This window comes from Lycorma delicatula, chromosome 8, assembly GCF_047948215.1.
Source record: "Lycorma delicatula isolate Av1 chromosome 8, ASM4794821v1, whole genome shotgun sequence".
Lineage (NCBI taxonomy): Eukaryota > Metazoa > Arthropoda > Insecta > Hemiptera > Fulgoridae > Lycorma > Lycorma delicatula.
Window position 1 is genome coordinate 109320823 of NC_134462.1, and position 288358 is coordinate 109609180.

A 288358-nucleotide genomic window follows, 5' to 3' on the forward strand; every position below is an offset into this window, starting at 1 on the left:
TTCCAATCCACTTGCTGGTCAGAACCATTAAGGCCTGAATAGACGCCCCTGTGAAAAATTTAAGGTTAGCTTTTCAGAATTTGATATAACTACTTCAGCTGTAAATAACAAGGTGATTATGAGGTTCATCAGGAGATAAGATGATTGGTTTCCAGGGCAACAATAATCTCAATTTTAGGAAATACAAGATCAAAAATGTTTTTATCATGCTTAGAAAGGTGGTAATTAAATTGCTTCACACTAACATCATTCAAGAAATTGAACAGAAATTTAGTTTTATTTCTGGCATAGAAAAGAACATTTGACTTGCCATTATACATGTTATTGAATTTTTAAAAAAAATTAAGGATCATTTCACCACAATGAAGTGAAAAACATAGTGAGGTTATGGATCAAGGATATTGATTCACGACCAATGAATAATGATTCATTTTAATGCAGTTAATATTTATTGAATGAAAAAGTTAATACAATCTACATGAGAATCATTCAAATTGTCAATAATTAATATATAATAAGAATTTATAGCAAGCTGGCTGATTAGGTATCATTTTAAATAGAACTCAAGTAAATTTGGAGGGTATTAGTGCTGAAATAGTAATTATTTACAAACAGATTACCTCAATCAATTATTTTCACTTCAATTCAGACACTCAGTTATATGTTCTCAATTACTAAAAGCACTGAATTGCAGATCAAACAGAAACCAGAGAACCACCATTAATTTTTTTTTCTGGAAATACCAACTTTATGATTAATTATACATTGTTTAGAGTTATTAGAAGACTAATAAAAAAACAAAGAACTGTCATTCAAGAAATAATCCCTTTAACATCGTTGCTTTGAAATCAACGATGGCAAAGAGACCTGTTTCCTACAGAACAAAAAATTCATCAGATTCTGTGTAATGTTATCTTATATTCTGGTGTATTAAGTTTATTAATTTTATTTAAGGAATTTGAAAGTCATTAACAAAATCAAAATTAGAATAGCAACTCCTCAGGTTTCTTGGCATTACTGTAACAAAACACCTGGCTAACTTTTATACAACTATAAAATGGAAGAATCAAAACTCAAGAAGGTCATATCATCAGAAAAGAAACTTTATCAAATTTATACTCATCCTCTTCAACATAAAATGAACAACTACATGGTATTTTTGATAGTTAATTTATTAAATTTATACACTTAAAATCTTTAATAGAAATGGACTCAAAAATAATCCTTTCAATAGCATTTACTACAATATAAGAGTAATAACAAATAAGGAGTTATGAAATCCCTTAATAATGAAAAATTTCAAAGTAATAAAATTGTATAATGTGATCTGCAGCAATGGGATCTAGTCAGAAAACTTCTGAAAACAAATATGAATCAATCCCCAAAAAAGCATAATATAATAAAAGTGTTGAAATTACAACACAATTAGTTTAATTTCTCATTCAACAAGGATTCTTCCACAAATTTTAAATGGAAGATTGTGTAAAAAAATTATTACAGAAGTACAGTATGTATACAAGAAGGGAAAGAGGCACAAGGGTTTTTATTTGGCTAGTAAGAACTATTTTTGAGAAGTATTAAGAAAGAGATAAAATAATAAGTATAAATTTTATAGATAGTGCAAAAGCACTCAACATTAGCTAGTGGGATAAATTGTTAGAAATATTAAAATGCCAAAAAAGTAGACTGGAAAAATAGAAATGAATGAAATTAATTACTTTTGAATCAAACAATAATAGTAAAGTGAAGAATGCACCGACTGAGTGAACTGATCTATGAAGAGGAGTATGGCAAGACTGCTGCCTTTATCCAATTCTGTTAATATTTTTCTTGAAGATATTATCAAAAATGCTATTAAAATGGGATCGGAAATGAAAGAAGGAAAATAGGCTCGTAAGGTTCTCAGGAGATTTGATGTTTTTAGGAGATGAAGCACAGGATATTTAACTGGTGATTTTAATGTTGGGAGACATTTTGATAGAATATTGTACGAAAAATGTATGTTAAGAAAACAAAAGTAATGTGAATAGGAGGTAATAAACCAATAAATGTCTATTCAAAAGAAGGAAAAATTGAACAAATAAAAACAGTACAGGTATTTGGAAAAGAGATTAAAAAATAAGCATGAAAACATTATTATATTTCAGTTTAATTAGATTTGTAATAAAGAATACTTTCAAAAAATAACTCAAATTTTGTTACACAACGTTTTTTCTTCCATTTGATGAACCGCGGGACTCAAATATGTCACTTTTCCTCAAAAAGGTGGGTTTACAAATTGCATCGTTAGGTAGCAGTACTTAATGTCACTTTTGAATTTACGAATGATCTCATACAAAAACTTGATAATGTACTTGAAATAATAAAATTTAAAAGAAAATACACTATAGCTTGTTTTAGTAGTAAATGCTCTTATGTAAATGAAAGTACTGAAGATGAAACAATTTTTTTAATTCCCATCGCTTCATTAAAAAAAAATAAAAGTATTAGTCTACAAGAGAATACAGTTGCTAATAAAACACAAAAAACATGAACAGTAGGGAGGTGTTGCAAATGTGGCAACAAAGATTTGTTACATAAAACAGAAATAAATTAAATTGATAAAAAGTTTTTATTGTACAATTAAAAATACTTGAACTAATTGATGGAGAATAAAAAACATTTCATTAATATTTTTATATTATTAAATGATTTTTTTTTATGGGACACGCTTTTTAGTGTGTCCCATAGATATGATAAAAATCAAGGGTTACACTTACAAAGTAATAAGTGCAATATTACATGATAGATATTTTATTCATGAAGGTTATTATACTAGTTTTATTAAAAAAGGAAAAATATGGTATGAGGTGAATGAATTCAAATATAAAATGATAACAGGAAATGAAACTGTAGAACACAGTTGACACTTCTTAACTACTTTAATGAGTTTATTATGTGTTTTATGTTCATCAACAAAAAAGTTAATTTATAAATATTAAAGATATTTATAGCACCTTTTGCAGCAGTTTCATCAACAGATATCGATAATATTGCAGGACCCTTCACCAAAATTTGCAGTGATTGCCTTGCATATCTTTATTAAAAGTTGATTAACATGGCAAAAGTGTGATTTAAACAGTTAGAAAAATGGCACACTGTTTTCATTTTCAGGAAAGACAGAGTATACTGCTTTCAGAATCACAAATAAAATATACAAAATCACACAATGTAATAGTAAAGCACACATGATGAATATAGCAATCAAGAAATATATAAATTGAATTACAGTGACTACATTAAATACCATGTTAAGCAGACTGAATGGATATTCACATTTAGATACACAAACCAATGCATGTTATCAGCCTTTTTAAGCATTCATCAATAACTTTGTTGAGGAAGAAACATGATATTTATGAAATGAGATACTTGTGAAAAAAGTATTTGAAAATATATCTCCTTATACTTGCAACATGATTAATTTAAATCATTTTTACAAATGTATTAATGACTTAATGAAACATGTTTTTAAAAAAGGATGTCTAATGCATCTTAGCATTTACTAGTTCACTTCACTGATACCAGTATTTTATTTCTATGGTCAGTTCTCCACTGGATATCCTGTTTGTCCATGTAAACATATTACAGTTTATTTTATTTACTCCTTTGCTACCGTATATGTCAGGGTGTGTTTTGATAACTTGTTGTATGATGTAAAGATTTCATACAAGCATAAAATGAGATGAATTTTTATTCTCTATTTATAAAGAAAAGTAGAGACAAATTACTGTTTCCTTTGGTGTATTTAATAAAAAAAATTCAAAAGAGGACATTTTCCTAGATTGCTTAAAGAATTAGTCTTACTTGACTAGTTTTTAAAAAAACGTTTGCCAACTAAAAAAAGATTTTTGATGAATAATTCTATGGCATATGTTCAGAATTATTGGTAAAAGTAATTTTAAATAGAATTACTATGTTTTTCTTTTAGGGTGAATAACATTTTGAATTGTTGTCAGTGTGGTTTTAGATTTAGCAGGATCACCAATTAACTGCAACTTTCATGGTTATTTAGAAAACTGTAGAAATAACTGCTCATAAGGAAAGGGTGGGTAAAGTTTATTTGGCAGTTTATTGGTAAAGTTTAAGCAAGAGGCATTAGAAGAAACAACTTGTGATTTCAAGTTGTACAGCACAGTTCTTGGCCCTTTTTTATTCACAGTTTATGTAAATAATTAAAATGAATGAGTGGATAATTCTTATGGAGTTGACACTAATGTTATTTGTCATGGAAAGGCAACTGAAGGTCTAAAAAACTGATTTGTTTATTTAAACTAACAGATACAATATTTCCACAGTAGAAAATTAGATGTTTTTAAGATTAATTTTATGATATTTAACAGATTTAATAACATAAACCTGTACCTTAATTAAACTAGATTATTTGAAACAAGAAATTTAGTAGATTTAATGATCAATTGTAATTTATCAAGAGATAATTTATCATCACATATAGAGAGTATAGTGTTAAAATAGATATGGATATATTCATATCCATGATTTAGGAAGATGTCTAAATTTGTGACAAATGATTTACTAAAATTATTTATTCTGGGTAAAATTATTCTCATTTGGCCAATGGAATAAATATTTGGAGTGGTTTTATTGTAAAATAACATAAATAAGCTCTGTAGTGCAAAAAAAGATAACATGATTGATATAGATAGACACAGTTTCGACATGTAACATTTTATGAATGAAATGAAAACTTAAATTAAATTCTGTATTTACATTAGCAAAGGCTTACATATTTTTCCAAAAGATGTTTGAATTGAGGACCCTGTGCAGCAATGCAATTTTTCCCTCAAATTATCATATTAAGTCACCTCACACGAAACATTGCAATCAATGCCATTGATTTCTTGTTGAACGTTCACTCTCAGTTCATTGATAAAGTGGGGATTTGATTTGAAATTTATTCTTCAATTATCCCCAAAGGGAAAAAAGATAGACAAACCTGGAGAATGCAGAAGCCACAGCCCTTTATTGATACTTCATTATTTAGTAAAAGTCACATGAACATGTGTAAGTGAATCATTTGATATGAAATCTGTTGCTCTGTCTTGGAAGAATTTTACACCACTTTGTCATGATAACTTTGATATAATTTTTTTTTGGACCAGCAGAAATTCTTCTCTGAGTATCACTAAGAACTCTTGTTATGATAAGATATGAACGTCTGGGAATGGGTAGTGATTACGAAGGAAAAAATAATAAAACATCATTCAGCTGGATATTTAAAGTTATATACACTTTATTAACACCACACAGTTTAATTCTCAAACAAACAATATTAATAAATGATTCAAAATTACAATCTAATTTAGATTTATATAAATCGTTAAAAATACTATTAAAGAAAGTCTGTTACCAATCAATGACAAAAAGAGATAGTCCATAATAAAAATAAACATAAAAAGATTGTAAGATAATAACACCATAAACTTTTGAACATCACTGTAACTGAGAACTATCCGTGATAAACGGTATAAGAGCCACAACTGAAAGTAAAAAATGTTTCTTTTTAAAACACTCCACGTAACCATGCCATTACAATAAATACACAATTACAATTCAGTTCTTTTACATTTTCCTAAAAGAAATGAATCACCTTATAAATCAATGATTTAATAAGCCTTGATTTTTGAACCAAAAACTGAACACCTCTGAAATCATAATGAAGAGTGCCTATTTTGTTTTATGTTTAACCGACACCTTTGCATGCCATTTTTTGACAGAATTACATATCTTTCTCTTTATTTCTTTGAATCACCACTTTTTGCTGGGATACTGGCATTCAGAAATTTTCCACAAATATTTGACACCTTTCTGAAAGGATCCAGAATGTACACAAGCTTTCATTATAGCAAACTTTCCTCAATCAAATAAGACAGTTAAGAAAATGCAATTTCAAAGAAGGAAACTGAAGCATGTACAGTTTACAACTGACAATAAATGAAAGTAATAAACACAACCAACAGTGATGCTAGCAGTACCAGAAAACAGTAGCGCATTATTGTAGTACTCAAATAACTACAGTTCAAGCTGACTCATTTCAGTTTTGAACTGCTCAGTCAGTTTCAAAGAGATAAAAAAACAGTTCTTTATAAAATTGTAAATAATGATTTTCTATTCATTATGTATACTATAAAATAGTTTTTTTTTTTTTTAAGGAAACTAATCAAAAAATAAAGTTAGCAAGCAACATCAATGTAATTTAAGCTTTACCAACTATTGTGGTGGAGGTAGTGTTAGCATCTCTGTTATTTTATCCAGAAGGATTCAGGTTTGAATTCTGATTGAGAATAGTATTTTTTGTACATTAGAAATTAATTTTTCATTCATCATAGAAAAATAGAAAAGAAACTAATTGGCCATTAGCCTGTTATATATGAATAAATAAATAATACAAGGTAAGGGAAATTATAAATTGGTGTTCTTAATCTGACATTAATAAAAAAATTCCCTTTGCTAGAAGGTCCATATTTCTTTATTGCTTACCATTCATTTAAAGAATATTTTTAATAGTAAATTTGTAGCCAAACTTACTTTGTGTTCTTCTTAAAGATGAATTAATTATTGTTAATAGTTATTTCAATAAATTACATTAATCAATATGTATCTCTTTAAAATTATTATTTCATTAAGCATTTATCTATACTTAATGTTATGATAGAGATTATATGTACATATTACCATCCCCATTGCGGCTTCGTCCGTACAATGTGGTTACTCGTGTTTACCAGTGTGGTCAATCTTTTTTTATTTCATGTTTTTTAGTTAAGTAACCGAAGACAGTTGCATCACACATACAGTAACAGTGGCAGTGGCTGTATTGGTTGAACTGCCACACTGTATACTATCACACCTCTTAAAAAATTTTAATTCAAAATGCCTGTAAATGGTTTTTGGATATTTATCTGAAGAGTATTCGCCAGACCAAATCAAGTGAATATTTTGTTTAGTATAGCCAGAAATGAGGAAAATTTGCAACCATTTTTTAAAATTCTTTTTTACCTTTCTTCACCTCTTTCAAGGTCGAATATCAAAAAATCTAGAAATGGGGTTTTAAATATTCACACGAAGATTACGCACACAAAAAATCAGGTTGATATCTTCATTTGTTACTGAGAAATTAAAAAAGTAGCTGGCTCTCAAAAAAATTCAAAAATCCATTTTTAACACTTTAAATTTGGAATTTCAAAAGATCTAAAAACTGGTTTGTAGATAATTTGGAATTTCAAAAAATCTAAAAACTGGTTTGTAGATAATTTGGAATTTCAAAAAATCTAATTTGACGTCAGTCATGACGTTTTACATATATAGATATGTACAGTAAATGTGTGTAATAATTAACAATATATATATTTTTTAAATTTATAATACTTCTGACTTTCACTGAAGATCTTTTCACTGATATTTTTTCAGCACTATCAGAATCTTCATCAGAAGTATTGTAATAACTTTTATTCATATTAATACCTGAAGCTGTGCACTGTTTAAGTAGGAAAAAGAATTTCAAAAAAATGCGTCAGATATTTTATCAATTGATAATTTATCTAAATATCTGCAGTATGATGCATTTCAATAAATTATTTATTAATATATTCATTCAATTCATACATTAATGCATATCTGTATTTATCATTTATATTAATTTTATTATATTTATACATTTACTTATGCATTTAGATATCATTGTAAAAGGATAATTTTTTAGTAATATTTGAAAAGGATATTAAAACTGTATTTAATATTGTGTTTATTTTTGTTACAATAATTATTGATTTGAAAATCAGTTAATAATAATAATATTATTTGAAAATCAATAATTATTGATTGGTTTAGTGTATTATTATTATTTTTTATTTATTTATTTTTTTCTCTCTATCAGCAGGTGAGGAGAAAGGTCTGCCAGCCGCTGTCAGGCCCGCACTGATGGCAGTGCGGGGCTCTCACCCGCTAAAAAACCTCCCCTCCTACCATGCAGGGGCTGGATCTAAGCCATATGGTATGTACAGCCCCTACATGATCACCCAGGCATTCTACTATCTGAATCTGTGTGACCGGAAGGCATCCCCAGGGGGCGATCAAAGAGCAACGACTCCGAGGAGCCCCCGCCGACCACCCCCAGAAGCTGGCCTCCCTTGATCACCCGTCATCGAACTCCAAGTTTCCATAGATTCGCATCTACTCAGCCTGCCGTCGCCTCTCTTCATTGGTCTTCTCTCGTATCATTGATGTGATCGTAGTCGAGACACACTCCCACTTGCTATTGCTGAGCATTACCTTGATTATATTGCTGGCCCCCTCCACACCCTGATCCTTGAGCACTACGCGTAAGTTGCGCCATCTAGGGCAAAAAAACACTACATGCTCTGCTGTATCCAGTCCGCCGCAATCATGACAGCGACTTGTATGCATCTGCCCATCCTGTACAGATAGTCCCGAAAACATCCATGTCCAGACAGGAACTGGGTGAACTCGTAACCTGTGTTACCATGCTTTCGCTCCACCCAGATCCTGACGTCTCTTATGAGCCCATAGCCCCACCTTCCTTTGTCCGAATCTCGCCATCTGTCACACCAAGCCATGTAGAGACTGTCAATTGCCTCCCTCGGCGCTGATTGTACAATACCCTGCGATGACACGTATGTTTAGCCTACGTTGTTGCATAAGCTAACGCCTCACTTTCCTGGCCCTCGAAAACGCTCCCAGCTATACAGGAACTCCATATAACACCACCGAATAGTACACACTGGCCAACAGTTTCCTCTTACCCGTCTGAGGACCGCCCTTATTTCTCATCATGTTGCTGAGCGCCTTCACCACATTTTCGCCTTTTCTCGCCACCTCCTCAACATGTATAGTAAAGGATCGGTTCTTGTCCAGCCATACGACTAAATACTTCGCGGCTGGACTAGGGTGGACTATCATGTGTCCCACTCTAAAACGCAATGGATGCAGTCTGCGTCTTCCAGCCATAACAACCACTTTCACTTTGTCTTATAGCCGTAGACCTTGAGCGATTAGCCACCTCTTAACCATGTTAGCCGCTTCTTCACCGGCCGCCATCAGTTCTTCTTCCGTTTTGCGCACAATCACAAGTGCCAAATCATCGGCAAACGCCACCGAGGTGACGCCCGCCGGATAGCGCTGCCTTAGAGCATTATTGAAAGCAATGCTCCATAAGGCCGGACCCAACACCGAACCCTGAGGGACACTCCTCTCCACCGAAAATTTGCTTTCACCACCTTCCGACCTACCCACCACGAATCTGTCCTTAAAATATTCGTGCATCACCCTTCGCAGGTATGCCGGAATTCGTCTTGCTTCTAGTTCACGAAATATAACTTCCCATGGCAGCTCATTAAACGCATTATGTATATCTAACAGCATGACCGCTCCTATCTCTCTTGTCCTCCGTGTGCCCTGCGTAGCTGATCGAATAATATTCATCACTCGACCGATCGCATCAATCGCCGAGCGTCCGGGCCGAAAAACAAATTGGTCCTCATGAAGTCCCACTGCCATCTCTACGCTGTCGTTTAGTCTTCGAAGAACAAGTCTTTCAAATAACTTCGCGAAGCAATTCAATAAACAAAGTGGTCGAAACGATATCTGTGCCCCCGTAGGACCAGAAGTCTTCCTTAGCATCACTAACCTAGCACTTCTCCACCGTTCAGGTATCCGTTCCATCTCCAATATCATATTCATTGCACACAATACCACACCAGGCACCGTTCAGCCACAATTTTTACGACCTTCGGGAGGATTCCATCCGGCCCAGGACTCTTGCCGCCTTTAATCAACTTAGTCGCCTCACTGAGGTCTTGCAGCGAGAATGGAACCATTGATTCCACCACAATCTGTTCCCTTTGAAAGTCCATTCCTTTCGGAAACAGTTCATCAACGCCTTTCCTCAACTCATCATCGGTGAGGAGTGGCAGCCGTCTTCCAAACTTTTTTGTGACGATACGATATGCGCCACCCCACGGATCAATTTCCACAGCATCACACAATTGCTGCTACTTGCATTTTTTGGACGCAGCAATTGCTTCACGAAAGTTCCATCTAGCAAGCCTTAACCTTCCGAGCTCCTCTTCGATGTTCTCACCCCGCCTCTGCGTTCTCTTGAGGCAGCGCCTACTCATCACACATCTTCTTCTCAATTTGACGAGTTCGGGAGCCCACCAATATACCCCTGTACGCCTTGCACCCGTTTCCACTGCCACCTTGAAAACTGTGTCTGTCAGCTCATTCAAATCCGTGCCTTCGCTACAGCCAAGTTCAAAATTGAACTGCGTGACATAGCCTGAATGAAACCTCACGCTCCTGGTGCCTGCCCGTTCTTCCTGGATAATATCGCCAATTTCAAAAGTGATTAGTCTGAGGTCACTGAGGGCCTCCTCCCCCAACACCTCCCATCCAAACAACCTCTGCAAGCCTCTCATGTTCCCAAATATCAGATCTGGGACAGAGATCCCTGCTCCTCCTCTCTCGAACGTCATTTCGCCTCTTTGGTTGACGCACTGAAGGTCCACTGAAGCCATAGCGTCCTCAAGAAGTCTTCCTCTTCGATCATCGATGGCAGACCCCAACTCCTTACCTTAACATTGAAATCTCCGCCCACCACGACGATTTTCGATTCCATCTGGCAATTTCCTCCACCAAATCATCAACCATTCTCGCATAAACTAAAAAGTCGGTGTTAGGCGACAAATATACAGTAAACATCACCACCCTTGGCAGTTCCACCCATACATATCCGGGTCCTGCACCCTTATTATGTACTGCTGCTGTACCACAGGAGACTAGTATAGCCGCACCGGAATCAGCCCCCGACGATTGTTCTTCGATCCGGCTCACTCAGTAATATAATCTCACAACCCCATCGGACAGATATTTCCCAGCAGGCATCCATAGCCCTGCTACTTCTGTTCGCATTAAATTGAAAAACTCGCATTAACATGCGGATTTCCCACCATTGTAGCCCTCACTTGCCCCTCCGACACGTGGTTTCCCTTTGACCTCTGTATTAACTGGCCGCTGCTGACATCCACTGCTCTTATGGCTCTCTCCATTACATCTAAAACATAGTCTAGACCGGTCTGCCCTCCGCACTTGGCAGCCATATGTCCATTCTCCCCACACCTGAAACACCACAATGTTTCCTCCCTCCGGCACGCTCTGCAATTAATCCACCCTATCTGTATCCTCTGAACTTCGGATAACCTACGCGCCACAAACCTAGGCACCATTATCGTGGCATTCTGCGATCCTCCGTAAGCCGGCCGCAAGGATGCAACTCTCAAATCCGCCTCCATGCAGCCAGAATATGCCGCCACCGACTTGACCACCTCAGCAGCTGTCGCGTCATGCTCTAAATCTTTTAAATAATAGTATGCAGGGCGAGCTCGTCGACCGACCTCACTGACCGCAAACCCATCAACATGTTGCCTGATGGACTGTTCTAACAGACCCGCTTGCTTTGCCTTGACACGTATTTGTACTTCATCGGCGTTCCCTTTCCTAACTGATAGCACTTCAGCCACGCTATTGTCCACTCCTTTTTTTACACATTTGAACAGTTCAACGAAGCTCCGACCCTCAGCTCTGATCGACATTGTACGTAACGGCTCACCCTGTCGAGTAGCCCTCCGCTCTCCAGTAGACTCATCAATGTATAACATCCGCTCCTTACCAGCCCGTCTACTCTAGCACTCTAGCAATCTTTTCAAGACGGCTCCATTATTATTATTATTATTCCCCCACGGCTGGTGAAAAGATATAACGTCAACAAAATCGACGAGAATAAATTCAACAGAAAGATCTCCTCAGGGTTGGTAGCCCCTGAAAACTTCACCAACGGGGGGACGCTGGCGCTGAAGCCGTAGTTGCTACGACCATGCGGCTGATCGCTTCTGCATGCGACGCTTCCATGCCTCACGGGGGGCCGAGGCATCAGAAGCGACCCATGTACTGGTGGACACCGGAGATTGCGGGATTGCGCCGAGAGAGTCTTCGACTAAGACGGGCGGCGCAACGTGCAAGGAATCGCATAGACGCGAACGCCAGGTCAGCCGAGTATAAGACGGCAAAGAAGCGGCTCCGTCGAGCCATCAACGTGAGCAAGACACGCTGCTGGAGAGAACTGACGGAGACCGTGGGTGCAGACCCTTGAGGGCTGGGTTACAAGATAGTAACTCGGGATTGGGGGTCTCGCGGTCACCAGCTTCACTAGACGAGGCTAAACCGGAACACGTCGTTAAGATGTTGTTCCCGGCCCACTCAGTTCGTGCCGAGCGGGACTTCAGCGATGTGGGCAACTTCCCGCTCGTGGAGGGTAGTTCCTCGATGGAGGAACTGGAGGGAGTCCTACGGTCGCTGAAAGGCAAAAAATGCCCCTTGTCCCGACGGTATACCGGCCGAGGTACTCAAACTAGTGGGGCGCTGCAGGCCCCGTCTTCTACGAGACATGTATAATGCATGTCTGAAGGCTGGGTCTTTTAGCGCCAGGTGGAAGACTGCGCGTCTTGTGCTAATTCCCAAGGGAAAAGAAAACCCAGAGTCGCCGTTCTCCTACCGCCCATTGTGTATGCTTGACACAGCTAGGAAGGTATTGCAGAAGCTGTTAAAGAAAAGAGTGGTTGCGTAGATGAATCAGGCAGATGGCCTGTCACCTAACCAGTACGGTTTCCGGCAGGGTCGGTCGACCCTAGACGCAATTCAGGAGGTTGTTGAGGCAGTGCGGCGAGCAGAGGACCACAATCATTTTTCGCGACGTGTGGTCCTTCTCGTTACGTTGGACGAAAAAAACGCTTTCAACTCCGCACGGTGGAACGATATGATTCGGGCCCTGGAGCATTCGTTCCATGTGCCTCAATACCTTCTCAGAATGGTGGACGCTTACCTGAGGAACCGCGGTCTCATTTACGAGACCGTAGCAGGCTGGCGTAGGACTACAATCACGTCAGGGGCGGCGCAGGGGTCGATTCTCGGCCCCGACCTTTAGAACGTCGTCTACGATGGCTTGCTGAGGCTGGAGATGCCTGAATAATCTGCCTTGGTTGGGTACGCTGACGACGTTGCGCTACTTGTCGCAGACCGCGACGTGGAGCGCACCCAACTAAGGCTCAGTTGGGTGCAACCCATGCACAGAGTCGGTGCCTGGCTGGACGACCATGGATTGTTTCTAGCCCTCAGCAAAATGGAGATCGTAATTCTCACGAAGAAGCGTATCGACACCCTTCTCTCCCTGCGGGTCGGGGTAGAGGTTGTCGAGAATAAGCCGGCTGCAAAGTACCTCGGTATGATGATTAACCGAAAACTCAGCTTTGCTGAGCAGCTTTGTACAGCCGCCGAAAAAGCTGCGAGAGTCGTAACTGCTCTCAGCCGGCTTATGGCGAATGTCGGTGGACCGAAGGCCACCAGACGGCGATTGCTGATGTCCACGGTGCATTCCATCCTGTTATACGAGTCGGAAGTGTAGGCCCAGGCATTAAAAGTTGCGAGAAACCGGAAGCGGCTTGCGCAGGTGCAACGCACCACAGCCTTGCGAGTCGCTTCCGCGTATCGGACGGTCTTCGAGCCTGCAGTACTTGTGGTCGCCGGCGTCATACCAATTGCTACTTTAGCAAAGGAGCGCCAGAAGATCTACAGGAGGCGGCGGGCAGGCGAAGACCGGGTGACCATTGCCAATGAGGAACGCACTCGCACGTTCCTCGCATGGCAAGAGACCTGGGACCACGAGACCAGAGGACGATGGACCGCAGGGCTTTTCCCTCTGGTCAGACCGTGGACGGAGCGACGGCATGGAGAGGTGGAGTACTTCATGACCCAATTTTTAACGGGTTACGGGTACTTCCGCGCTTACCTCCATGTCATAGGGAAAGCGCCGTCCCCCGACTGCCTGTATTGCCCCGGTGTACGGGACGACGCTGAGCACACCTTTTTCAAATGTGCTCGGTGGGCGGCAGATCGAGGTACACTAGAGGTGGATCTCGGAGGACTGAGTCCCCACAACGTGGTTGCGATGATGCTCCGTGACCTGAGCAGCTGGGAAAGTGTAGCCCGATTCTTCGGCAACATTCTCAGGGCCAAAAAGGTTGACCTGGATAGTCCTGAAAATTAGGTAGCACCTAATCAGGCTAGCATAGGAGGACTCGCCTGGAAGTAATGTGTTAAATGGTTCCGGGTCGAGTCCTGGTAGAAAGGGGGGTGGTTTTAGTCGGTAGTCTGCTGATAGTGATTGGATAATACCATCAGCGGGATCCTGACACTCTGTGTGTAAATGCATTTCCACCTCCCTCTGCAAAAAAAAAAATTATTATTATTGTAAATTACTTATTTATTCATTTTATGTAATTATAATGTACACAATCTAATTTCATCTTCTTCATTAAATAGAGTATGTGCTTAAGTTTTGTCTGTAGCTGTAATATAAATGAGTGAAACAAAAGCAACTGCACAGTAAGAGTATCCACTTTTACAAATCAGCCATATAAACAGGACATACACAAACATACCATTAACAGAAACATGAACAATTTACTTCTAGAAAATAAAAGACATATCTCATCATGCTTAAACAGTATTAAATTTACCAACACATTAAATTGGACAAAACTTAATAATATTAACTGGATAAGCACAACTCCAAACAAATATATAATATGATCAGGTGCTAAAGTAGTTTCCTAAATTCTTCAAATGCCGGCCTCCGTGGTGCAAGTGGTAACGTCTCAGCCTTTCACCTGGAGGTCCTGATTTGAGTCCCGCATGACATACGCTGAGTCAGGCATAGCATTTTCACACACACTGCAAATCATTCATCTCATCCTCTGAAGCAATACATAACAGTGGTCCTGGAGGTTAAACAAAAAAAATATATTCTTCAATATGAGAAAAGTAAAAACAGGATTACTGCTAACTCCACTGATGAAGGAGCCATAATTGTTTATTTCCAAAAAAGATATTGAAACAGTATTAACATACAATTTAAATAAAAAGGTAGGTAAAAATTCTTAAATAATTTAAAACTTGTTTTGTCATACTGATGAATGAATTTTATGATAATTAAATAATTTTCTCATTCATCTCAGAGTAAGATGGAAACATTACTTGTTTATGAATTAAAATATTTGTTTGTTTTGATGTGAAACCTGATCTGATATTTAATTTTTCCATCCAAAATAGTTATTATTAACTGCTGAATTTGTTAGTCACATCTGTGTCAGAAATCCAATCAGTATGTTAAATACATTTATCTGGTGCTCTTAGTGTTAATTTATTATAATTGGGAAAAAATGAAACTAGTCATGTAATTAAATGCTAATTATTATGGTAAGTTTGTAAAATATATTTCTAAACTATGATTTTATTTTTTGTAAGTTTTTTACTTCTTAAAAATGTATATCTTAAAAATAATACCTAAGTTAAGAAATTAATATTTTCTAGGTCAATGTGAAACACTTTCTGACAAAATTTTAAATTGAACAGCATTACAAAATATGATTATACTTTAAATTATTGAAAGACTTAAAAGTTAATGGAAAGTAAAGTTCCAGTATTCTTTTAAAACAAATCTAATATTTAATACTTTTAAATATTTATTGTGTAATCATATAATTATAAAAAATGATATTTCAAATTTTATATTTATTGAATAATGTATCTGTTGCTTGAAATTTTTGAATATTCAATTAAATTATATTCGATCATACTTTAGAACAGCAACAATAATTTTAAACGTCTTAACATATATAACCGTTTTTCAGAAAGTAGTATTTTAATTTTGCCGGTAAGTCAGGTGAGAGGTGCGACTCTGTATTCCATAGAGGATAAAATAACATTATATGAAATATTTCGGTTGAAGGGTAGCTAAAGTGAATTTACGAAAGTTAAAATCTGTAGGAACTTTTTTAGGAAATTCTGAGCGAGTAATTTATTTGCGAAATTTAATTTTTGAGTAAAATTTGATTTCCTACTTAAAATTAAGTACCTCATAAACCAGTATATATCATTACAATTATTTATATATTTTCATTAAGGTTTGTTAATCTGATACACAAAAGAAAATATTGGGAAGAAAACTGTTCTTTGTACAGGCCATTATGATTAATATAACATGTACTGTACGTCTACGACATTCTCTTATACACAGGGATATTTCCTCTCCTATCAAACGAATGCCACCTACCTCGCAAGCTTCGTCCCAGGTTAATTATTCCTGAAGTCGAAGTGGTTTGATGAGATTGTACTTTTAACCTATATTTTTCTTAAATAGGTGTTTTAGTTTTAGTGTAATTATTATTTTTGGTTTTTTTTTAATAGAGAAAATATATTTTAGTTAGTCATTTGATCAGCGACTTGTTCGTTCCTGTGGTCTGTACAAGGTGGGAATTGAGAAGTCTCATAAATTAAAAGAAGGAAGTAATTACAAAAATGACGGAAGATAAGAAGGTAATGCATGCTTATTTATTTGGAAAGTAAATGTACTGATTAATTTCTTAGTATCTTCTTAAACGTAATATTGCCGTTCCTGGTAGCACACCATATTAACTTTGGTTAGAATCTGTTGCCGGACATGTTATATGTTGCCGCCTTTACGTACCCGGCGGTTTTGTTACTAGACTGCAGTTTTGGCGTGGTTGTGGGTCACCGTTATTGCAGTTTTGTTTATTAAGAAATAACTTAACGCTATTGTTTTTTTTATTCACGTGAGTGTAGTGATTTTTAATTGAAGAGGTAGTTTGCAGTTATTATTCAGAAAGAAAACTAGATTGATACGGTGGTTTTCTTTGTATTGGAAATATGGTGAGTGATGGGATGCGTGTATTATAAAGGTGTAATTTTTACAAATGCGTTTTCTAATGTTATTTTATTGTAAATAATATCTACTCAACACTAATAAGCAAGTATTGAGTGATATGTAATTTAAATCTTATATAACATTAAATTTGTCACAAATCTTAAAATTATTATATGGCATGGATTTAAATTTTAATTTTGTTCTATTATTAATGTGAAGTCAAAAGCATTATTTATATAATTGTAATCACTGGTTATCATTAATCAGGTAATTCAAGAAAGATGTTAGAATGATTCTAAAATAATTTACTATTACAACAAATGTTTTATATTAAAGATTTTCATAGTAATTATTACAAAGTGGTATGCTATATACAATGCTTTTTTGTTTACTGATTTTTATTTTTATCCTAGCTTTAATTGTAAAAAAAATTCTGGATTTAAAAAGATATCTGTTGGAAGGTTATATCACAGAAATTAATGCCAGTTAGTAAATTATAAGTTTCTCAGTATCTGATATATTTTTAAAGCTTACTAAAATGTTACTATAGAACTCAGGAAGTTGTCTCATTCAATTTTACACAAATACTAGTCTATTGTAATTTTTCCATTCCTTAGCAATGTTAAAAATCACTTATTTAGTTCTCGTAAAAATTAATGGACATGTTTATATATTACTTGTATCAGTTGCGGCCTTGGATTAACAATCCTTAACCCTGGAGTAGTCGTGTGGTTAACAGTTACATGAATGGTCGCATGGTTGACCAGTGTCACCCACAGAATGATTTTGTTTTTGGTATGCTATAATTTAATTACTTACTTAATTATTAATCTTTATGCCTTACTTTAATGTTAGAAAGGGTTTATAAATAAAAACAATCATGAAATAACTTAAAAAATATATTGTAAAAGCAAACAAAAGCATTTTTAAGTACAAGTAAAAGTCACAAATTTACCGTAAGTAGATTCTATTATAAAAGCAAACACATTTTTAACTGTTATGAATATCATAAATTTAATACAAATATTTTAAAAACAATTTTGGCAAACACTTTTTAAATGATCATTGCACATCCACTTTTCACATTTATCACACCATTTCCTTGTGGTTTTATCTCTTTGTCGCCCACAGTCATGGCAACGTCCTCTAGCACCTTCTCTTCCTTTTGTTGATGCTGGCTCTTGCATTAAGTACCAAGAAGGATACATGCCCGGCGCCTTAGTTCAATAGGTAGTTGCAATATTGTAGACCTATATTGAATTTGTGGTTTAACCATTTCCCATGCCAAATTTTGTAAAAATATACTTCTGCTCACTTTATTTTTTGAATTCGATTTGTAAATACAAAGTGCATTGATTGCTGAAATATTTAAGAGATTAAAAAACACAACCATTGACCATCGACGAGTATTTCTTGCACATTGTACCTCGTTATTAGTTGGTCAAGTAAATCAACCCCAATTTTAGTGTGGTTATAAAATGTTACGATTTCAGGCTTAGACAACTCACCTGTTTCCTCATCGATATAATTGTCGTGATGTAATGTTGAGATTAGAAGAACTGCCAGATTCCTTTTTGGACAGTAAGAAACTAGTGTGCAGTCTTCTTGAAAACCCTTTCTTCCTCTTCATCAGATAATTCTTTGAGCCACTGCTGCCAAATTTTGGGATCTGATGAGTACTCAACTTTTCTTTTGTTAGTTTGTGACATGATCTATGTAAAAATAAAATAGGGTTTAGGTATTATTTCTATTGGAAGGAAAAAACTAAATAGATGAAAAATAACAAATTGATAAATATCTATCTCATAAAACAAATTATTAAAATTACTTACCGGTAAAATAACTTAAAAGGTCGCGTGGGGGACACTTGTCAACCAAACTAGTTTGAGGTGAAATACCTTTCTTAGTTGAAGGGTAAACTGGACGACGACACTGTAGATTCCAACAATAGGGTCTTCTTGAAAGATACTGGAAGGGACAGAATGGTGGGGGTTATGGAAAGTGAATAACCCTTAAATAATGGCAGGTGGGTGACAACTGTCAACCGCGCGACTACTGCAGGGTTAAAACTCATCAAATTAGTATGTAATTGGGAGATTATATTTGTATTATCTAGTTCCAGTTTTTATCATTTATGCTTGTTTTCATTAAAAAATATACATTAAAATTACCTTTAACCCTTGCAGATTATATTGGTTATATTACCACCACTTCTTCTACCACATGCATTTTTCAAACAACCGACTTCAGGCCTTTTCTGTTTTCCCCACAATGTTTTTTTTACGTTATTTATTAGTAACTGTTTAAATATTTTTCCATATTTAAACCTGAGAAATTATAAATATAATTAACCAAACTTAACATACGCTCGTTTTGCTCACTAGTCAATGTTAGTGAGCAAAGTGAGTAGGTTAAGTTTGGTTAAGATTATATTTATAATTACAAGCAATAATGCTTATACTGAACATCTCTAAGGTACAGTGGAAAACTCATGTTTGAATAAAATCGACATAGACTGATTACAGGCAGCGACACCAATGTCTAGTAAATATTGTGCAATGTTATAATAAGTAACCAGACTTGTTTAAGCAAACAATTACTAATACGTAACATAAAAAAACCATTGTGGGGGAAAACAGAAAAGGCCTCAGACTTCATTTCATGTTTTTCTTATATTGTTTATGTTTTAATAATATTGTAATTAAATTTTGATGCTGTATCCATCTTGTGAAATTTTTGTGGGAAAAAGGTGGCAAGATTCGTTTTTGCAAATAGTAAGACATTAACAGTTTGTATGCCACCAGAATAATTGTTATAATTTGTAACTAAATTGGGTTTGAAGCCTACATTTAAAGCACTACGTTTCTTCAGTTACATAATAACTTGTATATTTATATATTTTTTCTTGTAAATTTAGTTAGCACTAGTAAATTTTATTTATATTTAAAAATACATATGCCAATCCTGAGTATTCATGATTTATCAGCTTCAATAAGTAAAAATTTAAATCATCTCAGAAGTGATTGTTATTTAACAAATAAGATTCTAATTTGGTTACTATTCCATTACTCAAAATTGGCCAAATTATAGTCAAAGCTTTCAAAAGTCAATGTTCATTAGAAAACTGTTGAAAAATAAATTCAGTTTGCATTCCAATACAAAATGATGACTTTTGATAGCTTTGTATGAGACAATTTCAATGTGCAGGTTTTTATTTACATAATAATTATAAATAACTTTATAAATACAGCCTACAACCATATATTATATTTTCTATAAATAATTAAACATACTAATAACAATTAATTGTATGCGTTCAATAATTTTTTTATAAAAAAATATCTATCGAAGTGTAATGCTTGAACTGGCTGTTCAAATGGTACTAAAACCTATGACCAAATCTTTGAAGTTTGTAAAGTAGCCAGTAGCAGTTGCAGTTCATTTTTATGTAAATTGAGGATAAGTTTGTAAGATAAAATTTTGGAAAAAATGTGTTACAACTGAAAGAATTTGCTTTTGTGTAGCCTTCTGGTTGCACCTATAACTGATTGTTGAATCACAAACAATATGAATAAGTAACAGACAAAAAACAAATTTAAAAACTATTTAAAGTGAAAATTAGATTATTTTAAGTTAATTTAGTTTAAAAAAATTATTTTTAGTAAATATGAAATCAACATTAATATATGAATTATTAAAATCCTTAGTATTAAGAAAGCATGTGTAAAGTAAAGATGAATTAAATTAAACTGGACATTATATTCTATTTAACTTGTTCACTGCTGCAGTGTATAAGGATAATCACCAGTTTGATACCGTAATGTATAATGAAAAACATTCCCATCAGGCCATAAGAGATAAAAACTGATTACGGTATCTAATGCATATGTTTAAGAAATGTGTATATATATATAAATAGCTGAAATTGAATATAAACCTCAAATAATAAAAAAAAATGAGTGTACCGGTGCTATTCATGGTCTCCTAATAATAATTACGCATGTGCCATGTGTATAACTGGCAATACTCGCTGAAACTTTGTTTTTTCTTATAAATTGTAATTTTTATCAATGTTAATTTTTAAAATTTATTAAGTGAACAATACCAGTGTTATAATAATGAAAAATGATTAAAACACTTTTAAAGTAAAGTAATTAATAAAAAAAATAATTGAAGTTCTTATAAATTTAAACACAACAACAATAAAAACTATAAACAGTAAAAAAAAATAAAAATGTAATATAAAATTGTTTTTAGTTCCTTTTTATAATGTTTTAGAGAACAATTTCCAAATTTGATTTTGTGTTGAAAATTTTACATTTAATGCTAGTGATTTGCTAAAGCATGGTATGCAAATAAACTTGTTACATTCACTGCATTGTGAAAAATTTTACATTATTTTGGGCCATAGCCCATTCTTGAGCTTTCACAGTATCTGCATAACATTTTGCACAACACTATAATTCTCTGATTTCATTTATTTATTTCTAAAGTGAGTTCCAAAATGTGTTTCTTGACTTTCCGTTCATTTGGATTATCTTTTTCTTCAATTGCCTTTCCGTATTTGTCCATGTTGAGCATCTGTAAAACTAACTGTTCCCTGAATGTTATAATATGAATTTTTTTGCTGTGAAAATTATAAATGTGCCAAGCATTGACAACTGACATGTTCAATAATTCAAAGCAACTTTGTGGTACCACCTGATAGTTCATCACAATGTTGAAAAGTAAGTGGCCATCTGTTTGGAAAGATCTATCCCCAGCTTACCTCTGTAATCATCTATTGCTGCAGGTTTACTTACTAGTTCCCCCAACCTATTTTTTCCCTGTGGTAACCTTTTCAAATATGTGTTTAAAGCTAAGAAAGAATACTTCTCTTTCGTCTTTCCATTTTCTAATGACAATACCTCTTTTATTCTGCATCCCTACTACTTTCCCTTTTGTAATATTTTTTTTTATATTATCTCAAATGGCAAATGTTTTCTGTTTTGTCAGAGTGTGCCCAGTGAATGAGTATTTTTCTGTAGCAATGAAGTCGCAAGTAGAACAGACATATAAAAGTTGTCAGTCAATATTACTCTTCCTGAAGATAAATATTTATCAGCAAGTTAAACAAGAAACATAACTCTTTCAGCCAGTCCAAATGAACTGTGGTCAGAATATTCAGATGCCTTGAGGGTGTAAGTTTGAACATCTTCAGTCCATATTTGTGACTTTTTATTAGGAACATTGCCTGCAAAATAATCCCCCGAAATGGAATAATCGATTTGTCTACAGCAATAAATTTACAGGTTTGTATTCTTCATGGAATCTTTCTTGAATCTTGTTAATCAAATTTCTAACTTTTATAATCTATCATCATTAGCTGTTTCATTGTTGGCAAAATGAACAAATTTCAGAAGTATCTGAAACCGATTATGGCTCATAATTTTAGGCATTAAACAATTATTATGAAGAATTGATATATCTCAGTAATCAGACATTTTTTGATGTTTTACTACCCCCATATATATTATAGCAAAAAATGTCCAAACTTCGTTAGAAAGGTTTTCTTCTATTTTGAAACATGAAATTGGTGGCATTTTTGTTGGTTTCAATAACAATCATATTAAAAATTTCATCATCAAAAAATCTTTTACAAGTCTCAATTATTGTCATAGCTTCCTTATTTTGTGTGTATGAATAATGTTAATAATATTTTTCTTGACCTTTGAATTTGACATAAATTGGGAATTTGGCCTCAATTATCTTCATGCCACTCATCTTCGGTCGTTTCCAAATTTTCTTCAGCTGTTTCTCTTTCTGTCTTAAAGGACTGGTTTGGAACCACCGCATTATTATCATCGAATGGAGTGTCTGAAACACTGTCAAGCTCATATTCAGATTCAGATAAACAAAATATGCTTCCTTCATCGTTGTTGTAAAGTATGACATGAAGTTCATCAGTCAGTACCTTTTGTTTTGAACTATGAGATTTTAATTCGCTACAACTAGGATGACTTATCATAATGAAATTAAAAATAATTACAGTATATATTCGTAAGTATGAAAATAGGAAAGAGCAAAAAACTATTAACTCAGCCTTGAAAAAATAATAAATTAACTCTGTAACCGATCAGTATCCTATAATCAAAAAAACTAACCTAATTTGAAACTGAAAATGATAATAAATTTAAACTACAAATATATAATGAAATTTGTTGATGTAATATTATTGATGTCTTATTTTCTCTTGTAACTTAACATAATTAATGTAGCATACATAACATACGATAAAAAACGTACTTATAAAATAATAATTAAGTATAAAACTTATGAAAATAGAATGGCAATCTAACTACTGAACACAACATAGAACTAACCATGACATAGGGACAGACTGGAGGTAATTAAACGTAAAAATGAAGTGATATAGAATGGCGAATAACATCTGACATTCCTTACATATCACAAACATAAATAAAACAAAGCATTCACAACAGGTCAAGAAATATTGTGTACATTGTAAAATTAATCTGAGAAGCCAGTATGGCTATTCACAGCCTATGAGTAATACAAACCTAATAATGCGGGCACATCTCACGGCCTGTATATAAAGCAATCCTGAGTAACACTGGCACTCAACGTGTTAATTACCCCAATAAACCCAGTTTTGGCATAAGAAAGTTTTTTTTATGTTCCTAATGTAGCATTTTATGCTGAATTCAAAAATACAATCACAATTTTTGTGTGATAACATTTTTAAAGTTTTGCTTTAGCAAAATTTTAAAAACAGTTATATATATATATATATATATAACTGTTAATAGAAAATACATCAAAATGCTGAATTCAGTCTTTAAAAAATGTGTTTTCCATAAGCTGGGAATTCAGATACCTCAGTGTTGTGACCTATTCAATATTTTATGCCTTATCATGTATAAAACATTTAATTTTACTGCATAATGTTTGAAACCAGTTAGAAGAGCAGTTTTTCCACATTAGAATATCTGCTGTTTATTTTTTTAAATTTTAATTCAGGTTAATAATTCTCTTATATTACTTTTTTGTTTTTTTTTTTTTGTTTACACTTGTTCCACTAACAAATATTAGAAACAAACATTAAGAATTTTGTTTCAGAAATATAACATCAAATGAATATAGTGTAAAAGAATTATTAATCCTTAAATAAAGCAGAATTTCTTTTGTGTTTCTGATTAAAAGAAGTTAACTTACAGGATTTTTCAATAAACGTGATTTCTGGGAAGGGTAGCAATTAGGTTTAAATTGAGATTAATTTCTGGAAGCTACTAATTTTATGAGTTTTTTAAAATAACTTTTATATTATATTTTTCAGAAATATTCATATAAATCTCCTTCACCTAAGGTCATTTCAATGATATTCTTATTTTGGGTAACTCCATGGTTGTGTTTAGCACAGTTAATAATTATAATTGATACAGTTAACACATTGTGAACATAGTAAAACTTATTTATAATAACTTAGGTGTTTTTGATTTGTATATTTAATGTATTGGAATTATTAGGCAGTTTCTACATACCACATATAAGTTCTACGTTGTTAGACAGGTTACCTTTATAAGAAAGTTAGATTAATTTACAGTTAATTGTTTTATCATCAGAAAGTACCAAAGCTGTTTGGATGATTACCTGCTATTAAAAGTTTTTTTTGTTTTCTTTTTAACGTTGCTCTGCACTAGTACTAATTGTGCAAATATGTAAAAATAAAAACGACTTGTGCTTGAAGGAAAATCATATATTGAACTCTTGAGTGCAAAGCAGTTAAAACTTTTGCAGAAAAAAATGCCAGCCCTTTCAGGAGTTCTACTAAAAAGTGATGGATTTTTTTTCTTCTAATTTTTAACTCTTAGTGTAATTAATTACAAGGAACTTGATTTTGGCAGTTTTTCTGACCACACACATTACAATTCATTTTTAAATTTATGAAATATTAATAGCCAAATAAAGGTTTAAATTACCAATACAGACTATCTAAAATGAACAGTCAACAACAGATGAAAAATAGAAAGTTAATATTTTGAAGTGTTTTTCTATAAATCTGTGGTTTTGGTATTCTCAACGAAATGTTTGTTTTTAAGATCTCAAACTTAAATACCTATTTTAAAAAAAATAATTATGCACTTTAGGGAAAAACACATTTATATGTTCAGAAGAAATGTAAATCTGTTTCCTGTGTATACATGATAAATCAAAGTCTTGCTATTTTAGTTTCATTATTAAAAAACATGTGTGTATGTATATATATACAGTCTGATCAAAAATAAAGAAAATTTTTTTATTGCACTTGCTGTATCTTGTCAATTATTTAATTTTTTCAGTATATTGGCAAAATTGTCAATGATGTGTGTGAATTTTCAGCCAGCTGCAATGCTTACTTTGTTTTTGGCAAATGAAAACGCAAGATGTTCATTACAGTATTTGGCGATTTTTTATGTAGTGAAATGTTAGATCAGAGAATTTGCCTGAAATTTTGCATTAAAAATGGAAGTACAGCAAAGTGTTTAAAATCATAAAAATGGCCTTTGGCAATAAAGCTGTATCACAACCGTGAGTTAATGAATGGAAAAACGCTTTCAGCAAGGCTGAGAGTCATTGAAGATGACATGGGATCTGGGTGGCCTTGCACATCATTCATTGATGAAAGTGTCAAAAAAGTTAAGGAGATTGTGCTTGCTAATTACAGAATCACAATTAGAGAGGTTGCCAAAGAAATAGGAATTTCATATGACTCATGTGAAGCGATATTTACTAATATTTTGAACATGAAGCAGGAGTTAAATTTGTTCCAAAACTGCCAAATTTTCAACAAAAACGGCATTGCATAACCTTCATGATATAAGTGTTTACTGATGCCACTGACGACCCAGACTTGCTCAAATGCATAACTGGTGACAAAACACAGGTGAATACCTATGATGTCAGGATGAAGCCTCAATTGTCCCAATGGAAATTTTCTGTGGAACCAAGACAAAAAAAAAGCATATTAAGTTTGGGAAAATGTGAAGGTCCCTCTAACAGTTTTTGTTGATTATAATGGAATTGTTCATCACAAATTCCTACTGCAAGTTCATGCATTCAACAAGGAATAATACTGTCTGGAAGTTTTATGCAATTTGTGTGAGGCAATCCAGAGAAAACAACCTGAACTTAAGTGTGAAAACTTGTGGATATTGCATCATAACAATGCAACGGTGCACACTGCTTTACTTATCCAATAGTTCTTGGTGAAACATAACACTGTTGTGGTGCCACAACTGTATTATCCAGACTTGACTCTCTGTTACTTTTTCTTATTCTCCAAACTTAAAAGGACATCCAAGAGACACGTTTTTCAATAATAGAGATAAAGGCAAAATTGCAGGATGAGCTCAAGGCGATACAAGAAGCATTCACCAGTGTTTTTTTAAACTGAAAGCTGTATTGGCATAAGTTTATAATATCACAGGGGATTACTTTGAAGGGAACAGGTTAAACATTGAAGAATCAATAAATACTTTTGGGGAAAATTAAAAATTCTTGTTACTTTTTGATCAAACTTTGTGCTTTATATTTACACATTCAAACACCCACTTTATTAAAAAAAACAAATCCATGAATTTCACTAATGTAGTGCGTAACATAAATATATATATCCTCATTTATCCTACTCATGAAACACTGCACATGAGAACAGACGTATTATTAGTTAGTATAATCATCTAGCCATATCAGGACCCACTAGATCATATTGCTTGTGTTTATTTAGAAAGGCATTGTTATGATTCTTTCTGGATCACTACTTTTATTCAGCTATTTAATTTCTTAACTAGGACACTATTGGTGGTAGTTTACTTAGAATCAGAACAGTCATGTTCTGACTGTTGTGTTAATTAAACTTATTAAAAATTATAAATACTATTATATTCGATTATTCGTTATAGTACACTTTTATTCTTGTAAATGTATATAACAAAAGTATAGTGAATGACAGTAAACTGATTCGCTGCCAATATCCCTAACTCTTAGAAGTGAAGATTATTAAATTACAATTTTGTGAGTGAAGGTAGATAAAAAGTGGCTGCTTTGAATGAAGTTTATTTGTGTTTAAAAGAAATATTTTTGTCATTGTAACATATTAGAGTCCAGCCACATACAAACCTCATTGGCACTGACAAACTTGAAATAATATTACTTATTAGTTCAATGTTACTAGTTCCCAGAGAAAGCTGGTTTAACCACAGTAGCATAACAATTAATCGCAACAGTTAGCACCAACACATTTCATTTGAAATTTCAACAGAAAAGATTTTTCTGTTGCGCATTCATCATTGGAGCATGTTTTTTCAAAGTGTAAAATGTAAATTCTTTTTTTGTAAATTGTTACTTTTGAGGAATTAATATTCAAAAAAGTATTTCAAAGTTAAGTATTATAATGTTTTTTTATTTCTGATAAAAATAAATCATATTAAATGAAAGCAACATTCTGATAGGCTACTTTAATGAATGTAAATTACTATAAGCTCTGAACTAAAAACAGTTGCTTGTTCTTTTTATTTAATATGAATTCTTTAAATTAACAACTTCAACTGCAAGTGCTGGTTACCAGCACTGTCGTCTACCAGTCTATTAATAGGACCTGCGAGCCAGTGCTGGAAACCAGTTTTGTACTTAAAATACCCAAAATTAAAAATAAAATTAGTTTTTAATACTTTATGCTTTGTTTTAATAATATTAAGATTGCTATTGTTAATTAGGAATAATGACTGTAATGTTTTGTTAGGATATTAAGGCTGGAGAGTCTGAGCATATTAACCTGAAAGTGTTAGGACAGGATAATAATATTGTCCAGTTTAAGATCAAGAAACACACTCCTCTGAGGAAGCTGATGAATGCATACTGCGACAGATCTGTAAGTTAACTAATTATGTATTTATAATCATGTTTATTTTGTAGGTTAATTGTATGGTATCTTTAAAAAGAATTCAGATTTTTGATAACAAATTTCATAAAATTTATCATATATTAATTGCTGCAGTTGTGAATATATTAGAAAATCAGAGTATTTTGGGATGTTTCTGAAAAACTTATTTAAATTATAATCAAAACGAGGTGTAAAATATAAAATAGTTTAAAAATTATAAAGTATTAATTATAATATAACAATTTTTACATACGTTTACACACCTGAGATCTACTGTCCAATAGGCCATGACATAACTGAAAATTTCCATAACCATTGCGAATTTGGACGAGTGATGTCGATTTTTGGCTGGTTATTTTGGAAAACATAACTACTAATTTTGCATTGATATTGCTCATTTTGGTCACAATCATTTTTTAATTTAAGTAACATGCTTTGTTTTAAATGACAGTTTTCATAATGAAGGGTGGTGTGATGACACGCATTACATTTAGCACACGTTGTTGTAGATTTGCAGTTCTTAACATGATGAGATTTTAAGCAGTTTATGCGTAAATTGTTAGTTTTATTTGATTACACCACTCTTTGGGTTTTAATGACATATGTCGGGCATTTATATATTACATTTTGATTCTTACAAATAACACACACTTGGTTTGTAAACATATATGATAAAACAAACCAGTTTGCTGTTTGTTACTCCTAGAAATGTTTGACAAAAATGTGTAAATCCTTATTACTACTAATAACTAATCCTTATAACTACTAGCTAATTGTTCTGTTTGGCATTTTCTTTCCAAAAACTTAATTAACTGATCTCGCTTAGGTATTTCCATATCATTTTAAAAAGATTCAAATTGAGTTCTTGTTGATACATCAAACCTGTCGAGAACGATTTGTGTTAACAGTAATTCATCTACTGAACAGTAATATCTAGTGCTTTAATTGTATCTCAGTTACTGACCGATTCATTTATAAGACGTCTCAGATCAGTTGTTGACCCTTTTGATGCTTGAGGAAGAACAAAAGAGATTTTACATACTTAGTTATAATTAATTCTTTACTTTCATAATTATTACAGATTAACAACTGGTAAGCAGTGCTAAAATTAGCATCTGTAATAGGAAGATTTTGAATTAGCTGTTTCGGCTGCTGCTTTTCTAGAGAAGCAATAAGATACTGAAATCGTTCTACATTAGCCAAAGATTTGTTATTTAAAATACAACTTTCATAGGTATCCTTGAAATTATACCACTCTGAGAAGGACCACTAAGTGATGGGATTTTAATAATAGGTGAAAACTCTGCTTAACTCCAGTAGTTGGTTCAGTGAGAACGATCGTGGTTTATAGTTGGAGGCTGTTATATTTCCAACAGCGATTCTAACTTGCACACAAGCTCATCATATAAATCTTCAAATTCTCTTTGGTACTGGGAATTATCTTCGTCATCCTCCAGTTCTAACTGGCTTTGACATAAATCAAATTCTTTCTGTTATATTTTGTGTATAATAACTGTAAATCTGCATGATTTTTCTCATTGCTAGTATATGTTTTTATTCTAGTTAAACTACTCTTAATTATTCCACGCTCTTTAACAACTTTTACCTTTTCTGATTTATCCATTTTCAGTAGTCATAAAGGCTATAACTAAATGATAATGAGCTTGTAAAATGGATACAGTAAAAGAATAATAAATTTTAGACAGATAAATATAGGTCATTAACTCTGCTTGTTTTGGAAATCAAAACAAAATATAAATAATAAAATATAAATAGTTGAATAATAACACAAATGACATAATAAAGGAATGTATGGTTAATAAACAAAGGAGATAAGGACGTGAAATAGCTATAAACTACATAATATGTTACTTGGTAGTTGGCAGATAAGAAATCTGCTAAGCTTGAATTTCTGATAAAAGCTGGCGACAGTCTGCTCGATAAGGTCATATGAAGTAAATTAGCAAAAATTATTACAACGCATAGACAAAGAACAGAGTATTAAAGTCCAATCATTATATACATTTATAAAAATAGATTCACGCAGTAGAATAACAGTGGCACTTACATTGTCACTTGTAATTAATATACCAGGCATAAATATGCAAAAATAGTAAGTTCACATGTGTAAAATTCCATAAACAGTTTTAAGATTACGCGTAATACTAGTAAAAAAGCATATGTTTCAGCTTCCCATTTAGCCAGTTGCTATTAGTTACGCTAGAATTATGGCAGATATGAGGGGCTCAAGACTTGTCCTGATCTAGTTTACACTAAAATAGAGTAGATATAATTTTTTAATGAAGGAATAATATTTCTTCTTTAAGATTTAAAAATTAGTTCACCACACACAAGCAAAACCACGAAGCATTTTAATATAAATTACTAACATTACCCATAAATTATAGTTTCTGTCCCTTCTTGATCCTTCTCTAGGTAATGTTGAGAATAATGGAGAGATAGGGGGCAAATATTTCTTGTCTTGATAAGGAGCATCTCCTAAGACTTCACACATCGATCCATAAAAAGGTAACTTTGTTCGTTTCTTCTGTAACCTGTCATGTAGAAATTGCTGGAAAGCTAATAAAGATTACTATGTGTATTCTAATTCAGAAGCAAGATCCACTTGATACATAACTTTATAACTTTAAACGACACATTCTTTTAGTGGCTTTGGCTTTCCTACATGTAATTTATACTAATTATGTGTGTCGATATTAATAAATAAATTTCAAATTATTGAGAAACATATGTAAGTATTGTATGACATCAATAAGTCATTTATTTATTTTGTCATTTTGAAGAACCTGTTTGTGAATTCCATTTATGTTGCCTATTACAACATTGCCTAAATCTCAGGGCATTGTGCAATAATACAAACCCCTTGTGCACCAACAAGAGGTTTTCTATATTTTTATTTTATTTGTGTTTATGAAATTTATATTATTATGTTAAAAATAAAAAATAATATTTTATACTTGTATATTGCAATTAAAAAAATGCATTAAAAAATTGAACAACCTCTATTTTATGAAAATCTTTACTTGTTTTTTTTTAATAAATTATTGTGTCACATTTGTATTTAATTTTTAAGGTCTGTTACTTTTCGTTGATACTCACTATTGATTAACTCACTGGGAACATTTTCATGAAATAAATTTTTTAGCACTCTCTGGAAAATTAAGATTTATTTTTATACAACTCATAAATTTTACAAACTGTACAAAAAAGAATTGAAACAATTTGTATAATCTATTGGTGTTAAATCATGTGATTTAACTTTTATAAAAAAATTTGTATATTCAGAATTGTAATAATGTTAGACAGTCTAAAGATTATGGGCTACTTTAGTGTGCAGGTAACGGTTATTAAACTTTTTCAGTAACATTAATAACATACAATGTAACAATGTATGAGTAATGTATTTAGCATTGTATATGGAATTTTAACAACATAAATTTTAATGATTGGTATTTCACATGTTCAGTTTCAATATCTCTGTAGATTGATCTGTTAGTTTTCTTTTAATTACATTTTGTACTTATTATAGTAATAATAGAGTAATAAATAAATTTACTTTAATAAACTTATTACACTATATTTTTGATTCTTTATAAAATCTTTTAGTATTGCAAATAAATCACAATAAACATGCATCCATATAACTTAAATGTTTTAATTTCAAATTAACTATTTAAATGCGAAAGTCTAAGTAATTGCAGTTAGTGGATATGGTTGCATTTATAAACCAGTTTCCTGTTTGAACTTTATTTAACTCAAGTGTTCTATATTTACCTATCGAGCTGAAATTTATTTTAAAAAATCAATTGTGTGTGTTACATATGCGCACATGTGTAACTTTTTCCACAGCTTTGAGAATTTTTTAAATTTGATTTTTTAGCTACAAATTGTATTTATATTTAAAAAAATTAAATTCCTAAAATTTAAATTATAACTAGTATTCAATTTCTTAGGAGTCAGGTTTTAATAATATTTTGGAAATTAGTTGCAGGTGTTTAAATTTTTCATTAGAATTCAAAATAATTTTTTTTTTACGGCCTCACTGGATTACTAGTTCAGTTTCTGGGCCAGCCATTTTTTAACCGGTTCTTCTTATTTCCGAATTGTGCGAGTTGTTTTATTCTTGCTTCTTTTCTTTTTCCCCACATCTTTTTGAGGTGTTCTGATCTTTGGCGCTTGTCCTTGTCTGAATACACCCTGTTGGATTTCTTTTTGATTTGAGGTTCAAATGTTTTATCATATTAGTTTTAATTAGTTTGTTGTATTTTCCAGATTTTGTGATTAGATCTTCTTTGGAGATTCTCAACTTTTCCATATCTTTTCAGACTTCGTTTATCTATTTCAGTTTTGTTGTTCTTTCCTAGTATAAGTTAATTATTTGGTTTGCAAGTCTGGTGTTTTCTGCTCTAAGTAGGTGCCCCAAGAATGAAATTCTCTTTTCTGTGAAGAAATTTGTTAGTGGGGTTATTATTTAATACACTTCATTTGGGATTATCCTCCACTGTCCTACTATGTTGTTCTTGTTTATTCCTTTTTTAACTGTCTTTCTTTCTATCTTTTCGATCCTTTCTACTTCTCCAATTTTGTATGGTTCAAAGAGAGTCTCACTGGTGTGTTGTATTTCTGGAAGAATTACTGTTTGGTAATGTCTGATTTTAGTTTTTGTCGATAGGCATTTTTTATTGTGTACACAACTGTTATTGTATAACACAATTTTATTTTCATTTAGCATAATCTATCTCAGTTCAGTTTCTTTTAGCTAAACCCCTGATTTCAGTGTGTTGTAACAGGTCAAAAGAGGACCAGAAAGTATAAACATAAAAAAAAGTTGAAAAAAAATAATTTGAAGCTTTGTATCTTGAAGCAGGAAAACATTTTGCTATGGAAAACTTGGTTTTTGTTATTTATAATCTATTTTATAGTCTGAAAATTCTCATGATGATTGATCCTGAAGTTAGTAAATGTTAATAAAAAAGTTTTTTCCCCTGAAAATTTACTGTAAGTTTACACTGTAGCAATTATCATTAAAGTGAGGGGCTTACATTTATTAGAATATTCTGTAACAGCAGTAGGGACATTCAAAATATTTTATATTTATAGTAAAAGAAAAGTTGTTAATTTACTATTTATAGTTAACACTTTTATTTTGGTCCCACTTGAAGTATGTTTTTAGCAACATCCAGAGCAGCCTTCATCACATTTCACATAATTCTTCTGAGTCCTTTTCTTTTACCTTTCATTGAATCAATTTTAATAATTTTTCTGTTGCTTTCCTGCTAATTTTGAAATTGCAGTTTCTTCTCCATAGTTGTTGTCACTACCCCAGTAGGCCTAGTAGAATTCAAACCAGTTTGCACAACTGCTTGGTAAATACCACTAATGGATAACAGTAAATTGGTAACCAGATATGGTTTTAAGGCTTTTCTTTGTACAGTACAAATGAATTTAAAACTGTTCTCTTGAAAACATTGAAAGTTACCTTCTTTCAATTTTTTTTATAATCTCCAGGATTACTGTTATTTATTGCTTCAGAGATGCGATGAACGGCAATTTTAGTGTGTGAAAATGTTAAGCCTAACCAGGATTCGAACTCGGGACCTCTGGATGAAAGGTTGAGACGCTACCATTTGCACCATGGAGGTCAGCATTGTTCTTTCATCTATGTACCTATAAATCATCGCATCTAATTCATTTGTTCTGTCCATATGTTACAATATGGACAGAACAAAGTGTCCATAATAAGTGTCACAATCAAGGTTTTTCATTTAATTTTTCAAAAAAGTATATACTAGTAGGACCGGAGCAGTCAAGACTTTTTAAATTTTAACTATGATTTTTAAACTTTGACTATGATGCATTAATTTTAACTCCTGATGATGGCTTCCAAGTAAGTTGAAAGATATAGAGAACATATCAACGTGCTGGTAAGGTGGATTATATTAATTAATTTATTTAGTTTTTCATTTATTGTCATCCGTGTTGGACATTGAGAAGTTGTGGGAGAACTTGTAATAAGATTTGGTTGCGGCTGGTCATTAAATGAGACGTGCACAGCATTTGTCAGGAGCAACATCGTCTTCACTTCAACAGCTAGCAGTTGTGTTTTAGCCCTTGTCGGGAGCAAGATCGCCTCTGCCTGCAAGTTATCCATGATTAGTATTTATTGTAAGGCCGCTCTGTCAGCGAGTGTTATCATTATGTGCATTTACTATGTCTTGTAGTTTGTAAATCCTATTATAAATTATATATCATTTATCTTACATATCAAGTATCTTCATTCTCATACTCGTCCAAGTGATTCCTAGCATTATCCTATACAGTCCACTATCTCCAAATCGACACAAATTTTCTACCTAAATGGTATCCTATCATTTATTAAATCCAACATTTATTTTAATTTTCCTAAGTAAACCGCACATTTCTATGGTCCTCTGAATTGATTATTTCTTTGTTCTAACTCCACAATCTATTCAAAATCTTCTGATTTTAATTTCATCCTGAGCTCTTATATTTTGGCTAGTAACTGTTTTGTTTATATCTTGTTTTCTACTGAAAGGTGTATTTTAATTCTTGTAGTGAGACTTTTATATTTCTTGTTGTTGTAGCTAAAAAGGGTTTCTTTTTGTAGAAAAAATGCACCAGTGAAAGTCTAGAAAAAAATTAGAGAACAAATTTTATCTCGTGTTTAGTAAACTACCAAATACAACAACAATTTTTTATCAACATAGAATCAAGATCATTGTTTTCCTTTTGTGTTTGACATTTGAAACATCCCTCTATTATCCAACAGCAATCTGCTAGTATTCTTGCAGTCCAATAACAGTGGAGTTCCCCAAAATAAGATTATTTAAATGATTTTAGTAGAAGAAGATTTATATTAGTATTACTGAAATATATATATAAATGTTTTGTTTTTTTACAAACTTATAAAATTAGTAAGCATCCAGTTATTGATTTCAATTTAAAATTAATTGATATCCTTCCCAGAAATCATGTTTAACTGCAAACCATTGTAGTAGTTAACTTCTTTTTATTATCAGTGACACAAAAAAATTCTGCTTGGATTTGATGGATTAACCATTCTTTTATGCTATATTCCTTTGACATGTTCTACATTTTTGAAACAAGATTCTTAATGTTTGTTTATCATAAAGCCAGACCTAATGAAAAGAATAAAAATAAATATTGAAGTTATTATTGTAATAAAGAACAGATATTTGATTTGGAAAAATGCTCTTCTAACTGGTTTCAAATCTTATGTAGTACAGTTAATCGAGTACAGCATATAGATGTGGTATTTTTTTATTTTATTTTTTTCATTAAGAAAAATAATAAAAACATCTTTTACTTTACTAATTAATTTAATAATAAAAAATTCTTATTATATTACAGCCAACCCTTATATGAAAATTTTTTTGTAAAGTATAGAATTTGCCTGTAGCGGGTTGTAATACTAAGGAACAAATTTAAACTTTGTTTGGGCACAAGGAACAAAATGTTTAATCCTAATAGAACTTTTGATGCTGAATTCAAATTTAATAGATTTTCTCTTTCACCCATTTAAGTAGGTAAACTTAAAAAGAACTTACTTGTAAAGTAAGTTGAATAGTTGTAGTTGTTATTTCCATTTGTGTTTGACATCTGAAGCATTACTCTAGTGTCCAACGTTCTACTCTTGTCGTAGTTTTTTCCCTAGCCCAGACTATCCTATGTTTCACACAGGTCAAACAGCAGATGTGATGGCCCAGCCTATCTTGATTTCCATTTTACAGCCAAAGTATAGTTGCTATATTTTTTTTTTTAACTAGTGGAATCCAACTTCATCCGTGTTTTCTAAAAATCAAATCCTCACACAATCTAACAGAAGTTATCAGGAACATCTACCTACTTCCTTGGCAAATTTATTCACTAACACAATACACTTCACACTGTAACTGTAAAACACAAAAGAATGAAATCACAGTATGCGTATACATAGCGGATGTTTAAATAATACCAGTATGTTAATTGTGTGACTGAGATATTGTATCTTTTTTTTATTTTAATGATACTTTGTATATAACTACCCACCCACCATGCAATGGCCAAAAAATATTTTTTTATATTGTTAAAAAAAAATTTTCTTTAGTAATAGACTTTTCTAACTTGCCAACAGATAAAAGCAGCCATTTTTGTCACTTTTTCCATGAGATGTAGCATTCTTATTTTACATCATACAGAGGTCAAAAAGGGCTTTTTGGAAAGAGTAAAGATGGAACTTCATCTTATTGTACTCAAAATTCATTTAGTTACATAACCAAATCTTGTAATGTTTACTGGTGTTACGTTTACAAATTGTTGTTTTTTTCAAATTTTGAGCCAAAAATAAATAATGAAGGGCTTAAGGTAACAGGCCTGTTTTTTTACCTTTTAACTTTCAAGTACTATTAGTTATAAAAACATTGGACTATTACAGTGTCCTTTTAAAAAAAAAATGGCCACCAAATCGTAAGATTTAGAAATCTCATTTTTGGGGCCCAAAAACCACATGTGAAACAGGTGGTAAAAATCTGAAATGTTTACAGCAGTATAAGTACTTTTTATGTACTTTAAAACCACATTAAATTTATTTTGTTTGTTACTCAAAGGCCTTGATGAGTAATAAAGCGATCAAAACCGCTAAAAACACTGTTCCTTCTAACCGGTGAATAAATGTATCCAAAAAAAATTCACAGCATGTATTTTTTCAGATAATAATGTACGCTACTATACAAAATATTTTGATATGTCTATAATTAGGTAGCTTATATTCTAGATAGTTTGTCATTTAAAGTATAACTACACACAAACTCGTGTTTAAACACGAAAGTGAGTAGACATGCATGGACATGAATGTTAGCCTAATTGTGAATGTAAACACCGTAGAAGGCTCAGTTACTACTGGTTTGATTTGAGTATGATATGTTGTATTGTTACTAGTGTTAATACTGTGATTAGGTAATGTACACTTGTTTATAAAGTAATTTTATTAATTAGAGAAATGTTTATTTTAGCTGTAGAAAAACTGGTATAAGACAAAGTGAGGTGGAGTTGGTAGTTTTATAATTTTTACTAACTGTATTGTTACTGTAAGAACCCTTGCATTTTATAAAAACAGATTATGGAGTGTTCAATTGGCATTTACCCTGAAACAGTATGTCACAAATTTACAATAGATCTTCAGTATTGCACAATATTTTAGAGCTTACTGAACAGCAAATAACATTGATATCTTTAAGAAGTGGATGCACTGAAACAAAAAAAATCTGTACTTTTCATAAAACTGAATATTTAGATATATATTTTCATATTAATGGGAAAAGTTGCTCTGACCCATTTAGCTGTTGCACTAAACCTGTTAAGAAATCTCTTGTAGAGATATCTTTGACACTTTTAACAAGCAATCCAAATTTAAAATTAATTCCAAGCACTGTGTACAAAATGCTTAAACAAAATTCAAAACCCACAAGATATACAAAAAGTGAACCGGAATGTCTAGATATATTTGAGCCTCAATGTGTTATAGTCAAGTCTGTGAATAAAGCTTGTTCAGAACTTGGCATTTCCTCCGTTAAGGTTAAAAAATTAACGAGTAGTGCAAAGAAACCAATTTTAAAAAATAAAGTTACAAAAATAGCCAAGTCTGTAAACAATTCCTTCGATTTAAATATTTCTACAGAAGAAACCAGTTCAGTACCACAAAATTAGGATTTAGGTAGGAAATGAAGAATTAATCATTAAATTAAAGAATAAAATGAAAACAGTTACATCAATTCAGGAAAAAATTAATATTTTAAGTTTATTACCAAGCAGTTGGAGCATTCAAAAAGCGTTTAGTGTCAGTCGTTATGTAGCCAGCATGTCACTCCAAATAATTAGTTAAAACAAGTGGAATTTTGCCACACATTGGCAAAAAGAAACCCGGTCACATAATTGATGAAAATGTTATTAAATGTGTCCAAGATTTTTACCAGAATGATGCCAAGCAAGAAGGATTGTGTCTCTGTTAGTATTGATACTCAAGGACATTAGTGTTCCTAATTTCTTTATAGGTTTACTAAAGCCAAAATGTGAAAATTATGTCTGCTGCATATATGATGGCAAGTGGCGGTTAAGATAAGTCATTAAAATCAAAATACATGAAAATGAGGAATATCGAATACACTTTTATTATCTGCAGGGTCCTGGTACTTCATTCAAGAAACCATTGAAGGATAATCGAGCATGGGTTTAACTGGAAAATATTTTAAAGATTCTCACGCCATCAGAGCTTTTTGTATCAACTACTGGAAGAGAACACAACATTAAACCGAAGATGAATAAGAACTTGTTAGTTCTACTGAATAAAAAAGTAGCAGGAGCAGTACTTTATGTTAGTTAAGTTTCTTATCAAAATGTGCAACATTTATTCATTACTTCCATTAGCAGGAGTAAAATAAGGTAAAAGAGAATTGAACAACTTGTTAATGTATTTGAATTGTTTATCATTTTGAAAATATTATTTATCATTCTGTAATTGGCTTTTATTAATTAACAATTTATTCATTCTAATGATTTTAGTTGTAATCATTATAGTCTGAAAAAATTATATTGCTTATGGTTAGAAAGAACACTATTTTTTTAGTGGTTTTGTTGACTTCTTTACTCGACAACCCCTTTGGGTAACAAAATAAATTTTATATGGTTTTAAAGTACATAAAAAGTACTTACTGCTGTAAACAATTCAGATTTTTGCCACATGTTCCACGTGTGGTTTTTGGGCCCAAAAATGAGACATTTTCAAAATCTTACGATTTGGCAACCATTTTTTTTTTTTAAAGAAGGACACTGGTAACAGTCCAATTAAGTACTAGTTCCTAGCTAGTAAAGTTTTTTTTCTTGGAGGGCAAAAAACTCTTACGCATTATCATTGGCTGAAACCTAAGAGTTAAAAGGTAAAAAACAGGCCTGTTATCCTAAGCACTTCATTATTTCTTTTGGGCTCAAAATTAGAAAAAACAACAATTTGTAGACATAGCTTCAATAAACCTTACAAGATTTGGTTATGTAACTAAATGAATTTTGAGTACATAAAACAAAGTGGAAAACAATATGGAGTTTAACATAGATTCAAAACAGTCTCTTTATTAATTTTATTAAATGGTTATTTATATTTATTTATTTTATAAATATAATTTAACCAAACTTAACCTACGCTCACTTCGCTCGTAACCTTGACTAATTAACAGGACTGTTTTGATTATTTAAATAATAAATAATTGCAATAACTACTGAATTTATTAAATAAATACTCAAGAAATTACAGTATTAATTAGTCAAGGTTAGCGAGCGTAGGTTAAGTTTGGTTAAATTATTTTTATAAAATAAATAAATATAAATAGCCATTTATTAAAATTAATAAAGAGACTGTTCATTTTCCACCGAAATCCGATTGACTACTTTGTTTTTAAATAAAGCTGTAGCTGCGGTGGCATTAATACATAAGTACTTAAGAATGCTACAGCTCATGGAAAAAGTGACAAAAATGTATGATTTTACCTGTTGGCAAGTTAGAAAAGGCTGTTGCTCAAGAAAATGTTTTTTAAAATGTAAAAAAATATTTTTTGGCCACTACAAGGTGGATGGATATATCTAATATCATCAAAATAAAAAATAATGGTGCAATGATCATTTGTTAAATTAAAATGGAATGCCCCTGAAGTTGATCAGCTAGATGGATGATGTTCCATCAGTTGATGGAACAGCTAGATGCTGTTCCATCATAATTTTATATTTGCGCCCCATTCTCTGTTAAAAATCATTAAAAAATTTCTTTTATGTATGTAAGTTATAAAAAAAATTAATTTTGCCAAATAGTTATGATACAAAAACTGTGGGCGATAGAAAAATTGTGTTGGCATTTTTGAAATCAGCATAAAACATTACATTAGAAACTTAATAAAATTTTCATGTGCCAAAAACTTTATTTATTACTCTTAACTTTGGGTCAATCCATTTGAAGTGACCCAAGGGTGGTGCTTGACCAATTAAAAAAAATTGAAACTTACCCACTTGTTTCTTACGTATTTCAGGACCTTAAAACTATTTTTATTTAAGCAGTTTACCTGTGGCGACCATTTTTGTTACAGTGCACACGCCTATTTTTGTGATTGTAAGGGTTTATGGAAAAAATCACTATTAAAAAACTATTGGTCCTGGAAGGATGAAACAAAAAGCAATTTATTCATATTTTCTCAAGGTAAAAGATTGGTCCAGTGGTTTATTGACCCATCTCTCTTCTTTCTATCAGAAAATTACCAATAAATTTAAACATGAAAAACGATGAAATTTCACTTTGGTAATTTTTTGCAAGAGGTAGGAATGGCATACACAGTTTGAATAATTTTTTTTATATATAGATATATGTTAGTAGTTTTACCATAAATAATATTAATGATGATATACTACTTATCCCTAAAGTTTTATGAATTTTTGAAAACTAATTTTTTTTTTAAATTCAAATTTTGGTTTGACTTTGATAGGGCTGGTGATAAAAATCTCAAATTTGCAGAACTTGGTGGTTTGTAGAATGTTTATGGCAAGTGAAAAAGTTTTTTTTTTTGTATTGTACTAATAAAAAAGTAATAAACTCTTAAAAATCATGAAAAAGTGATAACCATTTTGACTCGCTAAATAAGTGCTCCAAGAGGGTTTCTTGTATTCTTGGCACTTTAATGTTTTAATACTTATTATTATTAGTTAAAGTAGTTTTGTTGAACCATTCAACTGTAATGTTCGTGTTATAATAATATTTAAGATTTCAGAGACTCAAAAAACTGTTTTGACTGCTGTTAAGAGTTGATACTAGAAGCTACCACAAGTATGTTCCTGTGTCAGAAGACATTTTAAGATGTTACTTTACTTCAGACTCCAAGGACTCTGCAGAACATCCTGTGTCAGGTATTATACCATTTTCACTTAAAGGAAAATGGCTCTATTGCTTGTGTGATCACTGGTGGATAGAAGCATGGTATATATTAACCTTGAAAATGAAGATGTGCAGGTTCATTTTTTTTCACTCGGCTGGACCACGTCCATCATTTCAAAAGTCTCAACAAGACAGTGTGGGTACCGATCTGCAAACTCTTGAGAAAGTTGACACCACTTGAACTAACTACAGTGACAGAGGGGTCGTTTTCACAATTTCAAGAGAATTTTCAGAAGAGATATCACAGCTGTTGGTGGTTAACCACACTAAATAATTACATTAAATAATAATTAAAATTTTACTACAATTTATTTTTTCTTTGATAGTGTTTATAAAAATAAATGTAAAAATAAAAATGAATTCTTGAAAAAAGATGTAGGCTGCTCATTGAAATCTCAGTTTGGGTAAGTTTTACGAGCATTTTTGAATCAAGATTGTATTAGGTTACTGATATTGGTTAAGTTATCATTAATCTATCATTAATAATTTTAAAAATATTGAAAACATCAACTTCAACAACATAGGGGCTAAATGTAAAAAATGTAAAGTGCAAAGAAGACAAGAAATCCCCTTGGAGCACTTATTAAGTCAAAGTGGTATCGCTTTTAACATGGTTTTCATGATATTTGAGAGGTTGTAACTTTTTTATTAGTACAATACACAAGAAACTTTTTTATTTGTCTTAAACATCTACAAAAACACTGTAAGTTGTGCAAATTTGAGATTTTTATCAGCAGCCCGATCAGAGTTATTTGAAGCCAAAATTTGAATTTTTAAAAAAAATTAGTTTTCAAAAATTCATATAAATTTACGGGTAAGTGTATCACCAATAATATTATTTATGGTAAAACTACTAACATATACCTACATGTAAAAAATAATTTAAACTGTGTATGCTATCCTTGTCTCTTGAAAAAATTACCAAAAGTGAAATTTCACTTTTTCATGTTCAGCTTTATTGGTGATTTTTTCATTCAAAGGATAGGTAAATAAACCACTGGACCATTCTTTTACCTTGGGGAAATATGAGTTAATTGCTTTTTTGTTTCATCCTTCTAGGACCAATAGTTTTTTTTAGTTATGATTCTTTTCATAAATCCTACAATCACAAAAGTAGGTGTGCGCACCATAACAAAATGGTCACCACAGGTCAACTGCTTAAATAAAAAATTTAAAAAAAATAGTTTTAAGGTCCTGAAACATGTAGGAAACAAGTGGATAAGTTTCACTTTTTTTAAACTGGTCAAGCAACCAAATTATGTTTTTTTGGGACATTTCAAGTGGATTGACCCCATTATGGTAATTACTGTGTATTATATATGCATTATTTTACATGAACATTGAAACACATTAATTTTTATACATTTTAGTTATTCTTTTAAATATGATAATTTTAACAAAATAACTTTTGGGATAAGGAATGCTTAGATTATAATTACGACCGACATATTATTGCTAGAAGTAATTTCCAAAAATAATAACTTCGTTGAAGATGTCAGTTGACATAAGTGATCACCAAGGCAAAAAATAAAAATTACAGTTAACAAATCGTGTAATTATCTCGAAATTTTTTTCAAAGATATATGATTTTCAGAAACTCATCAGAATATAATTATTTTGCCAAACTTCAGTATAGGTAATAAATCCTGTTTTAATTGTTGTCAAAAGATTTTGGTGGTAACCTAAGATTTATTTCATCAGTGATACCAATCTGATTCAACAAACTATAAATTACCATTAATCGTTTCAAGAAAGACAACGTATTTAAAATATATGACATCAAAAAGGTTTCTACAAAAAGTTTCTAAAAAAGATTCAAAAAATTCATTCATTATTGGATCGGATAAAAACCAGCAACTCCTGAATAATAGAAAAATGTCAGTGTACTGATTAAAGTAAATAAAAGTACATGATATTTTTTTTTTTTAGAAATAAAAGTCCCCTCCCACTTAAAGAAAATGATTGTGCGTTAAAAAAAATTACTGAGATTTATATCTGAAAGTATACAGAGTGTAGTAAATTATATATACAGTTTCAAAATTATTTCCTCAACTTTAGTTTACCCAAATTTCAGAAATAAAGTATCCCAAACATTGTTCAGTAGATTTAACTTCATCCTTCTGTGGTATTTCAAAAATGATTATTTATTATGAAAAATGTCACTTATATCATAAGAAAATGAATTTTGAATTGTGCAAATGTTATAAAAAAACAACTAGCAGTAATGTAAATAAGTCCAGTGATGATGACATATATGTTAAAAATAGGTTTTAAAATAAAAAAAATAATTTTTAAGTAAATCAAATTCTTCACATTCTGCTTTGGTGGTTCATTGATTTTGATGTGTAGTATTTCAGTTGAGGAAAGATGTATTTAAAAACGTGTGATAAAGATTTGTTGTTTTTGGGGTTTAATTTTTTTTTTTTTTATATATGAATCTATACTACTACACAATAGACAATAGTTGTAATTAAAGATTCACTGGTTAATTAACAAAAAATAGTTTTACTATCTTCCACCTATCTCAAGATGTGGCATTTACACTAAACCTCGAAAGATGAAGCCCAACAAGCTAATAATAAGGGTACAAAGGTATGAAAGATCTATTTAATCTATCCCTTTGTTGTTATTTGAACCAAAATAATATAGAAGATCTTGCAACAGCTGCCTTATGAAAATAGCAACAGTGCTATTCATTTGATGACAGATTCATTTCGGGTCTACTGATGCCACCATCAGAATTTATATTTTATATTTGCTTTCTTTCATAATAAATATTTCTTTTTATTTCAGTAGATGTGTAAATTTAGTGATGTTAAACTGGATGATTTATTTTTTCAAATCCCTTGCATATCCTTGTTAGTTATTTATTTATTTTTTTAATTTTCTCTTTCTTTTTTATTGATAGGGATTGGCAATGGCTGCTGTACGGTTTCGTTTTGATGGACAACCTATTAATGAGGCTGATACTCCTATGACACTTGAAATGGAAGAAGGTGATACGATAGAAGTATATCAACAACAGACAGGCGGTTGTGCTGATAGTTGTTGCAGTGGTAAAGGCGGTGGGAAATTAGTCCTGACGCAGGGAAATAAATCTGTATCAACTGATGCCATTGATACTACTGAATTTCACTATGTTTGATGTGGCTTACATTTATACTTTGTATACTGTGTGTATGTGAATTATATGATGATGTCGATTATAATAAAAGAGAAGAATAAGAAAAATGAAATTAAAAAATAATAGTAACAAAAATATTGTACTATTATTCTACTTGTATATTTTTTTTTAATTATTTGTTTGTATGTTTACTTAACGGTAAAAAAAAATAACTAAGACATTTGATTTATTTTCGTACAAGTCATGTATTATTCACATAATTAACATAAATATAATTAATAACAATTTCATTTTAAAATTGTAACTTAAAAAACCTTTGCTGTATGTGGTTGTAGATCTTTAAAATTATACAGGATTGATTGATTGATTGGTAATGTGAAATTTATAATAACACATTTTTTTAACTTCTTTCTGTTTAGATCACCTTCAGGATTGGTAGTGTCCTCAAGTCATTTATTACATGTTGTTTGTTCTGAATTGGTACAGTGTAAAAAAAATTGTATGTTAAAAGAAAGCAGTTATATAGATTTAAGTTATTATTTTTAGTTTTTGTAGTTATGTTTTCAGTTGATTTGTTCAGTACAACAAAAATATTTGTATCTTAGCCTGAATGGCTATTTTATAATAATTTGCAACTTTAGAATATTTATGAAGATTGATTATTGATTTCTGCCGTATGTAAATTTCTTAATCTTTTTTAAAACTTTTCTTTTATAAGAAATATATAATGGTTATAAAAATAAAGAAATTTTATTAGCAAAATTTTCCTGTAATTGAAATCTTTTCTTTGGTACATACATTCTAAGACTTTTTTGATGTTTTCTGTATGTTAAATAGAAAAGATAAGTAAGAAAAAGATTATATATAAATGAAGATATATATATAAATGAAATGTTTTAACAATTGCCACTTTGGAATAATATTATATTAAAAGAATAAGCAAAGTAGGTGGAAGGTTTTACTATTTTTTTTTTTTTTTTTTTTTTTTAAGTAAAAAATGATTTCTTTTAATAGAAAAAAGAAAAGAATGATGAATAATGTTTCTGAAATGTGAAATGAAATTATCCCTTTTGTTCAACTAACTGAAGATAAGTATTGCTATTGTTTTGTAGTACCCAAATTTTAAAATGAACCGTACAGCATCCCATCTGCTTTTGGTACATTCCAATAGGGCTTTCACATGGTCCACAGTGAATATATATAAGTAGGTGGGGTCCTCACTATAGCCAATGTAAATTTAACAAACTGTTCTGTTTGGATAATTTAGAACATTTTTTTCTTTGTCCATCAGCAGTTTACGGCTACATCTTTGAATGTGATGTAGGTTCCAGCTTAGACTATCGTGTTAAAATTTTTTACATTTGACTGCAATGTTAAGAAAAAATTTGGTGAGTGACGCGTTGATAATTTACTATGGCAACTTTATTTAATATGTACTCATTTTTTAATTCATTTCAGTGGCAAAGAAAAATATTCATTTGTATCTTCACTATTAATTTTTAATAAAGCTTGATTTGATTTTTAAAAGTAGTTAAATTATGTGATAGTTTTTCTTTAATTATCTATAATATTAAACTGATGGATATTTTTTTTATTATGTTTTGAAGCAAGATTTGTTCATATAAAGAAATGTCTAAAATGAAAATACTTCACAAAATTAATATGTATATATCATTGTATGTTTGTTCTTTTTTTTTAAGTTTAGGTTTATTCTTTAAGTTAACACCTATTAATAAATTTATAATTTTTCAATATGCAGTTTTTATATTTTTTTATGTACTTTTTTATTAGAAAATCTTATTTATTACCATAACATGTTGATTGAAAGTAGTTAAACTTCCATGTTGTAAAGGAATGAAAAATGAAATCAGTACATATGTTTTAACAGAAAAAATAAATATAGTTCATGAATTTGATATTATTTCCATCAGTTTTTTATAAATAAAAAATTTTAGTTAATTTAATGTTTTTCTTTACCTGTTTTTCTGCATTAATTAACATTGGTTTTAAAAACTGTCCTCCATATTGCAGTGTCCATAATTTTATTTTGTGTGCTTATGTAACATTTTATTTTTTTATAGGGGATTAATTAATTCACTTACATGGAAACTTCAGCTCTATGCTTGAATATTTTGTGTAAAATAAGATGTTAACATTTTATAGTAAATGAACAATATCTAATCTGAGCAGGTTCAACCCAAAACCTGGATCAAAGGTTGACACTGAAAGCGAAGCTAGTCCTTGATATGTTTGAAAGATTATTTGCACATGAAATAAGTCTTTACAAAAAACATTTACTTATCCTTTAAAAATTATGTAGCTGACAATAAAAAATGGATATTAAAATTAAGCCAGTCCTTTTCAAGGTTTAGTTAGTTCCACTGCTAATTTTTTTTTACTACCTTTTTGTAATAAATTTTTGTTTTGTGACAGTGAATTAAAATTTTTGTGTAATTCATTAGCCATATTGTTAAATTTGCATCATTTTTGAACCGGTTATGAATAATAAAACTGTTTTTATAGGTGTTCATAGTTAATCCATTAGCTTATATGACAAGCTGTTATGAAACTGACAAACTATTTTTCAATGTTTCCCACCACTATTGAGCCTCTTACTGGAAGTGCAATAATCTTTACATACTGCTGTTGTAGAGATTGGCCACCTATGTCATTAGTAGTTTTGTGATTTCACTTTGTAGTGGAATGTTTTCATAAAAATACTAATCACTAAGACATTAAACAAGCTAGGAATAGGTATAAGTTGCAGAACAGAGTCTACTTTCTGCTCAGAAATCGTGTAAACTTAGGTTTAAAGCCTTATAAAAAACAAACTATCCACACAATCTTCAAACAGATCATATAAAAATTTACATTACCATAAGTGGGAAAATCACTTACAGTTTATCACTCAATGATACTCTTTTGGTTGGACCTGTAGTTCAACAAGATCTAATTTCCATTTTGCTCAGATTTAGAATCCACTATTATGTCATTACCTCTGACATAGATAAAATATATCATCAGAAATTAGTTAAATCTAGTGATTTACAACGAATACTCTGGTGTGATTCTCCAGATCAGGAGAATTATGAGATTATGAATTACGTATGGGACCACCGCATGTGCACCATATTTGGCCACACTGTATAATTCATATTGCAAATGAAAATGAATTTCCACTTGCACATAATTCAATTTGAAATAAATGTTGATGACCTCATAACCGGTTCAGATGATTTTAATGAAATTATTCAATTAAAAATTGATGTTTCTAAATTATTGAATCAATATGGATTTCCTGTACATAATTGGTTTTCCAGTAATAACATAATTTCTACATATGAACACAATACTTCCATTCGTTCAGATCAAAAACAGAACTTATGTACTGTGTAGGTGTTTTATAGAATAATTCCTCAGACAAATTACTTTTCCAAACTACTCGTGCCATTGATTTTAAAAAATACACTAAAAGTAATATTCTCTCCATCATAGCAGGTGTATTTAATCCTTTTGGACCCATTGGTCTTATTGTTTTCTCACATAAACATTTTATGTAATCATTGTAGCAATTTAAAATTAATTGGAAGCAAACATTACCCGATATGTTACTAACACAATGGTTCAATTTATACAAGCAGTTGCATTTAATTGATTCCATCAGAATAAATCATTCCATCAAACCCCAATATTGATAGTAGAATTAATTCTCTTCAAATACATGGATTTTCCTATTCAAATGCATGGCTGTTGTATTTACATAAGAACTGTATATACTAATATTACAATTTCATCTAACTTACTCATTTTAAGTCAAAATTGGCACCCTTAAAATAAATTATACTTCCAAGACTTGAACTTTGTGGTACTTTATTACTTAAGTCGTTAATTATTTAAGTTTATCAATGCCTAAACATACAATTTGACAAAATCAAAAATGTGATATATGAACAGATGAAGTTCAGCGCTGGTTCTCAGTAGTCACTCTTGTTCGGTTCCAGCTAGTTGCCTATAAATGGCAATCGCATTCAGTAACAGTTCCAGTTCATAATTCAATTATAATAAATTTAATAATATATAAGGAATTGATAATAACATCAGCTTATGACTAATTATTTAAGAATCACCACCGAACTTCATCTGTTCTCACATCACATTTTTGGTCCGTCCTTCAGCTGCAGATATCTTTGGAAATTTCAAGGTACATTTTTTGGCCATCCATCTGCAGAGAAACATCATTATCAACATTCAAGAATTGTACTTTTTAATCAGAACTGTGATAATTTAAAATACGCCATTCAAGAATTAACAAATTTGGTCTTAGTGCGGATATAACTACAACCGTTTAACAAACTTCATACAACCAGGGATTATAACAACTATATCTGCAGTATTATTTATTGTAACCTCTTTTAATTTATTATCACATTTAATCATTATTGTAATATTTAATATTTCACATTATCAAGTTTTTTCAGTCGTTACATTAATTTAATACTATTATGGAAGAGGAACAATTAATTAAACAAAAAATGTTTAGTAAAAGCTTCAATAACTAGGATTGGAACATTCACTCAGAATTATGATGCTGTACAAGATGATACTGCCACCTTGCGATTGAGTTAAAAAAATCTTCTTGATTTGCAAGACAGATATAACAGCATTCAATCAGAACTTGAACTAAATTACGATATGAGATTTTAACAAGATTTGTGTTTCATAGAATTAAAATTTTTTTTAGATAATAGTTAAAAATCATTTAATCAAGAAGTTAGTCCCATTGTAACAATTACAGCCAATTAATATACCTGTATCTAGAGGCAATGTGTTGTAGTGGCAGCACTATTTTAATATATTTATTGATTTAGTTCATAAAAGAGATGACTTTACTAATATTCAAAAATTACACACATTCTTCTTTGAAGTATGAAACTTTAAATATCATTAAAAATTTACCATTAACATATGAAAATTATATTAGAATTGTTAAAATCATGATTTGAAATAATTTTGAGGGTAAGTAAATTATTATTCGCAATTTAGTTATATTTTTGTTTATGTTGATAATACTGTCATGTTGTGTAGATGATGCACGCGTGGTTTAATTGTTATGTCTGTGCAGCTTTGATGCTGCTAGGTTAGTTCCATTATCACTGCCCTGCCGTTAACCATGGCTGCTCCGCTTTCTGTTTGCACCAAAGAAGAGCAACGTTCAGTGATCTGTTTTTTGTGGTCGGAAGGTGTATCAGAGGCTGAAATTCATCGAAGACTTTTGGTAAAATACGGGGACAGTGTGTTGCCACAACAGAGTGTCTACAAATGGATTGAAAAATTCAAAAATGGTCGCACAACGAAGGAGCCGGACGACCGTTTACCGCCACAAATGAGGAAAACATTGAGCGTGCATGTGACATGGTTTTCTTAAACAGACGAGTAACTATTGATGAAGTGGCACATCTTCTGCAAATTAGTTCACGGTTCTACCTATGAAATCATCTACAACAGACTTGGGTTTCATAGTCGGCGCAAGATGGGTCCAAAACTCGCACAGTTGCATAAACATATGCTTGGACATCTGCCAAAAACATTTGGATCGCTATGGTAACGAACAGGACATCTTCTTAGACAGAATCATCATTGGTGACGAAACATGGATCCATCATTACAAGCCGGATACGGCAGAGTATGGAATGGAAACATACAAATTCGTCCTGCAAAAATAAAATTCAAGACCCAACCATTCGCAGGAAAACTGATGCTTACGGTTTTTTGGGACTCACAAAGCCCAGTACTGGAACATTATGAGGAAAGGGGCATGACAATAAACAGTGCGCGTTACAGTGAGATGCTTACTACCAACCTGAAGGATGCAATTGGAAGCAAACGCCGAGGACTGCTGTCAAAAAGTTTGTGTTGTTGTATGACAATGCCCATCCACATACTGCTGTTATTACATTTATTATACATAGTTCTTGTGTTTTACTGATACATTTAATTAAAAATAAAAAAATGTGTACAGAACTATAAATTTATTATTTGCATACAAACAATACACACTTATTTTTATATATTCAGTTCATTAGCAAATATTTTGACTTAATTCTGCTAATATGTATTTTTTTTTTTTAACTATTGTTTTGAGTTTTGTGTTAAATGACAATTTCATCTAATTCTTTAGTTCAGTTAACATGTAAGAAATTTTTATTATTTATTACATTTAAAAAACGTTTAGAACTATTTAAATAATGTATCTATAATGAAAAAAATGTTTTAATTAAAACGTTATTACAGTATGTATATACTTTTGTGGAGAAACCTCCTCCGTACAAAAAAAAAAAAAACATGGAAATTAAAATTTACTATATGGGACATATTTGCCACTTATACAATATACAATAAAAATTAAATTGGTCCTTTAAAAAGGTATACAAAAAAAATATTTCTTAGAAGCTACTCCTAAATGCTTTTTAACACTTTGAGTGCCACCTATACAGGAAGTAAAACGATTTTAATGGCCAATTTTTTGTTCTCATATAATTTCATTCAGTATCACAAAAAAAATGTATTAGTAATGTTGAGTAAAAAATACGTTTTTAGCGATTGTTTTTTTGTGTGATGACGCATTGGCTTCATGCGGCCAGTAACAGTTTTCCATCACAATGATCCGCGGTTGATTAGCGCTCTGCGAAAATATGTTGGTATCTGATTGCCTCCCTTCATAGTCTACCCTCTTGTGAAAAAAATTAAGAGTATATAAAGAGATTAATTAATTCATATTAATGTGAGCAGGTTGTATAATTTGGACAGCTTGTCATTCATGTTATGCATGCTGCATCTTCCACTGAATTTCTTTGCCTTGCTCCACTTCTCATAAGTCATCACTATCACTGTTGGCACTTGTTTAATTTTCAATCTCTGACACTTCTTCACTGTAGTAAATTGCTATCTTTTTTTGAACTTCACTCTGTTTTATTTGATTTACCATACTTATTCTGTTCCATATAAAACAATGAAAATCAGACTGAATTGTTTGCTGCTGTATTTATAGTGCCATGACTGTTATACGTGTAACTGGCATGTCCAGATTCATGTTGAAACTTATATAATTCACAGTTATGTAAAATCTATTGTTTTCCTGTTTAGCCTCTGGGAATCATTGTCGGGTATTACTTCAGAAGACGATATGTATGAGTGTAAGTGAAGTGTAGTCTTGTACAGTCTCGGGTCGACCATTTCTGAGATGTGTGGTTAATTGAAACCCAACCACCAAAGAACACCGGAAACCACGATCTAAGTTATGTAAACATATTCAGTTACATAATGCTTTTTAATAAATCATTTGAATAGTGTTTCATAATTAGTGATTATGATGTGCAAATTCAGACATATCAAACTTCCAAGCAAACAGGGACATTAACACTCTACATACACAACCGCATATCCCCAACCCATCTCATCTTCATTGGGTAAAACTGTAATATAAAATACTTACTAGATCATATTGACCCACAGTAAATTAGTTCAAAACTAAAAAATAGGGCAATATTAAAAACAGGCTAAAATCTTCAGCAAAAAGAAATTACAGGATAAAATATTTTCTTGACCAAAACAGAACAGCAGGGTTAATTAATCAAGATCACTTTATAAAGTAGATTTCTCTGTTGCAGTTTCATACAGTATGTGCTTTTCTCAAGTATTATAAATTTGATTTAAGAACTACAAATGTATGAATCTCAGAATCAAATTTTATGTAGAGCATAATAAAGATTTCAGCACTTGCGATACAAAATTTAGAAATAAAATTTGATGAAAACTTGATAAAGAACAATTTAGATAGAATATATTACTCAATTAGATGCTTATTATTTGAAAGTTAGGGTTTCATAATTTTTTTTTAACACCGACTGATAATGTGTCATACTGAACTCTAGCGAGACTGATGACACATCAAATGTCTATGATATTTTATAATTTGCTCAAAAAGGTCCTATAGCATAAGGAAGATAATGTCAATATTTTGAAAGTAAATTGTTTATAGTTACAATCAAACATTAGTTTTTCTTGGCTGTCTGAATAATTATCGCATGAAAAACCTTGAAAACAGTGAACTTCTAATTTTAAAGTTTAAAATAGTAGGCTTGTGTGTATTATGTTTCTTTCAGAAAACCAACCAGTAATATTTTTTAGAGCATGCAGCAGTTTTCATATTAGTTGTTAAGAATTAGCAAACCAAAAAACTGAAATAACTTGCATGTAACACTGATTTTACATTCTAATATTATATTCATAAATATTAAAAAAAAGTAACAGATCTAAAATTGACCTGAGGAACTCTTAAGCATAATTTTTTTATTTCCGATGTAAATGAACAAATTTCATTGACTATAAGTAGCAAATAATTTGATGAAGTACATTGCAGATAAAAATGTACAATTCTAGTGCTTTGTTAATATTACAGTAATGAATCAATAACTCAAGTTATCAAAAATTTAAATCATTAGTTTGTCCTTAATACGTACTGCAATCCATGTTATATATTTATTTCTTGCACAAGAATCAGTTGGTTGCCATATGAAATGCATAGAATAAGTGAAATCTATTTCACAAAAAATCCATACTTTTGTATACTGTACTGAATTCATCTTGATTTACTAATTAGACTTAATACATTATTTTAATTATTCTTCAAATCTAATATTTAAATAGCTACACTTAATTATAATTCATACTTATCCATTACTTAAATCTTTAACCATCTGAAACCTGTTATCCATTTATGTTTCAGTTTCTCTTATTTATGGAATTTAGGTATCTTAAAGGGAACTTACAAGATTGATGTTATTTATAATCACTTCCTTGACTAGATACAGTTTCATCTACCCAGTTCATTGTTTAACTTTATTGCAATAATGATATGATGTAATATTACATTTACAGTGTTTTATATTTACAATATTCAAAAAGAGGAACTAGGTTCAATATTGCTTTAGTACAACAATATAATTTATATAAAAGTAACTGATTTTAGCATTATAAAATAGTATTATTTTATAGTACTAATTTGCATTTAATGCAAATAATCATTCTTTTAAGATCCGGAGGAAATAGTTGAACACCTTACATTCTTTCATGTTCATAGGTAACCTACTGTATACTTTTGGAGCAAAATAGGATAAAATATTTTGTACATTTCAATTCTCTGCTTAGGTAATAAATAATTATTTGGAAACTGAAAATTTGTTCCAGTTACCATTAACAATACTTCTGCTATAAATATAAAGTATTTTCAATATATTAAAAAAAAGTTGAATGCAAAATGTTTTTTTAAATACTACACGATTATTTTTTGAAAAACAAAAGTGTAATGTTAAATAAATATACCCCCTCCAGTATACAATACCATATTATGCTTTAATGAATCAAAATCTTAAATGTTGCATTACATTAAATTATTAAGATTTAACCAATTTTATTAAATATAAGAAATAAAATTGTAAATATTACACAAGTTGATAATCATTTCAGAGGTTTGAAATTGGTGATGATACTGTCTAAGGATAAAAGAAAATTATGTTGAAATGCCAGTTCCCATTTATAAATATGGATGAAGCTGTAAAACCCATGAGATAATACAGATTGATGGGAATGATACTGAGCATCCTGAAGCTTCCGTTGTATTAGAGAATTTGCTAGTTAGGAATGAGTATCAATCTGTACACTCATACTTGAAGTAGTTGTATCCTGATGGAACTTGAAAAGTATAAGATCTTGCATCGACAATGTTTTAAAAATGGTGCATCAAACATGTAAAAATTATGGCTTTTAATTATATATTAATGATAGAGGCCTATGAAATGTGGAGAATGGTGAAAGTAAGGTTGGCTGGAAAAATTTGAAATGAAGTCTTAAGATGAGTGAAAGTAAATTGGAATCTTGTGGTAAACTAGGTTGAAAGGCCATATTAAGATGACCAGGTTTAATTAATTTGATTATAGAGGGAGTTGTAGAAACTAAACATTGTAGATGAAGATGATTTGGAACAAATAAAAGAGTTGAGGATATAGGATATGGAGTTTAAAAGATGTGAACAGAAAGAAATGGAGAATAGAATTAAATGTTTCAACTGACTGATGCAAAGGCAAAAAGTGTATATTTTATGGAAACATTTTATTTATTGGTTAAAAATGGCTCAAATACCTTAGAAAGGTAATCATTAAATAGATGTATGTTAGTCTCATTAGAAAGTTCAGACCCCATGACCTTTTTAGCAAGGTGGTATATATATATATATATGTATTTATCACTGCTAGTTTCAGCTTTTATAATCTTCTATAGGAAGTAATCTGTTGATCAGGATGGCCAAACATAAAAAAGATTATGATTTATTTATTTTAACAACTACAGAATTATCATCCAGTCAGTCATTTATGAAATATTAATTTTTTAATGGGTGAAAAATGCCATGTCTCAGGATTTGAATCCAGAATTTATGGATAAAGGGCAGAAGCGCATCTATTGCACTATGTTGGTCGGCAGGGTGATCAATTGTGGATATGACTTCTAAATTACAAAGGAACTTTTCATGAAAAATTTTCACTGAATTATGCAGCTGTTTGTGACAACACAGAAGAGGGTGCTACATATTTAGCTCAAAAAATATTTTCATTAAGTACTTTTCCCTAAAATATTTTTAAAATGTAAACACTGGACTACGTAGTTTTATTCAAGTTATTTGCTGCTTTATCACCATCTTCATGTTGCTTCAATTGTATGTCTATGAGCAAAGGGTGGGTTTATTACTGTCCTATTCATACAGAGTCCTAAGGGATGTTTTAAAAAGAAGTTAAAATTAACTTGCATCTCTTTAATTGATCTGTTATTATAAATTTTATGGAAATTGTTTAATAGAGTTTAACTAAAATCTTCACTTATGAATGTGAAGATTTTAGTTAAACTCTATTAAGTTGCTGTTGCAACTTTAAATTAAAGTACAAAATTTATTTGACAAATACTGAATAATGTTAACATATTTTCAAGAATGGGATTAATGAAATAGTGATATATTGAGCTGTAAACAAGGTAGGTAAGTAGATAGTTTGATTGTAAAAAAAGTGGTAATGTATTTCTGAAAGAAACGTGTAGGATAAGGTAATAAAACATATATATACACTAAATATGACTGGTTTCTGATTCATGATTAAGTAATTAACAAATAAATAGTAATTTTTTTTTTTATTGGTTTGTATCTTATTATTATGGGTATTGTAAAAAAAAACTACAAAATAATTGTAAAAAGCATAGCATTCTAGTCACATTTCGTTCTAAGGGTTTTTTTTTTAAATATAGGATTAAAATTACTACAGAGGCTTGTAATAGGCCTGAATTGTGTTTTATTTTTGTGAATCTATTGCAGCAACTCTACTTTTTCTATTAATTGATGTTTTTTTGTTGAAATACATATTCAATAAAAATTCGAATGTTATTTCTTAATGTTGGCAATCCTGTCCTTAAACATTGTGGTTCACTTTGTGAAGTGATTTATAGAAGGAGGAAGATAATTACGGTTGTTGAAACATTGTTGAACCTCTATTTTAAAATAATGCATGTAGTTATTAATATAAATTATAGGTGCAATATCTTTATCGGAATTTAAATTAAAAATCGGCAAAAATGGCGTGGTATGAAGTCGCATCGGTTATTCGGAACATGTTAAGTTCCGTTTCAAACCCCAGTAAAGTAGTGGAAGTTCGACAGGATAAATATACAGATTGTGTGGTAAATTGTCGTGAAGAAGAAATGATTCTGTATCAAATGCCGACCGATGTGAAATATGAAATAGTTTTGCTTAGACCACACTCTGATCAAGCTTACAGGTCAGTACATAACATAACCCTACTTTTAATTAGAATGGAATTTTTTATTTTCAACTGTTGTGGCAGAGGTCAAGTAGTTTATTAACTGGATATACTGCAGTGTCTTTATTAAAGCATTTTATGTGCAGATTTTCATGTCTGGGATTGATGAAATAATGTAATATGTTGAGCTAGGAATGAGGCAGGCAGCTGATGGTTTTTGAGTATGCAAACATTAGTTTATTTAGCAACTATCAGAATTATGAGTAACGTATTTGTTTGAATTTTTAAATGTCTTCTACTAAATTATCTTAACTTCCAAATTTGAATAACCAGTGAAGTAGGGTTTGATGTGTACACCATCAAGCTGATCCATAGTAATGTTGAGTTATAATAATGCACGTTTTTGTAGTAGATAACATGTGGAATAGTGGTGTGTTCAGAATAAAAAATGTGACAGGAAAAAGCCACATTACATTTATCTTTACAAAATGACATTACCAATTTTTTAAAAAATGAACTGTTTTTATTATGGAAGAAGAAAATCTATGATTTCTTAGACAATATTTTGCAGTCTAGATGATATGGTTTTAAGGATTTTAAAAAATTCTAAATTTTATTTCTTACCTTTACAAAGATAATTTTTTGTTGCCCAAATTTGAAGTATTCATTGTCATATGCACATTATAGAAGAATTTGATACTTTATTCTTTAATAAGATTCAAAACTTATTGTGAAATCAGTATTGAAATGATACTTATTTTGTTACACAGCCATTTATTTTGTTTCAATTTTTTTATTTTAGTAATTTCAAATTATTTCTGCAAAGGAGTAAATGTGATTCAAATGAAATTTAATAGAAATTGCATATTATGTTAATGTTCACATTTAGTGATTTATTTAAAATTTAAGAAAAAAAGGTTTGTTAATATTGCCGTGATTGTATTTATAATATTTTTTGAAAAACTATTATATTAACTATCTATTTTTCCCATGTAATGTCATGGAACTCTATGACATGGCATATATTATTTTGAAATTAATTTTTTAAGTAGAGTACTTTCATCTCAGATATCTGCTTGTCAAGTTTAATGCAATTTCGGTTTATCATCTTAGAAAAAACAGTACTACGCATAATTATTTTTTCTTTCAAATAGACATGTGTCCAGTCTCGCTTACATGATTTAAGCTAAATCATTTAATATATTTTCATGAAAAATTATTTACCCATTTTGGAGTAGTTAGGTGATAATTTGGGGAAAATATGTGGTAATGATTTCAAAATGTATTAGTATCAGATTTGGAGATGGAAAATGACTAATGAGAGAAGAAAGAGCAGTACATTGAGGAAAATATCTGATAGAATGTTTGGACAGAAAAAAGTAGTAGTTATTGTACAGGAGATATCAAGAACTCTTATAATTTGTTTCAAAATTTGATAGAAATTTTATAAATATTAACAATAATAAGGCAATAGGGATAGACAGTATACTATTACAATTATTAACTTGTTCAGAAATAGCCAATTTGAATATGTTAAACAGATTAGTATGTGTTAATTACTAGACTGAAGAAGTGTTCTTAAATTTAAATAATTCTGATGTGGACACCACATGACTTCCTTTTATGCCTATAAAATTCCATATACACATTTTTTTAAAATGAAAAATGCATAAAATTTTATTTTATTAATCATTTCTGATATTTTTTTTATTGTTATTATTGAATTATTATTTATCATTTTTTTTTTTTTTTAGAGGTTAATAATTATTAATAAATCAATATATTTAAATTAAAAAAAAGGAGATTAAATCTGATTTGAATTGATGTGTCTTCCCCTACTAAGTCCAAATATTTCATTAATTAAAATTTTATTTATCTATTATTCTGGAACCAATGAAAATAAGCACCACATCACTAAAAAGCTCTCGATGAGGACTTGTTTGCAGTTAAGAAAAAAAATAAAAATCAAATTTTTTTGAATTTTGGGCTTTTTTGGACACTTTTGGTTCATTAAATTGCAATCAAAATGGGAGTTGCACAACTAGATGTTACAACTGTTCTAAATCCAAACATCCTATGACTGAACGTTTTTGAGTTATTTGAGATATATATATATATATGTATATATATGTACACACAGACGTCATGCCGAAACTAGTCAAAATGGATTCAGGTATGGTCAAATGAATAATGTATAAATTAAATTTCCCTTACCAACAATTTTAAAAGTGTAACTCCTAGTACTTTCAGAGCTGTTACTTCATCTTCAGGGATTTTCTGAAAGATGTTAATTTAAATTCAAATCAATAATTGTTTTTAAATTAAACTATTATATCTATAATAGATAATAATTGCAAACATCCTACAAACATGACATTACTGTCTTATTGACAAATGAATTAATTTCTTTACCGACTATTATGAACATAACAGTTTAATTTAAAAATGATTATTGATTTGAATTTAAAATTAGCACCTTTTAGAAAATCCCTGAAGATGGAATAACAGCTCCGAAAGTACTAGAATTTACACTTTTTAAATTGTTGGTAAGTGGAAATTTAATTTATACAATTGTATTAATACCAATGGTGCCAAATGCTTAGTAAAATAAAATGGATATTTCCGTTGAAATCTGAAAACCGTGATTTTTCACGCTCACAATATTTCTTTTACTTCATACAAGGAAGTAAAATCTAACATAAATAGTTACAAGTAATCACAAAAAACTTTATGCTGGAAGAGGTATTGGAGTCATATTTATGTTAAAAAATCTATTAAATACATTACAATAACTTTAAAACTCAAATTATGTTATTTCAGTTGAGTAGTTACATTTCTGTTAATATTTATTAATGCATGAACACTGTGTAGTGTTTATTATTAATTTACATGTAAATAAATACAGAGGCTCTCAAAAAGAAGTAGAAGAAATTTTAGGATATATTTTTTATTTGTTAAAAAGAAGGGAAAAGCTTCTTCAAAGTAAACAGTTACTCTGAAAATGCATTGTTTTCAAGTAATAGTTAAAAAGGCTTTGCCATTATTTCTAAAACAGTAGTACTATGAGACTCTTGGGACACAAATTATGGAATGAAATTGGTGGCTTTACATATCTTTAGCTCGAAAAATTAAAAGAAATTGAGTTCCAAAATTGTATTTTGAGCAAGGTTTTATACAGCTCAAAAAGGTTTTTTATCTTGTTCACCAAAATGAAAGATAAAAGAGAATTTCAATACTTGAAACCATTGGAGGCTTAGTTTTAAGACCAATTCTTTGCTATTATTTTCACCGGCAAAACATATTTAAAAATTTTTTACATTTATTTATGAGACTTTTTGGGTAAAAATCAGTTTGTTGCTTTCCACATTCATTCTTGCACATTCAATCATTCTTGCACCTGTGGTATATGCTAAGCATCTGATGGTGAATTGGTGTAGGAGGGGGTTGCATTCTTGAAAATAACAGTCTCATTATATAACCAGTTCCTGTGAAGAGTGAAGGCGTTGCTTGTACGGCTGAACATTATCTGCATTTTGGAGACTTGGTATTCTAATATTCAATTGTTTATTCAGCTCGGCAAAAAAGGCAATGGGAAACCACTTCACTCTTCATTTTCTCTTGTAACCCTGGAGTGGGGTGATTGTAATTAGTAGCGGAAATGGCTATACAACTTTCATGAATGAAGTATGTGAGGTTATTTATTTCATTGTATTACTTTGTTGAAAAATTCACACAATATATATAAGGATTTGGTATGAAAAATTATATCGATTACCTATCCTTGATAAATGAAAGGTATTTTATGAATATTTGGTATTTTTGGAATGAATAGCACAATAAATGAAAAATCAAAAGAAAAATTAACATTGTTTTCTAAATTTCAGTCGTGGCTCCATATAGCAATTTCTTACAGTGCATTCAGAAAATGGAATCCTTGAATGCAATTCTTTCTTGGTTTAAGTTATGTTTACATAGAGCTAAAATTTAGATAAATTTAAGTTTAAAGTCATTAAAAATTCAGACATTAGTAAAGGAAATCATTGATGTAAGACTAATGGTTCTAATGCATTAAAAAGTCAGTTCCTAAATAAATCAGACATAAGATGATTTGTTTGTTTTAATTTTGATAAAAGCAAATTATCAATCTATTATAATTATTTTATTTAATTACTTAAAAAATATTAATCATTATCTTAAGAGAATGAAAAAAATTAAATAAATTCCCCATTTAACTAGTTATTAGATTAAATAAAGTATAAGAGGATGTGGAAGAAGGATATTAGATTTACAAAAAGTGGGCATCTAAGTATACATGCATTTTACAGAAACTAAATGTGTATCCCAGTAATACGAGTTTCCTAAAAATGGATGAGTGTCTTTTATTAGTAAATGATGAATTATTTTTTAACTAGGTTAAACATATTTACATGCTGCAAATATGTTGATAATTTAAATTAATTAATAATGACAATGACTCATAACTTCTTGCTTGCATTCTCATTCCTTTTACATCTTCAACTACTTGTATCATGGAGTAAATTTATTTTGAAATATTAAATTGTATAGAAATAAAACATTTTGTTTGTTCTTATTCTAAATAATATAATTCTTATCATCTAATTTTAATGTTTACTCTCTTTCCCTCCCCCCTCTGTATGAAAAGTTTTGATGATATACTAGTTATTTTAATATTAGTTCTTTTAATCTACTTATGTATGTTATTGATAGTTAAGTTTGATAGCTTTGTTATTAAAAAAAAAGTATTCTTATTGACCTGGCCCTTGTATCAGATCATCTGTTAATTATTCTCTTCTGAATCAGTGCATGACTTGAACCCAATTATTGTTCACATCACTGCTTAATAGAAGTTCAAGGTGAACTCATGCTTTGTTTGTCATATTCATCACGTCTTATATCCTTCATTCATTGTTGTCTGAATCATTTTTAAATAATTAATTATTAACAATAAATAAATATAGAATAGGAAAGTTTAAAATTTGTAATTGTTTGTGTGTCCTTAATTAGTGCATTCTTCTAATGCTTAATATTAAAACTCTTCTATTCTGTATTTGTTAAAAAAAAAAAATAGTGAAGTACAGTATATTGGTTAAAATAATTGAAAAAAAAGAAAAGTTTTTAACCAAATTAATGTTTATCTATGAATTATATGTGTATATAATTGAATTATATTCTTATGTTATAATACTCAGCATTGAATAATTTTGAATTAAATGCTTATACGTTTTTGTTTACAATGTTAATGTTTTAGTAATCTTTTGTATGTAATTACTAACAAAATGCTTATACTTTGCTATGGATGTTAAATGTACAATGTTTTGATTATACGTAAATTTTAATAATTATAATACTTGAACAATCTTTATTGGTTATAAATTTTCAATATTATAACTACTGCTATTAAAAAAAAAATATTTCACTTCTCATTCAGTTTTGATGTACATACTTCTAAGAACTGATTTAGTAAATCTTGATAGTATACTTTTATGTTAATCTTTGAACACCATTAAACATTTGATAGAAATGGTTTGTAGTAAATAACCTTTTCCAATGTAGGAGACTTTAATGGTAGCATTTATTTGAGGCACTGATATTGAGTAGCCATCTTCTTTAAGATAGAGTAGAAGAATATTGTACCGGATTCTGAAACTGGATCTCACTGATTCACTGCAGTTACGAGTATTACTTTCTCTATTCAGTAACGTAATGTTCTTTCGTCAAATATTTGACCGACAAGATGACACAACCTTGTTAACAGTGAGGTTTTTGAAACATCGTTTGTGTGATGGTAGTTTTGTCATCTGTAGCTACCACTTCAGACTGTTCAGTTTTGCTGGAATGTTGTCAATTATAATATAAAGTGTTTAACATAGTGTTACAGTCATGTGGTATTCTTTGCACTTGTCTAATAAACATAGGTCTGGAAACACTTTTTTTTTGAGTTATGGCAAGTAAAATATTTCACCGGGATTTCAGCTCTTATAAAAAGAAGCCCTACTGTAATTTTTGGGACCCAGATTAAGGAATAAAGTTTATGGTTTCTTATGTAATATGAGCTGGGAAGTAGGATGTAACAGGTCACAGAACTGTAACTCCTGTAGTTTTTAAGATATCTGACATAAAGCACAAAATTTGGTGTCAAAAACAATTTTTTTTTTTAAGTTTGAAGTACAATAGTTTTGTTAAATGACTAATAAATGCGGAAGATGTGTAACAAAACTGTAGAGAAAATTAATGTAAATAGAGCCAATAAAAAGTAAATAAAACCTTTTGAAAATCAGTTTTTTTATTGAAGTAACTGATGAAAAATACACAGAAAAACATATTCTTTCGGTATTTAATAAAAAAATTTTTTTTAAAAACAATAAACGCTAATTACTGAAAGTAATTTTGAAAGAAATAAGAGAATTATAAAGCAATACTTTAGCTGTGTATATTCAACAATTTACACAGGTAAAACAAAATAATTATATAAACAAATAAATTGAAATGTATTTTACTTTAGAAATATTTAAAAAAAAAATTGTTTTATAGCTTGGCAATACAAACAGCTGGTCAACAGTGAAAATTGTGTACTTTGTTTTAATCTTTTGTTATAAATTATTATTCAGATAAAGGAAGTGCAGTGTTCATCATAATCGTAGTGTAAAAATGCTGTTTCAGTTTTTTAATGAGGAAAATGTCGATATAATTTTTGATTGTGGATTTTTTAATGGAAATTGTGAAGCTGCTCAATGTGGATATCAGGAGATTTCCTGGAAGGCGGATTCCAAATACGAAAACGTTTTCTTTGGTTTATTAGCATTCTTGCAACATTCTATACATATAAAACTAAAAACAAAAATATTGAATAAAAAAATTGGACCTGGTTACATATTGTTTTTTAGTTGCAGTTTCCGTATAATAGTGTACGTTAATAAGGTTACACTTATGAACCTGATATTAAAAATCTGACAATAGCATTTATGAATAACTATTTTAAACAGTTCTGCACTTAATTATACATTATATAAATCTGTGTGTGTTAATACGCGATAGAAATAGGAATTGGTACAGCATTTGTCTGGATCAATTTAGGAAAACTTTGAGAAAGCTAATTAGAGAAATCACAAAATACAGAGTTAATAAATAGAAGAGTGTTTGTGTTTATTTATATTTAATTAGTTACTTAAAAGATTTATTAATTGGTATAAATAATTACTTGAAATGTGAAGATAGTAATATAAGTAAAGTCATTGTAAAATAAAATATTGTGTTAAATGAGGTTACAGAAAATTCACTTTGTTCAGATATTATTGCTTAAAAACTCATGAATAAATTATATTATTTTATCAGTCAATTTTTAATTAAAAAGATAGTTTGGTAATTTGTTAAAAGATATGTGAAACATAATAAAGCCATTGCTTAGATTCCTTGCCCAAAATGAAATTGTGCACTACTGTTTAAAAACATTTAATTTATTATATTCAAATAAAAGTGTCAGAAATAGGAATAATACTTATACAATGAGTTTTTATTTATAAGAAGTGGTCAGTATGGCCACCATTTGCCTCCAGGTATGCCTGCCTGAACATGTTTAACGTGTTCACACACTAACATGCATATACAAATTTATTACATTCATGACATTAATGTCATTCAGTTCATCCAGGGAATTAGGATTACTCTTGCAAACAAATCATTTTTACGTTCCTCATAAATAATAATCTGTAAGTGTAAGGTCTGGGGATCTTGGTGACCAGATGTGTGTTAAAATGAAAGTTCATAAACTGTACCCAGCAAATTTAGTAAAATATGGGAAATGTGCACCATTACTTCATCTTATTGGAAGTACAATCTACCAATTTCTTCCTCGTTTAGTTGGCCAATGAAAAGATAAATACTTCCATTACGTTAATGTCATTACTCTACTGTGTTCTGGAAAATGTGAATGATTATACAGTATACCAAACTCTAACCTTTTCGTCATGTAATGGTTGTTCAAATATCTCATGAGGATTACTCACAGTCCAAACCAGACTGTCCTGGCTGCTGATTGGCTAGATAAATGAAACCATGTTACATCGAGATTTTCTTATTGACTCAAAATAAAATAATAAGGAATTAAATTGCAAAGAGAAATGAGGGTTTTGAAATATCTTAAAATAATGATGTATTTAAAATATCCTGATGTTGGATCCATCTGGATAACTCAGATGTTTAGATAATTAGGATCTGGATAAACAGAATTATATTGCATTTGGTTGTTCCCATTAATGTGACTGAATTGGGATTAGGTGTCACTGGATGTATCATATTGAAAATACAAAGTTTACTAGCAAGATATTGAAATGTTTGTATATACCATATGAATGTACAGATTGAATTAAGAATCTATTCTTTTTGTTAATAAAATATGTGTACTAAAGGTATTCTTTTATGTTATGTTACATAAACATGCATGCAGGAACGCGAGCGCGCGCGCAGACACACACACACACACACACACACAGATGTACAATTTAGTGCATTAATTTAATAAATTATTATAATTCATATATGCGTTTTGCATTAACTAAAATTAATGATTCTATGAATGTGTTATATTATATTTGTATTTTATTGTTTGCATTTTATATTAACTAACTTATTTGGTTCAGATTAGATTAAAAACAGTTGATATTAAATAATAAACATTTAATTACATTGTTGTATTTAATGTTTGAAATTATAGATAAATTATGGATAAAATATATAATAATAATATAAACTGTAGATAAAATATAAATAGTTCTGAAAATGTAAAAAAATTTTGCTTTTGACAACATTTTATTATTTGTTTATTTTTGTTCCAGTTTGTATCGTTCAAAAGATTTAGAGGAAGTCCAGGTGCAGTTTATTTCCTTAAAAGACAAATTACCTACTTTAGTGAGCATTTCTAATTCGGTAAGTCAAGTATAAATTATTTTTTATTTTACACTAGCCACCTGGGCCGACTCCACTAGCCCGGCAGCTAGCTCTTTAGGAGGGAAAGTGTTATACTTTTATTGTTAAAGTCGACTGGGCCCGGCTTTGCCATCCTGGCAGTAGTCTTTTCATGTAGTAAGTGATTTACATACTGAAGAAAAAATTTAAACCCCAATTTCTGTAAAAATTTTTAATTGATATTTTATCCATTAGCCGTGAATATAATGAAATTAATTAAAATTATTTTGACTTATGTACATGTATTTTGACTTGCATACATGTTACCAGTGACACTGTGGATGTTGGATAATGTACCGAACAATAAAAATGAAGTAAAATACAATATAGTAAAATAAAATAAAATATATTACAATACATTAAAGAAGAAGAAAAAATAAAAAGATTATTATTCCACCTACTTAATTAGGTAGTTTGTAAACTGTGTTGTTTGTCTGACGATTTGCAGCTTGAATGAATAAATTTCTTGGTGAACCAACTCTTGAGCACGCCACATATAATTGACCATCACCAAAACAACTATTTTCCAACAATAATCCAGCTGTGTAGGGATTATCCTTGTGATTTGTTGATGGTTATTGCATATGATATTTTTTAAAGGGAATTGCAAAGGTTTAAGTTGAAGTTGAAGATTGGTTAAAATTATTGGAATCCTTGGTATGAAAGCATCTTCTCTTACATTTTTCCAGTAAGAAATGTTGCTTCTATGATATTTCTTGATAAATTTTTGATATATAATTGAGTGCCATTGCAGAGTTTTAGTGGCATCAGATTCCAATGGACCAATGGTGTTGTGTCAGATGGCTGGACATGGTTCCCGCTAGAAGCAGTCTGTCAATTTATTTGCAGATTATTTAATTTAATTTCTAAGCGTAGATTATTTTAATTTATTATGTGTTTGATTTAGCAATGAATATAATCAAATTAATTAAAACTTATATCTTGCAGCCTTGAATATTGACCCTTTAAAATTTGGATTTTAGATGTTAAATAATGTGACCGTTAGCCGATGACAAACATATAGGAGATAATTTAATATATATATATTTTCTTAATTTTCAGAAATTATTTTGAACTTGCTAAAAAATTTATTAATTTTCATTCCATATTAATTTAATACATTAGATTCATTATTAATTTTGTTTGGCTTGCGTGAATCTCTGTAATTTCTTGTAAATTCCTATTTCTAAGAACTGTATCAAATGTCTTCCATGAATAAATAAATGCCTTAAAGTTATATGAAGGCACAAATATAGACGGAAGTGAAATAATATTGTTTCTGTGTGGGTAAAAATTTAATGTATAGTGCTTTAATTGCATTGTTTTAAAGTTAACTTATTGGTTTCATTAAGTGTATTTTTAAAAATTATAAAAAAGTTTTTAATTATATTGTACTATTAAAATACATTAAAAAATTGTGTACATTGGTTTATAAAATTAAGTACAAAGCTATTTAAGGAAGTACTGCATTTTTTTAAATTAAATTATCTGTACAGCAGACTCTTCAGTTTCAAGTGTAACTGAAGTAGAGGTAGTTTTAAGTACAAAATAACTAAGGTTTCAAAAATCTCTATCTAAATAATTACAGTTACACCCTCGGGTTTTATTATTAGTAAGATAGTGAATTTGAAATTATCATGCACTAGCAAACGAAACAATAATGTAAGAACATTTACGAGTAAATAATGAATACTGTAAGGAATTAAAGAGATTGATTATTGGTTGCTTTTTTAATTTATAGAAATTGCATCAAATATGTTCTCATTCAGAACTTAAACTGTAAAGAAATTGATATATAACTGCTTCTTTAAAGTTAATTTAATATAGGGAGTAAAAGAACCATTCAAACTGGCGTAGCTGTTCTGGTGTTTACACAGATTGATGCAAGCTTTCAAACAATTTTTAATATTTTCGTTTGTGTTTTTTATTGTCATATAGAAAATATTTCATAGAAGTATAATCATATAAATAAATAACAAATAAAAATATCAGTATAATTATTAAATATCAACTTATAATGAAAATTACACATATATAATGTGCAATATAATTCTATCTAAAATAAATTATTAATTGGAGATAAATAAAATCATCTCTTTTGAAATTCCTGGTTGTTATAAAATCAGGAATTCAACAACTACTCCTTAATTCTGTTCAGAGTTTGCTCTTCTTTAATGGTAATGGATTTTGTTAAGAACTTTCCTCAAATAAGAACGAATAGGATACAAAAAACCCTTTCTTTTGTTACTGTCTGCTCTTAAAGCTAATCTTCCACAACAGGCTTATTCTTAAACATCAATGGTTTATTTCAAAAGTTTTATTAGTATTTTTGTAATAAGTTTTTCACAAGTGAATGTGTGAAAATGCATTTCTTTGTCTTGTGAGAGGTGAATAAACCTCTTTAGGAATAAATACTGTTTAAAAATATTTAACCTTTCAGAATAATTACTTTTTTTTTAACTGTAAATATATTATTCTTGATTGATAAATATTTTATTAAAATGCACCATATTGCTGAGTTTATAAATCTTATTATTGCATTTTTTATATATTGTTTGTTAAAGTACTTTTCTAGTGTATATTACTTTATCAGAATAAATGGAACTTTGTTATTACTTCATTACTGTAGAGTGTGGTTTGTAAAGTTGAATACAAGATCTGTCTTTGAAGCCATGTAATTTCTTCATTGAGAAGTCACAAAAATTGCATTCATGGTTTATTTTAAAGCTTTTTTTTTGGTCTTCAGTCATTTGACTGGTTTGATGCGGCTCTAAGATTCCCTATCTACTGCCAGTTGTTTCATTTTGGTATATCCCCTAAATCCTGCTTCCCTAACAATTTGGTTTACATATTCCAAATGGTGCCTGACTGCACAATTTTCCCATTTACCTGTCCCTCCAACATCAAAGCAACTATTTTAGGATGCCTTAATATATGGACTGTAAGTCTGTCCCTTTTTTTAACTATATTTTTCCAAATGCTTCTTTCTTCATCAATTTGCCGGAACACCTCTTCATTTGTCACTTTATCCACCCATTTAATTTTTAACATTTTCCTATCATCACATTTCAAAAGCTTCTAATCTTTTCTTCTCAGATACTCAGATCATCCAAGTTTCTTTTCCATATAAAGCTACACTCCAAACATTACTTTCAAAAATGTTTTCCTGACATTTTAATTAATTTTTGATGTAAGCAAATTATATTTTTGACTGAAAGCTCGTTACATTTGTGCTATTCGGGTTTTATATCGCGTTTCTGCTTCGTCCATTTTTAGTAATTCTACTTCCCAAACAACAGAATTCTTCTACCTCTGTAATCTTTTCTCTTCTTATTTTTATATTCAGTGGTTCATCTTCATTATTTCTACTACATTTTATTACTTTCATTTTCTTGTTTATTTTGATGCAGTAGTTCTTGCATAGGACTTCATCCATGTTGTTCATTGTTTCTTCTAAATCCTTTTTACTTTCAGATAGAATTACTTTATCATCAGCAAATTGTAGCATCTTTATCTTTTCACCTTATATTGTTACTCCGGATCTAAATTGTTCTTTAACATAATTAACTGCTAGTTCTATGTAAAGGTTAGAAAGTAATGGGAGTAGGGAACATCCTTGTTGAACTCACTTTTTTATTACAGCTTTTTTCTTATGTTCTTCGATTATTACTGTTGCAGTTTGGGTCCTGTAAATGTTAACACTTGTTCTTCTATTTCTATACTTGAACCCTAAATTTAAAGCTTATTCAAGTCCAATTAATTTATGTGGAATATCCATAATAAAAATGATCACTGTGCTTTCCACTTAATAAAGGAAAAAGCACTTAACATGACTAATACAACACTCATTTAGATAACCGTTAGGAATATGTTTATTTGATATAATTTACAACAAAAATTTTCCTTGGGATAGATATTTTATTTTAGTGTGATAATGAAGTCGATTTGGGAATGTAAGTTTTCATGTGGAGTTAGTGAATGGTTTCAAAGCCAAGTCTCATTTTTCATTTATGCACTTTAATATGGTCATTTTTGTGCTATATGGTTAAAAACACAAAGGACCTGAGATCAATTACATTCAGTTTTAGCTGCTAATGTATTTGATTTATCCATAAATAATTTTTGTTTATTTAATTTTAGTGTATGTGAACTGCAAATTAAGTTAGACTATTTCGTATGTTTGTAGTCATGATGGAATTAAAAATTTTTCTATCTTTGGAAGGAAAAATGATGGAGCAATGAAAAAACATTACAGTAAAGAGAAGCATTTTAAGATTTTATGTGAAGTCATTAAAATTGACCTGCCTGCTTCAATATGGAAATCTGATTCCTGTGTACACCAGAAGAACATTGACGGGTAACCTCTGCGATAGAATGTTTCAAATTGTTTATATCAGTAGCAATATAAATAAATTACTTGACAATTATAAAGCCCATCGTCTCTTAAGTTTCTTCCACCCTTTCTTACTTGTCCTTCTCCATTACTTCTAGAACATTCCGCTTCTGTTGAGATTGAACTGTCCTGACCGTAACTCTTTCCTTCATGCTGAAAGCTCTTTGTCATTTCTGAAGTTTCTGAATATTTAGTACAGTTTTCTTGATTCGTTGCACGTAAGCAAGTAGCCATGTCCTATGTTATTTTGTGACGAGTGTACCTGCGGTTATTTTGTCAGCAGTTTGCCAGGCCTGGATGTATTAAATAAAACCCAACAACAGAATGGTGGGCAGGCGTAACTTCAAAAGACCAGGAACCAAATTTTTGTTCAAGAAATCAAATAATTGGTTTGGTCAGGCCTTACCACCTATTGTCATTCACTTATGCCACTCTGACATCCAGAAAGAGTTATAAAAGTCTGATAAAAAACCAGTTTGAAACCTACCAAACAAATCCAACAAACTGATAAGTTTCAAATACTACTGGCTGGGTATTTCCAATAATGCTTTTTAAAATCAACTTTTTAATCATTGTATCTGTTTTTTTGAATATTATTGAGTTGTTCTGACATTTATTCTGTTTATTTCTAAGAAAATGTCTGATAAATATTCTATATTTGGAAGCCAATCACCGTCATGAAAACGTAAGAGGGAAAGGATGGTCTTAAAAAAATATTGCACTTCAATTCTAAGTTAAAGTTACTGTACAGCAAACACCTGTACTTTACCAGAAGAAGATTGTTGTTAATATTAAAATTGATTATTTTTACAACTTCATCAAAAATGTTTTTTAATCCATCAGGAAGGGCCTTGGTTGCAAGGCTTTGCATTTAGATACAATAGTGGTGACCCCTTGTTACTTGGAAGTCTGTCTATATGATACGTCTACAGCGGTCTGTATAACAATCTGACATATTTGCCTTCATCAGTGATTACCGATTCATTCTATTCTTAGACATTTTGTGAAAGGTTGACAGCAAAATGTTTTCCATAACTTCATCGCCTTTAAAGTTGATTTGTGATGAGCAATACAGAAAGATTAGTGAAATTTGTGCTTTTATCAATTTGAATAGAAAAGAGTTTACTAGTTTTTATTTTATTTTTGTAGCTTCATGAATGTTATCGGATTTTTCTTGAATTCCACAAAAAATGTTAGGTATCCAAAAGAAAAATAGTTTGCATTTTACAAACATTTTCCTTTTGTATTATATACAAAAAGACATGTTTTAAACAATAAGAAATTAGATTTTCTGTAACGGTTATGGTTTTTACTTTATTTTGCTATTCAAAAACTAATACTGTAAAACCTTCAACTGCATTGCTTTTATATTTATCTGATGACAGTTGTGATGTAACATCCTGATGTTTTGTTAAATGCGTAATAAAGATTTCTTTCTTCGTTTTTATAAGTGGTGTGTGTAGTTGTAAACATCATTTGACTGAAGACTGCTTTACGTTACCTTTTGCGAATATTTTCTCTTGCACAAGTGGAGCCGAGATTAGTCATAATCACCTAAAAAATAAAAAAACTTTGTTTTATATATTCATATGAGCATTTTCTCTTTTTTTATGTTGTAAAATGTATGTTTTCTTTTTCCGTTACTGATGTGTAGTTTTGTCTCAAGAAGTAGTTGGTGATGGATCAAATCCTACATTTGGTTTTATAACAGTTTCATTTAACTCCCGATCAGGAGTTTTTGCTGGCAAAGAGTTGCATAAATTGTTAGGAAAGTTTTGTAAGTATGCCAGTAAAGAATTAGATAAAAAAGAAGATTGTACTCTGCGAGTTAAATTTTTATATACGGGACCCATTATGATCATCCCTTTCCTGCCACCTTGACCAGAATTAACTGGAATCAGTGATACATGTTAGAAGTCATTGTACAAAATTTTATAAAATTCAAGTCTGAAGATATCAAACCAAATGAGAGCTGATGAAAAAACTACTATTCTCCCACCCTTCAATGAAATTTCCCTAATACATGACTGAAGTTACATATTATGATATGGAGTCATTTAATGACTGATAGTACAACAGTGTGACATTTTGGAGTCCAGAAATGAAAGAAGAAAAAAGAGTACTTTGTCCCCTCTTACTTGTGGGATTTGAATAACACTGACACAATCGGAAACTTTATTAGTTTACCTAAAGGGCATTAAAAAAGGGATGAAAATATTCTTTTGCCTATCGAGTTAAATTTTGGGAATAAGTTTTGGGATCCATGAGGCCCATATCTCCCTGCCCCCTTGACCAATTGTGACCGGCACCAAGATACAGAGATCATCTTGCCAAATTTGATTGTAATCAGGCTATCCAGTTTGAGGATATCGGGCAAAAACAGGCCGTTGTACATATGTATGTAAATATACATCTTGATTTTGATGAATTTTCAAAATTTTTTTTCCAATGCTAAAGTGGTGTTTTTTTGGTGTGTCAACCCTGATATACAAAATTTGATCGTAATATGTTAACTATCTTTCATAAAAGAGAAAGAAAGCTGATTGCAGTCTTTCCTTTAGAATATTGTATGTTGATACGTTTGCTGTAACTGAGAAAGTAAAGATGACTTATTTAAATATATAAAAAATTTATTCTTATGTATTACTATCGCTAAACATTCTGTTAATATGATATTCTCAAAAAAAATAATTCTTGGAAAATAAATAAAAAATGACAAATACTTTTTTACGATTGTAATTATAAATCAATTTGAGAATCAAATTGATAGTCGATTAAGTCATTAGTTTGATGGTTAAAATGATAAAAGTACTTTAGCTTAAAAATGTATTTAATAAAGAAAGGAACTCTAATTTATAAATTGCATTTTTGTAAAATCTTTAATTCTAAACTCCTTTTCAAAAATTTGATTATTGTCGACTTCATTTTTTGCCATTTAAAAATTTTGTAAAACAATAAATAATAGATAATAATGAGGAATTCTCACCATAATGTGAGACATATTTTCCTAAGTGGTTGGAACTTATTTTTCCGAGCGTGCTAACTGCTTAACTTTTGTTGAGAGGATTTTAGGTGTAAATTTAGCCTCGATAAATTTAGAATTAAATTTGTATTCATTGTGTAAGAAAATTAAATAACGGGCTATTCAAAAAGAAGGAGCATATTTTAAATATTTATTTTTGATGAATGACAATAATATAGATGATACATTACCGAATAGAGGAAAGTTCAAAGTTTTGAATCGGTAGTGCATTTTTTGCCATACGCAAATTATTTGGACCCTGGTTTATCATTTGTGTTTATCTATTGTTGTTCATTAGAAATAAATATTTTAAATCTGCTTCTTCTTTTTGAGTATCCCGATATAAAACTTAAAACATTAAGTCGTAACTCTTTATCAATGTAACAAGTAGTAAAACTCAAAACTACTTTTAAAAGTATGTAATTAAGGAGCATTTTAATTGTACATTACATAATTGTTTTAACTTGTACATAAAGTCTAAACCTTGCTTTTTCGAACTAAGTCCATGAAGAACGTTTAAAAGTCTGTTATTAGAATTGTTAGTTTCTTACGAATTAATTTCAGCTCAGGCATTCAAAATCCTGAACTGAATTGGAATATAGTGACTTCAGCCATTTGTATCTTATTGTGGCTTTATAAATTTTCTTTTCCAGGATTAAAAATTGCTCTGATGTGCATGTATGTTTGTTTTTCAAATCGACGTCTTTTTAACAGATTTGATGCTATTCTCTGCATTTTGCTATAAATGTTGTTCTTTTGATATCAGCTTAAATCTCTTTGTTTTGAATTAAATTAACCCGTTTAGTGTTGAACGACCTGGAATACCACTCTTTATAAACATCTATCCCTCATTCAGTTTGCTTATAGAGTTCAAATATACGTACTGCGCGTACAAGTGTTCTGGCGGCCGATTCACAAATATCTGCTGTAAACCCCGAGCCATACATAAAAAAAACCTACGTGACTTTAATATTCAGTAACCACGCGATATTATATTTTACAAAAATTATACATATATTTTTGATTTAAATAAATTAAGTAATTTGTGAAATGATCAACAAATATTTCTTACCTTGTTCAGTGTATCTGATAACCCATTAGTATTTTTATTCATTAAAATTGTTTATCGTTACGTAGTCTCCTTGAATTTTTAAAGAGTTATGAAACTGTTTTGCCCCCAAATTAACCGGGTTGAGTTCAAAATGGTAGGGAGGTATTCGAAGAACGGTTTTACGACTGGAAACTGTGTATAAAACTCATCTGTTTTATACACAGTTAAATTACTTTTAATATGCGAAACTGTAATAATTGGACCTTAAGTTCATTTTGAAAATCACTCCTGAACTAAACCACATTTTGATATTCTTTTTCCAAGACACGACCTTTTTACATAAATAATGGAGGGGCATTATGTGTAAGACAATAACCGAATTATTTTCCAGAGTATTTAACACATTACTAAACCATTTCTCATCAGGCGTGCCATTCATCTCGTCATGGTAGTCTCCTGCAGATCTAGATTCAAAAATCCAGAGACCGCTGTAGATAAACTAGGTGTCACTGCCGATATGGGTTATTCTTTCTTTTTCCTGTTTAGCCTTCGGTAATTACCTTTCAGATAATAACTCAGAGGATGATATGTATGAGTGTAAATGAAATGTAGTTTTGTACAGTCTCAGTTCGACCGTTCTTGAGATGTATGGTTAATTGAAATCCAATCACCAAAGAACCAGCGTTATTATGAGTCGCTTATCTTTATCCTATGGAGCCATATTACCGAATGATAAGCCACATAGAAAGGCTTCTTTTGATGAATTCATAGCTTTATCTTTCCAAATGGAACTTTTCGTGTGCCCTTCATTAACCCAAGTTTCATCCATGTAATTTATTCCACGGCCATCATCTCTCATTATCTTTATTTCATTGAGGTAATGTGTTTACTATATAATAATAATATCGTCCCTGTCAATTAAAGCACTTTCCCGGCCCCGTTTTTCGTATTTAAAATTCATACATTGAACAAGTTATAAAAAGTTGTTCTTAGGAATCTGGTGTCATCGTTTACTTCGTTATCATTATTTACAACTCCCAACAATTTTTCTATTGTTGGCAGTTCGTTTCGAAAATAAAATTTGTACATTTTTTTGCGAATCGCGTTTTTATCGAAATCGTCAAATTTTTCTTAAATTGACTGCGGCGTTTTGTTTTTTTAGGAGACCGTATGTAATTCATTAGTAGATTTATATTTGCGAATCACATTGTATACTGAAGCAGCAGAACTTCCGCTTACATATCAATTATCGTGCACCATTGTCAGCTGAACCTGTTTCAGACGTGGTGTCTAAAAACTGTGTGACTCAAGTCGTACAGACACAAATCAACACTCGCGTTTCGGGAAAATTAAAAAAATGTATTATATTAACTTTAAATAACATTAGAGTAAATAAATAACAAACGTAAAAATTGAACACGAGAACAAAAGAGTGATCATATGAAAAGATCAAGGGTTATAACGTTACATAAACGCTTGATTGCATGAATGTAATCAATCTGTTAAGAATTTCAAAGTAATCTTTGTACAAATGTAAATGCACATATAACAATAATTCTAAGAAAGAAAACAATTGTATAATTATATAAACTATTAAAATTTTTAAGATATTAGTAAAAAAAGGTTTTATTATATTTGTTTGTTTAAATGACATGCATATATATGCATGTCATTTAAACACACATACATATATATATATATATATATATATATATATATATATAGAGAGAGAGAGAGCCGGTGCTTGTGTTTAAACTAAAAGTACCTCGGTTAAAAAAAATCGCACAAAAAATAAAGTTCTCGTCGGAAACTGCAATTATTATTGCGCTAACTAGATTCGGCCGATTTAAGTTCCGTAATTCGTTTGAAAATTAGGGACGTGAAAAGGGGAAAACTCATGACTTTTTTTTGAGAACGCCAACTTTGAATTAATATAGAATCAAAACAGATCGAGATAAAAATGTTCTACTTTTGGTGGTAGATTAAACTATTGTTTCTCAATAATTATAATAAAGATTTAGTCCAAAACTACTATTATTTAAGCGTGAAGAGCGTTTTTTACGAGATAACCTTAACTTTAGTTTCAATGAATCGTAATCCTTGAAACAATCTGATTAAGAAGACGGTATTTCGGTTTAATATTAAACTTTTAATCGAGGTGGGAATGGTATGTAACGATCATTCAAAGAGAACAGTCGCAACTAATAGTCGCATCCTGTTTGTTGCTATACAGACCAGCTATACACGGGCATAATTTTATATTACTTTTCACACAGTTTTGTCAGATTACTTTATAGTTAGTTAATATTATAGATTGTAATTTTTGTAAATGCTATTATTATTATTACTATTGTCGGTGCTGTTATTTTCATATATTTTTGTTTTTACAATTATGCACACTTCTATCAAAGATTAAACAGTAAGGAATAACAGAATACAAAAAGCCATTATAATCATTTCAGTAAACATTATGCAATTTATTATAACACTAAAATTAAAAAAAAAAGTGTAACTGCTTACACGTCATTTATTTGTAATATTTTATTCCATTTTTAGTGAAAAATTTAATAGAAGTCCGTATAAATAAAGTTAACACCCTCGTTTTAAAATTTACAAAAAATCGTGAAAATTGTTTTAATGATTACTTACAATACCCAATCTGGAAGTTCCGCCAAGGCTTCATCCTTTTGTCTGAAGTATCAAAATCATTTTTGTCAGAGTCTTATTTCTGAAGATTTAGATTTTCATCAAGCACGACTTCATTCCGCAAATATTCGATATTTTTTTCTGTATGCAAAACACATTTTTCCGAGTCCTCTGTCGTAACGTTTTCTCATTCCCCGTTAATTAATTTCTCAACGTCTGTCAATGTGAAAGTTCGATTTCGATCAGAAACCTTCTTCTTCATTTGCGCTCGTATAAACTCTGTCGCATTATATTGACAGTGATATGGCGGTAGGCGAATAACAGAACGTCGGCTATAACATAAAGTTTTCATACGATTTTCGTTCATTCTAATACGGAAGTATATTTTACAACAGATCTTGTTTAGTTCAGTATCATTGCAAGCAACCAACCCGCTTCAAGAAAAGGCGCTTTTTCTTGTAGCGGGTTGAATTTCAGCTTTCTTCCAACTGTTGGTGGGAACTTTAATCATCGCAACGGAGTGAAAACTTGCGTTATACATTATTTTTACGCTCCCTTCTTGTAAGTAATTCAAAAATTAGTTTGTAAACCAATTTTTATAACTGTCGCTGTTCATTTCTGAACGATAGGTCGACCCGGTTTTCGATTTACTGGAAACCCCATTTACTTTCTTTAATGAAACCTGTTTTAGGCGAACTACATGACACTACTAAAGGACCGCCTTTTCCGATGGGTAATTTAATCCCTCCATTTTTCTTCGAATCTTGCCATATATTTTATGAGAATAATTTTCATCAACCCACGTCTCATCTTTGTAAAATACGGGTCGATCATACCTGACGCTTTTAATTCGTGTAATGTCTTTAAAAATTCAGTTCTTTTTAATGCAGTGTCGGGTTTTCCATCAAGAAATGTCGACTGTCTTTAATTTTTTATTTTATTTTATTACAAAAACCAATTTTTTTCAAAATACCAATAACGGTAGTAGGTGATAGATTTATATTCAGTTTTTCCCGTATTTCCTCTTCGTAACGGTAGTGATTTCATTCCGATCATAGTTGTGATATGATTCTGCGCAATACATGACGGATTAAATTGTCGTGTAACAGATTTGCATTTCGTGGCCTATTTTTCTATGGCGTTTCAAACTAAACGCAACTGTCGCACTCCTTACCTGTTCTACAGTCATATCATTTGTACTACCTCCGACTAATGCCGCACGCTTCTGCAATAGTTCTTGAACTTTATAAAAGTTGATTCTGCTACGAAATTCAAAGTCAGATAGCTTTTGAAAAAAATTGTATACGTTTTATATTACATTTCTCGAACCACTCTTAATTGTACGGACATGTTAACCGGAAAACGAAGGTGATTCCATCTCGTTACTCTTATGATAGTCGCAGAAAAATTACGGAAAACAAAAAATCGTTTAGCACTTATAACCCGATAAAAAACGCAAATTAACATACTATTCTAAACCGTCTGACATAACGCGGCACCATAAACTCGCTAAGAAATCGACACGAGCTGAACATATGGAAACAAAAATCCGACTAATTTATTGAATATCACGGCTGGTAGCTTAATGAACCCGTCAGACGGATGACTGGCATAGCAGTAAATTTATACTGATGTACAGTGACATCATAATATTAGTAAGAACGTAAACATGTAACAACAGTAACTTGAATTCCGGAAGTTATGAGTCATCATACAATAACATTATCTGCTATCGCACAACAATCTCTTTTCCTTGAACAGGGGCGTACATTTTGTTCTGTTAGGCTTACATCAGTATTGAAATAATAATTGTTATTAAATAAGAACCGTACAAAGAAAACAACGGTTAAAAACAACCGTGTTTCTTAACAATTTAATTATTTTTATTAATCATTTTATTATTTGTTTTATAAACCTGAAATAAGGCCTCTTTTTTATTTCATGCACGACTTGAAATGTACACATAATTGTAATAAAATATTTATTTTTGTGTAATATAATTAGTTAACTCAGTTACTGATTAATACATGTATTGATGTAAAGGATTCGTGAATAATACACGAATTGAAGGTATTACGTATTAGTTGAGTCTATACCTCTCGCGGAGCCTGCTCTTCAATCCAAAATATGTTTCCGGATTTTTAAATCGATTTTTGTGATCTTGTAGGTGATCCTCACCATAAAAGAGAACATTTATTAATTTACACTCTACAGATATGAATTCTACAAAATTAATGCCTGATATTCACGAAATCCTTTTTTCTACAGTTAATGTTAACCGAAAGATTGTTTTACTTGAAACGCTTAAATAATAGTAGCTTTGGACTACATCTTATTTATAATTATTGAGAAACAATCGTTTAATGTACCCCCAAAAGTAGAAAAATTTTATCTTGATCGGTTTTGATTTTACAGAAGTTGACGTTCTCAAAAAAAGTGAAAAAAAATCGTGAGTTTTCCGCTTTTCACGCCCGTAATTTTAAAAAGAATGACGGTAACTAAAATCTGACGAATCCAATTAGCGCAAAAATAATTGCAGTTTCCGACGATACCTTCATTTTTATTGTGCGATTTTTTTTTTAACCGAGATACAATAGGTTAGCGCCATCTTTCATGACGACCACAAAAATTAAACGGTGACTAATATGCCAGTAATAATGATAGTGTTGTACTTAGCTATGACCGCGTTTTGAATAAGCACTGATACACGGACGTAATTGAGCAGAATCGTGACGAACTCACTCGCACAAATGTAGGGGTTTTTATTCTTCACTCTAAAAGCTAACTAAATACAGTATATTATTTTTTTGTCATGATTTTCTAACGCCTATCTTTCAGTGTCATAAAAATTTACCCTCTATAAATGTATTTTTTAAGAATTCTTTACTAATTCGTACATTAAGTACTATCGCATATGTAAGAGATTCTACTCTGTAGCAAAGTGTAGTGTATTTTTTTATATGAAATATTTTGGCCTTTGAATCCTGGTCCAGTTTTGTATTTTCATACGGTATAAAATTCATTACATTATAATCTGTAATTAATATTGTTTGTAATATATCCAATACTTATAAATAATGAATGAATAAGTTATATTGCAGTGATGTGAAGTATCTGGACGTTGTAAAATGTTGGTATGTTTGTACTCTAAAACACAAGTATGAAAAACGTTTTCCTCGCTTCTTTCTTGAAATAATAATAATGGATTTATTTAAAACATTTATGCCTCTAATTAAACTGTAGAAAAATAGACCGTAACAAAACTACAGTGCTTGTAAAATAAAAAAAAATGGAACGAGCAAAGCAAAATAACTTTTTTGTAAATGTGTAATTTTAGTTAAATAAAAAAAAGAAATCTTAAGAGAAAATATTAAGCGGTAAATAAATTGAAAATTCTATTTTTAGCAGTTACGTTGTTCTATTGAGATGTATTTTGTTAAACTAACAAGGGAAAAAATTGATTCTGGGCTACTGGTTTTATGTTTGAGGTTTAGTTTAATGGATTTTCCAAGTTTAGTTTGAGTTCAGTAATGTTATTTTAAATTTGTGTTTGTTTTTTGAAGGATACATTTTTATTTAGTATTAAACATAGAAGATTAATATTTTGAATTGCTATATTTCATTGACTAAGTAATTGTCTTTGTTTTTAAAATAAAATTTACCAAGTCATTTTTAACCATATATATGACAGACTGCTTTTTGTAGTCTGTTATTGTGATTATTTGTGTCAATAATTTTTTTTTTTGTAATGTATTTTATGATTACATTTTATGGTTTATAGTATATACAATAGTTATTTAATCACTTAGTTGTGTAATTAATATTAATTAACAGTTGTTAACTGTAATCTATGTAAACAGGATTAAATTAATGTTTAAATAAAGTTTTTACAATTTATAAATAAATATTTAATATTAGTCATAACTTGTATATTTATTCTATTTTGTGTGTAATTGGTAATTTTATCTCTCTGTTATGGAAGAAAGTATTCTATTCAAAATTTTGTAATAGTATACTTCATGTGATTTTAACCGGCCTAAATTATTTCAGATAATTTTACAAGCCGGAGTGAATGTTGAGGAAGCTTGTGTGGGTGTATACACGATGTGCCAGTCTTTAAATTCATAGACGTAACCTTAGATTTAAAAAGAAAATTGGAGAGATGGTAGTAGAATAGATGTGCTCTGTTTTGCTCTGTTTGTTGGCCAGCCAAATAATTTTTAAATAAATGGAAAGATTGTGGCTTCATTGTTTATCTGTATTTATCATTATCTGAAGTCCACACATAGATTAATGTACAGAAATAAATTAGAACTAATATATAACATAGAAAAGAACCGAGTATTAAATAAGATCTAATGAAAAACCTATTAAAAAAAAAATTAGTCAATAATTTGTTTTATATGCATTTTTTTTTTTAATCTCGTGTAACTGTTGCTTAATTACATGAAGTTTGCCATTTTCTTATCTTATGGTGATCAGTGATGGTGTAAATTAAATTTTTTTTTAATGACGCTGAACCAAATTATATAATTAAATACTTAAAAAAAGTTATTTCAAAATCTTCAATTGTTTTTGAAACCATCTTCATTGTGATTAATAAAAGTATTTTATTATACGGTTTGGTATTTGGTTTGGTGTGTCATTACAAAAGTTTAAATTTCAAATTAAGCAAATCGTCTGTATTTATCAAAGTTATGAGAAATAAACCAAAATAATACTTCATACTTTTTACTTTTAAATTGATATTTTCATTTCTTTTGAGCAGCGACCGTAACGATGCATAATTTTTCTTTGTATGACCAAAATCAAAACAAACTTCACATCTGTGCAGCCATGATCAAGATCAAATTTGCATAAATGTAAGCAATTATGACAAAAAATAATTGCAGTGACAACTGATTTTCCATTGTTTATCATATTAGATTACGAGAATTTTTTTTAGTAAAATTTAACTCGGAATTGCTTAGTGTAATTTATAAATTCAATTGAAATACAGTAGTCGTTGAAAGAAAATGTATCCATCGTGTTTAATATCAGGAAAATGGATTAGAATAAATATCCATTTGTCTTTTTTCTTATTTTTTTTTTTAATAAGATCAAATCACATAAAGATCCTGTTTAATTTAAATCTTATTTGCTTAACTAATTTTACATAGTAAAAAAACTTTTCTTTCTATGTTTGCATTTATCTCTTCAAAACTTTCATCTTATTTTCTTATTCCAAACTCATAAGGTATAGTTTGTAAAATATGATACATTGGATTTTTATTTTTATTTTATGAATAATAAGTTGAATGTAGTGTATGTGTAGTGTAATTAAATACTATGTTAAAAGAAAAAAGATAGTACAATAGTACAGCAGAATGTAGTAGATAGCAGTGTTAAAAGTTAGGCAAGTAAGCCTACTAGTTTGCCCATTTAAGCTAGCATATAATGCACTATATATGCTTTACCTTCAATTGACTCTACATTTTTTGTGTACTCTAGTTAAAATTCTCATTTTCCTTTTTAAACCTGGTTCAGATCTAGTTCGTATTTGATTAGTATCTTTTTTGTTATAGAATGAATAATCAAGTCTTTATTTTTATTTATCTTTTAGTACTTAAGAATAAATTTCTATATTTGTTTTACTGAAATTAAGGTATGAATGTTTTAGGCCAGCACTCTTAATGGAATTCAAAGAATTTGTGATATGTTGCGTGAAAGACCATCATGGAGTTTGGCACATATTGCAGTCAACTCTAAATGGGCTGATTGCATACAACATCCTACTATTCAGAGGTACTATCGGTCATTAACTTTGATGAGTTATGGAATTAAGTTACGAATTTTAAATGTTTAGTGAATTTGTTTATGCATATTATTGTTTGTAAAAATGATTTCTTATTCATGAAGAAAACATTTATATTTTGTGCAGTTGTATTTGGCTTTAGTGTTTAAGAAATCTTTGAGGTAGCAATTATATTATTGTTTGAAACTTTGACTTCAAAAATTTTTTTGAAATAGTGTGTATTTAAAAAAATAATTTTTATTTAAATTGTTTTTCAGTTACTTAAATTGTTCAGATTCTGTTACGGGAATGTCTCCTTTACATCTGGCTGTACAAAATAAAGATCTCTTCATCGTTAAACAGTTACTATCATCGAATGTTTCTCTTGAACATCTTGATAATGAGTTAAATTCTGTTTTTCATTATGCTGCAAGCACTGATAAGGATATTATTAATGTAAGTGATTGATGTGTTTATTGATATCTTTTTTCTTAATGTTTTAAAATATTTTCATCTGTGATGTTTTTAAATAGTAATGTAAAACTTTTTAATTAATTACTCTGGTAAAAAAAAAAGTAATTATTAATAGGGTTAATAAATTGATGTTACATGGGATGTCATATTAAAACTTCTTAGCAGATACTCTCCTATTGTAGGTAGCCTCAGGTATAACTTGAATTAAAGTTCAGTTGTAATCAGCTAGCATATTAACACGCCCATATTTATCTTTGTAATGGCTTTCCAACACTGAAATATCTTGGTGGAAATGTTCACAGTGTTCTGCCTCGAGGTTTGGGGGGAGAAATCCAGATGTGAATACAGGATTTGAACTTTTAGTGACATATTACATCCTGTAATTTTGTATGAATTTATCTACAATATGCTGATAATTATTGTTCAAGGACTCCCAGAAAACATTTGCAAGTGTTATTTAAACACTGTCCAAGCAGTGAGTTCTACATTGTTCAACACAGAGTTAAACTTTACCTGTATGACTGGTTCCTTATGTGTGTGCCAATAAAGATCCCTTCTTTAATTTTGTTTCACTTACTTTTGGGAACTTCTGCTTTATGTACAAAAAACCTTCCCTCTCCTTCATAGCTTTTACAAATGTTTTATTAATCTCAGTTTGATATGAAGGGGTGGTAAATATATTTTTTCTGATTTAAATAGAGCCTCATAAATAATGTTTTTCTTCATGAAAAAAGTTTTCTCTACTGTTTTACAATATAAAGCTGATCCCTAGCTTGGCTGTCACATTCACAAATAAAACACCAGTACTTTGTATACCCAACTGCATACTTAACAAATCAGCTATTAATTTTCAATCCACACATGTTCTGCCTCTGCTTTTTATAATTTACTTTTTCAATAACAGTTTTCATAACATCATACATTTGTTTCATATTAATTCCATAACAGATTTGTAGAGAGGGAAACATTCTTCTATAATTACTATTGTGAAGCAGAATTGCCTTTAAGCTATTCTTGGAAGAATTGATGAAAAGGTGTCACTTCAAGTTCATGAACTTTCCCTAATTGTAACATAAGTTCATCAATAGTTGTTCAGTAATCGAGTCATTTTCTACTGAAAAAATATATTTTTAATTATTGAAAAAATCTTTTTATTAGCTTCAATAACCTGAAATTTTTTTAAAGTAAATTCCAACTTTGCAGTCTTGATTCTAAAAGTTCAGTTTGATTTTTTGATAAGTTTAATCTTACCATGTGATTTAGCTCACTTTGTGGTATAAGATGTGGCTCACTGGATTGTAATTCAAAGTCTAAATCATGATTGTCTTCTTCCATAATGTCCCTTTTCATCACTGTTTTTAGGAACCTTGGGAATTGGAATATATTCTATGTGAGGTACAGGTCTGAGTGCAGGTGGCAAAGAAGGGTAACATTTAGTGGGTTTAGACTTCTTAAAAATTCCAGATACATTAGTTAAACAGAAATAACTGGTTAAGAGATCTTTTGTTCCACGCCAAACCACAGGGGATTCCCAAACTGTGTCCCTGTGGTGCTTTTAAAACGTCCTTAAAAAAACACCAAACAGTGGCTTTTCTTGTGCTTTTAGTCTTCTTCTTAAGTTGACCGCTTAGTTACTATTATTATGAGGAGCCCATGTCTTTTACTGATCGCCAATTTTTTAGTCAAGTACAGTTTTCAAGGATTGATAAAAAATACTGGGAATTTTTAAATCTTCCAGGCTGTATAAGTTCAATTGTCACAATTTTTTTAAAATCTTTGTTGGTACACTTCTTCCAAATGTATGTTTACATTGGTAGTAACCATATTGAATTCTTAGTTTATTGTTGGCTGTCAAAAAGGTTACACATATCTTGAAAATATGGTTGGCGATTTTTAACTTGTGGGAAAAATGGAACAAACAGTTCGCAATAAATTTTGCTTTGAGAGTGGAATAAAGTGCAACACTGCATTGGAAATGTTAAGTGTTGACCTTGGTGATAGTTCTATAAATAATTGAAGTGTTTACTAGTGGTACAAATGTTTCCAAGAGGACCATGAAGATATTGAAGAAGGTGAGTGACCTGAACGTCACAGCAGTCTGCAAGAAATTTCTTCTTTCAGTTCTTTTAGGCATTGGTTCTAGTAGTAGGCTAAAAAGTATTGTTATAAAAGTTAACTCTGGCAACCCAGTTGAAGAGAAAAGAGGGGGGGGGGATAGAAAAAGCCATCTTAGTTTCACAAAAAAAAAGAATTGAGGAAGTTAATCGGATAACTAAGAAGGACAGAGTCACACTATAATAGGAAAAAATGCTTTGCAGAAGGAAAAAGTGTTCTACGTCTCTCTTTTGTATTGTTGTACATCACAGAATAAAAATAACACAGTTTTAAGAAGCATTTGATATTTTCTACAAAGTATTATTAAAGAAATTATTCTGTATGTTCCAGTGCATGGCCATAACTTCCTGCTGACAGAGTTTTTGGCAGGGCAGTCTTATGAAAAAAAACAAAAAAAAAAACAATCTTAACCATAGAGTAGTTTGAATGCTCTAAACAATTGGACAAGTAAAGTATCTTTGTAAGGGTTATAATCTTTTCAAAATTAAAGGATTAAGTACGTATTAGAAAGTTATTGATTCTTCAGTAAGATGAAAAGAATACAAATAAAAATTAAAGAAGAAGAAGATTTGATCAGAAGAATTGTAAAAGGAAAAACGATTGTTGAAGTAGTAAAGTCAGAAATCAAAAATTTGCTATTGTCAAAGGAATGAGAAACTATAGATTTGAAGAAGAACATTTTGTTTAAGGAAAAAAGGAAACATTAACTTTAATGAAATTCATCTAGAAAATGGTCGTGCTATCGTTAGTGAAAAGAAAAATGATATCAACAAACTTCTTCTAAAAATGTTTGATGGAAACTGGGCTGGTGATCAACTTGCTGTGGTACAAGGAAATAATATTTGGTCATCCAACAACAATTGAAGAAGAGAATGAAGAAGGGTGTAACTGCCTAGAATATGAAAGATGTGATATGCACATTTAAAACAGACTGAACAAATTTTTGGCCTATTATTCAAAAATTTAGAATTTTTTCTTACCCTTCACTTTTATTTATTTTTTCTTAAGCAAATAATTTTATGAAATGGTTTCGTAGGCCTGTTTGAAATAATTTATGTTTTTACAGAGTTTTTGAATAGTATTAAAAATCTACCACCTTATAAACAACTTGTTTATAAGGTGGTTATGGCAACTTGTTTATAAGGACTGAATTTTGTCCTAATGTGTTTCATTCAAAACATGCTTTATTCATTTGCTTCATTCAAAATGTATTTTGTCCAATTTATTTTATTATTTTCTCAGATTTCTTTTGCAGTACTATTTTAATATGGTGGTTAAATAAACTTAAAACTTCTTTAAGCACTGGTCATTATGTCAACAAACTGGTATTCTCCTTAAAAATGTTTTTTTTTTTTGTGAAGGCTGTAGACTATATTCACTGGGACAGAACACTGATTATTACCTTCTCATATTTGTTTTATCAAAGATAAAAAAAAAAAAAAACAACAAAAACTTGACTATCCAAATGTGTCATCCGCTTTTAGACTGGTTCTTCATGGGTAAGGTGCTTACAGATTCCAACTCTGCCATTGAACTGGCATTTCAGAGCTTAGTGAATGTGATGATAAAGAAACTGATAGAAATGTAGATATAGTTTTGAAGAATTTGTAGCCTCATTTGTCCTGTGAACCTCATCTTATTAATAAAAACAAAATAAATTATTGGTGCATGAGTTGGGCCTATCAGAACAGCTGAACTTCTCAGTTTTATATTGCAAGAATGGAATCTTTTAGCAATGGAACTAGGATTACATCTTTCAGAATAATTACATTTTTGTGTATGTTTTTACATCAATGGATTAATAACTGAAGAAGGAAAAAGCCATACATTTATAGAACGCCATTTTTTTTATTGATTCATCTAATTACATAACTTAAAAGCAGTTTTACTCCACAATGGAAAAAGAAGCAAAATGGAAACATGACAGCAGGGCTGCCATTCTGAATCTGATTAAGTTCAAATAGTTTAATTGGCAAGTTTGTGAGGATTTGAAGGTCACAGTTGTATTGAATGGACCTTCAAGCTGGGTTCACAGAATGTTGTTTTTTTGTATTTATGGGGGAATCATAAGAGCAATACAGCAGCATTTAGTAAAAATAAAAACTTCAAATATTTAAGAGATCATTTCCCTAATTAAGTCATACTTAAAGGGGGATATATTTACTGGGCGTAATATTAGAAAAGTGATTTTTGATCCAACTTATGTAGTAAAACTCTGCCAAAAGGAAGTATTGTTATGGTAATCATTTGTGATGTGTTAAAAGTACTTTTGGGCATTAAAAAAGAATAAAACTACAATACCCTAGTACAAGAGCTTTTTTAATCCTACCAAGTCATATAATGTTGCATGTCACTAAAAATACAGTTTTCTACATTATATATTAGTTATTTGTGGGAAATCTTGTTGCGGTTAGTGTTGAAGAAGGAAAGAGAGATTACACCAAGGAATTTTCAGCTTATATAATTCTTTAATAAAAATTTTCTATTATTCATAAGTAATATGATTTGTATTTATTTGCAGATTTAAAAAAAATGCTTATTTTGTAATAAAAGTAAATTTAATCACGTACTTACACTTTATAGGCACTAATTGATGCTACAAGAAATGAAGAGGCTGTAAAGAAATGCTTAAATATGAGAAATGTAGATGGATACACTCCATTACATTTAGGCTGTCTGGCAGATAAGCCGGATTGTGTTAAAACATTATTGTCAGCTGGTGCTGATTGTAATATTGCTGCAACTAAATCAAATTTTGCATCACAACAAGCTGCTGGACCAGGTTGTGTTGCTGATTTTATGAAAGACAATCCGAATAAATTATCAGTACAGGTAATTTGAATCGTCTTTATATATTTTTACTCTTACATGTTTTAAATGAATTCATAATATCTTGTATTATAATAGATTTTAAACTGTTGTATTAAGATTTACTTTTTTTAAACATTGCTTGGTTATTCATAAATCTCTTTAGCATTGCATAGCCGTCTTAGATTTTTTATATTTTTTTATGATTGTTTTAAAACTGGCGTTAAATGATTGTTGTCTCTCTTTTAAATTAGTTGGAACATAATTTTCTTCATCTTTTGACTGGAGTAAGTTTATTTTTGCAAATTTTTATTTATTCAATGAATAAAATACGTATTAAAGGTTCTTAAAAAAAATTTTTAACTTATAGAGAAATTATTAGTATTGTAGTTTTCTATCATATTTTTCCCACGGAAATTTATAACTAGTATAGATGTTTAATTTTTCTGCTAGATTAGGATACATTTATAAACTTTCTTTCACTATAAATGCAATTTTACATTAAAATCTAGGCTTAATCTTTTCTTTTTTATAACTAAAAAGTAAGTGTTTTCAGACCTATGTTTATGAGAATCTCTTTTTTTTTAATTTTATCAGTAGAAACTTCCCAAAGTATTTTCTCAACTACCACATGGAGCATCTGTGATGTTCATCCAAAAGTTTCTGGATTCTGGTAAAGCTTGACAATATTTGTTTGATGCATAATTCATCTAGCATCATAAAACTGCAGCTGGATGTCAAATTTGTTGTTTTTTATAGTAAATAAATGAATAAATTTCTATTTCTTGATGCATTTCATTCTGAGATTTATGGAAGATTGTAGATCTTAATAGTAACTAATACCACAAAAGTTATCCTTTGTGTCAAGGGAGAACTATTTCATTTTTTTACTTTGGCATTCTGTTAATGTTATACTAACGTACTTCTGCTATTCTCTTTGTTCAACGTTTCCTTCTTTTGTGTCAATCTTTGGCTTTTTGTCTCCTATCTTCATTAATTTTGTTTTGTTTCTATTCATTTTCACTCCGTATTCGATCACTGTCTTCTAATTTTGAAATCATCTGTTGAATATCCTGTACTTCCATTCGGTAAAAAAAAAATATGTCTGTGCAAACCATGATTAATTTATTCTTCTTTCATTGATTCCTGTTTCTTCTAGACCAGGCCTGGTCATTCCAAATTGCAGCATGGGCTGTAAACTTTCCAAGCAGATAAATAAAAAAATTTCTATTTTATTTACAATACTGTTTTCAAAATCTGGCTTACAATGGATTTTGTACTTATTAATTTTTTTGAAATTTATTAACTTGAATGCAAAGGTACACAGTATTCAGTCAGTATAAATATGAAAAAAGAATGCTACAACCAGATAAAAAAAGGAAAACCACTAATTACATTGAACAAACAACAAAGTGTGTTTTTGGTTATAAATATAAATTAAAAATAGTTTTACCGATCAAAATTATTAACAAATGGATCAAGTAATATTTTTAATTTTATTTTAAATAAAAAACAAACTTGAATGGCTACTTCTTTCGTTTGATATTTGTATACTTATTACTCTTTATTTTTTTTTGTTTGCTTAATTTTTATAAATCCGTTTCAGTAGTGAAGTTGAACTCTTAACTGATTTTACTGATTTATGTCTGTTATTGATGCTCAGATTTTGATTTTGTTACATTTCTTTTTAGAAAAAATGCTTCACAAACAAATGATGATCCAAAGGCAGTAACAATTTTTTGGGAAAAAAATTTGTTAGGAAATATTTTGCTGTTATGTACTTGCTATAAAATTCTATTTTTGGAGTCGTGGGTTTTTTTGTAGTTTAATGCTACATTGTAGATTGATTATTTCATCTGTAAAGTTTCTGAAACAATGAAAACACAAAATGATGAGCTGAACATCTCAAATACTTTCTCGTAATTTACCAGTTGTAAAATGGCAGTTAAAGGTTATTAGTAAGTTTTCTTATTTTTTCAGCGAATTTGAAAAATTATTTTGCTACTCTTTCAACAAAGGAAAATGATTGCATTATTATTTTTAAGTTTGCTCTCAAACAGTAATAATTTCATTTGGAAAACTTTTTAATCAAATTGCAAGCATCAATAATTAAATTATTCTGACCCTGCAACTCCATATATTTAACCAATTCAATTTTTTTTTGTAATTTCTACTAAGAAACATTTTTTTTTTTTGTCTTCAGTCATTTGACTGGTTTGATGCAGCTCTCCAAGATTCCCTATCTAGTGCTAGTCGTTTCATTTCAGTATACCCTCTACATCCTACATCCTAACAATTTGTTTTACATATTCCAAACGTGGCCTGCCTACACGATTTTTCCCTTCTACCTGTCCTTCCAATATTAAAGCGACTATTCCAGGATGCCTTAGTAACTAACTAAGGCATTACTAAGAAACATAAGACTTGCAATCACGCTTGATTTCTAAATTCAGGAAAAGGCACATTCTATTTGGTCATAAAAAATTCAGTTTCTTCCCATAACTTAAAAAATCTTCTTAACATTTTCTACAATAGCCATCTAACATTGGCAAAATAAATGTGGCCATACTCAGAATCTAATTCAGTAATGTGTGCTTTAAATTGGCGATGCTGAAGAATGGATGTGATTCACTATTTTTATAACAACATGTGTTACTGGACCATAGATAATAATAGATTTTATCAATTTTGTTGATATATTAAAAAATGTAACATATATATATATATATATATATATATTAAAATCAATTCTTTTACGAATCGTACTCTCTTTTACTATATATAATATATTTATCTTATTTTATTTTATTAGATCAACCCAAGTACAGAATAAAGTAGGATGACCTACCTTATTCCACTATATATGCAGGAGTGCTTTTGCTCCTACATATTACAAATATCATAGCTAACCATCCATATCACTATTAGTGATATGTATCCTTGTATACCCATAGAAAACCTGTAAATATGATAAAAAATAAATTAATACAAAATCATGAAGATCCCTTACTTATTGAAAATATTATTATTATACAAACTGTACGCAAACAGAATTGTTTTAAATTTTATGACAAATATTATACCCCGGAAAACACTCTACCAATGGGTTTCCCAATGTCCCTTTGTAAATAATAAATTTATAATTTTTGTAAAATAACGTTAGTTGTACAAGGGTGGGGTGAAAAGTTCTAATAAGAAATCAACATTTTTTTGAGTATGTTTTGATTTATTTTTCAACATGGTCACCATTAAGATGCATAATACACTTAGCCCAGTGTTCCACAAGAGCGATTATGCCAGTTTGGTACATCAATTTATCAAACCCCTTAAAATAACCATGTACAGCAGCAACATCACTACTGGTTGAAGTCTTCCCTCCAAGCCATTTTTTTTTAGGTTAGGAAACAAATAATTGTCACTGGGAGCCAGATCAGGTGAATATTCAGGGTTTGGAGCAATTCGAATGTGATGCCATAATGACTATTGATTTTTGCCATTGCAATGACTGAAGTGTGAACTGGAGCATTGTCTTGATGGAAAGCACTTTTTTTTCAGATGCGGTCATTTTTCCTTAATTTCATCACTGAGATGCTGCAGTAGGGCTGGATAATATTTTCCATTTATTTTTTCACCCTTTTTACGATAAAAATGAAAATCAATGAAAATTATTCATGTACATCCCAAAAAAAAAGCTGCCATAACTGTTTTATATAAAAAGTTGTTTCTGCTTATTTTTGGAGCAGGTTGACCTTTTTCAACCCATTATTTTGACTGCTGTTTTGTCTCAGGAGAGTGAGCACCCAAGTCTCGTCAACGGGCACAGATTAACGTAAAAATTCCTCTGGATTTCGCTGAAAGAGCTCGAGATAATCACTTGAAATGGTTTTTTGGCAGTGATTTTGGTCAGGTGTTAGCAAACGTGACACCCACGTAGCGCACAGCTTGTTCATGCCCAAATGTTCATGTATAACATTGTGCACATATTCTGTTGATGTGCCTACAGACACTGCTAACTTGTTCACTTTCAGTGGTCGATCTGCCAAAATGATTTTATGCACTTTTTAAATTATTTCTGGTGAAGTCACTTCAGAAGGATGTCCAATGCGTGGTTCATCGTTAGTGCATGCTCAACCCAGTTTAAACTCTGCGACCCAGCATTTAATTGTTGTATTTGATGGAAAAGAGTCTCCCAACATCATATCAAGCTCTCCTTTCAGAAAAAAGTATTTAATCGCTGCATGAATTTCCAGTTTTTCCATTTTTCAAAAAACTTTAGTTCTCCAACTTTGACAGATTGTAAGTACTATACTAAGTAATGCAGTGACTTGAGACTCTTGTAGTAACCTAATGAAGTATGGAATCATGTGATGTCGTCAAGAAATTAAGCGTACTAACGCCATCTCTGTGTGATGCGTGGAACTTTTCACCCCACCCTTGTATTTTGCAGTTAAAGGTCAGATGCTTGTGTGCATCTTCTTCCTTACTTGTATCTTCCTTGCTCATTCCATTTGTTATGAAATAATGTTTCAAAATAAAATAAACATTCAATAAAATATTTTAAATTTATTTTTAAGGGGAAAAATCAGGAGGAATTAATATTAGATTTTCAAGTGAAAAATTGATAGAACTGATATTGGAGGGTGTCTTTTAATAATGTTGATTAATATGCTGTAAAAAAAAAAAAAAAATAATTGTTTTACTTTGTTAATATTTCCCAGTTATTTTCCTTTCCGTTTACTGCATCATCCCATACTGTGTTATTCTGATCTCTCATTATTACTAATTATGTTACCTCCTTTTACGTAGTTCATTAGATTATCCATTTCATGTAAACTTTTTACCTCATCTTCTGCTGGGAAAGGTTGACCTATAAATCTTCAACATTGTTGTAAACTTAGGTTTTAAATCTCTTGACAAAAATAATTCTTTCACTATGTTACTTATAAAAAAAATCTGATGTGGACACCACTTGACTTCTTTGCATGCCTATTAAATTATATATATACATTTTCTGCTGCACTTCATTTAAACTTATTTCATCTGAAAGTGAGATACAATCCTCCAATTTTTAAATAAAGTGGATAGTTACACAATTGCATTGTGGTGGACACTACATTGTATCACATTTTTTTGTGTTAACTGTATCAGCATTTTATATTAGTTTGTATATTAATTTTGTTTCATGTCGCTCAAGTAGTTATGTGGTATAAGTGCGAACGTGTCGGATTCGTATCCATGGACACATCAATTCGAATCCGACTTCATATACATATATTTTTTTTAATTTAAATATATTGATTTACTAATAATTATTAACCTCTGTAAAAAATTTTTAAATCAAAATGAAAAGTACGTAAAGTTTTATTTCACTAATAATTTCTGATTTTTTCATATATTTTTATTGTTACTATTAAATTATTCTTTATTGTAAAACTTTTTTTACAATCAGAGGTTAATAATTATTACAAAATCAATATATTTAAATTAAACTAGTTAAAAATAATGTATGCATATGATGAAGTCGGATTCGAACCGATGTGCCTTCCCCTTGTAAGATTCAAATATTTCATTATTAAATTTTCATTTGGCTATAACTCTGGAACCAATGAAAATAAGTACCACTTCGCTCTCAATATCATATATCGTATCGTTGAAAGATCTCAATGAGGGCTTATTACTGCAGTTAAAAAAAGTTATCCAAAATGTCTGGCAATTACTTTTTGGTATTTATTTTGATCAAAACCCAAATTTTTGGATTTTGGACATTTTTGGTCCAGTCGATTGCAATCAAAAGGGGAGGTGCACAACTAGGTGTTACAGCAGTCTTAAATACAAAATTTCAACATTCTATGGCTAATCGTTTTTGAGTTATGCGAGATACATGCATTTGTACTACATATGTACGTATTTATGTATGTATAGACGTCATGCCGAAACTAGTCAATATGGATTCGGGGATGGTCAAGATGGATATTTTCGTTGTAATCTGAAAACCGAAATTTTTCATGATCACAATTATTCCTTAACTTTGTACAAGGAAGTAAAAAAAATATGCTTTATCCGCTTTTTGAGTTTATTACTCCTACTGTTTCTTTCCTATTATCTGAGAACCTTATAGGTTAACCTTTTTGTAACCTAATCAAAAACAAAATGTTATTTTAAATTAAGCATATTTATTAATAGTCTGTAATTGTCTGGGACCACCATTAGGTATCGCTTTAAGTAAGTATAAAATCACACAAAACTTTATAGGATCAGGACATCTGCCTGTGATCCTGAACCGACCAAATTGTCTGCTGATTGGTTGTGTAAGCTCTGGTTCAATAAAAAAAAAGAAAAAAGCTTGTGAAATTTTTTTTTTGTCGTCAGTCATTTGACTGGTTTGATGCAGCTCTCCAAGATTCCCTATCTAGTGCTAGTCGTTTCATTTCAGTATAAAAAGCTGAAAGCTAAAAGTAAGCTTCTGAATAAATTATAAAATCATACAAAGTGTTAAAAGTATATTACTTTATTATCAGTAAGAACAATTGTATGATATCTTTTGCCTACTGACCTCTTCTGTCTGCCATTTAATAACTTAAAATTTAGCATACTTAGCCTCACGAAATTAATTGTGGAAAAATGTGCTATCTCCAGCACTGTTAATACTAGTGTATTTCCTGAAATGCAGTAGTTGTGAAATATTTATTGAATCCTATTCAAACAAAAACAAATATCAGTGTTTCCTATTTTAGTACTGTAAAAAACCTGTCAGCATCTGAGTTATTCAAAAGATGCTTTCTTGATAATTGTTTGATGTAAATTGTTTTTAATTTTTTAATAAATTTTATAAATAATGAGATTATGTTCGTTTATTGTAATTCAGTTTTTGTAATAAGAGAGTTAGAATCAAATGAATTCTTAGACAAAATCTGGACCTCATGAAAAAAAATTGAAGTTAATGGTATGAAGCAACCCTTTGATGTGAGAAAAACTTACCTTTTTTTTTTGTTAAATTTAATTCAGTTTGTGTTAAAACTTACTGTAATTTCTTTGTATATGTTATGTTAGGATATGAAACATGGTGGGACTCCATTGCATTGGTCTTCATCAAGAGAAGTAATTGAAGCTCTTGTCGATAGAAATTGTGATGTAAATGCTGTAAATTTTAATGGGAGGACAGCTCTTCATGTTATGGTAACTATTTTTGCTTTTAATTATTCTTTTTTTAGAATTTTTTGTTTATTTTTCCATTTATATTTTATTAAAATGTACGTTAATGTGTTTTTTACCTATGTATAATCTGTGTACCCAGATGTTTTCTCTAGCTTTGTGTTCTGTGAATACTTCTGTTGCTTGATCCAAATTTGCAGATTCTTGTGCTGCAGTAGATCTTAAATCAATTTGAATTGAGTTTCGGCTAAGATTTCCTAATACTTTTATTCAGGGATTTTCTTCTTGGTATGTAGTTCTTACTTGACATATCTAGGAACCCTTGATTTCATAGTTAAAAAAAAAAAAAATTTATCTTATTCTCATTGATCAGAAATTTTAGAAATAGCACATGGGAGGATTTAATACAAAACAGATATTAAAATATTTGTAAATATATTGACAGCATTGTTTAAATTTTCTTTTTGTGTTACACTGTGATAATATGCAATGTTAGGTGTGATTCAACTTTAAATTCTATCTCATATTTTAATTACTGTAATAATCTTACTTTCAGGTTTTTGGTCGTAGATTATTACAACCTCTGGCTCATATTTTCAATCAGAGATTCATTTGCATAAAACGGGTTTTTTTCAGTCTTTTAACAAATGAAAATTTTCTTTTCTCCCCTCATTATCATAAAAGATTTCTAGTTTTATAAAGAAATGACTAGAATCTATGTTAATATCAGTGCAACCATTATTGCTGATAACATGTGACTGCAGTCTTATTTTAACTGGACTGCAGTCCACTTGCACTTCAATCATTAAGCCCCATTACTGGCTCTACCTTAAGGTTGTAGATTCATTTTATTAATAGCCTGTATTAAGTAGTTTTATTTACTCTGATTTTGAGAAATTAAGTATGATTATTTGTTTATTCCAATTCATTTAATAACATCTATTTCAGGAATGCAGATGTCATATACAAGTGAAGTGTCATTTAAAGTACAAGGCTCATGCACACAAGAGTATTAAATATGTTTTTTTTTTCTTATAATCACTGTATCACAAAAGTCAAATCAGTATGTACAAAAAAAGTGAAAGTGTCCCATTTCTCAAAGCAGTTTTCAAACTTTGTAGTAGTGATATTGCACACAAGGTTGTCAGAAAAAACTAAGATTTAAGCTTGTTCCTTAAGCGTTATTAACTCTTATTCTGTTGGCTTTGTTAGTGACAAATAGACCAGAAAATGTTTAGATTTTTAACTTCTTTAGCTTGGTTTTTATTCCTAGCAAAGTGTACACTAGCGCTCTCATTCAGTCTTAGAATCAATAACACATCATTCATCTTTCAATCCTGACCAGATTATTTTCATCCATCTTCTACTCCATTTTAGTCTACAGAATGGTTGAGACATTTTCAATCAATGGTCTTGTAATGCTACTTTCAGTATTCCCTATGTTTTAATGAGAGATTAGTTGAAACTCATGAAAGATAAATTTTATTTTATTTAAAATAAAAATGAAAAATTAAATTTAGTTTAGTAATTACTGGGCTTAAAAATAATTTGTATTCAGAAATAATTTATTCTGCTAAGTTGTATTGTTTGTTATTAGTAGGATAATGCTTGTTATGTAAATTGTTTTTTATTTTATCAGTCATATTTTTCCTGTAACTCTTGTAGGTTATAAGAAACAGATTAGACTGTGTCGTTGCGTTATTGAGTCGGCATGCTGAAATTAATATGGGAGACGAGGATGGAAATACTGCTCTCCATTTGGCAATTAAAGTTAAAAATGTTGCAATTGTTCAGGCGCTTCTGGTATTTGGTGCTGATCTATCATATTTGTAAGTTGATAATATTTATTACACTTTTTCTGCAGTTTTTGTTAGCATTATTTGCATTATTTCATTATCATTTTATGCATTATTAGTTAATTAGAATTTTATGACTAAATGTTTTCTTATTGCTCTCATGATAAATTAGGATAAAGTACATAGTAATATAAATAATAATTTGAGTTATACATATGTATTAATATTTTTAGATGTTTACCACCTGTTTGCTCATGAAATTTTTAGAGCATGTTTGAACTTGTTACAATTTTTTTTATAAATAATGCACGCTTAGAATAATTAATTGAAAAATTCTTCCTATACAGTTAACTTGTAACTGCATTGTTTTCATACTTAAAAATGTGTTGAATGAATTGGATTGATTTTTTAAAAAGTAATCTATATGCAGATATTTGTAAATTCTTAAAAAACAAACAATAGGGAATTTACATAAAACAGACAAAACTAATGATCCCTGATTTTAGAAAAGTAAATCAGAGATAAAATAAAACACTTTTTTAGTTTCAGTAGTTTATTTATATTTGGTTTGTTTAGTTTTACTATCTGTAATGAAACATAACTTTGATCGCTGTTATATAGATGTTTACACATCGTTGCTGCATAAAAATAGTTCCAAAGAGAATAAAATATTTATATAATTAGAATTAATGTCCTTTGAGGGGAAAAATACCAGGGATACATTTTATTCCCTGACACAAAATTTAAAATAGAGATGTATATGATCATTTTTATGTAAGCTACACTTGTAAACTATAATGATATATCCATCTTTATGAATTTTGCTTCAGAATTACCACATCTGGCCACCCATTGAATTGTTTACTGATCTATCCTAAGACCAAGTGGTATCAGTGTTGCATTTAAAAGTTGCATGTCTTAAATAGAGACACTTGCTGTTTTTATTTTATTAACTATTTATTGCATTCTAGTTTGTTTATTGTCAATATTTTAATATAACCTATGTTAATTAAGTATTAAACCATTGACTACAGATCTACGGAGCCTTCCTTTTTTCGGTATTCTGTGGTGGTGGGTATCTCGATCTAAACTCTCCTATGGTGTAGGGACATGTATTTTCAAGATGTGGATTAATTACAAATTTTTAAAATATACTTACGTATGATTTTATATTTAATTGCTGTCTTGGAAGTGTATACATATGTAAGTTTTATCAGTGTCCTACATTGGAAGGATATTTATTTCAGCTCAGTTATTCGGCATAGGATCCTGGGATCTGTATGCAGTTCTCAAGAAGTTAACATAATAAATTAGAGTTGATAATTTGGAGAAAGTGAGAATTACTAATCATATTTGTAATAATACAGTGTGTTCATAAATAATAACATTACACAACTTCTCATGCAACTATACGTGTAAGTTTATAAAGTAGTTCATACTACCTTCTGTACCAAAATAAAAATACATTGTATCATAAAAATATTAATTATTATGTATTATGTATTCTTTGTCAATCAACAAAATTTTAAGTGTTAGTAGTTTTCAGATAAAGTGATACACCTTTATATAAAGATGTCTGTAATTATCATTGTTGCACTCATTTGATAGAATTAATGAAGTTAGTTTTATGAAACATATAATGAAAATTATTAGCATATTAATTGTGCACAAATTTCATACTGGAATTCTTAAGGGTGCCAGTAACTGTATTACAAATCCTGTTTTACATAAAAATAAAAATCTAATTTATCATACTTTTATAAAAAATATTCAGTTGATGTTTTTACAATTTTTTGTCTTCGTATGACAGTATTTATATTAATCTAATAAATTGAGTTCTTGCATTCTAATCTTATTTTGCATTTTCTTATGTTATATGGTGTGTTTGGAAAGTTGCTGTGCTCTGGAATTAAGGAATTGTATTGATGAAACTTTCTTAGTTATTGATTTGTATTTTTATTTCATTTTTTTTAGAAACGGATATTACAGTAATTGGAATAGTTAATAGGTGTTGAATATGATCTTCTCCAACATCAATACGCTCCACACTCTTCAGTTTGTTTTCAAACACTTTAACCAGCTGATGTACTGGAGTGTCTCGTACATATGCTGTTATTGCGGTTTTTATTTCATCATTCGTGCATGGTCTGTTGTGATACACTGTTTGTTTTGCTGCCCCCCTCACCATAGAAAGTAGTCCTTGGTAGTCAGAGTGAGCGATCGTGCAGGCCACATTCCCTCAAAATGTTTCGCTCACAAAGACATTTCATAAAAAATCATTGACCTGTAAGCCGTGTGTGCTGTAGTGCCATTTTGTTTGAACCAACCGTGTTTGATTTTCACTTCTGTTAACTGACTAATGAAGTTTGTTAAAACAGCATGATAACGATTACTATTAGCTGCATTTTCAAAAAAGATTTGACCCGCTTAGCTCGTTCTACTCATACCGACTTAGGCTCCAATTTTCATTTTGTGTAAAGATTATTCGTGTAATTCATGGGGTTAGTTGTTGACCTCATTTGTGTATTTTATGAATTAATATACCCTCCCAGATGAAACCACGCTTCATCTGTAAAAAATGTAATGTTGAGGATACCTACAGAATTTTGGTCAATAAAGTGTTTAAATCATTGACATTTAGTTTTTAGGATGATCTGTATGTAGGTTTCAGTTCTTGAACACGCATTGCTTTATAGGGGAAAAGTTCTTCTCTTATAGTTTTATGTGTGATAGCAAGTCTGATGATATCTTGTTGCTGTGGTAACTTATGCATTGACTTTGATGGACTCCTTTGGCCATAACATCTGAAATATCAAGCAGTTTCTGTTCGTTAAGTTTCAGTGGTATTCCACTTCAATCAGTGTCTTCAACAGAGCCTATTGCCTGAAATTTTTATTTTTATTTAAAATGTACCTTGGGTTTTAAAGAATTAATGACTTATTATGCAGTATATAGAGTACAACTGTGAAAAAGACCAAAATGTTTAATAAACAAATTTCGATCTGTTTTGAACTCTTTCATCAAATGAAATTTTTATCTTGAAAGTTATGCAATATTAAAAGTTTATTTAGAAAAAAATAAATAAAAAGGCTTTTTAAAAAGTTATGGATCAAAGTTGACCCCTTGACCAAATGCTTTTCATCATCAAAATTATACTGGTTTTTTTTAAGAGTATAATTGCTAAAAAAAAACCCTGACAACATAGTTGTGGGACTTCCCTAACACGCGGCTTTTTTCTGATGCATGGCTTACACACATATTTAAAATATTTATCGTTTTATTTAAATATAATATTTTTTATTTATTTAATTCATTGATTTTTAACTAAACCGTAGCATACTGTATTTCATTCACGCGGGTGTGGTAGTACTAGCAACCACCTTAAATACTTTTTTACACTTTAAATGTTTAATTCCACTGCTTTCCTATGATGTCACTACATAGCAGATGACTGCAGCAGTTATACGTCAGTGCTACACTAGTGTTCCTTGAGGTGAGAGGGGTTACTATTGAGGCAGTATACCCACTTAGCCGCTAGTTTATTTAGATCATTTTTGGGTGTGATTTTGCAAAAGTTTTTTTTTGTTAATGTTATTATTTTTTAATTTTTAACAAATGTGCCTAAGAATTATAAGATCTTAGGCGAAATCTCAAGATAGTCAGGGTGACCCTGACTGTATGACCCTTGCTGTACAGCCTCACCCCTTTGACCTTTTAAGTTGAAACTTTAATGGCATCAATGCCCCATATATAGAAGTAATCTGACCAAGTCTGGTCAAAATTGTTCCAGTAGTTCTGGGAGGTATAAGGAGTGCAGGATGAATACACACACACACACACGCGCGCGTGCGCGGAAAATTTCTATTTGGTTTATGGGTTCCTTAGGTGTCAAAATGTCAAGATCCAGTGAAAAACTGCTTATGCCCAAATTAAATTGATTACAATACTTTCTCTTCTAAAGCTATTGCTCTGCTGTAGTGCTAGGTGGAAAAGTAAAAATAAAAATTTTAAGTAAAAAAATGTGGGTCCCATTTGTTTTACAACTACCTTATAAAAAATTTTTAATAGCAACTGTAACTTTATAAACAGATAAAGTATAAGAACCCATAAAAAATTTAAAAGATTTTTATAATTCTTTATTTTGAGTCTCTTGGGGTCCACTTTAAAAAAAAAATTCTCATGTTTTCATTAATACTAGATACTGTTGGATTATCAATCTTAAAAGCTACAACTGAAAAAAATTGGTTAAAAAATTAAAATATGCGTTCCATTCAGCTTCCATGTATTTTTTTAGAGGCTTAAAAGTTTATTTATAAGAGTACTTATTTACTTTAATTAGTCGGTCCAATTTGTTTTTGTGCCTTGTGTTACTCAACAAGGCTAAAATAATATAGTTTACTAAAATCTACCGTACAAATACATTATTTTTATTTCTAATTTTATCAGAATTATAACTAGCAGTTAAAATTATCATACTCCCTTTGGCCCATGAAGGTTTTGATAAAAGTATTTAATTTGTCTCTTCTACGTCTACTTTATATTTCTATGGTTGTATATTTTTATATGTCTGTTTTGCATGGTTTATTCTGTAGCTTTCTAGCTTCATTTAGCTCATGAAAATTCAGCTTTCTTAGTAAATTAATTCCTTAACTTTTGCTTCTGAATTTAATGCGTTTGGTACATTGAGCTACCATTTTCCTTCTGTGTCATGATTTTGATTTTCCTTTTTTTTGTCCTTAGGTTTTCTTTATACCTATTATGCATCAGATTGATTAGATCCTGCTTCTGCTCAGTTTTTGAATCATAATAATCAACAAAACTTAACATCTCACCATGTATCATTAATGTCATTGTTTATCAATTTTCTTTATGGATTCAGTAAACATGTAAGTTGATAAATATCCCTGTGACACTCCTTTGTTACTTTTAGCTTAATCTTAAATGTGAAATTAACATTTCTGTTCTTAATCTTTATATTTTTATTTATAATGTTCTAAAAATTATTCTCTTATGTGTGTGATTGATTTCTCTTTTCCTTTAGTTTTTTAAATATATTTTTCATTGTTAAAAACTTTCTCAACATAAATATAAATGTATATTATTTTTCTTCTTAAATTAACAGGATTTTTGCCCATTGTGGTTCAAAACTTTTGGGTTTTCTGTTGCAGTAATCCATCTCTGATTTCATATGCAAAATTTTAGATGGATTGTTTATTAATAAATATGTATCAGTTTTGAACCATCAAACGTGCAGGTTGAAATGAAAATGTTAAGTAATATTCTCTCATACGTGGTAAAGTGGCTTCCCTAACCAAATTCAAGTACACCAGTCTTGAAAGTGTTACTATGTTGGTTGAAGTATGAAGTTTTTTGTGATTATATCAGGTTTATATCGGTTTCCTACATATCTTTAAACCAGTAAAATTGTTAATCATTCTGGTTTTAATTTAGTTGAATGATTGTAGAATAATCTGAGGAGGACAAATGTTTTTGCCATAAATGCTTGAAAGGATGGATGTTGGTAGATTTAGTATGTAAGAGGAGTAAGAAACCCAGCTATATCTAGTAAGCACCTCAATTGCTGGTTAGGCTCCTTGTACAAACAAATGAATAGGAAAATAATTCCTGTACAAACTACATGCGTAGTTGCTTTCTCATCAAACTTAATTGAGAAAGTAGCTGTCCCATTGCCTACCAGATGGTGTTGCGAGGTATTAAATAGCAGTTTATGTATTCGCTTGTCAACCATCCAGGAAATTATAAGGAAACCAGGAGAATGAATGAGAGAGCAATCACTCTATAGAGGGTGTGGTCTAGGAGATTAGGAGAGTTAACTATCTTTTCCAGGAATGTAGGAAGAAGATTGTCTAAAACAGTGTAAAACAGAGATATTTAGTCTTAATTTCGTATCATTGTACATTAATATATTATTATAACAATTTGAGAATTTGTTTATAAATTTTTTTTCCTTAGGAATATGGAAGGCCATTCAGTACGGCATTTGGCTGCTCAGGAAACAGACAAGGTTGGTGAGAAAATATTATATATGTTGCATGCTGTTGGCGCTCCACGTTGTGATTCAGCTATGAATGGTTGTACTGATGGATGCAGCAGGAAAGGTACTTATGATGGCTCTCCACCACCTGTACCAGAAGGTGCTCAGGTAAGTTTTTTAATTCATTGGTTTTCTATATACACTTTCATTCTACAATTTATTTACTCAAATTTAGGGGTTCTACATGTACATACTTTTTCTACATAGTCACTTCTTTTGTCAATGCATTTCGTCTGCCAGTCCACAAGCTTGCATATTCCTTATTTTAAGAAGATTTTTGATTAGTTGCAAAGCCACTTTTACACTGCCTCCTGCACATCTGTCTGTGGAAAATTGACACGACCTTGAAAATCATCCTTGAGTGGTTCGAACAAATGAAAGTTGGAGGAAGCAAGATCTGGGCTGTAGGGAGGATGTTCCAGTACCCTAAAATTTAATTTGTTGATTGTTTGAATGGTGTGGTACACCATATGCTGGTGGGCTGTCTGTATTCATTACATGCAGTTGTTAAGGAAGCTGAGCTCGTCGTGGATGATTTAAATGGGCAGAACCATGATTGAAGTTCAAAGAAGAAGCTGCCTTATCGATCGTTACTCAGCTATTCACCAGAACCATCTCTGGAGGTTGTTCAATCTTGTCATCCATGGTGGAGGTTGAGGAGTGTCCTGTTCATCTTTGTGCGTCACACTCGTTAAGCTCCTTCTAAACTTCTCATTTCATGAAAGAACCCTTTTTGTGATAAGATACTGTGTACTGTCCCTGTATTGTGATAAAACTCTACAGTGAATTTCAGCCCCTTTCACACCCTACAATTAGAGAAATCTGATCACTGCTTGTTGATCCTCCTTAGTGCAAACTGCTAGCAGAACAGACAAGTTTACACTGTAATAGCTGGAAGGCAAATGACAGGATCAGGATCATACATATGACTGCAGTCTTACCAGCTTTAAGCATGCATGCACAGAAGGGGCAGTATGACAACCTTGAAGGTGTGTTACATTGAAAGTGTAGATCATTTTTGATCTGCCCTTCTACTAATGTTTTCTTTAGAATTTTCTGTTTTTCTGCAAAACCCTTGTACGTTTTGCAGAGTAGTTCCAGTTTTACTGTTGTTTATTGGAAGTTCTGTTTTTCTTTGTTTTATTGAACATTTATAAATTTATCTTGTCATCTGTATTTCTAATCCTCCATTATTAGTAAGGTAACAAGTAATTACTTGGCACTGTTTCTTGGAAATGGATTAATCTTACATGTTATGTGTTTCAAATATATGTTAATGTAATGTAATTGTGAAATAATTTGTTTAATTTTAGTAAAAGAGGATGACAAAATAGCTATTATTTCCAAACTGCTGATTTGCTATATAGGTAGTGTTTAGGCTTTGCTAAATGTTAATTGTAGTGTTTAGCATTTTAGTTTTTATACTTTTCTATTGACGAAAGTTCAGAAGCTTTTTGCTTGACTCCTCGTCCATGTGACAAGCTACGAGTCAGATAGAAGGTTGTGAATGTAACTATTCTATTGAAAGCCAAATCCTGCCTGTCTGATCTCTATAGATGCCACTGTGATACCATAGTTCAGACAACTAGTAGATAGTGTTACGAAATTACAGAAATCATCCATCCAACCCCTTGATTCTTCAAAAATATATTAATTTTCTCTTTGAAATAAAAATAATTGTAAATAACCCGCTGGGTTAGTCTAGTAGGTAAACTTATCATTGCAAATCAACTGATTTTGAAGTCGAGAGATCTAAGGTTCAAATCCTAGTAAAGGCAATTTTATACGGATTTAAATATTAGATTGTGGATACTGGTGTTCTGTGGTAGTTGGGTTTCAATAAACCACACATCTCAGGAATGGTCTACCTGAGACTAAACAAGACTATACTTCATTTACATTATACATATCATCCTCACTCATCCTCTGAAGTAATACCTTATAGTGGTTCTGTAAGCAAAACAGAAAAAGAAAGAAATTAACTAAGATGGAGACAGACTATTTTGAAACCGGCATTCTTAAATTATTCTTAGATTTTGGTTCTTGTACTGACCAAAGTGTTGCTCAGAAGAAATTACAATACACAGATATTTTTTTATAAATTGAACAGGCTTTAATTTTTATTTACACGGTAGGTCTGCAAAGTTCCTGAACTAAATTTCTGTAATCGATACAAGTAGTGCCATCTCTCGCACAACCAAGGAATTGTGTAATAAGATGTCTGACTAGTGTATGTACAAAATCTTATCATGTTTCATCCCTTCAGTCTCAAGTAATATTTGACTGTGTACGTTGTGTTCATGTGACCTTGTGCGAGCTCATGACATGGAATAGAGAAGCACAATAAAATTTTGTGTTCGACTACAAAAATCTTTTGTTGAAACTTATTGTATGATACAGGAAGCATTTGGTGATGAAGCTGCATCTCGTACTGCACACGTGGTGGAAGTGGTTTAAAGACTGTAGAGAGTCGTTGGATGATGAACTATGCAGGAGACTGTCAACATCTGTTTACAATGAAGATGTTGTGAAAAGTGCGCATGCTCTTGTTTGAAAAATCTCATCTTACCCTTCGGGCCATAGCAGAAGAGCTAAACAATGGTAAAGACGCAGTACATACAATTCTAACAGAAAAAATGAACAGCCGAAAGGTGTGCTCTCGTTTTGTTCCACACTTCTTGATCGAAGAACAAAGACAAGTGCATGTTTCTTGTGTTCAAGACTTCGTTGAAACTGCTGATAGCGACCCGAATGTTTTGCAAAAAATTGTAACTGGGGATGCAAGCTGGTGCTTCATGTATGATATGCAAATGAAGTGTCACTCTGCTGCTTGGTTGAGTCCTGGAGCACAAAGACCGGTGAAAGTCAGGCAGCAAAAATTAAGAGTAAAAACTATGTTGATTGCATTTTTTGACTCAAAGGGTGTGATTCATCATGAATTTGTCCCAACTGATCAAACTGTGAATTCTAAATTCTATTTGGAAGTAATGGAACACCTGATTTGTCACATTCATCGAATTGCCCAAGTACCAGGATCTGGGCAGTTGGACTTTCTTGCACAACAATGCCCCAGCACACATGGCAATAGTTTTAACACGTTATTACACCACAATTCAAATCACTGTCTTATCCCAGCCACCCTATTCACTTGACTTAGTTCCAGCAGACTATTTTCTGTTCCTGAAACTCAAGTTGAAGATGAAAGGCCGCTTTTTTGATTACATTCAGGCCATCCAAAGGGCTTGTACAGAGCAATTGAAGGTGATCCCACAAAGTGATTTCTTCAGAGCATTTGACAGGCTCTACCAGCGCTGCAATGAGTGTATAACTAGAGAAGGGTTCTATGTAGAGGACATATGCGAGTAAATTCGTTTATCTTTAAATCTGTATTTTTATTTAGTTCAGGAACTTTTCAGTCGTACTGTGTATCATTATTATTCTAAATTTTTTTTACGTAAAATATGTAAGTGTAGAATGATAATTTCATTGCCAATACAATTATTTAAAACAATTCGACATGGCAGCATAATCACATATTATTAATCATGTAACACTTACTTTTCTTTTTCACTGGTATTTTTGCAGTGTGCGTTGTTTTATAAGTTAAATAAAGTACATATATTCTGTTAATAAAGAGTTTTAAAGATATATAATATTCTTTTTTTCAGTTATAAATTAAAAGCTTTTAATGTGAATTTTATGAATAAAGAATGTCTTTTACATTTAAAAAAACTTTTAGTTAATTAAATGCATTTTACTCAACTGATGAAGCAATGTATATACTGTGAAAATGTTTATGAAAAGCACAGGAAAAAAATTAGGTGTATTATTTGATAAATAATTTAAAAAATGCTCTTTGTAGCAGATTTTGTGTCGTAATTAAGAGACAAACATTTGACAGTTACAAAGGCAGACAAGTAGATAATGTTTCCAGAAATTTATTAAGATTTTAATGAAATAACCAATCAAATATATATATATTCATTTAAAATATCTCCTGTATATCTAAATTCTGATTTGTTTCGTCTTATGTAGCGTATAAAGTAGTGTATTTTTATTTAAAAATTATTTTGATGGTGAAATAAGAATAAAAGTATTGAAAGTAATTGCGAACAATGATATACAAGGGTAAATCAAAAGGATTTTTGTTCCTGAGGATCTACGGTTGGTAGGATTGGGCCTGCACTTCTAGTGTGTGTGGGTGGGGTCATTAGGAGTGGGGAGAGCTGGTCATACCACACTCCCAACCAATTTGTCAGTAACGCTCATGATGTCGGAGCAACAGCTTCATTCCTCCACTGCGCAAAGCATAATTATAAAATTTCTTGCTCGTGAAAGAGTTCAAGCGACGGAAATTTTCCAGAGATTGACTGCAAAGTTTGGGGCCAAACATTGTTAAGTACTTGTGTGTTTGCCTGACAAAAAGAGTTCAAGAAAGGATGAGAATGAGTGGAAAATCAAGAACATGATCGTTGTTTGCTGACCAGCATTACAGACAAAACGTTCTCATGGTTTCAGACATTCTTGAAGATGATCGATGGGTGAGAGTATCTGAAATTGCAGGTCGGAATAAGTTATGGGAGCTGTCAAGCGATCATCACAAACGACCTACAGTTCAGTAAAGTGTGTGCCAAATGGGTCTCTCGCCTTTTGGACCGTAGATCAGAAGTTGAGACATTTGAAGGTTTGTCAGAGGCTTACCGCAAGGTTTGTGAAAGAAGGTGATGTGTTTTTGAATCGGATCGTCACCTGCGATGAAACGTGGGTCCACCATTACATTCCCCTGTCAAAACAAGCCAGTATGGAGTGGCGGCAGCCCCAGTGAAAACCAAGACTCAATTCTCAGCTGGCAATAGACCAGATGAATCTCAGCTGCATTACACCCCTCAGCCTGAAGAAATCGAATTACCGCACGCACTTCACACTTGGCAGGAGATGCTATTGTTGTAGACATGTTTACGTGCTAGCTGCATGTTCAGAACTAAATGAAGTGACGCGGTGTGATTAAAGGCCATACTAGAGACGCTGCGCAACACATATGCGCAAAGGTTCATCCGGTTTTTGCGCGGTTTTTTCTTTTGCGACCGATCGGACCTTGCAAAAAAATAACCCTCATATAACTTAAAAAGTTTACAATGCCATTGAATTGCATGTAAATATCCTAAGATGTTTGATTTTATCGATTGAATTTGTGAATATGTAAATAGAAAATGTGAAATAAGATTAAGTGATGTTGTTAATTATTAGTGTGATGATATTTGTCATAAGAATGGTAATTTATTTAGTTATTCCCAAAGCAACCATAGGATTATGCTCAATTACAGTCACTTTGTGATAAATGAATTCTGTAGTGCATGGAAAGTGCCAAACCTGACAGGCATTTAAATTCAGAATCTTTCAGAAAGGAACATTAATCTGTCACCAATCTGTCACAGAGATCAACATAATTAAAACAATTTTGAAAATGATAAGCCAAAAATTACAATATTCCTGACTAAGACTAGTGTTTATAATAAATACATATTTTATTAATTATTACACACTTACTGTTGTTTGTGTTTAATTACACCAATATGTTTATTTATTAAAAAATTAAACTGATACAAAAGACAAAATGAAATATAAAATATTTAAACGATTTGAGTGGTTGTGTGGGGTGTTTTTTAATGTCTGATATTCATATATTCTATTGGTGTTTTAGGAGGGCTCGGAATATGGTTTCATCTCATAGACATCTCATTCATTATGCTTAGTGTGTAGCCGACAGGCAGGAATGATTCCCTGAATTGGTTTACAGGCAACCTGGCCCATAAAATTGAGTAAGGGTATGAAAAAGGGATTGATATTGGTGAGAAAGGGTGGCCTCTCTACAAATCAGCTTAAGCACAATATAAAAAAATACCCTGCAGGGGGTGCTTAAAATCTCCTCCAGGTCGTAGTACCCATTCTGCCAACAATTTTTGGAGATCTGGTTATTTTTACTTTGGATAGTAGCGGCGGATTATTAACTATTTTGCATGAATTGGCTTAAATATATAGTAAAGTAGAAATTGCCTTCTTCCAGATATTAAAGAACCCCTTAAGAATGGGTACCAGATTTTTAAAGAGAAAATCTGTCATCCCTGGAGATGTTTGCCTTGTGAAAATATCTTGATTAGTAATCATTAATCATGCCGCCAGACCCCTCACTGGGCCGGTTATTTGTATGAAGAATCATTGTAAAAGGCTGCATAACGAGAATGGAATTTTTTTTTTTTAATCCTTTCAGAGTTAACTTTGATCTCATGTATTGATCTGCATTGTTTGGTGATGGTTTCAGCAAAATATTGTGTGGAAACTGGTTTGCTCCAGTTATCTGTTCTGTAGTTTTATTTTTTTTCTCTTTGTTTAGGTAAGGTCTATATTACAATGCTTTGGAAGTGGACGATTGGAAGATTTGAAGGAAACAAGAGGTGGCCGTTTATTGTGTCTAGATGGTGGTGGAATTAGAGGTCTGATACTAGTTGGAATATTGTTACAACTTGAAATTGCTGTTGGGCGTCCAATAATACATTGTTTTGATTGGGTAGCTGGAACTAGTACTGGTGCTATACTTGCTTTAGGATTAGCAGCAGGTATATATTTATTATTATTAATTCTATTGATGTATATGTAAAATTGAAAATTGTTCAAAAAATAGTTTTTAATTGTGGTAACTTTCTTTCTTATCCTTTCATGTTTTTAGCTCCTCACTGTTTTTTAAGTATTCCTTACCAACTTCTTTGTAGTAATGTACCTTTTGTAACAATATATTTCTCTCTTTCAGGGTTTTCCTTTATTTGTATTCTAACCTAAAAAATTGCAGTCCTCTAATCTTTATGCGCTATGATCAAATGATCAAACTATACCAGAGCTCTTTGCTAAATTTAAAAGATTCAAAGGTCCTGTTTCAGCCATTAATTAAATACTTTTTAAAATTTCTTTTAGGTAAAACATTAAAGGAGTGTCAATGCTTATACTTTAGAATGAAGGAATATGCATTTGCTGGGAGTAGGCCGTACAGTAGCGAACCATTGGAATCGATGCTGAAAGATGCATTGGGAACAAATACTGTTATGTCTGATATAGCTCATCCAAAGTGAGTAACATTATTTATTTGTTTTTGCATTCCTGTTTTTAATTTTGTTAGTATACGTTTTATATTATCAAGGTACTATTTTAATTATTTGCTGTTATTCATGGTCCAAACCATGATAGTTGGTTTACATAAAGTTATGTAAACCAAACTAAAATTTATGTATACTGTTGAGACCTTTAATTATGGTTAGGTGTGTTGTTTTTTATTTTGTATTATATATTTTGTTTGAAGAGTATATTTTGTTATAGAACTTAATGGGTTAGGTGATTCAGATTTGTTCTTTCATATACAGGATGGTTTGCCTTACTGTATTGGGGCGTATTCTGTTCTTTGTCTTCATTGGTCATTTAAGTTTAAGATCCTGCGGTGGGTTATTTACAGCTTTTACCAATAAGTGCTTGTATGTAGGAGATTGTATGTGAAGTATGATCTTTAACTCCTGACTCTGTGGTTAGATTATAATATTTTAAGTCAAAATTAAAAAAAAAAAAAACAGTTTCTATAATGTTAGTGTTCTGGGGAAAGGAGTCATTTAATTTTAACCAACCTTTGCATTTTTGTGAGACAAGTCAATTTTTTAGACTTATGTCTAAAGGGGATTAACATTTTTTTAAATTTTTTTCTGTTTAGCCTCTGGAACCACCATAAGTAGAGGGTATATGTTCAGCAGCTTAAAAAATGCTATGTTTGATGTTTATGTAGATTTTACTACCTAAACCAAATGTGCCTGAAATTTATCAAAACAGATTTATTTTGCATTATCTCATTCTTTCTATCTTATTGGCTTGGCTTTGTATGCCGGTGCAGGATGTGTGATTTCCATTAAACCAATTATAAATCTACGAAACGGGTTGTTTCTCATGAATCTCATAGTTACAGGCAAACAGATTGTCATAAGTTATTCAAAGGATGATAATTTGGCCTTAATATACTGAAATTTATAATGTTCAGTTCTTTATATTAGTGGCAGTTATGGGGTAATTATAGACATAATAGAGGTTACTGTATTACAAGGCATTTATGTTGTTGTTGTTAAGTTTATCAAAGACAGCACTTATTTTAATTTTTAATTATTTTTGAGGATAGGTTAATTTTCTGCATCAGCTTACATTATTGCATGGTAATACTTCCATCACTAAATAATTACCTGAAGAAGTACACTCTATCACTGATAAAAATATACTGATTAGAATGTTCAAGTTGATCAATTTTTTTCTTTTATTGTAGTTAATGTAATATTTATTAGATGGTGTACTAAAGAGTTTCCAACATGTCTTTTCAGTTATTTAATTGTTGTGGTTAAGAGATAATAGATGAGTGTTGTTATTTTGTGCAAAATGATTAAAATTGAAATTTGAGCAGCAATAAAATATGTTGTTCTGAAAGATTTAAACTAGACAGATATAAAAAAATGAGTTAGATTCAACATTAAATGAATCTTCTCCATCATTTTTTATTGTAAAAAAGTGGGCAGCTGAATTCAAATACGGTTGAATCTCCAACTTTGATGATGAGTGTTCAGGGCGCCCTGCAATCGCCATGACTGATGAAAACATTGCAAAAATCCATACTGTGGTATTAAAAGATTGACAATTGAAGACATGTGAGTTTCCAGAGATTGCAAAAATATCAGTAGACCAGTACGGTCTACTGATATTACCGCATCTTACATGAGCATTTGGATATAAGAAAGCTATCAGTGTGATGGGTGCTGCGTTTGTTAACGGTTGACCAGAAACACCCTCAAATGAAAATTTCTCAGCAGTGTTTGGACATGTTCAATTGTAATTCAGCTGAATCTTTATGACATTTTATTACTGCTGATGAAACGTGGCTTATAGCCCTGAGACGAAGCAACATCCAAATAGTGGGTTTAAACCAGTGGAAGTGCTCCAAAGAAGGCAAAAATTGTTTGATCAGCATGAAAAGTCATGGCTACTGTTTTTTTGGGATGTTCATGGTGTGTTGCTCATAGACTATCTGGAAAAAGGAAAATAATCACTGGAGAATATTACACAGCATTGTTCGAGCAATTGAAGAAGCCCATTAAGACCAGACGCCCACATTTGGGCAATTAATAAGTGCTTTTTCACCATGACAATGCCCCCATGGACAAGTTTTCTGTTGTTGCTGTTAAAATCCACTAACTGCACTTCGGATTGCTTCCACATGCATCATATTCGCCAGATTTAGCTCCAAGTGATTATTTTGTGTTTCTGAATTTGAATAAATGGCCTGGTAGACTAAGATTTGCCTCAAATGGTGGAAGCCACAGCTGAGACAGACACCTATTTTGCAGAGCTTGAGAAATTGTATTTTACTGAAGGAATGAATAAGCTGGAAAAGCAATGGTGTATTACTAAAGTACATTACTTTAAAAGGTGACTATTTTAAAAAATTTAGTAAGAAATTTTGTGTTTTCCTTTTTAGGCTGCAAGCTTTCCGAACTGCTCTTGTATATATTTTTAAGTATTATTCAAGTTTCAGTTTCTAATTTTAGTTGAATTATCTAGTTTTCCTCTCTAAAATTAATGTTAATGCTAAAAAGAATGTTTTGTTTCATTTTTATAAGTACAGTTAATAATTTTTTGTTGTATTTCAAAAAATGATTAATTAAAGTTATTAAAAATTAATTTTTTTGTTGTTTAATTTGCTGACTTTTAACATATTTGTTGCGCTGCAGTTTTTAGTAAATAAATTTTTGTATGCAGAAAAGTTTTTGCAGTTTCAGTTCAGATAACATGTATGAATTCATTATTTATGAAGAAAAAAAATTATGATCAAGTAAGTACACAGCTGCAACTGATGTGGTTTATGCACAGTGTACTACAAAGTTGTATTCAACTTACTGTTGTGTTGTGTTCATTTACTGTTAGATGGCTGTGACTGCTGTGTACATATTTTTCTGCCCCAGAAGTTCTTATTTAAAAAAAAAATGTTAGGCGTGTATACACCATTATTTAATGGTGGGTGTTTATCAGTCCATAATTTAACATAAGTCTAGGGTTTGAACTAAGTTGAGTTCACTAAGTGAACTAGGACTAAATTTTCGGTGTTACGATCAACATCTTTGGTGGTATGTGGTGTTATTTTGCCTCAAATTAAGAGATATTCACAAAATTGGTTCTTAATAAATAGAACTAGGTGGGGGGTTCGCACTTCCGTGAGCACGGTTGGCTAGTTCAGAGGGATATGATGTAGGACATTCAAGATGTCCGGACGAAGCCTACAGCAAAGGCAATAAGCTGAGTTATTAAATCACTGATGCAAATGTCTACCGAGGCATTTACATCAGTGGCATCCCAACAAGGCCAGGCTTATTACTATGAGATGCAAAAAGTCCGAGGGCGATAGACGACTCCCGTTAAAGCCCAACAGCACAAGGAATGGGGGGGGTGGCAACTGGAACGTCACTAGGCGGGTGTTTTCCCCTATGAGGTGGGTGTATATCGTTTACTTCTTCCTTTTCATATAAAATCGTGTGCAACTGCTAATTTTTCAAATGGAATATTTTATGTACTATATGTTAAAAGTATTTCAATTATTATTTGATTATGCATAAAATGTAATGTTGCCATTAAGTAATTTTTTCCCTGCAAAAGACAGTAATATATTATTAATATTAGTAAATCATGGTTTTATTCGAATAAAATTGAACAATCGTTTTTTGATTTACAATAAAAGTTTTAAAAATGTTAGAAGATACGTGGTAATTAATTTTCATATTTTACAATGTACAAGACTACCATTAGTTATGAAAACAGCTTTTATTAGAATATGTAACAATATTTTGAAAGATTCAAAAATTATGCTAGCAGAGGTTTGTCAGAAGAAGCTTGTCTTTAAAATGCTTATAAAAATGAAGGCATATTGTACTGTACTTCGCAAAATTTAACAAATTTTTGCAATTTTTTAATAATTTCTTTTAGTTCTGAATTAAGACCTAAAAAAATCATGTTAAAATTAAATTTCACTTATGAAAGATCTGAGAGAAATATTCATAAAGCTTTGAGATGGTGAGGTGAGCTGGCAGTACCCTAGCTTTATTGTCAATTTTTAGAACTGCTTCATCTTTTATGTACACTGGCTTACCATTTTTCATGTAGTTATGAAAAATGCCATGTCTGACTGGAATTCAAACCCAGGACCTCCAGATTAAAGGCAGAGATACTACTCCTTTGGCCCTTTAGACTTTCTGCTAATAGAAATCTTACTATTGAGCTTGCTTTACTGCTATTAGAATTCTAATTAAAAGGTTTTTACAATCGTTATTAATTGAGAAAAGCCACAACAACATTGACTTATTGAAATCCTAACTGTTGTGCTAAGATGATGTTATTGTTACTCTTTCATGTTCTTCATTAAAGCGGTTATTAGTTTACTGATAGTTAACCGTGTGAATTTAATATTAATACAGTTTATTATTTGCAAAGAAACTTTATAATATATTTAACTTTATAATATATTTGTCTCTATTTTTTCTTTTAGGTTGATGATAACAGCGGTTTTAGCTGACAGGAAGCCAGTTGATATGCATTTGTTTAGGAATTATCAATCGCCGAGTGAAATTATTGATCCTTCACCGCCATCTGGTTCTTTTGTTCCTCCTCCCCCGCCTAATGAACAGATGCTATGGCATGCTGCTAGGGCTAGTGGAGCTGCACCTTCGTATTTCAGGTAAATACTTACAATAAAACAGTATCTTGTTGTTTTAAAATATTTTCTTGTTTAATTTAATTTTTTAGGTTTTGGTTGATGTTATGGGCTCCGTACTTTTATTAAAATAGCGTTTGAATTTGATGTTGCTAGGTATTTATTGTTTTATATATGTGGAATCGAGTTTATCAAGTGAATCTATCATTAATTATTATGTGTGCATTTAATTTTTTATAACAAAATACCTTTTCACTTCTCTTTGAACAGTAAGAACCAACTGAGCCAAAGTTAATTGGTCTAATATTTAATTAGATGAATGAAGATTCAGGTTATTGAAAAAAGTTTTCAATAAAGAATATAGAGATTTATCGAAGTAAAAAATTCATAAATAATTGTTTGTAATGTAATTGTAAGAAAGCTTCAAATAATTCTACTATTATATAAGTTTGTAACAAGTTTTTAAATGTTAAGTAGGGTAAGATATAACAGTTAGTGATATCGTGAAAGTTTAAAAATAGAAAAAGAGTTCTCATACCAAATATTGTTTTATAATTATAATTCGTGTAATTTTGTTTATAATAGGATAAAAAATAATCAACCTATAAAAAAAAAAATACTAGAGAAATAAAAAAATTAAACAAAGCAATGAACATCTGGAGTAAAATTTATTACACTGAACTTATAAATCAGCTGATTTCTAAGTCGAAAGTTCTAAGATTCAACTCCTTGTAAAAGGTTTTGCTTTTATACGGATTTGAATGCTAGATTGTGAATACTGATGTTCTTTGGTAGATGGGTTTCAATTAAATATTATATATTTCAAGGAATGGTCGATCTCAGTCTGTTGAAGACTATATATTTACAGATACATTTACACTTACACTGCAGCTATGTCAGGCCTGGCAGGCTGGTAGCAGTAATTACATTTGCGTATACACAAACACTAGATCTGGCAGTAGCTAGGAAACATGTTGGAGAAAACATACAATCACTGAACCTGATGGTAATAGGGTAATAGTTATTGGTAATGGTAGTAGGATAATAGTATTAGAAAAGTGAGACTATTTCAAATAAAAAAAGTTCGGTCCTCAAAGCAGATGTTTAGAGTAATTATTCAGTGAAGACATAGGTGTATAATATGTACTATTATTAGTAAATATAGTAAATGTCTTTGCCCAAAGATGCAGATGACAAGAGTATGCTACTGAATTGTACATGAGGTGAACTACCTAATTTTTTGTTGTTGTTCTTACTGTCATTTAGATATAGGGTTCATTTAATAACTAAAGAGATGAATTAGTAGAAAAATTATTTTTTATTCAGTGATAGTGAAACTAATGCTACTTTTCAAAATACTTTCTGGCTACATTTATCCACTTGTTCCATCTTTCTGTGATCTTTCTTATTCCAGTAGTAAAGAGTTGTTCATCTTGGTGAATGAGCTATTCTTGTACTGCATTCTTTGACCTGCCACATTATTGAACTTAGTGTCATGTTTAAACTGTTTGAGGAGATGAAACAAAAAAATTGCTGATTTTGTGAGATTGGGACTTACGATAGGTGTGGAAACACATCCCAATCCAACTTTTGAGTAGCTTTCAATTTCTTCTAAGTGATGAGGGGAGAGTGTAATTGTAGAGATTTACCCCCTTTGCAAGAGAGCTAGGGTATTTCCATCTTGTTGCAGGTTTTACTTTATTTTCTAACAATAGTTACTTTATTACAATGTTTACGCTTTGTTGTAGCATGTTTCAATAGTATTTGCTGTTAATTGTACTTGGTTCTTCCTAATAATTAGAATAAATTAGGCCTTTGTAGTCCTAAAACATTGTTATCATCACTTTACCGGCCGAACGGGTGTTTTGAATTTTTTCCTAGCAGACAAAACTCTGACATTTCTATTCCACTCTGATATTTGGATCTGAATAAAAATGATGAACCCAAGTATCATAATACGTTATTATGCGATTTAAAAAAAGCACTACCTTCTGGTAAAACCCATTGTTTAGGTTCTGTGGAAATGTGATCTTGAGTCAACTCTCTTACAACTTACTTCGAACATGTTTTTTGGTAATCTGCTCTCTTGCATACTCACACTACAAAATTTCAGATCAAATTTTCATACCTCTGTTCTTTTTGAATAAGATAATAAATGTGAATTTTCAAAGCATCAGTCAAAACTTACATTGGTCTACCAATATGATGAAAATCAGTGACACTTGTCCTGACCAATTTAAACTGTTCATTCCATTTATAAAAATTTGCACGTTTAATATATTTTCTAATATATTTTTTTAACGTACAAGTGAATTTTGGCTGGTTTTACATCTCTAGAAAGTAAAAATCTTAAAACTAGCTTGCTGTTCTTCCATGGTACATGATTCAAACAGAGCAAACATTTTGAAATAAACAAAAGGGGTTATAATAATGGAAATTCTTCCTAAACATTTGATATTTTATATATGCCAATTGGAAAGTCAGGCAGTTCTAATTTATTGTATTAAATAGTTTTACATTGAATGAACATTTTTTTTAAACTGTTATTTTGTGAATGCTACTTGAATGTAAGGCAGTTTCAGTTTAATTTATTAAATATTTTTTCTGCAGTTATGATTTGTCTAATTATTGAATGATCCACTTTGTTTTATGTTTTTCTATTTATTTCTTTTTATTAGCAAACTTATTGTGTTTACAGAATTTAAGAAATCAGGCTATTCTGGTTCCTCCCCCCAAAAGTCAGATAAACGATGATCAAAAGTAACTTTTACTAACCATGATATAGAGGTATATTCTTAATTAAATGGTTTTTAATGAATGAGTTATTTGTCCAAAGTTAATCCAGAAATTCAGATATACTGGTGTTTAATATGGCACTGATTAAACATAATAGTAAAACTTATGCCGATAAACATTAACAATGTAATTATTGAAGTTGGTTTAAAACTGTTCATTTTAAATTTTGTGAAGTAATGGTACAGAAAATTATATCTAAGTGTATATAAATGTTTATGCTAATAATGTATGGCGTATAATTCAATAATGATAAATTTTCATCATTAATTTTTTTTAAATTTAATAAAGTTTTTGCTAATTTAGAAATATGTATATTTTTAAGCAGATTATGTTTTATTTTCATTTCTAGATCATGTGATAGATTTCTGGATGGTGGTTTGATAGCAAATAATCCAACATTGGATGCTATAACGGAGATTCATGAATATAACTTAGCATTAAAAGCAGTTGGTAGGGGATCTGAAGCTTGTCCTTTAAGTGTTGTTGTCTCTTTGGGAACCGGTTGCATTCCAGTTGTACCTGTAGGTATATTATTTGCATTTAATTTTTGATTTTGTTAGTTATAATTGAGAGTATTCAATTTGTTTGTACACTCTTTGACTTTGACTTATTCACATTTTAAGTTCTTTTATTTAGTTTTCTTTAAAGAGATTTGTTATTTACAGAGTACAAATTTTGTCTTCTTTTATACATGAAGTAATTAGTTGTATCAATGTTTGCACTTCAGTTGGTGTATCAATAATGGTGTCCTGATGTGAGTCACGCATCGCTTCCAAAAAGAGCAAAGCCAATCTCAAGAATAACAAGCTCCATATCAAGATTATGGAAGTTGGTCTAACTTGGTTTCTTTATTGGGCTGAATATACTATTGCATATAGGCATTCCAAGACCATTGAAATGCAGATGATTTTCAGCCCTTCAAGTGATACCTTCTTTCTGTTCTCTATAGAGACTTGTAGTGAGTGCCATAACTGCTGGAGAAAATGATTCTAACTGGTACCTCTTAAACATAAGGTGCTTTACAGTCATAAGGTAGACTGGAATAGAGAGTTTAAATGAATAAATTAATGTATATCTCCTTTGTATACTTCTGTTCCGTTATTTTTTACCAAATTGTAAACTTTTATAAAAAACATCAAATTTAATAACACACAAAAAATGTATTTATAATTTAAAAAAAATTAATTTTTTTTTTTAAACACAAAATGTACTTAATCGTTGAGGTTTGAAAAATAATGTACTAGGATTATGCTGCATATGTTCTCACAAATTTTACAAAAAAAATTACAAAAAGTTTATTACATGGAAAAATATTACTAACAGTGATGAATTATACATATTACTTATAAAAATAAAGAAAATGATAATAAACACATTTGACTCAAAAGTCCCATAACTTGTCTACTTAGGTTCATTCATAGAACCTCTATTGAATAACTACTTGTACACATCAAAAATTAACAAAATATCTTACTAATACATATGATACTAAAGAATTGGCCAATCCAAGATTAGTTTTAATTATAATTTTACACATAGTTTTGCCATTTTAACATGTTAGAATTTTAATAATAATATTTTTAAAGTTATTTTCTTTAAAAAATTAATCAATGAGTAAGAAATCTAGTAAATCCAAGAATGTTTCTTATGCAGTGGCCTTTTATTTAAAATTCTTATTCCTGTATTCCTTATAATTCATGGTTTGTATAATTTCATGATCAGTTTTTTTTATATACTTACTACACACAACTTGCCAAGATGAAATCGCATATAACTGATGCTTTCTGATGGTGTCACAAGTCTAAACCATTATGTGTATTCATACAAACGTAACTGTCTTTATATAGAAAACATTAGTACATTTTTTAGCATGATATCATGTTTCTTAAAATTCTATTTTAAGAAAGAATTTAATAACATGAATCATGCTGCTATTAATTTAACTTTTACGTTTTAACAAATATATTGTCCGTCGACTTATAAAAAATCCATATAATAAAATAGTTTAATATAAAATAAAATACAAATTAATTCACAAATTTACATAACCCAATTTAATTTAATTTTAAATTTAGGTCAGAATTTATATAATGGTTACACTTTTTGTTGCAAACATCACATTATGGATATATGAAAAAGATCATCTAATTTTTCAGTAGTGCATTCCTAACATCAGTATGAGAAGAAAATGTCTATAAACATTGGTCTGAAAACTCATTTTTTCTGACTGTTCACCATTGTGTGTTTTTAAATATTAATCGATATCTCTAGAATGGATCGAGCTATTTTAATGAAATTGGCACATTCTTAAAAGAAACATTCTCTTCAAAAATAAATATGGAAATTTTTTGTGAGAAAATTTCAGATTGCTGGCCATCTTAGTTTTCTACTCTGTGGTAGCTCAAGAACTGTTATTGCTAAGAAGTAATTGAGTAATTGTTTAGTAATTAAAATTGTAAATATTACATTGTAGATAAAATTATTTTTTTTAATCATTTTAAATTGGGCTTGAAACAGATACCTTATATTAATGAAAAATATTAAAATATGCACATGATTATGAAATAATTTTCTGCCATTTCTTATTTTCTCTACTAAATGATAATACCACTCACTCACTCTATGATTGTACCACTCACTCTAGATAGTTTGTATTATTCAAATACCACTAAACTTAAATTATTAGTGAAGAACAAAATTTACTGGTTGTCTAAAAATACGGAATAAAATATTAATCTAGAAGTATCAAACAATTTATTTTCACTTAAATGAATCATACCTTAATAATGACGTGTGATAATCAAAGATGTTTAATATGCCCTTTTATTTATATCATTGTAGTACTGATCCTTGTTTAACCATTGAATTTCAAATATGTTCAGACATTCCTTCTATTCACATTATCATATCACTCTATCTTTACCATCCTTCTACAGCACAATATTTCAAAGGACTTTTTCCTTTTGTTCCTTCTTCCTTACTACCCACAATTTGCTTGCTTTAAGATTTTACACCAGAGAAAGAAATTATGAAAGAAATTATTTTGTAATAATTTCTTCAAAATCTTTTGTTACCAACATACTCTTCTGCAAACAAAACGCGTGTTTTATTTGGCTTGTCTTATAATTGCCTCATAATTATTATTTTTCTTATTTAATTCTTATTATTGTCTTATAATTGGTTTTATCTTTTTGACTTGGCTGTCAGTGGTAATTTTGCTTCCCAAATAAGTAACTTCCTTTGCTGCTTCACTCTTTTTCCTATTTCGTACAACTTCTCTCTTGCTATACATCATTACTTTAGTTTTCCTTTGTTTATTCTACAGTTTTATATTTCTTATTCATTATTTCCTCCAAATTAGCCAGCCATTTATTAAGGTCCAGTGTACTTTTAACTATTATTGTAACATCAGCTAAGTATAGCATGTTTATCCTCTCTCCTTATACTTTTATTCCCGTGGTTGTCTTCTCTGTTACCTTATTAAAGAAATTTAACTGAGGAATTTATTTACTTAATCTTAATTTACTTACACATTAAGTAAAAATAATTAAATTTATTTTAGTTATTAGTAAATTTGTTTGTAATTAATAGTATTATGTTGATTAAGATGAAGTGATTCTCTGGAAGTGCTCTTGCACTTGCCGGTCTTGTAGAATATATATGCATTATACATGTTGAACATTTTCTCTCATAGTATTATAATTTATTAAGTGTTAATTATTTAAAATAGCAAACATATAATGTTGATGTTTACTTAGATAGCACCACTTTTGATGTATTCACATCTCACATCATCCTAAGTTTTAAAAATACATATATTTGAATATAGTTTGATGAAACATTGACAAAAATAAAGTCTAACCATGACCAGAGACAAATTGAACTGTTAATTAAAATAAGCCTGTTTGTATTACATCTTAGTATTTATGCAGATCATTATAATTGAGTACTGTTTGTTAGTTTATTAGTATTAATTTATTTTTAAATGAATGCATGTAATACTTTTCCGGGTTATCAATTTCTCTATTATTCTGGTTCATTTCTGTGATCTCTATGTTGATTATTAAATTTTTATTTGTTCACTCATGTTTGAAAATTTTTATGTTTTATATTGTTCTGAAAATCTTGCTGTAAACAATTTTTTGTTTTAAATTTATTGTTTGTTTTATATCTTAATCATTTTCTTTAGCAGTTTTATCTATTTACTTATTTTTAATTGTATTTTCTTTACACCGATGTAGTTATAAGAAGTATAATATATTTGTAGGCTAGTTATGTATACCCTATTTATAACATCTGGATGCAAGCATATTCACACTGTAAAAATTATTGTGGATAAGATATTTTTTATTCTTTTTATTTTTTAAAATAATAGCTTACAAAAAATAATAAATAAAAGAAATAGACAAAATTGTAGTATTTGTGCACATTAAAAAACTATAATTGTTATAAGCAGTTTGTAAAATTCAATCCTTTTCTCTTATAACAGTGGAAATGGTATTAATTGTCTCAACCAACAATATAGAAACAATTTAAACAAAAGTCTAGAATAGCTTATTATGTGATAATCATACTGGTTTACTCTTTAAATGATTCTAAACTGCTTCTTAGAAGGCAAACATCCTTTTGTCGAAAATATTCATGTCAAACATCCAATTATTTACAACTGGGATACAGCAAGAAAAGAGGAAATATTTTTTTATTCTTATTGATTTGAAATATTTTATATCTTCTTGAATATCCAAATCGTGGTTTTTTTTTAGCTCAGAGTTAAATAAAACTGTTGATGAATCAGAGCTTTAAAAAACATTTTGCACCTGCTGTCATATGATAGATTTTCATAAAAGTAAAATGCAGTTGTCTATACTTTATGCTGTAGCTTTGTTGACCTGCAAAATTTCTGTAGATAAAATACCTGAAAAACTTCTAGGCATATATTTCATCCTTTTATTAGTTTTAATCTGACAGTTCTTGATAATCTTGTTGTGGATCAAATGTTGAAAGTGCCAGTTGAATCACAGTATCTGACTAAAAGTTTTTATGTTGAAGTAGTATAGTCTAAATGTAGAGTTTAGAGCTAAGAACATCTATATCGATCATAAGTCCTAGTTTGAAACGGCACTAACTCTATATATTGTTGGTTTCCATAATATATACATACTTTTTTGCCAATGTTTTAATTTGATTTTGGTTTACCTGTCTATTTAATTACTATTTACTTATACATGTTGAATAGAATAACATTTTCTTCTGACCGCCATTATGGATATTGTTTTGTAGGTCCACCTTATCACTAACAAACGATTTATTTTTGCTGATTTGTGGGTGTCAGCATACAATTCTATGAGGACTATTAACTGGTTAATTGGAAATTAACTTCTGGTTCACTGTATTGCGTGAAGGATTGGGGGTAGACATTCTATATTTGCACAGTTGAATAGCTTGGTTCAGTGCAGTTCTACTAGTGTTATTGGAAATATCACTCGCATGTGTGTTCTTGTAAAACTCTTCTTCGAAATAGCTGCTGTTATTGAAAATTTTGTAAACTGTGAAGTGCTTGTGCTGTCATCTGTTTCCTTCATACAAAAAACTTATCAGCTGTTGAAATTCATAGTGAATTTTGTGCAATATGTGGAGGGAATATCATGAGTGACAGTGCAATAAGACAGTGGCATCATTTGTTTAGGAAAGTTGAACAAACATTTACGACAATAAAAGAAGTGTTCGACTCTCAATTGTCACAGATGAACTTGTTTGCAAGTATCGATGTGAAAATTCACGATAACATAATTATCTAAGTTTTTTCCTCATTTATTGCAAACAGTGCTGTATGAAATTGTGACCAATGTAAAGTGATGTAGCATTTGAAAATGACGAGGAGTTGAAAAACATTGTTACTACCTGGTTTAATTCACAGATGGCAGTTTTGAGGGTATCAAAATTTTGTTTACGGGTGTGACAAGTGCCTTAATCTGGATGGCAATTATATAGAAAAGTAGCCAAAAGATGTAGCTATAAGTTGTTTATAATAAATTATTTTTTTATTAATTTGTATTTTTAAGTTACTTTTCAGGTAGCCCTTGTAGTTAACATCTTATCCTTTACAAATACATCCTTTATAAGTAGGATAAAAATCAAGAGGCTCTAACTTAGATCTATATTTAAATTAACAGCTTACTTATAGAACAGGATGCCAGCTATTTGCTTTACTTTAAAAGTTATCACATTGGTTAAATTTTATCCATTTAACACCTATTAGGTCTATTGTCACCTTACTCAAGCAGTTAGGCAGTTTCTTTAATATGATTCCACAAAGGTCAGTGTTAAAAACGATGAAAGTGAAGTACATCGTGCCGACCTGTCCTCTATTTCCTATAATATTCACAATGGACTACGAAATGCAACTTGTTCATTAGATGTGTCCATTGATCTCTTATAAGTAAAACCCTGCTGCTCAAAGACAATATGATGTTTTAGAAATAGATACTCTGTCTGAACAAACTTTAATAATTTTTTTAAATCATCTGAGACAAAAAAAGATTCATGTCATGGATTCTCCTTTTTTTGGTGAAAGAATTATTAGTTCCTCTGAGGTGGGAAAACCCCTGTGTGAATACTAAAATTTAAAGATCTTACATAATTCTGGAGTTATGATCTCATTAAGATGTGAAAAACAAAATTTGGTGTGATTTGTGTCCTCCAACTGCTGTCATAGTATTTAGTGTTTTTAGTAGTAAACATCACAACTTTAACACAAGACATAAAGAATCAACTGGGTCACTTTTTTCATTAATGTCATGTTGTCAAGTTGTTAAGACAGATAAAAAGTATTGATCAAGTAGCTGTTTTGTATAATGCATCAGATGAATATAAATTGCTTAGGTTGTTACTTATTTCATTATAAAGTTATGATAAAAAAAATATATATATATATATATATAATAGTTTAAGTTGACCAATAAAAATAACATTTGAGTTTAGGGTTTTATTTTTGTGGCAGATCTGATTATTAATATAATAAATTTTTATCCTTTGTGTTTTTTTTTTTTTTAATATTTCTTAGCAGACCAAAGGCATTGATGTTTTTCGGCCAGATAGTTTATGGGATTCAGCCAAACTTATGGCAGGGTTATCAGCTCTGGGTACTTTACTTGTTGATCAAGCAACACAAGCCGATGGCAGAGTTATTGATCGATGCAGAGCATGGTAAGCATGTACTGAATTCACTTTTGTGCAAGTGCTTTTTTTTATATAAAGATAAATAGCCTACTTTTTATTTAGTATTTTTTTTTATCAAGTCGTTTTTTTTATTAATAAATTCTTTTTTTTCTGTTAAGTTAAATAATTGGTTTCTTAAAAAAGTTAAGGTATATTTGAATAGATTTATCCTTTTTTAAATTTAATGTTGAGCAGAGTTTTTTCTAAGCTACTTTTTGTACTGAAAATTTTGAGTAAAAATAAATCATAACAAATTTATTGTATGTTGTAATATATTTTGTAATGTTGCAGCTGGTATCTTTAACAATATATTAATAATTGCATTTCTTCATATTTTCTTAAAAAAAAAATCATAGACATGCATACACTGTTTATAGATAGATCTAGAGAGAGTTGTTTAGAGATCTAGATTGCATATGAAAAAAATCAACTGTAGCTATGTAGAACATTGGAAAAGAAAAATTTACCTATTTGATTTATGTCATATAAATTACTTTTTTTTTTGTGAAAAAAAATTCTTTTGTGATTGGTTATTCGATTTTGAGAGTCTCTCAGTAATCTGTTTGATGTGCTTCCACATTGCCTTCTGTTCTCCATCAGTTTCTTATTCTCAATATATCTTTACCTCTTCATCAATTATATTTTTCCATAGATTTTGAGTTTTATTTTGTTTTGCTGTTTACATTTTCTTCTAGATCTAAATTCACTAACCCAGAATGCCTTGATGTATTTTCCTGTGTGCTATTATTTTTTTAAGATTCGCCAATCAATTTCTCTCTTTTTCATTTAAATCCATTTTTATTTGTAAGAACCAATTAATTTTGAAAATCATCTTGAAACATTGAATTTCAAAGTATTTTATTCTTTTTCTGGCTTTTCTATTATCCATGTTTTGCTGCTATGTAGCACTGTGCTACATAAAAATACATTTATTGATATTTAATTCTATTCAAATATTTTAAACAATTTCTTTCTAATTAACAGACTAATAATACAGTTCATGCTTTGTTTACATATATGGTGAATCAGAACTCCATCCCAAAGATATCTAGCATCCTTTAATATTTACTGAGTTGGGATTTACAGTAGTGTTTGTTGCATCCTGCAACAAACACTTTTTGAGATGTAGCAACATCTCAAAAATAAATAATTATGGAAAAAATGATGTATATAGAAAAATAAAAGGGAAGTTTGAGGAAATAAATTCTAAATATAATAGTATTATAGGTGTATGTGGAAGATTAGTGTTAGGGGAAGATAAAATACTTAATGTTTGGCAAGTATATTCATAAGGGTTGTTAATTTTAACACCCCTTAATAGTGCTAAACCCTTATGTTCTAAAGAAAGAGAAAGAAATTGATGAAAATTACAGTTGAAACTCTAATAATCTAATTCAACATCTGAAAAATTTAAACAAGAATTCATACTATCACACAAACTGATGGTATACATCTAAGTTACTCCTCTGTCTGACAGAAATAGGATTGAATAGGCTGTACACATTAGTATGAAAATATTATTGGAGCTGAAAAAGTGTTCACGAATTTTTAATAAAAACGTTATTTTCTTTCATTTGCTCTTTTCCTATCTTTTATCCTATTATATTTCCTTTCCATCTTTTGATGGCTCCTTTCCAGTGGTTGATTATATAATTTATCCTGATGCTTCTAACCAGAGATCAATAAGTGATTTTACTTATGGAACATTTAACCAAAGATTATGGTATTATATTTAAACTTGGAGAAACATTGGGTAGTAGTATTCTATTGCGTTCTGCCAAGAAATCAATAGCCCATAAGGGCTTAACGTAGAGAGAACAGACTTTGGTCTGAAATCTCCCCCTAACGTGGTAAACATATGCTTCTATGTACTTCTTCTTAGACTGACTTGGGAGGCCCTGCTGTTATGTATGCCTCCACTGTAGTAGCTGTTGGGGTCTGTGGAGCATGCAGATGCAAACTCCATTGACAAGTTCCATTGTTCCATATGGGAGGGAAGGGAAAGGAAAAAAATATTTGTGGTTAAATAAATAATATGCATGATTTATGCATATTGCAATTCAACTACTGAGTTGAGATTGCTACTGAGCAATCTCTATTTTGTTGGAGATGAACTAATACTGTTAAATTAATGATTAATTTAAGAAAATTAATTTGTTATTGCAATAAGTAAAGTATATATTTCTCATTATTTGATAGGTAATTGAAAAATTTATTTTTTATCCAGGCATACTGCTTTATTATTTTTAACTTCTTGTATGCTGCTTTATTTATTTATTGCCTTCTTTAAATTGATACTTTCATTTTCTAAAGAACTAACCTTTTTAGTTGCCTCTTTACCACTTTCTATTTCATCAATTCTTATATGTTCTCTTTTATTCTGCCTGTTACTCAACTCTTTGTTCTCTATTTTTTATTGGTTTTTTTATATCAATTACAGTTCTGTTAAGCGTTTTAATCAGATTATCATTTTATGTCTGATCTGGGATACACTTTCCAGTCAGTAATTTGGTTTAAAGTTTCTTCACAATTTATGTGATATGAATGCGTCTTGTATGAATGTGTCATATTAATTACTAGTTTATACTCGGTACAAAATTCTGAGAGGCTAATTCTTTAAATTCTTTGATTTAATCATTATTTCTATTTAGAGTTTGGGGTAGCCTACCTTCAATTTTTTTTTTACTATCCCCTGGTTACTCAGTTCTGTGAATTGGGTAAGTCAAAAGTTAAATAATCTGATCCTCCAACCCTAAAAATACAACTACCTAACTTATGATCAGAGAGGGAAGTAAATCTTTGTTAGATTAAAAACTACTTTTATTTAAAAGCTTTTAACAATATAATACAAAAAAATTCAATTGGCACATATCAATATCATTTGATAATTTCTCTATGAACTTTGACTTTACAAAAGATCTTACATTCAAATTATATTGTTCTTTGGACTTAACTCATTTATTTACATACTTGTTCCATTTCTGTGATATCTAACTTGATTTTAAAATCTAGCTTTCTACTAGTGATTATAACAAAGTAACAAAGGACCTATAAATCATTTTACATCTTCCTTTTTCGCCTATATGTTTCATATTTTCTTATTCATATTGTATCTAATGACTTCTTTTTGTAATCAAAAAGGTTTTTCAAAATTTTCTTTAGATAATGATCCCCAAAGTAGTATTGAATATCATACATACAGAAAATTGTCAGTCTGTGATAAACTGTTTTCAAAAATTTTATTACACCACTGCCAGATATTAGTATTAAAGCTAAAGTGTTTGAGCTTTTTTTTATTAATATAAATGATTATGTTTGTACATGATCAATTCCAAGGCAGATAAATTATGATCAATCATTCCACCTACACTTTATTAGTGGTGATTTGTTTTATTATTACCTAATAATGGTATTATTTTCTTGTTTGACCAACTTGTTTTCATTTATTACTACATTACACTGCATGAGATGAGATGAGATGTTGAATAGCTTTATGTTTATGTATGAAATTATGTATTTATATTAGCTATCAGTGGATCGCATCACTGTTACACCTGTGTAGGGTTTTACTTGACTCTTTTTGATCACTGAGAGTAGCAGGTCATGGATGCAGATTAAAAGTAAGTTTGATGTCACTGTTTTACTTCAGCTAATACTTCAACAAGATGGAGCTGATAATTTCTAATTACTCCTTTTGTTTCTTGCTTTATCGCTAATGTTGTTTCTTCCTGATAATATATTGCCTTGCTACACCTGTTATGCCTATTTTCTTAAATTTTTACTAAGGTTGTTCAAAATTCAGTCATAAGCTTTTCTCCTGAATCAATTTTTTTGCATAAGTTATTAACTCTAGATTTCTCTTTTTTCTACTGTTCTGCTACTAATGAGTTATGTTAATTTAGATGAGAGATTCTAACTTTGATGGGAGCTCTACTCTTTAAGATATTTTTTGAAAAATGTCAAAACAATCTTACAGATTTATAAATTTGTTGACTCTTTACCATTGTATTTGAGTAAATGTTTAATTTTGGGTATTTCTAAATGTTCAGGAACTATTGCCACTTCTAGTGAACCTGCTAATAAGTCTTATCCCCTACATTTATTTAGGTCTAGACATTTTTCATTAATACTGGAAAATTTATTGGTCTTTTGGACCTAAGTATTGAATCTATGTCTTGTTTGTGATCATTCTAAAACCTCATTAAAATAATTTGGAAAACTGTAAGAATTAAGTCTTTGTTGCATGTCAATCCTTTTTATTTTAATTTGATTTTTACTATAATATGTTTCAGCTTTTTATACCATTTGGCATATGGCAGATGGTAATTTTCTTGTTAATTTAAATTGTTAGTGTAATATTTCATTGTGGTTTTTTAGCATATGTTATAGGAATTTTCCATTTATGCTGTGTTTTTTTATTACTGAGTTTTAGTTTTTAATTTAATTTTTAATTATTATAATTATGAACCATAATTTTATGATTGTACATACTTAGAATCTTTTAAAATTTTGTACATATACTAATATTTATTAACATCTTCATTGAGATTCCTTATTTTTCAAGGAACACATCTAAACATTGACAAAGGTTTTCAGCAAACCTATTTAATCTTTCTCTTTTTCTTAATTGAATCCCAGCCATTTCTGTTCCCGTTTCTGATATAAAAACACATCTATTAAAACGTGTTTATTATTTGTGGAATAGGTATGATACTCTTATGCAGTGCTTATGCAGTGCTGTAGATTTTTCAGAGTATTTTGTTAAATATATTTTATTCTGGTCTGTTTGTACCTTGGACAGTTTTCTCAAACTTAGATGTATAAACTTAATATTTTTAAATCCCTTTCCCTGATTTTTGTGATTAAAACACTATTGGAGTCCTTTCTACTACAGCTGGTGTCATTGTTTTCCATTAACTCATTGTTTACTAACATTTTAACTCGCTGTTTATGAACACTGTTTACTTCATTTTCTACTTTTATTGAATCCTTTTTCCTGTTTTTAGCCCCTTCATTAAAAAAAATGTTTATTGAAGTTGATTTTACCTGGATAATTTTATCTTATTGTACATAGGATGTTATCAACTCAATTAACTTGTTTCATAATACACAAGGGGCTTGGTGGTCGCACATGTGTGGTTGAGCATTATCTTGTTACAGAATTATTATTTTCGTGATTGTTGAACATGATCTCACATCTTCTAAAGTATCCATCTCTAATTATTACACAAAATTTACAGTTAACCTGGCTTCCTGGTAGTCGGTCATGTGTTCTGTGTTTTGAATCCCAGAACATTATCAAGAGAATTTCTTTTGTAGAGGCTTGTGTTTTGAATTTTTTTTATTGTGGCAAACCATTTTCCAGTATTCTATGCTCTGCCATTTTTCTTCTAAGTTATAATGATGCACCCAAGTTTCAGAAGCTGTTCACAACTTTCCTTTCATTGTTGTTTTTTCTTTTGTGTGTGTTTGCTTGACATCTAAGTGAACAGATTTCACAGTAGGCCAGTTGTACAATAATGTGTCTTTTATCTTTTTTATATGCCTGTGTAGATGATGATGCAACAGGCATTTTGAATTGATTCATCCACCTCCTTTTGCTGCTTCTCATCAGTCACAGAAACTGGTTGATTACTGCGGGTTCATCCTCACTATTTGCCTTATTAACTTTGGATGAACAAATTTTTATTGCCCACCTATTCGCAGTACTCCAATCAGCAGTTTCATTTGTTGAAGAATGGTTTTCTTGTAATCGTTTTTCTTATAAAATGTTACATTAAAATCATGTATCCACATACATTCCTAGTTAAAAAAAAAGTTTGGAGGTGCTAAGATGGTGGGAAAAAATTTCAAGGACACCATAAGTAGTAATTTTAAACTACATAGATCTGCACCTGTTTATATCTCCTGGTATCCCTCAGTTTTGAAAAATGAAGCAAGTTCAATAGTTTAATATCACTTTGTATATTATCTCCTTACTATCTTTTCTAAAGAGAAGGACTCAGATCGGTGAAAAATTTTTTAGTGTGAAAAAAAATTACAAGCTCTGTTGTAGTGTCTTAATTTTTCATTAAAGTTATCATAATTAAAACAACTTGTAGACATCAGTTATTTACAAAAATCATTTCATTTAGTAGTTTTTCATCCTTCATCTGAGAAGTACAGAGCTGTTGTTATAGAGATATCTAACTCTGTATTGAGTAATAAAAAGTAATCACATTTAGAATAGACGAAAATAAATGATGTTTGAAAAAATTTGTTACGGTAAGTTGTTCTTATTACATCAAATTTTGATTGTATTGCAGAAATGACTCAGTTTTTCTGATACTTATGTGTGACACACAGGTCAGTATAAAAATATTCTAAAATTATGTATTTCTTTATTTCTTAATAAAAACGTGCCAGTAAAGTTAAGAGAGGTACATTCTTTAACCATCATTATTGTTTTAACATTAGTGAAATATGCATGAATGATAATTTTTGGGATATTACCAGTTCATGTTGAAAGACTTTAATTACACTTATTCAAAAAGTGATGTAATTACTCTAGCAGATGTAGGTTACTTGAATTAAAATTAAATTTAGTCCTCTGCTTTAATCTGGGGTAATAATTTAAAAAAATTGAAATAAATCCTAGTAATAAACTATTTAAAATTTTTGGGAAAATTTACTAGCGACTTATTTGTTTTTTTTTTAATATGTAAATTTATGAATATTGATATTATTATTAATAATAGTTATTATTTTATTTTTTGAGTTAATTTAATCGATTTCATTTATAGGTGCTCAATGATAAATGTTCCTTTTTTTCGATTCTCACCTCAGCTGAGTGAGGATGTAGCAATGGATGAAAAAAGTGATGAAAAGTTGGTGAACATGCTTTGGGAATCGATGGCTTACATGGAAAATAACCGAAAAGAACTTCAAAAACTAGCTGTCATATTAAACTGTGAGTACCATATTCAAGTATTGTATTTTGTGGTATAATAATTACGTAGATTAAAAAAAATTGGTGGTAGTGTGGTTATTGGTTGGTTGGTAGTTAGTGATTGGTTTGTGTTTGTACATTTTTTATTGGTTTATGGCTTTTAAATGTTACCTGCTTGTTATTAGATCTTTTAGATGAGCTTGTTAAAATATACATCTTTTAAATTAATTTTTTTAATTATTAATTAATGAACTATTAGACATTTTCTTTTAAATTGATAAAATTGTAATAAATTTTAATGTGACTAATTTTATTGAGTTCAGTGAATTGCTCTTTTCTTACCAATTTTATTGTGCAAGTGTTTTGCTCAAATGATAGCTCTTCAACTTGCTACTTTATTCAATTTCTTTGAATATTTCTTAGATTATTTTTGTTCTTAATAAAACAAACATATTAAATTTTTTTAAATTCAATCAACTTTATACAATATACAGAGTGATTCTAAATTGCACATCAATCTCTAGGGAGATGATTCTGTAGCCAAAAGTAAGATAAAGGTTCATACAAACATAGGTCAATGGACGGTTCGTTAGTGAGTTTCAGCTCTGTGAAACATTTAACCATGCTTTTTGCTCGCTCTGTGAAAAAAAACCATATTAAAATTCTTGGGGTACCAATCGAGGGGTGAATTTGATGTTTAATTATTGTTTTTGATCTAAAAAATAGAATAAAAGTGGTTCCAGATCTCTATCTCACTTAGGTTTTAAGACAGGGTAAAATAAGGAAATGTTTGGTTGGAAAATACACTTTTGTAGGTTTGCAATAAAATAACTTTGTTAATTTACCAATAAACAAATAAAAAATTTTTAGATAACTGTACAGAATTTCATTCTAAAAAAATTGATGTAATTATATAAAATTAAACACAGATTTGATAATTCAACTTTAATTAGAAACAAAACATAAACTGGATTGGAAAAGCGATACAATTTTAAATAGTATAATTTACATACAAATGCTAAAAATTATAAAAATAAATTTGAAAGACATCCTTCTAAAACATATTAAAAATTTTTATATTTTCATAGGTTGACTGATCAACAATTAAGTTTAGTGTCTAACATTTGAATGTTCATTGGAACATTGTATGTGCTTTTATTGTTCGGTCAGTAATTCACAATGGGTGTACCACAAATTTGTTTTCATTTGGAGAGTTGACGGATCTGTTGTTAATTTATGGTAAAGTAAATAAAAATGGATTGGCTGCTGTGCGTGAATACTGGGAAAATTATCCAGATTGAAGAGTACCATGTTGTAAAACTTCTGAGGCTTTGGAGTGGCAAGTTTGAGAAATAAGAATGCTTAAACCACAAAGATTTTATGTTGGTTGTGAATGTTTTGTGAAAAAATACTAACATTGAAGAAGTATTATTGAGTGTGGTACAAGTATCTCCCACCTCAAGCACCAGAACGTTGTCACATCGATTTCATATAGCGTAATGAACTGTGTGGTGAACATTATGGGAGGAACAATTATACCTATTCCATACAGCATGTATTCAAGAGTTATTAGTAAATCTGATTATGATTAATGGATGAAATTCTGTCTATGGTTAATTAGAAAATGTGAACATCATCCTGATTTCCTAAGAAATATTATAATTACTGATGAGTCCTGTTTTTCAAGAATCTGTTTATTTGGACAAGTATATTGTGTTCAGGCAATGATAACACCTGAACTCATTGTTTTTCGCCCTGGAAAAAAGAAATACAAGAAATGGCATTGTAAATTATAGAAACACTCACAATTGGGCAGAAGAAAATTCCCATGAGGCTGCTACAAGTTATTTCCAACACAATTTTTCGTTTAATGTGTGGTGTGTAGTCTTCTTGGTGATAATCTCATAATTTCTTTTTTCTTTCCACCAAGGCTCAGTGGTGAGCGGTATTTGCATTTTTTGCAAACAAATCTGAAGGAACTGTAGGAAAATATTCTACTTGCAGATAGTATAGATATGATTTTTCAATGATGGTGCACCTGTTCACTAACATTGTGATGTGATGAATCATTTAAGTAACACGTTTAGTAAGTAATGAATTGGTCGAGACGAACTAGTAAAATGACTATCTTGATTTCATGCCAGCAGATTTTTTTTCATTGGTGTTGGATGAAGTTGTTATTGTATTTCGTTTATATTGTCACAGAAGAAGAACTGAAACATCGTATAATAGAAGCTGGAGCTACTATTATTAATAATGATGCTGTTAGACATGCCTGGCTATTTGATTTTATTTACATTATGTTGTTCAAACATTGATGAAAATTGTTTTGTTTAAAATCCTATTGCTGTTCCGATCTATTTTGTGTGTTTTGTTTGTAATTAAAGTTGAACGTATCAAATTTGTTTTTGATAGACATTATTTTCATCAATTTTCTCCGATTTAAATTCTCTATAAAGTTAACTAGAAATTTTTATTTGTTTATTGGTAAATTAACAAAGTTATTTATTCTAAACCTAAAAAAGTGTATTATCCAACAAAACGTGTTTGTATTTTACCCAATTTTAATTAAAACCTAATTGGGTTAGAGGTCTGCGACCACTTTTATTCAATTTCTTAGATAAAAAACCATAAGGAAACACCATATTTACCCCTCAATTTATAGCCTAAGAATTTTAGTATGGTTTAAATTTCACAGTGGGAACAGAAAGCAGGGCTAAATGTTTTGCAAGCCAAAACTTGTTAATGAATCGTTTTCTGACCTACATTTATGTAACCTTTTTTCTTATTTTTGGCTACAGAATCATCTCTTGAGAGATTGCTGTGCAATTTAGAATCACTCTGTATTGCTTAATATCTAAAGTTCAAATTTTGAAGTAATCGGTCTCCTAATTACTTCATTTAACCTCTTCAAACACTAATTTTGGTTTTCTGTATTTTGAGCCAATTGCAAATAGATCTTCGAAGTTAAATGGTTTTTCAAGATAAATGAATTAATAAAAAAATTGATTGGTATGTTTTGTTTTTATTTACTCAATTTTATTTATGAATAAGCTGATAGTTTAGATAGGCCCCGATAGGTTTTTGAATTTGAGAACTTTATGGAGAAATTGTGTATTGAGTTTATTAAATTCTATATATATATATATATGTAACTGATATATTGGTTGTTTTGTTATTTTTTTTTACTGAAAATTTGACTTGTAATTAATTAGAAAGAAATTATTATTTTTATCAATTTGTTTCATTAGTTGGTCTTTTTTAAAAAGAGTACTACGAGGATTGGCTGATAAATTTTGCACATATATGTGTAGCGTGGAAATGAAAAAAGATATTGGAATGAAATAATAAATGAATAACAGTACAATACCACAAAACGCAGTAATTATTTTTCAATATAATCCTTGTTTATACTGATACACTTTTCCCCAATGTGTAACAAGTTTTGCATTCTGTCACTGAAAAAGTCTGGTGGATCCAAAGTGGCCAAAATTTTCTCGGATCCAAGTCGCTATAGCTTCCTTTACCTCATCGTCAGTGGTGTAATGATTACCTTTGAGATCTCTCGAGATGAGTGAAGAAGTGGAAGTTGCATGGAGCCAAATCTGGCGAGTATGGCGGATGCGGAATAGGCTCAAACTTCAGCTTGTGGAGAGCCATCTGTCAGTTTGCATGGTACCCATTGTGTACATATTTTATGGTAACCCAGTTGCTCAATAATATGGCCTGTTTGTTCTTTAGATACGGCTAACTGAATAGCAATGCATTGCTGGTCACTTTGAAGCAAATCATTCACCTCCTTTCAATGTTTCTCGTCAGTCGCAGAAACTGATCATCTGCTACGAGGTGTGACTTCAATTGTCACTTTAACACGTTCGCTGCTTCTCGCAATCACTAGTGTGAACTCCCGTGCTGATTTTTTTTTTTTAGTAAAGCTACTCTACTGTTATGGACTAAATACTACCTGACATTTTTAAAATGATTTTCGGTATAGTAATGCGTATTATCGAGATTATATAACTCACGCGGGAGCCGCGTGACCAGCCCGGCCCTTGAAATCAATGTATGTTTGCTAATGGTATGCTAGTCACACGACTCCCGCGTGAGTGTAAAAACAACTGGTTATACGTAATTATTTCCAGAATTCTATTCGAATCTTTCTTTTGATAAATTAGTGGTTCTTGGTGAATTAAAAAAATAAGTTGAAAGTTAAAATATTTTATTATAATTTGCGTATATTTTTTTTATAATTTGTATTTACATAAAATTAATTTCAAACATCTTACAACTAAAATTCATTTATAATGCTCTAAAAGATAATTACATTTGTACATACATAAAAAAAAAATCGTAAACTACTTATACTTATGGTATAACCTAAAACATGGGTCCAAATCCAACATGGGACCATCATCAGAATCCTCCAAATCCTCGATAATTTTCTGAATTTCTTCTTCTGTGTACACCCTTTTCGGTTCAGCCGATCGGCGTTTTTTTTGGTTCAGGACCCCTAGAAGTTGATGGTTCATTATCAGCCATGTCTGAAAGGAAAGTAAAAGTAAAAAAAAATAAGCAAAAATCTGGCTGTGCAATTTATTATGTGCTAAAATTAAAAATCTTGACGTGTGAAAGGATGCTATTTTTTTTTTTGCCACATACTGTATTTATTATGATAAAAACTACAATTAGATAAGTGTTATGAGAAGAAATTACCTTTATGTTGTTGAAGAAAGAAGAGCTGGAGCAGAAAACACAAAGCCAACTTTGATCACAAAAAAAATGCAAAAAAATTAACACAAACTCGCTACGACTTTCACAGTGCAAAGGTAGGACACTAACTAAGTGCGTCATAAGGTTGGGATGTTATACCTGCAGCCGGCAAGGGAGGGGAGACCAAGGAATGGAATAGTCCCTCTTACGTGGGAGCCGTGTGGCCCGGCTGCAGGGGACAACCACACTCACGCGGGAGCCGCGTGATACGCAGTGGACGTGTTGACTGTTTCACATTCACAAAATTTAAACGCTCGCCTATTAACAGTACTCCTGTCAACAATTTCACTACTGTAAACCGCTTTAAATGATGAAAAATATTTGTAGGATTCACATTTTCTGCTGTTAAAAATTTGATCACTGTGCGCCTTGTTAACACCTTGTATACATATTGACCGTACTCAACACCATTTTAACTGCTAATGAAAACAAATCGGTAAACGGATTTCTATGCATTATCGCAAGTTTGTAGAGGGGAATTTCATGTGCTGCCAGCCCAACTTGATGGTACCTTTTGTTTCCTTATAGCACACTAGTCTTGCGTGCAAATTTATCAGCTGAGCCTTGTAAGTATTTGTAATTTAGTTGTTACATTGGAAGTACAGTAGTTTGTATTTTTGATTTGTTAATTTTGTTAGATAAGTAAGCGATAAAAGTTTCTTGATTCATTCATTTTTTATTTCTAAGTTAATATAAAATTTATGTTGATGTAAAATATTTTCAAATTGTAAAAAATAAAAAATTCTAAGTAGTAATTTTTTAAATTTTATTAATGCTGTATTGGGGTAAAAGAATGTGTTTTCCATTGTAAATGATATAAAGCAATTTTTTTTAAGTTAAAATGAATTAAAGTATTTTTCATTTTATGTTATTCATTAAATTCAATTTTTTTCTAATTTTGGATTGTTCCAATTATTTTTTCTGTTTTCAAATTGCTTTCTTCTTGACATATATTAAGTTAATTATACTTAATGATTAACAAAATTATATATTATTACATCATAAAAGAAATAAGTCTTTTAAGGATTGTATCTGATGAACAGCACTTGAAAAAAAAAATTATTTTATATAATATTTAAACTTGCTATTTTCTGCCTTATTGTTATAAATTATATGTTTGAAAAAGCGAGTAATAATTATGAAAAATTACTAATTAAAATTCATGTTTTGATTTGCTGCTAATGCAATTTTAACATTCTGCAGTTTTGTTAAGAGATAATGTAAAAAATTAGTTTTAAGTTTATTTAAGGAAAGTAGTTTATATAAATTTAGTAAAGTTATGTATTTTAAAATTTCCTAACTTTTTGTTTCAATTTGGTAGTCATCTTTTAAAAAAATTACTGATTTGGCTCTCAGTGAAGATAAAAAGGTTTTTATGTTTTGCTATTATTTTTATAGTATTTTTGTTTTACTTATTTTTTTTTTTTTTGGTATAACTATTGCGATTTAGCAACACTTTATGTACATAATTTTAACTAAAAATGAGGTGGAAAAACTGAGTCATGAAGGAAAGAAGAATTTCCATTAAAATTTCTGGGAATCTCAGCTGTCTGTAAGAAAATAGTACGTTTCATTGTGATTCTTTATAAAGTGGCTTAATAAAGCGATGTTACTCTTTTTTAATAGACAGTTATTGTAAGTGCTGTCTATACTGTTACTGTTTTGGTTCAAATTTTTATGAGGTCATGTTACAAATATTATATACAGAGTAACCCTGAATTGTATTTTGGCCAAAAGGATACATGTGAATTTGAGCTATTATAATCTTGTGACAAATATTCTAAAAAATATATGAGGTCTGTAAATAAAGTAATGAGACTAGTTTTTTTTTGGCAGCCAAAATGGCAACACTGTAAAGTTACTAGTAAACAATGGTTTTGTGAACAGCTGATTTATATTAGGTATTAATATTTTTAGTCTATTGTTGCCACGTGAGACGTAAACAAGCTTTTCATGAAACGAGTTTTTGTTGTGTTATAAAAATGAGTGATACTAGTCGCTCATAATGAGCAACGTTGTGGAATAAACTTTCATGTTAAACTCTGTGAGAATTCTACTGAAACTGTTTCAAAATTTAAAAGAGCGTATGGATATGATGTTCTGTCAAGCCCAACTTTTTAGGTGGTTTAAAGCATTTCAGATGGCCGGGAATCTGTTGTGGATGATCCACGCTCTGGAAGATAAATCAAAAAGTGACAAAAATGTTGAGTGAATCAGACTTGATACGGTGCGACCAACGATTAACTGTCAGAATGATTGCAGAACAATTGAATTTGAACCGAACCACAGTCCATCAAATTTTGACAAACTAATTGGACATGAAAAAGTTTGTGCAAAATTGTTCCCAAAAAACCTCGCTGTTGAACAGAAAAACAACAGAGTGGAAGTAAGCCGCAATCTTCTTGGTTAAATTGAAACTGATCCTGATTTTTAAAAAATGTTATTACTAATGATGAATCTTGGATATTTGAGTACAACCCAGAAGCAAAATGCTAGAGCAAGGAGTGGCACACTTCAAACTCGCCACGTCCCAAAAAAGCAAAAATTAAAACCACGCTAATTTCTTTCTTTAATAGTAATGGCATTGTCCATAAGGGGTTTTTTTGCCTGCAGGACGACTGTAAATCAATATGTTTACCAAGAAATTCTTGAAAGACTGCGGAAAAGAGTTGCCCATGTGAAACCAGCCATCAAAGATAACTAGATGCTGCATCATGACAATGCACCTTGTTCCACTGTATCTCAATTAATGGGTTTTTAATGAGTTTTTGGTATTCCTGTAGTTCCTTATTCATCTGACTTGAGTCTCTGTGATGTTTTCCTGTTCCTGACTTTAAAAAAAACACCTCAAAGGACACCATTTTGGAACAGTAGAAAACATAAAAAAAAGTGTAACCAACCACCTGAAGGATATTCCAGTTTCTGAGTTCCAACACTGCTATGAAGCGTTGCATGGTTTCCCAAGGGAACTATTTCGAAGGTGATTGAGTTCATGTTTAATTGAATTGTAAAAACAAAAAGGTTTTTCTGAACCAGTTTCACTACTTTATTTACAGACCTCGTATGTGTATATATATATATATATATATATATATATATATATATATATATATATATTTCTGTAAACATTATAATGTTCTGTAAAACAGAAAAAGTGGTGGCTAATGTGGCCGGCTGTTTGTGGCAATGTAAGCATAGTATTATTGATTCTAAAAATAATTTAGAAATTTTGTAGATTTGTAATAACAATAAAAAATGAATATACTTCAAAAATATTATATTTATAAATATAAGCAAAAGTATGAAATGATGAACCACTGAATCGTATGAAGATGATGTTTTAATTAAAGACATGTTGGGTTGTAGCAGTTTGTAACAATGATTACGATCATAAGATGTGATGTTTTAAATTTACATCATTCCAGTAATGGCAGTGGAGTTGTGTTGTTATTTCAAATTTTGTGGTTATTAATGTGTTTATGTTTTCTAAATTTTTAAGTTTTTCTCTTATTTGTTTGATGTAATTATAGAGTTATGTACAGACTGATGATGTGAATTCCTGCGAAAGTCGACTATTGTTTTAGATTTTTTTATGTTTTTCTGTTACTGTGTTTTGATGGTTAAGTTGTTATTAAACTTAATTACTACAGTAGTTGATATATTGATGAATTGTTTGAATTTAAAAAAAAAAATATACATACTTACCAGGTTTGTTTTGTATTAAATTATTCAAACTGCAGGAAACATATTATTTATATTTTCAGAAACCAGGAAACATGGTTTAATCCTTTTTTGCGTTTACTGTTTGCAAGCTTTATAATAACAAAATTTAATGTAGGCTACGTTCATATACTGTAGTATGCAGTCGATTGAAAATTTAAAAATATCTATTTTCATTAGTTTCACTTTTTTCTCTGCCTTATCCAAATTTATAAAACAGTGGCATTTTTTTTCTTTTTTATTAAACTGTTCACTACTGTTAACATAATTTCTCAATGATAATTAAAGATGGAGATGGGATTTTGTTTTTATTAAAATCCCTCTTTTTCCAAATTAATCACTGAACCTACCTAAAATTTGATTCTTAATTAAAAAATGCAAGATTTTTTGTAAAAATATTTAAAAATATTGTTACAAAAAATATACTAAAAAATCCATTTTAGTTCTTGGTATTAAAATATATATATTATTTTCTTTCAATTATTCCGTTTATTAATGCTATTTCCGTGACAGTTTTTCTTCTTTCACTGTGAACAACATTATAATATGCTCAATATTATATTCATTTGTTGAGGTAGATGGGCGCTTACTACAAATATCATCTTTAACGCTAACATGAACATCACTAAAATGCTTATGTCATTCATAAACTACTGCTCTCTTCATCGCTTATTCTCTGTGTTCTTGTTCAAGCAGCTTCATATCGCGGACAGCGATTTTTTTGAAGCAAAATGAAAAGTTTGATCATTTATGCACAGTTCAGTTGCTGATTTTTTCATTGAAATGTACACATTACTAAACAAACAACTTTAATTTTTTGTGCATGAAAAATGTGATGCTGCTATATCATTATGTCGTGAGTCCTAACATAAAACCAAAAATGCTATCGGTGTAAAAAAACAAAAAATGGCTTATTACAATTGTTATTTTAAACTGTATGAGATAATTATAGGAACCTTTTGAACCTACCATATATACAGGTTGTTTCACGCAATATTACTGGTGCTTTTGAGCTCATTCTACTAGGAAATTATTTTTAGTTAAAAATAACCATGACATCTTTCTTACAACTTATTAGATTGCGCACAAACCAAATGTATCTGCTCAGTATCACAACTGCAGTTTGCTGGTTGATTGTTTTTACTATATGCACTGAACTTGAGAAAACAACATAAATAGCCCACACACCAATTGCTGCAGTTTGCAGATGAGTGAGCATTGGTATCAAGATTGTTAACAACAACAGAGCAGTGGCTGGTGGTGCCCATATTTTCTTTATCGTCATAACTAGGCTACAGTTAAAGTAAACATTTTAACAAAAAAATACACATCATGACCATTTATTATGTTCTACTATTATTAAATAAATGTTATGTTTATTATTTAATAAATTATCCTGCTATATGCTGTTAACCTCTTCCCAAATATGGATGAAAATATTTTTTTCAAATGATAAAAGTAGTACAGTAATAACAAAACATTTGTTAAGTACAATACTGAATGTTAATTGTTTAATTTATTTACTGTATTATACTAGTAAAATTCACTCTTTAGAAAGTTGGATGATGCAACTGTGAATGTCAAACCTGCGAATAGCGAGGCATTACTGTGTATATTTTTATATTGTTTTGTTGAAATTAATCCTTTTAAGATTCATATTATTTCTCTGTACTGTTATATATTTAAAATTATATTAATATAAACCAGGGGTGCAGAATATGGCTGAACGCCTGAACTAGGTTCGGGGGAAATTGAGGCTGGGCTGGGGAAAAAAGTTTGTCATCTTCCTTTGTTAAACTTGATATTAATTGATAAGAGATTAAGAAGAGATTTACTTACCATGATAAATTTTAATTAACTTCAAACTCTTCAAATAATTCTTGTGTTGCTTCCATTGTAGGTTTTGGTTTGGATTTTTCCTGCTTAATTACAGGGAGCACAGCATCAAACTTTTCATTTAAACTTGTTCAGATAACTGCCCTTCATAATTGTTTTCATTTCTTTTAAAAAAGCCATATAAAGGGTGCCGAAAATGTTGACTAATGTTCACAAAGATCACAGAATGATGACATCTGCACTTGCTTTTCTTGCCCGCTTTAATCACGAAGGAAACAAATTTTTTCTCCATGTCATCACTAGTGATGAAATGTGGATTTCATATGTCAATTTTGAGATGAAACAATAATTCGTGCAGTGGCATAATTCTGGTTCAGTTAAACTTAAAAAATTTAAACCAGTCTCGAAGGAAAATCAAGGCAACCATTCTGGGACCAGAAGGGTGTGCTTTTGATTGATTTCATGGAACCTGGAACATTCATCACTTTACAAGTATATTGTGAAACACTTTCTAAACTGTTTCGTGTATTCAAAACAATGATGGGGAATACTGACATCAGGAATTGTTCTTGATAATAAATGTCCACACACATGGTTACATGCACAACAGAAACAATTCAAAAAATTGGATGGTAGATTTTTGATCATCCCCTTACAGTTCTGATCTTGCACCCAGTGACTATCATCTCTTTCTACATCTCAAAAACTGGCTTGTGTCTCAGTGATTGAGGAAAGTGAATAGTTGAAAATGGCTTTGCAAAAGTGGCAGTAATCCCAGATGGTGGAATCTTATGCAGTGGGTTTGAAGAAACTTGATCATGATATCAAAAGTATCTGGAATAAAATGGTGATTGTATAGAAAATAATGTAAATATGAAAGTATTTGGAGCTATTAATAAATTTACATTTTTTCAACTGTTCTCATTTTGTTACTGATCGGCTCTTACTTTTGAACCCTTCTTGTATACATTCCACTGACTGTGCTGGTACTCTGTGACTGTGTAGGGCATTTAAGTAAAATTCTCAACTATTCCTGAAAGTTAAAAAAATTAAACCACCCGACTAGTTCAATGCACTTGCGCATTTCAACTTCTAAAGCAGAAAATTATGACATATGCATGTGATTCTTTTCAAACGTTTTTTACTATTAAAACTATACATTCACCTCAGAAGCTAGCATCAAAGTAATGAAGTGATGAAGACGATATTGACTTACTTAAAAGGAGATTTAATGTTTCTGATATTATATGAACCCATATTTTTATAATTGAAGATTTTTATGTTTTTAAAAAATCTGTAGAACTTCTTAATTTTAAAAATTTTGTGAAATATTTATTTACCTGTGTTAAACATCTGTACAAATTTTTCAGCCCATGTCACAGGAGTAAAAAATTCAGTACTTTTAATTTTTATTATAAGTAATATTTTTAATTTTTCTTCAGTAACCCAAAATAATTTTATTTGAAGTGTGATTCTTCTTATTGTTACATTTAGGATGAAGGAGAGTATCTTAGCATGAGTTGGTATTTAACATGAATCTGGATATTCTTAGCACAAGTACAAGTTTGAAGTTTGCAAATTTTTATGTTTTAATAATTTTAACAAATTGGTCTTAAACATTCTCTATTATGTTCCATTGTATTAGAATGTAACAAAGGTCACAAGGGTTAAAAATAATTTTCATTTTTATCATTGCCCATATGTGGAGGTTAAATTTTAAGCAAGTTTTATTTCGGTTTTTTTAATTGATGAACCTGATAGTGTCATATTATTAGATTTTTGCTATTATAATATTTGGATTGTGATTATAATATTGTGGATTATAATAGTTGGATTGTGAATTCTGTTGTTTCAGTGTTATTTTGTGAATAATAAAATGCGTGTGCTTAGGCAAATGTATGCTTTAATTGTTTTGTTTGCTCTGCTATTTTTGCTAAATTGCTTGTGTTATATATCTTTAGAAAATTATTTTATATACAATTGGATATCTAGGTTATATAGATAATAAATTAACATAATGTATATCATTTTTCTTATTTGTGTAATATGATTGTCATTAAATGAGAAATCATTGAAACACTGGCTATTGAGGTTAACTGTTTACTGCATATTTCCATTTTATTAACATTTTCTGTCACTTTCACCTATTCTTTTATGTACCTCATTAATGTTATAAAGACACATATTATGTACGTGCAATGCCATTTCATTCAGTGTTTGCTTATCTTCTATTTTTAGTTCAATCCTTATAACAAATTTTTCAGTATGTTTTTTGGACTGATGATTATTTTTTTTCTTTTTATAATAAAAAAACAGTAGTCAAAGTTTATGGTCTTTGATATTTGTTTATTTTTACTTTCAGTTGTTTCTGTTGAGGTGGTGTTAGCTTTTATCAAACACTGTTTTTTTGTTATGATCATATGTAAAATTATTTGAAGTTCCATTTTCATTCCTTGTATTAATAACATGTATGTGTGTGTACACTTAAAAGTTGCCTTTATTTAACAATGCACGTTATTAAAAGGGTTATAAAAACTGTTACAGAAAAGTTAAATTTTTCAAATATGGCACTGTTTGTATATAAAATTTGTTATAATATAAAAATAGAAATCAACCTTACCAACAATTTATATTCCTAATGCTTTCAGTCATTTGACCATCCTCAGGAGAAAAATGTTTTCATAATTTAAAATATAAAAATTAAAACATATACATTTTATTAAAGATACAAAATATTAAAAGCATATTTATAATATTAATATTTTAAACATACATTAAAGATATTATAAAATTTTAAAAAAAATTAAAAATATTATAAAATATAAATACGCTTTTAATGCTTTATAATATTTTGATCTGTTTTAATTTTTATATTTTAAATTATGAAAAATTTTTCTCCTGAGGATGGTTAAATGATCAAAACCACTAGAGATATAATATAAATTGTTAGTAAAGTTGATTTTTATTTTTATATTTTAACTAATGTTACATATAACTTTCTATTTCATAATATGATAATAATATAATAATATGATTCTATTTCATATTATTTTTCTGTTTTTTACACTTTAACTGGTAACATCTAATTTGCTTATACTGTTTATAAAAAAGGTGGATTTTTCACCTGTATGAATAAATTTTTTTGGAGGGAAGTGTTTCAGTGAATATTTTCTCAATAAGTAGTTAACAAATTTTTATTATTTAGAAATACAGAAAAAAAACTATAAGGGAATATCAATAATAGTTATAATCAATAGCAATAATTACTTCAATATATACAGTAATGATAATATTAATTTGTATTTAATTGAATTAACATTTATAATTATTAATTAAATTTAATATAAATATTAACAGTATAATATTTAAAAAATATAGTAATTTATAATTGAAAAACAGGAATGGTTCTGTTATTAAATATGCATATTACTAATTTTAGTGAGATTTTAGGCTTGCAGTTATTATAGATGCCTTCTCTGTGATCAACACAAATGAAACTGTAACAAATATTGCACTTAATGGTGGTAAACATTCTATTTTTACTTTTGCAGAGCTTACAGTGCATTTGTTTTGGTTCTCTTGCTGGTTGGTTCCTTTGGTCAAAATATCAGTATTGTTTCATTTCATTAGAGATTCAGTCTTCAAATGTAAATATTTTTGATTTTTAGAAATTTTTTGATTGCCAACCTTTATTGTGTAAATTTTGTGGGCAGATCAAATCCCAGTTTGTGAAAGAATTCAAGCCTGTTTGATTTTTTGTTCTTGAACTGCATAATTACGCAACTAAACGATAAAGACCCATATATCTGCCACATTTAGTAAACCATAAGTTGCAGCCTTTGGCCAGTGGCACGAATATTTACAGTATGAATAAATTTTACACACAGTCAAACGAGTTAATCCTCCTTCGATTTTGTTGTAGAATTTGGTTCTGGTCCATTAGAATATATATATATATATATATATATATATATATATATAATATTAAATGAAATATAAACCACCAAAATACAGTAAATAGATAAGAAGTTAAACTTACCATATTTATTCCAAGAATCAGTTTTCACAAGATCCTGCATCTTTTGGTGGTTTATATTTCATCTAATGTTAAATTTTATTAGCAGATTACTCAATATGTTAATGAATTATTTGAATTAAAAAAATACACACACACACACACACACACACACACACACACACACACACACACACACACACACACACACACACACACGTACACCAGTGTACAATGTGTGTAGTTGATGCAGGTAACATAATTTCCTTGTTTTAGTGGGAATCAAATAAGACCTTAATATATTTACTGATTGATTTTTAATTTTAAAAACTTTGAGGAGAAATCTGTATTGTTTTTACATATTCTCATGATAGCAGTTATGCCAGGGTCTTCTATCTTTGATAGGGAAGAATGTGAACTGATTCTTTGATGACATTTTAATAAAAAAAACTGGTTTATCAATTCCTTGATATGCATCAAAGGTTTATCATCTTTACTTATTTTTTAATATGTAAGATATGCAAAGTGTTTATATTTAGAATGTGGTGCACACAACCACTGGTTTGATACCACATTTTTCAGGTTTTTTGGCAGTGTACTTCCTAAATATATGTAGTGTACCCCCAAAACCAAGAAGCTACTCATCAGCTGTGCATTCTAGTGATGGTTTAAATGTTCAGTACAATGTGAAAACAGTTTATTTTACAAAGGACAAATATTTGTAAAAATCTATAGTTTATATATGTTCATATAGTATTTACAATCAGACAGTTTATTGTAAACTTAAATTTCTGTTGTGACAATTAAAACATGTTTAGGACTGTCTAAAGCATTTCATTAAAAATCAATCTTCAAGTTATGTTTTTCCATATCCATTGATGTATAACTAACTGATATATGCTTCTAATTCAGACTGTTATATCTTTAATAAATCATTTTTCAGAAGAATAATTAATTATTTGAATATTAGGATAACACTCCCTCTGTCTTTCATCATATATTTGTTAAAAAAAAAAGTAACCAGTATTTCTCAATACAACTTTATATGCTTTATCTTGAAATCCTGGTGTTTATATATATTTCTCAATGGAATTTTTTTCTTCTATGATACTTATACAATTAGATCTTGTTTTCATTTTTTTTTGGAAGAGGAAGAAAATAATTATTGAAACCTTACATTTGAAGTTTTATTTTTGTTAGTTATTATTGCCTTCCTACTATTTCTTTTAGAACTGTATCTAACTACTATATAATAATTTTCTTTTTCTCTTGAATAAATTCATCTTCAGATTTATCTATGCAAACTAGTTATAACTACATTAAAACAGAACTGAATCAGTTATAGCAGAAGCAGTAGTAGTGGCTTGCCAACCCATAATGAGTAAATAAAATTTCTCCTAATATTATCATTACAGTGGTAAAATAACTTTTCTTCCTAAACATCTTTTTAATTTGTTTCAACCAAAGGTTCTTACATTTTTAACTTATATATTATATATATAATTATATATTTTATATATTTATATATTTTTATTATTTTAATGTTCAAGTGGTACATTTTAATAATTGTACCGATTTTAATGATTATTTCTTCATTTTATTGAACTTCCATTCTTTAAAGCTTCTTCTAAGGGGAAATTATTAAAAGAATTTTAGAATGAAACATTACACAGACTATATAGACAGTTTAAAGATAGTTTTTATTTGTTTATCATATATATATATATATATATATAAGCTTTCTTGCATATGATGCAAGGTATATTACCAAACACACTGATTATTGATTTAAAAGTACCTTTATTGAAAATATGCTTTCATTTATATCAACTGGATGAAAGTGACTGTTTTTGCAGACGTTTCATTTAATAAGTACTGGAAGTTATGGTTCCATAGAGTGACTGAGTAGTTGAAATTTTGTTCCATGTTCATTCAATGATCTCTCATATTTTAAACCAAGGTCATGAAAACATAATCATCACTGTTTTGTTGACCATTCATGTATCAAATAGAACCTGTGTCTTTTTTTTCAAGTGTAGTTTCTCTACTTAAGCTGGATTGGAATTAACATATATTTTTACATCCCGGAAAGCCTTAGCTCATGTTCAGTTGTAGTCTGTACATTTTTCTCTACATTCATTTTCAAAGCGCTGTTGCCGTTATAGTGCCTTTTGTGCTTCAGAATGATCTTTTTCCCCTTATGATCAATATTTTTAGTAGGCTGAAACAGGATTTTATTTTAAATTTGAATTCTTGCCTTCTGATATTACACTACTTTAAAAACGAATTTAAACCAATATTTTTTTGTGATTGTGAGGGATTAATTGGCTTGTCATGAGCCAACATGACAAATAGTTAGATTTGTTTTAAAGCTATTGATAATGAGAATCCAAGGAGGACTGTATGTAGGTCACTAGTTACAGTTACACTTTAGTGAGGATCTGATCCCCATAATCTAAAGGGAAGAAGGAATCGAGGATAATGAAAAAATGTAAATAGTGAAATGAATACTGCAGAAGGGAAACAAGTCTGCTCAGAGGTTAGCTTTGAGGTGACCCAAATAAATTGAGATACATTGATAAAAAGAACAATATTTGTATTTAACTATACCTTTAATCGGTTTTGAACCTGCATTGCACTATAACGGATAAAGATGAACAATCTAGTAATGAAACTAACCACTGCAATGCAACTAACTAGTTGGATTTGGGATTTTCTATCCATTTGACATGCACAACATTTATTTTATTAGTTGTTGAAAGGGTTAGTAAAATTAAAGTTTTATTTTATTTTTCATATTTTCTAGTAATAATTATTATCAAACATTTTTTATACTTTAATTTTTTTAAATTTTCTATTTATTTACGTTTTTTTTGTAGATGGAATTGATGCCTATCCAATGGAATGCAAGACACAATGAACAGATTTTTTATTTTCTGTAATAACCATGCATATTTTGTGTCTTATTATAATTATGTTAAAAAAAGTTATTTATTTTTACCCTAGTAACATCATTGTATTGTTGGTAATGTTATTAATTACCAAAACCTATAATAGTAATAGTGATAATAATAATAATAATTATTTATTTAGTATTCATCCTTATAGTTTATTATAGTATTAATAATAATATATGTTGTTACTATATGAGTATATTTGTGGTTAAAATATATTTTTTTAATTGTTGTCATGGTTAACAATGAAACTAAAGCACATTAGTATTGATGTAATGATTTAATGTGTACTATACAATTATACGTTGTTGGTTAGATTAAAATTTAATAATTTTTACATTTGACCAAACTTTTCTTTTAAATTACTATTTATTATTATAATATCCCTATCGATTGTCATTAATTTTTTGTTAGATATTAATTATTTCTAATTATTAAATATTTACCTTGATAAGTTCACGATTTGTTCATTAGCTGAGCCCATTTTAGAATAGGATTTATATTATTTTTTTCTTTATTAAAATAAAAATGATTGTAATGATAATAAACGTTTTGGTTTAAAACTACATACGCAATGTTATAAAATAAATTTATGCCTTTGTAAAATAAAAAAAAGTATATTTAAATATGTACATATACTTTTTTTTATTAGTTTACAATCCAGTACGAGAATGGGGTTATCATCCAAATGTCATAGTTTGTTTAGCTACTATTCTTGCATATTGGCAGTGGTTATTTCATTATCTGTTTTTAATTTCAGTCTGGTAATTTTTAAAATATATTTATGTATTTGTAGTTTTTTTATATCTTTTTTTATTAATTTTGAATCACTATCTTTTAATTGATTTTATAAATGTAGTTTTTTTTCATCAGGAAAAGTTGTTTCAATATTAAATTTCTCGAAGAAAGAATTGTTTTATATTTAATAAATCATCCTGGAAAGTTATGTTAGACTCTTTTAGTGTCTTCTTTTAATTTGTGATGTTCTGACACAAGTTCCAGTTCTCTCCATTGTTACATAATACTGAGCTACATCCTGTTGGAATGAAAAATTCCATAACTTTTATTATGAATTGGAATATGTAAAAAGATACATATTTCTTGAAATAATACAAAATTTTTAAAATTGTTTAACCGTTGCAAATCTTTTTAAATTATTTGAAAACTACCCTTTTAAATTGAGAATTAAATGGACCTTGTTTGTTAATTTTTTATTTTATTTTATAACTATTTTATGCTTAACGTGAAATGGAATCCCTGTTATTTGAAAAATTGTTATTTTAGAGGAAGGTAATATAATGTTATTAAATTATTCATTTTTAAAATAAAAATCAGGATAATTCTGGGGCATTGTAAAGAAATATCCTGAAGTGTTTAACGAATTTAGACTTTTTAGTCTTGTAATTTTTGTTTATTACATTATTTTATAGTTATGCTAGGTCATCATTACTTTAAATGTATCACATTGAATTGTAACCCAAAGTTGAAAATTTGTATAGAAATGAATTATTATTTTACATGCAGAATTTTTAATGTATGTAATCATTTACTTTACCCAGTTTTGAAAGCAGTATTAATTTTTGTTAATGTTACAGTATCTGTTTTGTGTAGATTTATTTAGTTTATTTATTTTAAGTGCATTAATTGCATAATTGTTTGGTTTTTTTAGAAAAATCTTTCTGTAATTTGCCCCGTGTTTACATTTTTTTTCTTTCTGTAATGAAAAAAACAGATTCCATAACTTTTGTTATTATATTTATAATTATTATTCCTATTAATGTATCTGTATTTTTCATTAATTTAAAATTTAATTATTTTGTTGTAACATTCTACAGAATGTTTTTGTGCCTTGAATATCATGTACTTTTATTTTGCATGTATTTTATGTACTTTTTTTTTGTATTTGTAAGCTATAATGTACTATTTTGATTTCTATTTATACTTTTTTTTTCATGTTACCATTGTTTTAAAGTTGTGTAAGTAGCTTAATATAGAAAATTGCAGTTTATTATTTCACAGTAAGTTTACTATTCTTATAAAGGGGTTTTTTTTATTATTTACATTCGTTTCTGTAAATCATTTGGAGATATAAGAAATTGGTGATTTTTTTTTGTAATATTTTGGTAATAATACTGGTGATAATTTTCATTGCAGGGGTTCTGCTATACATAATTTATAATCAAAAGTTTTATATGTTTTAAAATTTAATCTATTATTGTGTATATATAAATATATCTTTTTAATATAAGTTTTAGCATGCATATATATGTTTATTTTATATTCCTAACTTACCAGTGCATTAAAATGCAATTACATTTTATGGTTTTAATAGTTATTTTATATTTAAAACAAATTAAACTTTATTTTTCACTAATGCTTAAAATTATTTATTTATTTAATGTGATATATTGAACTGTTACCAATTGTTAATATTATTTTTTTTTTAAAGAAATAATTATACTATTATTATTATTATTAATATTATTTAGGCTAGAGATTATTTTAAAATTTAAACTAAATTGCTACAGCAAAATTAATAAATTTGAGTCGTCTTTTATTTATTCTTAACTTCAAAAAGTAAACAAGTGAAAATGTATTATTTTTTATTTGACTGCTTATTAATAAATAATTATTACTCAGCTTATTTGAACATTATTTTTTTATTAAATATATATGCAATTTTTTTTTTCTAATTTTAATGGAAATTTCTTTTTGTTCTAATTATTTTATTAATTTTTATGAATAATTTTTATTATTATATTCAGTTAGTTTTTTATCAATAGAATTTTTACTGAAATAAAATCTCAAGAAAGTAGTCATAATGAAAACATAATTAGTTTTACTAAAGAAGAAATTCTCTATTGTTTATTTAAAATTTGAAGGGTTCAGAAATAAGAAAAAGTTATAAAAACATTTATTGCAAAAGATTATTGTTTTAAAATAATATACATTTTCACTTTTCTTCGAGGTTTCCTCTGGAAAAACTCTTATCTTTTTCTTCATGCATTTGTTGGATTCCAACTGATAATTATTTGGAGTACTAGTTTTATTATTTCAAACCATCTTAGGATGATAAGTCAGGTAAATTAATGCCTTATTCGTTTACCTGACTAACCGATTTGAACTTTTATTCACCGGTTACACTGTGGATGCAGCTGTGTGGAATAATGCGCTGTCTATAAATGGTCCTTTTTAATGTGACCATTTATTATGTAAGGTATTTTTGAAGAAAATAATTCATTGTAATTTCAATAAAAATTTATAATAATTATAAACTGTTATAAAAAATGAATAATTCATTTTTTATAAGAAATATTACTTTATCGTTGGTAAGATTTTCAGTTGTATTCATTTTAATATAATTTTCAAAATGTTGGAGCAGTTTTGAGTTGTCACTTATCTTTTTTAGCAATAAAAAATACTTAAATGTGAAAACGTAAACTGCTTTTAGCAATAATATATGTTTCTTAAATATTTATAGCTGTGTTTTTTGAGGCTGATGATGATTATTCATGGGAATGTTTGGACAAAAAATGCAATCTTTATTTTATGTGGTTCCTAAAGTAAAATGATATTAGACAGATAAAAACAAAAAGAAACTGACAATAACAGAGTTTTAGATATCAAATAAAATATGTAGAACTAGTTATTTTAAAAGTAAATTAAAGAAATATAATCTGAATAAGTAAAATTTAGATAATTTATCAAATTTTGAGTAAATTTAGCAGTTTATTTTATATGGTTGGTTATTTAGGGTTTTTCATTTTTTTTTCTTTTATGTATGTTTGCTTGAGTTCTATAATAAACACAACTAATATTGATTTAACTCTGAAATTTTATAAAAAGAAATACTTAATATTTATCCCACTGTGTAAAATTAAGTTATCTTTTAAAATAAATTTATGTTATAAAATTAATAATTTAATAGAGATAAGTAAGTAAAGTAAATGTGTCAGTTGAGGAAATGTTTGCAATATATAAATATTTTTTTTAATTTGTGTAAATTGGAAGAGTATATATGAAGTAGTATAGAGTACATTAAATATTTTGAATTTACACTTGTGATATGTACTGTAATTTTTTTTTATGTAATATTTAATTTATAAGTTATACATTTTTTTATTATTTCTGTAATTAGCTGATATTTAATTTATTGTGTGTGTGTGTGTGTGTGTGTGTGTGTGTGTGTGTGTTGGGTGGGTGGGTGTGTGTGTGTGTGTGTGTGTATGCACACACATACACACACACACTCTCTTTCATATTAATATGTTTATAATAATCAACCTCATTAAATTATGAGATTGTCAAGTTGAAATTAAATTTCTTATATGAAAAGTAACTTTTATGTAAATAGTAAAGAAAAGTTGATAAAAATTAAATGCCTGTGATGTGGTTAACTCCTCATATTATCATTACTCCAAAGAAAAAGCATTTTAATGAATTTTATAAAAGTAAAAAAAACTTGATAAATAACATTACATAATGTAAAACTAAAGCTACCCTCAAGCAAAATATTCTCCTCCTTGGAGGGATGGAATTTATTTCACAAGATGATAATGTGATCACTAGTTAATTTCTTTTATCAGTGAACCTGTTTTAGCTAGATCAGCTTAGAATTCAACCCTTACATTTACAAACTCAATCTATCTGAGTGAGATTGAAAATCTATCCTTATATTCGATAGCCAGTATTGAAAATGATCTATCCATACTTCCATTTTACTTTTGTATTAAGTTGTTTTAATATAATATTGCATTCCCTGTAAACAAGTATGTTTCTTATCGGTTCTTTCGTTTTACAATTTCTAATGATGACACTCTTACAACAATCAGTCGATGCGAATGTTCTTCTGCATTGCATTACAAATATGTTTATGAATCAACGAAAAACTTTATCATCTTTGTTCTTGAGTCTCATTTGAAAGATGCTTGTAGATTGAACCATATTTACACTCCCTTTCAGAGTATGTATCTTGAACGTGCTGCATTTTAAACAGCCTTTGCTTCTGTATGGTTGATTCTTGACAGCAAATCCTATCCTTTCTATCATATTGTCAAGTTGTTTTGAATGAGCCTATTTTATTTCAAGAAGAACATTACCTTCCCTTAGGAGTAGTCCCTTTTGTATTCGTGCCCGTATTTCTCCTTCAAAGAAGTTACAAAACTATAAAGAAGAAAATAAAAGATTTTGAAAAAAACATTGAACTGACTTCAAAAAGAAGAAAAGGAGAAACATTTTACAGAAAATGAAAGCACTACAGGGTCTGTACTGAAAGTAAGGAGACAGTATAGAAAATACAGTTTGTTTGACAAAGTCTTTCAATACACCTAGTATTCTTCAAAATAGAACCTTGGGCATTGACACAGCAAGCCCAGTGAGTTCACCTTTACTGAAAATTAACGGGTACTGCAAAGCACCATAAAATTTATGAGTATCAGCTATGCATTTCAGTGTTTTATCATGTGCCCGTAACACTATATCTCGTGGAGAGCATGGGTCACCAGTATCCAAAACAGCAACCTCATTGATCATCGGCGCATTATAACGCCTCTCATGTTCGCCACGTGGAGTCCGATCAGCATGAATGACCACTATGTAATTATCTGGAGGCCAGTTTTCTATTGCACTTTTAAAGGTATTTACCAACAAATTGTGACTGTGTAACATTCATTGAATTTTCAATACTGTATCTCTTTCGACACCTTCAATATACTGACAACGACGGTTTACTTCATTTTCTTCATCACCCGTAAAATACACCAGCAAAAATTTATGCTGTTCATTATATGCTGGAAAAAGTGATCCAATTTGATGATATATCTGTCCTTGTACAGTAAAATTTGGTGAAAATCCGGGCATTCTTATCACTTTATCTACTCTAAAGGATGTCATTTGGAAGCAAGAGTTATACTTTCTGATTTTACTTAAAAATTGCTTCGACTCATCTGTAACACTTAAATATAGAGTGTTCAAAGGTTCCTCTGGTTCACCAAGTAAAGGAAGCGAAACTTTACCACTGGAACAGCACATTCCAGCAGTTTCATCTTTCCATTTCAAAGCATCGCAATTCTGACATCTTCTTTTCATTGAGCCAATATCAATTAAAGAATGCTTATGGTATTCAAGTGAAGGATCTTATTGAAATTCAGAATTATTAAATACAGACCAATTGTTATGCATTAAATTTTCGACGCGCACGATTTGCATTCCTGCGTCAATGATTCTTCTCACCGGCGATTGCTCTGGAGTTTCTTTCGCTCTTATAGCTGCCTGCTGTTCATCTTGTCTTTCTAAACGAATTTGTGTTTGAATTGGCGTTTCAGCTGCTGTTAAGGTAGCTTGGCGTTCAGCTTGCTCATCTAACCTTTCTTGTCTCTTAGAAGTTGTTTCACCAGCCCTCAAAGCACATTGTCGCCTCGCTTGTTGTTGTCATTGTAGTTCTGCGTGAGCAGAAGATTCTTGAGTTCGAGCAACTCTTGCCGCCCGGGCCCGTGATGAATCCCTGGACAGGTTAGATTTGCGCTTCTGAGGCATTTTAGAAAAAAACAAATTAAAAACTGAAAATAGCGTTAGAAGTAAAACAATAAACAGTCACTTAACCTCAAAAACTGGAATGTTTTAGTATTGCTTAGAAGTGACAGAAGAATAACAATAAATATAGAAGGATTCGAAACAGCAGAAGCATACTATACTCAATTGAACAGTGACTTGACCGTCGGTATTACAGTGTTGGATTGGCACTTTATTTCATTTACTTACTGGAACGCCTGATGACTTGAATTTGATCAAATTTTTTGTCGGATGATCATACCTACCAATATAAATTTTTTTACCCTTCAGAAAAAATATTGTTTTTTTTTACTAAAAAGTGTTCTATGTCCTTCGCAATACCTTTGAGAATATGTGTACGAAGTTTCATGATGATTGGTTGAGTAGTTTCTGCGTGAAAGCGTAACAAACAACCTCACATTCACATTTATAATATTAGTAAGGATAAGGAAAGAGATTTGTCTGCGTATATGGCATATGCACACACACACACACACACACACACACACACACACACACACACACACACACACACACACACACACACACACACACACACACACACACACACACACACACACACACACACACACACACACACACACACACACACACACACACACACACACACACACACACACACACACACACACACACACACACACACACACACACACACACACAAATGGATAAAAACTACTAGTGAATGAATGCACCAAAATGGCTTGCTTAAATATTTTATAACTGACAATAAATTCATGGATTCAAAAAGCTTTTTATACGTGTTTTTACATTCATATTAAGCTTGCTATTTTTTTATGTTCATAGGTAGTTTTCATTAAAAGCAGCATGCTAGAATATTAAAATATATATATATATATCCTCCACTCTTCCACACCCTTTCACATCAAACTAAAAAAAAATTGTGGTTTTTAATTGTTAGAAGTACATTCACTTAGATGTTGATACTTGTTTTATTAATAATTTTATTTTGAGTGAAAAAGTAGAATTTTTGCTATTAAATATAGATTTGAAACATTTTAAAGCGTTAACTGTATGTTTAAAGTGATTTAAATATTACATCCATGCCTTATATTCATATTTATTTTTCTTACATTCCAACCATAAAATTATGCTTTTAATGGAATTAAATTTTGTTGTAGATTTTGAATAGAAAACAGGTTTTTAATATAAGTTAGTTGATAAAATTCACTGCTTTATCCAGCTTATTACTAAATGGGTTGGGTTTAAAATTAAATATGTTTTAAAATAAATCAGTTAGAGGGGGAGAGATCTTACAGAAAAAATAATTAGGTGCATTAGTTATATTTAAAAGCATTACATTTGATTACTTTGATTGTGGAAAGAATCATAATGGTTTAGAATCTGGAAAGGAAGTTAAAGTTTAAATAGGTGATTATTGTAGAAACTAAAAATAATGTAACATTGTGTTGAAAGAGAAAAATTTCTATAGAAATCAAATGGGCAAGAAAAATTATCTATAAGGTAACTCATGAAAAAAATTAAATTAATTGAAGCAAATTATGTTAGTATTTTATACATTTAAAAAAATGTATTTTTGTAAGATGGAACTTGAAATTTATTTGAAGGATATATATAGAATGTAATTAAATTAATTGGTTTGTTTATATTGAAAAAAAAAAAATTAATGCAATATTTGTATATTTAAGAACTGTTATAGTAGGTTTACATAAAAATGTGAAGTAAATGTGAAATTTAAAGTTAAAGGGAGAATTTTGAAGTTATCTGTTAGGCAAACACAAAACATATATCAGACTGGTCAAGTATAATTGGACAGAACCAGTAGTATTCTTTATATTGATAACTTCATTGTCATAGAACTTCATGAGAAGTTAGGTGGATGTATTATCGTAATTTTTGTGCTGTCTAGACAGATGCTTGAGAGAGAAAATTTAACATTTTTCGTGATTATAAAAATATCTGCAGTAATCAAGCAACAGAATATCAGTCTGTTTTTTGGAATTGATTTCCTTGTATTTATTTTTGAGTTAGTTAAAACTGTACACTACAGTCAAAAATATGATTGAGAAATTATTTAGTAAAACTTATTTTAAACACATTCTTTGCAGGCTGTTCTTACAATGCTGGCCAAAATTTTATTAATTATTTTATTTTACCATGCCGTTTATAATGAATTCAGGGAGAAAAATGTTCAACTAATTGTCGAAAGTAAAGAATTTCTGCTGTAATTTTATTAGATTAGATTTTCACTAAATTGTGAACAATACAAAAAATGTTAATTCAACAAAATAAATTAAGACAAGCTAAATAAAACATTTTGTAATTGTTTTTTCATAGTTTTTATTATTGAAGTTTGCTTTAATGTAATCAATCCATGAACCATTCAATCAAAAATGGTTAGAAACCAAAATTATAAATCATAGTAGTTATTAGATTATGTTTTATCTAGAAAATTTTCATTTTGAGTTCCTGGAAATGAATTTATGTTTTAATTCTGTGATAATATTTATCAAACTGTATTGATAAGACAAATGTAATTCTTCATACATATTATTTAATGACTCTTCATTATGCTTACAAATGCTAAAACTTATTTAAGAGTAGTGCTTTAGAAATGATCTTTAGCTAAAGATTATGGAGATAATGTTTTTATAAAAAAAAAATTATTTAATAACTCTTCATATGATTATGTTTTTAATAGTATTAACATATTTTTGCAATCTTGTCTTTGCTTTAATAAAATTGATTAAGTAACCAAATTTTCATGTAAAAAAATTACGTTTAGTATATATTTTAATAACAAAAATGAATTAAATGAAATGATCTGTTATAATATTACAAACTGCTAGTCACTTTTCAGGAATTGAATGCAGGTAGAAGAATTACAAGGCAGATGTATTTTATTCTTGTGTGCTGTATATTTCTATTAATATGTTGTGTTGCCACAGGCAATAAAGTATGTTTGTTAGTGTTTAATTATGTAGTCTAATCTCAGGATAATTTTAAATTCCGTCAATAAATTTGCATAAGTTGTAGGATAGTTTCACATTTATAAAATTATGTAATCTATTCTATTCAACAAATTTTAAGATTAGGGTCCTATTGTGATTTAGCTAAAGTATGTGTAATAAAAATTGTTTTAAAATCTGTAACTAGTTAATGAAAATCAGGGCCAGATCCACAGTATGAATGTTCTTTGTATGCCTCTTTTATCACTTGATAAATTGTATTTATCTATTGAATAATCATATATTGGTTGTCTAAATAGTACTGAGCCTTTAGAGGTCAAAATTAATAACATGTTTAAGGTTATTGGAAAATTACATTACGAGACCACATATGCACGTTTTTTTTCCGATAACTTTGCCATTTTTCTGGCAGTACATAATCCCATTGCTGTAGAACTACTGTGGTTTCAGATCAAAACAGGCCTCTTTTGAAACTAACTTAACATCATTCCGGGAGTTCTGCAGAGACTGAAAAAAATGATAGGCTGGCAGTGCCATGTCCAGACTATATGGTGGATGCATTAAAACTCCCCAGTCAATTCTCTCAATCTCTGATGGGTCATTAAAGATGTATACAGTCTGATGTTGTCAATGCGGTATATGATACTCTTTCTGTTGGCCACTTCAGGCCGTTTCTTTTAAATTGCTTGGTGCAATCGTGCTAGCCTTCGACAATATAAGTCTTGAGTTTATTGTTGTGTCTGATGGCAGTAGCTCATTATGCACAATGCCCTTTCAATCCCACCAAATGCACAGCATAGCTTTCTGAGTGTCACTGTGGGCTTTGCCACAGATCTTGGAGCTTCTCGATGCTTTGACGTGATCTTTCTTGCACATTGTTGTCATAGGTTATCTACTTTTGATCATTCGTGATCAGCTGCTTCAGAAACTGCATGATTTCGTTAGATCTTTGTAGAGATTCGCAGAAATTCGATTGAGTAAATTTTTCTGAGTCAGATCATGCATCAAGCTTCTTTTTATATCCAGCTTTCTCAGAATGGTTTTATCACCATTTGGTGATGAATGTTTACGTCATTCGCAGTGTCATGACTGGTTACATGCTGGCCTTCCTTGATTTTTGCCAGAATGCGCTAACACTATCTTGTGCGCAAAAGGCTCAATACTTTTTTTAGACTACTTATATTTTTTTTTTTATAATCAAAAACAACCTGAACAAGAACAGAATTACAAAGTAAATGAAATGACACTTACCTTATTTTATTCCAATAGCACTTCATGGGATTCCATATCATTAGTTTTACATAAAAAATATAATTTATATAAAATTACATATCAAACATAACTTGTTTTAAAATTAAAAGATTAAAATATGTATACAAAGACATATAAGTATTGACAACATATAAGTCTTATAAGTATTGACTTAATAAATATATATATGTATATATATATATATATATATATATATATATATAATTATGATTAAATTTGCATATTACTTTTTTTATTTTATATATTAAATTTTTACAAATACATATATATTTATAAAAATTGATTGAATTTTGAAATCATCATACCCCTGAATAAATAGCTAGGAAGAGTGTCTTTGCAGTAGTAATTGAATACTCAAAGCTCAAAGTTGTCATTTGTAAATATTTTCCCCAAACAAAACCAAATTGGCCTGCAAGAGAGAAAATACTTCAGTTTACATAGCTAAAGAAGTTTTGCATTGAAATTACAGAGAAATCTATTTGATACATTTCATTGTAGGCTAAATGAACAAGTTTTATTACATAAAAAGATATCATGAATCATTTAACATCTACTCTTATTTAATATGGTTTCTGTTTAACTGTGAATTATATTTTATTTATATGTATCATATATGATAGATTAAAGTATACAGTCTGTGATGTTTAAATGTTTTAGTTTGTTATTGAAAATACATTGTATATTGTTTTGAAATTTTACTGCATTTTAACCTTTCTACTGTGATAACTTCATTTTACATTTGCAGTAACACGTTTTTAGTTAATTAATTGAATGTTTTATCTGTAAATTAGGCTTACATCTATTGGAATGATTTAAAAAAATCATTACTGTAATTGTATTTTTTTTTAAATTTATTTGATGTAGGTCTCCTCACAGATAACAAGAATAAAGTGTCTGTATTTTTTTTTTATGTTTAAACCTTTATTTTGCCCAAAATTTATAAAATTAAAATAAAGGAAACAATTAGTTCTATTTAATTTTACAAATTATTTTGGTAAAACTTTTGAAAAGATGTTGCCTGTGATCCATTATTGTGAGTTGGGACCATTTGTTTACATTTACACATATAGTATTGACCGTTGTTTTATTTGGCTGACAGTATTTATCATTTTTTAATGTATCTGTAAACCAATTTAAAAAAAAATATATTGTGATTATATGTAGATTGTTTTAGCATAATAGCTTATTGAATTAATTGATTTATAAATGTAGTCAATTTCAACAGGGTATTTTAAAAATGTTAAAATACCTATTATTGTATCCATGATATTGTTAAGACCTTATATGAAGTACATTAATTATTATTTTCACATCTTTTCTTACTCAAATGATTTAATATAACAATAATGAAAACTTCTTACAGTTTAACTTTGGTTAATTGAAATGTTACCCGATTGAGTTTGGGATAGTAAGGGTTTAATAGCTTTAGTGCTGAATAAGGATAATATAAAATGTTATTTAGATAAATTTCAATTGAAGCTAAAATTTTTTTTTTTGATCTTCAGTCATTTGACTGGTTTGATGGAGCTCTCCAAGATTCCCTATCTAGCGCCAGTCATTTCATTTCAGTATACCCCTTCATCCTACATCCCTAACAATTAGTTTTATGTATTACAAACGTTGCCTGCCTGCACAATTTTCCCGTCTACCTGTCCCTCCAACATCAAAGTGACTATTCCAGGATGCCGTAATATGTGGCCTGTAAGTCTGTCTCTTCTTTTAACTATAATTTTCCAGATGCTTCTCTCTTCATCAATTTGCTGCATTACCTCTTCATTTGTCACTTTTTCCACCCATCTGATTTTTAACATTCTCCTGTAGCACCACATTTCAAAAGCTTCTAATCTTTTCTTCTCAGGTACTCCGATCATCAAGTTTCACTTTCATATAAAGCTACACATACTTTCAAAAATGTTTTCCTGACATTTAAATTAGTTTTTGATGTAAGCAAATTATATTTTTAACTGAAAGCTTGTTTTGCCTGTTTAGTTTGACATTTTATATTGTTCCTGCTTCATCCATCTTTAGTAATTTTACTTCTCAAATAACCAAATACCTTCATAATCTTTTCTCTTCCAATTTTTATATTTACGGGCCCATTTACATTATTTCTACTACATTTCATTACTTTTGTTTTTTTCCTGTTTATTTTCATGCGGTAGTTTTTGTGTAGATTTCATCCATGCCAGTCACTGTTTCTTCTAAACCTTTTTTATTCTCAGTAAGAATTACTATATCATTGGCAAATCGTAACATCTTTATCTTTTCACCTTGCACTGTTACTCTGTATCTAAATTGTTCTTTAACATCATTAATTGCTAGTTCTATTTAAAGATTAAAAGGTAATGGGTATAGGGAACATCCTTGTCAGACTCCTTTTTTTATTACAGCTTCTTGAAGTTTAAAAATACCATAAATTTAGATCATATTTATTTTTAATTACTTTATAAATTAAATAAAAAAGTAAAATATTAGTAATTTAGAAGCTAACATAACATATTAATACAATATTTGTCATGTGAATGATCTAACAGAATGTGATATTGTGTTATGTAGATAAATATGACTCGCCTATAGTTATTGATAAAAAAAATTGCATGCTATAACGTAATACAAATTTTTAAAATTTAAAAATGTTAAATGCTACCTTTTTTTATTTTTTAATTTAACTAATTTTCTTTTATGAAGAGAAAAATTTCATGTTTCCCCATTGTAAACAATTGTAGTTTGTGGTTGGCTATTTGATAATGGTTAAGATTTTAACTTTTTATTGTATATTTCACATTTTGGTTAAGCATGGTTTTGCTGTATTTTGATTATTGTTTATCAAATATTATATGAAGTAACTATTATTTTTTTCTTCAAAAAAACATTCAATTTTTATAAAAAAAAAAATGTAATAAAATCTTACAGAGTTTTCATTTAATGTTAAGTTATGAGTATAGTATCAGTTTTACTGTGATTTTTTGTTTTTTTATTTATTAAGTTAAAAAAATATTTGTTATGTTTTCAGTTTTCCTAGAATGCATATATCTGTACTTTATGTCCATCAATTTAGCAGAGTAGAATGCTTTATGTGCTTTTTGTTATGCAGCGTAGATTTAAGAAAATTATTTTTATGGATCAGTAGTAAAACAATTAATTTTGTTAAACCTATAACTATTGTTTGATTTTTTATTTTTCCACCTTGAGGGACTTGTCATAAATGTTAGCATGATTAATGTGTACATGAGAGTACGCAGTAAGCAGTATAGTATCTGTCCTTTTGCCGTGACAAAACATCTGCTGTAATAGATGAAATAGTTTCAGTGATCTTTTCTTTTAAATGGTCCAGATATTTTGTTTTGATAAAGAACATTTGTGTCTTTATATAACTTCACAAATAAAAATTCGTAGAGGTAAAATGTGGAGACTGTGGAAATCAGGCTATCAGCTCATTTCGTCCAACCCATTGCTGAGGAAGTGTATCAGTCAGGTGGAAAAATATGAAGGTGCTACGTCTAACTGAAAATGGAATTCTATTATTATATTTGGGGACTACATACCCTTATCTAGGTATTTCCCAATGTAATTTTTACAGTGAAGAAGAAGGGATAATTACTCTCGTTTTATCTGATTGCGCACCAAACTTGGCTTTCATGTTGATGTTCCATAATGACATGAGGCAATTCAGTTCACCCTATGTTTGGAAAATTTTGTCGTTTACTGGTCCCAGAACATGAAATGTAACTTCAAGTTACCTGAAATAGACTAAAACTCCTCATCCTGATTTAATCTATGCAGTATTCTACAGTGAATTCAATTAAAATTGTTTAATTTTGTCCTGCGGATAAATTTTATATAACATCTGAACCGGTAAAGCATTGTCGTTTTTTAAAAAAAGATTGTTTTTGGAATGTATAGCTATACAGAGTACTTTCACACAGATTTTTTTTCCAGGTTACACTAATAATTTGTTTTACAGCTTCAAACTGATTTTGCCAGGTACAGATGGTTGTCCTAGATGACCAGTAGGCTGCGTTTTTCTCAGAGTTGGTTGTCTCATCAGTAAATTTTAATTTCTTCGTTGAACACACAACAGCATTCAGCCCAAATAACTGTAACCAATGTAGACACAGGACGTCACAAAATACATTGATTGAACCTTCCTCTACATTATAGTCATATGATTAACAAGTTTCAAGCAGCTGTTGACATGGTAACACAGCATGGATGTAATGGTATTAGAACTTATTTATGTATTGAAAACTTTGAGAGTTTCTCTATATTTTGATTTGTTTTTAATGTTTCTGGCATGCTTTGTTCCAAAAATATGACTGCTTAAAATCCCTCCTTATTTTTATAAACATACTATGTGTAATATAAACTCCACCATTATTTTAGACATTGTGTGTGTGCGCACATGCATGCGTGCATGTACACACACACACACACACACACATATATTTTGATTTTTCTAAATCAATAATCAACTTGAACAACCCAAGTATGGAACTACAAAAAAAATGAAATGACACTTAACTTATTTTTCTTTTCTTTATTTCAATAGCTCTTTCGTAGGATCTCGTATCATCAGTTGTGTATAATCATATAAAATAACATATCAAAACAAACATTTTTTTCTTTTTGAAAAAATTAAAATATTAAAATTATTATTACTATCATATATAGAAAACATGAAGTCAATTAAATAAAATAAGTACATATATTTAAATGTGATGTCAATTAAGAATTAAAAATTAACTTTAAAATTAAAATAATTAGAAAATTTATACCTTGAAACCTGGCCAGCCAATGTTACATTACTGGCTAGATTTGAAATTCTTTATATACATTCTGATTATATCTATTTTTATCTAAAAATGTGCTGCCATCTGTTGCTGCTTTTATAATAGTGTCATCTTCGTACTCTCTCTGAAAGTTGATCAAGTTGGAGATTCTTTTGTACTTATATAAAAAATAAAATCTCTCCAAAATTTATATTGGTTTTATATATAGATTTTATTAAAATTTAATGTATATATATATATATATGTTTGAGGCTTTATCTTTAATACTTTAAATGTGGATATTTAAAAAAAAAATAAATGAAGGTCAATGAATGAATGGTGAACGGCTGCATCAGATGTTAGATGCATATTTCTACATTACTTTTTTCTCATGTTTGTATACAGTCATCACATGTCTGAAAATTAAAAAAGTCGTGTGTGCATAAACCTTTTTGAAAAAGTAACAGTAAAATTTCATAGTGTATTTTTTTTTTTTTGCTAATGTTTAAAATATGTTTGTAAAATAATGACATTATTTATTAACATTAACATATTAACTATTAATATGTTTTTCTTTCCATAAAGTTATATATAAATAGTCATAAAGTTAAAATCATGTTTTCAATCCATTCAGTACTTGTCCTGGTTAAATATATTTTATAATAACATTTCAACATCCAATGTGTAGAAAATAGAACAACATAAACATATTATTTGTGATATCCATTGTTACTGCAGTTCAAGGGTTCATGAAATGACTTTGTAACTGTGTCAAAATATCTCATAAAACACATATAAACATTTTTAAAATCAGATACTCACGAGCTTGTAAGATATATGTAAAAACATATAATCTTCTAAGATATATTTACAAATTAAAGACTGGAAACTTGTAGCTGGTTACCTAACATTAAAATCCATTTTTATATTACTGTTTTAAGCCAATTTTTTATGAACAAAACAAGAAAGAGCAGAACTAAACTTATAGTAACATGCATTGCTTGTACCTTCTCTTAGAAATAAAAAAAATTATTTAAACTAAATATCAGATTTTCTATTATTATTTTAATCATATTCCAATGTTAGACGTGGTTATAATAGTAATTTTGATGAGGATAGTTTATTTAATGAATTAAATTAAATAATAGATTAACAAAAAGGCAAATCCTTACAAGGAATTATACCTGAGACCAGCTGATTAAGAAGCCAGCATGTTTACCACCACTACACCGATCAGACAGTCAGGTTTGTCTTTAAATTTTATTTAATGCTAAATAAATTAACATTTCTTTTCTTATTCCACTGAAGCCATGTTCTGTCATTTATTTGTGTAAATAAATAGTGATGAAATATTGTATATTATCATTGTGGATTGGATATAATGAATCATATTAAGTTGTGATTAATGTTGTATTAAATTTATATGATCCTGATACTAGATAATATATACTATATATAATATATTACTATATATATATATATATATATATAGTATTGTATATATTAAGTAATATATATAATATATATTATAAGAGCCTTTAAATGGAGGGGATTATATGTTTGCATGCATGCTTATTATGATACTTTTTAATTACTCTGATAAACATAATATTTGTTTCCTAACATGCGATACATGATTTTAATCTGTTTTTTGATGCTGAAAATGAATGTGAACTCAGAATCTTTCTATCGCCCTTCATTTTTGAAAATTAAAAAATTTTAATTAAAATATTTTTTGCATTTTTCAACGTACAAGCATTTTAAGCTCCTATATTGTATTTTGTTAGCTCATTTTTTATTGTTAACTTGGTTAACATAATTTGTTATCTATAAATAAACAGTACTAGACAAAGAATTAAATCATATCATTGTCACATATTATTACATCATAACTAATACTGAGGAATGAGCCTACATGGACAAAATTAATCATGCCCGTGCGTGGTGCCAAAACTTGTAGCAGAAAACACAGCTGTGTTGTTTATATTAAGCGCTGGGTTTATGAATGAACTAATTTTGTTCAGTCTTATTGTTGTCTTAAGTTTGTTAACAGTGCAGTGCCATAATGCCTCGAAATTGTGTAAATGATGTGGATGCCTTTTGTTATGTATGTGGTAAGTTTACCATAAAATCAAATAGAAAAACCATTACATCTTTAATTAAAAAAGCATATCATTTGTACTTTCAGTGTAAAATTGGTGATCAGGATAAGATGTGGGCTCCTCATATAGTATGCACTAATTGTTCTGTATATTTAAGAGGATGGCTGAAAGGTACACAAGGAAGGCTCTGCCTTTGCCATTTGTTGTACCTATGGTTTGGTGTGAACCAAAGGATCATATAACCGATTGTTACTTTTGTTTAACAAGTGTGTCTGGAATTTCTAAAAAATCTAAACATACTGTAAAATATGCTTGATTACAATCTGCACTCAGGCCTATACCTCACAGTGAAATTATTCCAGTTCCTGAGCTACCTGTGAGTGTATGTTTCGAAAGCATTGATGAAGAATCGGCCAGTACTGAAGAAGACAACAATAATTTTGATTTTTAGTTATCTTTCAATAAGCCACATCTTATATTACAAGGTGAATTAAATGACTTGTTAGGGATTTAAATTAATCAAAAAATCAAGGTGAACTGGTAGGATAACACTTGAAAAGTTGCAAGATTGGAATTTACTTAAAAAAAATACAAAAATTTCAAGTTTTTGAAGCCGGCAAAAAGAACTTTCTCAGTACTGTATTGATGAAAATAATTTAGTTTATTGCACAAATATTGATGAGCTTATGTTGCACTTAGGAGAAGTTCATAAACCTGAGGACTGGTGCCTTTTCATAGATTCGTCCAAGTATAGTTTAAAAGTAGTTTTAATGCACAACAGTAACAAATATCCTTCGATACTAATCGCTTATGGTATTAATTTGAAAGAGACATGATGTGATGAAAGACGTTCTTGAAAAAATAAATTATAAAAACCATAGCTGGAACATACGTGGTGATTTGAAAGTTATAACTACTTTGTTAGGCATGCAGTTAGGTTGCACTAAGTACATGTGTTTTCTTTGCGAATGGGACAGTTGAGCTAGGGATAAACATTATGTTACCTTCCACTATGTAAAGAGTGGAAGAAATGAAACAACTTAACTCCAAATGAAAAATATTATTCAAGAGCCCTTAGTTGAACCCAAAAAAATATTTCTACCCCTTCCTCATATCAAACTAGGACTAATGAAAAATTTTGTAAAAACAATGAAGAAGGATAGTCCTGAATTTTTGTACATCAAGCAGAAATTTCCGATTGTAAGTGAAGGAAAAATTTAAGAAGGAAATTTGTTGGTCCTCAAATAAGACAGTTGGTCAACGATGTTGTATTTAACTCAATGTTAAATAATGTAGAAAGTTCAGCTTGGGCTTCATTTAAAGATGTTTGCAAAAATTTTACTGCCAAACAAAAATCAGACAATTACCATGATATTGTTAATCAACGTCTTACTTCATACAGAGCTATGGGATGTAATATGTCTGAAAATACATTTCCTCCACTCATATCCGGATTTTCCCCTGGTCAACCTCGAAGACGTAAGTGACAAACACAGTGAACGTTTCCACCAAGACATTTTGGCGATGGAAAGCCGCTAAAGGGAAGTGGAATACTAACATGCTAGCCGATTACTGTTTGGACATTAATTCGGTATGTGCCTGAGGCTATTTATAAAAGAAAAGCATCAGCAAAATCATTCTAATACAGATATGGCCATGCAAAATTATAAATTTTACAGATTTTAACTATGTTCTCCCTTAATTTTTTTTGAAGCGAAATTTATTTAAAACTAAGGGTGATAGAAAAATTGTATTTACAATTGTAATGTATGCAAAAAAGCAGTTCAAGAAATGGTATCACATTTAGAAACATTAAAAAAACAATTTTTGTCTATCAATTTGTTAAAAAAGTGTATATATTTGCTTTTGTTTTAAGACCCGTAAATTTGACTTCCCTTTTTTAAAATAAAATCCTCTAAGTATGTCAGCATTTTTGCATTTCCATAGATTGTAAAGCTGTATAAAGAAAAAAGGCAGTGATATCTTTCTTTGTAAATGATAGAATCTTTTTACAACTGTAATTATATAAAAAAAATTAGCTAAGATGAGATCAATGAATTTATACCTGAAAAAATACAAAATTTATTTTCTCGTAACAACCCAGATATTCCAAAAAAGAAATCAGGTGTTGCGTCTGATTACGGCACTAACTGTTGAGCCGTTTGACTGTGAGTTTTATATATCTTACAATTTTATCTTTTTATTAACTAGAATTTTTAACAGAAGCAGTTATGGAGATTACTTATTACAGCGTTCATAACAGTACATTGAATACTCACATCAATGAGAATTATTCCATTGCATCAGGTGTTATCACAGAAGTACTTCTATTTAAAAAATCAACACGTGAACTTCTGCCTCACATTTTGTCTTTTTCTTTTGAGTTATTCAGGCAATAAGTAATAAAATAATTGGTTGTAAGCTCTTTTGTTGAACCTCCCCTACACCCACAAAAATGTATGGTGTGCAGTATCGAGACAATGAATAATAGGATCCTTATGTTTTTTAAAAAACTTGATACTACGATCTACCAAGAAATTATCCAACAGTAAATAGCCTTACTGTAAGAGGAGGAGCTTGACTGCTGTTTGCAGCAGGACAGCGCCACTTGCCATTCAGCTTACTCTAGTGAAGATGCTACAATATTTTTTTTTGGTGGAAGAGTCATTTCTAAAGGGTTGTGGCCACCAAAATTTCCTGATCTGGTTAGTCCAGACTTCTTTCTGTGGAGTTACTTAAAAGAAATAGTTTATAGGAGCAATCTACACACCCTGCAGGAATTGAAGACAAACATTACCAGTAAAATCCAGGAAATAGACAAGGTACAGCTAACAGGAGTAGCCAGGAATGTGTTAAATGCATTGACAAGTGCATAGAAGACGATGGACATCATTTTCAATATCTTCTGTAAATTATTTTGTAGGTAATTGCTAATAAACTATTATTTATAGACTAAACTAAGTGATAGGGTTTCTTTTTAAGTTGAACACTCTGTTTTTACCCTTTTGCTAATTACCATTATTTATTCTATTTTTATGTAAAGTTCAACAAAATAAAATGGAATGCTTAAAAGTGTTAACTGTATAGTAAATTTTAGATCAATTTCGTTCTAATGAACTTGTTCTCATACTGATTATTCAGTTGGTATTAAATTATTCAAGATGTATAACTGAATAGTTTAGATTTTTATATAGTTTAATACTGAATGAGGTATACTATAAATATATTGAATTAAAAAAAAACGGTCATATTCAAAAAAATAAAAACCTATTACTTGATTTCTTATTTGCAGGTTATTACTTCTTTTTATGATTCTAGGACGTTCTCTTTGCTATGTAATTTTTTTATGCTCGGAAGTAAAGCAGTAAACCAAGCTATAGTATTTAAACAATTTTTAAAGTTCTGCATGTCTTACTACTGTAAATTAGAGATGTGCAGAGTCACTAGTGTACTAAATAGTTTGGTAGCTACTGCTATTGATTACTTGCACTTCGTTTTCTGTTTGTATTATTTTTATATAAACTTTTATCTGTATGTGTGTTATATATATATGTTATTTTTTTTAGTATATCAGCACTTTTATTACTCCTAGGCATGCAAGAAGTATTGATATGCATAATTAATATTTAGATAATCTTGAAATTTCTCTTTCTGGGATGAAACATTGTAAATAGCTCATTGTTTTATAATAGAAGGGTTACATTAATTTATTATATTACAAAATCAACCCTCAGTTTTTCTTATGGCTATGACACTTATGAAGTACCTGAGGTACAAGTGGCACTAGTCATAGTTGCTTTCTTTGAGAGTGCCAAAGGTTCATGTTGGGAAGAGAATGAAGGTGGCACTTGTGGCTAAATATCACCTACATAGTGGGCTTGACAAAATTTGGCTCACTGAAAAAGGCAAGGGAAACCACTTCATTTTTATTACTTTCTTGTAAGTATGACAGGGAATTCTTCTTATTCTTCATAATGGTTTTTTTGTTGTTTGTAGAAGTGACCACTGAATCATTTCATATAACCTCTAACCATTACAGTTATGATACTAGACGCACACTTAAAATCAAGAAATAAAAATTTTAACTAGTGTTTTAGGTCAGATTTTTTTAATAACTGTTTAACATAGCTCTTTAATTGTATTTTGTTATTAAAAATCTGTTAATATTTTCTAAAATATTTATAAACCTTTCAGACCAAATTGTTTAACTAAAAAACTTATCTTTATAAGTCATTGTCATTGAGTTTTAAATAACTTAAAAATAAAGATCTGCAAAATTTCTCAAGAGAACATTCTGACGTAGTTGTTGTCCAAATAACAAATCTGCACTTGAAACAAATCTTAATTGTGAGATATTAAATCATTATGTCTTTTCTGTTTAGCCTCCGAAACCACCGTAAGGTATTACTTCAGAGGATGATATGTATGAATGTAAATGAAGTGTAGTCTTGTACAGACACGTCTCAGGAACGGTTGACCTGAGACTTTACATTCATATATTTGCATTCAAACATATCATCATCATTCATCCTGTGAACTAATACCTTGCGGTGATTCTGTAGGCTAAACAGAAAAAAGAAACTGTTACGTTTGGTTCTGTATTTTTCTCTACTGTACTTGGACTTACATGAATTCAAGATTGCTCTGTGAATTACAGACTGTTGTAGTAAGTGAATTACTACATTGAAGGAACAGTTGGATTATTATTTTTAAACAAAGATTTTTCATACAAATCAGTTCTTTTTTTGTATAGTCAATATTTCAAATTTACCATTTCTTCAAAATGAAAATATGTCAAAATTTTAGCTAATGAACCACTATAAAGTATAAGTAAATAACATAAGTGTTTCGATAAATCTATAATTACAAACAGGGAATGATTCCTTATCATTACTTAACCCTCAAAAGAGTTCCTAACAAAAAAAGACTACAATGCTGAAAAAAGGGAATATGACATATGACTCATACCCATTGAATTAATTGATATTGTCATTCCTAGAAACTGATTTGTTCAATTAACCGCAGCGACTTCTAATTAAATCAAATTTTACCGACAGTTTAACTCTTCAAATCCCAAACATCAAAGCATAAATGTATATTTCATGAAAAAGAATAATCTTAGTAGAACTGTTTGATTTTGTGAAGAAACTGACTTAACTACTGTTGTAGCTTTAGAAATATAGGTGGAAAGATCAAATGTTTTTAATAATTTAATTTCAAAGTTAGAAAGAATATTTTGTCTATTTTCTTGTCATGACAAATTGCCTTAACATTAGTAAAGAAGAATCATTTGAATTAGAGACTTTATAAAGTTAACCTTTAAAAACTTTTTTCTGTTTTTTTTTTTTTTTTTTAATATATTTATTTTAAGGAGTTAAAATTACAAAAAAATCTGAACTTCAAACCTCACATTGCATTTAAACTTTTGTGTTTAAGAATAAATAAAATAATGTAAGAAGAAGATTATTCAGGTAACCATACATGTATATAAAATCGTCAACCATATTACTTTCTCTCTGAAGTTTGGTTTTTACTAAAATTGTTTTAATAATTGAATCTAATTATTACTCATCAAAGATTAGGAAGTGTAAACTCATGGGTGCATATTTGTTCTGCCTGGGGTATCTGAAGTAGTGTCATCACTGCTAATGCTACAGTGGAGGACAAGACATCATAGGTAACAAGAGCCAGTTGTTTTATTGTAACCATAGTGTTAATTTTACATTATTTCTTAGCATGTTTTATAAACTATAGGGAAACAGACACATTTGCCATATAGCACACTCACATGAGTGCGCTGTAAACACAAACATGTATTTATGTTTATACACCTCATACAACCCTTCAGTTCACCTGTCCATCCCTGAAGCCTCTAACTTCCTAAACTTTGATGACTAATATTTCAAGTTAAATTAAAAAAAATAAAAATTTTAAACCTTATTGTGTATTTTTTGCTGTGCATAAGAAAGTAAAGTGTTAATTAAGTTGTGAAAACCAAAACTTAATCAAAAATTTGTTAGTGTGGGTATGCCTTGAAATGAATTCTTTACAGAGTACTAGACTTTGCTATGATTGTAAAAGTGAAGGTCAAATATTTCACATCACATGTCATGTGATGTCTCATCTCTTCACCTGAATTTGGAATTTTGCATGTTAGAATAAATACATAACACTCAATATTCCAGCATGCATTTAGTGTGGATATTACTTGATAACTATATCATATTCAGAATGTCAGAATGATTTTTAGGGCTAATTTTCGTGTTTGTTCAAATAAAAGAAATAAACTATTATACGATTATAAATGTAGTGGGAGGTTTGCCAGTTTTACTGCTCTTTCTTTCACTTTTATTCGCAAAACTTTAAAAAACTGAAGTTGCACATATATCTAATTCAAATTGTGCTTACAATTGTAAAATTTCATTTTAACAGAGCACTTAATTTCAGGTTATGGTTCTGACATTTTGTTTAAGATAGTGGCTTTATTTAGGACTTAATATTCTGAATATTTTTAATCAAATGAAGTATAGTTTTGTCTATCTGTTTATATTAATAGCAAAAACAGCACAATATAGCTGAGAATTCCTACATATTTCTTTAAAAAAAATTGTGTTCTCTGAAAACTGGTGTAAGGTGTGCAATTTTTAGCTGTTAACTGCTTACCATTATCAGAAAATTATTATAAACTTACGGTGTTATTGGGGCTGACAATAGAGAATGTTGGCAATATAAGATGATGCTTGACGCTTCCAATTCAACTTTGCTGAATTCATATGAATTTTTCAGCGATCATGAAATTTCTTGTAGGATCACATTCCACATACCTCTTACCCAAGATTTCTATTTGTAAACTTATGTGAAAAATAGTGTTTTCAAGAATACCCATATATATATATATATATATATAAGATTGCTGAAAAAATTTATGTAAAGTAACATCACTGCAAAACTAGATAAAGTTGTACCAAATATGACACTTGCATCATCACTCCTAAAAGTGTGTGTTTTTAACACCGACCAAGAAATTAAATGCCAATTAAAAACACCAAGAAATTAAATGCTATATAAAACTAATATATATGTAATATAAAGCAACTGAAATGAATTTTCATTTTAATCATTGACAAAAAATAAAAACTTAAATCACAAGTAATGCGGCCTGTAAAAAACATTATTGTTGTTATTTATGTTGTAAAAGTAAAATTAAAAATTATATGTGTTCCTTTTATTTTGTTTTTGCTTAACTGGATTATTCTACAGTTAATGATGTCAATATGGATGTAAAGGGTATGTATAATTCTTTAAGAAAAAAGCCATGATCAACTTGAACTAAAGCAGTAATATTTATTAATTATGTATGTAACTGTTAATGGTAAATCACATGTTTTTCCCTTAGTACATATAATTCACGTTTCATTATCAGTGAAAACTGTTATTTTATATCTGCTTGTTAAAAACGATGTATTTGAAAAATGGGTATATAGGAGTCTGTATATCTGAATTCATCAATTTATAAGCATAAATTATTGAACATATAATTCAATAATTTTAATAAGATTTTAATTATGGAACATGAACATAAAAATAAATAGTATTGAGTTATCTTATTCATATATACGTATATATATATCTTTTTTTTTCCGAACATTTTATTAACTGCTGTGTTGAATAATATAATTTAATTAATTATAATATTGAAACCACCCAATACAGTAAGTTATAAATAAGAAACACTTACCTACTGAAGTGCTTTCAAAGTATTCACTTCGTCATTAACAGTTTAAGATTACAAATTACAAATCTATTATATCAGTATTTCTTGCTTTGTCATTTAAAATTAAAACCACCTTTGTATACCACAGCATATCAGTGAGTGATAAATCTTATTAAAATATTTGATTATGATATTAGTTCTACCAATTTATACAATGAATTATTGTATTCTGTTAGTTTATTCATGAGTTTACATTTACTTTAAATTGACTGATATAATATTTTTCAAGTATATCAATTTCCCTATTATTGCTATTTATTAACATTATTTCTAAAAAATTATTGTATATGCCTGAGATTGTAGGTTTATTTTTTATAAAAAAAAATTATTAAAGAATGTTCTGAAAACCTCTTAATGAAAGATCTGGCGATTTTACCTGTATTTATAAGTAAATACATAACCATTTATATTTGCAATGACCTTTATGTATTCAACATTTTCTTAGTTCTAGAGATTGAAAAGATTGAAAATGAGAAGGTGTGAAGATAAAATACTTTTGGTTTCTTTTGATATATCAAACATGCACATGAATGTACCCATAAATTATACTATAGATATAATAAAAAGTACTCGTATTAATAATGAAGAAAACTATGATGATAAAAACAACATAATTACTATAATACAAAATAAAACTGTTCAAACCTATTTCAAATTTGAAAGAACATTTTATATTCAGACTGATGGTCTTGCCATGGATTCACATTTATCTGCAATTTTATCAGAAATATATGTTCAGTATTTTGAAAAAATAGTAGTATGTGGCATTACACATACACATGATGTTTTATTCTGGGGTAAGATATGTTGATGATATATTAGTAATATATAATGAAAATATAAAAAAAATAATATAATATTAAAAATAAAATACTTACACCTCATTAAAAATAAAATAAAGTACAGATAATACTTGTAATAATATATTTAATACATGTACTAAATATGTATAACAAGAATTAAAAATTTACACAAGAATTCAAAAAAATTGCACTATTGCTACTTAGATTTAAGTGTTGAAATAGTAAACAACAAAATAGTAACTGATGTTTATAAGTTAATTGTAACTTATGTTAATAATAATTTACATACAATTCACAAATCTTCAAATACTGCTTGGATATACAAGACAAATAATAATAAAAAATGTGATCCATAGAGCATTTATATATATATATAAATACAAATGAGAATAAATCAATAAAGAGATTGATTACATAAAGGACATTGCAAGTATAGGTTATTTTATTTTTTATTTTTATTTTATTTTATTTACAATTTAAAACTTACATGGTCATCCGTCAGACCTAAGTCTGTCGACAGATATACTAAAGAGTATTATTACATTATTAAGTGGTTAATGTAATAACCAATTTTATGTAACAACTAAAGATATTATTAGTTTTATAATACTTATAATAGTAGTACAATTATAAAATTAATTTTACAAAATTAGACTAAATATTTAAAAACTAATGAACAAATTATTTCTTTAATAATTGTAATGTATTAGATTTAGTAACTAAAATTATATTCAAGAAACAAAACTATACTTAATTACAACAACGAATTACATAATTAATATCTTGTTGCAACAATTACACAAAGAAAATAAATAACTAAGCTTTAACCATTCAACAATACATTATTTATTGATTTACAATAATTATCAACATTAAAATAATAACTATAATCATGTTATAATTGTCTGGACTGCCAGTATAAATCAAACATGAATCCTGTTAGTACCTATTATGTTATAATTAATGCCCACTCAATGAGAAGTTTTTTTAAATCATTTTTTTTTATTTTTACATTATTGAGGTGATTCGGTAAAGAATTAAGTAATGCAGGAACAACGTACTTCTTTAATCGTTTACCGTAAGTATTATTATATCTATCTGTGATAAAGCTCATTGCTCTCAAATTGTATCCACTTTCTATATTTACCCTGTATTCACTGTTGTAAAAGTTCTTAAAAATAATTAAGAATTTAAATAGACCTCTAACTGACAGAAACCTTGTAAGATTATTTAAATTAGTGTCATAATTGTTATCAGAATCATAAAGAGCAATATCTTTGAGGACCCTATTTTGTATTAAATTTATTTTATTTATGAGATAGTCTGCGGCTGATCCCCATGTTGTCAAGCCGTATCGAATAACAGATTCAAACAAGGATGAATAGAGTAAGCGTTTACAGTGAATTGGTAATAGGGGTGAGATGTGGTGGAATTTCATAGCAACCACTCTTAAATTTTTACATATATGTTTTATATGGTGATCCCATCTAAAAAAAGAGTCAAAATGTACACCCAAATATTTGTATTTGTCAGCATTCTGGAGATGTTCACAATTACAATTTATGTGGTAATTTTTTATACAGTCACATGTATGACAAATAATTTTTATCGGTCTTTGGGATTGAAGATAAGGAGATCTTACATGTAAAACAGTAGTTTTTTTAGCGTTAATAATTAGGCCTTTGTCATGAAGCCACTTTAATAGATTATTAAAATCTTCTTGCATTAAAAACTCTGCTTCTTCCAATCGCTTATGTCCAAATGCTAAAACACTATCATCAGCGTATTGCAACAGACATGAATTAGAGATCGCGCTAGACATATCATTAACGTACAGATTAAAAAGTGTTGGGCCCAAGATAGACCCTTGAGGCACGCCACTATCTGTTTCGTATCTATCACTATATTTATCTTTAATTTTAACAATAAGTTTTCTGTTACTTAAATAGTTTTGTAGCATATTATTAAAAGGGCCATTAAACCCTAGCTTATTTAGGGCGTCTAAAAGTTTATGATGGTCTAACGTATCAAAAGCTTTACGAAAATCTAAAAAAAGTAAGATTACATGGTTACATTTATTTAAGTTAATATTGACAAAATCAGATAAATCATTTATAGCATCGTTAGTCCCAATCCCCTTTCTGAAACCATATTGAGTTTCACTGATTAATTTGTTATCATCAAGGTATTTAGTAATATGCATAGAGACATACCGTTCAAAAACTTTTTCGATACATGACAGTATAGAAATTGGCCGATAATTATTTAAATCTTTAAAAGATTACAAAATGGTTACATTCTTTAAATGGTTACAATAATAATTTAATTGATAAATTACATATATAAATAATAAAAATTAATTATAAGACTAAACTTAACTTCCCTGAAAATCACCAATGTATTTCATAGAAATAAATATATTTCTTACAAACCAAGTAAACCTATAAAGTATATTTTTCAAAATAACAAAGTTATTAATAAACTTGAACTTTGTAATATATATAAAATGAAATGGAATAAATGAGATCATTTGTATCATTTTGTATTTGTAGTTAAAACCATCAGATCTTTCATTAAGAGATTTTCAGAACATTCTTTAATAATTATAAAATTGAAAATAATAAGTTTTCACATGTAACTCATCACCTTATATAAAATAAACATACCATTTCAGATATATACAATAATTTGGAAATAATAGAAATAAATAACAAAATTAGGGAAGTCGATATACTTGAAAAATATTATATGAGTAAATATAAAAGTAAATGTGAACTCATGAATAAACTAACAGAATACACTTCATTGTATAGATTGGTAGAACTGCCATCATAATCAACTATTTTAATAAGATTTATCACTCACTGTCATACTGTGGTATACAAAGGAGGTTTTAATTTTAAATGACAAAGCATGATATGCTGATATAATAGATGTGTAATTTGTAATTTTAAACTGCTGATGATTAAGTGAAAATGTTGGAAGCATTCCAGTAGGATGTTAGCATTTCTTATTTTTAATTGATTGTATTTGGTAGTTTCAATATTATATATATAAGAAATTGTAATTGAGAATTTTTGCATATAAAGCATATACATATATATATATATATATATATACACACACACACACACACACACACACACGAGTTCTGTAAATAAAATAATGAGACTGGTTCAGAAAAACTTTTTATTTACAATCCTTATACATGGACTTTTATCACCTTCGAAATAGTTCCCTTGGGAAACCACACAATGCTTCAAACAGTTTTCCCACTCTTCATAGCTGTGGTGGAACTCAGAAACCAGAATATCCTTCAGATGGTTGGTTACACTTTTTTTAATGTTTTCTACTGTTTCAAAATGGTGTCCTTTGATGTTTTTTTAAAAGTTGGAAACAGAAAAAGTCACAGGGACTCAAGTCAGGTGAGTAAGGTAGTTGAGAAACTACAGCAATGTTTTCCTTTGTCAAACACTCATTAATTGAGAGTGAATTGTGATAAGGTGATTGTCATGATGCAGCATCCAGTTGTCTTTGATGGCTGGTCTCACATTGGCAACTTTTTCCGTAGTCTTTCAAGAATTTCTCAGTAAACATAAAATTTCTTATAAACAATGCCATTACTATCAAAGAAACAAATTAGCATGGTTTTGATTTCTGATTTGCTCATTTTTGCTTTTTTGGGACGTGGTGAGTTTGAAGTATGCCACTCCTTGCTTTGGTGTTTTGTTTCAGGGTCTTACTCAAACATCCAAGACTCATCATTAGTAATAAATTTTTTTTAGAAAATCAGGATCAGTTTCAATTGACCCAAGAAGATTGCGGCATACTTACACCCTGTTGTTTTTCTGTTCAACAGCGAGGTTTTTTGGGAACAATTTTGCACAAGCTTTTTCATGTCCAATTCATTTGTCAAAATTTGATGGACTGTGATTTGGTTCAAATTCAATTGTTCTGCAATCATTCTGACAGTTAATCGTTGGTCACACCGTATCAAGTCTGATTCGCCTAACATTGTTGTCACTTTTTGACGTTAAGGTTCTTCCAGAGCGTGGATTATCCGCAACTGATTCCTGGCCATCTGAAATGCTTTAAACCACCTAAAAAGTTGGGCTTGACAGAGTGTCATATCCATACGCTCTTTTCAATTTTGAAACAGTTTCAGTAGCATTCTCACAGTTTAACATGAAACTTTATTGCACAACGTTGCTCTTTATGAGCGACTAGGGTCACTCATTTTTATAACACAACAAAAACTCGTTTCATGAAAAGCTTGTTTACGTCTCAAAATCACGTGGCAACAATAGACTAAAAATAATAATACCTAATATAAATTAGCTGTTCATGAAACCATATGTTTACTAGTAACTTTGCAGTGTTGCCACTTTGGCTGCTAAAAAAATCTAGTCTTGTTACTTTATTTACAGACCTCTTATGTATGTATATATACATATATATTCATATAAAAATTGTAATTGAGAATTATTGCATATAAAGCATATATATGTATATACTTACATTGAATGGATAATGAGTGAATGGTGTTTTATTGATTTAAGTAAAATTTTTTACAGTGCAATATAATTATTGTTCTGAAGGAATGTTTTGACACATTCTGTCAAAAATGAATAAATTTAATTAAATGTTTTTTTCTTTATTACATTTTTTAACAGCATTGTTTGTAAATATGAACGCGTATGAATGATTTTTGTTCAGTGTGATAAATCTTATTAATTTCATCATTACAGTTTTAGTTTTCTAATAGTAAATAATTTTAGTTGTAGTTGGATGTAAATTTTAAGATCTATGATCTACAAACCTTACATAAAATGTTATCACAGTACACTATAATGTTAAATAAGTACAAAGAGATGAATTAGGGATTTAATTTATAAACGATCATTTCATATTGTTATTTTAACATATCATCGGCATTTAGTATGTATATTTATTAATGAGTTTCTAATGAAGCATTCTGGGCATTTGTAATTGCTGAAGATTTGCAATAATACCAGTACAAAATGATCACTGATATTCATGATAAAAACTATTAGTATTATTTATTAGCATGGGTTTTTCTAAATTTGTTTGTAGTGTGACAACAAAATTTATTCGACTATAGTTTTAAGTTTGTCTTGTTTATACCCAACCTTACTAGTCCCAACACTGCTATTAATTAAATTTCAGCTTACCGTAATAAATCACTAATATGCATACTTAAATCCAATAAAATATGTTACTGAACTGGTTGTATTTAATTAATGGATATGTAGTGTTAATTTAATTTAAAAATGGCTTTAAAAAACAAAAGACTAATTAAAAATGTAGGATAAGTTGGTTCATATTATTATGCATTACATTAAAACCATAAATTTGATTGTTTTAATACGCTGATTTTTTAATTTAATTTTTCTTTTGCATCATAATTTTTTGTATTTTTATTATTATTATAATGGGTATGCAAGACTGGAATATGGTCAGAGAACGTATACAGATGTCGGTCTATCCATGGAAAGCTAAAAGAAAGGATTACAAAATCCTTTATAAGGAAGTCATTTAAAAAATATTTAAATCCTTTGCAAAATTATTTATAAGGAAACAAATTTTATGTAAGTTTAATTTTAATTAAAATTACTTGCAAAGAATTTGTTGGGATCTATAAAAAATTAATATTAATGCTGATAAAATTTTTTAATGAAAATAATTTTGGCAGTATGATTGCTTTTAAAAAGAATTTAAAGTAGAAAAATCAAAACAGAGCTTAACCTATGGATGTGCAGAGACACATTGCATAAGTGGAGTACTGAACTTAAAATCTTCTATCTTTTGCTAAATAGCAAAGAGTCGCTGATCATCGTAAGATTGGTGTAGATGTTTATTTTTAAATTCTTGTTCAGCAATCAATGAATCCACAGTAAAGTTGATGATGGGGCTGTGTGTTTTAAGGGATGGTGAATAGGAAAAAGTTATTTTTTCTAAATAATTTTTTTAAATAATTACAGAAAACGGTTTTTTTTTTAAAAACTATAATAGATTTTTATGATTATAAAATTTCCTTTAATTTAGTTTTTCTTGGTCACTGTAGGATGTAAATTGATTGTAGATACATTATGAAATAGATTTTTTGACCCCTAAAAAAAATTTAATTTTAAGTATATTTTCATGTTTGAAAACAAACTCTTGTATACAAACATTGCATTTAGTAAAGTTGATCTTTTTAAATGAACTTTAATTTGCTTTTATTGCTATATTACTGATTGAAATTGGCTTTGTTATCAACAAAAATGATCAAAAAAATTCCATGGTTAAGAAAATTATATTGTAAAATAGCTCACTGAAGACTAATTCCAGCAAAAATTGAAGAATTTTTTTGATATGCTTATTATAAAGCAATTTAATGGATTACTTATTTAAATATAAAAAATTTATTTAAAAAAATTGTCCAGTCTTTTGTTATCTGAATAATAAGTAATTTAGATAATAAATTGTGCAAAAATATTTGGCATTTTTATACTTAATTTGCTTTAAATTTTTACTTGCTTCATGCCTTATTACAAATGGAATGTGTGAAGTAGTTTGAATCTACTTAATTTTCCATAAATGAACAATATTTATTTTGAAATTGTGAATACCAAGTAAACGGTTACTAAAATATACTGCAAAACAAGAAAATATTCAAAAATCATTTACAAAAAAAATTTTGATTAAAATCAAAAAGTAAATGGCATTTTCCCATTAATATTTGTTGATAACAACACTAGTTTCCATGCAGTAATAGAAATAAAAACAAATTAAGTAATTTAAAAAATTTTATCAACTAAATGTAATTTTTACATATGAGAATTTTAAAAATTGCATTCCCTTGTCAAGATTGAAGTTTTTGTACCATTATTGATAAAATAACTTTCCCAAATATCTAAATTCTATTTGTAATTATAATTATTTATTATTAAAGATATATTTTAAAACTCTGCTTGAAATTAGTTTCTGAAGAATTAAATTTTGTATCAGTTTCCAGGTAGTGTTTGGCTAATCACATTTTTCTGGTCTTTTATATTTATGAGCCAGCTCCTTCATTTTGGTTTAAATCTTTCTTTTTGTAATTATTGTCTTGTAAATTAAATTAAATTTTAAAAGCTGTATAAAAACTATTAATATTTTTTATTTTTTAAATAATAACCCTTATTTTGTTAAGTTATTTGAAAACATTAGTATTTTCCCTTTAACTAAAATTGCTATCAATCATACTGTGTACTTAACTGATTCTGAAAAGAGTGCATAAAATGGATATCCGTGTCAGTTTTCACTGCTTCTCCATGTTTTTTTATTAACTATTTTTATAGAGCTAATGGATAAGTGTAAAAATTAATTTTACATCAAATGCCGCAAAATATTTTCAAATGAAACATTAAAATAGCATTTCATTTGGTCTGAATGTTATAATTAATATTAAAAATTAAATAGTTTGTTTTTATAAATAATTATCATATTATTAATTACTATGATAATTTTACAATATAATCATCCAAGGAAAAGTGAGAAATGTTTGTACTTCCATCTTGGTAGAAAATAATAAATAAAAATACCAATATCTGAAGAATAACAATAGGTTTCTGAGGCAGAACATCTTGAATTTCCTTATTAATGCTATCTTTTTTTTCCTACATTCCTGGGCCGGTCATCCAATTAAGTATACAGAGCCCGGGAGTGTGTCCAAGCCACCTATTGGCTATGTCTGAGCCTTCCCGCCTATTGGTTGTAGATCCAGCGTGGCAGGTCAGACTAGCACAACTAGATCTTTTGAATTATTATTTCTTATAATTCCCTCGCCCTTTTTCTCTTTTTTGGTTTCCCCTTTTTTTTATTACTACTATCTGGAACATACTTTCTTAATACAGACAATTGGTAGCCATGTTAAAATCATTTTTTAAAAAGTAATGTATTTATGTTTATTTTTTCAGAGGCAGACATAGAAATAAATCCAAGAAAACATATTATTTGATACAGTTAATGACAAATTTTATCCTTAATGTGTTGTTAATTATTAAAAACAAAAGCTAGAAATTAGATTATAATTTTTTTGTAAAATATTAATGTTCATTTGTAATTATGTAGTATAAATATTCATAGTTAGTTCTTATTAAACAGTTGTTATTTAACTTTTGTATTATTATTATTATGCTTATTACACTATTTCTATTATTATTGTTTTTCTTCATAACAGATTATTTACATTTCTTGCATTTTAGAATACGTTTCTTTAAATAAAACCATTTAAAATATATTTTTCCTACCTCCAAGCACATTGCAACAATCACGTTTCCATCAGACGTATTGGTACTTTGTACATTCGTGTAATATATCCGAGTGATGTTTTAATTATGATGGCTTGAATATAACCTAATATTAATATCTAAGAACTGTTTTTTTTTTTGCTTAAAATTCAACTTAAGTAATGTTTATGTAATGTGAATGAGAAAGGCTTTTTTCATTTCAAGAGATGATAAACTTTTTTTTAGATTTAATAATCTGTAAACAATAATCTTGAGTCTTCTTTTTTTTAATTAAGTTGGGATTGATGACAAGTCATTATCCATGTAAACTATTTGATTTTATCTTTGCAAATCATCCGTTAGATCTAAAACTACCCTTTTCTCTTACCCTGTTTTGACTTTAAAACATTTCTTCCTTACTCTAAAGCCCAATGATGAGTATATTACGCAAAACAATTACAAATATCACCGCAAGGATTTGTGATGAATTATGTTGCTGATGTCGGTGATGACTCTTGGTCAGTCATGTACACTTTCCAAGTTTACTCTGATTTTTAAAGTCGTTTTAACATTTTTATTATTTATTAATTACTTGTTATATTGGAGCATCCCTTGAAATTTAAAATATTTTCATCGACAGCAGCAGTGCATTGTAGTTTAGTCGTTAAAAAAAATTCAGAAACTTAATGAAATATAGTGTTTTGAACTATTTATTATAATTTGATAAATCTTTTTTCAGGATAACTAGATTGTCATTTAAAAATAAATAACTTAACAGAAAACTGAAATGTTTGACATATTTATTTTGAAATATACCTGTATTACAAAATCATTACGAGACAGACTGTAAATAGTCATCGGTAGTTTACAAGATACAAGGTGGTCTTTTACAACACTTTCATTATACTCTGCATTACTGTCTGTCAAGTTTCTTAGAATTTTCTCTATTGTACTGTATTTTGTTTTTATTTATTTTAGTTGTAATGTTTTTTGATTTTATTTATTTATTTTTTTTTTTTTTAGGTTAAGTAGGTTGTAAACGAATAGCATTCAAGGGAAATGGTTATCTAGTAGAACCTCCAAAAAAAAACAAACGACTTTTCATAAATAGATTAAAATTTAATGTGAAATAAAATTTAAGTTACAGAAACTAATAATTGGATGTAATTTATTAAGAATTTGTGTAATAAACCATCTTTAATTCTACGTTTAATTGAAAGGATATAAGGCACACTATCTCAGCAAGTGTAAGCAAGTATAATAAACTATTGAACAACAAATTGAGTACATAATTGCACAATTGGTTACGATAGTGGTCGCCATTAAAGATGGCGCATATGTTTAAACTGTTGTATCTACGTTAAAAAAAATCTCAATAAAAATGAAGGTATCGTTAGAAACTGCAATTATTATTGCGCTAACTGGATTCGGTCGATTTTAGTTACTGTCATTCGTTTGAAAATTAGGGTCTTGAAAAGCGGAAAACTCACGATTTTTTGCACTGTTTTTTTGAGAACGGTAACTTTGAATTAATATAAAGTCAAAACCGATCGAGATAAAAATTTTCTACTTTTGGAGGTAGATTAAACGATTGTTTCTCAATAATTATAATTAAAATTTAACCCAAAACTATTATTGGTCATTTCAAGTAAAACCACCAATTTTCGTTTAACGTTCCGTGTGGTAAAAATAAATTTCCGCTAATATCAGGCATTAAATAAGTATAATTCATATTTGTAGGGTGTAAATTAATAAACATTCGCGTTTTGTGGTGAGGATAATTTACACGATCGTAAAAATCGATGTAAAAACGTGACAATATAAGATGGACTGAAGAAGAAATGGTTTCTTGAAATTAATGTTCATATTGAATTAATATTCATGAATCCTTTACATCACTACATGTGTTAACCGGCATTTATGTTAATTAATTATATTATATATATATATAATTACAATTATGTGTTCATTTCAAGTCACGCGTGCAATAACCAAGGGGCCTTAATTTAGGTTTATATAACAAATAATGAAATGATAAATAACAAATAAAAATAATGAATTTGTTAAGAAACAAGGTTGTTTTTAACAGTTTTCTTTGTTTGCCAATTTAACCATTATTATTTGAATACTAATGTAGGGCTTATTGGAATTAAATTTATGCCCCTGTTCATGGATAAGAGATTGCTGTGCAATATCAGATGATGTTTATGGTATGATGACTCATTACTTCCAGAATTCATGTTATTGTTGCTGTATGTTTATGTTCTACTTTTTCTTCTAATCTTATGTCACTATATATATATTTTTTTAACCTTCAGGACTACTGTTAGTTATTGCTTCAGAGGATGAGATGAATGATAATTTTTTTAGCGTGTGAAAATGCCATGCCTGACCGGGATTCGAACCCGGGAGCTCCGGATGAAATACTGAGACGCTACCACTCGCGCCACGGAGGCCGGCATTGTATATTGATATAAATTAAAACTTAATGTATATTAGTAGAAATTAATTGCAATGCCAGTTTTCAGCCTGGTGGATTCATTAATTCGTCAGCTGTGATATCTAATAAATAAATTGGATTTTTGATTTCCATACGTTCAGCTCATGTCGGTTTCTTAGCGAGTTTATTTAACGGTGCCGCGTTATGTCAGACGGTTTAGAATAGTATGTTAATTTGCGTTTTTTTATCGGGTTATAAGTTAACGATTTTTTGTTTTTCATAATTTTTCTGCGACTCTCCTAAGAGTAATACGAACGAGATTGAAACATCTTCGTTGTCCGGTCAACATGGCCGTAGAATTAATAGTGGTCCGAGAAATGTAATCTACAACAAATACAAATTTTTTCAAAAGCTATCTGACTTTGAATTGCGAAACGCGATTAATTTTGATAATGTTCAAGAACTCATTGCCTAAGCGTGCGGCATTAGTCGGAGGTAAGTACAAAAGATATATAGGATAGCTGAGGAGTGCAATAGTAACGACAGATGTGTTCAGTTTGAAACGCCAGAGAAAAATAGGGCACAAAATCCAAACCTATTACTGGACCATTTCAACCGTCGTGTATTGCGCAGAATCATATATCAGTACTACGATCGAAATAAAACGTAGACTGGAATAAAATGTTCAGCATTTTAAAAAAATTAGGGTTCAAATACAGAGATAGAAGAACAATTGCTAACATGTACCGGAACCAAACAGCAACAATAACAATTGAAGAACATAAGAAAGAAGCCCTAATAAGAAAGGGAGTCCGACAAGGATGTTCCCTATCGCCGTTACTTTTTAATCTTTACATGGAACTAGCAGTTAATGATGTTAAAGAACAATTTAGATTCGGAGTAACAGTACAAGGTGAAAAGATAAAGATGCTACGATTTGCTGATGATATAGTAATTCTAGCCGAGAGTAAAAAGGATTTAGAAGAAACAATGAACGGCATAGATGAAGTCCTACGCAAAAACTATCGCATGAAAATAAACAAGAACAAAACAAAAGTAATGAAATGAAGTAGAAATAAAAAAGATGGACCACTGAATGTGAAAATAGGAGGAGAAAAGATTATGGAGGTAGAAGAATTTTGTTATTTGGGAAGTAAAATTACTAAAGATGGACGAAGCAGGAGCGATATAAAATGCCGAATAGCACAAGCTAAACGAGCCTTCAGTAAGAAATATAATTTGTTTACATCAAAAATGAATTTAAATGTCAGGAAAAGATTTTTGAAAGTGTATGTTTAGAGTGTCGCTTTATATGGAAGTGAAACTTGGACGATCGGAGTATCTGAGAAGAAAAGATTAGAAGCTTTTGAAATGTGGTGCTATAGGAGAATGTTAAAAATCAGATGGGTGGATAAAGTGACAAATGAAGAGGTATTGCGGCAAATAGATGAAGAAAGTAGCATTTGGAAAAATATCGTTAAAAGAAGAGAGACTTATAGGCCACATACTAAGGCATCCTGGAATAGTCGCTTTAATATTGGAAGGACAGGTAGAAGGGAAAAATTGTGTAGGCAGGCCACGTTTGGAGTATGTAAAACAAATTGTTGGGGATGTAGGATGTAGAGGGTATACTGAAATGAAACGACTAGCACTAGATAGGGAATCTTGGAGAGCTGCATCAAACCAGTCAAATGACTGAAGACAAAAAAAACCGATCGAAATGAAATCCCTACCGTTACGAAGCTCAGTGAGGAAATACGGGGAAAACTGGATGTAAATCTATCATCTACTACTGTTATTGGTATTTTGAAAAAAACTGGTTTTTGTTATAAAAAAATGAAAGCCGCTCGACGTTTCTTGATGGAAAAACCTGATATTGCATTTTTAAAGACATTTCACGAATTAAAAGCGTCAGGTGATGATCGACCCGTATTTTATACAGATGAGACGTGGGTTAATGAAAATCATTCTCATAAATACATATGGCAAGATTCGAAGAAAAATGGAGGGATTAAAATACCATTGGAGATGGCGATCGTTTAATATTGTGTCATGCAGGTTAGGCTAAAACGGTTCATTAAAAAAAACAAATGGGGTTTCCGCAGTCAATCGAAAGCCGGTTCGACATATCGTTCAGAAATGAACAGCGATAGTTTTAAAAATTGGTTTACAAATGAGTTTTTGAATTACAAGAAGGAAGCGTAATAATAATAAATAACGCAAGTTATCACTCTGTTGCAGTGATTAAACTTTCCACCAATAGCTGGAGAAAAGCTGAAATCTAACAGCGGCTTCAAGAAAAGGCTGTTTTTTTGTAATGATTCTGAAGCTAATCAAGAGCTGTTGCAAAAAATACTTCCGTATAAGAATGAACGAAAACTGTATGAAATTGATGTTAGGCCAAAAGAAAGGACGTTCTGTTATTCGCCTACCATCATAAATTGTGAATAAAATGCGATAGAACTTAAAATGGCGCAAGTGAAAAGGAAGGTTGCTGATCGAGATCGAATTTTCAGATTGACAGACGTTGAAAAATTAATTAATGAGGAATTTGAAAACGTTACGGCAGAGGAGTGGGAAAAATACGTTTACGTAGAAAAATTCATCATAAATCTTCAGAAATCAGACTCTGACAAAAATGATTTTGGTACTTAAGACAATAAAGAAGAGTATGAAGCCTTGGCGGAACGAATTCCCGATTGGGTACTGTAAGTAATCATTAAAACAATTTTTACGAATTTTTGTAGATTTTAAACCGAGGGTCATAACTTTATTTATACGGACGTCTATGGTAGTTTTCATTGCCTGTTTCTAAATATCAATTTGACTAATAATACATCCCGCGCACGCTTGTACGCAAGACATTTTTCTGATCTACTTTCGTGGCGGGCCGGCTTCCCCACTCGTGGACAATTCATGCAGACAGGAGAGCCCCTTTCTTCTTAGTCGGATAGTCCTTCGCATGATGGTCCTCTTTTTCTACAGTATGAGCAATGCCTTAATTTACCTGTACAAGACAGCCACATGTCCTAGAGCACCGAAAGCATCTACTGAATTTAAAATGATCCTTAACCTTACACGATTGGAAATCTACAAACACTCGTACTTTCTAAATAAAAGCAGCACGCAACTGTTTCTCTCACTCCTTAACATAATGGACAGTACTAGAATCTCTTCTAGCTGCCCAAAATACAACCTTAAACGTTTTGCTAAATTCGCCTTCAGAATACTTAATATTTTGGGCCCGAATCGCATCAATAAATTCTTCTTCCCCCAGGTCACGAGGAACATCATAACGATCATTCGAGGCCTCGCAGCTTAGTAACTATAGTCTGTGTGGAGTATCGATTTATTCCTTCATTCCGCCTAATATTACGTTCTGTCTCACTGTCGTTAGCTACTACTACCCTTACACCCTCAGGATCATCCCGAACACTTATAATCCGCAATCCTCCCTTCCTGACCTCTAATTTCTCAGTCACCTCACCTCTAAAGGCTGCGGAAGTAACGCCAACAGGTTTGTTGATTAACAGGACCTGGAGTTGTGACATAGTTTTAACAATCTCAGAGGCCAACCTCCTGACAGTCGATGGTGAATCAGTCCCCCACAAGTTCATCCATCCTGCCTTTAAAACCCTCAATATACCTCTGTAATCGATTATTCCGTTTGACCGTCAACAAATGTAAAAATCGCAGCTTATGCAGCCAAGAAAGAACGTAGGAGGCACTCTTCTCCTTTGCATTTCTTGAATTTCCCACAAATTACTCTACTTCTGTGCATGATCCACAAAACATTTCTACTACCAACTCGGTCACCATTTCGTTGGAGACTAAATCACTAGAAGATATCTAGGCCTCTAACTTTTTTAAAACAGCAGCCTCCATCTTTTTTGCCTTCAAAGGAAGCAAAACCTAGTTTGTCTGATCCGTTATAGGACCAGATAATTCTTTGACAAATGAAGTATCTGAATCGGTATCTCTCGTTTCCTCCACACCGACAGCTGCCTCAGCAGCTACTTCCATCTTCCTAGATTTACCCGATGACGGTTTAACCTTTTGTTGTTGCGTCCGACTGGACACACTCGCCACACTGACAGTACCACTGTCAGAAGCATCACTATCAACATCCACAGCCTCCTCAGCTAACTTCTTGCAAACCTGAGCTTCTGTCCTCAATTTCTGCTCAGCCTCCCTTTCCTTTCTCTGCTGAGCTTCCCTGGCCACCCTTTCCAATCTGTTCACCCTCCTCCATTCCTCCTGTGCCTTCTGGGCTGCTAAAAATTGTTCTGTTTTAGCACGGTTACGATATCTCCTAGAGGACTTATCCGAACTATTCATGTTCATATTTCAAATTAGTTAACCAAAAAGTTATACCTTTATTTTTATTTTATGATTTCGTTTAAGTGAGAGATACTATAGTTTAAACCCAAGTGACATTTTTCATGGCGACTACTATAATATTATAAGTGGTAGATTTCAGAAGTAATAAATGAATGATCCCATTGCTTAGCTGTTGTCCTACACAGTTATATTAATAGGTTGTCTGTCTCTGAAAAAAAAAAAACATATGTATATATATATATATATATATATTTTTTTTTTTTTTCTGATCAACCTAAGTATGGAATTAATAAATAAAATAAAGTAGGATGACTCTTATCTTATTCCATTATGCATGCAAGAGCGCTTTCATGAATTATTTGCATCATCAGTTGCTTCACATAACATTTTACAAATATTCGTATCAAATTACATATGAAAGTCACAATTAAAATTGAAATTAAAAATCATTTTACATTTTAATTAAAATTTTTAATTCTTAAAAATTCCTTCCTCCATATTGAAATTATAATGAAAAAATAACATTTTAAAAATATTAAAGAATTAAAATTAAAATGAAAAATTGCATGTATAGAAACCTGAAGTCATTTACTAAATTAAATTAAAGATTAAAAATAAAATAAATAATTTAACATATTAGAAATCCATGTGGACTAGCTAGCCAAAGTTATGCGACTCATTTTGTTAAATTATTTATTTTATTTCTAATCTTTAATTTAATTTAATTTAGTAAATAACTTCATGTTTCTATATATTCAATTTTTAATTTCAATTTAAATCTTTAATATTTTTAAAATTAATATTTGTAAAAAGTTATGTTCAGTACTAATGTGGCCTGTAACACTATTTTGTATTTTAATTTTAATTTAATAGGCTGGTTCCTACGGGATTCTGGGGTATGAAATAATAAGACACCTTGATTAACAAATTGAGTGACATTTAATTACTAAAAAAATGAATTTGATTGTAATTATTGAAAATGGACTATACACTTGCGCACGCACACACACACACACACACACACACACACACACACACACACACACACACACACACACACACACACACACACACCTCATGAATTCAACACTGCCCTTGTCCACAATGCTCACTCACACATTAAAACACACCGACCTGCCCAATCTCCCCACTCCAGCACTCTCTATCCCACTACACACTAATAGAACACGCATCAAACAAACATACACATCCAAATGCGTACGCCCCTACAAGCTAGTGATGATGCGAGCAATTCGTGAAAGCGCTCTTGCATGCATAATGGAGTAAGGTAACTGTCATCCTACTTTATTTATTAATTCTGTACTAGGTTGATCAGATAAATATAATTTGTAGTACAGAAGAATATAATTCTCAAAGGAATTGATTTTAGAAAAATAATATATATATATATGACATCTGTAATATATATACATGTATCATATGTATGATATATGTACATATCATCATATATCATACATGATATATGACCTGTACTACACACATGTCATGTGTATGTTTATGTCATATTTTACATATATATATATATATAGATATATTATTTAAATGAACACGTCATTTAAACAAATAAATATAATAAAACCTTTTCAGTATATCTTACATTAGAGTTGTTTCACTACATTTAAAAAATATGAATGTACTTAATTTTGTTACTAATATCTTATAAATTTTAATACTTTATATAATTAATTCTGTTTATACAATTATTTTCTTTCTTAGTATTGTTTTTATCTGTATTTACACACTAAAATTCTTAACAGGTGCTTCATATACCAGCTAAGGTGATACTTTTTCATTGAGAATATTTGCAGTAGAAGATAATTATTTTAATGAATGAAAAAAATATTAATATATGTTTATTTTATTAAAAGTAATTTGTTTGTATATAGGCTTATACAGGAAGAGAAAAAAAATTATATGTTATATGTATATTATTTAATTTCTGTTGAAATTATAAGTCAATAAGCAAATTATAAATATAAAAATATAATTGATGTATTGTAATTATATCATTACATTGTGCAATATTATCCTTTGCAGTTATTATCTTGCAATGTAAATGACCAATATTCACTCAGAAATAAAATATTATTATGAATCTTAGTTTACTGTTACCTTATTTGTTTTGCAACTTAGCCTGAAGAAAATAAAAGTTATTAACAAATTAATTGCTTATAAATAGCTTTTGGGGTAAAAGCCATGTTGTTATCAATGTTAATTACTTTCTTGTACGAAGTCAATTGTGATCGCTAAAAGTTTCGGTTTTCAAATTTGAACGGAAATATCCATTTTGACCATCCCTGAATTTTTGATTAGTTTCGGCGTGACGTCTGTACGTATGTATATATCTCATCTAATTAAAAAACGATTAGCCGTAGGATGTTGACATTTTGAATTTAGGACTGTTGTAACATCTAGTTGTTCACCTCCAGTTTTGATTCCAATCGACTGAACCAAAAGTTTCCAAAAAAGCTCAAAATTCAAAATATGAAATTAAAATATAAAAGAAAAAGTTTCCTTTATAAATTGTTGAAACGTTACAGATAAAGTTTCAACTGTAAGTCACGAATTCAAGTTAGAGTGTTTTTATCTAAAATGAATGTTGCATTTGTTGATCAGGTACCCGCTATAATGGACTGAGTTAGCGACTTTTGCAGTTTGATTCTGACGATTGACATCTTACTTTACGACTGCAATCAATAAATTATGAAAATGAAAATCACGATAAAGTTGAATAATTTCGAGAACTAGAGATTAAAATTGTTCCAAATATCTTTGACTGTGCAGCCAACTGTTTATATCTTACAGAATTGCTGAAAAATGATGTGTCGGTGATTAGGAAAAATTTATCTTGGGAACTTGGATTAGTTTCCAGACCATTTTTGGACGAGTGAATTGCTGAGGAAGCGGATATTATAATCAGTCTAATGAGCGATGTCCCATAAGTAATGGTAAATGGAGGAATACTAGATAATTCTGAAAGTGGAATCCATACTCGTAAATAAATTTTTGAATAAATGAAACATTTACTGTTTCAAGATATCATCTGTATTAAAAAATCTGTCCTCTAGTGAAAATTTGACTGAATGGTAACAGTTTAGTTGAGTCTACACACACACACATACAATTGCAGGATGGATGAGGTTATTTGCTAGGGAAATCTAAGCCCTTTTTCAGTTGGCTCATAATTTTTGAAGGATAACTATTTTTTTATAGTATACGAGTATTTAAATAGATCAAATATCAATTTTGATTAATAATGTGCTGCTATCTTCCTGGATTAAAATGTTCTTATCTACTAAACGGTTATAGGCGGCGTGGGCACCTGTCATTTAAAGGTACAGCAGTATTCTAGATGAGTTTATTTGATATTTCTGTTTCTCTGTGATTGGAATGTCTTTGTCTTTTCAAACTATCTAACCCTCTTCTCTTATCCATGATCTTTCTTCTGTTTTCTTTCTCTATTTTTGTCAAAAATAGGAATCGTAAAGCCTTCTTTATGGAAATAAGCTTTGTGGATAAATATCCACTATTCACCCTCTGCTATGGCCATGCCGATGAAACTAGGCCTCTAGAGCAGCGCTCCAAATTGTTTTGATCTCGTACCCCTAAGACAAAAATAATTATAAGTTGTACCCCATATAATATAATATAATATTCCCCGACGGGGAGTCTTATTCTTTAAGACTTTGGGGGTTGGCGTCCCCACGGTGCTAGCCTCTGCAGCCTTTCTTCCCACTACACACTGAGCTGCAGAATACCTTACACTATAGATGTTTACGACACCAAGAACAGTACACAAATTACAACATTTACATTTACTCAACTACACAACATCCAACACAATTTTCTCTTACATTTACACTCGGTGGTGTTGCGACATCTTGCGAAACGCAACCGTAACCTAAGGTGGGAACTATCGTGCCGATGGATGAATGGCTCTACGTAGTGAGTCTCGAACGATATCCTCTGGGCACCAGGGCAAACCCAGTTGTATTTAGCTCTAACTCCAATACGCGTGCGCTCTGCTGGAGTGGTCCGTTATATCGCCGGAACTCGCGGGACCAAAATTTCAGTTCCAACAATAAATTCTATGATGGTTGGTGGTCCAGCTGAAAAACCACCAATTTTAGTCTAGTGAAAAGGCCTCGGTCAGCTTCGTCTGACGAGGATATTGTTACTTCAGAAGACAAGGGTAATGTCAAATATAAGAATATTCGTTTTGTTGTTCTTCGGAATAATCAGGAGGGTGGCTCCCTTCAAAAGGTCTCACCTTTCCTGATTAACAAATGTGTCACCGGTTGTATTGGTTCTCCTAAGAACATAAAAAAATTACGAGACGGAACAATTCTGATAGAAACATTTGATGATGAGCAGAGTCGCTCCCTGTTACGTTTCAGCAATATGGGCGGCACAGCCATAAATACAACGTGCCACAAGACTGTAAATACCAGTCGGGAAGTAATTTTTTGCGCGATCTTCTGAAAATGGATATAAACGAAATTGGTGATGGACTTCGTGCTCAAGATATTATAGAAGTGAAGCGTATAATGAAACGACAGAGCGGAACAGAAGAACCGACACAGTCTCTTATACTGACATCCAATCTCCCTGTTCCACCAGAAAAGATTAAAGTGGGTTACCTCTCGGTTCGGGTATGACCATTCATACCCAACCCACGACGATGTTTCAGATGTCAAAGATATGGTCACACTACAACATCTTGCTCGAAAACGGAGATCTGTGCTCGATGTGCTAAAGAAGGTCATAATGACAGTAACTGCGAAGAAGGTGAAAAATGTGCGAACTGCAGTGGTTCACATACAGCCCGATCCCAAGATTGCCCAACCTTTAAAGAAGAAAAGGCAATTCAAATAAAAAAATAAATAACTCACGGAACCTGGTTAAACCAGTTGTATCTTTTGCCACCGCTACATCGAAACAAACTCCTACAAATGTTAGTAATCAGCAGTGCGGATCCTGCAATGAACTTAAAAAACTTGTTCAGATGCTTTCTGATCAAGTTGCTTCACTTACACCCATTATTTCAGAGCTGACAAAGATGAATAAAAAGTCCTTCGTCGCAGTTAGTGAATCCAACAGTGAGATCCGTACGAAAGTTCCTGTTCCCAAAGTCTTATCGGTACGGGCAGGCACTATTACAGCTGGCAGTAAGCCACCTAATAAGCTCCCCGTAAAGGGAACCCACATAACCACCCCCTCTGGGATGTCAACTGCGGCATCCCATTCTAATAAATCTCCTCCACCATCACCTCATATACTGGAGGATATGGTTGAAGAACCACCCGACCCCAAGGCATCGGAGTTCTCTAAAATAAAAAATACAAAAAGGAAAAACCGAATCACTTACAACTAATTTTTATATAGTTTCCTAAATTTATTTATTTTATTTTTTCGATTTATTTATTTTTTTTTTTACCTTTATGAACATTATTCAGTGGAATGTTAGAGGTCTTCGGTCCCGCATTGAAGATATTAAAGTACTGGCGCACGTAGATGATCCATTAATCATGTGTTTCCAAGAAACACATGTTCTACAACATGACCCAATAACACTCAGAGGATACTTCTGCGAGAGATACGACTGTCTAGTAGACAGTAGAGAGAGTGGTGGAGTGGCTATTTTCATGAAGAATGGGGTGTCGGCTACAAGGATTCAACTAATCACTCTCATTCCTGCTGTTGCAGTAAAGGTCTCTATCCCCTTCAAATTACAAATGTGCAATCTGTATCCCTCACCGAACACTGAATTCAGTGCTCTAGATGTCTCGAATCTCCTCACGCAAATATCATCTCCAATAATAGTAGGAGACTTCAATGCCCACCATATTTCCTGGGGCTCAACCTTCTACTCCACTCGAGGAAATATGATAAACGGAGCGAGACAAGACTACTGAATAACGGATCACACACATTCATGTCTTTATCATCTGGATAACGGATCACACACATTCATGTCTTTATCATCTGGTACTGTATCTAACATCGATCTCTCCATATGCTCACCGAATTTACCCCCACGTGTTAATTGCTCTGTTTGTGATGACTTTCACGGCAGTGATCACATACCAATTATTATTGGTTCCGGTGTAGACCGCGAGGTTAAAAGAAGGCCACGGAGATGGATTGTTGAAAAGACGGATTGGAATGAATATCATAAAGCCTTCCAATCACAGTATGACGATGGTGCGAACATCCTTGACCAATGTTCCTCTTTTACGTCCGTGCACTTGAGAATGTCAACAGATATATCCCACAAACATCGGGTAATCCTGGACGTCCTTCCGTTCCGTGGTGGAATGATGATTGCAAGCATGCTATTAGGAATCGACGGCAGGCACTACGCAAATTTAATCGTAGGCCTACAGCTGAATATCTAAATTTATACCGCAGGGCTAGAGCGGTATGCCGTCGAGTATTCTTGAACGCTAAGAGGAGTTCATGGACGAATTTCGTGAACACTATCTCACGCACTACTCCCACGTCTACCGTGTGGAAAAAAATCCGTGCAATTTTCGGATCACCGAAACAATCTATTCTCGGTCTTATTGATGAAGGAGAACGCCTTTCATCATCTTCGGCTGTGGCAAATACTTTAGCAAAATCTTTCCTTTCGGTGTCTCTCACTTCATCTTATAATAAAACGACTTTCAAAGGTACAAGATACAGATAGAGGTATTATCGTTGAACATTGGTGATTCGGTCGGTGAATTAAACACCCCATTCGTATTTAAGGAATTGTTACACGCTCTTAAAAACTCACGTGACATTTCCCCTGGACCGGACAACATTCGCCTTGGTATGCTTTCACGCCTTCCTAATTAGGCACTACGTGTTTTGAATATTTACAATGGTTTATTCTCCGAACAAGTCTTCCCACCCGGCTAGTCAGAAGCATTTATTATACAAGAACTAAAACCTGGTAAAGACAAAACCAACCCCTCAAGCTACCGTCCTATTTCTTTAACAAGCGTTTTGTGTAAAATAATGGGGAGAATGGTAAACTGCAGGCTTACATGGTACTTGGAGAGACATGGTTTTCTATCTTCAGAACAGTGTGGTTTCCGACAAGGACGATCTTCCATTGACCATTTAGTGTCAATGGAAACGCTATACAAAACGCTTTCCTAAACCGCCAGCAACTCGTTGCTATTTTCTTTGATATACAAAAGGCGTACGACACGGCTTGGCGACGTGGTGTTCTTAACACCCTCAAGGAATGGAGAATCAAGGGCAATATGCTTGCCTTTATCCGAGGATTCTTAAATCACCGAACATTTCGTGTTCGTGTAGACGATTCGCTCTCAGGTAGTGTCATCTTGGAGAATGAAGTGCCTCAAGGTAATGTATTGAGCGCCACTTTATTTTCTATAGCCATAAACGGTATTACCAATTGTGTGCAGGCTCCTGTCTCATATTCTCTGTTTGTTGACGATTTTGCTATTTACATTGCGAGCCGTTGAACACCTACAGCAGAACACTATATTTCACCTTGAGGCTTGGTCCAGGATTACTGGTTTCACATTTTCATCCGACAAAACAAAATGTGTAATTTTTCTCGGCTACGAAACCCTTCTATTCCGCAAGTTTTTCTGAACAGAAAAACTCTTTTGCTATATCTCCTTACGCCAAGTTTTCAGGTTTGTTTTTTGATAGCCGTCTTACCTGGGTCAAACATATAAAAGAATTAAAAACAAAATGTTCCAAACTTTTAGATATGATGCGAGTCCTTAGTAACACCAATTGGGCAGCCGATCGGTCATTATGATACGTTTTTATTATTCCTTTGTTCGTTCCCGTTTAGATTATGGTTGTGTCGCCTACTCTTCAGCTCGTCAAACCGTGCTTAAAATGCTGGATGGTGTACATCATGCTTTCCTTCGGCTTGCCACAGGCGCGTTTAAGTCAAGCCCTGTCGCCTCTGTCACTTTGGGACAGACGAGACCAGCTTTTATTATCTTATTTTGCTCGTCTCAAAGGACAGCCAAATCACCCGGCTTTTGACTCAGTCCTTAGAAATCCTAATTTAGTAAAGTATGAGGACCGTCCACGTTGTACTGCACCTGTAGGTGTCTGTACCCGACGTCTGCTGCAGCATATAAATGTTGACACACCGTCATTCTTTCCATCGTATCCGTCCTCATATCCTCCGTGGGGAATAAACCTTATAAATTTTATTTTAGACCTTACGACATACAATAAACAATCAACACTACCTACTGTCTTCCAGGAAATGTTTCAGTGTGTTCTCTCCAAGATGAACCCAGACGCGGTGGTATACACTAATGGATCGAAACAAAACGATACCGTTGGTTGTGTGTTTGTCAATGAAAGAACTTATTTGTTTGGTCTACCCGGCATTGACAGTGTGTTTACCGCTGAACTATACGCTATAAATAAGGCTCTAAATATCATTAACCTTAAATACAGAAGCATTCTTATTTGCAGTGACTCGTGTAGTGCTCTCCAAGCCTTAAAAAACCTTTATTCCAAACATCCTATCATCATTGAAATTTACAACGCAATCGCTGAGTTGAACAATCGCAACACAGAAGTAAGTTTTTGCTGGGTCCATAGCCACGTGGATTCCAGGTAATGAACATGCAGATTCCGCTGCCAAAGAAGCATGCAATCAGCCTCCTTTCACCACCCGAGTTGCTACTTCTGATTTTATTAATTATATAAAACAATCACTAAGAGCAAGGTGGCAAGGTGACTGGACGGCTACCGTTGATGAAAAACTCCGGCAGATTAAAGATTCTGTGTTACCATGGGACTCCTCATGCAGAAAAACTCGGCGTGAGGAAGTAGTCTTCTGTCGATTGCGAATAGGACATACGAGGGTCACACACGAGTACCTGATGTCAGGAGGACACGCACCCCTATGCGCACGATGCAACTGCCGCATGACTGTACACCACGTACTCATAGATTGCATATTTAAGCGGCGTTGCGTCGTAAATTTAATCTACCCAGAAACATCCGTGGTGTCTTGTGCAATGATAATGAAATTTTAAACAGGATGTTTCTATTTCTGCGTAGTAATGGGCTAATACAAAAAAATTAATATTATAGTGTATATTTTTTATGTTAGATCTTTTTTTAGTTTTCTTTTTAGTCTTTTTGTTATCCGAGAATGGGACCTTTACGCTCATCTCGGACTTTGTTAAATTCTATTCACTTTTGGTTTTATTTTAGGTTTTATCTGTGATATTAGTTGTAAATTTTATTCATCATTTAGATTAAATTTATTTTCTTTTATTTTTTAATAAAACAAATTTCCGGACGATGATAACGCGCAACGTTAGTCGCACTCCCCCCCCCAAAAAAAATATGTGTGTGTGTGTGGGGGGGGGGGGGTCAGCGCACGCGTAGTCAAAATTCTAATTATTTATTATTTATTGTCTTTAAACAATATACAAAGATTTAATTTAAATTACAAATTTACATTTTGAATTAGAATTTAATGTGAGCAATGTAATTATACGGAATAGCATTAGACCGGAAGACGTTATAGAAGAGAACTCGAAGATCCTTTGGCGAGATGATGAACCGCCAAGACACAGGAAATTCTGTTTGTATTTTGACTCGTCGGCAGGGGACCTGCCCGCCCTAAGGATTATTCTCCAGTCCTTAAGAAAGATCCAACATGAGTTACCGACGCCGGTTTTTCTGCCGGGCAGAATTGGACAGTGTGTTCAACGGTTGGCCTTATATGTGTTTGGAAGGACAGGGGACCAGGTGAGGGTCCTGTCCTCCCCGTCGCAGACCACTGGTGCCCAGAGAACTACGGCACCGGGGATCGCGAGGTCCACTCCGGCATTTGGTGAAAGCTACACGATTGGGGTGAAGGCGGCCGGGTTGACCTACGCCGACTTGTTGCGAAGGATGAAGGAGACTGTATCGCAGGAGGAGGCCTTATTTGTCAATAAGGAAAGGAGTTAACGAGAAGCTATGTATCAAAATCAAAGGGGTGCAGGAGGCGTAAGAATTGAGGAGCACTCTGCAGAGTAAAGCGGCCGGCCTCCAAGTTCATTATAAATCACAGGAAGTAAGAGGTCGGTTGTCCACGTACAGGACATCGAGCTCGAGACCTCTGACCAAGAGATACAGTCTGCAGAGGCGAAAGTGGGAGGAGAAGCAGAGTTCTTTAGGATCACGTAGGTGCGCCCGGCGTATGGCCAAACTAAAAATGACACGGTTATCACTAGCCAACTTGCGGCGAAGAGGTTGACGGACGAACGAATTAAGATAGGGTGGGTTAACTGCCGTGTCTATATCAGGGAAGTTGAGGATAGACGTTTCAGGTGTTGGGGAGTGGGACACCTAGCGTCGCAGTGCTCGAGTCCGTATAGGACGGTTCTGTGTTTCACTTGACGGCCAGGGCACAGAAGAGAGCAATGCAAAGGAGCAACAGTATGCGCGTTGTGTGGTACGGAGGGCCACCGAGCTAGGGGATGTCCGACCACAAAATAATGTTCCTGCAATTTAACTCCAACCAAAGTAGACGGGCTATGGACCTCTGCTGGAAGGTGGCCCAGCGAGAGGCAGTGGATATAGTTATGATATCAGAACCCGATGAGGCGGTGGTGGGGGGCTTTTCGGTGGATGGTGGATTGGACATCCAAGGTTGCCATTGGTCTTCCTTTATCCAGTGTACCAGTCGTCGGCTGTGGAGGAGGGAGCGTCTTTGTTTGGGCTGACCTCGCTAGCTTGGTGGTGTTCAGCTGCTACCACTCGCCCAACACCGGGATCGACGACTTTGTAGAATTTCTGGACAGTTTGAGGGAGGGGGTCGCCAGGTGCAGGGGTCGACGTGTGCTGGTAGTGGGGGGCTTTAACGCAAAGTCTCGCGAATTCGCCGGTACGACAACGACGATATGAGGCCTTCACCTTAATGAGCTGGTGATCGCGCTAGGATTCGTGACGAGGGTTCTTCAGAAGAAGGATCGGGAGGCTCAGGGACGAAGGACAGTCCTATGCGGAGTTGCTGTTTGCTCGTGCTTGAACGAGTGGCGGTAGCGATGAGGTACGGGATTCTCGAACTCCTGTGCGAAAAAGACCGAGTCCCAGCGGGGTGGTCCCCCTTGGGGTGTGCCCGTTAGAGGCGTTGGCTTAAAGACAGATCCCGGCTCCCGGAGTGGGGACCCAGGGTCGGCATAGCCGGGCCTGCTAGATCCTACTCTGGGGGTTTGAGGTGGGCGCAAAGTAATTTCCAACCGGCGGGCCGAGACAGGGAGGCCCGTTAGAGTATAGGACACTACCCTGGGCTGTGTCATACTTTACTGCAGGATCCGGCCAAGGGAGAAGGTGAAAAGAAAAAGAATGTATTTGTTGTAATATTTAATGTATTTTTTTAGTAATATTGGAAAAATCTTGTTTGATGCCATCTGTTAATGCAATTTGAAGACTTGGTTCTAACTCTAATCTATTTCTATATTTGGTTTTAATTGTTGTCATTGCAGAAAATAGTACTTCACAAAGATATGTAGAACCAAGTGGTAAGATTGCATTCGCTGTTGTGCTTACTAAAATTTGGATATTTGGTTTTCAACTCCATCCATCAATTATGAAGAGATTTTCCTTTAATTCGGACTGTAAAATTGTTAGTTTTTCATGTCAATTAACTGTTCTTGAGCTGCAACTGAATGATAATCTATTTTTCCATTTTCAACAAACGGGTCATGACCTACTGAAAATCTATTTTAATATTAGGAAGATCTGTAACTAGGTTACAAAATTCTGTCTCCAAATCTTTTAAATGGGTAGATAAGACTTTTAATTTGTTCCACATTTACTTCATTTTCAGAAGCAAACTCACACAGTGATGGAAACATTTTGAAAGATCCCTTTTCTAAATTCTCTCTCCACATTATGATGTTCTTTCGAAATGCAGTTACTTTCACAGTCATCGTTAAAAGGCCATCTCTTCCTTGAAGAGACAAATTGAGCACGTTTATTTTTTCAAAAAATATCAACTGAGTAACTCTGTGATTAATCGTCACTGGAAAAGCAGGCAACTTAGAACTCTTTTTTTGTCCAAAATAAAAATGCGTAATTCATCTTTTAGTTCAAAACTCTTTAGCAGTTTTCCACGAGATAACCAACAAACCTCTTTGTGGCACTGGAGATTTTTGTGGCTACTGCATATTCTCAAAAATATTCTACTATTCAGGGTCCACTTTTACAAAATGAACTACCCTGATAACATCCTGCTACACACGATGTATTTCTGACTCTAATTTCTTTGCTGCAATAGCTTGCTGATGGATAATAGAGTGTACGAATTTCATATGGAATGCTATTTCAATTATCTTTGCCTTGAGCCCTTTTTTCTTCTAGTTAAAGCAGCTGTTCCGTCACTGGTTACACTTGCACAGTTTTCCCATAAAGTGTGGACAACAAAGAGATTATTTACTGTTGAAAAGATGTCTTCCCCTGTAAATCTTTTTTACTTGGCTCACAAAAAAGTAGTTCTTCATGTAATTAATTATTAAAAAAAAAAAAAAATTAATAAAACCATTAATTGAGCAAAGTTGGTGACAATTGTGCTTTCATCTAGTTGAATAGCAAATTTTCCACACTGAGTAATTTGTTTTAATAACTGTTTCTTTAACTATCTTTAATTATCTCAGCCAACGCCTTCGCCTTAGGCTTTTTTCGGATATCTTCACTCTTTTTTTCCTACAATATCACGGTCTGAACTAGCTAACCGAGTCCGTGGAAGCTTGAACCCCGCGTCTAGTTCAATTTTAATACCAACGCATGATTGCAAATGCCTGAACCATCGGCTAAGTAACGAGTCAATACAATGCTAAACTCATACCCTTTAAAATGTGTATACGTAACAACGAAAATCAGACGTACATCTCATCACCCACTATAAACATCATAAATGAAGACCGCCCTCAGCAAGACAGTGCCATTGCTCACGGCTGCATGAACAACCATGCCCTCGGTAGCGCAGTCACCCGCAGCCGACAGCGGCTCCGCCACTCGAATCACTGCTTTTGAATTACCCGAGGTTCGTTGCCAAAACGCCTATCCCCGGCCAATCAAATGTCTCGACCGAAACCCTAACCACCCGGGATTCTATTCCGTTTAAATACCTTTAGCTGATCTACGTAATGCGAGGAAACTGAGAAACCAACCACTATCAAGCATTCCCCACGGACCTTCCAATTAACTCGGAGATCCAGAAAGGAATTCACTCTCTCAGGTTCTCTAACTACTCTGGTACGTTCAGCCTCGTACCAGGGACAGACATGGAGGACATAGTCCACCGTGTCATCAACCCCGCAATCCGGGCATAGACCTGAATCTACTAAACGAAACCTAGCCAATCTCTCTCGAAAAGCACCACGCTCGGAAAGGAATGTACCGATAATGTACCGATTGGGGGAAATCTACCTAACCGCGCGCAAATCAGACGCAATTGGAAATATTCCATACGTGTAACGACCAAAAGGGGAGTCATCCCACCTGGCCTGCCAAGATATAAAACCCTGGTCTTCAATTTCTCGCATACGTTCCGAAGTAAGACCACCCTGCTTGGAAATATAACATTCCTTACGTTCTATGGTAAGAATATCTATGGCTTAATGTTAGCAATAACACAGACTGCCTCCTGCGACACAGTCCTGTAACCGCCGACAACAGCCAACAGAAGCAGCCGCTGGGCTCTCAAAAGAACTACGATAATGGCAGACTATTGCTAGATGTTACACCGAGATGAACCCTATAAAGAACATAGAAGGAAAAGCGCGAAGCAGAGTATAAGCCGTCCAAAGGAACTTCGATACATGGAATAAAATTGTAAGTTTTACATACTTCGTCATTAAGAGTTGATGGTGGACGTACCTCATAGAAATTAATTAAATAAATAAAAATAAATAAATTTAAAAATGTATTGTAATAGAAATTAGGTTATTTTGCGCCAATTTTTATTAGAAATTAAGGGATCAATGATCCCTCGCCATCCTCTTCAGACCACGCAACTGTTTAGTTATAAGAATGAATCGCATAAGCCAAAAAAGTGAATATGTTATATTAATCTATTATAAAAAAAACGTTTTTTTTCTATTTCATAGTATCAAATTTTCTCAATTTTTTAACCTTTTAAAAATTTTGAAATTTGCGATTTGTGTAAAATCTTGACGTAATGGAAAAAATGAACGTTATTTTCGAAATCGGCGCTGAAAAATTCGTAGTAATCAATTATCAAAAGTTGAAAAACATTTCAGAACCCAAATTTTGCAAGCTTGTGTTACAGATACACAAATTTTTATTTTTTTGACTAGTGTTATCAATATCACTTACTATTACTTACTTGTTGCGCATCAGAAGTAGAAGCACTACCAAAATAATCTTCAACCCTGATTTCTTTGAGGGCAATTTTTTTAACCATTTATCCTGTTTATGAAGGATTTAAAATCAATAACATTTAATAGTCAACTAATCACAGTTACACTGCTTTATTAGTTCCATACAGTTCATAAAATACTCTTGATTATACAGATGACCCTACCTACTTCTTTGGCGTGCCCCCTAAGTATCAATTTGCATATCCCACTTTGGAGACTACTGCTCTACAGTCAGATTTTGGTTTAAGTTATTGATACACTGTTAATCAGAATAATTACTGTTCACATAACAGACTGAATGGAGAACAATATATAAAAAGTACATGTCGTTCCTATAAATTGGCCTCTTCTATGTACGGCACAGAGACTGTGTGAGACTTGCTTATTCTCACAAGTAAAGTTTTTATTTAGATGAGTTCTCATATTTTCTTTCTCATCATGGTTAACATAATAGAATATGATATCGAACACAAATGACACCCGTTATTCACAATGAATGTCATATATCTTTTTATTTATCATTTGCTGGGTCGAACTGAAAACTTTCCAGTGTTTTGAAGTTGAAATCGTACAAAAAAGATCTTACATATATTTTTTTTTTATACCAGAAATCAAAAAGGTTGTTCTATATATTACACTTAAACAAGTCAGTCTGTTATGGGATTAATAAACAGACAGTTGAAATTACAATACACCGAGTAAAAGTCAGGTGAAAAATTGGTTTGCCAATCGGTTGAGTCGACAAACTCGCTCAGCTACTTTTGGATTCACTTCATTAAAAAGGTTTGCATTTTATTATTATTTTGATTATCCCAGAAAATTAAACCTCTATAATTGGTTTTATTCCTGCTGAGAATAAAAAATTGCTGGTCTTAATATATTGCCCACCAGGCTGATCTAGTGGTCAACTAATCATTGTAAATCAGCTGATTTTAAAGTCGAGAGTTCTAAGATTCAAATCCTAAAAAAAGCAGTTACTTTTATATGGATTTGAATCCTAGATCATAGATACCAGTGTTCTTTGGTGGTTGGGTTTCAATTAACAACACATCTCAGGAATGCACTTCAATTTACATTCATACACTTCATACTCTGTAGTAATATATTATGGTGGTTTCAAAGACTAAACAGAAAAAGGGAGAGAGAGATTTATGTATTTCAGATAACAACGTAGCATCAAGTTAACTTATTCATTGATTAACGTAACTAATTAATTTATCAAAATATTCATTTGGTAAGTTTTATTAAATTTAAATTGAATGGTTTTATTTATAAAATATTCCTTCAATACAATTTTAAGTAAGGAATAAAATAAATATTTTTTGCTGTTAGTTTCAAAAGTGATCTACACTACTTATTAAATAACTGATCAATAATCAAACAAAGAAAAAAAAAATTATCAAATGCTCCAACCTAAAAACAATCTGTTCTTTGCTATGAGACCACTACTTGGATTTACTGTAGGCAACGTTTGAAACTAGCTGTGAAAAATATTAAATGTCACCATTTTAAATAAAGTTACCAATGTTATTTTATATAAAATTTTTGTTTTTCAATGAATTTTAAAATGATGTCACAATTTTACAATTTCAACTTAAAATGTTGAGTTGACTCCCCTTATGGGGCATCCTGGGAACGTGGAAGATGAACAAAAAAAAATTATCTTATTTACTACTACTATGAAGTAATAGTATTTTGATTCCCTACCATGTTCAGTGTTTTCATACAATCAGATGTGTTCTTGCACAACACAGTAGTGCATTGTCGAACATTAATCACAGGATTTAAGCTTCAAAATGTCAAATATTATCACCTTTTCAATTTTTGGGTGTACACTGCTGGAATTTTCATTGTTCTCCTATTCAAGTTTGTTGATATTTCCAAAAATATGACACCATTCATTTGATTACAACTATACATATTATACAATCTCAATGTCTGCTAATGACTACTTTACCCCATCATACTAAACAGATTCGTGTAGGTAACTAGAATACAAGATTTTAGGTAGGTAATAGCTATGGAAAATTAATAGTAATAGTTATGGAAAATTCTTTAAGGTAGGTTTGTACATTTAATGAATTACTAACCATTAAAGTATTAAATTTCCTTTATTAAAATTTATAGTCATTAAGAACATTGCCCAATAAAAATAATAGAAATTAGAATTACAAGAAGAAAATACACTTCTTATGTTAACAGAATTAATTTTCTTATTCTACTTGAATCCTTGGACCCATCATCATTTCATCTGAAAATAATATAAATTCATTAAATTGTAAAGTATTAAATAATACTTATCAATTAATTTAATAAAATGTGATGAAAATTCTTCCTGATAATTAATTGTTTCTACTAATTATTTCTTAGATTAATATATCCCTTCTTGGACTACAAGAACATGTCTCTTAAGTTTTTCTACGAAGATAAAGATTTATAGATTCTAACTAGTCAAAGACTTCCCTTTGGGAGTAGATTGAATCTCCGCAAAAACAAGAGTGAAAAAACAAAAGAAAATGACTAAGGAGTGTTATTCACAGTAACAATGCAGCTTCCTATGAAAGGTCACGACTTTTCTTTCATAAAAAACATACATTAACATGATAAGAGGTAATAATGTTTTGCTATGATTTTTTCTTTTTGTAAAAGCTGTTTTCACTATTAAATATTCATTAATTGTCATGTTTCACATCTTTTTAATATTTCTCATCACGAAAAATGAATCCGCCATTTTTATTCTTCTCCAGAGCAAACCAACTTTGTTGGATTTATAAAAGAGAATCTGATGTGGGCACCACATGAGTTCCGTGTACACCTGTTAAATTATATAACACATTTTTTAAAAATAAAACGTACATAAAATTTTATTTCATTAATAATTTTTGGTATTTTTTCATATTTCTTTTTCTTTATTGTTATTATTGAATAACGATAATAAAATTCTTTTACAATCAAAGGTTGTATTATTAATTATTAATAAATAAATATATTTAAATTAAAAAATAAGTTAAAAAAAGGAGATGAAGTCTGAATCAAACCGTTGTGCCTTCTCCTTCTAAGATCCAAATATTTTATTAATTAAAATTTCATTTGGCTACAACTCTGGAACCAATGAAAATAAGTACCACTTATATATCGTTGAAAAGCTCTCAATGACGGCTTATTACTGCAGTTTATAAAAAGGACACTTTTGTCCAGTCGATTGCAATCAAAGGGGGAGGTGAACAACTAGATTTACAACAGTCCTAAATCCAAAATTTCAACATCCTACGGCTAATCGTTGTTCAGTTAAGCGACCTTGTACACATATATATGTAGAGACGTCACACCAAAACTAGTTTCAAAACTAGGATTCAGGGAAGGTCAAAATGGATATTTCCGTTGAAATCTGAAAACCAAAATTTTTTGTGATCACAATACTTCCTTTCCTTCATACGAGAAAGTAAAAAGGATGGTGCGTGGGTTTATTTGTTGTATGCCCTGACTTTTTTATTTTAGCTGCTATTAGCGCAGAGCAGACCAATGGTGGTTCGCTGGGTGGCTGCGCGCAGCGCATGATCAATTTATTCTTGTCGAACGATTCATTCGTTCAAACGATTTATTCTTCTTGATAACAACGATTTATCAAAAATTATATATGTGTTCTGGGGATAGAAAAGGAAAACAATGAGGTAAGAGCTGTGTTAAAAGATTACAACTCATTAATCAGCAAAAAAGTTCAATATTTTTAAGCTTTTCGTTGTAAACGTTTTTGTTTTTGTTAGTATGCCAAATTCATGAACGTTATTTAATTACAGTTCGCAAAAAAATTTAACAAAGTCATTTGTCATTCATTTATTGTGTTCTGCCAATGGGGCAGGTCTTGTCATGGATGCTCTATCAAAAACTTTCTCAAAATGCAACATATACCTTCTAAAGCCACATTGTTCTTCTGCAATATTTTCATCAAATTTATAGTACAACCTCCTGTTCAGAATTCTTAGTAAGACTTTTGGTGCATGGGAAATTAGACTAGTAGTCTGGTATTCTTCACACTTATTAGCATTAAATTTCTTTGGTAATGGCACCATTAATTGTGTACAGAAAGTCTGTAGGCCATCTACTGTCATCATATGTTTTATTGCACAGATCCACAATAGAATTTCTCCATTCACTCCAAGAGCTTTAAACAACTCAATTGGCAATTCATCACATCCCCCAGCTTTTCCATTAGCCATTGCATTTATGGCCATACTTACTTCACATTTTAATAAATGATAACCCTTGTAATCTTCATGAACTTTGTTCTCTTCTTCTATTCCTAGATATACTCCCCTTGGCCTATCATTCAGTGCATATAAATCCATGATGTACTCCTTCCATATCTTTTTCACTTCACTCCTCTCAGTTACAATGTACTTGTTCTTTGACTCGATCTGACACATTGTACAACTTTTTCCATTTTTCCTGAATATCATTTCTGAGGCTTCTTTGTACATTAGATTGTATCTCCCTTTTTTTCTTGTTTTTCTATTGCAGTACACTTTTCCTGAACCACTTTTATCTTGCTATCTCACTTTTTCTTCTTAATTCATTATTAAGCTTTTTTATAGTTCCTTTTACCTTCCTCTGTCCGAAATTTTTCCATTTTCTCCTTTCATTAATTTTTTCTATCATTTCTTCACTGACCCACTCCTTCTTTATCTGCTTTTAATTCCTGTAGTTTCCTCAGCTGCTTCTTTTATACTGTTTTTAATATTTAACCAATGATTATCCACACTATTTGGTTCCCCTCCTGTTCTTGTCTTTTCCAGTACACTATTTTCCAGTACAGTACAGTATAGTCATCTCTCTGACTATCTCTTTGTTTATTAGTTTTCCAAATCATAGGTACTTCGTTTCTGCCCAACCTTTATTTTCTTGAGCTTCAAGCTGATTTCTGCTACTATTAAGTTGTGATTAGAGTTTATATCTGCACCTGGGTAAGCTTTTGCATTTTTCATACAGTTTTTATACCTTTGCTGTGTGAGCATATAATCAATTTGATACTTCTCTCCATCCAACCTCAACACCCATGTATATCTCCTTTTATGATTTTCAAACATTGTGTTTCCCACTACCTTATCATTTTCCATGCAGAACTCAACTAATCTCTCTCTCCTCTTTTATTTATATTACCTAATCCATATTTTCCTATTATCTTGCCGCATTCACCAACCACATCATTCCAGTCTCCCATCATCAGTCTTTGTCTCTAGATCTTTATCTCTACCTTCTGTCCTTAACATCATCAGGTGATAATCAACATATTCCACCCTAATTAATTTTCCCTCCTCTATGAATCATGAGACCTTGCCGTTGGTGAGGGGGCTTGAGTGCTCAGGGATACAGAGTAGCTGGACCGAAGGTGCAACCATATCGGAGAGGTATCTATTGAGAGCCAGACTAAGGAATGATTCCTGAAAGAGGGCAGCAGCTCTTTCAGTAGTTGTTAGGGGCGTGAGTCACAATGACTTAAACGGCCGTATCAACATCACTCAGTCCTCTGAGTACTGCGCAGCTGAAAGCAATGGAAAACTACAGCTGCTTTTTTTCCAAGAAAATGTGGCTCTCTGCATTTTCACATAGCAATAATGGAGGCGCCTTCCTTGGTAAAATATTCCGGAGGTAAAATAGTCCCCCGTTCGGATCTCCGGGTGGGGACTACTAAGGAAGGGGTCACCAGAAAATTAAAAAATAACATTCTACGAGTCGGAGCGTGGAATGTTAGAAGCTTAAAAAAGGTTGGTAGGCTAGAAAATTTAAAAAGGGAAATGGATAGGGTGAATGTGGATATAGTAGGAATTAGTGAGGTTCGGTGGGAAGAGGAAGGCGACTTTTGGTCAGGTGATTTTAGAGTAATTAACTCAGCGTCAGATAATGGGCAGGCAGGAGTAGGTTTCGTGATGAACAAGAAGATAGGGAGGAGAGTGGAGTATTTCAAAACGCATAGCGATAGAATCATTGTAATAAGGATAAAATCAAAACCTAAACCGACAACGATTGTTAACATTTATATGCCTACAAGCGCCCATGATGATGATGAGGTAGAGTGTGTATACGAAGAGATTGATGAAGCAATTAAACACGTAAAAGGAGATGAAAATTTAATAATAGTTGGAGATTGGAATGCAAGCATTGGAAAAGGCAAGGAAGGAAATATAGTGGGTGAATACGGGCTGGGCAAAAGGAATGAAAGAGGGGACCGACTTATAGAGTTTTGCACGAAGTATAATTTAGTAATTGCCAACACCCAATTTAAAAATCATAATTAAAGAATATACACTTGGAAAAAGCCAGGCGATACTGGAAGGTATCAGATAGATTATATCATGGTTAAGCAAAGATTTAGAAATCAACTCGTTGACTGCAAAACTTACCCTGGAGCAGACATTGATAGCGACCATAATTTGGTGATAATGAAATGTAGATTGGGGTTTAAAAACCTGAAGAAAAGTTGTCAGATGAATCGGTGGAATTTAGAGAAGCTTGAGGAAGAGGAGGTAAAGAAGATTTTTGAGGAGGACATCGCAAGAGGTCTGAGAAAAAAGATAAGGTAGAAAATGTAGAAGAAGAATGGGAGAATGTTAAAAAGGAAATTCTTAAATCAGCAGACGCAAACTTAGGCGGAATAAAGAGAACTGGTAGAAAACCTTGGGTTTCAGACGATATATTGCAGCTGATGGATGAACGTAGAAAATATAAGAATGCTAATGATGAAGAAAGTAAAAGGAACTATCGGCAATTAAGAAATGCTATAAATAGGAAGTGCAAACTGGCGAAAGAAGAGTGGATTAAAGAAAAGTGTTCAGAAGTGGAAAGAGAAATGAACATTGGTAAAATAGACGGAGCATACAGGAAAGTTGAGGAAAATTTTGGGGTACATAAATTAAAATCAAATAATGTGTTAAACAAAGATGGTACACCAATATATAATACGAAAGCTAAAGTCGATAGATGGGTGGAATATATTGAAGAGTTATACGGAGGAAATGAATTAGAAAATGGTGTTATAGAGGAAGAAGAGGAAGTTGAGGAGGATGAAATGGGAGAAACAATACTGAGATCTGAATTTAAGAGAGCATTAAAAGATTTAAATGGCAGAAAGGCTCCTGGAATAGACGGAATACCTGTAGAATTACTGCGCAGTGCAGGTGAGGAAGCGATTGATAGATTATACAAACTGGTGTGTAATATTTATGAAAAAGGGGAATTACCATCAGACTTCAAAAAAAGTGTTATAGCAGTGCAGGTGAGGAAGCGATTGATAGATTATACAAACTGGTGTGTAATATTTATGAAAAAGGGGAATTACCATCAGACTTCAAAAAAAGTGTTATAGTTATGATACCAAAGTAAGCAGGGGCAGATAAATGTGAAGAATATAGAACAATTAGTTTAACTAGTCATGCATCAAAAATCTTAACTAGAATTTTATACAGAAGAATTGAGAGGAGAGTGGAAGAAGTGTTAGGAGAAGACCAATTTGGTTTCAGGAAAAGTATAGGGACAAGGGAAGCAATTTTAGGCCTCAGATTAATAGTAGAAGGAAGATTAAAGAAAAACAAACCAACATACTTGGCGTTTATAGACCTAGAAAAGGCTTTCGATAACGTAGATTGGAATAAAATGTTCAGCGTTTTAAAAAAATTAGGGTCAAATACAGAGATAGAAGAACAATTGCTAACATGTACAGGAACCAAACAGCAACAATAACAATTGAAGAACATAAGAAAGAAGCCCTAATAAGAAAGGGAGTCCGACAAGGATGTTCCCTATCTCCGTTACTTTTTAATCTTTACATGGAACTAGCAGTTAATGATGTGAAAGAACAATTTAGATTCGGAGTAACAGTACAAGGTGAAAAGATAAAGATGCTACGATTTGCTGATGATATAGTAATTCTAGCCGAGAGTAAAAAGGATTTAGAAGAAACAATGAACGGCATAGATGAAGTCCTACGCAAGAACTATCGCATGAAAATAAACAAGAACAAAACAAAAGTAATGAAATGTAGTAGAAATAACAAAGATGGACCACTGAATGTGAAAATAGGAGGAGAAAAGATTATGGAGGTAGAAGAATTTTGTTATTTGGGAAGTAAAATTACTAAAGATGGACGAAGCAGGAGCGATATAAAATGCCGAATAGCACAAGCTAAACGAGCCTTCAGTAAGAAATATAATTTGTTTACATCAAAAATTAATTTAAATCTCAGGAAAAGTTTTTTGAAAGTGTATGTTTGGAGTGTCGCTTTATATGGAAGTGAAACTTGGACAATCGGAATATCTGAGAAGAAAAGATTAGAAGCTTTTGAAATGTGGTGCTATAGGAGAATGTTAAAAATCAGATGGGTGGATAAAGTGACAAATGAAGAGGTATTGCGGAAAATAGATGAAGAAAGAAGCATTTGGAAAAATATAGTTAAAAGAAGAGACAGACTTATAGGCCACATACTAAGGCATCCTGGAATAGTCGCTTTAATATTGGAAGGACAGGTAGAAGGGAAAAATTGTGTAGGCAGGCCACGTTCGGAGTATGTAAAACAAATTGTTGGGGATGTAGGATGTAGAGGGTATACTGAAATGAAACGACTAGCACTGGATAGGGAATCTTGGAGAGCTGCATCAAACCAGTCAAATGACTGAAGACAAAAAAAAAAATTAATTTTCCTGATAGTTTTTTTTTATTAATACACCAACTCCATTCCTATCACTTCTTTCGGCACCTGAGTAGTACAAGTGGAAGTCCCCACTCGACATTTCTCCATTCCCTCCTCACCTCATTTCACTTATTCCAAGTATGTCTAATTTATTTCTAATCATTTCTTCTTTTGCGTTTTCAAGCTTACCCTTTTGCAGTAGTGTCAGTACATTCCATGTTCCTATTTCCTGTTTTCTTTAAAATTTTTCCAGCTCTCGCTGCACAATTACCCTTTCTGTGTCCATACTTCATTCTTACCTCTTAATAAGCATGAAACCTTGCTGCATGTAACCTTCCCCTCCCAGAGATCTGATTGAGGGGAAGCTTTACCTCCGGATTCTTTTACAAAAAGGTCCATCCCATGATTTTTAATGTAGTGGTTTCCCACTGCCTTCTGTATTCCAGTGCCATTGATCTGGTGATTCATATGGCAATAAGGTGCCCTTTGTTCTACCCAGTCATCCATCCTCATCAGGGGCTGTTGGCACTTAACAGGATGCACCATGTAGCAAGCCATAGCTACATTTTGTGAAGGTGCGGTTGACATTTACCTGAGAGAGGCTTTTTGAAATGCATCCAATATCTTACATCCCAAATCACGTGTAATGAAACATAAACTAAGTAACAATTTTTGCAGGTCTTAAGCCCGCCTTTTCATAAAAGTCTTTTTCATAAAAAAGGATGGTGTGTGGGTTTGCTTGTTGTACGTACACTTTTTTATTTTAGCTGCTATTGATGCAGAGCGGATCAATGGTGGTGTGCCAATATATGTTTATATATATTTACATCTTAAGTTAAACATCTACTTAAGAACTTGTGTTTCTGCTTCAGTTATGCTAAAAACAGTGAATCGCCAAAAATAAAGAGATGTATTTGCTTCTTATCAACTACACTGCTTTTTCATTGTTATCTGTGCTTTGCTGTCCTGTGCTGTGGAACTGCAAAGGCTCCTGCCATATTTATTTTAGTTCAGAAGGAAAGCAATTTGGGTACTGATGTTCCCAGGAATACCTTGTTGTCAATGTAAATTAAAATATCCTTATATCTGCTGCCCATTTCACACACTAATTAAAACATTAAAAAAATTACAAGAATTTATGCTGGAAAAACTTTCTAAGACTTTACCTTCTTCGTCACCTTCATCAGGTTGATAATTAATTTGTTCTACCTGCGTAATAAGGGATGGGGAATCACTTGAGAAATGTCCAGTATCTTTACCAAATGATCCTTTGATACCTTTACCAATTACTTTATTAAATGAAGCGTTGGTGTGAAGACAAAATACTCCTGAGTGTCTAAAAACAATAAAACAAATAATATAATAGATTATGTGTAATCCACCCCATCACTCTCTATAAAAAGCGTGTAGGTTTTTTTGTTTGGTGTATGTGCTCTCATTTTTATTTTAGTTGCTATTGGGACAGAACGATCCACGTGGTGCGGCCGGACAGCTGGGCAACTGCGAGTAGCGCACAAACGATTCAATCGTTTGATCGATTTATTCTTTTTGAACGATTCACTCGTTCGAGCAATTTGTCTAAAATTATATTTGTAATTTGGGAATAAAAAATCTGATGTGGACATCACAGGACTTCCTTGTACCCCTATTAAAATAAATATTACATACACATTTTTTTTAAAAAGAAAAGTACATAAACGTTTATTTCACTAATAACTTTAGATTTTTTATTTTTTTATTGTTATTATTGAATTATTATTTATTGTAAAAATTTATATAAATGAAATATTATATATTTGTAATTATATATATATATATTTCAATAAAAAAAGAAAAAAAAGGAAATGAGTGGGATTCGAACCGATGCGCCTTCCCTTTGTAAGATCCAAATATTTTATTAATTAAAATTTTATTTGGGCTATAACTCTGGAACCAATAAAAATAAGTACCACTTATGATACATCGTTGAATATCTCTCATTGAGGGCTTATTACTGCAGTTAATAAAAAGTCCAAAATGCAATTTTTTTTTTGATTTTGGGCATTTTTGAACATTTCTGGTCAAGTTTTTTGCAATCAAAAGGGAAGGCGCACAACTAGATGTTACAGCAGTCCTAAATCCAAAATCTCAACATTCTACGGCTAATCGTTTTTGAGTTATGCGAGATACATACGTAAGTACTTAGAGACGTCACGCCGAAAATAGTCAAAATGGATTCAGGGATGGTCAAAATGGATATTTACGTTGAAATCTGAAAACTAAAATTTTCCGCGATCACAATATTCTTTTACTTTGTACAAGGAAGTAAAAAGGAAAACATTGGGGTTAGAGGCTGCGTTAAAAAACCACAACTCAAGAAACAGCTAAAAATGTTCAGGACCCGACCCCTTGAACCCAAAACATTTAAAAAAAAAATGATTTACTGTTTTCAATATTAAATCTAGCACTAAGTCATCAAAACAAAATTCATACACACTGCATAATGTGTGAGTAATGATGGCATACTTACACTAGAAAAAAATAAGACATGACTCATATGTGTATCATTGATATAATCACTAGTGTAAACAATAATATTACTTATTTTTCATTTCTATTTATCATTTAAAATATATTATAATTTATTTAGCAACTTAACTGCTGCAATAATAAAATAAATAATAATACATTGCCCTTGCACTATTCATGTACGTGAGTACTGCAGCACTTGCCTTTTGCCTGTAATCTCAAAACTATTGTTCGCTGAATCTTACATATTTTTGGGTGCTGATTCCGAAAATGAGTCAGGATTTCCGTATTAGCCTCAGCCCTCAAGCAAATTGTGATACTAGTTCTCCCTTTTGCCGCTAAGAGCGCTATTGTCGCAGCGCTTAGATTTTCCCCACCTCTTGCCAATGGTCAATAGAATTGCCGTCGCCATTTTGGAATTCCCCTTTACACCCACACGAACCAATAGGATTGCAGTATTTTGAACACGTAGCACCTGCCACCACTGGCTTCTTTTGTTGAGAGAATTGGGGGTCCATCAACGGGAAAATCATCAAAACGCAGGTTGCGGTTCCCCACCCTCTCCGACGGTGGAGGAGTAGAAAAAGCCTTATGCGGCTGAGAAGTCTGGTCAGGATGTTGGTGGATCGGCTCCGACGGGAGAGCCTGGTACGTTTGCGAGAAGGAAGGAATGTTTATCTTTCAATCTACGTTGTCTTCTTAAACATGTCTCTGATCTGAGTGACTTAGTGCGTACTCACACTAACACGAAGAAGGAAATCAAAGACAGTTCCTTCGAAATGGATGTCTTGTGTTTATGGTTAAAAGTTTTGGAACGTCCTGGAGGAACTACCCACGGAGTGCATGAAGACGCCAGTGGAGGCTGTGACGGTGGCCACCCGTACGCCGACGTTGATGGAATTTGGGGGTCATCCAGACGGAGGACTCTGGCTCCACTTTGGAGGGGGGGGTCAAGACTTTGACCCCTCATAAGGTGGCTGAATACATGGTTCGGAGGAGTTCCATTAAGCTTTGTATGCATTATGATGGGTCTTCGTTGGGGGTTAAGGAAGTCAATCCTAGGCGAAGAAATCAGTGGGCCCCCAACCGCGGCTGTGGTGGTGAAGGCGGCGGGACGATCTTACGCGAAACTTCTCCAAACAGTTCGAGACACTGTGTCGTGGGATGAGGTGAACATCTTGTCGGCGCGCAGAGGTCAGGGGAGGACCTTCACATACGGGTCCAAGACACACGAGATGTGGCTACCATGTTAAGGCAACAAATATTGAACAAGGTTGAAGGCACAATGGTTATGGCGGGTAGGGGCGTTCGGCGGGTACACTTATTCATTAAGGACGTTGACGCCCTTACCTCAGAGGAGGATTTGGTGCGTGAGATGCACAACAGGACCAGGAGGTCCGACGAAGAACGTTGCTATCGATGTTGGTGTATAGGGCACCGGACGGGTACGTGCGGCGGTTCTGACAGAAGGGGGCAATGTTTCAAATGTAGGACTGAGGGGAATTTCCGTAAGGACTGTCTACCGGGGGCTAAGTGTTCTCACTGATGCTTGTGGGCACGCTCTTGGGGGCTGTGGCTGCAGGGCTGGTGCCCGGAAATGAATCCTGTTCTTCACTCTTGGGATGAATTTAGGGTTGGCACAGAACCCTGCAGCCCTCCCTAAGGAGGGAGGCTGCTTACCCTCGATGATTGGGCGGGGACTCCCTTGTGGTTTCGAATTTTGGGGGTGAAGTAAGACCGTAGTCCCGGTAGGAGATTCCTCTGGGGGTTCCTCACTAGAGGCAAGGCATAAAGACCGGTGTCCGGGTAGGGGGATCCCCTTATTAGAGGCATAGCGTATCACCAAAAGACCAAGTTCCGGCTGACTGGGGGGAATATTAGTTCTTGACGAGGCAGTTTGAGGTGAAGGCACCCCTGGAGCTGTGTTAAGGCTTAGTTGTGTGTATGGCTCTCGGGGGGGGGGGGGGGGTATAAGAAATGATACATTAAAAAAAAAAAAACAAAACACAAAGAACAAAAAACAACAAAAACATAATTTATAAAAAAAAAAATCAACAAAAACAGAATACAAGAGAAATCCAAGCAGAGCTCTAGATTCCCTCAGCAATCCTCTCCTTTGCCAAGTACATTATGAAACTTTCACTATTGCCTATTTGGCCTGCCTCCTTCAGTTTACATGGAGATCCAATGCCAACCTGATAAGATCAAGCCGACAGATGGTCTCTGTGCGCATTAACTCGTAACTCGAGCACTCATAAAAAACATAATAGGTGTCATCCAATTGTCCACACTGAGGACACATCCCAGAATCTACCAGGCCGAATTTCTGCCAACTGTCACTAAACTAGACTCAAATATCCTATATCTAGGTAAGCTTATCTTCTTGAAAGAACAGACCTGAAAGGAAGTAAAAAGAAAGTGCATGGAAGAGTTAATGGTTTTTAAAGTTCATCCTTACAAAGTAATACTTGTACACATCAGTTTGGCAAGGAAGATGAAGCTAATAAGTTTTTTTTGTATTCCTACCGTTAATTTAATCTTCACAAACTTGGTCATTCAAAGAAAATATAATTAAAAAATTGACAATCAAAATACAACCACTCAAAGGATAATTCAAAGAAGTGTCTTAAATAATAATGAATTACAAAAAATAAAAGATATAACTGTTAAAGCAATAACAAATAACAACAACAATAAGAATCAATTTGAGTAAGAGAGATCAGCCATATTATTATACAATTGGATGATAGATGGACTATGATGACTGAATAAGAGCCAAATTAGAGCTTGTGTAAGGTTAGAAGCCAAAGGAGCTCTTGGAAAGACAACAAGCAACAAGTGGTGAAACCTGAGGCAGGGCTATGCTTATTAAAGAACCCTATTTTCTACAGTTCAAGTAATTTTTTATAATATTTAAAATGTTTTTCAAATAGAGGGCAGTAAGATAATTAATTATAAACTTGATAATGGATTATTTTTGAAATTTAAAATTTAATATTACAAATCGAAAATTGTTCTACAGTAGTTGACAAAACTTGTTACATAAAACGTAAAATTGTTACAAACTGCAAAAAACTGAAGTAAAAAAAAAAATTAGTTTTATCATAAATTACCTTTGCTATTTGTCAATAGAAAACAAACTTGTTTCAGAAATTCAAAACAAAACCGACCAAAAAATAAAATACATTACAATTTTAAAGAGAAGAAAAAATCTTCCTAATGCTAAAATAAATAACCTAAAATAACCTCTCAAACAATTTAAGTTATCTGAGAATTTTTTTAGTTTACGAGTTTTCCTGAACTTCTAAAATTAAAAAGAATTATGTTTCTGAAAATCTTTTTGGACTTAATTATCAAACTTCATCTATAGCTTTCCTCACAATTAACAACAAGCAGTTAGGACCTTCTTCATAGGCTTAACAATTCCATTTATTAAATCATACCCAAAATCAATGTGGAACATTGGGAAGGCAGACTGGAACAAATTCACCCGGGATCTTGATGATCATGTATGATGGATTCAACCATTTGTGGAAAATTATAATAGATTTGTTAGAATCACTATCATTGTCTCTAACGAATCCTTGATATTCTCTAGGAGAATATCCCAAGGGGTATTAGGAGATCGTAGATTCTGGACTGGAATGAACGGAACGGAAGAATGGCGGGAGTTTCAATATTTCTCCCTACAGATCGCAGAGCCTGGACAATGTCCCTTGCTGCTGTATCTGTCTATTATCGGGCGGATTTCATCGGTTATTTAGTGGCGGTTATAAATTTTAAGTTTTATTTATGGACGGATTTGGTAATTTGCGTTCCTATCCGTATGGACCATGGTGTAATTTATTTACTGGTTCTGACAGTGAGAGACTAAGCTTTTGAGCCTAGTAATCCCGGCGTGATTCCCCTTCAGTCCATCCGCTGACGTCCTTTCGGTACCAGCACCTATGGGCTAGCAGGAGTGCGCCTACCGGAGCCCTAGTTATTTGGAGAGATAAATGCGCCCCGTTCTCCGGAGGGAGTCGCATATGCTGACTAAATGAAATTGTGGTCTCTTCGTGGGACGGTGTGGGGTGTTGTTTAGCTTTTTATAGTTTTAACAAAATTTAATTGCGAAAACGGTCACTTTCGCGGACGGAATTTTCGCGCGATTTCCATTTATAGGTTACGCGATATAGAGGCTCCTAAGCCTGGTTTGTCATTTTTTGACTCTCTTACCGCCTCTTCACGGTGATTCGTTTAATGCGGCATAAGGCCTTTTTCTTATACCTTATGGAGTACGGTCCTCTCGGCAGATGTCCCGGAGATGGCCGTGTTCGGATACGGCCGCTCTCCCGAACAGTCTGCGTGCCTGCGCCACCCCCACTTCGGATACGGTGTGTAGTCCCGCATCGTAACGAAGAGTGACGTTTCTGACGAACCACATCTGGTGCTCCAAATATCGTCCGCAACGCTATGTTTTGGACGGCTTCTAATTTCTTTTGAAGCGTGGAGTTCAACAAAGCTCCCCATGCTGGGTAGGCATATGTTAGAATCGGCAGGACATAGCCGAAAATGAGCAATTTGGTCGCCAGTGGATATGTGCTGGCACTGTTCAATACTGGGTATAGTGAGGCCCTGACGACCTTTACCATTTGGGTCACATATTTAACATGTTCTCCTAGGTAAGCCGTTTGTACAGGACTACTCCCAGCGGATCTCCCAAGTCCATCCAGCGGGTCCCATCTCTGGTGGAGGAGATTGTTCCCCCTACGCGTACAACAAATTGTCGGTCTAGTAAATAAGACCGTATCAATCTGACATAGCGACAGGGATCGTCGTATGTGCGAGTTTATACAGCAAGCCACTATGCCAAACTTTGTCAAAGGCTTTAGCCAATCTAGAAAAACGGTTGCAGTTACCGCTTTTCTATTTAGGCCTCCGACAAGACTGTCGATTATTTTAACCAGTTGGAGGGTCGTCGAGTGGCCCTCCCTGAACCGAAATTGCTCAGGCCCAAATGTCCTTTTCCAAATTCCTTTTCCCAAATGTCGCCTAAGTCTCTCCAGGAAAATCCTTTCGAATAGCTTTGACAACACTGGTAATAAGGAAATCGGCCTGTAATTCTGGGGAAAGAGCAGACTTTTCCCAGGTTTGGGTAGGCATACCACCTTTGCAGTTTTCCAGCAACTCGGAAAATATCCAACGTACAAAATTGACGTGAATATTGTGGTTATGGTCGCTATAAGAGCGGGTGGAACATTCCGGAATGCGCGGGCACCGAATCGGCCGCCCGCTGCTTGGCCAAACTCCAATAAGACAGGAGAGTGGTCCGAGCTGAGGTCTTCTATCGTTTCAATCATGACCGGAGTTGTTACCGCCTTCATGATTGCGATATCGAGTACATCAGATCTCGATCTGCCCGTTCGATGAACGAAGGTGGGCACCTCGGGGCCTATGATGACTAACCGGCGTGCTTGTGCCCTTTCGTATAGCAACCTCCCATTTGCACTTGTCAGATTGCTATTCCAAGGCTCGTGCTTAGCGTTGAGGTCGCCCGTGAGTATCATGGCTCATCCAAATTTTCTAGCACGGCATCTAGATCTGCGCCGGGTACTGCTGAATTTGGTTTATTATAAGCCGAAATCAGCCGATACACCGTGTCTAGATGCTCCACATGTACACAAGTCTGCTCCATTACGTTAGTGTGGAGGTCGACCCGCGTGTGTAAATGGCGTCCGTGGACTAAAATTGCGGTTCCGCCGCTGGCAGGGCGTCCGGGTCGTACTGGCATATCCATCCTATACGTAAAGTAATTCCGAATGGTCAGTTGTTTGTTCGCGTTCAGACACGTCTCAGACAACACTAACACGTCTATTAGTAGATCCTCGGCCAGACGGCATAGTTCTGCCGTCTTGCCTACTACTGAATCGGCGTTCCACTGTAGCAATCTGAGAGTTTGCCTAACCATACCTAGACAGCAAGTTCATGAGGCACTCTATGATGGACTGAATGCAGTCCTTTAGAGATTTCGCTTGGAGCAGGCGGGGCAATATTGCTAGAATTTCCGGTAGGACATCCTTAATTGTCACTTGTGACAAGAAATCCTTGCCGGAACTCTCCTTCGGGAGTGCGGTTATATTTATTTTGCCGCTGGAGGAGCCGGGAGTCGTTAACGTCTTTTTGGTGGGGCGTGGGGCTTCTGGGACCTTGGTGTGTTTGTCAGACGTCGTGGGTTTGGCACCCGCCCTCTTTGATTTTGCCGATTGTTCGGCTGCCTTTTTTCCTGCGGAGCAGGCTTTGTCGCAGGCTTGTTCGACTTTTTTGCCTCCACCTTTCTTGTAACTATTGCTGGTTTAGGCTTTGTTAGTGTGGGGTAGGTGATTCCCCTTTTTCCACCGTCATCGTTTCCGCCGGTAAAACTACCTGCGGCTGGTGGCTCGGTTTACGTCCTCCGGCAACTCTTGCCCAGCTACGTCTGTCAGTAACAGCGGACGTTTTCTGGGTGCCCTTTTGCTTGTTAAGCTGCTCCTTATAGTAAGGACAGCCCCTGTAATTGGCCGGGTGCGGCCCGTTACAGTTTGCACACGAGACAGGCTCTTCGCGCGGCTTCAGACACGTCGCCGTGTCTCCACCATATTTCACGCAGGGCTGTGCCCTGCGGCAATAGTTCGACGAGTGGCCGAACTTTTGGCACCTGTGGCATTGGGGTGGACTCCCTCGAGACACAAATGCGGTCACTTTAATTCTACAATAGAATAAGTTTTCCAGGTCATAAATGCCCCTGGTGGCTGGCGTTCGTTTTAAGGCGACGAGGCACGCGGGGGTCTCCCTTCCGTCCCTCGTCGTCAGCTTTTTAACTGAAACTGCCTCGTAACCGAGCGAGGTCAGCTCCTTTTTTACCTCTTCCGGGGTGGCCCCATAAGGGATGCTCCAAATAACCACTTTGAGCTCCCTGTCTTTTGGGAGCTGAAAGGAGTGAAAGGCGACTCCCTTGGAATGCAGAAAACTCTGTACTTCCCTGAAGTCGCCTTCGGTGTTTAGCTGCAGCCTTACAGATAGTCCGGTACTTTTGGCTACCAGGCGCTCTCTTATAATGGCGGAGATTGCTCTCGAATTTCCATCGCTAACCTCCATGGTGGTAGCTGCCGTTTCAGAGCTGCCCCTCGTAGTGTTCGGCTCCTCGCAGGGTTGATCACCCGTGGTTACCGACCTACGCTTTAGACGTTTTCTTTCTCCCACACCGTTATCCTTTCCTCCATCAGTAAACTCCAGGGAGGGTGAACGAGAGGTAGGAGGACGGGTTCGGATTAGATAGCTTTCCATTAAGAAAGAATCGTCCAAAGAGTACTGCTAAAATTTAAATTAATATTAAGTTATTTAACTATTTTTGACTTCGATGTCGTAGAAAATTAAAAATAAAAGGTAAAATCTATGATCATTACATGATTGATGACAGCTCAGAGAATGTTACAAAACTACTGAATATTGATCATGGATGGAGGAAAAAGTGGAAGAAAGCAGTTCAAACTACTTCCAATACTCTAGCAGCAAAAAGACCTTGTTGAAAAAACTGTGTGCTGAGAAGCATGTTAAAAACAGTAACCGTCGATCCAAATAATACTCCTCCTAGTCTTATCAATATGACTAAATACAAAAGGAAATAAGAAACATTTAATTTGCGATCTTTGTTAAATTTATTCATTTAATAGGTTGTTTCTGCCAAATTTATTTTGTTTGTTAATTTCTAATGTTAAGTCTCATTGAGAGGCTGTTAAGTGTTGTTTTTTTTTTAATTTTCATGTTAAAGTAATGTATGTTTGTTTAGTAATCAAGTTCATAAAATTGAGACTATAATAATAATATGCAGGTCTTTATTCACCATTTCCCAATAGCAGAATACCAATCACATGAAATATTGAAAATTGTTTTGGATGATAAGGATAAAATCAAAACCTAAACCGACAACGATTGTTAACGTTTATATGCCTACAAGCGCCCATGATGATGATGAGGTAGAGTGTGTATACGAAGAGATTGATGAAGCAATTAAACACGTAAAAGGAGAGGAAAATTTAATAATAGTTGGAGATTGGAATGCAAGCATTGGAAAAGGCAAGGAAGGAAATATAGTGGGTGAATACGGGCTGGGCAAAAGGAATGAAAGAGGGGACCGACTTATAGAGTTTTGCACGAAGTATAATTTAGTAATTGCCAACACCCAATTTAAAAATCATAATAGAAGAATATACACTTGGAAAAAGCCAGGCGATACTGCAAGGTATCAGATAGATTATATCATGGTTAAGCAAAGATTTAAAAATCAACTCGTTGACTGCAAAACTTACCCTGGAGCAGACATTGATAGCGACCATAATTTGTTGATAATGAAATGTAGATTGGGGTTTAAAAACCTGAAGAAAAGTTGTCAGATGAATCGGTGGAATTTAGAGAAGCTTGAGGAAGAGGAGGTAAAGAAGATTTTCGAGGAGGATATCGCAAGAGGTCTGAGTAAAAAAGATAAGGTAGAAAATGTAGAAGAAGAATGGGAGAATGTTAAAAAGGAAATTCTTAAATCAGCAGAAGCAAACTTAGGCGGAATAAAGAGAACTGGTAGAAAACCTTGGGTTTCAGACGATATATTGCAGCTGATGGATGAACGTAGAAAATATAAGAATGCTAATGATGAAGAAAGTAAAAGGAACTATCGGCAATTAAGAAATGCTATAAATAGGAAGTGCAAACTGGCGAAAGAAGAGTGGATTAAAGAAAAGTGTTCAGAAGTGGAAAGAGAAATGAACATTGGTAAAATAGACGGAGCATACAGGAAAGTTAAGGAAAATTTTGGGGTACATAAATTAAAATCTAATAATGTGTTAAACAAAGATGGTACACCAATATATAATACGAAAGGTAAAGTCGATAGATGGGTGGAATATATTGAAGAGTTATACGGTGGAAATGAATTAGAAAATGGTGTTATAGAGGAAGAAGAGGAAGTTGAGGAGGATGAAATGGGAGAAACAATACTGAGATCTGAATTTAAGAGAGCATTAAAAGATTTAAATGGCAGAAAGGCTCCTGGAATAGACGGAATACCTGTAGAATTACTGCGCAGTGCAGGTGAGGAAGCGATTGATAGATTATACAAACTGGTGTGTAATATTTATGAAAAAGGGGAATTTCCGTCAGACTTCAAAAAAAGTGTTATAGTTATGATACCAAAGAAAGCAGGGGCAGAAAAATGTGAAGAATATAGAACAATTAGTTTAACTAGTCATGCATCAAAAATCTTAACTAGAATTTTATACAGAAGAATTGAGAGGAGAGTGGAAGAAGTGTTAGGAGAAGACCAATTTGGTTTCAGGAAAAGTATAGGGACAAGGGAAGCAATTTTAGGCCTCAGATTAATAGTAGAAGAAAGATTAAAGAAAAACAAACCAACATACTTGGCGTTTATAGATCTAGAAAAGGCTTTCGATAACATAGATTGGAATAAAATGTTCAGCATTTAAAAAAAATTAGGGTTCAAATACAGAGATAGAAGAACAATTGCTAACATGTACAGGAACCAAACAGCAACAATAACAATTGAAGAACATAAGAAAGAAGCCCTAATAAGAAAGGGAGTCCGACAAGGATGTTCCCTATCTCCGTTACTTTTTAATCTTTACATGGAACTAGCAGTTAATGATGTTAAAGAACAATTTAGATTCGGAGTAACAGTACAAGGTGAAAAGATAAAGATGCTACGATTTGCTGATGATATAGTAATTCTAGCCGAGAGTAAAAAGGATTTAGAAGAAACAATGAACGGCATAGATGAAGTCCTATGCAAGAACTATTGCATGAAAATAAACAAGAACAAAACAAAAGTAATGAAATGTAGTAGAAATAACAAAGATGGACCACTGAATGTGAAAATAGGAGGAGAAAAGATTATGGAGGTAGAAGAATTTTGTTATTTGGGAAGTAGAATTACTAAAGATGGACGAAGCAGGAGCGATATAAAATGCCGAATAGCACAAGCTAAACGAGCCTTCAGTAAGAAATATAAGTTGTTTACATCAAAAATGAATTTAAATGTCAGGAAAAGATTTTTGAAAGTGTATGTTTGGAGTGTCGCTTTATATGGAAGTGAAACTTGGACAATCGGAGTATCTGAGAAGAAAAGATTAGAAGCTTTTGAAATGTGGTGCTATAGGAGAATGTTAAAAATCAGATGGGTGGATAAAGTGACAAATGAGGAGGTATTGCGACAAATAGATGAAGAAAGAAGCATTTGGATAAATATAGTTAAAAGAAGAGACAGACTTATAGGCCACATACTAAGGCATCCTGGAATAGTCGCTTTAATATTGGAAGGACAGGTAGAAGGGAAAAATTGTGTAGGCAGGCCACGCTTGGAGTATGTAAAACAAATTGTTAGGGATGTAGGATGTAGAGGGTATACTGAAATGAAACGACTAGCACTAGATAGGGAATCTTGGAGAGCTGCATCAAACCAGTCAAATGACTGAAGACAGACAAAAAAAAAAAAAGTTTTGGATGATCACATGAAATATTGAAAATTGTTTTGGATGATAAGTTCGTCAACTGTATAAAGAAAAACATGTAATTATTTTTATTTTTTTTACTAAATCAATGTTTAAATAAGAAAATGTCAAAATATAATTTATGATCAAGGGAGAAGTGCTGTCCACTGATCTATTGTAATGCTTGATACTGTAAAAAATAGTGATCAGTTCCTTCTCCTAAAAACATACTTAAGCAGATGATTGATCAGTTAGATAGCAACGTAATAAACAGAAAAATTATTTTGCTTTCAAAATGTTCAGACTAACTTTCATTAGTCTGCCAAGTTTATAGTCAGAGGAATCTTTCAGTGCATTATAAAAATATGTACTATATACAAAACATATATAAATTGCTTTACCTTGTATCAAGGTCAGGTCCCATAATAATAGTTTTAATGTTTTGATCACACAAACCATTAATGAAATTCTTCCAATTATTACACGGACGAGCCAGGAGAGTAGGGTCTTTAGGAATTTGCGTGACAGCTTCAGCATATACGAATACAGCTGTAGCATGATTACATAGAGCTAAAATCAAATTAACTAAATTATTGTTTAGAAGTATATAATATAACATTTATTGATGAAAGTAAGAAAGATAAGCAATTAGTTCCGTATTGAGAAAGAAAGTGGAAAGGTAAAAGGAAGGATAATAAGACTGTGGTGAGATGGAAAGTGATGTATTTCTCTGTGCTTCGGGCAAATAATTATAAAAAAGCAAGTGAAGAAGATAGAGCTGGTAGAGATGGGAATATTGAGATGGATGAATGAAATTAAAAGAAGAAATTAAAAGAAGATGAATTATAAAGAAATGTATAACAGAGAGCAGTGATTATCATCCTTTTTGTTTCACGACCACCAAAAAGTAAAAAAAATATGTATTATAAATATATATTTATATTTTGCTACCCCCAACCCAATGAAATCTAGTTAAAATTATTTAGCTGTGTTGATAACGATGGCTATGAACATGCATGTATGACGTGTACAAACATGAGCAATTTACAGATTCCAACTTGATATGTACATGCTCCTTGTAATTTGGTCTGCTTGCATAATATTCACTGTAAGAGTGTTATGTTTGAACATGCATATGATCCATTTTAACGTGTTGTACTCTCAGCAGTATAAAAGAGGCATAAGGGATTGCAAAACATCAGTTTAGTTTTGAATGTGAAGCTTGCATCTGGTACCTTTATTTAAGTTTTTAAAATGGTGTAACAGTTTCATTTTCAATTAGATTCTTATGCAAAATGGATAAATTCATAAAAAAACTAAGTAAGTCATCTACATCCAGTGAATCAATTGGTAAAAGACAAGATTATGCAATGACAGTTAATTAAATTATGGTTTTACCTCATTGGATGGAAAGCTACAGTGTGTTGTTTGCTTTCAAGTCCTCTCTGATGAAAGCATGAAGCCATCAAAATTAATTTGATACTTGTAAAATAATTATCTGGATCATAAAAGCAAATGCTTAGAATTTTTTGAAAGAAAATTACGTATTTGGAGTGATCAACAAGCTTCTATTTGTAAATCAAGCCATACTGATAAAAGTACACTTGATGCAGCTTGTCTTGTAGCGTTAAGAGTAGCTAAGATGTCCAAATTCTCATGAAGAAATTCTCTAACAGAAATCTTCATATTGTCTGCTGCAATTGATGTGGTCAGTGTTTTAATAAACGTGGAAGAAGCTAAAAATTTGGCTTTCTAACAACACAGTTTCAAGGCAAATTAATGACAAAGCTTCTGATGTTCATGATCAGACAATTCAGTAAGTGAGTTCAAATGATTTTTTTTAGTATTCAATTTAATGAATCAACAGGTATGTCAAACATTTTTCTGTTCTTATTTTTTGTGAAATATAAGTGCGATAGGAACAGATCAGTGAAAGAAAATATGTTTTGCAAATCAATACCTGGACATGCAACAGGACAATGTCTTTTTGATGGTTTTTTTATAAAGCTACTAAAAAGTATAACATAGATTGAACAAAATACATGTAGATGGTGCTAAGGTAATAATAGAAAAGAACAGTAGATTTCTAAAAAAAATAAAAGATTGTTTTATACCTTGGGCGAAATGGATGCACTGCTTCCTTCACAAACATGGCAGAAGGAACATCCTTCGGCCACAAAAAATATGCCTGAACATCTCAAACAAATTCTTTGTAAAGCCGTAAAAGTGGTTAATTTTATTAAAAATCAATCATTACAGAGTAGGCTGTTTGCTAAACTATGCGATGAAATGGGTGAAAAGAAAAAATTTCTTCTTTTCTGTAATAGTTATTGTATTCCAGTAGGTTATTTCAGGAGAAAGTGTTAAACCAGTTATTGGAAATGCAAGATGAATTAATAATATTTTTCCATGATAAACAAATGCCATTCTCAATGTTTTTACAAAATAATAAGTATATGTTGGCTTACTTAGCTGATGAATTTTCGCATTTAAACAAATTGAATGTGAATTTACAAGGACGTGATAAAAACATTTTATTAATGACAGACTAAAGTTCATAGTTTCATTTAGAAGCTTGATATCTGGATTATTCTCCTTCAAAGCAAAAATTTTGATATGTTTCCACTCACTTCTGATTACATTGAGAAAGATTTGGATGAAGACACTATTAGTCACCACTGTTTGGATAACATGAAGATTTGAGTAAGCTAAAAATTCAGTTGGTGGAGTATTTCCTGGAAAATAAAAAGATAAATATCATATCAGAAGATAGATAGATATCACTGTGACTCCTTGTTGAGAAACGCTTGTACAGAGGAATGGTTTCAACAATTTTGAAATTTCATGATTCAATCATCAGAACCTTTAAAATTTCTAAAACCTTGCATCTACATCTAGATTATATTCAATCCTTCTGAATTCAAAGGAAAAAAAGAAAAATCATCATAATAGCATTGGCTATCAAGCATCCTGTAATAATATAATACAGTTCAAGTATGTAACTATTTAAATTGTCATTTCTCAAATACGCTTTCAGAGGCAAGTACAGAAAAACATCAAGATTTAAATTTTCCCCTTCAAGCCAATATAAATTATGGAAAACTGATGGTCTTCCCCTCAAGTGGAAATATTCCACAAGTGAAAATAGTTTATATTTATTAAAAAAATTTACATAGCAAAGAAAGATTATTATATTTGTAAATATTTTCAAATTTGTACATATTTAAATTACAGTAAAGTATTTTAACAAAAAGAAGAGAAAAAGGAAAGGCATAATTATAATAGATACTTGATCTATATTGGTTTAAATTTTGTTCATCTCAGAACAGAGAATACAACCATAAGTAAAATATTTATTTAATAATCTATAAAAACAGTTCACAGTCTGACCAGCAATAGTTATTTCACAAAATATATTTTATTCAATGGTAATTCAAAACAGTTATTTATTTATTTTATTCAAACATAGTTATTCAATTGTATGAACGATAATACAAGTCTGAAAGGATCAGTGAATAAAATATGGGCCTTATCAATAAATAAGATAAAAATTACTTATCAATACACTGGTTGCCAAATTATCAGACTTTATGACCTTGAAAATTTGGTACGATCAAACTCTCTCTAGCAAGAATGGTAGACTGTTGGTTACTTATTTTATGGTTAAGAAAGAATGGATGGTTTATGCTCTAATTGTTCACAGAGATCTTCAAGATGTATTCCTGCTGTGAAGAAATTTAATTGAATTATTACAAGTCTTTCATTCCAATAAGCCTTAATTGTCAAAAGCATGCAATGAACGGATAGGCCTACAGCAAAGGTTTCAGTGCATGTGGACAAAATTTCCGTGCAAAATCTTCTGCAGGTTTGTTTGCTTCTAGAAAACATGAGTGTTTTAAAGGATCCTCTTAAGTAAGAAATGCCATTTTACTTTTTTTAAATAATGGTTGACAGATGGGCGAGTACCAATACAATTTACACACTCTTTTAGTCGTAATTGACAATTTTCCATTACACACTGTAACATGGCCAGTGTAATGCGTTCAACCAAATTAAGATTGGATTTCCTCCAGTTGTCATTTGCTTGTTCTGTGTACCTGTATGAGACTAAATGTGATTAGGGTTGATATTGAAAATTTCTTCTGAAAAATGCTGACCGATGTTTGATTTAAAATTTTAATTAAATAAAAAGTGACTAAATTTCAAATTAACTAACAATAACTGCAAGAAATTTAGTTAAAAACAAAATAAAATTTGTTCAATTTCCAATTATGTGTGGGTGATATACAACGTCTAATTCTGATATGAATTTAAAATGAACGTGTCCAGTATGAAGAGGGTAAAAGAATATAAGGTACAAATTCAACCTTTTCTGTGAGAACTCAATTATTTTCAGTTACGTTATATTTTAGTTACACCTATTTTTATTATGTAGCATAATAGGAATTAGCAAAGTTTAAATAAAACAAATTTTTGTTTAATAAAACCCCAAAAATATGCTAATTTCCATGCTTCAAATAACATACTGTATTAATAATAAAAACTTGAATAGAGAAATTTCATGTGTAAATTTTTTTTACCCATATAATTCAATTTTCCGTTTCATATTTTACCACATGTACAATCTATGAAAAAGATATTGTGGGTATATCGTTTACTAATTTGCATAATAGTTTGATTCATGGGAAATTTGAATAATTCAAATCGATTTCTACTTTGATGTAACTGTTATAGTAATACTGTATAAGTTCTGTAAATCCTATCTACACCTGATCATGAATATCATGAATGAATATATCAGTTACTCATAAGTTTTTCATTTTATTGTCTATATTCTTTGTACATAGACTATATTTAGAACAAATGCATTTCTTCAGTTATTATGCTTAATCATACTGATCTCATTTTATCATTATTCATACTTACAACTACCGCTAAGCATAGCATTTTTTAATTCTTTTTTAATATTTTGATTTTTTTACACAGTATTGCCATTTGAGGTTGTATTACAAATAAATGCAATCAATACTCAGAACTACTAGTCTATTTGGAGTGTTTTGTTGGTTTTCTAATCAAACAATAATGTAATGTTTTTACAAAAATATCGATCATCAATTATTAAATTTTTTAAAAACTGATTTGTGGTAAATCTAAAACAATTATCCCCAAAATATAACGAAGAAACTCTATTAATATAATATAAAAATACAGTATATGATTTTTTTTTTGTTTGCCTTCAGTCGTTTGACTGGTTTGATGCAGCTCTCCAAGATTCCCTATCTAGTGCTAGTCGTTTCATTTCAGTATACCCTCTACATCCTACATCCCTAACAATTTGTTTTACATATTCCAAACGTGGCCTGCCTACACAATTATTTCCTTCTACCTGTCCTTCCAATATTAAAGCGACTATTCCAGGATGCCTTAGTATGTGGCCTATAAGTCTGTCTCTTCTTTTAACTATATTTTTCCAAATGCTTCTTTCTTCATCTATTTGCCGCAATACCTCTTCATTTGTCACTTTATCCACCCATCTGATTTTTAACATTCTCCTATAGAACCTAATTTCAAAAGCTTCTAATATTTTTTTCTCAGATACTTCGATTGTCCAAGTTTCACTTCCATATAAAGCGACACTCCAAACGTAAACTTTCAAAAATCTTTTACTGACATTTAAATTAATTTTTGATGTAAACAAATTATATTTCTTACTGAAGGCTCGTTTAGCTTGTGCTATTTGGCATTTTATATCGCTCCTGCTTCGTCCATCTTTAGTAATTCTACTTCCCAAATAACAAAATTCTTCTACCTCCATAATCTTTTCTCCTCCTATTTTCACATTCAGTGGTCCATCTTTGTTATTTCTACTACATTTCATTACTTTTGTTTTGTTCTTGTTTATTTTCATGCGATAGTTCTTGCGTAGGACTTCATATATGATTACAGAATAATAACAATTCTGAATATAGAAATATATAATGAACCTCCTTACAGTAAGAATATACTCATATTAAGGAACGTATTACTGACACTTATGTATTACTGCAATTGAACATATTACTATTTAGCTTAATTAGCCTAATTAGGAAATTTAGACTAGTAGGTGACAAAATGTTAAAATGTTTTTCAGGCTATCATAGAATATTCTTCCGTATGATCACAGGATATCCAAGTACTTTCATAAAGTTTTAAGACATCATCTTTTCTACAAAAGTGAACATTTTTCTGTGATTTACTTTTTATGTAATTTAATACTGAGTGATAAAATGGAGAAAACCAATTTTAACTTTAAAAATATCACCTTTCATGACCATTGTAAGGAACTTTTTAACTTTGTTAACTTGTCTGATTAATGAATATTCCCTTCCCTAAAATAAACTTTTAGATCTACCCCTGAATGGAAACCCTAAATCCTTCTTAAATTAGTCTCGCTGTAGAGAACATAACTTCTGAGTAAGTATATTAGCTAGATTTTATTACAGCATATTCCAGATAACTATTGAAATTTATCTCTTGCCTATGGATTATAGTATTATAAAGTATTTTTGAAACCAAACCTTGTTTTAAATGAAAGGAAATATCAGAAATTGAATAGTATATAGTAATTTAAAATTTAAAGAAGTAGTGTTGTTAGTAATGTATTCTTACTTTTAGGATCACAATTCAGAATTTAAATTATGTTTTATATTAAAATAAGAAACACAAAAATTTATTGTTGCAATAACTTTGGCATAAATTATAAAAGATATATGAATAGTCAAAGATTAATTTTTTGTTCAGTTATAGTTAAATTATATAAAATTTCGGAGTACCATACATTTATCTTTTGTTAACTTCCATACTAGGTAAATAAAAGATACGGTTTCTATGAGAAAAATTAATTTCAGTTAAAATAAAATAATTTTATGGTAAAATTACAATTAAATAACAGGATTAAAAATAACAGGCGTTTAAAATAGTTGTTAATTTCTTACCCACATTAAATGAATGCACCTGGATTTCTTTTCGTAAAAAGCAGGATATTTCATTGTGTTCTGATTTGATCTTAATTGATGTTCTTATCCTTGTGAGAGATTCACATCATTAGTGCAGTCAAAACCAGTGTACTGTTACGTGGAGGAGGGGAAATCATCAAAGCTAAATTTTCCAGACAAAAGTACAGAGTATATTTATGAAGGGAGAATGATTATTTGAAAAATGACAATATTTAAATCACATCTGGAATGGATAGATATTATGTCCAAAGATCTGCCTCGATGAATAAAGGAGATGTGTTAAAACTTTGAATGGAGCAGCATCACAAAATATTAAAAAAGAGGTTAAAAGATTTCTTTAAATGGTTCAGTAATTTATTAAAAATGGCAATGAAAGCATATAAAGGCCCTTTCTTGTAAGCCAAAATCTGTATTGAGTTATAAAAATACAGTTCTGTTGTCTGGCTCAATAAAGATAGATAAAGTTATTTTTCAAGAATATGTGACTATTTCCTTTAACAAAAGCTGCAAATTCATAAGTATAAATGCAAGAAGAAGTTAATATTTTTAATTTCCTATTATACTGGTGTACATGATTCATACTTATAGGCACCAAACAATGATCTGACTGCCCATTTTTTATCTTGAAAACTCATTATCACTTTTTGAGTGAGCTCCAAGAGATATAATACTTTGGATGGAAATATATGGAAGCATAATAAATATTTAATAATGATAATGTCAATCCTAGCATTTTATTACAAGTTATCAAAGCAAAAGGTACAGTACAGTTGTAAAAAATGAACAGAATTCTGTTAATCACGTATTCTGTACTATTCCCAGCCTTATGTATTTGTCAATTTGTTTACAAATTCATTGTTTACAAACATGTCTTGTGAATTTGTTTATTATCTTTTCTGACAGAATAGAAGTACATTCATCAATTGCACTATAAAACATGTATAATTTCTAAATGTACTGTTTATTTTCATTATTTAAAAACTACAAACATTTGATACGACAAACTGAACTGTTGCTGACTTGTAAGCTATTGTTCTGGGTTTGATTTGAAGTAATCATACTTTGAAAAAATTCTAATTTTATCTTCTGTAGGACAGTCTTACTGAGGTTACAGTATCATACAAAAGGAAAAAGGGGCAAGGAGCTGAGGAAATAAGTTTAAAAAACTTTAGAAGTAATTAATAAACATGAAATACTTACAAAATTGTTTTTTTTCACATCCTGGTTGTGGATGACGTCCTGAATTAACGAGAAAATCAACATGACCAGATGGATAACCAACACCATAATAGTACATATCAGTATGTATTACATCAACAAATTGTGCATCACTTGGACTGAGTTTTAATTCTTTATAAATAATCTGTGATAACGGAATCCGTACAGGATCAAGACCTGAAATAACAATCATAATCCTGTGATCAGAGATCTCACAGTTTCCATTTTTGATGACAAAAATTTATAATGGAGCTGGACAGAATGATTAATAATAATACTAAATGATAATAGTGCTCTTGATCAGAGCACTTCTTTGTTTGTTGACTGTCTCCTTCTAGAACCATCTCCTTATTTTTCATCCTTTCTTCTTTTGACTGGTATGAACAAGTGATTTTTGGCTTCATCTATGCTACCATACTATAAGCCATAGATGTAGAACAGCTTCTATTTTATTTGGGGCCACAAATGTTGGTCAGACTGTTTAAGGTCTCAATTTCAAACCTAGTTTGCAAAATATTCACACTGTGTTTGTGGCACCTACTGAGTAATGCCGAATTCCTCCTGAATATCTATATATCAGAAACTCACCTCCACAATAATTGTAACAAACAATTTTTTTTAATAAATTGGCAACAGAAGGTTATGCAAAATGAAAAAAATAATGATGGCTGGATGTTGATTTATTTCACGTGATGCTTATATTATATAAGTCTCATGTGAAATGAATAGTTGGTTTTTCATCATAAATTATCAGTATTTTCTTTCGCATCGTGATTAACATAATAGCATCCAATAATGGAATCCAAGTAAGGCTAATACCCACAATAAACAATTAATGTGTGAATAATAAACATCATTCAATAGACAATTAAATCATCTTTAATTTTCACTTCATCAAAGAAGATTTGCTGGGCTGAATAGATAATCTCATTCTGTTCTGAAGTTGGTTATTACATTTAAATATTAATAAACTGAAACATACAAAAAGTTCAAAACTGCAGATAAAATCAAAATTAATCATCAGACACATAGATGATTGCAAATTAACTGTAAAAGTAATGTGAACAGATAATTTTATTCGGTCAATTATTTTTGTTAGTTAATTAATTATACAACTTTGAATGAAATAGAATTATTAAGTAACACTGGGTAACAAAGCCCCTAATCAAAACATAATCATTATTAGTAAAAATAATAGTCTTATAGTGAAATCAGTTAATAAAACTTATATCTCTTAACTGGGGAAAAGATGATGCTATGTAAGTGAAAGAATTTTGTTATTTTGTTGGTTGGGAGTAAAGTTACAGATAACCCACAGATTAGAAATTACTAAATGATTTACTTTAAGAAAGAAAATCAATCACTCATAACAAAAAAAATCTTCTAGTTTCTAATATATATATAGAAAAAATTACAAAACAAAAATTTTCAAAAAATATTTAGCTGGACTATAACATTTTACAACAGCAAAAAATACACAATATGGAAGCAATATGAGTAAAAGAGGTTTGATGTATGGTGTTTTAGAAAAAGTTAAAAAATTTATTAAGATTTAATGTTTGAAAAATAAGCTTCTTAAGACAAGTCAAAGAATAATGAAGCTTTACTAAAATCAAGCCTTGTTTTAGGTTTTTGGATCATTTCAAATTCTCATTTCCCAATTTAAATACAGGAATGCATTTCTTTAATTTCTTTGTTTCAAAAAAAAAGAAAAAAAGAATAATGGAAATTGTACAGAAAAGATCTTATATATAATTTTTTGTTATTGAAATCAAAGAATCATTACTCAAATTACATTTAAATAGGCCAGTGCACTGTAAACTCACCTTACAGTGCACTGGCCTATTTAAATGAAATTACAATAAACTGAATAGAAATGCAGCTGAATTATTGGCTGGAGTTTTGTTAAGATCAACGTGCTGACTTTCAACTGCAACTGAATTCAATCTCCAGAAAGGTCTTCATCTCATCATTCACTAAAAAGGAATGCTCTATAAATATGCACATTCCTGTTGAAAAAAAAAATGCAGACTTTTAATCAATTAAGCAGTTTAATTTCTTTTTAAATAACACATACCAGTTATTCTGAGAGGTTTTTTCTTCATGTCATGCCCCACAGTACCAGCCATAAGTCCACCAATACTAAAACCAACAATATGCAAATTGTCAGCAATGTTATAGCCCTCTTTTTCTAAACTATTAAAACATTTTCCTAATTCGTGAGCAATAATTCGGCCATTTTTATAAGGTGTAGTTAACCTGCCAGTCATATTTATCCAGTTCAGCACTATTACATAATGATCGCATCTTTTTAAATAAGCTGAAAAAATTAGACATTAAATATTAATGTTTGTTATATGCAGCAACAGTAAAGAAAATAACTCTTAATAATATTGGATAAGAATTCTACTACAATATATTTTTTATAAAAAATATATAAATAAATTACTTGGAAGTAAATTAAATGAGTAAATCACAACACAATCATACACAGATTACAGCAGATAAATGGATCTGTCTGAGACATAAGACTCTCCATCTCTTCCTATCCTCTTACTGGAAACACCAAAAAGACAAAGATAGTAGATTGGAAAGACTGAAGATTAATTAGACTTCTTTCCAAATTTGAATACAGCTATGAAAATATAAGGATGCTTCAACATAGTCTCTGACATAGAAAGCAATGCATGCTTTAACCACAACCTTGCTTAATATGTACGTTAAAGATACCATCAAATAATTTGTAAAATGAAGGATTCAGTGTTAGGAGAAGGAATGTAAATCGCATATGGTAAACGGATGACATGAATTTTTTAAGACATGTAGGTAAAATAGGAAGATCTCAAAAGAAAACAATTGATTCGATTAAGTAGTACATTATGACACAACGATGAATGTTAAGAAAATAGAAATTGCACGAATTGTAGGCAGCAAATCAATACATGTCTGTGCTAGGGAGAAAAAGTTGAACTAGTTGATAATATTGTGCAGGTACACATGAAACAAGTTGACAATAATTTGCAAATTTGAAAAGAAAATATAATCTGAAACAAGAGTTCAGTATACATACATTTAATAGACAGGAACAGTTTTATTAAGATAATCTGTAATATAAAAGCAACCTGGCAGTGACACATCAGAAAAAAGAAAGATTGATTAAAACAGTACAAGCGTGCACAGTTGGTGATTATAAAAGTGAGGCTGGCAAACATTAAAAATTATAGATAATCTACAAGAAAGTAGGAGCAATTAGGAATTATAATATTTAACTGGGAATTATAGAGTGGTTACAGAGATATGGTGAAATGGACTTGCCTCAGAGCATACATGATTATAACACCTACCATAAATGTTAATTAACTGTTCTATTCTATGACTTCATACAGTCGGAAAATTTAGCTAGACATTGAACTTTTGTAAACTGAATAACTCTTTTTTTTGAAAAATTGGTTTTTTATTCTATCCAATACAGAATTTTATAGTGAACACAATAGCAAAACTTGTGTCTCTATTCTGGAAGGTTTAGAAGTTATTTATCCTTTTGTAAAAAACATATCTCCACAGTGATTTGATTTGACAGGAAAAATAACAAATTAATAACAGCCATCAATCGCATGTATTGTGCCTTATAGTTAGTTCCGTCAAAGTGAGTTTTGAAAAATACACTTCACTATTGTTATTGATTATGTTATGTTATGCATAAATATTGTTTTTAATACGTTATGTAAAAGTAATTTCCTTTATAACGACTAAAAAACAGTGAAAAAGTTTAATGAAGTGAAATTGATAAGAAAAAATAAAAAAAAAAAAACAGAGGAAAAAGATTTTTACAAAAATAAAAATAAAATGCAAATTAAATCTAGATGAGATTGTAAACATAGCCAAGATAAGAATTCATATTTCAGATGTAAACCTTGGCATATGGAAAAATAGAAACATTTAAAAATTTCTGGAATCATGGAAGGAAAAGAGATCATTAATTAAAAATCGAGTTTAAAAAAATAACTACAAGGAGAAGAGGTATGGAATCAGAATCACGACGATAATTGTCAAACGAACTGCATTTAATCTATAAAGCAGCTAATACACTTTTAAACAATATTCCAAAATTACCTACTCACTATTATCATTAGACTTCACCAACGCCGTACTTAGAACCTGTATTGGAATCATAATTTTAAGCTGTACAAAAAATATAAAAACAAATTTTGCAAAGGAACAAAATGTTCAAGGAAAATGTTTGAGAAGAAATAATGTCTCTGTATAAAACACAAAAAGACAAATGTGATCCCTGTGTAGCCTTTGAAACTAAATATTTAAAACTGATTATAATGAATATATTTCATTCAAAAATGAAGTAATAGATTAAAAATCCAGAGACAAGTAATCTCTAAATGAAATATTTTCTGTAGGTGTGCAATCTGTCTTGTCTCCAAAATCTAATGTATTATCTTAATGTTACAAAATGAAATTACTTGTTCATAACTTAACTAGCATTAACATAAAATGTAAGCAGGGTAATTTTTACTTATGGCATCAGTGTGAAGGCAGTTTAAGTGCTACTGAATTTGCTTTAATTATAGTTAGTTCTGTAAATAAACTTTTATTAAAGCATCCAGATAGTGAAGAAAAGAAAACCATATTATGGAATGATGGCTACGTCCACTAAAATCATAATGAAACTGTTAGCTAGCTCTTTTCAACCGAGTAAAATAAAATGGGGATACATGCAAATGGAGGCAGACTATATGCATTCTGCAACTGAAAGAAAATTATGTAGAACCATTATGAATGTTCAAATAACTTATATAAAAAGAATTTGCGGGTTTTGTTCCGGAAAGGGTGCCGAGGACGCCATACTTCGCGTCATGTGTGGTAAGGCCTAACGAGGAAGAATATGTCCTAAGAATTTTCCTGGACATCTTTTTTTTTTCTTCTCTCAACTCCCCTGGGCCGGACCGACTTGGACTTGTTGGTATTGGCGTAATACCAACAAGTCGGGTGGCGACCCAGGGGAGTGTCTTTTGACTCTAATGGGCCTCCCCACCTACCGGCTGTACGTCCGGCATGGCAGGTCGGCCCACCGGTTCAGCTCTTTTGAGAGTTCTTATTTAGATTTCTTATTTAGACAGGCAAGACATAGGCAGCATCTGGTGCTTGTGTTACGACTCTCCTAGCCGCCTTCAAAAGTCTGGCGAGAGCCTCCCTCTCAAATACACCAGAGTTGTAGCATATTTTGTACTTGCTTCTCTTTTTCTCTGTTGTGTTGTCTCCAATAACCGAGACTTCGTCTTTTATAATGTCTCCTACAGCAAATCTAGGGCCTTGTTCTTGCTCTCCCGTCTTCTTTAGGTCTTTTAAACTGCATGTTATTTCCCTGTCGGGAGGGAGTTCCGTCCCCAGACTTATCTTACTTCTCAGATTATTCGGCCACCTTCTTTGTAAGAGCCCTAACAGCTCCTCATCTTCTAGCTCCTTGATAAGAATTTGTTCCATGTTGTCCTCCGTGGCTAGCAGGTCCGTTTGAGTGGCCTGTGTCACTTTATTTACAGAGGACGACTTGTCAACCAGTGCATTCAGGCCCTCATAAACTGCCCTCAACTCCTGTTCATGAGTACTGATATATTTACCGAGGCCCGGCCCCATATGCTGTTTCAATGAAACCGTGACCATTCCCAGACGATAAACCAGACTTCCCAAGGTGTCAGTGTGCTCCTTCTCCTCCTCTGAGGACCCTTGGCGTGGTCTTTTCTTGCATTTAACATCTAATTTCTTGATGGGTACCATTCTCTGCTTGCTGTTACTTTGGGCAGCTGTTCCCTCTAAGGGGAGCGATCCTCTGCGCCTCATAATGTCACGGTTGGACTAAGGGTACAATCCCGCGTCCAACGAGTACCCACTCGGGGATGGGAGCCCCAAAACATTTTGGGTGTAGGGGAGTGGTAAAATGTATCGACCCAAAAATCGGGTCAAAAGTTTTGGGGGGTCAAAGGGTAGGGAAGTTTTTGGGATGGATTTATAACCGGGTATATTGGATATAGGACGAGTGGGTCAAAAGTTATTAGAGAAAGTTGAATTCCCTAGTAAACGGCTAGTCTGAGGACTTTGAAAATTTTACTCTTACAGTAAGAATTATACGAACATTTTTCAAAGTTCTTGTTTACTATTAAAAACAAACTCGTACAGGCCTGTCTTATAACTTAGAATAATTTAGCTAAAATAGCCTTTATTCTAACCTCGAAAAAACTTGTAAAAAACTATTATACAGTAAAAATTACTCACTTTAGTACACACTAGTAGTCTCTTCGTTAGTAATATACCTCACTATCACTCTCACTCACTATAATAATAAAAATTTAGCGAGAAATAAGTACAAAAATAATGAACTCACTAATGAGAACAAAAAACTCAAAAAACTTGATAAGTCCGCAACCAAATAACTCGAAAATTATAGTCCGTATTCCTTGTCTAGTGCACCAGTCCAACACAAAAGCCAAAAAACCAATCCAAAACAACTAAAAACGCGGAGCTCAGATAGACACGTCAACACACCGTGCAGTCCACAACTCGACATCTACAATACGTTTAATAACCTGTGGTGGCCTTCTGTATCAGTTACAATGGAGACAGTGCACTGATACTGAACTGCGAGTGATGTAAAGTTACTTCAGGCATCGGGATGTAGTTGAGTTGGAGATTCCGCACCGAGTTGACATGTGTATTTTCGCTCTGCGATTAAAGTGTTTTTTTGAACGGTTATTGGTGTTTTTTTTTATTGACTCGTGAATATAAGTATTGTTGGTTAGTGAGTTATGGACGTGTTTGTAAAATTTTATGAGTTTTGGTCGTGAATTAATTCAGTTTTTTACATTTTTTCATAGAACAGTTTTATTCCCATAAGTGAGCATCGAGAAGAGGTCTACATAACCTACATATTTGAAGAGAATTTTTCTAAGTCTTTGGAGAGGCGAATTCACGTAGATCACTTCGCAAAACAACTGGTAAACAAGGACTTATAAAAGTTTCCTTGTTTTCGGTGAGTACTGTGAATTATTCTAAGTGCTACAGGTATAAGGGGTAATCTTTAAACATCCATATCTTGTGAACCCTTCCTCCGACTTCGAAATCCTTCCAGTTCTGGACGAGTCTCGTCCATCCTCATTCTTTGAGCCCTTTCCAAATTTTGACCCCCCCAATTTTCATTTGATTTTTTTGGGGAGATCTTACCCACCAGTTTGGGCTAGTAATGCTGGCGTTAAAAGAGAAACTTGGGTCTGGCTCGCCCAGGTTTATAGGGCAGCACGAGAAGGCGTTGTCAAAGATATTTAATGGGCTTAAGGCCCTGTCGGAAACATCACCACCGATAACGACAATAATGTAGGCTACACAGACAGAGGAGCCAAAAAATGTCAATGTCAACGACATTTTACAGCAGGAAGTAACTGACGATGAGCTTGTGAACTTCATCCCTTAGAGATAGCCGGCTGAGATTATCAATCGGGTCAAGCAGATAAATGATTTGGCAGCAGAAACTGGTGATAGATGTTCCTTTAGAGACGTGGCCCGATGTCAGGGTGCGGACTCGTCGATCAAGCCTGATGACATTGAACGTGACATGTTAATTATACTAGGAACGGACAAAGTGGATGTACAGAAGTGCAGTTATTGAGCATATTATAATTCAGCGGAGGGGGAACAAAGTTCTCTTTTGTTACTCCTGAATTCAGTTAGGGGAATCATGCGTAGCTCTAAGTCTTTGCCTTTTATTTTGCCTGGTGGTGGAGTCGGTTCCTAGATTAGAAAGATGTTAATATACTTGCACAAAGGACAAGAGAAACCGATGAAGGTGGTTGGCCCACAATAAGATGGTCCACCTGACAAACAGTGGTCTCAAGATTGGCAATTGTAAACAGGGCCTCTCACCCTGCGATTGAGAGTAGGATCGTTGTTGTGAAAGCGGCAGGGAGGGCGTACGCCGACTTAATCAACACCATGAAGTCCACAATTTCCCGAGAGGAGGCGGGAGAAGTTATATCGCAGTTCATCAATAATGATGAACTGCACATTCAGGTTCAGGGTACGCAGAATGCGGAGAAACTTACATCAACGTTACGTAACAAGGTTGCTGAATTACAGATTGACTTCAAAACACGAAGTGGGAGACATATTGTGGTACATATTAAAGTCATGGAATCAAACGCCACAGAACAAGAGATAAAAGACGCTATAGCATAGGCCCTAGGAAGCTTGGATTGCAAATACAACAAACATGACTAGAAACCTGTTAACGAATTCCAATAGAAGTTCGCTATCTCACGATTTTGCTGGTGAGTAGCGGGCAGGCTCGGGGCTGATTTCGTCGTGGCGACTGAGCACAATTGGTATGTTGTCGCAGGAAACGACTGGTGTACAGACACAAGAGTTGATGTAGCTATCCGAGACATTAACGGAGGGATCGCTTGGCAATTCCTGGAAAGGAGGGATGATATTGTGTCGGTGGAGTTGGTGGATGCGGTGGTAATTGGAACCTATGCCTCCCCGAACTGTCCGCTGGCCGAGTATCAGACCTTCATAGATGATCTCCATGAGGTAATAACTAGATCAACTAAGAGGACAATACTGCTGGGTGAATTCAATTGTAAATCAGTAGCAGCAGCTAGTGGATACACTAATTGTAGGGGTGAGTTAGTGACGGACTTGATGGTAGTCAATAGTTTAAATTGTGTAAATGACACCACCCCCACGTTCGACTTTAGGGGTCACGCTTCAGTCCTAGATTTAACTATCCTGGAAGGAAGATGAGACCTGCACCAGTGTGATTGGTGTTTATTCCGGGATGACTTTGCCAGGTATCATCTGGCAACCTGGCTGGAGATTAGAGATAGATCGTTTAGAAGAAGAGATCGGAAATGCTCCCAAGGCTGACAAGTCTGGCAAGACTCCTAAGGCTGGCAGACAAGTTCAAACAGTATCCACAAATGTGGCCAGGCTGTCAGTGATGGAATTTAGTTGACTACTGAGGCCTTGCAGGCCACTATAAGACAAGAAATAAGCAAGATCCCTGTTGGACAGGGAGTAGGTCGCCCTACTGGTGATCCCTGCGGATTGGCCAGCTGAGCCAGGATATGCTGCGGAACAGACGGACTACGCAGCGCCTAAGAAGATCAGGTGGGGAAGAGTGCCTCATTGTAATACAGCGTTACAAAGTGAGCAGAAAGATATTCAATTATGAAATCAAGACAGAGAAACGCAGGAAGTGGTTGGACTTTTGTGCACACCTGGATTGCGATCCCTGGGAGCAGGCGTATCGTATAGTAACGAAGAAACTAGGAAGACACCTGCCAATGCTTATGGAGGAGAGTGCAATAAGAGAGGTCGAGAAATGTTTTCCCTGTCGAGAACAAGACATAGACAGACTACAGGACTCTGAGGCACGCAGATTCATGATGGATGAGGTGACCTGGGCAATCGGTAGAATGGGTGACAAACGGAGTCGTGGACCTTATCGGATTCCTCACTGATTCTCAATAGCCTTATAGACAGATCCCGTGGAAGATCGCGGAAGTGGTTAATAGGGGTCAGGAGAGTGGCTCCTTCCCAGTTTGCTGGAAGAAGGAATGGATGGCCTTCCTACCCAAGGATGGATCAGCTGGTCGTCCTATTTGCCTGTTAAATACCATGGTTAAAGCGATGGAAAGGATGCTGGCAGTAAGAATAATTGATGAATTAAAAGCTGGGTGGGTATTCACCCAAACCAATATGGCTTCTGTGAGGTGAAATCGACCAGCTAGGCGATCTCAAGAGTAATAAACTGCGCTGCACTTCGTTTGTCACCCAGTCTACGGGTGACAAACGAAGTCCTGAACCTTATGGGATTCCTCACTGATTCTCAATAGCCTTGTGAGACGGATCCCGTGGAAGATCGCGGATGTGGTTAATAGGGGTCTGGAGAGTGGCTCCTTCCCAGTTTGCTGGAAGAAGGAATGGGTGGCCTTCCTGCCCAAGGATGGATCAGCTGGTCGACCAGCAAAGTATTGTCCTATTTGCTTGTTAAATACCATGGGTAATGCGGTGGAAAGGATGCTGGCAGTAAGAATAATCTATGAATTTAATGCTGGGATGGGTATTTACCCAAACTAATATGACTTCTGTGGGCGGAAATGTTTTTGAGTTGTAGCTGTGAGAAACTTTACCTAATATTTGCTCCAATGTATAGTGAAGCCACTTTGAAATTCTTGGAATATAAATTATGGGATAAATTGATAATTCTGATCTTAAAAACCCTGTAGATCTTTATTTTTTCAGTTTTATTTTTGGATTTTTTGAGTAAAAGAGGTTCAATAACTTTGACGTAACATTATGTTGTTACACTGCCAGTAAGCAAATAAATCTTGGTAATAAAATTTGCAGTCAATTCAGTTGTAGGAAAGTAACATCAACTGAATATGAAAAAGGGTTTAAGAAATTAGATTTAACAAAAAAAAATAGATCCAAACACAGCAGGAAAAAGTTGTATTATAATTTTTATCCGAAATAAGAATCATTTTATTATTAAAAAAACTCAAAGAAAAACTATTATTACAAATTAATAAATAAGAATATATTAAAAATATATTACTACAATAATAATTATTCTTGGTGAAGAGCATTACAAACCCCAGAATGATTACGGAAGATGTATGAAAACTCTCTAAATATCTACTTTTCATACACACAAAGCTTGGAGAAGCTTTGTGTATATAAAAACATGTGTAGTTTTTTATACACAAAGCTCTTTTAATGTATTTAGAAAAAGATATAACATAAACAATAATAGTAATTTAATTAATTTTTCAAAGGTTAACACTTATGACTCAAAAGAATAAGATTTTCACGTCTTTGTTGTTTTATAATTTTGGTAATTTAATACACTGCACTAATTAAATGAGAAGAAATAAAGAAAATATATAAAAATTATAATTAAAATTTATTATTATATGATATGTTTTCTTATTTACTGTTATATAATTTGTTATAAAATTAAATAATGCAAATTTTATAAATAAAAACTGAAAAAAAGAGAATGTGAGAAAAGAAAGAATCAGTCGGTGAAATCAGACCTTTTAAGAGAATCTTTTTTACCTTTTATGATAACCTGAATTGATGATCTATCAGGTGTACCGCCTATTCCTGGTAATATCAAGACAGTTCGAGCACCGATTTTAAAGTTTATTTTCTGTACAAGATTTTCACATTCAGAAAGAAGTACACGATCATCAGGATGTATTTTATCCTCCTTCCCTTCGTTTTCACTGTTAATAATAAAATATCAGTATTAATTTTGTGCTCAAATAAGTTTGCTGCTAAATTTTTGACAATACTGTTTTGAAAAAAATACATAACATATAATTTATACCATTAAATTTTATCAGTTATTTCTCATAACAATTAAATAAATATACACATAATTTTTTGTTTAAAAAAATACATGAAAAAATAGTTTTTTGCAAATATATGAAAAGTAATTTTATTTATTTAACAAATATATGACATAATTTTGGATTTTTTTTTATCAAATCATTAAATTTTTTATAATTAAATCATTTGTTTACAAATTCATTGTAGACAAGTGTGATAAAATTAGTTGATTTATCATTTTGCTGGTTTATTATTTATTTTTCAGTTCGGCTAGCCGATTGGATCTTTTGTGATCAACACCTGCCTCAGATCATCAGGGAGGGGTTCACCACGCCCGACTAAGTCGTTTCTGCCCCCCCCCCCCACAAGGACCAGGACTCTGTTTGTACATTTTCTCGCCTGCTTCTAACTACTAAGGCGGGCGGAACCGGGACCGATTATCTCGTTCCCGGGCCGCACTCAGAAGCCGGGACTTGGTCTTTTCATTCTCCAGCCGACAGACCCCAGGAGTCCCAGGCTGATCATAGGAGCCGACACACCTCAGCATGCCGGTCCTCCTAGCCGGGGCTGTCCGCCCTGCCCTAAACTAAAATCCCCTTCGACGTCCTTTGTCATCTTTCTCCCTCAAAATCGTCCTCACCAAACCGACGACGGCTCTCTACTTTGCCGCTGAAGCCAACAAATAATCTAATAGTTCTTCTGGTGTTAGGTCAACGACTCCCGTTCTGACCCGATAGTTTTGCCATTTCTGGTAATGGAACACGGTGTTCTCCACTAAATCTTGCTTGTGACAGTCGGCAGTTCCCTTCCGCCTATTCTATACAGGTACCCGTCAAAATTTCCATGTCCAGACATTACCAACGTCAGATGGTAATTAAATTCACCTTGTTCCCTAAAGAGCCATTACCGCAGATCAGGGATATGTTTTCTGGGCCAGCTTGCTTTAACATTAGCCCCAGCTCTCACTCCATCGTCGAATAACAACAAACAATCTTTTTTTTTAATCCTTTTTTAACCACACTAGGGCAACCGGTTACCGCCTAAAAGACGTTGCCTCGGTTGACCTAATGTGACGCGGCGATGACTGACCATCCCCCATCAGCAGTGTCCGCCCATCGGACATTCACCCATCGAGGTCTCTTCTGGATCACCAAGGTATTACGACCTCCGCTTCTGGATGCCGCAAACAACAGGCAATCTGCCGCCCGCCTTACTCACTCTCGCAAACCGCTCCGTTTTTTCCTTGATGAGCAAGTCCACCGGGAGAACACCAGAAAGAACACATCGTATGAAAGTGTCCTGAAACTCGTTACAACTCCTAGTAATGTTCTCCGGTGGATCCTCGAAGCCTGTCCAGATTTCGCTGGATGTTAATTCCTGTCCCAGACCGGTGCCGCTTACAGAAGAACTGAGGCTACGGCCGACATAATTACTCTTCGTTACGCCGAGCCAGGAGCAGCCCGCGAAGACATAAGTGTAATTAAGGCATTCGCTGACCTTTCCGCCTTATTACAGACTTCTGTGATGTGTTTACCGAATCTGCAAAATATATTATTACGCCAAGGTATTTGACCTTAACCCTCTGATGTAACAGCTGATCACCGATTCTCGGTTGTATTGACCCCACCTTGCGTCTCCCAGTTAGGGTTAGAATTCAAATTTGTTAACAGTCAGTTTTAGCCCATGTGTTTGCAACCACTTGTCAATTAAGGTAATGCAGAATTGCCCATTGCCTGTATTTCATCTTCCGTCCTTCCGCTGACAAGGACCGCAAGGTCATCGGCGTATGCAATGGTCTCCGTCCGTGCTGGCAGACGGAGATTCAACACACCGTCATAAACCACGTTCCAAAGCAGGGACCCCAGCACCGACCCCTGCGGAACATCTCCAAATAACTGAAACCGGTAGTCACCTTGTTTACCAGTTGTGGCTCACCTGACCTTTAGATAATCTACCACCTGCCTGCACAGGTAATTACTAATGCCTTTCTCTTTCAATGACTCCACAATTGATCTCCTCGGAATGGTACCGAATTCATTCTTTACATCTAGCAAAATCATCGTCGGCATATTCCTCGTTCTCCATGTGCCGTCTCTCTTTCTCTTGCAGCGCAGTTTATTACTCTTGAGATCGCCTAGCTGGTCGATTTCACCTCACAGAAGCCATATTGGTTTGGGTGAATACCCACCCAGCTTTTAATTCATCAATTATTCTTACTGCCAGCATCCTTTCCATCGCTTTAACCATGGTATTTAACAGGCAAATAGGACGACCAGCTGATCCATCCTTGGGTAGGAAGGCCATCCATTCCTTCTTCCAGCAAACTGGGAAGGAGCCACTCTCCTGACCCCTATTAACCACTTCCGCGATCTTCCACGGGATCTGTCTATAAGGCTATTGAGAATCAGTGAGGAATCCGATAAGGTCCACGACTCCGTTTGTCACCCATTCTACCGATTGCCCAGGTCACCTCATCCATCATGAATCTGCGTGCCTCAGAGTCCTGTAGTCTGTCTATGTCTTGTTCTCGACAGGGAAAACATTTCTCGACCTCTCTTATTGCACTCTCCTCCATAAGCATTGGCAGGTGTCTTCCTAGTTTCTTCGTTACTATACGATACGCCTGCTCCCAGGGATCGCAATCCAGGTGTGCACAAAAGTCCAACCACTTCCTGCGTTTCTCTATCTTGATTTCATAATTGAATATCTTTCTGCTCACTTTGTAACGCTGTATTACAATGAGGCGCTGCGTGTTCCGCTGCATATCCTGGCGCAGCTGGTCAATCCGCTGGGATCACTAGTAGGCCGACCTGTATGTTCCCCGTCCAACAGGGATTTTGCTTATTTCTTGTCTTATAGTGGCCGGCAGGGCCTCAGGAGTCAACTGAATTCCATCACTGACAGCTCTGACCACGTTTGTGGATACTGTTTGGACTTGTATGTAAGTTAGTCTGGAGCAGTCTAAACGATCTGTCTCTAATCTCCAGCCAGGTTGTAAGATGATCACTGGCAGAGTCGTCCTGGAATACATACCAATCACACTGGTGCAGGTCCTATCTGCCGTACAGCATAGTGAAATATAGGACTGAAGCATGACCCTTAGCCTCGAACGTGGGGGTGGTCTCATTTACATAATTTAAACCACTGACTACCATCAAGTTCGTTAGTAACTCACCTCTGCGATTACTGTATCCACTACCTACTGCCACGATTTACAATTGAAGTTTCTCAGCAGTATCGTCTTCTTAGTCGATCTAGTTATCACCTCATGGAGATCATCTATGAACCATGATACTCGGCCAGCACACAATTCGGGAAGCCATAGGCTTCAATTAACATCGGATCTACCAACTCCAACGACACAATGCCATCCCTCCTTTCCAGGAATTGCCAAGCGACCCGTCCATTAATGTCTCGGATAGCTACATCACCTCTCTTGTCTGCACACCACTCGTTTCTTGCGACAATGTACCTATTGAGCTCAGTCGTTACGATGAAATCAGCCTCACGCCTGCCCGCTATCTCACCAGTCATGTCGTGCCAGTTTTTTTCAAATTTCTCTTCTGTCTGGTTCTAGTAACTCACCTCTGCGATTACTGTATCCACTACCTACTGCCACGATTTACAATTGAAGTTTCTCAGCAGTATCGTCTTCTTAGTCGATCTAGTTATCACCTCATGGAGATCATCTATGAACCATGATACTCGGCCAGCACACAATTCGGGAAGCCATAGGCTTCAATTAACATCGGATCTACCAACTCCAACGACACAATGCCATCCCTCCTTTCCAGGAATTGCCAAGCGACCCGTCCATTAATGTCTCGGATAGCTACATCACCTCTCTTGTCTGCACACCACTCGTTTCTTGCGACAATGTACCTATTGAGCTCAGTCGTTACGATGAAATCAGCCTCACGCCTGCCCGCTATCTCACCAGCCATGTCGTGCCAGTTTTTTTCAAATTTCTCTTCTGTCTGGTTCTTCTTTGTTAACATTTTTGGCTGTAAATCCTTATATTTCTATAATCAGTACTTAACATCTATTCATACTGTAAACCAGCTAAAAAAATAAACTGAATTCATTCATTATTTTTGTTAATTTGTAAACCCTGAATTTTTTCCCTACACATAATTGATTTATTACCTAAATGTTTTTATACATCCAAGTTGATCAACTTAGATCAGTTGAAAATAACTGTTTTAATGTGTTGTGTTATATTTTGTTTGTTCTGGAACACTGTGAATAAAAAACAATTAGCACCGAATAAAAAATTGTAGAATACTAAATAAACCAATCAACTACTATTGAAAAAGAAAACAAATTTAGAACTGAAATACAACTTCACCATACATTTCTAAATCAGCATCCTCAGCATCATAATTAATCGTATCATCTCTACGTATTGGTGTAAACAGGCAAGATTCTTTTACTTTTGGAAAAAAAATGTCCAAGTAAACATTTGATGATTTATCTGAAATAAAATTGAAAACAATGTAAAAATTAATGAAATCATTTCATCAATAAATTAAGAAAGTGGCTGAAATGTAATACACAATAGAACGTAACGGGAAAGAAAAATGTTGCATAAAGCAACAGGTACTGCAAACTTGTAGTTTCTATCTTTAACTAGTAACATTCCAAAACTCACTGACCTATACACCTATACACACTCAATTAATCACCATTGATGTAAAGTTCAGTACGCTTCCTGTGTACACGGGTCTAAAATAACGTCCAATGATTGAATTTTAATAAATTTCTTGAACATGGTTCCGCTGGTATATTTTAATAAAATTATTTAAAGTAATTAATAAGTGATATATCCACCTTACCAGAAAATAAGTGTTAATTCCTCGAGATCTTTCGTTTTTGTCAAACCGTCATCAGGAGTTAAAGCATTATAATTATGTGAAAAGTTAAAATACGTATACAGTCACGACTGTTTGCATGTTAACAGCAGACTGAAGAGAATATAAAGATATGTAGTGGATTGAAATGTAATTAAAAAGTAAACCGTGTAATCAAAAATGACATTTTAGTTACGATTATTATTTCTTTGTTTGTATTTAGTATTTGTTTAAAAAACTTTTGTTCATATTATAGATTTTTTTTGGTTACTATATATGTGGTATTCATCTAAATTATGTGTATTAAAACAAGTGTAAGAAATATCTAAAATTTTTATAAATGTATTGGGATTGTATTGCACTGAATTTTAATAGCGTAAAAACTGAACGCTAGTGACATTTGTCGTCTTCGAAAAGCCGTTTATTGTGATGAAACTGTTGAAGTATTAAGCATAGGTTGGCAATAATGTTTCGTGCAACAAAAGTTGGTAAAGCGAATATTAAGGATGAACTTCGCAATGTCAACTAGTAACTTTATTAGCGATAGAAGCACCAAAAGACAGTCATTTTCAATCAATTCAAAACGATCGCCATCACACAAGAATGAATTGCTATCTAGCCAAGCAAATGAAAGAACGAATAGGACGCATTAATGCAGAACTGGGTAACCGCAAAATCTTTTCGTGGTGGGTCCACGAACACACACAGAAAAGTTGAAATTTGAACCTATCCCACACTCTCCAGATTTGGCGCCCTGTGATTTTCACCTTTTTCTGCAATTCGACAGGAATATTAAGGGTGATAATTTCACCAACAAATGATGAACTGAAGTATGCAGTGAGGTCGAGGATCAAGTAAAGACTGCAAGTATTGTTTATTAATGGAATATGAAAATCGGTTTACCGTTGGCAGAAATGTGTAGTTGTAAATGGAGACTATATGGAAAAATAAATGGGAAAATTTTTATAACAAAATTAAATGTACTTTTATACCTTACATGTTTCATTTGACTGTCTATTTTCATTTACCAGTTTTGAGTGACCGTGCGTTACATTTCAGCTATCTCTCGTATTAAATTACAAACTCAGTAGTTAGATTATGTGTATAATAACAATTCTTCTGCAAAGAGAATTTCTCAATGCTTTGTAGCCTATTGGGGATATGAATGGAAGTGCAATATGAAGGAAAATCCATTATTATTGAATTTTTATTGTACTATTTAATTTTTCCCCAATTCATTAATCATCCTCTGTTATAATATCAAAGCAAGAAATATATAAGAATAAATCATAAAAAAAATTTCTCTTGAATGAACGAGGTAAATACTTGTTTGAAACTTTTACTAAATTTCAGAACAGTTTATCTTAGGCAAGAGTGAATATCATGCAAAATTATTTTCTAGATGACAAGAGCATGGAGAAATTTAACACAACACTTTGTTCACTGAGCACCCATGAAAACATGAAAATTTAAAGAGATGCAGAGTTAACGTTGGAATAGTTGTGAAACACTATAAATGAAATTGAAATATATGCAGTTACCAAATATATGCCTAATTTAATATTTGCGGCCGAACTATACGAACGCGCTGATACAAGCATCACTACCGCCGCGCAGATGACCGCACAGTTCTCCCACCGTAGCGGCGCTCCAGTCCCACCACTCTCAGGCTTCAATAAAAGAGCATGCACCACGAGAGTGAAGGCTATCATAAAAAATTGTAAGTTCCCTATTCCCTTTCCTTTCAAGAAAGAAGAAGAGGGAACGAGCCCAGCAGCCATCAGCCCAGCAGTCACCAATCCAGCAGCCACCTGCCCAGCGGCCACTGACTGAACAGAAGAACGAAGAAACCTGCACTTTTTCCCGTTCAGTCCTTCGGGGCCACGGGAATTTCAAGGTTAATGGCCGGCTACTGCCAATTCTCGGAAAGTGCAGGCCAAAGAAGAACGAAGAGGTTATCGGAAGGAGAAGAAGAAGAAGGATAGAAGACCGTCTACGCGACCCAACGTCCCGGACGGTAGTCCGAGAAAGAGCCCAGCAGAGATGCGTCCTGAAGGGCAGCCAACAAAGAAGTGGTGAAGAGCTTCTACTCAAACTTTCCCTTAAAACTTACAACTAAATTAGTTTAAATCAGCAATTGCGACTCCTCCGGAGAAGGGGGCGCATTGCTCCCTCCATATAGTTAGTGCCCCGTTGTGGCGTATTCCTGCTAGCTTATGTAGCGTTAGCACCGAAAGGACTTCAGTGGACGGTCTCAAGGAGAATTACGTCGGGAGGACAGGTTTTCAAAAGCCTAGCCTTCCGCGGTCGGCCCATGAAATGGGTTTGATAACGCTGGTTTAACAACGGATTGGAATGCAATTAAATCCGTCCTTAAAATCTAAATATAAAATAAAGACAAAAATTGAAAAATTAGACCCGTCATATAAAGTAAACCTTTAAAAACACGCCCGGTAGAATCACCCAGCAGCAAGGGACACTGTCCAGGCTCTGCAATCCGAAGGGAGAATTTGCAAACTCGCGCCAACTTTGCATTCCATTCCATTCCAGTGAAGGCAATTCATCGTCCACTACATCGTCCAATTCGGCGACCACTACCTGAAGAAGAAGTTGGAAGAAGAAGAAGAAGTCCCCTGGTCGGTTCAACGTGGGACCTCCCGGCGGATGCCAACATTCCCGCCGGAGCAGCAGGCCTGGCCGGCCCGCTGAGGGAGCCGCTGGACACGGACGCTACCTTCCTGCTCCAGCTCCAGCTCCAGCTCGCCGGGCTTCAATCGTCCTGGCCGCGGCGGAGCAGCAGGAGCCGGCCCAGCGTGGAATCGCTCGAGGAGAACCGCCTCGGCCGCGCCGGCGAAGGACGACCGACACTGCGGGGCTCTGGGGGTCATCACTGCCACGCTGTAGTAGGGACCCAACTGCCAACTGGCCGCTAGGCTGCCAACTGCCGGTCGGACTTCAATGGAAGAGCCGCAACTCCCCGACTTCTCCGGAGACCAGCTTCCTGATCCGACAGCTCTTTTCAGGGCTAACGCAAAAACGACCCTTTTCAGCGCCACCACAAGGTTATGAATTACGTGCCGTCGAAGCCATTCAACGACAATGCATAAAGAGGATGTGCATGACAGGAGTTTCCTACAATTCATCAGAAAAAAATATTGGTTACCATTAAGTTCTTCAACACTGAAAAAGGTGAATTTTTTACTGTATTGGGCCTAAGGTAAAACAGGATCTATTCTTTTAGTCTTTAATCGAAAAGTAAGATTGTACAACGGGAACAGTAACAAGAAACACAATAAATTCTTCAACAAGCTGCATTATTGGTACTGTTTTCTGCGATCACATGGTAATATGATTTACCTTGATTACCTTTAATTTTAAAAAAAGCACATCGATGCACTGCATCATTATAAGTCTTTAATTATTTTGTTTTATTTTTCAGATTTTGTGTTCGTTGGCTTATGAGATCCTAATTTGCTCATTCTTCTGGTAATCTGTCAGTATGTTTGTAAGAGTTTACAAAAAACGCGTATTCAAGTTATTTTAGAAATTTTGCAATAGAGTTTCCTGTTATTAGGCAGTATGACCCATTCAAAACAATTTTTCTTAATTGTTTTTTGAAAGTGGCATTCAAAAAAGATCAATACAGCTACTGGAAAGAACATTGGCTATTAGATTTCACTTTGCTGAGTCACATTTGGTAGATGTCCTTTATACAAGTACAAACTATTTGTAGTAACAAAGTAACTTTACTTTTGTTGTATATTTGTTTCACATATGCCCAAAGTTGTGCTTCTTTCGATTCTGATTAGTATTTTATTTAATCCAGTGGTTGAGACTGTATCTTCCATCGGTGTTGGATTTATAATGTTCGAGGTTTCTGCGGAATTTTTGTCCAGTTGATTTATACTAATCATTTAGGTGCTAATGCGAATGCTAAATCGCTTCTTTAGCATAGTTGGTTCATAGATGACGGCGGTGATTTAGTCGAAGATTTCATTGTACAACATTGTTTGGAAGTTTTTAATGCTGTTGGCGAATTAGCCACATTTGTTGGTATGATAGATGGAAGGAGGTTATTCCACGGAACAAATATAGACGTTACCATTGGAAGGAATATTCCTGGTAGAATTCGTAACTAGTCTGTGGTTGATGAGTGCTCTCGTGAACATCGACTTATTGTGTTTGAATTAGGAGAGGGTTGGGTGATGTCTATACGTATAACATCCCTGTTCAGCAGGGTAGATTTCTGCACAGAAAAGCAGGAGTTTAATTTAAACTCCTGCAATTGCTGTCGTGGACAGCAATTTATTTTTTCTGGACATTGGAACGAAAATTCATTGATGTAATGAATCATGATGTAACGTACTTCTACAAAAATTTGGCCGTTCAGAATCGCTATTCACAGCTTTTAATATTTTGTTCGACTTAGAGTGCTCATTACTGAAATAAAAGAATGAAGCTTTTTTTCTTATAGCGGTTTTACTAAAATACTCCAACTTTTCAATCATTCTTACACACTTTTGAGTCTTTTTAGGGTTAACATGTTTACCATCAATTATGCATTTCTTTATTATATAAAGTATTGTTCTTTCGTATTACCTGCTACACCTACTTGCTTTCTGAGCAATTCTGACTGAAGTTTCAAGGTTATCTTGTTTTAAAGTTATGTATAGGTTGCTGATTTTTTTCAGAGCTACTTAAGGGTTTTCCCGATTTAAGTTTCATGGCAGAATTAGAGCCCGATTGGCACAAAACACAGGATAAATCAAAATTAATGAAAATAACACTGAATAAAACTTATGAAAATTAACTATAAAATTATATCGTACTGTATAGACTAACACGATAACATAGACTGAAATACTTTCTTTGAATGAACTGAATAATGGTGTGAACCGTTACAAATGATGCTACCGTTATTATAGATATGTAAAAGAGCTCATTAGTGTTAGTGGAAACTTAACGAGGCGCGCTGAGAAAAACTATACAGCCAGGGAGCTAAAAGACCTGGCCGGAGATATGGCAAAAGTGGTGAAGGCCTTTTGGGGGTCGTAGAGTTCAACCTGTTCGAGAGGTGGCCGGAGGGGAAGGAGGTGGCGTACCAGATGCGGAGCGCTGTTGGAGATAAGATGTAACCACGCCAGCTGAAGGAAGGGATTAAAAATGAAGACTTGGACGTACTGGTGGCATCCAAGTGGAGCAGAGAATGTTTGCAAAGACCGTGGAGCTCCAGGATTCAGTTTTCCTAGAAAGAGAGAAAGACTTAGCGGTCGTATTTGACCTTACTAAAATTAAAAGTAGATTCTCGGAGTCGATTTTTAAGGCGGCTCCGAGAATTAAGGACTTGGTAATGAGGGGTCAGTTGAAGGTAGGCCAACTGCTTGCATTCATTGAGAGGGCCACAATTCTACAAGGGGAAGACGTAACAGAATTTGAGAATCAATCACCCTGGTGATTGATTCGTCGATCGGGGAGGGGACGTCCTTCAATTGGGGACAGGAGAGGCAGAAATATTTCTGCAGGCGAAGCAAGATGTGGTCTTCGGCGTGCAGGAGGGTAATGTATCCCGCGTTACTGGAAAACTTTAGGAGTATGCGGGACGGAGAACTAATAGAACGACCGGAATTTATGTTGACAGGGTAGTGAAGGCCGAATCTAAAAGGAAGAGATCGGCCAGCAGAGTACGTGCTGAGAAGGCCAAGACGTTAATCGTGAAGACAACCGATGTGCAAGGATAAAAGAGCTTTGCAGATTTCCTGCAGAGGTTAAGAAAGTAGTAGAGGAGGAACAAGAAATTCTCTCGTACGTAAAAGATTCGATTTGGGCCTCCCGCTGGTGGGGGTGGCGCCGCCGCCGGGGTATGTTAGCTCGTACAACCGGCGGCGTAACTTTCCTCTGCCGGTGGGGGTCCTGATCGTGACTTGGTAATGACACGCGAGACACCATGATTGGACCGGGTGGTGGTGCGGGGTTTGTCTCCGGCTCCTGCGTGAACCGGAATGAAGTTGCGTTCCCCTTGTTAGGTGACCTCGATTAGTCGACTTATTTGGGTGTAGGTCTAAATTTCTACGTTGTGTAAGACATAATTTTGACTTGTACGAGTGTAGCTCTGATTTAACTTTCAACTCGTTCGTTTTCTGAGGCATTCATAGTCACGAACGGTGCTGTCAAATGGTGGACTAGGCGCGGGGTTCGTGCTTCCGCGGTTTCGGTCACTTAATTTGAGGGAATCATGTTAGGTTGGATGTGAAGATATCCGTTTGAGGCCTACGTGAAGGCGAAATTTGATATGTATTTTACTGATGCAAATGTTTGCCGAGGCATTTCCATCTGTGGCATTCCGACCGATGCCTGGCTGATGACTGTGAGATGTAATCAGTTAGAGGGTCTAAATACTACCTCCGGTAAAGCCTCTCAGGGCTTAGAACGTAGGGGGTGGTGTACGACCGGTAACGTCACAAGGTGGGTTATCTCCCCCTACGGGGTTGGGATGTCTGAGGCCGACATAGCTATTGTGTAAATCCGGAGCTGTATGTATTGTTAATTGTAAATATTGAGTGTAAATAATGTCTGATTGTGTTATGTAAATATTGGTGTGTATGAGAAGTATGCCTGTGACACGGGTGGTGCTGATGTTATGCCTTTACATTAATTCCAGCACCACCCTGCATGAATGAGTGGGTATTTAGAGGGTCCCACCGCATAGGCGGTGAACACCACACACCCAATATGTGAGCTGCTGGGTGTTTGGTCAGGCATATTTTTCCACTTCCTACAGAAATTAAAGAAGGTATTTACATCGGTGGCATCCTGACAGAGGCCTAGCTGATGACCGATCTGTAAATCAGTATTTAAGGGTTAATAAGACGTCCTTCAGTAAAGCCATCAAAATTAGGAATGGAGAGGGTGGAAAGGCCACCAGAATTGTCACATGGTGGGTGTATTTCCCTAAGGAGTCAGGAAGCATAATCCAAAAAAAAAATTATATAAACAAAAGGTTAGATATATCTAAACTTTTGCATATATTTACCTCTTCAACAGCTATTAGTTATTAATGTGTACCTGGAATAAGCTCTTGTTATGATATTACTAAAACAGTTAGGTCATTTGCAGTGGCTAATTTCCACAGTCAGTAATAATTGACAATTTAATTTGGTAATTTATTTCATTTTCAGCATTATTAATTTACAATTTTGTTGTAAAGCTCAATTTATTAAATTCACCACAAATTGAGCAAGGTCCATTCCTGGAACTACTCATAACAATGGCTTTTTTAAATTATTTATTAATTTCATGTCTTTGAATTTTTTTACAGAACTTACTAGAAACACTTTTTAAATGTATTTGTGAAGATTTAACTCAATATTGTTTTTTTTAAATACTGTGTTTTATTACATAAGAAGTCATTAAAATAATAAATTAAAGTTTTTTCAAGTATTTTTTACTGTAACTGAATTTCTTATTTGGTTAGGATAATGAAAAAAGGAATCCAACCATTATTTTGTACTGTTTTTAATTTAACTTCAATAAAAAAAAAAACACAGCAAATAAGATTATATTATTAAATCCAGCCATAAAACTAATTTACATTATTTCAATTTAATTCTTTTTTTTTGTACGTGAGTAGTGGATTCTAAAATAATTATTTTTTCGAAGAAATAAAAATTATTTACTTATAAGTTTTAAACAGAATGACACAATTATTTCAGTCATTTTTGGACCAAATTCAATGTCCAGTAACTCCTGTTTTCACTTTGTTGTCAGTTATTGTTACTGCTGACACAGTTTTATTATTTAATGAAGAATTTGGAATAGAAAAAATTATACATACTATAGAATATAACAGGTCCAAATGCATACCTTTAAGTGCAGGATTTTTCTGCATTGTACTTTTTAGAACTCCAGTTAGGAATCCCAAATTTTCCACAGGTATAATAACATAATTTATTAAAACTGGAATAAGTAAACTAAACTTCATCTTTACAATTATGTCCAATACCTAAAATCAATAAATTATATCTGTTTATAATAGCATAAATAAATAATATATATCAATACTACATACTGATTTAATTTTTTTATTGCATTTATATCCATTTTTCTCTATCACTTCTGGCATTGTTGGAAATATTTTTACTTATTTTCACTATTTAATGTTACTTTGATGTTGTACTGACTTGTTATTTTGTCAATGCATTCTTGGATAAACAAGTACACTAAATTTTAAAACTGGTTTGAGTTTTTAAAATTTGTTAAAGGTTAAAATTTTGGTAAAACTGCTACAAACTGTGACTTTTCTATTTATGTTTCAGTAATAATAAGGAAATAAACAAAAATTGGTTTTATAAAAAAGTAATTTAAACATTTGTTTTCAGCTTAAGAAGTTTCTTTACAATTTATACAGAAGTAAATTACTTATATAATTAATTTAATTACATACTGTTATTATTTATAATTAATTTAATCATTTTAACTTTAATAAAATTCACTTCAAAATTTAAAACCAATTTGTAGATAGGGCTTAAATTAATCTAAGGAGTAAAACATTACACCCTGTAAAAGCTTTTTTTCAGAGTTTTATAGTAATTTTGAATCAAGCACGATTTTATCATCTAACAAACTTTTCAAGGTTTGTTATACATAATAAAATTATAAAAGATCTTTACCTGGGTCAAATATTTACTTCTACCCAGTCAAGTGAACAGTACATCTAAAGCATAATAGTGAATGTCAGTTATTTTATTTATCATGAAATTCTTATTAACGTATATTTAAAAAAATAATAATTCAGTAACTTACACGCAACATGAATTACCACAAAATTCAGAAAGTATAGAAGGAAAAATACTACTTATTATTAAATAAAATGCAATCTCTTCACCTAATATATAAGTGCATGTTGAAGGACTTCTCAAAAGTCATTGATGTTTTCAGCAAAACTTTTCAACATTCATTATTTGATTTTGTTTTATTTTTGACTGTCAATAATTTGTTTTTAAAATTTATAAGCTAGGGATTTAGAATGTTCAATAAGAAATTAATATATATATATAAATATAATGAGAGAGACGATCTTTTAAATACTTACCACTATAAATAAAAATATTAGTATGCTTATTGTTCAGTATCAACAAACATTGAACTGAATATTTAAATTTTAACCATTGTAAATATTACAAAAAAACCTACTTTTTCTTAGTCATGAACATTACAATTATTTTACATTTTTAATAAGTAAAACATATGTATTCACACATTTAGTTGGGTAAGCATAAATAATTTTTCAACATAATTATAAAAAAGTAATGCAACATCAGTGACTCACATCGTCTATAAAATGCTTAATAACAGTTGTGAAATACTCTGCTTTTCAAGAGAGATGAAAAGTAAAAATTGTTTCAAAACAATTCCTCTCCTCAAAATTCCATCATGATGAAAATGAATTTCATTTCCTTACCTGATATCTGTAAGTTAAATGTTGCTTATTTGCGTACATTTATTCCTGCAATTTTAAAATTCCGTTAAAGGTATTCTTTACTTTACTGATGTGTATAAATCAAAATGTATTTATAATTGTAAACTGCTGAATATGTAACATTACTTTTGAAATGTAGAAAGAGGTCTTATTTAATAAATTTCATCAATAAGCATATAATTATGTTTATTTTCCTAATAACTGAAGGATCATAAAAAACAAAAAAATTGATACAATCAAAATATTTTATGTAACAACAGAGTGTAAAATACTTTAATAAACTTTATATTATTCTTTATTAATAATATAACAGTAATTTGAATAAGGATTATGAGAAAAAGGATTATATGTTTAAAATTTGTAAAATCATAACAAACACACTGTAATAATAACAAACAACTCTAATAATTACATATTAAACAACCTTTCTTTCTTTTCCTGTTTAGCCTCCGGTAACTCCCGTTTAGATAATACTTCAGAGGATGAATGAGGATGATATGTATGAGTGTGAATGAAGTGTAGTCTTGTACATTCTCAGTTCGACCATACCTGAGATGTGTGGTTGATTGAAACCCAACCACCAAAGAACACCGGTATCCACGATCTAGTATTCAAATCCATGTAAACATATTAAACAACCTACCATACTTTATCATAACAATAAAAAAATCAATAAAAATTATGGGAAAACGGCTGGTTTCTAAATGGTACAAAAGTTACAATGAACACACTGCATTGCACTAAAGTAAACAACATACTCAGAAAAATAATTAATTCTTTATGCAGAAATTACATTTTTATGTAGATAATATTATTTGTTTTTAACCAGAAACAAAATCATTTGAAGGAAATAGAAGCAAATATGTTTTATAACAAAAGGTTACGAAAGTAAAATCAGAAAAAATAAAAATAACACATTTAATATAGAACATTTTTAAAAAGATCCAAATAACAGTTTTTCTGTTTTCTATTTTCACATTTAGTCTTTTTAGTTTTCTTCTTCGGCGTCAGGCTCTGCCAGTATGTCTTAAAAACATTAAATAGAAATAAATGTTCTTCAATATTGATGTTGGAAGTTGTTCATAAAATGTCTGGTATGCTCATAGAATTAAGCGATCTTTGCAAAGCTGTAACAGTCTTTTTTTTTTTTTTTGTAATACAAATGTTACCCTGATAAAGAGAAATTAAATTTATTGAGAAGCTTTGCTCTTTTTCCCTTTCAATGTTACTTTTTTGAATTCTTTATCTTAACTTGTTTTCACAAACACATTGATGATTTCTGATTTCCTATAGTGAAATCACACATTCATTAAATGAGAATAATTCACCCTTTTGTTTTGCTCTCTTGCTTTTCTTTTCATTATTTTCAGGAATAGATAAAATTGAAAGATTTCTTTTTTGCATTTTTTACCTTTTGAAATTTTGAAAAATATTTGTAATATTTTTTCATAACAGTAAGAAATACTTTGTTATGAATGTTATTTTCAATATCTTTATTATTTATATCTTATTTGTAAAGTAATTTTTTACTGATAAATATTTTATTGTTTTTTGTGAGATGTACTGTTCAGATTTTTATTATTATCCATGTTATTACTAGTGTTCCATGTTATTATTAGTAAATGCAATTCTATATTATTATAATAATAATAATAATAATATTATTTATTATAGCAACAGTAGCAACAGTGGTAGTAATCACTGTTGCTACTGTAGTACAATTCTAGTACTGGACAGCTGAATTTGTGTATTTGTACATAATAAATTTCAAAATTTTCAAAAAAGAAAACATTTACGTCAAATAACCAAAATTAAAAAAAAAAAATTATTAGTAACTAAAGATGTGGGATCTCGCGAAATTCGATTCTTGGAATGAATAAGGTAAGTTTAACTTATCTATTTACTGTTTTTGGTGGTTTACATTTCATTTAATATATGCATGAAGTATAATTTAGTAATTGCCAACACCCAATTTAAAAATCATAATAGAAGAATATACACTTGGAAAAAGCCAGGCGATACTGCAAGGTATCAGATAGATTATATCATGGTTAAACAAAGATTTAGAAATCATTGATTGCAAAACTTACCCTGGAGCAGACATTGATAGCGACCATAATTTGGTGATTATGTAGATTGGGGTTTAAAAACCTGAAGAAAAGGTGTCAGATGAATCGGTGGAATTTAGAGAAGCTTGAGGAAGAGAAGGCAAAGAAGATTTTTGAGGAGGACATCGCAAGAGGTCTGAGTAAAAAAGATAAGGTAGAAAATGTAGAAGAAGAATGGGAGAATGTTAAAAAGGAAATTCTTAAATCAGCAGAAGCAAACTTAGGCGGAATAAAGAGAACTGGCAGAAAACCTTGGGTTTCAGACGATATATTGCAGCTGATGAATGAAATATAAGAAAAATGATGGTAGAAAATATAAGAATGCTAGTGATGAAGAAAGTAAAAGGAACTATCGGCAATTAAGAAATGCTATAAACAGGAAGTGCAAACTGGCGAAAGAAGAGTGGATTAAAGAAAAGTGTTCAGAAGTGGAAAGAGAAATGAACATTGGTAAAATAGACGGAGTATACAGGAAAGTTAAGGAAAATTTTGGGGTACATAAATTAAAATCTAATAATGTGTTAAACAAAGATAGTACACCAATATATAATACGAAAGGTAAAGTCGATAGATGGGTGGAATATATTGAAGAGTTATATGGAGGAAATGAATTAGAAAATAGTGTTATAGAGGAAGAAGAGGAAGTTGAGGATGAAATGGGAGAAACAATACTGAGATCTGAATTTAAGAGAGCATTAAAAGATTTAAATGGCAGAAAGGCTCCTGGAATAGATGGAATACCTGTAGAATTACTGCGCAGTGCAGGTGAGGAAGTGATTGATAGATTATACAAACTGGTGTGTAATATTTATGAAAAAGGGGAATTTCCGTCAGACTTCAAAAAAAGTGTTATAGTCATGATACCAAAGAAAGCAGGGGCAGATAAATGTGAAGAATACAGAACAATTAGTTCATCTAGTCATGCATCAAAAATCTTAACTAGAATTCTATACAGAAGAATTGAGAGGAGAGTGGAAGAAGTGATAGGAGAAGACCAATTTGGTTTCAGGAAAAGTATAGGGACAAAGGAAGCAATTTTAGGCGTCAGATTAATAGTAGAAGGAAGATTAAAGAAAAACAAACCAACATACTTGGCGTTTTATAGACCTAGAAAAGGCATTCGATAACGTAGACTGGAATAAAATGTTCAGCATTTTAAAAAAATTAGGGTTCAAATACAGAGATAGAAGAACAATTGCTAACATGTACAGGAACCAAACAGCAACAGTAATAATTGAAGAACATAAGAAAAAAGCCGTAATAAGAAAGGGAGTCCGACAAGCATGTTCCCTATCTCCGTTAATTTTTAATCTTTACATGGAACTAGCAGTTAATGATGTTAAAGAACAATTTAGATTCGGAGTAACAGTACATGGTGAAAAGATAAAGATGGTACGTTTTGCTGATGATATAGTAATTCTAGCCGAGAGTAAAAGGATTTAGAAGAAACAATGAACGGCATAGATGAAGTCCTACGCAAGAACAAAACAAAAATAATGAAATGTAGTAGAAATAACAAAGATGGACCACTGAATGTGAAAATAGGAGGAGAAAAGATTATGGACGTAGAAGAATTTTGTTATTTGGGAAGTAGAATTACTAAAGATGGACGAAGCAGGAGCGATATAAAATGTCGAATAGCACAAGCGAAACGAGCCTTCAGTAAGAAATATAATTTGTTTACATCAAAAATTAATTTAAATGTCAGGAAAAGATTTTGGAAAGTATATGTTTGGAGTGTCGCTTTATATGGAAGTGAAACTTGGACGATTGGAGTATCTGAGAAGAAAAGATTAGAAGCTTTTGAAATGTGGTGCTATAGGAGAACGTTAAAAATCAGATGGGTGGATAAAGTGACAAATGAAGAGGTATTGCGGCAAATAGATGAAGAAAGAAGCATTTGGAAAAATATAGTTAAAAGAAGAGACAGACTTATAGGCCACATACTAAGGCATCCTGGAATAGTCGCTTTAATATTGGAAGGACAGGTAGAAGGAAAAAATTGTGTAGGCAGGCCACGTTTGGAATATGTAAAACAAATTGTTAGGGATGTAAGATGTAGAGGGTATACTGAAATGAAACAACTAGCACTAGATAGGGAATCTTGGAGAGCTGCATCAAACCAGTCAAATGACTGAAGCCAAAAAAAAAATCATACTTACCTGGCGTGGAGGTTACCGTGATCATGAAGGTGGTTCCTCCAGGGTGAGGACTGTCCATTGCACTTAGGACTGGTTGACCCCTGCGAATATCCCAAATGTGTACATCACAGGCACGTAATTTTTGTGAGTCGGGACTGCGTTCGCGCTGTCCCGTTATATATGTACAAACTTAGTGATATTAATCTAACATTTAAATAACTGCTTAAATTTTCCGTATTTTCACTAGTTGGTCCAGCTTACTTTTTATATTATTATTGTTCCTATTATGACTACACCGCTTGAAGATTTAAATCTTTTTCATTTTCTGTTTAGCCCTCCGGAAACACCGTATGGTACAGTAATTTAGAGAAGATGCTGATTTGCGGAAATGCACACCGAACTACCTACAGTCTCACATAAGGAAAAATATTATGTGTGTGTATCAACCAGCCGACGATTAAGTCCACCTGTTATCTCATTGCCATAAATGGAAAACTTAGTCGTCTATTTCATTTATGCACCGAGAGGTAAGTTGGCCTACTTTCTTAGCATATAATTAGCTCTCGATTGTAAGGATATCAATAGGATTAATAACAGGAACCCACATCTCAAGAGACTGTTCCGCACAGATGTTAACATCATTCATTCCCCCAAAGGCTTCTGCATTTTAATTTATTTTAGAATTATTATTTATGACAAAATACATATTCGTTTATATATTATTAAAACAAAGATACGGTGGAGGAAATAGTAGGTGAAGAAATATCAGACCCTTGCCAGAAATTAAACCTAAAAAAAAGGTTGATTTAGAAGTTAGCATACTATTAACCAGAGGTTCCCAAACTTATTTTTCTCATAGATCACTTTCAAAATTTTGCTGGTTCCAGTGGACCCCTGCAGCTACATTTCTACCATATTTTCAGTCGACGGAAAATGTGAAGATTAGATCTAACTATGAAAATTTGCGTTACGGCTGAGTTCCACAAACTAACAGCTTCTGAAAAAAAAGTGAGAATTGATTGCTTAATTTTTGATTGACTGTTCTGTGAGTGGATGTCAAAAAGTAAAGTTGGCCAATCAAAAAATGCTTCCATCCAACTTTACATTTTTGACATCTACTCACATCACAAGAAAGCAATCGATTCTCACTTATTTTATTTAGAAAACTTCCCATTCAGAGTGGTAAAAAGCAAAAGAAAAATAGTATATTTTTTTGTGGTGCATTTATTCAAATATATAACCATTTTTTTGTCACGCCAACATAGACCCCCGTCGAGTCTCCCGTGGACCCCTGAGAGTCCACCTGGACCGACCACTTTGGGAATCAATGCTATAAACCATCACATAGTATATTTTTATGAATTCACACTCTCTCCCTATAAGAATAAGGATTTTAATGAGTTAATCACTTTTCTTGTGCTTCATTTTTCTTCTCTGCTATTGGGGAAATAAAGCCAATTTGCATATACTATATATATATATATATATATATATATATAGTTCATTAAATTAAATTCTTAATATTAACATTTTTAGTAAAACATTAATATAGCAGAGTTTATTATGCTTTAGCCCAAAAGAAGTCAGTAGTATTTATAATATAAGAAGTTAATAATATTCATTGAGACGAGAGTGGAAGAAGTAATTAGAAGACCAATTTCGTTTCAGGAAAAGTATAGGGACAAGGGAAGCAATTTTAGGCCTCAAATTAATAGGAGATGGAAGAAAAACAAACTAATACACTTATCATTTATAGACGTAGAAAAGGCATTCAATAACGTAGACTGGAATAAAATGTTCAGCATTTAAAAAAAATTAGGATTCAAATACAGAGATAGAAGAATGATTGCTAACATTTACTGGAACCAAACAGCAACAGTAATAATTGAAGAATATAAGCAAGGGAGTCCGACAAGGATGTTCCCTATCCCTGTTGCTTTTTAATCTTTACATAGAACTAGCAGTTAATGAAGTTAAAGAACAATTTAGATCCAGAATAACAGTAAAAGGTGAAATGATATAGTAATTCTAGATGAGAGTAAATAGGATTTAGAAGAAACAATGAACGGCATGGATGAAGTCCTACGCAAGAACTACCGCATGAAAATAAAACAGGAACAAAATGAAAGTAATGAAATGTAGTAGAAATAACAAAGATGGACCACTGAATGTGAAAATACGAGGAGAAAAAATTACGGAGGTAGAAGAATTTTGTTATTTGGGAAGTAGAATTACTAAAGATGGACGAAGCAGGAGCGATATAAAATGCTGAATAGCACAAGCGAAACGAGCCTTCAGTCAGAAATATACTTTGTTTAAAAGATTTTTGAAAGTACGTGTTTGGAGCATCGCTTTATATGGAAGTGAAACTTGGACGATCAGAGTACCTGAGAAGAAAAGATTAGAAGCTTTTGAAATGCGCTGCTATAGGAGAATGTTAAAAATCAGATGGATGGATAAAGTGACAAATGAAGAGGTGTTGCGGCAAATCGATGAAGAAAGAAGGATTTGGAAAAATATAGCTAAACGATGAGACAGACTTATAGGCCACATATTAAGGCATCCTGGAATAGTCGCTTTAATATTGACAGGTAGAAGGATAAAATTGTGTAGGCAGGCAACGTTTGGAATATGTAAAAGTAGTGATAAAAGAGGATCATTCAATTGGTTCTCCTGAAAAATTTAACATTTCTGACATTGTGCCTTTTACCTCTGATACACAGTAATATAGACAAACATTAAATAACAGACTGAATTCCATAAAAATCAGATAAAACTTTAATTAAAAATGTTGAGTAAATAAAAGAGAGAGAAAAAACAAAAATAAAAAGGTAAAATTTAAATATATTTCACATTTTCATTAACAAAGTTTTAAATTAAAATTTCAAAGTGTGTTTAAATATTAAATGTGCAATCAATATAAATAAATGGTCTTACTGAAGTTAATAAATACAATATAAAGATACATAGGACTTAACAAAAGTATTAGTATTAACAAAAAAATTATTTTACTATGTATTATTTTAATGCATCTTCCTTATGGATATGAAAAACAAATTTTTTACCAATAAAACTAAAACTTATAAAAAAGGAAAAATATTATATTTTATTAAATTTATATTATATTTATTTTATTAAATTTTAATAATAAATCTGTAAGATAACAATCAGTAATTTATAAAAATATAAAAGAATTATCTGACAAAACGCAGTGATATGCAAAAAATTACAATGAAATTGTAAAACACGATAAGAGTCTCGCAGATAACATTTCCTTCCCTTCAAAAAACAAAAATTTCTGTAATATAAATAAAACTGTTAAAAGGATACTGATATCAAAAAAGGTAAAGACACTACATTTCTACTAAAAAAGTCTTTTATTAATTTAGAATTTTGTTTAAAAAAATACATATTAAATAGATGTAATAGACAATCGATATACAAAAGTAGATAATAAACGATGTTGAAGCGTTCCGTGCAAAAAAATTGAAAAATTTGTTACAGACACATGGTAAATGCTTTTACTGTTAATTTATTATAAGTCCATGCCATAGCTTTGTGCTTTCAGGTATTTTTAAATAATTTAGCTGACATTTAGTTGTATTTAATTGAAAAGTGCATTGAACTCTTTATAGATAAAGGTAAATACAACCAACTTATATAGCATTTATGTGGGTGAATGTGAACGTTTAATGTTTGTGCATAATGTTTTCACAAGTTAACATTACTATAACACATTACTTTTAAAATAGATCCTTAACACTGAATATGCAATGTCTTAAAGAAGTTTTGTAATTATCAAAGGTAATTTCTACTTGGTCTGTAACAGAAGTTTATAAACCATGCAGCTATAGAGATCATTTATAGAAAGTTGATGCAGTAAACTTATTCTGTATTTTACTATAAATAAAGTTTTGATACAATCTTATTTAAATGATTTTACTTTATCATTTTTATTTTAAAAATGTTTGATCTTAATTTATTTCTAATATTGATAATTGAAATCAAGAAGCAAGATGCCTCTGAATGTGATAATTTAAATCAGCCAAAATAGAATAATTACTAACCAATGAAGAAAATAAGATTCTTGATAATGAAAACGTAAGGGAGGATCTTAAACAAAATAAATACTTTTAAGACTGTAAGCAACTTCACAACCTAGTAAGAATAGAAAGATAAATTTCATGCTGAAATGGTAGAAGGTAGAAAAAATCTTTAAACAATTAAGGCTTAATATTTTGTTTGGAGGTACTGCTGATTTCAAACAAAAATGATTTGAAAAAATTAAATGTCTGTCAACGGGAAAAATGGCTAAAAATAGTAAAATCCTAAATAACTGGATGAATAACTTAAAACATTTAATAATGATGTAATCATCATTTATTATTGAAACACCTAAATCGATTAAACAACATGTAGTAATGATAATTATTTATAGTAAAATACAGAATAAGTTTACTGCATCAACTTTCTATAAATGATATCTATAGCTGCATGGTTTGTAAACTTATGTTACAGACCAAGTTTTGATAATTACAAAATTTCTTTAAGACATAACATATTCAGTGTTCAGGATGTATTTTAATTTAATTTAATTTTGTATACTTGATGTAATACAGATTAAAAAAAATCAATTTATTTTAAAGTATTTCTTAGAAATGCATTTAGGATAATAATTATACCAATAAACTAATACAGAAGAAAATTTAACATTCTAGTCATTCCTAATTCAGTCTAAAATCCATATGAACAAACTGTTTACATAGTTGACAATAACAGATTAAATGTGAAGGTTAGTGATACAGAGTAAATTCAATCTAATAATCGACCTATTATTTTCTATTAAGCTAGTTGTTAATAGAAATATACTATTATTATAGAGTTAAAAATTATAAAACAGTCTTTAGTTTGGAGTGTAGGTGATTATTCACATGAACTGGAAATTAAACAGTCCTAACTGTAAAAAATAAAGTGGACACTGTGATGAGCTTATCTAAAAGTTATTTACTGCTTTATTACTCTAATGTTGAATAACAAACCATCTAGAAGACAGCAGGTTTGTCCTAACAAGCCTGTCAAGGTTTATCAAAAAACAGGACTAGTTGTTCTTGGATAGTTGAGTACATAGGAAACTTACATCGTAGTTGGAATTAAAATCCATCGCAGAAAAAGGATTCATTCAATGGCTTGCGACTAAATAAAAGTGGATATTAAATAATACAAATACAATAATTAACTTTCTGTTCTGTATATATATATATATATATATATAATTATTATAATCCTAATAATATAATTATAATAATATAGGTTAATATTATAAATTATTAAGAAATAATAAAATATTATAAATAATAATTAATTAATCTAAATAATTTTAATCTCTACAGGAATGTAGGACCGACTATAGACTAAAACCAAGATGAAAGACCAACGTGAGATCCACTTCATATCTACCTTTGATCCCTGATAGACTCTTACAATAAATCCTAAAAAATCTTGGATGACAATGTTTTTTTGGAATTAATATATTATTTAAATGGATAAAAGTTTTCTCGGTAAGTAATGTTACAATATTACTAAGAATTACAGATAATATTTAATTTATTGATTGAATTTTTATTAGCTTTTGGTTCTTTGATGATTTCTTGTTTTTTTTAGGTTTTAAAACTTTTCTTTTGAACAGTACAAAAGTGGAAGAAAAATGGATGAAATTTTAGTGAAATTAGTTTAAAAAAATGTTCAGTCTTTCACGATTGATGATATATGAACAAAATCAAAATCCTAATAATATAAACCCTGGTGTTTGGTTCAACATTTTTTTAAATTTTTAATGACAAACTAAACCAATAAACATTTTTCTGTCTTTAAATATTTTCAGTTTTTAAATGTTAATAGACTAAATTGAAAAAATACTACAAAATTTAATCAAGATCTTAAACATTTTATTAAAAAGTAAAATATTTTCAGTAAAAATAATGTTACAATTTCAAATAAATGTCTTCAATTTCATTAGTTACTTTCTTTAAAAAATATTTATTTAAAATCTTGAATTTTCGTCACAAGGGTCCTCCACTATCATTATGGTTTTATTCCTGTTTTTCATTTTTTTTGCTTATGTTAATTTATAAATAGATTTCTTCTTATATTGTTAGTTTTAATTGTTTTGTTTCCGTTGTGAAAAATTTTCCTTTGTGTTTTAGTCTCTTCTTTAAGTTTTTTTAGACTGTTGCCTTTTATTTATGAAATAGTTTAAGGTTGTTTATTAGTTTTCTTCTTTGTAAAGGAAGATGTTTATTTACAACTTGTAAATAAACATCTAAATATTACAACAAAAAAAATTTTTAGGATAGGGTCTCCACACTATCACGCTTAATCCTACATCTCCATGATCGTTATTAGTTCTACGATTTCTGCTTTACTTTTTTACTTATGTTTGTATTTTTTGTTTATAAATACCTTTTTCCATAGATTATAGTAGTGTCAACTATTTTAAGTTTTATTTTGACTTTTACTCTTACTTTTTAGTTTCTTCCTTAACCTTTTTTTAACAACTGCCTCTTTTAATTATGAAATATTTTAATTTAATTTTTGAGGTGGGGGCCCTCCACCCAACCTCACCCCAACAATAACGATATTATTCTTCAATTTTTGCTATACTCTTTACTTTATGTCTGAATTATTGTAGTTCATTTTTGAGATGGGGGCCCTTCACCCCACCTCACTTTATCACACCCCAACAATAACAATATTGTTCTTCCATTTCTGTTTTACTCTTCACTTCTTTATTTCTGAATTATTGTAGTTAATTTTTGAGGTGGGGGCCCACCATCCCAACTGTAACCGCACATGGTTTTTTATAAAATTATATTTTGCTTTGTCATTTCAGATCAGATCAGATCAGATTGTTTGTCTATAAATATCGTTTTCCTTAGAATATAGTAGTGTTAACTGTATAAAGTTTTATTTTGACTTTTAATCCTTTGGTTTTTAGTATCTATATTGTTTTGGTTCAAAGTAGTTTATTTATCAACCCCACCAATATCGTTATAGTTTTACCATTTCTGTATAACTCTTTTATTACTTCTGTTAGAATTTTTTTATAAATACGGTTTTCCTTAGTTTAAAGGAAAACCGTATTTATAAAAAAATTACAGTACTTTCAACTGTTTTAAGTTCTATTTTGATTTTTACTCCTCTGGTTTTCATTTCTTCTTTAAGGTTTTTTAAACAGCAGCCTATCATTTATTTATCAAATATTGTAGTATACTTTTAGAGATGGGGCCATATAGAGTTCTACCATTTCTGTTTACTTATGTTAGATTTTTGTATGTGTATTAAATGTTTGTTTATTATTTGTTTTATTAAATGTTACCTTTTTCCTTAGAATATAGTACTGTCAACTGTTTTTATTCTGACTTACACTGTTTATGGTTTTAGTTTCTATATCATTAGTATTCAATATATTTATTGTTTATTTTCAACATTTTTTTTCTAACATTTCTGTTTTACTCTTATTTTACTTATGTTAGTATTTGTTTGATTATAAATACCTTTTTCCTTATATATAGTAGCGTCAACTGTTTTAAATTTTATTTTGACTTTTACTCCTTTGATTTTTAGTTTCTTCTTTAACCTTTTTTTAAACAGTTGCCACTTTTTTAATTATGAAATATAGTAGTTAAATTTTAGAGATGAATACCTTCCAACCAACCTCACTTTATCCTACGCCACAAATATCGTAATGATTCTACCATTTCTGTATTACTCTTCTTTTTCTTGTTATTTTTTTTTATAAAGCTTCTTTCTTTAGATTATACTAGTTTCAGCTGTTTTAAGTTTTATTTTGACTATTACTCCTTTTGTTTTTAGTTCCTTCATTAAGCTTTTTTTAACAGTAGCCTATCTTTATTTATGAAATATTGTAGTTAATTTTGAAGATAGTTGGTTGGGTAGCCCTCCGCCCCACCACACTTTATTACACTTAACCAACATCGATATGGTTCTTACATTTCTGTTTTATTCTGCTTTTACTTTTGTTAATTTTTTTTTGTTTATAATTACTTTTTTCCCTAGACTATAGAAGTGTCAACTGTTTTAAGTTTTATTTTACCTTTACTCCTTTGGATTTTATTTTTTTAAGTTTTTTAAATCCTTCTCTTTTATTTACGAAATATTTTAGTTTCATTTTATAGGTAAGAGCACTCTACCTAGCCACACTTAATCAACCGTTGTGGTTCTACCATGTCTGTTTTATTCTTGTTTTACTCATCTTAGTTTTTGGCTGTTTTCTTTAGAGTATAGTAGTGTCAACTGTTTCAAATTTTATTTTGACTTATAGTTCTTGATTTTTAGTTTAAGTTTTTTTGACAGCTGCCTCTCTAATTTATAAAATACTTTAGTAGTTTAATTTTAGAGGTGAGGCCCTTCATCTCACCACAGTTAACTAAACCTAACCAATGTCATTATGGTTTTACCATTTCTGTTTTACTCTTCTTTTACTTATTGTTGTTTTTGTTTGTATATAAATACAATTTTCCTTAGATTAGAGTATTTTCAACTGTTTAAGTTTCATTTTGATTTATAGTCCTTGTGGTTTTAGTTTCTATATTGTAATGTTCCAGCATATTTATTATTTATATTAAATATTTTTTTTTGTTCTACCATTTCTTTTACTTATGTTAGTATTTGTTTGATTATAAATAAATTTTTCTTTAGATTATAATAGTTTCAACTGTTTTATGTTTTTTTTTTTTTTTTTTTTTTTTTTTACTGTTACTCCTTTGGATTTAATTTCTTTATCATTATAGTTCAATATATTTTTTGTTTATATTCAATATCAATATGATACTACCATCTCTATTTCACTTCTTTCTATTTCTTTTGTTTTTAGTAACTTCTTTGAGCTTTTAAACAGCAACCTCTTTTATTTATGAAATATTGTAGTTAATTTTAGAAATGGTAGCCCTCCACCACACCTTATTTAATCGCACCCAAGCAATATGTGTTTCTTACATTTCTGTTTTATTCTTCTTTTACTTTTGTTAGTTTATATATATCTTTTTTATTATATTATAGTAATCAACTGTTTTAAGTTTTTTATGAATTTTCCTTCTTGGTTTTTAGTAACTTCTTTAAGCTTTTATAAACAGCTGCATCACTTTTATTTATGAAATAGTTTAGTTTAATTTTAAGAGGTGGGAACCCTTGACCACCCACCACACTTAATCCACCCCACCAATGTTGTTATGATTCTGTCATTTCTGTTAATCTTCTCTCATTTATTTCTGAAATATTGTAGTTTAATTTTAGACATAGGGGCTGCCCCGCACCTCACTTTATCAAACCCCACCAATATCATTATGGTTCTATAGTTTCTGTATTACCATTATTTTACTTATGTTAGTCTTTCTTTGTTTATAAATACTCTTTTCTATAGATTATAGCAGTGTCAACATTTTTTAAGTTTTATTTTAACATTTACTCCTTTGGTTTTTAGTTTCATCTTTAAACTTTTTTAAACAGCTGCCTCTCTTTACTTTATGACATATTTTAGTTTACATTTAAAGGTGGGAGCCCTCCATCCCACTTCACTAAATTACACTTACTAGACTTACGTGGTACGTGGAGAGGCATGACCTTTTATCTCCAGAACAGTGGTTTCCATCAAGGATGATCCTCCATTAACCATTTAGTGTAATTAGAAACAGCTATTCAAAAAATTCTTTTGTACTACGCCAGTGCCTCATTACTATTTTTTTTTTTTATATCAGGAAGGCGTTCGACACAGCCTAGCAACGTGGTATTCTAAACACCCTCGAAAAATTGGGAGTCAGGGGCAATATACTTGCTTTTATTAGGAGTTTCCTGAATGACCGAACTTTCTGTGTTCGTGTAGGAGATTCTCTCTCGATTAGCGCTGACTTGGAGAATGGAGTACTTTAAGGTAGTGTATTAGGTGCTACTTTATTTTCTATAGCCATCAACGGTATACTACATGTTGTCATATTGTTTACGTTAAATTTGGAGGCACTTCATGATCTAGATGTTTTGCATACCTGGCCTCCGGTCCGGTGTTCCACCTTGCCGTATTCTAAGCATTTTTGGGGCTCTATGCACTCTATTGCCCTGTCTCGTACCCCCACAGTTGAAGCATAGAGCAGTGCGGTTGGGCCCACAGCAGTTCCTCGTCATAAGTCCCCAGCTCTAGCATTTATAACATTTCACTTAATCAGTTCTAATAGAAGTACTTTCTTCGCGAGTACCGAAGAGAAACGTTGAAGCAATAGAAGACAGCAACTATGGTGATCAACTTGAAGGATCGGACATGGGTCACTTATTGGAATAGATCCAAAAAATGATGATGATTATTCAACAGACTGTAAATAAGAAATGCGAGTTAAAAGAATCTGCTTATCGTATTGCTATTATTGTACTGTATTGTATTGTATTGCTACTGCTATTCGCGACAAAATTAATAAATCATGTTTAACCTAACCAAAAATACTGAGCTAGAAACATGTAACAAAGATATCAGGAACATATAATATGTCTTACTCGATGTTTTAAATTCTCACTGCTTACTTATTTACATCATATCAACTTTTTAAGAAATGGCAATAAAACTTACGTAGTTTTACCCTTAGAGTGATCAAGAAAAACTTTATAAACCAAGAGAAAAAAATGACAAAAGTAAGAAAAAAATAATGGAGTTATCTATTTTTATCCCGTTGCTATACAATTTTTCAGATACTTGAATTTAAATAATTTTTAGTTTGTATGCATCTATATAATTAATTACCTTAAAGGGTAAAAGATTCCTACGACCTTTCAATACTAAGTATTATTAAGTAATGTTAAATGTTACAATTAAATGAAAAGTAATTATACGGTTTTATCGTTGAAAGTTTTAGACTACAAGTAAAAATTAATTGAAAAAATATTAAAAAAATTTAATTTCCTTATTACAACACGTCCTAAAGAACGTGTAATATTTCAAAAATATCTTACAATTGTAACTACAGTACGGTAGTAATATTTTAAAATTAACATATTTAAATTAAGAGCATGAAGTAACAATTGTTTATTAGTAAATAGATAACTACTGACGGCTCAGACATGGATTGTGTGAGAGGTAAAGGGTTGATACTCGACTCTAAAAGGGATTACTCAATAACCTAACGATGCTTGAGGTTTGAAGTGGTTTAAAGGGAAGCTAATAGTCAATCACAGTCATTCTTCTGTAACATGTAATATGATATGTAATGTATCACACAATATGACGTATGTACACAGTCGGCTTTACATGCTTACCTTACCTTTATTAATTAAAACTGTTATTAAATACATCATACTTTCAAACTTCGTACATTAAGTTTTAACATTATATTACATTATTTAAGTTTAATAAAAACTTTTTCATTGAATTATGTAATGATGAGATCTGTACAGTTCAGGAGTACTCGTAAATCTCAAAACCCAAAAATGTCAAATTTACAAAGAAAATGTCACCAGTAATCATAAATTAAATCCTCGTATTATATCAAAATTTGATAATCGACTTTAAAATAGCATTAGCTAAAAGAACAAATTTACAAAGATTATATAACAGTTATAATAACTACCTAACTGTAGAAAAAGAACCATCAAATAAAAAAGCCGACAATGGGTGGGATAATTTTATCCTTTACAAAGGCTTTACCCTTGACAAATTCTTATTCTGCATAACCATAGGGTTTTTAAATATTAATAACTTAATTAAATAATATGATCAAATGATATTTTAGCTTAAATATTATGCAGCATTAAAAGAATAATTAGACAAAAAAATCCGATGTGGACACCACATGACTTCTTTGAACCTCTAATAAATTACATAAACAATTTTTTTAAATGAATAGTACATAAAACTTTATTTCATTAATAACTTCTGATATTTCTTTCTTTTAATTGTTATTATTGAATTTATTACTTGTCGTAAAAATTCCTTACAATCAGAAGTTAATAATTATTAATACAAAAATATATTTAAATTAAAAAAAAGTTAAAAAAAAAAAGGAGGCGAAGTCTGATTCGAACCGATGTTCTTCCCCTTGTAAGATCCAAATATTTCATTAATTAAAATTTTATTTGTCTATAACTATGGAACCGATGAAAATAAGTAGCACATATGATATATCGTTGAAAAGCACTCAATCAGGGCTTATTAATACAGTAAGAAAAGGTCCAAAATCAAAATATTTTTGGATTTATTTTGGACATTTTTTGTTCAGTCGATTGCAATCAAAACGGGAGGTGCACAACTAGATGTTACAACAGTCCTAAATCCAAAATTTCAACATCCTACGGCTAATCGTTTTTCAGTAATGCGAGATACATACGTACGTACGTGCGTACTAACGTCTCGCCGAAATGGATTCAGGGATGATCAAAATGGATATTCCTATGAAATTTGAAAATTTTCGCGATCACAATACTTCCTTTACTTCGTACAAGGAAGTAAAAAACCAAAATTCTTAATAAAAGATCCCCTTACAAAATTACAGTTTTTTGATTAACATACAGTATTTAGAGTTTAGTGTGTACTGCTAATATATATATATATATATATATATGTATAAAAAATATATATATATATATATATAAAACACAACACAGTAATCAAGCCTGAAACTCTGTACGCCAGGAACACCCTCACACACTATAGAAAAGGTGAACTAGAAAAAATCATGAGTGAAGAACGAAAAATTATGAGAAGATTCTCGGCTGGGAAAGAGCAGAAAACCGCTACAGATTAAAATCGCGGAAAACCGAAAAATTATCCAATCTTGCAGCAGACATCCGAAGAAGAAGATTACACATTCACTGCATTCTTCTTTTTGCTGTTTAGCCTCCGGTAACTACTGTTCAGATAATACTTCAGAGGATGATATGTATGAGTGTAAATGAAGTGTAGTCTTGTACATTCTCAGTTCGACCGTTCCTGAGATGTGTGGTTAATTGAAACCCAACCACCAAAGAACACCGGTATCCACGATCTAGCATTCAAATTCGTGTAAAAATAACTGGCTTTACTAGGACTTGAACTCTGGAACTCTCGACTTCCAAATCAGCTGATTCGGGAAGACGCGTTCACCACTAGACCAACTCGGTGGGTCAACATATTCACAGCCTACCGATAAAAAGGCTCACCCACAAATTCTGACCTGCATAGAACTACTAAAAACCATACCTTGGATCCAACATTTCAAAAAAGACCTAAAATAAAAGTTCAGATAAATTCGTCGGAAATTTTAGACACAAAATTTTACAGAAAAAAAATTGGTAGATGGGAAGTACGGTCGGAGAACGAATTCCAGAACAGACCAGGAACCGAGTGGACAGAAGAAAGAATGAGAACCCATTGAGAAAAAATGTGAGCCGCATGGAAACGCAGAAAATTGAATCATAATACTTTTGCGTGATCCAACAGGATCCATTCGCAAATAATAATTATATATATATATTAAAAGAATATTTGCTGCCCATTTGATTACCTTATTTTTAATATTAGTTAAGTCGGAAAGCATGACATTCGCTTTTTAAAAGGTTCCGTTGTCGGCTACATGAATACTAGACAAAGATGAATTTTCAATCTTGAAAATTAAAGTTTAAGAAAATTGATATTTTAAGTAAAGGTCCCATTCGAATTAATTGAAAAATATGTTTTTTTTTGTTTTTAAGAATATTCAAAATAAAGATGCATCAGTAGTTAGTTATTAAATATAAAGATGCTATAAACACGTATCTTTATAATTACCCAAATTAAAAAAAAAAAAAAAACAATAATTCTATATCAGTTTCTTACCTAATTCTAACATTAACACTTTAAAATTCATACAACCTAATATACAATTTTTAATTTTAATATCCAAGTTTTCGATTTACCTACTCCCAAATCACTAACGTTTAAAGCTAATAAACTTTTCCAAAGTTGAACCTACCATTATCAGATTCAATATATATGCCCGTCGCGGCCTCGCCCGCGCTATTTGGTTACTTGCGTTTCCCGTCGCGATCAGGGGATATTTAGCAGGTCAGGAATCACTTCGTTCGTCTTTCCTGTCCATCCAGGGAGTTCGTCCCCCTGAACTCCCTTGTTTTCATTAAACTCATGTTGTGAGAATAGTAATAATAAATACAAATTAAAGCCTGTTCAATTTAGAAAAAAATATCAGGGAATTGGAATTTCTTCACTGCAATAATTTGGTCAATATTAATTTCTCAAACATGGTACCGCTGATATGTTAAATAAATTAAAAATTAATAAAATCCACCTTACCAGCACGTTGATATGTTCTCTAGATCTTTCGGCTTACTTGGAAGCCATCATCACGAATTAAAATCAACGCATTAAAGTCAAAGTTTAAAAAAATCGTAGTTAAAATTTAAAAACAGTCATGACTGCCCGGTCCTTCTAGTATACGCGTATACTAAAAGGACCGGACAGTCATAAATTTTAATTATGATTTTTTTAAACTTTGACTTCAATGCATTAATTTTAACTCCTGATGATGGCTTCCAAGTAAGCCGAAAGATCTAGGGAACATATCAACTCGCTGTGCTGGTAAGGTGGATTATATTAATTTGGCCATTACAGGACCCGAAACTTTGATTGATCATTTTTGGCCGGTTCTTAGAGTTATCCGACAAACATCTCTATGAGATGACCGTACTTCGTTTCTCATTTTTTTATTTTATCTTTATTTGTCAAGTAACCGAAGACAGGTGCCAGTTGCGTCGCACGTACATTAATAGTGGCAGTGGGTCAGTTGTTTGAGCCGCCGCGCCGTACACCTTCGCATACCTTAAAAAATCAAAATTCATCTGATCAAATTTATCTAAATCAAATTTATCTGAAGCGTATTTGTAAGCCAAAGCTAGAGAACATCTCGTTCAATATAGTCGGAAATAGGAAATTTTGCAATCATTCTTCAAAATGTTTTTACCTTTCTTCACCCCTTTTAAGGATGAAATTAAAAAAATCTAGAAATTGGATTTTATATATTTACATGAAGATTACACACAGCAAAAATCAAGTTGATATCATAATTTCGAGAAATTAAGAAGTAGTAAAATTCAGTTTTGCTCAATTTTATCACTTTAAACTAGCAATTTCATAATATCCTTTCTTAGTGTGCATGTGCATCGTAAGAAGAACGGTATACAAATTTTCATCAATTTATTTGCAGTAGTTTTTGCTAAACGTTGATTATAAATCACTCATGATATATATATATATAAAACATCTCGGGTATCCAAAACCACCTGCCCACCTATTTAGAAAGGCAAAAATTGGTATTTCGAAAAACGAATGGTTCCATATTAAGTAAACTGGGTACGCTCTATCGATTGCTGGTAACATCAATTTCGGATTCCCACAGGAAGTGAGTTATCCAGACCGGAAGTCAATTTTTTAAATAGAACATCCATATTCTGACCAGGTATTTGAATTCTACGTTGGAAAATACGTAAGTTTTGTTTGTAATATTTTTTTATGAAAATGCGTTTTTAGACCTTTGAGGTTAATCTTGTGTTAAATTACTATGAAAGTTCTTTCAACTTAAAAAAAAAAATATTTTTAGGATAATACTGAAATCGTTCTTTCAAATAGCGATTTTTCAACTTCCGGTTTCTACCGGAAGTGGGTTGTCGAAACCGTAAGTTTATATTTGCCTACGATGCCAACTTTAAATGTCATTTAGAGGTCAAAAATTGCATTTTCATAAAAATTGTTTCAAACAAAACTTACATATTTTCTAACGAAAATCCAAATCCGTGGTGGGAATAATGCATGTTCTATTTTATAAAATGAATTCCCGGTTTGGATAATTCACTTTCCGTGGGAATCGAAAGTTGATATTATCAGCAATCGATACAGCATACCCAATTTACTTAATAAGAAAAAAAAAAAAGTTTTTGTCGTTTTAAAAGAGGTGAACAGGTAATTTTTGGACACCCTGATTTATATATATTTATAACTCAAATCTAATTTATTTAAGTTTATCTTCCTCTTGATTGGATAGAATTAAATATAATAAGAAGACATATTTTACTTACAAGTATTAACTTTATTTATTTTTTCGATTAACCAATCAACTATACAAATTTTTAAATTAAATTCACTTTCAGTTCTCTTAACTTCCTCACGTGACAATACACATCATACAAAATTCTCTAGCATACATCCTCATGCAAGAGAATTTTGTATGAATATGTATTGTCACCTGAGGAAGTTTAGAGAACTGAAAGTGAATTTAATTTAAAAATTTGTATAGTTGATTGTTTAACCCAAGAGATTAATAAAGATTATATATAAATATATATAATTATTATTATTTATGGATAAAATGAAAAACTGTCCAGAAAATGATAGTATAAAAAAAATGTTTAATTTGTATAAATATTACAAACATGTGTACAAGAGAGTTTTGCGTGATTTATCATGTCAAGAAACTATTATTAACGTACGTGCAGAATGTCAGTAGGAAATAACCGACAAAAGATAGACTAAACAAGATATAAAGAAGTACGTTGTTATTTAGACTAAAACAAAAACGCCGCAGATAATAGTTATACATCTTTTCTTTTTTTTTCTTATTGGAGCAGCTACCATCTATCCGCCTGAAAAAAAAAATTGTTGAAATCGAGTTCTTATATACAGTATATACAGTATTGAATAAAAGAAGCCGATATTGCTTAAAATAAATTTCTGTTAACATAAGACGCAGTTATGAGCAGAGTATGTTACACTCAGGTTATGTTGTATAGTTACTGAAACAACTTGATACTGTACATATAATACAGTCAATTTGTATTTTTATTCGAAAATCCTTACCTACCGATTGATGTTTTTTCCATATGTTAGGGGTGATGAGGGAAGCTTAACTCCAGATTTTTAACATCCTCCCTCCCATAGATTTTTGAAAAACTCAAATGTTTTTGAAATGCGTTTTTCTCTGAATCTATGCATTTTAGTGAAAAGTTTTTCAAACAAAAAATGTGTAAAAAAACGTGTTTTTTTCGGATTTTTCACCGGAAAAAATTGTTTTTCGTCTGTATTGCATTTGGAAAAGTTGTTAATCTTAAAAAACAGATAACTTTTATTTAAACAATTTTCTTGTACGACTTACCGTTTTGGTGCTGTAGCTTGTGAAAGTGTGAAAATGTTGTGAATTGGGCACGTGTTCGAAACCGGTCTAGTCGTTTACAACGTTTTTTACAACTTCAGCGCCACCTAGTATTTCAGTTTCAAATTATACGGCATAACTTCAACGACATTAATTGTAGAGGAGAATGTCCTCTACATTTTTTGTATGAAAAACTTTTCTCTAAAATGCATAGATTCAGAGAAAAACGCATTTCAAAAACTTTTTGAGTTTTTCAAAAATCTATGGGAGGGGGAAGTTAAAAATCTGGAGTTAAGCTTCCCTCATCTCCCCTAATGCATGGACAAAAAAAGATCAATCGGTTGGTAAGGGTTTTCAAATACAGCCTATTTTGATGACAAATTGCCTGTACTAAAACAGCAAGTAATGGTTGATAAAATGTTAACTTTTTAACAAATTTTCAGAGTAGAATTTTTTTAAATTTTAAATATATTTTATACTTTACCCTCTCGTTCGTTTATACTTTGTTACGTATATTAAATTAACTGGAAAGCTTTTATATGAGTAAATGATTTGTGATTATTTTATTATAATAATTAACAAGTTATTTGATTTTCGATAAGGTTCTTTTTCATACAATTTTTTCATTTAAAACGTAATGAAATTGAGAACACATTATGAACATAAACCGGCTAATAAATGACGCCAGCAAGCAATGTGTTAGTAATGAATGTTCATTCATCTGGAAGTTTCTGAGTTCGAGTTCAGTTATTTTTTCATATCTGTAGAATTTAACAGTAAAATTAAGAATTAAAAGAACATTAAGAGTAAAATTAAGAACAAAACGAAAGCTAAATGAAAGTTGGTAGGCGAATCTTTAGCAGGCCAAAGTCGAAGTAAGAAATAAATGACAGTCCGGTGGGAACATTTGATTTTATTTGTCTACTGATTTTAAAAGAGAAAATATCATTTTGTTCAAAATTAAAAGGCTTAACATTTTAGCAAATAACATAAATTTTGATAAAACTAATATTTACGATGATAATAACGGATAGAACAATAAACATGGCCGCAATTTTGTAATTTGCGAAGGTATTTAAATCCTGATTTTTTGCTAATTTTAAAACTTTATTACCAAGACGCTTAACAAATATTAATGTGATTCGTATATCCGAACCTGAGATATAAAGTTTTGATATAAAAATAACAAAATGGTGGACGGAGGGAGATCGAGGGAGAAATCGCCATTTTTCCTAAGGATATTTTATGTTTAGTTTTACAAATAGAATCCGAAAAAGTATAGTATAACACACGCATACGCACCTGCAGTGCGTATGCGTGACTGTATTTATTATAAAGGAAATCCAGAGGCGATAATAATGGAACACTGCATAGAACCCTATCAAACTTTAGAATTTCAACTTTCCGTCGATTTATTATATCTGTATGTTACACGCCACAATCAAAAAGGTTGTAAGCGAACTGACATGAGATACAAGACACCCAGAACTGGAATAGCCGTTACAAAGATAACTATCACTCCATGCTTGGCTTACTACGAAAAATAATGAGTGAAGTGGTTTCCTGTTGCTTTATCTACTGAGCAATATCGGCTTGCTAAGACCTTTGAAATAAAAGGGATTTTCAGCTGTACAAGAAACACCACTCGTTTATTAAAAAAATTGAAGAACATAGTTACTTTCATAGAAAGCAATTCGACTCGTAGAAAGCAACTCGACTAATGGGTCTTTTCCTTTAGATGTTTTACATTCATCATATTCGTAAGAAAAACGCTGACAACACAGTTGCAGTTGTCGTGATGCGGCCTACACACACAATTTAATTTAGCATGTCAGTGATACATTAGCGCTGCCCAATAGTTAAGAATAATTTTTCGGCTAAGGGTGCGATTTTGCAAACTTTTTTTGCAAATATTATTTTTTAATTGTTAACAAATGCGCCTAAGAAAAATAAGAACATAATTACATGTAATCTAGAGATACGTTGTTCTACAGCCTCATCTCCGTGACCTTTTAACTTGAAATTTTAATGGCATCAGTGCCCCGTACATAGAATTAATCTGATCAAGTTTTGTCAAAATCGGCTCAGTAATTCTGAAGTTAGTAGTTCTGAAGATAGGTGATTAGAGTGCGAGACCGAACACACACACACACACACACACACACACACATACGTACATACGAACATCAGGCAAATTTCCATCCGGTTTTTTGGATTCTTTACGTCAAAACGTCATCCGATGAAAACCGCCAATTCCCAAACTGGACCTATTATAATACTTTCCCTTCGAAAGCTATTGCTCTACTGCAGCGCTAGACGGGAAAGTAAAACTGATATACCCAGATAGTGCAAAGCGACAAATTAATGTCAACATACTATATACAAAATTTTTTTTAGATAAAATACAATAATTTTTAATGTAAATTAAACTAATTTTTAATTAGTCCAAAAGAAGTATGGATTTTATGTATGCATCCATAATTTTTTGTGTTACCTCTAAGCGTACGATCTGGTCAAACCTTTGTCTGTTTCTGTGTTAAAATATATATAAATAAATAAATAATATATATATATATATATATATATATATATATATATATGTATATGTGTGTGTGTGTGAAAGAATTGCATGTTTGAAAGTGTGTGTTTGTGCGTAAGGGATGAAAAAGGCAAGTCTACTATAATTTTTTATTTAAAAAGTAGTTAAAAAACAATAGCTAAAGAAATAAGTCATAACAGTCTGAAACAAAAAATGCTCTTTAGTTAATTTTCAAGGACAAAAAGTATGTTATATATGATGTACGTGCAGTGATGATTTATGAGGAGAAAGGGACTGCAGCGGTAAATGATGAAATATATAGAGATGGACAGGGTGGCAAGACGATATTTTTTTGTATTGAAGGTTTAACTTCTTTTAACTGCTTTACAGTTGCAATTCTGCTACGATATAGAATAGGACTTTTTATTACACAGTTTTAAAAGTTTAACACACACACACTCACTCACACACACAATCCTTAAGAAAAATTAACTATAAAAATTTGTGTATTTTGTGAATGCATTTTTAAATATTATTAAAAATTCAAGATTAAGTTGTACGGATGATAGTGATTAAATTTTTTTAACCTAGAAAAACATAACCAAGTTTGTTTTTATTAACACTGTTATTGAACTGCAATTTAATGAGTGAAATTCAGAAATTTATTAAACTTCATGATTATAAATCATAAATTTACACGTTCTTACCTACTACTGTACTACTACATATTTGTTATAATAATTGACCAAGCTGCATCATATATCTACATTATGGTACGTATTTAATTAATAATTAAAACCTGCATTTGTAGTAAAAAAATAATAGCACAAGTATTATTTAATGTTACCTTGATTGTATAAATTATGTTATCTTAATTGATGAGAACATGTGCTATACTATACTGCTAATTTATTTTCGTATCCCACTCTACTCAAAATTTCTTTCTAATATTTTTTCTTTTCATTTAATATCGGTAAATTTTCTTGAATTAAATATGAATTTTTAACTACTTACCTTTTGTATTTTGCCTTTAGAAAAATATAATGTGATAAATATAATATGCTGTAATTACATTTAAAATCTGATTAAAAAATAAAAATTTGGTATAGTTGGGATCGTAGTGGAAAACACTGTGAATATAAGAATAGTTTAAGACCTTAAATCACATTAACAATTGTGTTAAAACATGAGTTAGTTCTAAACAAATGATATACATAAAAGCGATTGTTCGATATTACTATTCGTTTAAACATAATATTTCCATTATTGAAGAACTGTCGGGTTTATTAAAATTTATTGATAGAACGGCTCAACTTTTGTGTCGTAAAATAGTTGAAGCTATAAAAATTAAAACAATTCGTATTTTAAAAACGCATAAATTATACCCTATAAATAAAACAAATGAAATAAAATAAACTCGTATAATTAAAAAGTCAGTAGTAATATAGACTAGAAAATAGAGATAATTTACCATAAATAGAACAAGTAACATTACAGGTTAACCAAGTTTAAATAAAATATCTTTTACTTGCGAATTCAACGATATTTTTAAATAGCTGATAACTAATACATTATTACTTATTGAGCTTGTTTTTGTTTGATATTAATAATTTTTAGCCGACTTAAAATAATCTTAATTCAATGAATAATTTGTTGTAAACTCATCATAATTAAACATTTATATAAATTTCTCAATCTGTGAATAAGATTTAGAAGCAATTTATTCTGTTTATTTATCAATTATCATAAATATTTTTTGAACAAACAATGGAAAATCCTGTGTTTCAAGCTATATAATTTTTTTTATTACTATTAAATTACTTATATGTAAAATGATGAATAAACTTTTTTTTTAAGTATTTAAATATAATGGATTATGGTACTATTGTCCAATCACAATTTCAGATTCATCGTTACCGTTTTGGTGTGTGTATGTGGGCTTACACTGATGAACTTTTTTTATAGAATATTCTAGAAAAATAACTGTTGAACACAATTTAGGACATTATTTAAAGTAAGAAATAACTTTATTACTCATATATATATATATATGCAACATAAATTTTTAATTTTTTTAAGCTAATAATATTTAATTAAAGATGAGTACTTAAATTTTAGTTAAAACGAGTTAAAAATGTAATCGGGTAATTTTGTAAAGCTTTTATTATCAGGATTCTTAAAATGCTATATTTTGTAAGAGTTACTGATATGTAGGTGATTTTTATATTTTATTAAGGTTTATTTTAACATTTAGTTTTATTTAATAATAATTTTCAGACATACATTTTATTTAATACAAAAATTATGCAATTTTACATTAGTTTGAACAAGCCAATATGGCGGCGTTATTTTTATAAAATTAATTAAATTTTATGTAGAAGTTGAAATGAGTTTTTTGAACTAAAAAACAAAATACTTTATTCTTTTAAATGACCCTATGAAAATTGTTTTGATTTTATGTTTTTTATCAGTACATGTATAATAGGTACTGAATAGCAAATCTGAATATTTTATATTGACAAGAAAAAAACTTGTCTAGACTTGTTTTGCCTACTTTTTAAAGGCTGCTCTAATGAAGAACAGAGTAATGTTATATTTTGTAAGAGTTAGTGATTGTAAGATGATTTTTATATTTTGTTAAGGTCTATTCTAACATTTAGTTTTATTTAATAATAATTATCAGACACACATTTTATTTAATATAAAAATGATGCATTTTACATTAGTTTGAACAAGCCAACATGGCGGCGTTATTTTTATAAAATTAATTAAATTCTATGTAGATGTTGAAATGAGTTTTTTGAACTAAAAAACAAAATACTTTATTCTTTTAAATGACCCTATGAAAATTGTTTTGATTTTATGTTTTTTATCAGTACATATATAATAGGTACTGATATAGGTACATATATAATAGGTATTTTATATTGACAAGAAAAAACTTGTCTAGACATGTTTCGCCTACCTTTTAAAGGCTGCTCTAATGAAGCACAGAATACTGTTTTTCTCTACTATACTATTTTATAGGAACTAAAATTGAATTTTCATATGAATGTAAATAAATGAAAATATTAATAATTATACAAAACTATTTTCTGGCACAAAAATATATTGAAAAATAGTTGAATTTGATTATACTTGCAAATTACAAATACTTGAAAATTTGAATCTGATTATTTTTATGGCTGCTGAAATAAATTATACTTTAGGAAACAATTGTATTCATAACTTTTTTATGAATTTAGTTTAAAATTTACATTGCATAGTACTTAATCAGAATTATTCTGAAAATTTATAATTAATTTCTTTATCATAAGAAGAATGTACTCAAATGAAAAAAATACTAAACCAGAGCAGTAAGACCAATAGAGTTGCCAGGTGAAGTTGCCATAAATTTCATTTATAAATGATTTTATTACTTTAAACTTTTACATTCAGTTTTGTCTAATCTTTGGTTTTCATCCTTTATAAATTACCATAAAACTGTAATCTCTTTTCCAGATTAGGACCCTTAATTTTTTCTGTATATTAGTAAATTTCTTTATTACTTTTCAATTTGTAATTTTCATCTTTATATTTTGGTCCATGACTTTTTTTAAGATATTTTTTCTACTTTTGCTATTTCTTGCTCAACAAAAAATGCATACATTCGCCCCATACAGTGCTTCTGGTAGAACTGCAGTTTTGTAGTGCCTCAATTTAGAGTTATATGGCAGGGAATTTTTATGATAAATTTTCTTTATGAGATGATAGGCAGTTTCCATTTTTTGTACTCTTTTCTTCATCCCACATTTCAATTATATTTGGTGTTATGATTTCTCCCATTTTTGAACTCTAATTACATTTTTGATGTCAGAAATTTTAAGGAATTGAGTTCTGTTTTCTTTGTCATTGGAAAACCAATTAGTTTTTTTTTTCATAAAAAATTTGAAGACCAATTTTGCTTGCAAATTTGCTTATTTTTTTAATTCTGATTTTAACCTGAATAGTTCTGAAAGTTCCCTTAAAAATTTCACTTTTGATTTTTTGTTTGTTAATGTTTCTTTTATATTATTTATTGCCTTGGGATATATTTTAAATTAAAGGATTTTAATTAGAGATTCCCTGAGGATGAAGTCATAGGCTTTCATAAAATCTTTAAAAGTTGTAACTAATTTTGGTTTTTTAATTTTTTGGTGTTGTAAAATTTGTTTTAGATTACATATTTGCCTTGCACAATTTCTTTCAGGTCTAAACCCACCTTACTATTCTATGATTCTTTTTCTATTGTTAGTGGTATTTTACTGTCAATATTTTAGGCAAAACTTTATACGGGTCAACATAATAAAAGTTACTTTTTTATTATATGATATAACAAAAATTTTTTATTTTGGTATGCTTAATTCACTGTTTAAACTACTCTTGAGTATTAATTTTATTGGATATTAGTTTTAGTAGTTTGTTGTTACTGTTAAAAAAAAATTATTCATGAAAAATTATACAAAGTTATCGGTAAAGTACATGAATTATATTAAATACAGTTTCATATAAAAGTTTTAATTGCTTGATGATTTTTCAAATGTGATAGTGACACTGTGTAAGTATTGAATATTACATAAGTTTTTGTCAAACAATAAACAATATGATATGCTTTGACATATCGTATGAAAGGTGTATAATTTTGATCTTTTCCAATCGCTAGGAAATATGATATGTTCTGACACAATGCAGTGTGTACTGTATATTATATAAGAAGAATGTTTTTTGCTGACTAAGCAGCAGATATATGACGGGTTGTCCTGACCGAATATAAATAATTTTATTTTGGTTTCTACTGAACAGGCAGAAAATGTGATGTACTCTTACTTAAGAGTTTGAGTTCTGTTTTCTTTGTCGTTGGAAAACCAGTTAGTTTTTCACAGTGCAGGGTTATTATGTAGGGTTTTATTAAACAAGTTACAAATGTCTTGTGGTTAGATATCATACAAAGTATATTACTAACATTTTTTGGTAACCAACATGTTATATTTTGACACAGTGGAAAGAAAAACTAAATA

General features: G+C 31.4%; 3 protein-coding genes and 1 non-coding gene across 14 annotated transcripts; 3 read left to right on the forward strand and 1 right to left on the reverse strand.

Moving 5' to 3' along the window:
* The first annotated feature begins 16204 nt into the window (after positions 1–16204).
* Positions 16205–45862, forward strand: Sumo (Small ubiquitin like modifier). 4 transcript variants are annotated; one of them, XM_075372692.1, is made up of 3 exons: positions 16205–16503; positions 27642–27761; positions 43688–45862. In XM_075372692.1, exons 1-3 carry the CDS (start codon positions 16486–16488, stop codon positions 43922–43924), a joined length of 375 nt encoding a protein of 124 aa, XP_075228807.1. In that variant the 5' UTR covers positions 16205–16485; the 3' UTR covers positions 43925–45862. The 4 variants fall into 4 exon arrangements, with proteins under 4 accessions (XP_075228807.1, XP_075228806.1, XP_075228809.1 ...); XM_075372691.1 differs by having other exon boundaries at positions 16206–16503; positions 27633–27761; XM_075372694.1 differs by lacking the exon at positions 16205–16503 and adding an exon at positions 16607–16857.
* Positions 45863–55417: 9555 nt separating this feature from the next.
* Positions 55418–191358, forward strand: iPLA2-VIA (calcium-independent phospholipase A2 VIA). Of its 6 annotated transcripts, XR_012757359.1 has the most exons (17): positions 55418–55776; positions 64611–64701; positions 81512–81636; positions 81904–82081; positions 86798–87046; positions 94073–94198; positions 95840–96003; positions 101944–102133; positions 108417–108639; positions 108992–109142; positions 113631–113819; positions 116941–117112; positions 123655–123797; positions 130592–130758; positions 162810–163045; positions 183570–183793; positions 191106–191358. XR_012757359.1 is itself a non-coding variant. In XM_075372800.1 (15 exons), the coding sequence occupies exons 1-15, from the start codon at positions 55574–55576 to the stop codon at positions 191123–191125; spliced, it is 2391 nt and encodes a 796-aa protein (XP_075228915.1). In that variant the 5' UTR covers positions 55418–55573; the 3' UTR covers positions 191126–191354. The 6 variants fall into 6 exon arrangements, 4 of the variants coding, with proteins under 4 accessions (XP_075228915.1, XP_075228916.1, XP_075228914.1 ...); XR_012757360.1 differs by lacking the exon at positions 162810–163045 and having other exon boundaries at positions 191106–191356; XM_075372800.1 differs by lacking the exons at positions 162810–163045; positions 183570–183793 and having other exon boundaries at positions 191106–191354.
* Positions 191359–205821: 14463 nt separating this feature from the next.
* LOC142328636 (phospholipase A1 member A-like) lies at positions 205822–259086 on the reverse strand. Of its 3 annotated transcripts, none has more exons than XM_075372495.1 (9): positions 258980–259086; positions 257752–257890; positions 249395–249515; positions 244766–244935; positions 235722–235964; positions 233627–233821; positions 225833–226001; positions 213576–213745; positions 205822–205980 (listed from the first exon to the last, which is right to left on the reverse strand). In XM_075372495.1, exons 2-9 carry the CDS (start codon positions 257867–257869, stop codon positions 205943–205945), a joined length of 1224 nt encoding a protein of 407 aa, XP_075228610.1. In that variant the 5' UTR covers positions 257870–257890; positions 258980–259086; the 3' UTR covers positions 205822–205942. The 3 variants fall into 3 exon arrangements, with proteins under 3 accessions (XP_075228610.1, XP_075228611.1, XP_075228609.1); XM_075372496.1 differs by lacking the exon at positions 258980–259086 and adding an exon at positions 258773–258899; XM_075372494.1 differs by lacking the exon at positions 258980–259086 and adding an exon at positions 258691–258714.
* Positions 259087–263628: 4542 nt separating this feature from the next.
* Positions 263629–263790, forward strand: LOC142329610 (U1 spliceosomal RNA). The gene has a single exon (XR_012757535.1). It is a non-coding gene; the product is annotated as a U1 spliceosomal RNA (small nuclear RNA).
* The last annotated feature ends 24568 nt before the right edge of the window (positions 263791–288358 follow it).

Coding starts and splice junctions, on each gene's coding strand:
- iPLA2-VIA (XM_075372798.1), top strand. CDS start 55,574: ATGGCGTGGTATGAAGTCGCATCGGTTATTCGGAACATGTTAAGTTCC. Junction 87,047..94,072: donor CGAATAAATTATCAGTACAG/GTAATTTGAATC, acceptor ATGTTATGTTAG/GATATGAAACATGGTGGGAC. Junction 109,143..113,630: donor TCTGATATAGCTCATCCAAA/GTGAGTAACATT, acceptor TTTTTCTTTTAG/GTTGATGATAACAGCGGTTT.
- Sumo (XM_075372691.1), top strand. Junction 27,762..43,687: donor ATGCATACTGCGACAGATCT/GTAAGTTAACTA, acceptor TTTTATTGATAG/GGATTGGCAATGGCTGCTGT.
- LOC142328636 (XM_075372494.1), bottom strand. Junction 213,746..225,832: donor GGACCTGACCTTGATACAAG/GTAAAGCAATTT, acceptor TATTGTTTTTAG/ACACTCAGGAGTATTTTGTC. Junction 205,981..213,575: donor TGATGAAGGTGACGAAGAAG/GTAAAGTCTTAG, acceptor TATTATTTTCAG/ATGAAATGATGATGGGTCCA.